General features: G+C 39.3%; 2 protein-coding genes across 6 annotated transcripts; one reads left to right on the top strand and one right to left on the bottom strand.

The window, feature by feature from the left end:
- The first annotated feature begins 51,397 nt into the window (after positions 1-51,397).
- On the top strand, positions 51,398-154,122 carry LOC148148327 (uncharacterized). 2 transcript variants are annotated; one of them, XM_087993689.1, is made up of 6 exons: positions 51,398-51,536; positions 52,174-52,219; positions 60,406-60,629; positions 75,849-75,950; positions 149,088-149,167; positions 153,360-154,122. In XM_087993689.1, the coding sequence occupies exons 1-4, from the start codon at positions 51,498-51,500 to the stop codon at positions 75,852-75,854; spliced, it is 315 nt and encodes a 104-aa protein (XP_087849815.1). In that variant the 5' UTR covers positions 51,398-51,497; the 3' UTR covers positions 75,855-75,950; positions 149,088-149,167; positions 153,360-154,122. The 2 variants fall into 2 exon arrangements, with proteins under 2 accessions (XP_087849815.1, XP_087849814.1); XM_087993688.1 differs by lacking the exons at positions 75,849-75,950; positions 149,088-149,167; positions 153,360-154,122 and adding an exon at positions 62,252-62,687.
- Positions 128,330-216,950, bottom strand: LOC122555847 (paired box protein Pax-3). 4 transcript variants are annotated; one of them, XM_087993685.1, is made up of 9 exons: positions 216,802-216,950; positions 215,957-216,189; positions 214,273-214,402; positions 213,506-213,640; positions 164,965-165,164; positions 161,038-161,203; positions 156,205-156,419; positions 132,074-132,320; positions 128,330-131,868 (listed from the first exon to the last, which is right to left on the bottom strand). In XM_087993685.1, the coding sequence occupies exons 1-9, from the start codon at positions 216,821-216,823 to the stop codon at positions 131,675-131,677; spliced, it is 1,542 nt and encodes a 513-aa protein (XP_087849811.1). In that variant the 5' UTR covers positions 216,824-216,950; the 3' UTR covers positions 128,330-131,674. The 4 variants fall into 4 exon arrangements, with proteins under 4 accessions (XP_087849811.1, XP_087849813.1, XP_087849812.1 ...); XM_087993687.1 differs by having other exon boundaries at positions 128,330-130,254; XM_087993686.1 differs by lacking the exon at positions 213,506-213,640.
- Between the last annotated feature and the right edge of the window lie 19,777 nt (positions 216,951-236,727).

Raw genomic sequence — 236,727 nt, 5'->3', positions numbered from 1 at the left:
TTTTTTGTTATGCAAAATATCATATTAGACTGTTCCAAACATTAAAAAAATTGATTTAACTTTGGAAGTTAAAACAAATGAAGAGTGCAGCTTACTGTAATATTTTACTGCCCTCTAGCTTACAAATCCAAAACAACAGTTTGTAACGAAATATTTGTAGAGTTTTATTTTATAAGAGACTTGTGTGGATAGTGTTATTATCACTGTAGTTGTTCCATTTGGAGACATAAGCATCACTTCAAATGTCCTAAAGTGATTCCGACAACATATTCTGTGGAAATAGAGTATAATAATGACATCCTATTCCTGATAGTTACCAGATCGAAGCACAATGCTGCATGCCAACTCTCTACCTACTTTGAGAATGACCACAGTTTACTGCTTTTCTTTAACAGTTATTGCACTATAATTGCCATAAACCGATGTGATTTTGACACCTGGCCTCTTACATATAACATGGTACATGCTATTATGAAATATGCATTCTTAAGTGACTGCTATAGTGAAAGCTTTACGCAAGTTATTTCAATTAAAATTTTAATCCCAGTTATTTGAGTGGCAGAGCAATTCTTCTGAAGACAGAGAGATTCTGTTTTCCTCATTTTCTATTCTTGATGAGGAATTTCTGTATCAAGAATCAAGGTCAATGCAGGAACAATGCAGTTTTTTATAATATGCACAACCAGAATGTTTATAGATATTCATAACATTCTTGGAACCCCAGGTTGAACTCTGATTCTTGGCCCCACGCAAGTCAGCACTTGGAAACATCAAAGATAATTATCCTTTCATCTCCATTAGCCCAATAAATAACAGGTGGGCAAAGTGAATTATTGTTTAAATTTTAGCAAGTTGATTGAAGAGCCTTTATGTAAATGATGTGATGTCTTACTAAAGCTAATCTACCAGGATTTAGTTGCATATTTTAACCAATTTTCTCCACTCATATCACATAGCCACTGATCTGTGGTTTGAAGTTTAGGTTCATATATCTTATTAAAGATTGACTGATTTTTAATTGATTCATAATTGATCTAAACACTTTTTTGAGATACAATGAAATGTACAACACCTGCAGTTGTTTGTAGTTGGTACTGAGTCATACAGACCAAGGAATTTGTCTCTGGTAAACTCTAATCTATCAAATGTTGATCAAGGTATGAATCAGGACTATAACTGGTTTCTTTGCTTCTGAAAATGGTGTGTATGAATTTAACAAAATTTCTGCTCTGGATCGCTTAAGTAAATCTTGCTGGAAAGTGCATACATTTGAATATTGAATGGAATTCTCAATCAAAGAAGCATTCCAATCATAAATAGTGTTGTTGAGCTTATAAATATGGCCAAAACTATGAAACATGTATTTGTGACATATAATATCACATACAATTATGTAGTCCTCCATGTTAAAATGAACAGTTAACACTCATTTCATTGGTTCTAGTGTGAAATATGATCACATGCTCGACAATTTGGAGATTTATTGTCACTCTCAGAATGTGGCTGGTGACAATGGATTATAACCTGAGATGCTGTGTTATAGTGATCAATCTGAAGGATCTTTGTAGCCACCAGTGAGCTGAAATCGCCTGGTACCAGTCGTGATTTTCATGTCAAGGAATCATGGCGTCGAGTTTGCTCATGACGGATGGTGGGATTGAAAACTTCATATTAATGAGGCAAGATTTGCAGTTAATATGGTCATTAGCGAGTTATGGCCCCCTTTAATGGACGACTCATGACCACCCACAAGAATTTTGCTGAGATGCCCAAAACTTGTCAAAAGTGCAGCAACTTGTTCCCAACATTTAGATTAGATTACCTACAGTGTGGAAACAGGCCCTTCAGGCCAGCAAGTCCACATCGGCCCTCCGAAGAGTAACCCACCCAGACCCATTTCCCTCTGACTAATGCATCTAACACTATGGGCAATTCACCTGGCCTGCACATCTTTGGATTGTGGGAGGAAACCGGAGCACCCAGAGGAAACCCATGCAAACACGGGGAGAACGTGCAAACTCCACACAGTCACCCAAGGCTGGAATCAAACCCGGGTCCCTGGTGCTGTGAAGCAGCAGTGCTAACCACTGAACTACCGTGCCACCTTGAAACGTCCTTTGATTTATCAAGTAACTCTACCAGATTTCTTGCAATAACCAATGTCATTCAGTCCCTTGTAAGATTCCACTATCTTTAACCTAAAAGTGACCAAAAACCTGTAATGGTAAGCTGCAAGTAATCCCTCTTGCTTAAATTCCACTCCAGATTCACAGTAGAACACAGTGAATGTCTGTGCTTGTGGCAATAATTATGTTATTGCTTACAGTTTTCTCCTTGTTGTAATTACCCTATGGCCATCTGAAGCTCAGCAAAGAACCACCTCTCAGCCTTTTTAGTTTGTGGATCACAGTATACCAAATGGAGATTACTGTTACAGATGGAGAAGGAAACATAATTTCTCTCAAAGAATTAATGAACTAAGACTAATTACTAGGCATTTGCAGAACAGCAGAATCTACGTTAATCACATATTTGCAGATCAGCAGAAATGTTACTGATAATGAATGTCAAGTACTTTGTGCTATACTGGAATTAGCTTCGTTAATAAATACCACATTACTCGAAAGTGTAAAGATAACTGGAGTTAAGAAAAAGAATCCTCTGAGGCAGTGATGAACTGTCTACACTTAAAGAACCATTCACCTTTGCTCATTTGCCTTAAAGCTGTTTCTAAAGGATTTCTAGGCTCATCCCTGATTTCCAATATCTGAACAATTATATTTCTTGGCTCAGTGACAGAATTCTGTTCCCATTATTACCATTATGCCAGTGCCATTGATGTTGCCAGTCAATGAGTGAACCCTGATTGATGTAGTCCAGGCCAACAGAGTGCAGGCTGAGTCTGGAACTAACTAAATGACATTAGTTTTGCTTGTAGTACCTAATGGATCCTTTAAGTTCATTAGTTGCTTTTTAAGTGTGGTGGTAGGTTAGTAGGCTATCATAATGCCAAGGAGTCTGAATAGTCCAGAAGTCATTTCTGATATGTCTTTGATGTAAGGTAATGTGGCTATAGTTTTTGGTTGTGTTGTGTCTGCTTGTTTGGGTTTGTTTCTGAGGTTTATCAGAAGAAACACAGCAGATCATAAGACAAGCTATTGCATCTACATTAGGTCAAAAGTTAGGCCGTCTAATGAACCTAAAGGATCCAAAAGATAACCACCAGCAAAACCAACGTCATTTACAAGATATCATGCACGAACTGTAAAAAACACTACATCAGACAAACTAGCAGGAAACTTGCCACCAGGATACATGAACACCAACTAGCCACCAAAAAACACGACCTACTCTCACTCATTTCCATACATACAGTCAAAGAAAGACACCACTTTGACTGGGACAACACACAGGTCCTAGGACAGGCGAAACAAATTCACGCACAAGAATTTTTAGAGGCATAGCATTCTAACCAGAACTCCATCAATAAATACATCGATTTAGACACTATCTACCGTCACTGGATAAAAAGAACCAGAAATGACACCAACCACCTTAAGAAACCAAGACCTATAAATAGAGAGGCGGGACATACCAACAGACTTTCACCAGAGACTCTCCCTGATTATGTTACCCAGTATGGTGATGAAAAATCTGAAAACAAACCTTCAAGCTCAGCAAGCAAACTTACATACTAATTATTAGAATCTATGCATAAAGAAGTCATTTAGGTTGGAGTCTTTCTTTATTTCCCTGTTCTTCTGCTTCGCCCTCTGCTTATCATCTGTCAATTGTTGGCAAGGACTATCCTGATTGTACAGCAGAATAAATGTTGATTAATATTCAGCTGACTTGAGAATGGCTGTGGTGTACTCCATAATTTCCCTTGCACTCATAGACCTGTCCACATTCATGTGGGTTGTGAATAGAGTTCTAGAGTAAAGGCAACCACAGTATGAAGGACTCATGACTGCTGCCAGGAAAACACGTATGTAGTCAATCGCACACTGCATTATGGGAAATCATGTGTTACCTCATGTTTACACTACTTGCATATCTACGGCAACAGTAATTAAGTTGGAAGCATTTGTTCTTAGATAGAGAGCCTTGGGACAGATTCTCGTAGGAGTCTGAATGACATCAGCTGTGATGGGATTTGTGGCAGAATTGGTCAAGAAATTCAGAGAGACAGATTTTGATTTGGATCATCTCATCCCTTATTTTTCTGGCGGTGGATGGAAGCAAAATTGATCCAGTCCTAATGCGGGACCCAGTTAAGTAGGCAGTGGAAAATTGCCAAGTAAGGAGGATTATTGGTTGTTAACATCTTGTTAACAGCCCAACTCACCTCATTAACATTCAGTTTCCGATCTTGCCAATTGTGCCAAATAAACTAGCCTGCTCTGAAGGACCTCTGTGCTGGACAGCAGGCATCAACGTCTCATGGGAATATTCCATGGGCACTAGTCATACATATCCATAGTCATGGATATTTGCATTTGATATGTGCCAACCTGTAAGAATCCTTACGTCACTTCCAATTCAATAACAGGATGCTTCTGAACTTTAATGCTGCACTTCAGACTGCACCAGCAACTATCATTTATAATGCTGTATCAAAGACACTGTGGCCTCATCGACATGTACCAGTTTGTGGACTGGACCAGGCTGCATCTCTGGACTCTTAGCTCACAATCATAATGCTCACTCACTCTAACCCTATCTGGAGTGCTCACAATGTCCCTGCCTTGCAGGGCCTTTGCTTGCCTTTTTGTGCTTTAACCCCTTATCTGGAGATACCAGGCTCACATTACCTTTGAAGGGATTGACTCCTACTGAGTGTTGCAGACTGGCACATTCCAAGGTTCAGGACTACATGCTGAAGGACACACTAAAGCTTGGGACAGCTGCTGTCAGAGTGCAGTGGGGAAGGACCACTGTCTGAAGTTTTTCTGCTGAAGGTAAATAGGGGTCTGTCCAGTTATTGGATCCTCCCAGTGCCTCAAATGTATGTAAGTATTAGTTTTGTGTGTGGAAGAGAGGTTTTTGGGTTTTTTGGATAGCATCAATGTTTTGTTTATTTATTTGATATGCAATTGTACACAACTGAACTGCTAATGTGAGTTTTTTTATGAATAAGGTATATTTTTGAAATAAAGAAAAGCTCACATAACTTTTGTCTTACCTTGGCATTTAATGCTGACAAACAGGCAGGAAGCTTGCCATTGTGGTCATCAGGGCTGAGTCAAGTTTATGGAATTAGCCCTCACTCACTCGCTGCCAGAACAGTAAGTCAAGGACAGACTCTGATACCAGTGATGTGGCTTTGATATGGTCAGTCAGCATTCAGGGTAGTCATGTAGAGTGCATTCTTGCTCCAAGGGGTGAGAAGCTGAAATATCAGGCAGCCCAGTACCCATCTTTAATCCCTTTGCCCATTGAAGGCTGTTTTTCTCCTGGAATGAGAAAGAAGCTGGTCTTAAGGGAGATGAAGGTAGGTGGCACAGCTGTTACTTTTGGTGCAGGTGGGGAGGTACCCAAACAAGTGAGTGGACAGCATGGAGGGCATGCAGGGTTTATGCTGTTGGGGGATAGGTTGGGTGAAAGTAAGCAAGGGAAGATGTAGGCGATAGTGAGAGTGGTAGGGCATGAGCCTGAGTGGGAGATAGTTACCATAGAAGACAGAAAATGAATATAAGGTATCAGATAGAAAATGGTGAAAGTTGGCATTTGTTCCAAAGGGAATGGAATATAAAAGTAGGTCAGTTTGCTAAAATCATTGAAGGCACTTGCATTTCCACAGCTGGAATACCGTGAACAGGTTTGAGCCCTTTATCTAAGGAAAGCTATACTGGCATTAGCTTTCAGAGCGCCGCTCCTTCACCACCTGATGAAGGAGTGGCGCTCCAAAAGCTAGTGCTTCCAAATAAACCTGTTGGGCTATAACTTGGTGTTGCATGATTTTTAACTTTGTCCACCCCAATCCAACGCTGCCACCTCCAAGTCATATACTGGCATTGGAGGCAGCCCAAGAAAGATCCCAGATATGGAGGGACCATCTTATGATGGGAGGTTGAGTAGCTTGAGCCTGCATTCGTTGGAATTTCAAGAATGAGAGGAAGCTTTATTGAATTGCACAAGATTCTTAGGGATTTTGACAGGATAGATGCAAAGGGTTGTTTCCCCTTATGGAAGAGTCCAGAACCAGAGGGCATAGTCTCAGAATAAAGGGTCGTACATTTAAAACAGATGAGGAAGATTTTTTTTTCTCTGAGGGTAGTGAATCTGTAGAATATTTTATCACAGAGGACCGTGGAAGCTGTGTCGTGGAGTCATAGAATCCTACAGCTTGGAGATAGACCCTCTGGCCCAAACTGGTCCATACCAACCAAAATGTCCATCAACGCTAATCCCATTTCCCTACAGTTGGCCCATATCCTTCTAAATCTTTCCTATCCATGTATTTGTCCAAATGCCTTTTAAATGTTGTTAATGTATCCACCTCAACCACTTCTGCTGGCAGCTCATTCTACCCTCAGTGTAAACAAGTTGCCCCTTAGGTTCCCTTTTATTCTTTCCCCTCTAACCTTAAATTGATGCTCTCTTCTCCTTGATTCCCCAACCCTGGGAAAACGACCGAGTGCATTTACCATAGCCATGCCTCTCACAATCTTTTATATTTCTAATAAGATCCCCTCTCATTCTCCGATGCTCTAAAGAAAAAGTCTTAGCTTGTCCAACCTCTCCCTGAAACTCTAATTGTTGAGGCCTGGCAACATCCTTGTAAATCTCTTCTGCACTCATTCCAGTTTAATAACATGCTTCCTGTAGCAAGGTGACCAAAACTGAACATAATACTCCAGATGTGGCCTCACCAATGCCCTGTACAACTGTAATATAACTTCCCAAATTCTGTACTCAGTGCCCTGACTAATGAAGGTTAGTGTGCCAAAAGCCTTCTTCACTGTCCTATTGGCTGTTAAGTATATTTATGGCAGAAAGGCAGATTTTTAATCCATAAGGGAATCAAGAATTATAGGGCAAAGGCAAGAATGTGTAGTTGGGAGTTATCAGATAAACCACAATCTCATTGAATGGCAGAGCAGACTCAATCGATTGAATGGCTCACTTCTGCTCCTACATCTTATGGTCTTGCCCTAGTGGAGTGGACCCACGGTGGCAATCTCAAACCAGACTGTCACATTCTGGTGTTGTGGCCTCCACTGCTTATCCCAGGGCAAGAGAAAGTCCAGCCTGTGCAAACCCCATCTAACAGGGCCTCCTGGCTCCTTCCTGCAAATCAGGACAACTATATCCCTGGCCTGCCATGTCCAGGGCAAAAGTCAGGAACTGTGCATGGCAGTTCCAGAGTGACAGGGCTTGTCAGTGTATGTGAAGAGATTTTAAATATGGCACAGTGGCATGGGATGCTGGTGAATTCTGGGATATTCATTTAGTGTTATGTTAATCTGGGAAGAATGTAGTAAGATGGGGCCAGAATTCAATATGAGGGATGCCGTGAGGTGGGATAGTTAATGAGATGGATTTGGTAAGAAAGTGTGCAAGGCTCAGTGAAGGTCCCTCCAAATCAGCTTGATGTAAACCAGAGTTAGCCAAACAAAAAATTATATTCAGCCCTCAGTGCAAAAACCTCAAAGGAGTCAAATGCATAAGAATTACATGTAATGTTGACTTTTCCCTACTTTGACGGACTAAATTCCACTAGTCACTAGATTTCATTCACAACATCTTGAGTGAGCCAAAGACATTGCAACCATTTTGTCCTCAGAAGTTGCAGTAAGACAATTGTTTTCTTAAGACAGTCACTGAAAATGGCCTCTGGCTAAAACCCATCTCCTCTTCCACCTTCCCCTCCCCATTCCTCTTCTAAATGTTTGTCCTTCTCAATGTGGCCTCTCCTCATCTTCCCAGTCATGGTCAGGAAGCCTTACCGGGTCATCCATGTCAGGAAATAAATTGTTTGACCACAAGATTTTAAATATTTTATAAAGAGATTGGACACCAGCCAGATCACTCTCTGTCGAGTATTCAAGTTTCAGCTAAGTATGAAAACACTCTAAAACTATGTACATTGCATCAACAGTTAGAAGAAATAATCTGACAATTAACCTGAAAGTACTGCATGATTCCTTTTAAATAATGCTGATGGTCGGTCTTTCATTCTATTTCGAAGCATATTCAGCTGTTGATTTGTTGAGACAATGCAGGAAAATGGCATTTGAGCATGGCAGTAGAGCTATTAAATCAGCATTGTATGTGAATTAGCACCATCAGGTCTGTACTCTGCATCCTGCCTACACTTATTAAATGGGTCCCTTTACCAAGCTGGTATCCAGGAAGCCTCCCATCAGAAGCATTTGCTCATCTCAGGCTCCATTTTCAATCTTACTGCTTGTACAGCACTTAAAATTCACAAGCTATATCGCTGAGTTTATATTCCACAGGGTCTGCTCCCTCTGCAATGTACTGGTTGACTCCTCCATCAATACTAATACCCCTCCAACCCTATGTGGCAGCTACCAACACAATCATAGAAGTTACTCACTTGCCATTTTAAAAAGCAAGGTTGTAATTAAAAATAGGGAAGTCTTGTAACAAATGTAAAGGGTGCTGGTGAGACCACACCTGATGTGATGTGTACAGTTTGGTCTTTATGTTTAAGAAAGGCTTTAGAACATAGAACATAGAACAATACAGCACAGAACAGGCCCTTCTGTGCTGAACATTTGTCCTAGCTTAAGCACCCATCCATGTACCTATCTAATTGCCGCTTAAAGGTCACCAAAGATTCTGACTCTACCACTCCCACAGGCAGCGCATTCCATGCCCCCACCACTCTCTGGGTAAAGAACCCACCCCTGATATCTCCCCTATATCTTCCACCCTTCACCTTAAATTTATGTCCCCTTGTAACACTCTGTTGCACCCGGGGGAAAAGTTTCTGACTGTCTACTCTATCTATTCCTCTGATCATCTTATAAACCTCTATCAAATCACCCCTCATCCTTCGCCGTTCCAATGAGAAAAGGCCTAGCACTCTCAACCTATCCTCATACGACCTATTCTCTATTCCAGGCAACATCCTGGTAAACCTTCTCTGCACCCTCTCCAAAGCTTCCACATCTTTCCTAAAGTGAGGCGACCAGAACTGCACACAGTACTCCAAATGTGGCCTAACCAAAGTCCTGTACAGTTGCAACATCGCTTCACGACTCTTGAATTCAATCCCTCTGCTAATGAACGCTAATACACCATAGGCCTTCTTACAAGCTCTATCCACCTGAGTGGCAACTTTCAAAGATCTATGAACATAGACCCCAAGATCCCTCTGTTCCTCCACCTCTAGTGCTTTATTAGCACTAGAGGCAGTTCAAAAGCAATTCATTGGGAGGAAGAGGTTAACTTATCGATAATGGCTGAACAGATTAGCCCATTGTTCATTAGAGTTGAAAAGAATGAGGAGTGATCTTATTGAAACTTATACAGTTCTGAGTGGGCTTGACAGAGTAGATGTTGAGAAGATGTTTCCACTAGTAGGGGAATCTCAAACCAAGGGACATAGTTACCAGGGGAATAAAGGGGACACTCATTTAAAACTAGATGCAAAGGAATTTATTCTCTGAGAGTTTCGGAAGTCTGGTTTTGTCTATCCCAGAGAATTGTGTAGGCTAGATCACTAAAAGTATTTAAAGTGGTCAATTGCTTTTTGAAATCTTGAGGGAATGAGGGCTATGAGGAGCTAGAATGAAAAAGGAGTTGAGCCTTGGGGCAGATTAGCCATGATTTTATAGAATGGCAAGGTAAGTTTGAGGGGCTGAATGACCTATTGTGTGCACACAAGAATGACCCAACCTCTGGTCATTTGTCATTCAGCACAACATTCTGCCGTTATGCTAGCACCTGTGCCCTTCTGTAATGTTCCAGAGAAGCCCAACACAAGTTGTAGGTACAGTATCTCATTTACCATTTAGGCACTTTACAGACTTCAGGACTCAACACTGACTTCAACAACTTCAAACACAATCTTCTTTTTTGAATAACCTCCTCCCCTCCCTTTTTCAACCTCCGTCAGTAAAGAAGAAAAGTCACAATGGATGGAAGTTTAATTCTGTTTTTTATTTCTCTCTCTCTCTCCCCAGATGCTTCCAGACCTGCTGAGTTTCAGCAGCATTTATGATTTTTATTTTAGCTCAGTTTGCAGACCTGAAAGCATCTTCTAATCGCTTTACTGTTAGTTCTTGTGCTTGGCCCATAGTATTTGATCCAATGTCATAAACAAAAAAAAAATCTGCAGAAATTAGTTTTCTGTTTAAATCTGGATATAATGGTGGCAATTTTTGTTTTATAAAGAGGAGAGAACAAAATGCCTTGCATTTTCATAATTATTGGCATTGCTGCTATGGGGACAGAGTTGGCAGATGGAAGTTGTGGGAAGTGTGTGGGTTTGATACTGGTGTAATCAACAGTATTGATGCTGAATATTCATGATACCACACATCTCAAAGGTTAGCTGGGCCAGTTTCAGAAAGATGCGGATTTATCTGAGAAGAACGTTACATTTAATTCCCTTTATTTCTGACTGGTCAGGGGGAGTGTGAACAACAGAATCTCACACATATGCATGTGCCAGATCTGTTCTTAAGCATCTTTTCTTTCTATAATAACATCCATGGAATTCAGAAGATGCACTCTCCAATTAATGATACATCGTTTTGTTACATTTCTAAATTTTATTTAGAGCTTTAAAAATCTTTCACAAAATTATCCTTTACTCAATGCTAAAGCTGTAAATTTTTTGTGAATGCTAACAGCCCTCCAGACTTTCAATCAAAACATTCATCCAAATTTTTCCCTATGCATGAAATTGAGTCTTTTTGATCTGTTAAGCTCCATGCTACATTGAACAAATGCCTGTGTCTAATAAGCTGTCATCCAAACAAAGAATACCTTTTACTTATGCATTATGTTGAAATAAGGAAGAATATCTCTTCATTTGCAAAACACCCATGTTAGATCTTATGCTAAAACAAATGTAAAGGAAAATGTGAATATTACCAATTGTTACGCTGAGAATAATTTCAGAAAATAAGCATTTTGTATTTAATAAAACATCTTTTATATTCTTGGGACTTTTCCAACTGCCTCATGGCCAATTATGCCACTTTCATTACAGAAGTGATTGCACCCACATAAATTCTCTGTTTTTGTTTATAAATGTTGAAGTTTTACCATAGAAACATAGAAAATAGAGCAGAAGTCAGCCATTCAGTCCATTCTGCAATTCAACATTGTCCATCTGTAGTTGACCTTGAGAAGATGGTGGTAAGCTTTCTTATTAAATCGAAAATGTATGTGGTGTAACTTTGGCCAAGCAACAATGAGAGAAACAGTAATAAAAGTAAAAGTCAAGATTGTCTGTGACTTGGCTTCCTTGTCCTTCGAGGCAACAGAGATTTGGGAGGAGCTACTGAAGAAGCTCTGGTAAATTGCTCTTGACCAGATGAAAATATTGTATAAGAACAACAGGGACAAAGGAAACAAGTTTATATTGAAGCAGTTAGATGATGATACAAAAAGGGAAACAGTGCTGTTAGAGCCAGCTGATGGCTTCAGGTTTCACTAACTCCTCCACTTTCAATATATAAAGTACCAAGTATTATATGCTGACTTCAGCTGTAATTAGCATGTTCAATGTCTGTAATCCTCCAAAATAAGATTTTTTTATTTATGGTCCATTTCATAATATTCACTGCAGATTATGTTTTAACTTTTCCATTGTCTGTCAGGTTTAGGTACACTTTCCATATCCAACAATAATTGCATTCCATCCTTGAACATAGCTCCTACAACAGGGGTAGTTCTAGAAATGACTACAACCATAAATATTATCAAAAATGAATCAAAACCCTTTCTGAACTTTTTCTTCACATTTCACGAGAAACACTAGGAAGAGGTGACTGGAGTTCCTCAGGGATCTAACACTTGTCCATATGTTTGATCATGAATCTCAATCACAATGCAAGTTAACTCTGCAAGACAGTGATGTTGTGGACTCAAAGAAGGCAGTGAAAATTTCACAAAGAGAGCTTGACAGGGAAAGGCCCCAATTTGGCCAGTGGTGAATGAAACTCTGTGAGGATGAATGGAAACTGTTGTGTACCTGGCATAACAATAGATGATTGGGGGAGGTTGAAAGTGATCCAGTAATATTCATTAGCTTATGCCAAAGAGTTTGAGGGACCACAGAATAGGATATTTAATTGCTTTTCCAGATGAGTTGGTTAAATGTTTCAGAGGCGTGACAGAGCTGTAGAGTGCATTGGGCAGTCTACAACAGAGTGCTTTGAATTATTCTGTTGGCCACAAAAATAGAGGAGTCTTCCAGTACTTAGATATGACTGCAGTGGAAAATATTAAGGCTGATACCCCAGAGGGATGATCTATGAGTTATAAATTGTCAAGTTAACACTTAATGTCAAAAAGAGAGAAGGCATATTTATATAAGTGTATGAATGCATAAAGGTATAGAGAACACACACACACAAACAAATACCTTCCTACATGCGATGGATGTGAGCCAAATTTAGAACAGCTGTCAGAACGTAGTTCTTCTCATAGCTGACAGGATAGGTGGTTGGGTGGGTCCTTATTTGTGACGATGTTGTCATGGGAAGATGTTGGTATTCATATTGGAGAATGAAGTAATCATTGATGCTGAAGCACTACCTTTATTTGACCTAATGACCCCAAGGAGAGTAGTGGAAATGAAGATCTTGATCTTTTTACTAATGAGTTGTCATAACATTTTCACATGCACTCATGGTGGAGAGGTGCAGGTGAAAAATGATCTGCTTGATTGTTGTACTTTCAAAATCCAATGTTCTTGAGCCCACCGAAGGATTAGTTCTTCTTCAAAATAGTAAATAGTCTAAAAAATTGCTCTTTCTTTTTCACTCCAGGAAACTATAGTTCATTGCTAACCAAATGCATGTCATTAAGATTTTTGATTATTAGCTCGGTTAGTATTTGTATCTCTGCCCAGCGTGTAACAAATAATTTTGGGCATGTAATGAAGAGACAAACAGAAAATGATTTTTGCACAGAAATTAGCTTTCGACATCATGGACTATGTTTGCAAACTGCATACAAATTCTAGTCGTTATTTGTAGAATTATAATGCACTCTTCTGTAATGTTAGTTACACTGAAGGTGGAATGATTATATCCCATGAGGGACAGAACCAATTACACAAATTTTATGAAAAACTACATGCGACAAAAAAGCTTTCAATTTAAAGTCATGTGAGCTGCTGTAAATTACAAATTGTTAAATGAATGACTGTGACAAGAAAAATAACATCTACACATTATATCCAAAGGCATGAATCTGCTTCATTATACACCAGAATGAGCAAAATTACACAGTAACGAAAGCAGTATATATTTTGCAGTCACGTCTTTAAAGCCAATCATCATAATCAGCTTTTTAAAAATGTACTGTCAAGTTCAAATTAGGGGGACAATTTCAGTTAGCAGAAAATGCATTGGAAATTGGTACAAGAATAAATGTGTATATAGACTTCTATCAGGTCATAGAGTCATAGAGATATACAGCACGGAAACAGACCCTTCAGTCCAAGTCATCCATGCTGACCGAATGTCCTGAATTAATCTAGTCCCATTTGCCAGCACTTGGCACATATTCTCTCTAAACCCTTTCTACTCATAAACCCATCCAGATACCTTTTAAATGTTGTAATTGTACCAACCGCAACCACTTCCTTTGGCAACTCGTTCCATACACGCACTACCCCTTGCATGAAAACGTTGCCCCTTAGATGCCTTTTAAATCTTTCCCCTCTCACTCTAAACCTATGCCCTCTGGTTTTGGGCTACCCCACCCTGAGGAAAAGATCTTTTCTTTTTACCCCTATCCATGTCCGTCATGACTTTATAAACCTCCATAAGGTTTATGGAGACAATAACCCCCCTCAGCCTCTGTGCTCCAGGGAAAATAGTCCCAGTCTATTCAGCCTCTCCCTATAGCTCAAAAGCTCCAACCCTGGCAACATCCTTGTAAACATTTTCTGAACCCTTTAAAGTTTCACAACATCTTTCCTGTAGCAGGGAGACCAGAACTGCATTCAGTATTCCAATACTGGCCTAACCCATGTCCTGTTCAGCTCAACATGACCTCCCAATGCTTATAATCAATACACTGATCAATAAAGGTAAGCATACTAAATACCACCTTCACTCGATGAAATATTTTCACTTTTTTAATGATGTATAAATTTTCAAACTTCTGAACACATAATTAAAAATTCTGACAGTAGAAATCAGTTCCTGTGGGACAAACTTTGAAGTGAAAGCCTTTTAAATTTGATTATGCTATTTTGGATTGTTCAAGGTGAAGAGTGAGTGGGGTCAGAGGGCTTGACCTTTACACCAAAACTTTGCACTTCTTTACTATCAAGCAGACAAACTGCAGACAGGAACAGGATTTCTCAATTAATGCTTATTTTTGAAGGCAGTATTTTGGACTGAGTGTGTTTTTTTGGCTTCTTTGACTTTGGAACTACTACAACTCAGCCTGACCTCACCTAATATATGAACATATATACATGTGAAATACAGAATTAGCAGATGTTAATCAGGAGTCAGAACCTGAGCTTGCATCCTATCAGCCTCAAAATGTTAATATGAATTGCAGTGTGAACTTTGCCCTCAAAAGTGAGACTTAGTAACTTAACAGTAAATAGCAATCAAAACTAACATTGACCTAATCATTAGAGTTTCATGCAATACCTTAACCCAGTGTCATGACTCACATGGCCATCAACAAAGGAGAACATTTTGCTTGAAGTTAGTCAAATGCGGATTTCTTTCTATTTGATTAATTCAGGTTTGGACATATGGTGAGACACTACAAATGGAGTTAATTATAGTTTGCTTTTAAACTTGTAATTATACGTTAACAGTATATGTTTAAAAATTGCAAGACTCATTTCCGTATATATTGGGTCTATGGTCACAGCATCCCTTCTCTCTATCTCCATGTCTGTCTCACTTGTTTGCTATTTTCGAACTTTATTCTTTGTTTATATGTCAACTCTCAAAGGTCCACCTGACAATTTCTCCTTGATTGATTGCTCTTTTTTGAGCCCTTGTATTTCCTCCATTTTCATCTCACCTCATCCTGTGCTTTTAGTCTTCTTGTCAGGGAACTGTTACTTACCTTGATATTTGTGCACCTGCATTTACACTCAATCTCAAAATCCATTTCACCCAATGTCAAACTTCAAGTTGTATATACTTATGTCCTCAGCAAGTTCTATTAAACTCACAATAAAGCAAGTCAATCGACCTTTAATGCTTTAATCAATTTTATTAATTATATGCAACCTGCGTGTTATTTTTTTCATTCCTAGAATTAATTTTATTATTCTGCAAATAAGGAAACCTTTTGATTTGACCATCACAACATCAGCCATTTCAACTTCCATGCTTCTTCTGGATCACACAAACCTACCTCCCTTTGAACTTTTCACATGCTGTTCTATCCAGTCCAATCCTACCTTTGTCATGAAACCTGCTGGAAAGGCTGGCTCTGTTGTTATAAGAGTAAAGTATTGTGGATCCTGGAAATCTGAAATAAAAACAAAAGATGCTGGAGAAACTTAACAAATCTGGCAGCATTTGTGGAGAGGGAGACAGAGTTAACATTTCAAGTCTAATATGCGTCTTCTTCAGAACTTGGTTAAGGGTTGGATGGGATGGGTTGAGACTGAGTGAGAGATGTTACATGCAATCGTGACAGTGGTAGACAAAAAGCCTTGGTGGAAAATGGGTGCAGTAGCAGAATTAGAGTAAGTGTGAGATAACAGAGAGAAGATATCCTTGCAGAATGGACATTAACCTTCTTGTGGAATTGCTGAACGTTCATCTGGACCAGGGATACTACACTGGAAACAGTACAAACATTGGACCAGGCTGGCACGATCTGCTATCATGGTCTCCTCTGCCAGCCCTGAGGAAAGAAGACGGCCCACCTCCACACCATTCTGTCCACCAGGATTTCCAAGTCTCTGTCAGTGAAGCAGGAAGCAAACCTGCCTTTTTTAGCCATTTCTGTGGCAGTTCTTTGCACCCAGCAACCATGAAGGGCAGTTCCAGAATGATGCCATTTGATCTGGTGCACAACAGCATTTTAAAAGCAGCACTGGTGCCGGGAATCCCAGGAAATCCTTGCAGTGGTACATCATCTGCTGCTGGTGAACACAAGATACTGCAGTCTGAAAAGGATGGGGTGGGGAAAGCGTTGAGAAAGATGTATGTATCCTCTTTAACCACAGGCATGGTCCCAGAAAATTGGATATTAGCTGGTATTGTTCATTTGTCCAAGAAGGGAAAAAAGAATAATCCAGGAAAAGAGTGAATTTATTAAGGAAGGAATTTATTAAGAATGTATTATTAAGGCTTAATAGGGATACCACAGAATGGCTTGATGTGGGATGGTCTTGTCTCTCAAATTTGATTGAGTGTTTTGAGGAAGAGATGAAGATGTTTGTTGAGGGTAGGGAAGTAGATGTAGTTTACTTGAACTTTACTAAAGCATTTATCAAGGCCCCTCGGTTGATCCAGAAGATTAAGTCACATGAGATCCACTGTGAGTTAGTAAATTGGATACAAAATTGACTTAGGCATAGAAGCAAGAGGAGTTATGGAGGGGTGTTTTTCTGACTGCAGGAATCAAGCTGGGACTGTTGTTGCTTGTAATAAATGTATAACTGATTTGGATGAAAATGTAGGCGGTTTGATTAGTAAGTTTTTGATGACACAAAAATTGGTGGAGTTGTGGAAAGCGAGGAAGGTTGTCAAACAATACAACAAGGTTTGGATCAGTTCAAAAATTGGGCAGGGAAATAGCAGATGGAGTTTCATCCAGAACTGTGAGCCAATGCATTTTTGGAGGTCAAATACAAGGAGAGTACACAGTAAATAGCAGGACCCTTAGGAGCATGGATATGCAAAGGGATCTTGGGGTGCAAGTCTATAGCTCCCTGAAAGTGGCAACACAACTGGATAAAGGTAGTAAAAAAGGCATATGGCATGCTTGCTTTCATCAGTCAGGGCACTGAGTATGTAAGTTGGTAAGTCATGTTGCCGTTGCATAAAACTTTAATTAGGCCACATTTGGAGTAATGTGTGCAGTTCTCATTTGCATACCATAGGAAGGATGTGGAGGCTTTGGAGAGGGTGCAAAAGAGATTTACCAGGATGGTGCCTGGTTTGAAGACAATTGACTATAAGGAGAGGTTGGAGAAACTTGGATTGTTTTTGATCCAAAGAGCATCAGAGGCTGAGGTGTGACCTGACAGAAGTACCTAAAATTATGAGAGCCATGGATAGAGTGGAAAGTTGGAGTCTTTTTCCCAGGGTGGAAATGTAAAACAATCGGATCACGGCTTCAAGGTGAGAGTGTGAAACGTTTAAAGATGTCCTAGGCATTTTTTTTTAACCCAGAGAGTGGTAGGTGCCTGTATCATGCTGCTTAGGGAGATAGTAAAAGCAGAGATATGATAGTAACATTTAAGTGGAATTTAGACAAACACATAAACAGGCCAGGAATAGAGGGATAAGGACTATTGGCAGGAGATGGAATTAGTATAGAATGGCATTCCAGTCAGTGCAGACATGGTGGGCCAAAGGGCTTGTTCCTGTGCTATACTATTCTTTGTTCTATTACTCTCTGGTTGTGTTCAAATAAAGAGGACATTGAGAAATATTACCACAAAAATTCTTATAAAAACACAAGATAATGAAAATGCAATTGAAAATAGACTGCTTCAAACAGGTACAATGTCGTCATTTTTCTAGGATGTAAATTTAATATTAAATCCCATTCATTCACAGCTGTTATATCTTTTTGTAATGACACCCCAGGGATAATCATTTAACTGTTGAAAGCTGCAGTGATTTGGCTGGTATGATGACACAGGAAATTACAATATCAACACATGGCTTGATTGAATGATGAGCGGTAATTTCCCGACATCACTGAGTTTCCACTGAGTCATGTTCCCAACATTTTCATACAGGAATGAAAGGAAAAATGGGAGGAGCAGTCATGAGACACTGCTCTCAACCACTCAATAATAATAATTTTAGAACTTTTTTCTCAGTCCACATTCTCCTCACAGCTATTTAATTTCTCAAAGTGAATTGTAAAGCAAGAAGTTAATGAGACATGAGGTATGGTTTTTTTTAAACAACGCAGTATGTTTACTTTTGTTGAATGCAACAGTCACTTAATCTACTCTGCCAGCTGAACTGGAAATAATTTAACAAATTGTTTTGCTTCTTTTCTTGAAATTTAGTTCACTTCTCTGCCCAATCCACTCTTTCTAATTCTGGCTGTACTATGACTTATTTTTCAGGAATGTACTGCCACTAATTTAGCCACAAAGTGAAATCATTAGAATAACATCACTTATTGACAATAACTTGAAGCTTGATGATGCAATTAGTATTATTTTCATGGATGTTGTTTTGTAATATCTATTTCTATTTTCTTTGAGAATCCTCCACAGTTTCAGTGAATTACTATCTGGTTGAGCTGTGTAACAGTAACTTATTTGATTGCCTTTAACGTATAATTAGTATGTAAGAAAATGTTATGGTTGTATCAAATTCCTGCTTAATGGGATTGTATACGAGCAGCAGTGCCCAATCAAATATATGTTTCTCTGCAGTTCCATTCTGTCTTGAAGCAAATATTCAGGGAATGGTTCTAAGTGTGTATGCAGCCAAATCATCTATAAGCCATTTAATTGATAGGCCATTTCACCATGGATTCCTGATGAAATACTTTTGCTCAAAACATTGATACTCCTGCTTCTTGGATGCTGCCTGACCTGCTGTGTTTTTCCAGCACCACACTCTCAACTCTAATCTTCAGCATCTGCAGTCCTCACTTTCACCCATTTGACCATGGAGGCCATCACTGCCAAGCTTATTACCATGCTCACCCTTTGTCCATATTCATGGATGTTTGACAAGAGTCAGGATCGAGAAGCTTGGTTGACTTTTTCCCCTTTCTAATGAAAGTACATTGAATCAATTATATCAATACTCAACTGCTGCTTTGGCTCCAAGCAGCAAACTCAACACGGCTCAGAAACCAAGCCGTCTATTCAATTTCACACCAAGGCATTTGTTGATCCATTAAGTTAAGCTTGAACACACTGTTTGTTGACAAATTGAACTTTCTTTTTAAAGGATCAAGAAATCACTGAAGGAAAAGGCTAATAGACATCTCATTTTTGGACCGGAATTGTTCTTGACAGTTAACATTCCATGTTTGTAATAAAGTAAAGGTTTCTTATCTACAATTCAAACTAAGGTCCAGAGTTAAATCCATTACATGCATTTTGTAATTACTTGATACGATGATTAGAGTTCTTGAACCAGTTTTAATACCATCACTTAAAACAATTGTTGAAAATTATCAGACTTGCAAGGTGTGCATCAGTTTCTTTTCCAGTAAGTGTTAACATTGGAAGAAGTGTGTGCACAAATATATTTTGTAATTTTTCAACAAATGCTGTTTTGTAGCTTGGCCTGTATTACTGCCTGCAAAAGCTCCTACAATCTGAATGTTAGATTCCCTACAATATGGAAACAGGCCGCTTGGCCCAACAAGTCCACACCGACCCTCCAAAGAGGAACCCACCCAGACCCATTCCCCTACCCTATATTTACTCCTGACTAATCCACCTAACACTATGGGCAATTTAGCATGACCAATTCACTGGACCAGCACATCTTTGGATTGTGGGAGGAAACCGGAGCACCCGGAGGGAACCCATGCAGACATGGGGAGAATGTGCAAACTCCACACAGACAGTCGCCTGAGGCAGGAATCAAACCCAGGTCCCTGGCGCTGTGAGGCAGCAGTGCCAACCACTGAGCCACTGTGCTGCCCAATGGTGGTGCTATCGCATTTGTTTTAAAAGGTTTATATGTTTATGTTTTTGTCCCAACTGCAATGTTGACAGATTGTGGGTCCCCTCATGATTCATTTAGTTAAGACAGTGGAGACATGGTGAGTATGACGTTGGCTAATTTTAGTTACTATGGCAATAAAAATGCAATAATTAATTCTCATGCACCTATGTTAAAGCTGGGGAAATTGAAGAGCTTCCTGCTCCAAGGTTGAGGCATCAATCAGACAACAGAATATTTTCGATTTGAAATTGCATGGTGAGATCAAGTTAATTAGTAAACTTATAGTAACGACACAAACTGGGGACAAATGATCATAATATGATAGAATTTCATAATTGAGTTTGGAAGTGATGTTGTTAACTCTGAAAGTAGCATCTTATATTTTAGCAAAGCCAATTACATCAATACAATGGGAAGTTTGCTAACATAGATTGAAACATTAGATTAAAAGATATAAGGTTAGATAATCAATGGTGAGCATTTTTTTAAAGATCTGAATTCTCAGTGAACATTCGTTCCATTGAGACATGAATTCCATGGAGCAAGTGATGCAATAGGTGCTGACTAGAGAAGTTAAAGATAATATTAGATTAAAGGAGACTTACAATGTTACCAAAAACAAGAGTAAGCCTAAGGATTGGGAAGATTTTAGAGATTAGCAAAGTATAGCCAATAAATTAACAAAGAAGGAGAAAAGAGAATATGAAAGTAAATAACTGTAGGTAATCTAATGTAATATAAAACCATATAGGATTATTTACATAAACATAAAGTCAGATGCTCAAAGCTGCCTACATTATTTGTTCTCCTATCTTTTCTTTGGCAAGGTAAGTTTATCTACCTCACTTCATTGTTAAGCTAACTCCTCAATCAGGAGAGACATTAAATCATTCTGGAACTGAACATTATTAGGTAAAGACGTGGTCCTAATGAAGTCTTCCCTCTTGGAACGTTGATTCTGAAATGTAATGTAGTTCCCTGAGAATGTATTTAAAAGCTATGTTATAGCCAAAATATTGAATTGACCAATATCGGTATATATAAACCTGATTTAAGAAATGTGGAATTTAAAGTTTATTTTAAACCATTGAGGCATTTTGTGTAAACCTATGTATTTTAATGATTATTTAGTACTATATTGTTCTTGAAATAATCTTGGAATACAGTAATAGAATGTTACAATATTATAAGAGTTTAGGGTAATTAAAATGTCAACTCACCTCTAATTAACTGCCATAGCACCATTAAAGATAATGTTGGTTATGTATAATATAGACAATTTTTTTTAGATTTTTGTCACAACTTTCAAATCCCCCCTAAAATTGAGGTTATAAAATTGAATGTTACACAACTTATAGCTACAAACAATAGAAATTTATAGGGGTTTTTTTGGGGTTTTTTAGCCGTTTAGTGGAGTTCTCTTTTTCAGAGAATCAACTCTAATATAATAATATGACAAAGACGGATGTTCTCATTCTGACTTTAATTATAAGCTATATTCATGTAATCTCTGCACCACTCTGAAAAAACACAGTACTCCTAAAATAATTTACTTTGTTGTGTATTCTGCAAAAAAAGGATTGAGGATCAAAATAATATTGTTTTTGTGTGTACCTGTATAGCAAGTGTCTACAGCTTCCTTCACTTTTCATTGTTTTGGACTTCATATTTGGCAAAGATTTAAACTCTGTACCAACTTTTTAAGATCCTAATAGTAACTCTGTGTCAACTTTAACACATTAGATTAGATTACTTACAGTGTGGAAACAGGCCCTTCAGCCCAACAAGTCCACACCGACCCGCTGAAGCGTATACCACCCAGACCCATACTCCTACATTTACCCCTTCACCTAACACTACGGACAATTTAGCATGGTCAATTCACCTGACCTGCACATTTTTTTTTTGGAGTGTGGGAGGAAACCAGAGCAAACCCACGCAGACACGGGGAGAATGTGCAAACTCCACACAGAGAGTCGCCTGAGGTGGGAATTGAACCCGGGTCTCTGGCGCTGTGAAGCAGCAGTGCTAACCACTGTGCCACCGTGCCACCCACTTTGATTTCTGCTTTAATTTTACACTCCAGATATGTAACAAGGAAGACTTTTGCCAAATTAAATATGAGTCACTTATAGCAGAATCAGCAGGAATTAAAATGAGGAAATAGCAGAGACATTAAGCAAATATTTTGCATCTCCTTTCATATTAAAAGACACAAAAGCCTCCAGGAAAACCAACAGTGGTATCTTAATGGAGTTGAACAGAGTAGCAAGATACGTGGCAGAATTAAGTGAGAAATCAGAAATGGTGCAGCACATTTCAGCATGAGCATCCAGCTCAATCTTCGCTGTTTTTCTCAAGCAAAGTGGCAAGTTTCTTGCTAAGCAGCTACGAGCTGCTAATAGTTGGGGATTGTTGCTTGTTGAGCACCTTGTTGAGAGCTCAACTCAACTTATTAACCTTGAGCTTTCTGTTTTGTTAAACTCTGGCAAATAAGGTAGAGGTCAGGAACACCTAACATAGAAATTGAAGTGGGTAACTGATGATTTCAGATCATCACTTGCTTCTCCAAACAACCTTCATCTTGGTCAGCAGTACACAACATCTCAGGTACACACCATTGGTAGTGACCGCCTACACTGACCATCCACAGACATTGAACATGCACCAGCCTCACCACATTTCTTCCTCACTGAGAATATAATCTCACCTTGGAGTCATCCAATACTTTTCACTTTAATACTGCTGCCAGATCACTCTACACACAAGGACAGGATGTATCTCAGGGCTCTTGTCTTGGTTTCTTACAGCTTACTCTCTTCACACCTAGTTGGATTTTCATAGCATCTCTCTCTCTTGCATTACTTTCTTGAAATTTTGCCACCTCGTTCAGAAGTTAAAAGCTCATAGCACTTTGGTCTTGTTTTGCCTTTTAGTGCAGACAAAGTCAGGTACCTTGCCATGGTTGTTAGCAGTGATAAGTCAAGGGAATGGAAAGTTTGCTGTATGGCACTGTGCTACGTCAAAGTCACATCAGCAGCATGTGTGAACAGCTTAAATGGCAAACACTCTGCCTGTGCTTCAGCCAAATATCTATGTCTCAAAGCCTAAGGGAAGTAGTCCTCAGCCAAATAAAGAGTAAATGTCATTTATCAGTTCAGTCAAAGGCAGTGTTTGACCTCAGTCTTGGGGCTTGAATTGGCTGCTTGGAGTGATCAAGGTTACTGGTTCTGTATTACTACAGTCCACGGAGTATGACACAGTAAGACCAACAGGTCCAATCCAACCAGTTCAGAGATGAACAATAGATTAGTTGGGAGCCTTGCAGAGATCAGTCAGGGACATGGTCACTCATCAGTCAGAGCTGTCCTTCCAAATCGATCAAAATGAGGGGCATTGTCAGTCCTAGGTTCTTCAAAAGTCAAGATGGGTTCTCTGGACCATCACTATTTGGGAAATTAATTGTAGGGTTTGAAGGTTGCATGCTGGGATGCAGAGGAGACAAGAATTGTGATATGGGGTAACTCAACCGAAAAGGATGGGAGATGATAGAACCTTAGAGGGCATGGATTACTGTGGGAGAGGGGGAGCCATCAATGGTCACCACCACCCTGGTTACAAAGGAGGGACAACTCATCATAATAGTTGACATGACTAAGCTTAGCCAAGAGGTAATATTGGATATGAAAGCTCAGAAAGGATAAGATCAACACGGAGTGCAAGAAGAAAAAGAATGTGAAAGTTTAGGCTGACACCTAAGTTAATAAGCTGAGCTTGCAACACACTTGTGAAACTCTTCCTGTTCATGAAGGTCCTATAGGAGGCAAATACTTCTACAGCTGGTGAGTACACAGGTGCATCAGCAATGCACTGTAGGCAAGGTGCAGACATGCTGAGGTGAGGAGCAGTGAATAACATGAGGTAGTGTAGGGAAGAAGTGTGCCCTGGAAGCAGGAAAACTTGTTACTTCTATCAAACTTTGCCCTGTAAAGGGCCAAGCAATCCTTATGATGGGAATAGAAGTCCCAGTGTAAGATTTACTGAAACCCAGATGCCCTTTTCCACATCTGAACACAGAAAGAGACTGCAGATTTTGCTTTGAATACACTGTTGGTCTCAAGACAGTGTTATTTAAAAAACAAGTTGGACAAAGAAACAAAGAGAAAGAGGCAGGAATACAAGACAGCTGCTGCCATGGTTTGCAGGAAGTTTTCTCCTAAATAGATTATGGTGAAAATATGTCCATTGGTTGAACAGATAAACCAAGAGTAATTTAAAGACACTATACATTGCCCCCAACGAGACCAGGATAAGGATTCTTTTGGTGGTCTGGACCTTAACTGCTGTAAACCAGTTTGGAAATTCTCAGGATACTGAGAGAAAGAGCATGCAACTGGTCTTGGGCACAATATCTCAGCCAAATGAGAAGCAACATTACATTTGAAGCTGGAAATGATTTCAGACATTTTCCTGAAAAAACTACAATTCTGTGCAAAGTGTCTTGAAATTACATATGTGGCTTGAGATTATTGGTCATAAAACATGAATAAGCTTCATGTTTTCCATTGTTCTAGAGTATTTGTTGCTAATGATAATCTTTAGTAAATGTTGAGTTCTTTTTGTTACATTAAAAGGCTTAAACTCAAATTTGTTAAGTGATTCCTTTACTATGGTCATTGAGATTTCAAATCTGTGATTTTAAAAAATTGTCTCTATGGTGATTATAAAAGGCATCACAAAGCTCCATATGAATTCAGCAACAATTTGGAAGGAAAATAGTATCTGTGCTTCTTCTGAATGACGATTGAGCTATAAGAATAAGAAAATCTTGTTACAATTATACAATTATATAGGGCATTGATGAGACTAAATCTGGAATATTTGGCACAGTTTTGGTCACCTTATGTAGAGATGGACATATTTGCCTTAAGAGGGGAACCAACAAAAGAATCACTAATTGAAATGTGAAACATTTTAGAAGGTTCATTAACAAGGCATCTACTGAAAAGACTAACCAGACTCTGTAGAACCAGGGATCAAAGGGCTGGACATTATGGACAGTATTGAGAAGGAGGCTGGGGGAGGGATGTGTTGCCTAAATCTGGAAGTACATGCATCATGTTTATCAGTTGCTTTAGCATCTTGTATCCAAGTTTCCTAATTAGATTGAGTGGGTTTGATGATGTCCACAAGGGCTGTGTTTACTCCAATGTTGCAAGGAACACTCCAAATGTGAAACATGAAACTTAATTATGGAATTGGGACCAAGACAGTAAGAAGTAACAGATGGAAATGTACACATTCAAAGGCTGCACTTTATTTTGGGCATACTTCACTGATTAACATGCTGAGGTCTATAAATATCTGCATGGAGACATTGTGCATTATTGATGGGAGTGAAAGAAAACTTGCTGATTGAGCCAAGAAAGCATGAATAGATGCAACAGAGTTGTCAGTTGAAGGCATATGGTGACTTGACTAAGGATGCAATGTCAAAGTGCTATAATGACCATTGCAGGGCAGGAAAGTTGAGGTTGTTGGCACAGTTATCAACATTCTAATTTCTGTATCACCCCACCCCTCTCACTTTGAACATACAAGTCTATTCCAATGCATCACTCCTCACATCCCTATCGTTCCACCACTAACACTCACACTTGATATAATGTCAGAGCTCTCCTTCATAATTACCCATAGCATATACTCCTCATCCATTTATTCAACATATACCATTACTCTCTCTGATAGATCTCCTCTTTCCTTCCTTGCCTTTCGCTTGCAAAGTGACAGGCATGTAGCGAGCCTTGTGGAGCCAATGCTTCTCTTGCTACTCCTACTGCCGGTGCTCTTCCTGTGGCTGCAGTTGCTGCTGCAGACCATCCCGGTGCTTATCAAAGAGCAATAGCAATTGTCACACTGACCTAATAAAACACTTATTGACAACGGAGATCAACAACAACTTCCATTTATACAGCATCATTTATGTAACAAAGTGCTTCAGAAGTACAAACCTCTAAAGTTATGAAGGTAACCTTTTCAGCGTAAGGACCTATATGGACAATTTTTTTGCATAATCAGGCAAGATTTCGATGTTTGTTTCCTGTACTGTCTTCAGCCCCTCAACTACTGCTGTGCCTTTGCCTTACATTTTCCAGAAAACCCAGGAAACTCGCTCACTTACAACTAAGTTGCCCTTCCTAAAGGGTTTGGTCATGTGGGGAGTCTAATGCACCACAGTTAAATGTGGAAATCAACATTATGGACCTGGCATCATGAGAGAGGCAGGAATCAAGTGAGAGGACCAATCTCACTATTATCATCTCACTTTCATCTGGATGCTGCTGGAAACCAGGATATTTTGGGATACATATCTTAACTGGCTTGGTGATAGGCCACTGAAGACAGAAATGAAGACGGGCTTTGCATGAGCAAGCCTAAAAGGTCTACCATTCTTCCTCTAATAAAATCTCAGCCCAATGCTTCTGATATAATCAATGGCTCATGCATATATACTTGACACTTCTGAGCCTTTAAAACACCCCTCAACCCTTTACCCAATCAATTTCCAGTCTCAAGATCATGAGTCAGACACTTCGGATCTTAGCAGAAATTTGTTCTCAAAGAATTATGAACATTTGGAATTCTTTACCCCAGAGAGCACGTGCACAGTCATTCAGTAAGTTCAAAATTAATAGATTTGGAGACAAAATGACAACCAAGGGGTTTATGGATAGCATGAGAAAATAATGTTAAGTAGGAGGTCCGCATTTTTTATTGAATAATACAGCAGGTATGGTGGTATGGTTTACTATTACTCTTACTTGCTAAGCTGTTATGTGACCCAGGCAAACTGCAGGTGCACTTACCGGGATCAGAGTCAGATGTAACTTTCCCATCATAGAAGCATAAAAATAAGGTGTATGAGTAGGTATTCAACCCTTTGAGCCTGGTCCACCATTCAATATGATCATGGCTGATCATCTGTCTCAATGCCATATTTTCACTTTTCCCTCATGCTTCTTAATGCCTTTAGGGTCGAAAGGTTTATATATCTCTCTTTCGAATATATTCAGAGACTTAAACTGCACAGCCTTCAATGGTAGATAAATCAACAGATTTACTACCCTTTGAGTGAAGAAATCTGTCCTCATCCATGTCCTAAATGGACTATCCTGTGACCTGATACTGTGTTCCCTGGTCCCTGGTCCTAGACACCTTAATCAGGGAAATAATCCTTCTGCATCTTGTCCATTCATATAGGATTAGACTTGTATATGTTTCAATTAGAAATATCGTTCAAAATTCTAGTGAATACAGGTCTAGTCTAACCTCTTTCTTCTCAGGACAGCCTTGCCATCCTTATTATCAGTTTGGTGAACCTCTGCTGCATTCCCTCTGTGGTAAGTGTATCATTTCTTATGTAGAGACACCAAATTGCAAGACATATTCCAGCTCTGGTCTCATCAAAGAACTGTTCACTGTCAAGATGCACACTTGAATCTGTATCATAGTTACAAAGTCCAGGTGAGTGTTCACTGCTCGAAGAATTATACTGCAGCATAAAGTCTACACTTTCAAGGCAGGACAGAAATTAAAAAGCAAAGAATTGACTCCAGAAAGTTTTATTCTGGATCAGTGGTGCTGGAAGAGCACAGCAATTCAGGCAGCATCCGAGGACAGGCAAAATCGACGTTTCGGGCAAAAGCCCTTCATCAGGAATAAAGGCAGAGAGTCTGAAGCGTGGAGAGATAAGCTAGAGGAGGGTGGGGGTGGGGAGAGAGTGGCATAGAGTACAATAGGTCAGTGGGGAAGGAGATGAAGGTGATAGGTCAGGGAGGAGAGGGTGGAGTGGATAGGTGGAAAAGGAGCTGGGCAGGTCGGATAAGTCCGGACAGGTCAGGGGATCGAGTTTCTGGAGGTTAGAAGCTAGGATGAGGTGGGGGAAGGGGAAATGAGGAAACTGTTGAAATCCACATTGATGCCCTGGGGTTGAAGTGTTCCAAGGCGGAAGATGAGGCGTTCTTCCTCCAGGCGTCTGGTGGTGAGAGAGCGGCGGTGGAGGAGGCCCAGCACCTCCATATCCTCGGCAGAGTGGGAGGGGGAGTTGAAATGTTGAGCCACTGGGCGATGTGGTTGATTGGTGCGGGTGTCTCGGAGATGTTCCCTAAAGCGCTCTGCTAGGAGGCGTCCAGTCTCCCCAATGTAGAGGAGACCGCATCGGGAGCAACGGATACAATAGATGATATTAGTGGATGTGCAGGTAAAACTTTGATGGATGTGGAAAGCTCCTTTGGGGCCTTGGATAGAGGTGAGGGAGGAGGTGTGGGCGCAGGTTTTACAGTTCCTGCGATGGCAGGGGAAAGTGCCAGGATGGGAGGGTGGGTCGTAGGGGGGCGTGGACCTGACCAGGTAGTCACGGAGGGAACGGTCTTTGCGGAAGGCGGAGAGGGGTGGGGAGGGAAATATATCCCTGGTGGTGGGGTCTGTTTGGAGGTGGCGGAAATGTCGGCGGATGATTTGGTTTATGCGAAGGTTGGTAGGGTGGAAGGTGAGCACCAGGGGCGTTCTGTCCTTGTTGCGGTTGGAGGGGTTGGGTCTGAGGGCGGAGGTGCGGGATGTGGATGAGATGCGTTGGAGGGCATCTTTAACCACGTGGGAAGGGAAATTGCGGTCTCTAAAGAAGGAGGCCATCTGGTGTGTTCTATGGTGGAACCGCTCCTCCTGGGAGCAGATACGGCGGAGGCGGAGGAATTGGGAATACGGGATGGCATTTTTGCAAGAGGTAGGGTGGGAAGAGGTGTAATCCAGGTAGCTGTGGGAGTCGGTGGGTTTGTAGAAGATGTCAGTGTCAAGTCGGTCGTCACTGATGGAGATGGAGAGGTCCAGGAAGGGGAGGGAGGTGTCAGAGATGGTCCAGGTAAATTTAAGGTCAGGGTGGAATGTGTTGGTGAAGTTGATGAATTGCTCAACCTCCTCGCGGGAGCACGAGGTGGCGCCAATGCAGTCATCAATGTAGCGGAGGAAGAGGTGGGGAGTGGTGCCGGTGTAATTACGGAAGATCAACTGCTCTACGTAGCCAACAAAGAGACAGGCATAGCTGGGGCCCATACGTGTGCCCATGGCTACCGCTTTGGTCTGGAGGAAGTGGGAGGATTCAAAGGAGAAATTGTTAAGGGTGAGGACCAGTTCGGCCAAACGAATGAGAGTGTCGGTGGAGGGGTACTGTTGGGAACGTCTGGAGAGGAAAAAACGGAGGGCTTGGAGGCCCTGGTCATGGCGGATGGAGGTGTAGAGGGATTGGATATCCATGGTGAAGATGAGGTGTTGGAGGCCGGGGAAACGGAAGTCTTGGAGGAGGTGGAGGGTGTTCGAGGGCGTTCCCCACATACGTTCGAGACACCACCCACGCCCTCCATCTCCTCCAAGACTTCCGTTTCCCCGGCCCCCAACACCTCATCTTCACCATGGATATCCAATCCCTCTACACCTCCATCCGCCATGACCAGGGCCTCCAAGCCCTCCGTTTTTTCCTCTCCAGACGTTCCCAACAGTACCCCTCCACCGACACTCTCATTCTTTTGGCCGAACTGGTCCTCACCCTTAACAATTTCTCCTTTGAATCCTCCCACTTCCTCCAGACCAAAGGGGTAGCCATGGGCACACGTATGGGCCCCAGCTATGCCTGTCTCTTTGCTGGCTACGTAGAGCAGTTGATCTTCCGTAATTACACTGGCACCACTCCCCACCTCTTCCTCCGCTACATTGATGACTGCATTGGCGCCACCTCGTGCTCCCGCGAGGAGGTTGAGCAATTCATCAACTTCACCAACACATTCCACCCTGACCTTAAATTTACCTGGACCATCTCTGACACCTCCCTCCCCTTCCTGGACCTCTCCATCTCCATCAGTGACGACCGACTTGACACTGACATCTTCTACAAACCCACCGACTCCCACAGCTACCTGGATTACACCTCTTCCCACCCTACCTCTTGCAAAAATGCCATCCCGTATTCCCAATTCCTCCGCCTCCGCCGTATCTGCTCCCAGGAGGAGCGGTTCCACCATAGAACACACCAGATGGCCTCCTTCTTTAGAGACCGCAATTTCCCTTCCCACGTGGTTAAAGATGCCCTCCAACGCATCTCATCCACATCCCGCACCTCCGCCCTCAGACCCAACCCCTCCAACCGCAACAAGGACAGAACGCCCCTGGTGCTCACCTTCCACCCTACCAACCTTCGCATAAACCAAATCATCCGCCGACATTTCCGCCACCTCCAAACAGACCCCACCACCAGGGATATATTTCCCTCCCCACCCCTCTCCGCCTTCCGCAAAGACCGTTCCCTCCGTGACTACCTGGTCAGGTCCACGCCCCCCTACGACCCACCCTCCCATCCTGGCACTTTCCCCTGCCACCGCAGGAACTGTAAAACCTGCGCCCACACCTCCTCCCTCACCTCTATCCAAGGCCCCAAAGGAGCTTTCCACATCCATCAAAGTTTTACCTGCACATCCACTAATATCATCTATTGTATCCGTTGCTCCCGATGCGGTCTCCTCTACATTGGGGAGACTGGACGCCTCCTAGCAGAGCGCTTTAGGGAACATCTCCGAGACACCCGCACCAATCAACCACATCGCCCAGTGGCTCAACATTTCAACTCCCCCTCCCACTCTGCCGAGGATATGGAAGTGCTGGGTCTCCTCCACCGCCGCTCTCTCACCACCAGACGCCTGGAGGAAGAACGCCTCATCTTCCGCCTCGGAACACTTCAACCCCAGGGCATCAATGTGGATTTCAACAGTTTCCTCATTTCCCCTTCCCCCACCTCATCCTAGCTTCTAACCTCCAGAAACTCGATCCCCTGACCTGTCCGGACTTGTCCGACCTGCCCAGCTCCTTTTTCACCTATCCACTCCACCCTCTCCTCCCTGACCTATCACCTTCATCTCCTTCCCCACTGACCTATTGTACTCTATGCCACTCTCTCCCCACCCCCACCCTCCTCTAGCTTATCTCTCCACGCTTCAGGCTCTCTGCCTTTATTCCTGATGAAGGGCTTTTGCCTGAAACGTCGATTTTGCCTGTCCTCGGATGCTGCCTGAATTGCTGTGCTCTTCCAGCACCACTGATCCAGAATCTGGTTTCCAGCATCTGCAGTCATTGTTTTTACCTCCAGAAAGTTTTACGCAATTCCAAGCTCATTAATGTAAAGCTCAGCATCACCAACTCTGTTCTGAGATTTCATGAATTCCAATTTTTATATATACATAAGAATCTCATAACTGTCTTTGTTAAATATACTTTTTTAAAAAGTAACTGCCTTACTCTGTTTAATTCATATTTCAGAAGAATGTAGTAGTTTGACAGTAGTTCAAACTGTAATTTTCGGCATTATGTGAATAACCATTTTTGTTGTTGAAATATGTGAAGATTTACTAATTCTGAGTTTGCCATGAGTATAAGCCAGTGACCCTGGATAATTTGTTCTATCATTTTACCCTCTTCCTGTCTCCAGGGAGTCATATGGCCTCTGCGAGCAAATTCCCAACAATTCCATAATTACAATTAAGAGCTCATCATGATAGAATATTTCCCCTCTGTACTCCATACAATGAAATGATTCCCCCATGTGAGGAATTAGTATAGGTGCAGGCTCACATCCCAGAAATCCAGCAAGTGCACTAAGTAGAGCTTTATTAATAATAAGCCCCATAGAAGTCATTATTGAAATTGAGGTTTGCCAGAAAAAATTCTGAAATACACTATTCTGCAGATCAGAATTGATTTTATGAGCTCCCTTTCTCTCAGTGGCATACAGCCATGTGAAATTTATCCTCTTTCATGAAACCTATTATGACTTGATTGTGACTTTCATATCCACGTGCCTCTTTTCCCTTAACACAACCCTAATTTTACTGTGAAATTATATTTTTAAAGAATCCTTCCCAAAGAACTAAAAAATAGTAGGCACCCAAAACAATTTTTGGCAAGAAACAAAATAATAAGCATTTCATAAATATGGAAATATGTGACATGAAAGGTACTTGGGAGCACGCCAGAAATAAAAAAAATCCAAATCCTGTTCCCCTTTAACTGTTCAACTGCCTCCTGATCTTTCCTTGATCCCAATGCAAATTGGCACTGATGATAAAAAAGATCATGACTAGGGCATGGTGTTAGATGGTGGTGTATGTAGGTGAAAGGTTAGAAACCAAATCAAGCTTCATTTTCCTATCACTGTTAAAAGAGTAACTGGGTTATTGTCAATTTTAAAAATGGCTGATTGGAAATTCAACAGAGAACTTCCAATTCTCAAATAGGATAGAGGATCCAAATAGTATACTGAAAATTCTGAAATCAAGAAGCAATTAGATTATGCAATGGAGATGGGGAGGGCTTCAAGAACCTCTCTGGAGAAATAAATGAAGCAGGGCTATTGATTGCTTACATTCCATGGAAAAATGGGTGGAATTTTCTACTCCCCTGAGCATACTCAGCAAAGATGAGCAAGTTGGGAAAATGTGCAGATGGGATTAAGGGAGCCTGTTATACAGTTAAATTTATTGGCCTGAAAAACTTGGCCAGTCATCCCCAGTGGTGGGCCCAGGCCACGAGGAAATGGAGGGCTAGGCATCTGTGGAGTGACCTGTAAGGAAGCCACTGGGGATCCTACGTGTGGCACCTCCGTGCTCTGGGTACATGCTGGAACCACTCTGTCTCCCTGAGAGGAAGCAGTAACTAGATTGAGATCAAGCTCCCTCATACCCATTTCACTTTGGCATTCACACTGAACACTTATGGCTTGAGCAACGGAGTACAGGTCCAAGCACATAGCCAGCAGATACTCAATGTTGTAGATTTGGTTCATCACAGAAATAACCAGGTACACATACATCACAACCAGCATGTCACTTATAATGTTGATGGACTCCTCCATCATTGATTACTTCTGACAAAGTACTTCTGACAAATCAGCCTAATGGCCCTACCTGTGCATTTTGATAAGTCTGGCTAGATCTGACACCCTCTCCACAAATGCTGTGAGAAGCTTTATACCCACCACCTCCCCCATCCCTCTGTCAACTGTTGCTCAATCTGCCCTGTGGGTGAGACAAAAAGAGAGTTGAGTATGATGCTTGTGGATACATTAGTAGTGATGCAGGAGCGGGTAGGTGGTGGAGTGTAAGAAACATAGAGAAAGGAAAGGGCTGGTAGTTTGGGATGATGAGGTGGCTGAGAGCTGTTGAGTAGACATAATGCATACAGTAGTGAGAATTGTAGTACACGAGCCTTGGTGAGAGACTTGTATAGTAACAGCTGTTAAATTGAATGGTGGTCCTAAAATGTGAGGTAGCAGAGAGACAGCTTTGGCATATATTGTTGCAAAGCACAGAATTTCATAAACTCTATTCCGTACTGCTGGTGTTTCTTTTAAGTTGAGACACTGCATGGGTCTGGGTGACTATCTCAGTCCCTGTCTATTGCCAGTGATTTTAAAAAAGCACTGTTGTTCATTCCATCATCCATTGTGCAATACCTCCAGGTATCTGTGAAAAAACTGAAAAGCTAACTTCCTTTGTAGACAATTTCCTTTCGGACCACATGGTTCAGGGCAGTTCCGACATCTGAGTTGATGTGCAGCTGGAGTGCAGCAGCAGTCCTTCTATCTTTCCTGCTGATCAGGACACACCAGAACATTTTATGGCTACTGAAGTAATTTTTTTAACTGTGATCTCTTTTGCAATGTGAGAAAAGGGCAACCAACTTATTACAGCAAGTTTCAAATTTGTCCATTTATAATGGCATTGGTTTCGGGTCAAACATGAGCCAAGGCTTTTGGAAGAGCTTCCTCCTTTTCTTTGCAAAATGCAGTGGGATATTTTATGTTGATCCCAGGAATGACAGATGTTTCCTCAGATGACATCTCATCTGAAAAAAATGACCTTTAAAGTGTGCAACTGTGCTTCAGTTCTGTACTGGAGCATCAGGAAAAGACATGACATCAAAGTGATTTTCTGTATTTACAGATGCTTTACATAGAAAGAGTGATGTGAGGTTCCATGGTCTGGCTAATTAACAATGAAAAGGGAGTATAATAACTTTTATCATGGCATGAAGGAAAACCTGTCAACATATATCCCAGAATAACTTGCAATAACCTGCTCACTGACATTCAGCTTCATGTTTATTATTGCCAGCTTGGTCCAAATGTAGACAAAAAGAAACCTGAACTCCAAAAGTGATGCCCATGACATCAAGGCTGCATTTGATGGAGTATGGCCACTAGGAGCCCCAGCAAAAATAGAGTTGGTAGGAATCAGGGGAGCTCTCTAGTAGCTGGAGTCATACCTAGCACACAACGATGGTTGTAGCTGCTTGAGATCAGTCACCTCAGTCCTTGAGGTCAGGACAACAGTGCAGCAGTTCCTCAAGGTAGTGTCCTAGACCCAACCATTGCTTCAGCAATGACCTTTCCTCAACTATAAAACCAGAAGTAGGAAGGCTCATTGGTGAGAGCACAATGTTCAGCACCCATTCACAACTCTTCAGATACTGAAACAGTCCATGTCAATATGCAGCTATACCTAGAAAATGTTCAGGCTTGACCTGATGTTACATTCATGGAACACAATTCCAGGCAGCAAGTAATTCCAACAAAGGAGAATCTAACCATTCCCCTTGACATTTTAATGGCATTGCCAACACTGAATGCTCCTGTTTTCAACAGCCTGGGGTTAACATTGACTGGAAACTGAACTGAACCAGCCATATAAATGCTGTGGCTACAAGAGAAGGCAGAAGCTAGGAACTCTGCAGTGAGCAATTCACCTCCTGACTCACCAAAGCCTGTCCACCACCTATAAGGCAAAACTCAGGAGCATGATGGGAATTGTCAGGATTAGTGCAGCTCCAGGAAAGCTTAAGAAGCTAGATTAGAGTGGTGCTAGAAAAGCCCGAAATGTCGATTTTCCTGCTCCTCAGATGCTGCCTGACCTGCTGTGCTTTTCCAGCACCACTCTAATCTAGACTCTGATCTCCAGCATCTGCAGTCCTCACTTTCGCCTTCTTTAATGGCAGCTCATTCACACCTTCTAATTTCACACCTTCCACATTCGCAACCTCCACATTCATTCCTTCCACATTCACTCCATCCAAATTCTCTCCCTCCGCATTTATTCCCATTACCGCCAATGGACAGTGGCAGCAGTGTGTACCATCTAGAAGTTGCACTGCAGCAACTCACCAAGGCTCCTTTGACATCACCTTTATAAACTTGCAACCTTTACCACCCTAGAAGGACAAGAGTAGCAGAAGCATGGAAACATCACCACCAGCAAGTTTCCTTCAAGCTACACACCATCCTGACTTGGAAATATATCTCTATTCCTTTACCGTTGCCAGGTCAAACTTCTTTTCTCACAGCACTCCAAGAAATGTGCAGTTCCTTATCCAGGGAAATTAGCAACAGGCAATGGGCACTCATATCCTGTGAATAGATAAATAAGGGTGATTTCAGGAGTATGCATCCAGGAATGGCATTCTATGTATACATTTTGTGGGGCTGAAAGTGTACCTATGTACCAGAGGAAAAAAACCCCAGGTAAAAAGAAAAGGTTCTTATAATGTCCAATAGTTGAGTAATGTACATCTTTGGCAGGAATAGATGGATTTTCATATCCTTTCCCATTAATAAGATTATTAAATTTCATTTGGTGCATAGTGCCAAAAAGTTGACTCATATTTCCCGAGCTACCTTTTTAGTTTACTCCAGTTTTTCATACCAAGAGATATCTCCTGTTTCAACTTCACTTCCTGCAATGGTATTGCCATCAGAGAAATGCAGGGTTCTGCAGCTTTCTGCAGACCCGTCAATCAATCTGAAATTGCACATCAACTTTCCTTTCACAAACACTAATTATCAAATCAGTCCCTTTAACTGCTTTGAGACTTTAGATCTTTAGATTCCACCTCTAAACTGGCAAGCTCTACAATTAAAATATATGGAGCAGACAAAAATGGTTATGATGAAGCTGGCCCAAAAGCTACACTGAAAAGAGTGTTTATTAAGTCTGACAAGTGTAGATTCCCAGCAACCTGATCAGCAAATTCAGATGTCAGAGTGGATTATCTTAGACGATTTATTGTTCTGGTAATATGCATGCTTGATCCAGCCATTACTAACAAGGTAAAACGTCTTCACATAATTCTAAAATGTACCCAGTAGAAATTAAACCATATTAGTTAGGAGCACGTAGCAATAATACAGTGATTTAAATGATTTCATTTGATCATGAAACTGTTACAGAACAGAAAGAGGCCATTCAGCCCAAATGCGAAATACCTTTGCTGTCATTCTCCTGCCTTCTCTCTCTGTAACTATACACATTCTACCTTCTCAAATAGTTATCAAATTTCTTCAAATACCTTGATTGAACCTTTCTCCACCTTCCTCTTCAGACAGCAAATTCCAGATCTTAACCTTTTTCTGCATGAAAAAAGTCTCCTCAAGTCTCTGTTACTTTTTGTCAATTGCCTTCGATCGGCTTGTGTAACTGGAGCCCCTCATCCCACTCTCATGAATCTCTTCTGCACACTCTCCAGGGCCTTTCTGAAAATAGGGCACCCAGAATTTGACATAGTATTCCAGCTGAGTCCAAAACAATATTTTCAACAATTTTACTATGATCTGTTTGTCCTTGTACTTGATTCTTTTTAATAATGTTTAGGATGTTGTATGCTTTATTTACTGGCCTCTCAATCTTTTCTAGAGACAAAAAAACTGCTGATGTTGGAATCCAAAGTGGATAAGCAGGAGGCTTACTGTGTTCTTCCAGCCTCCTGCCTGTCCACTGTTAACCTGTTCTTTCAATTTATGCATCTAAGTCCCTTTGGCACTCTCTTTAGAATTTTATCTTTTATTTTATATTGTCTCTTGTGTGTTTCCTACCAAAATGAATAACTTCACACTTCTTGGCATTGAATTTCATCTGTTACTAGACTGGCCAAAAACTTTATCCACGCCGTTTTGAAGTTTTATACTGTTCTTCTTACAGTCCACAATGCTTCCAAATTTTGTATATTCTACAACTTCTCATTGCAAACTGTAAATCATTAACATCTGTCAGGAAAAATCGAGTATCCAAACATTGCCTTCAGAGGAACTCTGCTACAAAAAAAAACATCCCATAACCACTTCTCCCTGTTTCCTATCACTCAGCCAATTTTATTTCTACTTTGCCACTGTTCTTTTTATTCCATGAGCTACAATGTTTCTCTCAAGTCTGTTGTGTGACATTTGATTAAATGTTTTTAGAAACTATCTTCAGGGACTCTATCCCAGCATTTTTAAAATTTTGTTTTACTTCAGATCTGAATTTTCTATATTCAGCCTGGTTTACTGCTGTATTAGCCAGCTGACATCTGTCATAAATGTTATTATATTACTAAATGTGAATTCTTGACATTTAACTTCCATTATCTGGTTTTATACCTCAGACCCTCAAAATGATTAAATGATTTTTAATGAGGATAAATGCTCATCTAAAATGGCTTCTGTGATCAACTGACCACAGACTGGGGAATGCATATGGAATAGGTAAAGGTTTAGTCATCATAGTCCTGCTGTCTTAGTAGAGAGAGAGACACACACACAATTAGTGATGGTTTAACCTAAGGGTCACCACACCTCAGGCATAGGGAGAGTTTGAGAAAGAGACTTGTTCATGGAGCCTCAGCTGGTACAGGAATTGAACCCATGCTGTCACCATCAATCTATATAGAAAACCAGCTATCCAGCCAATTGAGCTAACTAACACAGTGTAAGGGCTATACTAAACCAACAATACTGTATTTTACCATTATTATTTTGTCCAATGACATGAAACCAGGCAACTCAGTCAGCATCAAGAAATTTTCATTTCTTGTTTAACTCACGTTTGCATGATAAATCATAGAACATAAAACATTACAGCGCAGTACAGGCCCTTCGGCTCTCGATGTTGCACCGACCTGTCATACCAATCTGAAGCCCATCTAACCTACACTATTCCATGTACGTCCATATGCTTGTCCAATGATGACTTGAATGTACTTAAAGTTGGCGAATCTACTACCGTTGCAGGCAAAGCATTCCATACCCTTACTACTCTCTGAGTAAAGAAACTACCTCTGACATCCATCCTATATCTATCACTATATCATCCTACTGGGAAGAGAAGGTTACCTGTTGGTTATTCAGATAGAGAGAAAAAGAAAGTAGACTTATGAATTTAGGGTGATTTCAGTAGAGTACTTAGCAGAGCAGATAGAGAAGGAAATGTAGATTTATAACAACAAAACATGGAAATCTTGCTCTCTCTCTCCTCCCCCACCCCCACCCCTGCCCCCACCCCCTTGTTTCTCTCAACATCTAAATTCAGTTGTCAGTGAAAATGCAATTTGAGAAAGCAACCATTCACCAGGAACTCTAGAATTCTCCAAATTGCAACAAATTTCTGCAGAGGAAACAACACAACAGGAAACATCCATGGACTCAGATTTCACTCTCTCAGTTCAAAGACTCTCAAAAGTTTAAGCTTTGCTTTTATTTTTCTGCTTGTTCTAGAAATCCTCCTTCCCCACTTGTTCTAACCTATTACTTGTGCTTGTGTGTATTTGTGTTCTAGATTACATTACAGTGTGGAAACAGGCCCTTCGGCCCAACAAGTCCACACCGACCCGCAGAAGTGCAACCCACCCCTCTACATTTCACCCCTTCACCTAACACTATGGGCAATCTAGCATGGCCAATTCACCTAACCGGAGCACCTGGAGGAAACCCACGCAGACACGGGGAGAATGTGCAAACTCCACACAGAGAGTCGCCTGTGGCGGGAATTGAACCCGGGTCTCTGGCGCTGTGAGGCAGCAGTGCTAACCACTGTGCCACCGTGCTGCCAGAGCGGTGGCACAGTTCTGTTTTTATTCTCACAGTGAGAAGGTAATAAAATTCCTCTTTCTTTCACTCACGAAAACCTTGGAATTAACTCCATTCATTTTGATCTAGTTAATTAAGTTTTAATTGACATGTGGTAGCTATATATTAAAACAGAAAATATAAATATTTGTTGCAAATGACTGAGGAGAAATAAAAGGAGGGATACCAAATTCCCATCCTCATTTGATCATAACATATGCACATTTTTTCTTCATCTTTATCTTTTGTCGTCCGGGAAGGTCTGTGTTTGTTTGTCTTCCATTTTCAATTAGTGGGTATATACCTTGACTCCACCAAAACTGTCTCTTCTTTATCATCTCATAGTTCCCAATTTTCCTGTCAGCCTTTGATTGCGATTTACCTGGACCAAATCTATTCTTACCTCACTGTAGTGAAGAATAAAGGGGTCATTTAAAGGAATCATCACAAAATAAATAAGCTGGAGAATCAGATTGGATTTTAATATGTCGGGTCAGGAAGCAAACATGAATCCGTGAGAAAAAGAGAGAAATAAACAGGATTTGGTTATGGTTGATCATTTACTGAAAGTAGTCAGTTAATGCAAAACATTTAACAGTAGAATGAATGAGCCATTAAGGTACATCTCAAAGTGTTATGACTATTTTCAAGCTGTATAATTCACAGGCAAGATTTTATTTGGAATATCATATGGAATATTAACAATCCCATCTTTGCAAAATAAATTAATGATGCAGTGGAGAATATTTTAAAAAGAACAAGCACGATAATGCTGGTCTTCAGCAATTGTGAGTACATGAGAGGAAAATGTGATTCAGGTATGTAAAATGTTAAATTGCTACTAAAGTAGTTTTGTCAGCTTACTTTACAGGCAAAAGCTGCAAAATACTTCAGAGGTTATTTTATCATATTGTATCTAATCATGTCCTCACCAATGTGATATAAGTATTGGTATTACCGGCTCTTTTAATCAATAATCAAGTAGAAAATTCAGGATCTGGTATACATTTTTGAGAAATAACAACACATTAAACATCTCTATTTCCTACAACCTAATGGTCTTCCTACTTTGACAGTTAGGTTACTGTAAACAGATCACTCTGATGAGGATATATATAGGATGAGCCCAATTTTCAAAGTTTTCTTACAAAAAAAATTGATATAAAGCACATGTTTTGACTGCACCGAGTATGTCCAAATGCTGCCCTATTTTTTATGGTTTCTTTTGACATTCAAATCTGCAGATGTTATGATTTACTTTGTTGATTTGACTTTAATGTTGTGCAGATCAAATATCAAAAGGTACCTTTGGAATAAACAATGGTAGCAACACAGAATGTTGGTTTATAAGTCTAATTTTTTGGGGGGCAAGAGACTAATAATAGTACAAAAAGTTGTATAAGTTAGTAACATAAACAATATTTAACAATGAAACAAACTACTGTGATCTGCATAATTTTGTGATTTTGGCCTTACCCTGAAAATTGCATTCAAGAAGCATGTTGCTGTATTGTGGCTTAAATAGGAAATATTGCAAAGGAACTGTCTAACACTAGGTTTGTTCCACAAGGATAATAAAGATTAGGGAGGCAATGGCCTAGTGATATTATCACTGAATATTAATCCAGAGACCCAGGTAAGGTTCACAGGTTTGAATTCTGTCATAGCAGATGATGGAATTTGAATTCAATAAAACTCTAGAATTAAGAGTCTAATGATGACCATGAAACTAGTCCCAGTTGTTGGGGGAAAACTCGTCAGACTCACTAATGTCTTTTATGAGGAAGGAAACTGCTCTCCTTATCTGGTCTGAGCTACATATGGCGCCAGACCCCCCAACAATGTGGTTGCCTCTTAACTGCTCTAGGGATGGGCAATAAATGCTGCGAATGAATAAAAAACATTAGCCTTGTGAATGAAACAAAGAACATATTTCTCTTGTCTCCATTTGCTTTTACATTTATACAATGTCTACAGAAAAGACATGTTAGTTACTGTTTAGCCTGAAAGACACCTTTAATAGTGTCCAATCTGTAGTTCCTCATGTCTCTCGCCTCTGTTCTACGATGACTTTTAGACATCTTGAAACTTCCACAAGTATCAAAGAAAGTGACTACAGAATTGAGAGGTTTGTTTTAAAGCACAAAATTTTGTTGTTTAGCTATGGCACCTAAATACCTTTGGAGCTAGCTAACTGCAACACCCACAGCTCAATCATCAAGTGGTGGCTGGTGGTTAGACATGCTGACTCTCAGCACCAAGGACCCAGGTTCAATTTAAAACAGTAATGCAGTACAAAATTATTGTTTCATTACTCTATACGTAATGATCATTGTTTTTATAATGCGAACTAAATATTCTGCCAGATCATTTAAGCCTAAAAATATGACCAGGGTCCCTAATCATTTAGTACACGTCTGAAATGATTTTCCACTGTATTGCATTCCAGTATCAAACACTATCTGATCCAGGCACTTAATGAACTGAAAATGGGACTCATCTTGTTAGTGATGGCTGTGCTTGTGTTATTATATCTTCAAACAATGGGAAATTTGGAGAAATAATCCATCACTGTGGATCTCAGGGCTGTTGGTCCTTTTATCTGAGGAGTGATGGAACATTGTGTGAATGTAAAGGATCTTTCCATTGCTAAGATTGATATATTTAATATACTTCACATGTATTCATGTGTCATTGAATATCATGATTTATTCCCAGCCAGTACACAGATTCACATGTTAGCTGTTTGAGTTCAATGTCACATTTCTCTTGCATAACACAGACATGGTACATTGGCATAATGCTTTTGGTGTTAGAAGTAAAGGTCTTGAAAGTGACTTGCCGTGATATACCAAGTTTGGTCCCAACATTGAGCCCTGTGGTACTTCATTAGCCATTGGCTGCCATCCTTGAAAAACTCCTTTATCCCCACTCTTTGCCTTCTGTCAGTCAGTCAATCCTCTATCCATGCCAGTACCTTACCCCTAATACCACATCCTCTTATCCTATTTAGCTGCCTCCTGTGCAGCACCTTGTCAAAAGCCTTCTGGAAATCGAAAGGATCTCGTCCACTTGCTCTCCTTTGTCTAACTTGCTAGTTACCTCCTCAAAGAATTTGAACAGATTTGTCAGACATGACTTCATCTTGACAAAATTGTTCTGACTCAGCCCTCTTTTGCATGCACTTCCAAATACTCCACAGTTTCAACTTTAATAACAGATTCTAAATTTTTACCAATGACCAAGTTCAAGTTAATTTTTCGTCTTCTGCCTTCCTCCCTGTCGTAAACAGGGCTGTTATGTTAGTCATTTTTCAGTCTGCTGAGACTCTCCCTGATATTTGATTGCAAGTCATATTCTTGCAGCCCATTGATTCAATTGCATTATATTTGGTGCGTTCCACCATAGTTCGTCTGGTTTCAATATCATGAATTGTGACTATATCAAGATTTGTTTAGACTGGCAGTGCTGCCATTGCTTGAACGTTATCATTTACGAAGTAGGACATTTCAAGAAGACAGTTTAGTGATTGTAACAAGGTCAGCCAGTTGGACCCCATAGAGTATGAGTTCCCTCATTGAGGTTTTTAATCTGGTCCAACCCTGGCTGAAATAAAAGGGTTGAGTGTCAGAGATACTGACACTCTAGTGCCTGACTCTGTATAAGGCAGTATTATATTCTGGATTAGTGGTGCTGGAAGAGCACAGCAGTTCAGGCAGCATCCAAGGAGCAGTAAAATCGGCGTTTCGGGCAAAAGCCCTTCATCGGGAATACAGGCAGAGAGCCTGAAGCATGGAGAGGTAAGTGAGAGGAGGTGGGAGTGAGGAGAAAGTAGCATAGAGTACAATAGGTGAGTGGGGGAGGGGATGAAGGTGATAGGTCGGGGGCCCCCAACCTATCACCTTCATCCCCTCCCCCACTCACCTATTGTACTCTATGCTACTTTCTCCTCACCCCCACCTCCTCTCACTTATCTCTCCATGCTTCAGGCATTCTGCCTGTATTCCTGATGAAGGGCTTTTGCCCGAAACGTCGATTTTACTGCTCCTTGGATGCTGCCTGAACTGCTGTGCTCTTCCAGCACCACTAATCCAGAATCTGGTTTCCAGCATCTGCAGTCATTGTTTTTACCTAAGGCAGTATTATAGTCAAGAACTGTTCATGTGTTAATAAAGAGTAACTTGGTGAGAGCAAACCAGCCCCTCTGGAGTTACTTCAGTCTTGGCACTGACAAAGAACAGAATTGGTGATCCATTATACATTGTGAGACAGTCTCAGGTAGTTATACCATAGAGTGCTACTTGCTGAGGCACCTGTCTTTCAGGATACAAAATGGTAATATGTCAACTGTAGCTCCTGTGGTGAACTTTAGCTTTTGGTATACATTGTACATACAATGATAATGGTCATAAAAGTTTTGGGCTGCCTTAAGCCAATAAAAAGGCTTGTGAGGATAATGACATGGAAAAGTCAGTCATCTTCAAAATTTGCCTTTCACTTGGTTGATATGTCTGACTTAGCCTTTGGAAATAGATTTCCTGCACATAGAATCATACAGCACAGAAAGAGAATGTTCAGTACAACCAGTCCATGCCAAACATAATCACAAACTAAACTAGTCCCGATTTGGAAATGCCGGTTGAACTGGGGTGTACAAAGTTAAAAATCACACAACATCAGGTTATAGTCCAACAGGTTTAATTGGAAGCACTAGCTTTCAGAGCACCGTTCCTTCACCAGGGGTTGTTGTGACCAGTTAAACCTGTTGGACTATAACCTGGTATTGTGTGATTTTAAACTAGTCCCACCTGCCTGCTCCTGGCCCTTTTCCCTCCAACCCTTTCCTATTCATGTATCTTTCCAAACACCTTTTAAACATTGTAACTATATCCGCATTCATAACTTCCTCAGGAAGTTCATTCCACATGCAAACCACCCTCTGTGTAAATAATTTGCCTCTTATTTCTTTTTTAAATCTCTCTCCTTTCACTTTAAAAATGTGCTCCCAGTCTTGAAATCCATCATCCTAGGGAAAAGACAACTTCTATTAACTCTATCTATACCTCCCAATATTTTATAAACTTCTATCAGATCACTTCTCAATCTCCTAAGCTCAAGTGAAAAATATGTGCTCAGTATCCCTTTGTGCCAAATGCCTTATAGGTATCGAAAAAATCTGGATAGCTTTTAGGTAGATGTGACAAAGGTGTTGATTTGTTCTGCTTTGCTGACCATAGCAATGGTGTTGGGTCAGTGAGCTTCAACTGTATCAATAGTCTAGAGTCCATCCTCAAATAATGCATCAGTGTAATGACTTTTTTGCGCATCCAAGGATCCTTTCTAAAGCCTTAAAAGTGTTGGACTATACCTTTAATGAATGAATGATTTATCTTCATTGTCACGTACTCAAATGAGTACAGTGAAACGTTTATAAACCACCACTTACAGTGCCATCTTAGGTACAAAAGTACCTAGGTACACCTTCTTTAGTTACAGATTACTTACAGTGTATCAGTGTCAACAACACATGGTGCCAAAAGTTATATTACAGCTAGATACAGCATAACCATAGGTCAGAAACCGTAGGTCCTTGACTTTGTGTTAATGTAAATTAGAAGTGCTGTTTCATTGACTTTGATCCCTTTAAAACTATTGCTTAAATAATCCATGTTGCTGATTGTCCAAATTTTCAGATGTGCGGAACGGTTGTCCATTTGGTCCTCAACTCAGTTTTCTAAATATCTATCACAAAGATAATGGAGTCTTTCTTTTATTATTTGTTACCAGCTGCTAACCATGATGTAATTCAGCCTCTAGCAGGGTATTTTATCTGAAGCAATAATCTTATTTCTCATAACATAAGAAATTGGGTTTCAATATGTTTTTGAAGAGTCAATGAATGTTTATTACAATTAACTATTATTGACTAGCATTAACTTGTAACAGAGCTGCTTTCCAGTAGCGTGCCATGTTTCAAGTGATAGCTGAGTAAGATAGAGTATGAAAAACATATACCCTCAGGTCACATGCCATGTTTCTTAAAGGTATTGTAACATAATGACAGTGACAACTAACATAACAGCAATGTCTCTCACACACACTCACTCACTCACTCGTTCACTCACTCGCTCACTCACTCCCCTCCCCACCAACAAGTATAATGGCATGAGCCTAAAAGAAGAAAGGAAGAAAAGGTGCAAAGGCTGAGCAACATGCAGAAAACATGCAAGGCCAGAACCAGATGGTGCCTTGGACACAGTGTAGGGTGCATTCCTAGAGGAGAGGGAATTTCTGACCCAATGGTGCATCACCACTAACAATTTGCAAACTGGTAGAATAACTAATATACCAGGAAGCAATTAATCCACATGGTAATCCTTGCAACTTTAGCATTATAGAAGTATGTGTTTTCAAAGAACTTTGTAAAAATATTACTGATGTAACTTATGCACTTATCGGTGCAGTTGTCTCTATTCCATGGATCTTGGCCAGGAAGCCGTGGATATTATCAAAGTTCATAAAAGAAACCAAAGCTGATAGACAAGCAGGACATGGGCAAGGCAAAGCCAGTACCCACTTGGACCTCATTGCAGAGTTTAGCCACAGACGATGGGAATCCAACCTATTATAGTTTTGCCAGCAATAGTTTATTTCATTTGTTCCTGAGATACGGACATCACTGGCTGAGCCTCTGTTTGTTTCCTGTTTCCAAACACTATTCAGAAGGTGGCAGTGAACTTGAACTACTGTGGCCTATTGAAGTAGGTACATCCAGTGCCATTTGGAAAGGCCTCAATGCAGGGTGTCTTCATAGAGGATCAGAGCTCATGACTGAAATAACAGTATGTGAACCAGTGGAATAAATACTTTGCTGGAGAACCATCTACTCTAGGTTCTTGCAATTTTAACATTATACAAGTCTGGAATTTAATGTTTTTTAAAGTATTTTGTAAAAATGTTGTCATGTAATTTAGGATTTTGACTGAGCAATAGTGAAGAAACTGTGATATAGTTCCAAGCAGGGATGGTGTGGTTTGGATGGAAATTTCTAAGTGTTACCCCCATGCAACTGCTACCCTTGCTGCTACGTAGGTGGTAGAAGTCAGGTGTTTAGAAGGTGCTATCAAAGGTTCCATAGTGAGTTGTGGACGTACATCTTATAGATGTGCACACTGCTGTCACTGTCAGTCAGTGATGGGGAAGTGGATGCTAAAGATGGGGATTTGAGTATCAAACAAGCAGACCCCTTTGACTGGATTGTGTTGATCTTCTTCAGTGTTGTTGGAGGTGCACGGATTTTGGCAAGTGAACAGTATACCACCACCCTCCTGATGATGCTTGTTTTTGGTGGATAGGCCTTGGAAAGTCAGGAGGTGAGTTTTACCACAGAGTTCCCAGCCCTTTATGTACTCTTGTCAGCACTATATTTATATGGCTGTTCGAGCTCAGTTTCTGGTTAATGATAACACTCAGGATATTGATAGTGGATGGCACTGATGGCAATGCCTCTGAATGACAAGGGGAGACATTTAGTATAATAAACTATGTCCATATTTGGTAATTTCCTTTAACAGATTTACATGTGAATGGCTCCAGTACATCTTTAGGTATAAAATGTATTGCAGCAGAGAGCGGCGGGAGCTGGGCGGAAGTGAAGTCGGTGCGCAAAGCCGGTCGGGAAGGTAAGTGATTGTAATTTGAGTGGGTGTGTTCTAGACCCCAGGTCCTACAAAGTAGGCCCTCCCTCCCACCCTCCTCCTCTAACCTAAATTAAAAATCCACAGATTGCCCCAAAAAGAGGGTTCAAGGAAGTTCCTGTGGATTGAAGAGTGAGGCTTTAGCTCAGGAGTCTTTGACAAGGAGGTTGAGTGAAGTGATTACGCCACAGTTGAAGAGGGTGAAGACATGACTGCCAAGCTGGTTCAGTGTGCTATGTGCTTGATGTGGGAGGTCAACAACTCTGGTGTGTCTGGCTCGTATAAGTGTGGAAAGTGTGTGCACGTTCAGCTACTGACAGAGCATATTGCAGCACTGATGAAAGAACTCGAGGACCTTAGGCTCATCCGAGAGAACGAGATCTTTCTGGACAAGACCTTCAGCGAGGCTATTACACCGACCATACCAGAAGAGAGCAGAAGAGACCAGGCAATGAGGAAGGCAGAGAGGAGACAGGTGCAAGAGACCCGGGGGGAAGTACCTGTCAGGAGTAAGTTGAATCTGTCTCTACTGTAGAGACAGTCCACGAGGCGGCCAGGTCTGTCAATCAAAAGTTGGCGTGGAGGCAGAGCAGAAGAGTCAGACATCGCACAGAGCCGTGGTAATAGGGGACTCCATAGTGAGAGGAACTGACCGGGGTTTTTGTGGCAGAGACGGGACTTAAGGATGGTGTGTTGCCTTCCTGGTGCTAGGGTTAAAGACATCACAGACAGAGTGCAGGAAATCCTCAAGGATGAAGGTGAAGAGCCAGAGGTGGTGGTACATGTCGGCACAAATGATGTCGGGAAGAAAAGGAGGAACATACTAGAGCCGGACTTCGGAGAACTAGGAAGAAGGCTGAAAAACAGGACGTCCAGGGTGGTTATCTCCGGTTTGCTTCCAGTTCCTCGGGCTGGTGATGCCAGAAATAGGGAGATAATGGACTTGAACGTGTGGCTGGGGAACTGGTGCAGGAAGCAAGGATTTAAATTCTTGGATCACTGGGGTACGTTTTGTGGAAAGCATAAATTATACAAGAGAGACGGTTTGCACCTTAATAGGTTAGGGACCAGCATTCTGGCAGGCAGGTTTGCTACTACAACCTAGCTACGTTTAAACTAAGTAGCGGGGGGGAGGGGACAAACTGGAAGTTTAAGAAGGAAATTGAAGGGAAAGTTAGAACAAGGGAAGTCAAGAAAGACAACTGTATCAATGAAGCAGAAAACTCAAAAAGGGATCATGCTGTAAGGTTGAGTGAAATAGGAGTTGATGGAAAGGGTGAGGGCAGTAACAAATTAAAAATACTACATATGAATGCATGAAGCATTAGAAATAAGATGGATGAGCTTGAGGCTCTTTTGAAAATTGGCAGATACGATATTGTGGAGATAAATGAGACGTGGCTTCAAGTGGACAGGGCCTGGGAAATGAATATTCAAGGCTACACGTGCTATCGTAAGGACAGACTGACGGGCAGAGGGGGTGGGGTGGCCATGTTGGTAAGGGATGATATTCAGTCCCTTGCGCGGGGGGACCTAGAATCAGGGGATGTAGAGTCAGTATGGATAGAGCTGAGAAATTCTAAGGGTAAAAAGACCCTCTTGAGAGTTATCTACAGGTCCCCAAACAGTAGTCTGGATGTCAGATGTAAGTTGAATCAGGAGCTGAAATTGGCCTCTCGCAAAGATGTTACGACAGTTGTTATGGGGAATTTCAACATGCAGGTAGACTGGGAGAGTCAGGATGGTATTGGACCTCAAGAAAGAGACTTTGTGGAGTGCCTCCAAGATGCATTCTTAGAACGGCTGGTGCTGGACCCTACCAGGGAGAAGGCAATTTTGGATCTGGTATTGTGCAACGAACCAGAATTGATCAGGGACCTCGAAATGAAGGAGCCATTGGAAAGTAGTGACCATAATACAATAAGCTTTAATCTGCATTTTGAGAGGGAGAGGGTACAATCGGAAGTGACAATATTTCTGTTGAATAAAGGGAACTATGGAGCTATGAGGGAGGAGCTGGTCAAAGTTCAATGGTGCAATATCATAGCAGGGATGACAATGGCAGATATTTCTGTGTATAATGCAGAAGATGCAGTTCATTCCAAAAAGGAAGAAGGATCCTAGGAGGAGGCATGGGTGGCCGTGGCTGACGAGGGAAGTTAAGAAACATATAAAGTTAAAAGAGAAAAAGTATAACATAGCAAAGATAAGTGGGAAAACGGAGGACTGGGAAGCTTTTAAAAAACCACAGAGGATTACTAAGAAGGAAATACGCAGAGAAAAAATGAGGTATGAAGGTAAACTGGCCAAAAATATAAAGGAGGATAGTAAAAGCTTTTTTAGGTATGTGAAAGGCAAAAAAAGGGTTAAGACTAAAATTGGGCCCTTGAAGACAGAAACAGGGGAATATATTACAGGGAACAAAGAAATGGCAGAAGAATTGAATTGGTACTTTGGATCTGTGTTCACTAGGGAAGACACAAGCAATCTCCCTGAGGTAACATTGGCTGAAGGACCTGAACTTAAGGAAATTTATATTTGCCAGGATTTGGTGTTGGAGAGACTGTTAGGTCTGAAGGTTGATAAGTTCCTGGGGCCTGATGGTCTACATTTCAGGGTACTGAAGGAGGTGGCTCGAGAAATCGTGGATGCGTTAGTGATTATTTTCCAGAGTTCGATAGATTCGGGAGCAGTTCCTGCAGATTGGAGGGTGGCTAATGTTGTACCAATTTTTAAGAAAGGTGAGAGAGAGAAAGCAGGAAATTATAGACTAGTTAGTCTGGCTTCAGTGGTGGGAAAGATGTTGGAGTATATTATAAAGGATGAAATTACAACACATCTGGATAGTAGTAACAGGATAGGTCAGAGTCAGCTTGGATTTATGAAGGGGAAATCATGCTTGACTAATCTTCTGGAATGTTTTGAGGATGTAACTCTGAAGATGGATGAGGAAGATCCAGTAGATGTAGTGTACCTGGACTTTCAGAAAGCTTTTGATAAAGTCATACTTAGGAGGTTAGTGAGCAAAATTAGGGTGCATGGTATTGGGGGGTAAAGTACTAACTTGGATTGAAAGTTGGTTGGCTGGCAGGAAACAAAGAGTAGAGATAAACGGCTCCATTTCGGAATGGCAGGCAGTGACCAGTGGGGTACCGCAGGGATCAGTGCTGGGACTGCAGCTTTTTACAATATATATTAATGATATAGAAGATGGTATTAGTAATAACATTAGCAAATTTGCTGATGATACTAAGCTAGGTGGCAGGGTGAAATGTGAGGAGGATGTTAGGAGATTACAGGGTGACTTGGACAGGTTAGGTGAGTGGTCAGATGCATGGCAGATGCAGTTTAATGTGGATAAATGTATGGTTATCCACTTTGGTAGCAAGAACAGGAAGGCAGATTACTACCTAAATGGAATCAATTTAGGTAAAGGGGCAGTACAAAGAGATCTGGGTGTTCTTGTACATCAGTCAATGAAGGTAAGCATGCAGGTACAGCAGGTCGTGAAGAAGGCTAATAGCATGCTGGCCTTTATAACAAGAGAGATTGAGTATAGAAGTAAAGAGGTTCTTCTGCAGCTGTACAGGGCCCTGGTGAGACCACACCTGGAGTATTGTGTGCAGTTCTTGTCTCCAAATTTGAGGAAAGACATTCTGGCTATTGAGGGAGTGCAGCGTAGGTTCACGAGGTCAATTCCTGGAATGGCGGGATTACCTTACACTGAAAGACTGGAGCGACTGGGCTTGTATACCCTTGAGTTTAGAAGACTGAGAGGGGATCTGATTGAGACATATAAGATTATTAAAGGATTGGACACTCTGGAGGCAGGAAACATGTTTCCGCTGATGGGTGAGTGCTGAACCAGAGGACACAGCTTAAAAATACGGGGTAGACCATTTAGGACAGAGATGAGGAGAAACTTCTTCACCCAGAGAGTGGTGGCTGTGTGGAATGCTATGCCCCAGAGGGCAGTGGAGGCCCAGTCTCTGGATTCATTTAAGAAAGAGTTGGATAGAGCTCCCAAGGATAGTGGAATCAAGGGTTATGGAGATAAGGCAGGAACAGGATACTGATTAAGGATGATCAGCCATGATCATATTGAATGGCGATGCAGGCTCGAAGGGCAGAATGGCCTACTCCTGCACCTATTGTCTATTGTCTATTGTTATTCAAAGGTTTATAGCACACAATAATGGCTTGTCTGTGAGTATGACTGGTAATTGTGAATCCAACATAAACATTTGACAAATATTGAAATTAAAAGTGGTCATTCTCATTTATAACAAACTAAATCATCAGCAACAGCACACAATATTCTACATTTAATATAGAGGTGAGCTTAGCAATTTGAGGCACTTCCTGGTCTAGAAGGAAAAAATGTTATTGCAGTTAATCCTTCTGAGTTGAGTGTGCATGCATACAAAACTGCTTTATTCCAGACTTTAAGGAACTATTGTTTTATTGGAGATATGAAGTTTGATGTTTGACATGCCACGTAGCTCAAGAAGGGAAAGGTGGCGAACCTAGACAGGCCAATAGATGGTGCAGTTGTTCAAGTGGCTGCAGGGGGGATTTTAATTCCCTCCACCTGGTGGAAAGTGGGTAATACGCAAGTTAAAATCAAAGTAGTCTATCCACTGTTCTTTCTCTGGCCCGTGGCAATCTTAAAGACAAATGGCTGAGGCGCCCCCACTCTCCCACTCGCCTTGCCCCGACTCAAGCAGGAGCCTCATGAATTTATGCTAATCAAAGTCCTATTATGTTGATAGAACCCTGAAGCTATTTTTGTGTCTACTGTGAATGCTGCACTCAGTAAAAGCTGTCAGATCAGGAGTGGAGGTAAGTGAAAGGGAAATTCTTATGGGGCCAAGAGGTAACTGAAGTTTGTGCTACTCCTGCCCAGGGCTGCCCTCTTTCTCTTATTCTGCATAATGTGGTATAGAACCTCGTTTAACATGGGCGAGGAAATGGGAGAGTGCCTCTCCTGCTTGCAGCCAGAACACTGGCAGTAGCTGATTGAAAGCTGAACAATGCCTGATGTCGACATTAATCAGCATGTCCAATATTTCTCTGAGTCCTTCCATGTTCACATAAACAGCATCTGCCCAAAGAGTAACAATGCTATTCACATCGAGCAGCATTGATATTCACATCCAGCAACAATTGCAATTCATGTCAACTAACGTTGCAAGGTTGTCACCAACTATAATGAGAACACTCTGCGCAAAAGGATTTTGAAAATCAGTATGATTTCACTGGTTTACAGGAATTCCTGCAAATTAATTATCACCCTTGTGGGAGGCCCAGTACCTGGCCTAAGTGGGATCCTTACCTATTCTAGTCTTTCTACAAGATTCTGTCCTTATAGGATGGAAGGTGGAAAGTAGTGTAGCCCAGTCAAGGGCTCATGAGATTGCTTATTGTTGGTGACACTGAGTAGCTCCAGCTTAACCCTGTTTATCTTCTCTTTTCCCAGTATCTCTTCACGCACACTACAGCCAGAAAAAAGAACATCCAGAAAGGTGACTATCACTCACAATGCGAGATCAGGTGACAGCCCAACCCCAGCCTGCGCATCTGATTTTTATTCACCCTCTCTCAACAATGGCATCGAGTGCAGAAATTTGGTATTTGAAGGATTATGAATACAGATCCACTGAATACATTTTAAATTTAACCCTTCAATATTTTTTATATGAGTACTTCAGAACTTTTCTACACCGTATCCTTTTACATTTTGCTGAGTAAACACTCTGTCAGTGCTGGATTAATGTATGAAAACAACAAAGCAACTGCAAATTGCCAGCTAAGCCAGTTGTCTTGAAGCCTTTCAGTTTCTCTTGCTGCTGGGGAGAACCTTAGAAGGAGACTGTGCTTGGAAAGTAGAAGTGAAAGGTAGTCCAAAAATGTGCAAGTTAGTTGGATTAGCCATGCTAAATTGCTCATATTGTTCAGGGATGTGTAATTTAGGTGGGTTGGCCATGGGAAATGCAGGATAACAGGGAAACAGTAAGGGGATGGGTCCGGATGGGATGCTCTTCAGAGGGTTAGCGTGGACATGTTGGTCCGAATGGCCTGTTGTCGCACCGTGGGGATTCTTTATATAAATTCTATTACACAGCCTTTCACAAAGTGGAACATCAGGGATGGAGTACATATTGTAAGCATTAATAACATTTGGACTAGTATCCTGAAACATTTATTTTCATATCAGCTGGATTAGGTTTGTTGAGATAAATGCTGCTGAATTCATAAATTTAGACGTATAGCTGGGGCCAATGGAAGCACTGTGTTATTCAGGAACGGTTTCAAAAGAACAGATAACCGTTACAGCTTGAATATTTAAAGCAATTAATGACAAAAATAATCAATTCAAACCCATCTTATGACTTTCTGAATGACCAAATCTTTTCGCAGAAACGGATTTACATTAATACAATGTCTGGAACCTGTATTTCTTCAATAGGGAGCTGGAAACCAGGATTTTATAAGTTAATAAACATTTATTTGATATTTATATTATTTGTAAGATAGGCCTGCAGAACTTTGTCAAACCTTTCCCTCAGTTTCATGCAACATGTGATCTTGCATCACCTGACATCACTGATGCAGTCTTAGCATGATAGTTATCACTCTCTACACTATACCCCACACCTTACACCTCTCCCAGCCTTTCATTGCACTCAGTGACTGTTTACAGTTTTATCCTAGCTCTATTGCACATACCCCTCACAGTCTCTAGTACCAGAGATATCAATCACCAATATGTTCTTCGCTGTCTTGGAGGATATGTGAAGGTATGCACAGTACAGCGTTCTCCCTGGAAGACACTGATACTAGCAGACTGATTCTGCTTCATAATCACAGTGGGAAAATGATACAGATTTTTGTCTTCCTGGTTCTCTTGCTTTACTCTCTAGCCCACTGGCAAAGGTTAAGCCATTAGCTGTTGATGAAAGAATGAAGCTTGGTCAGTTCCTGAGAGAAAGTCATGGCTCATCCATGAACAAATCAGGTGGATTAAAAGAGTGGATGATATTCTGAAGAAGCAGTTTCTTGTTAGTACTGTAGGAGTTTCACTCTGTAGATAATGGTTCTTCTTACACATTCTCTTCACTAGTACTCTGCTCCTCAGCAGACAGTAACATCACTGAAACTTCAGGATATGTGATTCATCCAGGTCATCAGTGAAGGAAACATGTAGATTCAGAGAAATTACTCCTCCTCGTATATCTATGACACTACTTAGATCTGTAATAAATTTCTTGGGGGGTTTCTTCTGTAATTGGTGATTTTAAAAAGACTTCAAAGCCACACAGGTTTCTATATTTAATTAAGAATGTTTCACTCTCTCTTATTACAGGAGAAAATGTCTCCTCATGGGGATGCAAGGGTAAAGACCAAGCAGGAGGTGGGCTGTTATTTGTATTTTCTCCACACACAAGGAAATCCTTGAGTTAATGGGAGAGGATCAAGATTGCTTATGTGTAAATCCAAAGACTGCTGTGTCCTGGCAGCTACAGAGTCAGAGAGTTATACAGCACAAAAATGGACGCTTCAGTCCAACTTGTCCATGCTGATCCGGTTTTCTAAACTAAACTACTCCCATTTGTCTGTGTTTGGCCCATATCCCTCTAAATCTTTCCTATTTATGTACCTATACAAATGTCTTTTAAATGTTGTAACTGTACCTGCATCCATCACTTTTTTCTGGCAGCTCATTCCATCTACGTACCACTCTCTGTGTGAAAACATTTCCCCTCAGGCTCTTTTAAATCTTGTCCCTCTCCCTTTAAAATGCTGACCTCTTGTTTTGAACTCCCCTGCCTGAGAGAAAAGACCTTTGCTACTCTCCCTATTTATGCCCCTCATGACTTTATAAACCTCTATAAAGTCATCCCTCAACCTCCTATGCTTCAGGGAAAAGAGTCCCAGCCTATTCAACCTCATCTTATAACTCAAATCCTACACTCCTGGTTATACCCTTATAAATCTTTTCTGCACCCTTTCCAATTTAATGAAATCCTTTCTATAGCAGGGCTAGAACTGTATGTAAATAAGCTTTATTGTGTTGTGCTGCACTGGTTATCAATATGCACTACTGTGAAAGTCATCATTACATGCTTAAGCTTCTGCCCCTATTGCACAACACATTCCCTCGCTTTTGTCATTGCAAACACCAGCAACACCCTCACAGCCTTTGCCCTGAAGAGATTAGCTCCTCCAAACGTCAACTCCTCCTTCTCCTCTGAGAAAGAAGACATAGAATATATCAAGGATGCACCTTTCTCCACCAGTTCAAATACCTAAACCCTTCAGTGGGTAGTTTGCCGATACTGAATGTGGGAGTACAATCTGGCTGATTCTCTGTGGCTGCTCAAACAAGAAATGTCCCAGCCCAATGGCATTCAGAGAACTGCTAGAGATCAAGTGTTATGACTTCAGGGATCTGGAAATTGTTTCTTTATAAATAGTCTTTGCACTTAACCCAGATCAGTTCTTCCCCCCCCCCCCCAATCTGGTGTAGATACAGTGATTTTTCTTTTATACTTTCGGCAGAGCATTGTACTGAGGTGATCCTAATGTAAGATTCAGTAGCATAAGAACAAGACATGGACAACATATAAATTAATTCAATAGACTTTAATTACAGGGCCAGGTGCTGGTAGGTGGGACTAGATTGGGTTGGGATATCTGGTTGGCATGGACAAGTTAAACCAAAAGATCTGTTTCCATGCTGTATAGTTCTATGACTCTACATAATACATTCAGGGGTACTTGCATGTCAGGGCTCAACCTAATCAATTTGAATGTCAGCTATAGCCCAGTTCCCTCAGAATAGAAATAATAGCAGTGAAATATTGATTATTTCTGAAAAACATCCTAGGTAGCAACATATTTCACACATCTTTAACCTTTAAGATCAAGTCTACAACCAAGACTTACCGCTTTGTTGAAGACTAACTGATTGCAAATTTAATAGGAGCACCTTGTGGTAGGTCCTTGCCACCACATTTGTTCCATCCTTAATGACAGATATTGTCTATAAGTGCTCATTCATGACTGTACTTTTCTCTGGAGGCAAAGGGAAATTCCACCTGTCTTTTTCATGATGTCTGTTATCGTATTAACGTTCAAATTTCCAGCTCATTGTGCATTGTTTAGGTTGAGAAAAGTTTTTAAGCACTGACTGTGGGAATAACCTCTGCAAAAACAATGCATGTTCATTTTGCAATGCATGTGCGGAACCATTAAAGCAAGTAAGACAGGTCTGCATCAGGACACCTCTCCAACAGGTGACAGCCACAGCAAAACACATGTCGCAGCTCTTGGTTAACCCATCTTGAAGCAATTTCAGAAAATGTAAGAGTCCTATCTGAATGAGTGCTAACATTTCCCTAACACCCATCAGAATAGACAAACTGTCATTCATGAATGTGGGAATAGTAGATGTTCTGAAGTGTTCAAACAGTTGATGGTTGCATCTTTACCCAGCAGGTAAGGTGAAGAAAAAATAACAAAGAAGCTGCATTTGCTTCTGTGCTTGCCTTAGGAAGAATAAAAAGTATAAACCAGTTGTCCATACAGCTGGTTTATGGCATCGAGTGATCCCAACAGTGTGGGTTCAGTTCCTGCACTGGCTGAGGTTAACAAGAAGCACTCTCCTGTCCTCTGAGATATGACACACCTTAAGTTAAACTACCACCAGTTTTCTCTCCCTAATAAAAGAGCAGCCAGAGACTATTCTATTCTATAAAACTATGACAACTTTATGCTTTTACATTCAGGGAATGGTGACTTAGCCAACTTGTATCTCTTGAAAGTGTTTAACAATCAAGTTCTGTGTGGCTTGTTGTGCCCAACAGTTCATTGCTTGTCATGGTGAAAGTGAGGTCCCTCCCGTTCGGTGTCCTTATTTCTCTCCTCAGAAGCTGCTGTCACAGCTCCTCAGTATCAATGGTGTCCCTCTTTATACCTGCTCCAGTTTGGCAGAGCACAGCATGTCAGGTTTCTGTGGTGCACTCTATCTGAAGTATGTTGCTCTCCAGATTGATCCAATCATTGGAACCTCATTTTTAGGAATCGCTTCATCCTGTAAATGCATTGTATGTTAAGTTTGTAAATCCCTGCATATAGAGACATCAGCAATATTTGCAAATACCACTGCCTGAGCTGTAGCACTGATTTTATCACTGGGAAAAAAGATGAAGTGGGGTGATCTTGCACAAATTGCATTTGTAGCATCCTTGATAGATTTGTGAGTTGAGGATTGAGAGATTCCAGCCACGTGGATCCTTTGGACAAGCTAGTCAGATAAAAATTTATAACTGCTGTCACCTTGATGGCCATGAGAGGTGGGTTGATCAACCACTCCATCAGATTTAGACACAGTTCTGTTATGGTATCCTGGAACATCTTCAGCCTGTAGCTAAATTGAGCTACCGTCAGGATGGAGGAAATGATAGAGGTCAGTACTTTCTTGGCCTTCAAAAGCTACTTTGCATGCTTTGGAAATTTCTGTTGCAGCTTTTCATGTGGGGGTTTCTGACATTTGCTGGAGATTGCTGTGGTTCTTGGCTTGCTGATGTCTTTGATTCTCTTCTATGAATCTACACTGACTAATGTGTAACATTAGTGGCTACTGTTGCTGGATCCATTCAGAATGGGCACAATCAACTTAAACGGGGAATAAGAACTGAAACAGAAACATCTTATCAGTGCTATGATTCCTGATCAGTCATATCAAACACAAATGAAGCTTTACCATAGATTGGGATACAGTAGGAGATGGAGGTCTCCCGGAAACCATGGCATGGAATATCTCTACATGGACGTATTACACTTAATATCAATGTATTTGAGGAAATATGGCTGCCTCAGTGCTGTCCAACTCTCCTAGTGGTTCAGCTGAGGTTTCTGATCTATCAGTCATCTGATTGGAACCCCATGCCCATTGTTCATTATTAAAAGTGGACCTATAGACAATTAGGAGTCCCTCTGTCCCATTGTCAGCAAGTATAAATCCAAGACCTAGTTTTGGCCTCACTCCAAGGTATGATACATGATGTAATTTAATCCAACATCTCCATCCAAGATTAGATTTGATTTGAAGATAAAGGAAATCAATATGGGAACAGGCTGCATGAATGTAATTCAGATTATTTGTTCATACAGAGGATAACCAAACTGACTGAGTGAAATAGTCTTTTTCTTTGTTGGAACCTCAGTATATTTCTAAGGTTATTGACGACTTAAATCTTTGTTGTCTTCTTTTCTGACCCAAAGGAAGTTGGAATGCATCTTTTGATCCATTTTACGCCACAGATTTGACTAGAAAAGCTATGAAATAAATATGCATCTATCTCCCTCTTCTACCCAGCTCCTTCCTCCACACCTCCATAGGTTTGGGTCCATACCTCCTAGTATTCCCAAAATTTAGTTGTAGTTTTCATCACATTGTGATATTTATGGGGAGTAAGATAGTGAAGAGACAAAAGACCTATAAGAGTTAACAGCAAAACTTCACTGTAATTTCTTTCTTGTTTTTCCCACTCAGTGTCCCCAACTGAGCAAGGTAGAAGGGAGAGAAGACTCTTAATCAGCAGAGGGAATGTCAAATGCTTTACTGAGGAATGTGGAGGAGCATGTTGTATAAGAGTTGGAAAGGATTAATGTTGAGAAGCGCATTAAACCCTAGCCAATATGAAAGTGTTACATGGATTTGGGTGAAGGCACAGTTTTGCATCACAAAGAATTATGAAATAATTTTTTTCTTGTTTAAGTCATGAGCCTCTTCTTAATATACTACCAAGCGGTTTTGTTTGACCCTATTAAACCAAGCAGCTCTTATAGATCCCTCCCAGGAATAAGATGTCTGCAGCAAATCCACCAAATGGATTTTACATCATGATGAGTTGTGGTCAAGGTTCATTTGCTTTACCTGGCCCACAAGTTGTACTGTATAAGACAATTGAGCCTGCAGCACCTAACTCTTTCACTGCTGGCTTTACTTGTGCTTAGAAATATACACAGCAACCATTAAGTTTAAAATGGGCCAGCAATTCAAGGAAAAATGGAGTTCTCACTTAGAAAGTTAGGAATGCGTTTCTTCTTTTCTTTAATTTTTCAATTCCCTCCTAACCAGTATCATCTCAGGTCAAAGTAATTTGCAAGCAGCGATATTCAATAAACTGGTTTATTTGACTTAAATGTATCTATTTCTCTGTCCAAATACTCTGGCACTTACTGTAATTTTATTCCCTTGATTGGTGAATTAAGTTTATAAGCAGAGTTTTTATTTAATTTGAAGTACACCAAGGAATCATAGTTAGAAGTCCAGAAACGCAGCAAATATCATGAACTAAACTTTGAAATAATGGTTCAATATGCACCTGCTTTTAAGGAACAGGAACTAATCATAACTGAATGGGCCTAACCACCCAGTTATAAAGGCCTTGAGCTTTAACAGCACTTTCCAAATCTTTACCTGCAATAAGTAATGAGGATGTTGCATGTTTTTGGAGAAGGGGTGGGAGCTGCTAAATTAACCAATCATATGTTTACTACACTGGTCAGGACTTCTTTTGAATTCTTTGCCCAAAGCAAACTTGGTGAATATTTGCTGAACCTTGACAGAATGCCAAAAATCCTTGCTCTGAGTAGGGCACATACACAAGCCCTGAGTCTGTGTCAGCTGGAAAAGGGACTGAACCCCATGCTGATGATGTTAATCTGATCCACATTCTAGATGTCTAGCCAACCAAGTTAATCGACATCCCCACTGGTCAATTATATCAAAGCTAATTTCCCACAGCATTATGAGGAATGGGTGTATAGGAACGCTCAGAGCTTCGCTTCTGATGCATTTTTCTGTTATGGGCATTGCCTTGTCAAACCCATTACATATGATTCAACTCAACTGTTTGCAAAAAACATACTTAGTTCCAAGATATCCTGTACTGAAAGAGAGGAAATGTTCAGTGGGAATGAAATCATGAGCAAAAGAAAAGATTTGTTAATACTATTTGCAAAATGGATTCCTGTTAAAATATTTTAAATTTATATGTGCATTTTTATAAGAGCATTCCATCCAGATTCACACACCGCACCCATCCACGCTTCTCCTCCAACCCTTTCCCTATAACCTTACGTTTCCTATGGCTAACCCTCCTAGCCTGCACATCAAAGGCAATTTAGCATGGCCAATCCACCTAGTCTGAACATCTTTAGACTATGGGAAGAAACTGGAGCATCCGGAGGACACCTACGCAGGCAGGGAGGATGTACAAACTCCGCACAGACAGTTACCTGAGGCTGGAATCAAACTTGGGTCCCTGGCGCTGTGAGGCAGCAGTGCTAACCACTGAGCCACTGTGCTGACTGCTAGTTGCTTCTCATCACTCAGCCAATTTTATTACCATGTTGAGGCTGTTCCTTTTATTCTCTGAAGAAGTCTAATTTTGCTCAAGTTTATTGTAAGCACACCACTAAGTACCTTCTGGAAGATCATGTCCACCATATCAACAAAATGTTTCGCAAAATGAGGCAAGTTAGGCCTATTATGATTAAAATTGGTTCCACTCATTATTCCATTGCCTCAATAGCTAAATGATTAGTTCCATCAGAAAATAAAGATCCAATTTACTACAATAATCTTACTGAGCGATATGTATTTAAATATACTTATTTACTTGTCATTCACTATTAGAGATTGCAAAACATACCTTCACAGACTACAGAGTGCTGACAGGGGGAAACCGAACTAGTAGGCACAGCTCAGAAAGCACGAGGCATTCAGGTGGACCCATTGATGCTGGCAGTAAAGGATTTGTCATAGTATTCGGAGTTGTGTGGACTCATGGCAGAACTATTGTCTTCACTGTTTGCAGCTGTGATCCACTGAATTTCTCTACTAGCTTGCTCCTCTTAAAGGTAGGATATGCATTTGTTTGGTTTTATATCATCCAGTCTGGTTTTCAATAGGTCTATTTTCAGCCCAAAACTCAATGTAACCTGACAACTGAATATATTTTCTTTCACATAAAGTTTGAAGTAAGTCTTTTTCCATTCTTCCTCCTCTTGACTTCCAAACAACCTTTAATTAGATTTTTATTTTCTGATTAATTCTCACTTACATTTTTGATTTTGGGGCGGCACGGTGGCTCAGTGGTTAGCACTGCTGCCTCACAGCACCTGGGACCCGGGTTCAATTCCAGCCTCAGGCGACTGACTGTGTGGACTTTGCACATTCTCCCTGAGTCTGCGTGGGTTTCATCTGGGTGCTCCGGTTTCCTCCCACAATCCAAAAGATGTGCAGGTTAGATGAATTGGCCATGCTAAATTACCCATCGTGTTGGGTGCATTAGTCAGGGGTAAATGGGTCTGGGTGGGTTACTCTTTGGAGGGTCGGTGTGGACTTGTTGGGCTGAAGGGCCTGTTTCCGCACTGTAGGGGACCTAATCTAATCTCTCCTTACAATACGCTGGAAACAGACAGATATATTTGTGCTTCACACCTAATACTTTTTTCCCCTTCTATGCCATTCATAAGCCTACTTTATCCTTGCATGGATCAAGAGTTGTTTCCAGTTTTGCTAATTCAGTAGTGTAGATAGTAGTTGCCAGACCACCTAAATGGTTATCTCTAGTCACATTCCTGATTATTCTAGAACATTCTTTCCCAATTATCCAGTATATTTTATCGCTTCCTTTCTCCAAGGATTCTCCAGTCGAGGTTATTTATCAAAACATGCAGCATCTAAGCGCAGCTTCCTGTGTGGTATTCTCCAGGTCTGTCAGTATGTACCCTATGAAAAGCAGACCTGCACTCACTGAATAGAGACTGTTGCCCACTGTCTGTGTGAAAGCAAAAGCTGCCTCCTCAAGTCCCCAGCATTACAGTCACCAGTCTTCAGCCAATTAAATTTCTTGCAATATCAAGAAATGGCTGAAGTCACTGGATCCCGCAAAGACTATCAGCCCTGACAGCATCCTGGCAATAGGACTGAAGGCTTGTGCTCCAGAATTTACTGTTGATGTGGTATAGCTACAACACTGGCATCTACCCAGAATTGTGGAAACCTACCCAAATATGTCCTACTCATACATAGAAAGCAAGCCAACTTCAAAACGACTGATTAGCACTTTGTCAGGCTACTCTGAACTGGCTAAATCATGGACGCATCATTTGCTTAGAAATAACCTGCTCACTTATGCACAGTTTGGGTTTCACCAGGGCTACTCATCCATGGCAAAAGAGCTGAATTCCAGTGATGAGATGAGAGTGACTGCCCTCGACATCAAGGAAGCATTTGTTCACATTTGGCATCCTAACAAAATTGGAATCAATGAGAATGGGGAGGAAAATATTCTCTGATTAGAGTCATACCTTGCATGAGGGAAGGTGGTGTTGGTTGTTAGAGGTCAGCCATCTGTCTCAGAACTTCACTGCAGTCGTTCCATAGGGTACATACTGACAGACCTGGAGAATACCAAATAGCATCCTGGACACAACCATTTTCAGTTGCTTTGGCATTTCTTTCCCTGAAAACAAAGGTCAGAAGTTGAAATGTTCACTGAAGACTTCACAAGGTGGAACGCAATTTGTGACTCATCAGAAACTGAAGCAGGCTGCAAGACCTGTACAACATCCAGGAATTTGCTGATAAATGGGAAGTAACATTCATGCCACAGAAGTGCCAGGAAAGGCTGAATTCAAACAAAAGAGAATCTAACCATTGTCCCTTTACATTCAATGGCATGTACATCACTGAATCCTGCGCTACCAACAGACCAGGGATTAACATTGATCAGAAACCAAACTGGACTCTACACACTATGGGTACAAGAGCAGGACTAGATATTCTGGGGTGGGTAATTTACTTCCTATCTCCCAAATGCCTATCAACTTCCTTTTGAAGGTACAAGTTAAGAGTGCGATGGAGTACTCCTCTCTTGCCTGGACTGTTGCAGCTCCAGCAATACTGAAGGAGCTCAATACCGTTCAAGACAAAACAGCGTGCCTGATGGACGTCACATCCATCAACTTCAACATTCATTCCTTCCATCATCAAAGGACAGTGATAGCAGTTTGTACCAAGTGCAAAGCACATTGCAACAGCTTACCAAGATTCCTCTAGTAAGACCTTCGAAACTCACGGTCTCTAACAGCTGGAAAGACGAGGGGAAAATAAGCATCAGAGCACAACCTGTCACACACACCCTGACTTGGAACTATATTGCTGCTCCTTCACTGTAGATGGGTCGTTTCTTTTAAATAATTCCAAGGATGTGAAGTTCAGTGGCTGGTCAAGTCATTATTGCCCATCTCTAATCACGCTTGAGAAGGTGCATTGCATTCTAGAATGGCTGCAGTCCATTCAGTGCAGATACACTTAAATGCTGTTCGGCAGTGAGTTCAGTTCTGTGCATACATTGTTTAGCACTGGGATTCATTATTATAAATCTTTTAAGTACACAACAGAGGTCAACATTTAACTGCATTGGTAAGGTAGTGCTGCATTGTTGGAAGTGCTGCCTTTTGGATAAGACATTAAACTGACACTGCATCAGCTCTCTTAGCAATATATACAATACTCCAATATAATAGCCACATTTATCCTTCATTTATCAGATTTTGTTAATTTGTTTGTTTGTGAGTCTTTCAATGCATGAAGTGCTGCCATATTTTGCCTACAAAATAACAGCGTTTTTATAATGAAACAAAAACAGAAATTACTCGAAAAACATGGATGATCTGGCAACATCTGTGAAGAGAAAGCAGAGTTCACATTTTGAGTCTAGTGACCCTTCTTCTCAATTAAAATGGCACTGAAACTCAGATCTGCCTCAAATCTTTCTCGAAATTACATAATGAGATGAAAGGTCATCTGTGGAATGTTCAGCCTGTGCAAACAGTGAGCAGATTCCAGAATATACAAATAGACCTTTATCAACAATTGCTTCTGAACAGCAGAAGTGAGACCCAAAAATAGATTTGTTAACAAGAACTGGAAGACAGTTTCTCTCTGCTTGTCTGTCTCTCTCAACCTCAAGCCTTGAAATGACACAGTTTACTGTGACACCAGAATTGCAGTGTTTCCACTCTTGAGGAAGCAGGAATACTGTGAAGCAGTTATGACAAAGGTTTTGTTCAAGCAACTCAAAGACTCCTTAAAAATATTGTAAACTGCAGTGGCCTTTTTTTTCCTGCCTGTACTATGTAGCCCTCCCCATAGACGTTGTCACCACCACCTTTGTAAACTCGCTGTTTGTGTTTGTTGTCGGATTTTTTTTGCTGAGGTAGCGGTAATAACAAAATTCCATTCTCTTTCACTGAAGAAAATCTTGGACTTGATTCTCCTTCATTTTTGATCCAGTTAACTAAGTTTAATTGAATTATCCTACCTGTGTGCCAAAACAGAAAAAATAAAGTTTTAAAAAAATTGTTGTTAGTCTCTAAGTGTGGGGTTTACAAATTGAATGAAGCCATGATCTTTCCTCATCTAGTTGTAGCAGATATAATGCCAGTTCTCAGTTCTCAGGTAAATTGTATCATATGGTCAGAGGCAGCAATGACACAAAAATGCCCTTTATTGATCACAAAACTTTACAGTCACCAAATATCATGAAAGAAAACTTTTAGGAAATTGTACTGATGTGTAGGATCAAACTAAAAATAATAAACATTTGCATCTGTTGCATACATAAGTACATTTGCTCAGCACCTTTAGAAATATGAAAACAACTTTACTGGGATGATATATTTTCCTTGATTATTGGTCTGAAAGAAAGAAGAGCTCAGAAAGCATATATAAGATATTGAGGAGAAAGTGAGGTCTGCAGATGCTGGAGATCAGAGCTGGAAATGTGTTGCTGGAAAAGCGCAGCAGGTCAGGCAGCATCCAGGGAACAGGAGAATCGACGTTTCGGGCATAAGCCCTTCTTCAGGAATGGCATAAGCCCTTCCTGAAGAAGGGCTTATGCCCGAAACGTCGATTCTCCTGTTCCCTGGATGCTGCCTGACCTGCTGCGCTTTTCCAGCAACACATTTCCAGCTCTATATAAGATATTGCTCAACTTTTCACTCTGTTTACATCTGATTATATTTATCTCAAACCAAACTGATCTGCAACTGATTCAGTCATACAGCACTTTAGATTTTTTTTCTCCACATGATTCAAATCACATTGCTTTGCAACAAACTTTAATTCAACATAAGGAAGTTGGAACATTTATTCAAAACTGAATAATCATAGTATGACTGGTCTCCTTGGAACAGCAATCTTGCAAAGGAGCAACCACAAATCTCTAACATGTGTGAATTGAAAACTTTAGAATACCTTTGAGTTTTGAAGTTAGACAAGAGACTACTTGAAGATACATAGAATAAACGTACAGTTATTATTTTTTGTTGTTTTTATTTCTTTTCAATAAAACTATAAACCCAATTAGTCCAGTCAGAAGCTGAAGATATTGGACAGGATTTTCTGAGGTGTGCTAATCACAAACAAATTGTCACTCCAATCTTTTCACATAATGAAAAGGGCTCCACATTTCTGACAATAGATTTCAATCAGGGCTTTACTTAATTCTGATGGGTCCCTCGTAATGTAGAACAGTTGGAGGGAGCCAAACGTACTTTTTTTTAAAAGCATTTAGTTGTGTATTCTGTACTTGAAAGGTACAGCAAGACAGCTAGACACGGCTATGAAAGGGTATGTACAGGAGACAAGTTTGAGGTTTAGATGTTGTTATGGTTTGGTGCCAATAGGTAGAGATTAGGTTGCCAGATAAGTTAGGTGCCAGGTGAATGGTGTGGCAGGTAGGTAAGGGTAATGTGCCAGGTAGAAGTAGGGTGCTATGTAGGTAGGGAGCCAGCTGGGTTAGGGCAAGGGGCCATCTGAGCAGGATTCCTGATAAGTAGGCTGCCAGAGGGTTTGAGAGCCAGTGCCAAGGGGAGCAGGTAAGTTATAGTGTTTAGGGCCGATCAGGCTGGGGAGTTGGCATTGGTTCCAACGGGTGAGCTGTGTCCAAGGGGACAGAGCATTAGGACTGAATGATGTTTGCGTCTTGAGTCCCTGGGATGGGAAGTCTGTAGTAAGCTGGGCATGTCAGTTTAATATTTACTCAGGACATAAACTCAGAATTTAATAGTCTAATTTCTGTTGCATAACTATTTCCCTAACTGAGGTGGAACCATTTCAGTCATAGAGTCATAGAGATGTAGAGCACGGAAACAGACCATTCGGTCCAACCCATCTGTGCCAACCAGATATCCCAACCCAATCTATTCCCACCTGCCAGCACCTGGCCCATATCCCTCCAAACCCTTCCTATTCATATACCCATCCAAATGCCTCTTAAATGTTGCAATTGTACCAGCCTCCACCACTTCCTCTGGCAGCTCATTCCATACACGTACCACCCTCTGTGTAAAAACGTTGCCCCATAGGTCTCTTTTATATCTTTCCCCTCTCACCCTAAATCTATGCCCTCTAGTTCTGGACTCCCCGATCCCAGGGAGAAGACTTTGTCTATTTACCTTATCCAATTTTGTAAACCTCTATAAGGTCACCCCTCAGCCTCCAATGCTCCAGGGAAAACAGCCCCAGCCTGTTCAGCCTCTCCCTATAGCTTAAATCCTCCAACCCTGGCAACATCCTTGTAAATCCTTTCTGAACCCTTTCAAGTTTCACAACATCTTTCCAATAGGAAGGAGACCAGAATCGCATGCAATATTCCAAAAGTGGCCTAACCAATGTCCTGTACAGCCTCAACATGACCTCCCAACTCCTGTATTCAATACTCTGACCAATAAAAAAAGCATACCAAGCGCCTTCTTCACTATCCTATCTACTGCGGCTCCACTTCCAAGGAGCTATGAACCTGTACTCCAAGGTCTCTTTGTTCAGCAACACTCCCTAGGACCTTACCATTAAGTGTATAAGTCCTGCTAAGATTTGCTTTCCCAAAATGCGGCACCTCTCATTTATCTGAATTAACTCCATCTGCCACTTCTCAGCCCATTGGCCATCTGGTCAAGATCCTGTTGTAATCTGAGGTAACCCTCTACGCTGTCCACTACATCTCCAATTTTGGTGTCATCTGAAAACTTACTAACTGTACCTCTTATGCTCGCATCCAAATCATTTATGTAAATGACAAAAGGTAGAGGACCCAGCACCAATCTTGTGGCAATCCGCTGGTCACAGGCCTCCAGTCTGAAAAGCAACCCTCTACCACCACCCTCTGTCTTCTACCTTTGAACCAGTTCTGTATCCAAATGGCTAGTTTTCCCTGTATTCCATGAGATCTAACTTTGCTAATCAGTCTCCCATGGGGAACTTTGTCGAACTCCTTACTGAAGTCCATATAGATCACATCTACCTCTCTGCCCTCATCAATCCTCTTCAAAAATCTCAATCAAGTTTGTAAGACATAATTTCCCACGCACAAAGCCATGTTGACTATCCCTAATCAGTCCTTGCCATTCCAAATACATGCACATCCTATCCCTCAGGATTCCCTCCAACAACTTGCCCACCATCTTTCCTGAAGAAGGGCTTATGCCCGAAACATCGATTCTCCTGCTCCTCGGATACTGCCTGGCCTGCTGTGTTTTTCCAGCACCACATTTTTCAACTCTGCCCAGCATCAACGTCAGGCTCACTAGTCTATAGTTCCCTGGCTTGTCCTTACCACCTTTCTTAAACAGTGGCACCACGTTAGCCAACGTCCAGTCTTCCGGTACCTCACCTGTGACTATCGATGATACAAATATCTCAGCAAGAGGCCCAGCAATCACTTTTGTAGCTTCCCAAATAGTTCTAGGATACACCTGATCTGATCCTGGGGATTTATCCAACTTTATGGGGGTGTTTCAAGACATCCAGCACTTCCTCCTCTGCAATATGGACATTTTGCAAGGTGTCACCATCTATTTCCCTACAGTCTATATCTTCCATATCCTTTTCCACATTAAATACTGATGCAAAATACTCCATTTTCTGCGGTTCCCCATAAAGGCCGCCTTGCTAATCTTTGAGGGGCCCTATTCACTCCCTAGTTACTCTTTTGTCCTTAATGTATTTGTAAAAACCCTTCGGATTCTCCTTAATTCTATTTGCCAAAGCTACCTCATGTCCCCGTTTTGCCCTCCTGATTTCCCTTTAAGTATACTCCTACTGCTTTTATACTCTTCTAAGGATTCACTCGTTCTATCCTGTCTATACCTTACATATGCTTCCTTCTTTCCTCTGATTGAAATGGATACTTTCGGAGGGTTCCTGCTGTTGGCAAATTGTCCTGTAGAATCATTAATTTTCCAAGCAATTCCTTCAGAGTCTGCTACATTAAGGATTCTGCAGGTTCCCCTGCGTAACTCTCATCTATTTGTCAGAAACATCTGCACCCCCCGCCACCCCCCCCGACCTTATCTCAGATCCAGCCGTCCAACTCGGCACCGCCTTCTTAAACTGTCCTACCTGTTCACCTTCATTCCCATCTATCCGCACCACCCTCCACTCCGACCTATCACCATCACCCCCCTACCTTCATCTACCTATCACATTCCAAGCTACTTTACCCCCTCAGCCCCACCCCCCTTCCATTTATCCCTCACCACCATTGAGCCCCGTCCACATTCCTGATGAAGGGCTTATGCCCGAAATGATGACTCTCCTGCTCCTCAGATGCTGCCAGACCTACTGTGTGTTTCCAGCACCACACTTTTTCACTATTTATGATTTTGTCGCTCGTGCAGAATAATACTCCACCCAGAATTGTGAGGATGTGAGAAAAAATATAATTTTATAGGCCCAGTCACTTATTCAATATTTCCAAAACATTTTCATTTCACCAGCATTTGCAATTTATTGACAGAGGGGCATGTTAGTATGTTACAAACATTTGAATCTTTATTGATTTTAGTCCTGGTTTTAAGCTACCTTAAGTATAATGAGGATGTATAATGATTACCTGTAGCAAAATGCAACAGTTACATCACCAAGTCATGTGCAAGAGACTGAGAAGAAAGGATGGAATATCCTTTATGAGTGAGAGATGTTACGTTGAGCAGACAGTGTTATCGACAATAGTGTAAAATAAGATACAAGCAGTGATCACTCTTGGGGAAGGGAAATCCATTTCGGGCTACAAACTATTGGAAGAGATAAAGACAGCCATCCCTCCAATATGCTTATGCAAACACTGTGATTCTAAACCTCATGATGCCACAAACCACGAGGCAACAAAAAGGTCTGAAAATTCTGCTTTGTGCTTTTGCTTTTTGTATTTCTGCAGCACCAGTTAGTGCTACTGTCTCTTTGAGTCACAGTTTTAAGTCCCACTTCAGAGAATTAAGCCTATAATCTAGGCTAACCCTTCAGTAAAGAACTAAGAGAGTGCTACATTGTCAGAGGCACATTGCAGAGTCACTCAATATAATTGAGGAAAGCATTTAGAAAATTGTACTGATGATTAAGACCAAATTTAAACATAATGAATATTGGTTTCTGTTGCATTCCTAAGTATATTTGCTCATCACCTTTAGAAACACAAAAACAATTTTACTGGGATTATTATAGGTTCCTTGACTATTGATCTGAAAGAAAGAAGAACTCAGAAAGTAAATTTAAAATATTGCTAAACCTTTCACTTTTTACATCTGCCCTTTCAGGTGGACCTAATTTTATTGTGTTATGTTGAAGTTTAAGGGAGTTCTGGCCAATATAAATCCCTCCTCTAATACACTAAAACATATTATTGAGTTATTAGAACAATGCCATTTGTCGCATCCTGCAAACTGACTGCTTTATTTCCCACATTGCAACAGTGCGTAGACTTCAGAATCACTTCATTGTTTGTGAAGTGCTTTGGGACATCTGTGAGTTTCAAAGATATTATTTAAAAACATATCCTTTTCTGCCTTCTCAAATTCTGAAATTATGTTTAAAAACAGAGTGGAAATTTTAAGCAGATGCTTAAAAGTCAACAGATTTTCAATCTGCCATCTGTCATGTGTATACTGGTGTTGTGAATGAGCCACCCAACTATTGAAAGTGCCTGATTTTCATTTCCCCAGCAAAAATGTACCAATCCTCCAGAGCTACTGGTCCATTTACTGAAAATCAAACTAAAATAAGCTAAAGGCATATTTAAATAAAGGTTTGATGACCTACAATAAGTTACACAAATATTTAATCATGTCAAAATACAGAAACGATCTTTGCTGTAGATAAAAGTGGCTGAGTGACATTATATACAATATTGCTGATTGTGCATTTATACAAATATGTTCATTCTTTTTCACAAATTCATATTACTTCTATCATACCTAAAATGAAATGTTTATAAAAGTATTACAATTTGTTATCAATGAAGCATGTAGGCTACAGATTACATGGCACCTGGATGTACTGACTCAGTCATTTTGTTTTATTTTGGATCCTTTTTGGCATCACTGAAGAAGTGAAGATATTAATTTAATTTTGCAAAACTCTAATCACTGCTTCCCGAAATGACAAGCAACTTTTTAAGAATAACTTTCTTATTATCCTCGAAATGCAAGTGTACATCATCCATTGGAATGCTACAGCACCATCCATTTATGAATGCTACAACATGTCATCAAACTGTTCATCAAAAAATTAAGACAACAGTTTACTAGTGACATCTCTGATCTAAAAAGAAGGCATCAGACATCAGTCTGCTTTGTACCTGCATCCCTCGCATCATTTGGTCACTCCGACACACCACCCTATCACAGATCTTGCCCCTTGATTATTCCTTTTCTTTATAACCAAACCCCCCCCCCCCCCCTTTAAGTTAAGACTTTGTCAAGGAGATGCACTTTACATTACTGAAAGAACAGACAGGTTACTTGTGCTTTCAGAAACTGGTCAGTTGATAATTATGGGGTAAAGGATGGAGAGACAGACATGCCTGCCCCAGGGCATCTCCTTGAATCCCTTTGAGCATCAACAGGGTAAAAGGGAAACCGAGCACTTGGTAAGGGGGTGTCTTTGAAGCTGCAATGGTGGCTGGTAAAATAGACAGTCAGGATCCAGGCTTTGAAGTTGCTCAGCATCCTCTGACCATTGATGGGGCAGCAGAGGAAGGGGCAAGGCTGTCGAAGGCAATTAGGCAGCAACCTGTCCAGAAGGTAAGCTCCAACAGGCAATGTGAGCATGCTGTGTCTATGGTACCTAACATCTTTTTTTCACTTCATTAACCAAGTCAAAGGACTCTTAATGTTTGTAATATGATTTTGGGATATATCACCCAAGGAGCTACGAAAGTAATGATTTGTAAATTTGTGATTCAGGCCTGCATCAATGGAGGAGGTGGTTAACACTATAGCATTAACCAGAGGACGTTTGGTACAAATCAGCTTTTCAGAAATAATTAACTCATTGAATGTATAATTAATTAATGGAAGCTCATCTGAATGATTTTCCTGTGCTTCCCTTGAAAAGTGGAGGAACATATAGTTCTATATGTTTGCACATACTGAACTCCATTTTCCCTGTCAGACATGGATCAGACTATAATTTTGTTCCCTTTGAATCAGTCGGTTATGAATTCAAGTACTATTCCAAATAAGTGAGTATCCCTCTTGGTTGACACTTTAATGCAGGATTGAGCAAATGCTGTTCTATTGGAGGTACTGTCTTTGGCAGTAAGTTAAGACTTTAAACTGAGGTCTTGTTTACCTCACCAAGGTGGCCTCTAATAGGTCGAATGATGCCATTTCAAGAAAGAACAGAAGAGTCATTTGTCCCTCAAGCCACATCATCAAAATATATTATCGTGGCATTATCACATTGCTGTTTGTGGGAACGTCCTGTGCAGAAATTGTCTGTCCCATTTCCTACATTATAACAGTGACAACAATTCCAAAAGTACTTTTTTGACTGCACAGCACTCTACAATGTCCTTACAATGTCCAGCTTCCTATCTTCCCTGATTCACCAAACAAGTTAGATGTTAAGAAAATTCAACTAGGAAACCAGAGTGCCTACCTTTCAGCTTGAGCTCATTGCTTGCTCTGAATGACCTCTGTCTTTAGTTTGGATGAAGTACAGCTCAGAGCATGATCCAAGGACACCAGTTTCATGAACCCCTCATCCACAAACAATGGCATCTGACAATATCATCTTGGTACCTCTGTAATAGATGGGAGGCTGCTCCAGATGCACAGATTTATACTGGAGGGCACCTAATATTGAAGAAATATTTGGCAAGCAGGGAAAAGGACTCAGATAGCACTAGCAGCTTCTCAGGACAGCTCTCATTCTCTTTAGCGCATGCTCACAGCATCCCTACCTTGCCTTTCCTCAACATGCCAATTAGCATGATCAAAAAACAACGTGCCTTGCTGGTTAGCAATCCTCAGTCTAGGTGGCAAACATCTTGCTGTATGGTGACATCAATTTCATACCTGCACCATGGGCAAGCAGATTTAGTGGCCAACACAGCACGTGCAGTGAGCAGGCAGCTATGTCTCAATGTCTTCGGAGAATAGTCCTCACTGAAGTCCATGGAGACACTTGTCAGTCAGGGGGTCCCAACATAGTAATTCTAAGGGCAGTTTCCTAAAGAAATCCAAGGACATTGGCCACAGTCAGGATTCAGCTCCTGGTGTTCTCAGTCAGGGGCCACATCTCCGCAGTTTGGGGTTATGGACAGATAAATGTGAAGGACACCAAAGCTATCTGCAAGGAATGGGGGTGGACATGGTAAAGCATGGGAGGCGCTATGTCAGGTGAACCCTGGGTCCAGGAGGAGACGGAGCAGTGAATGACCACATCGTGCATGGTCATCTCATATGCCAGGGGCCGGCTGGGAAAGGCAAGTGGGGCAGGTGCACATAGACAGCTTGGCTGAGGAGTTTTAAAAATTACCAAAGGGTTACTAGGCAAGGATTTGGATGTTCTGGCCCTCGCCAGCAGGAGCAGACAAATACTGCAAGCCTATGGCCGAGGCATGCTCACTGTCCGCTTCCAATGTTATGGAAATTGAAAATGCATCAAGCTGAGGAAAGTGGCCACACCCACAATTGGAGTGAGAAATGTAAGTGACATGACCCATGGGCCAGAGAGCCCAATTCTGATAAAGGGAAAGAACCTTTCAAACAGACCCATGTACTATATGTGGCCCAGAGCTGCAGGATCCTATTCACTGATCAGTCTAATGCATAGACCCCACTGTGCATTATGCTTCCATGCCACAGATATTGTTAAATGACTCATTGACATCTAGAGTTTTGGACACAGAGGCAAAACAATAGGAATATTGTACGACAAGGGCCAAAGTTGCCGGCCTAATCCAATGCCACGTATACACAGTTTTCCTTTTACTTCCACATGATGCATCAAGTTCTGAGCATGGATCTCTATCCATCTGTGGCCATGGAGTTGTGTCTGATGGAACCTACACAGAGAGACTAACAACCAGATGTAAGATTAGAGGAGGTCCATTTTAACATAAGTGCAAAATCAATTACCATCCAGTTTAACCCATGCCAACAAAGTGCCCTCAGTAGGTCATCTTCCTCCTCTCCATCTCACTACACCTGAATGTACTCCCTGATTCTCTAGCTGGGGTTGAGGATGCCTACTCAGCAGTTCAGCTCTTTGCCACTAGATGTTTGGCCTGGTGATCATAGGGGCACTTGTGTCTAGATTGGGCAGATATGCCGAGAGGCTGGTTGACTCACTTTGGCATGAACTTCCAACAGAAGGGGGAAAGCAGAGTGCACGTGGAGGTCCTGGGACCTCTGGAGTATGCTTCAATGAGATTTCTGAGGGAGTAGCATGTGGTTCTTCCTCTGGCGGGGTGCCCACTGGCACTAGCCTATCTCCTTGTGAGGAAGGGAAGCTGCAGGGCTCTGAAGCCTGCTTCCCACCCAGTTGCTGTGCCTTCAGTCCTGAGGACCAGTAGCTGGGATGATGGAGTGCAGGGCTATACACCTTTTCAACACAATCTCTGAAGTTGCTGGACCTGGGACGTCATGACAGCCGTTGACCAATTCCACCATTGAAAATTCCAGATGGTCTCCTTCTTCAAAGACTGCAATTTCCCCTCTTATGTGGTTGACAATGCCCTCCAGAGCATCTCTTCCACTTCCCGCACCTCTGCCCTTGAACCCCACCCTTCCCAATACAACAAGGACAGAACTCCTGTGGGCGGCACGGTGGCACAGTGGTTAGCACTGCTGCCTCGCAGCGCCAGAGATCCGGGTTCAATTCCCGCCTCAGGCGACTGACTGTGTGGAGTTTGCACGTTCTCCCCGTGTCTGCGTGGGTTTCCTCCAGGTGCTCCGGTTTCCTCCCACAGTCCAAAGATGTGCAGGTCAGGTGAATTGGCCATGCTAAATTGCCCGTAGTGTTGGGTAAGGGGTAAATGTAGGGGTATGGGTGGGTTACGCTTCGGCGGGTCGGTGTGGACTTGTTGGGCCGAAGGACCTGTTTCCACACTGTAAAGTAATCTAATCTAATCTAAAAAAACTCCTTTGGTCCTCACTTTCCACCCCACCAACCTCCATATACATCACATCATCCTCCGTCACATCCACCACTGACAAACAGACTCCACCACTAGGGATATATTTTTCTCCCCACTCCTATCAGTGTTCCGGAGAGACCATTCCCTCTGTGACTCGCTTGTCAGGTTCTACTCCCACCAACCCTCACCCCCCCCAGCACTTTCCCCTGCCACTGAAGGAAACGTAAAACCTGCGTCCATACCTCCCTCCTCACCTCCATCCAAGGCCCCAAAGGATCCTTTCACATCCAACAGAAATTTACCTGTACCTCCACAAATGTTATCTACTGTATCCCTTGCTCCCGATGCAGTCTCCTCTACATCAGAAAGACAGGATGCCAACTTGCAGATCGTTTCAGAGAACATCTCTGGGACACACACACCAACCATCCCCACCACCCCATGACTGAACACTTCAACTCCCCCTCAAACAAGGATATATTGGTCTTGGGCCTCCTCCATCGCCAAACCCTAACCACTCGGCAACTGGAGGAAGAACGCCTCATCTTCTGCCTTGGGACCCTGCAACTTCACAGGATTAATGTGGATTTCACCAGTTTCCTCATTTCCCCTCCCCCCCACCTTATCCCAGTCCCAAACCTCCAACTCGGCACCACCTTCCTGACCTGTCCAAATTTCCCATCTATCTGCTCCACCTTCCTCTCTGGCCTATCACCTTCTCCCTCACCTTCATCTACCTATTGCATTTCCAACTACCTGTCCCCCAAGCCCCAACCCCCTCCCATTTATCTTTCAGCCACCAGCCCACCAGCCCCGTAACTGATAAAGGGCTTATGTGCAAAATGTCAATTCTCCTGCTCCTCGGATGATGCCTGACCTGTTGTGCTTTTCCAGGACCACACTCTCAACGCCTATCCATACAGCCAGAAAAACGGTCACATGATGCACCACAATGCTGCAGCTTCTGGGCAGTGAGGGCCATTACATCTTTTCTACTTGTCTGTTATTGCTGCTCCTCCCTGTGCACACGAATAAAGTCCTTGATTACTAACACCACAGTCACTGATCTGGATGGCAATCTTGGATCAGGTTGCCAGGGTCTAGTGACATGCCTTTCTCTACCTGTCCTCTGGGAAGAGGATGGCCTGTCTTTGCACCACCAGGACCTCCAGATCCCTATTAGAGAACCACAGTGTCATCTTCCCCTTGTCCGACATCTTCAGAAGATATCCTTGACTGGGCATAGTAGCTTCAGAATGCCGGTGCTTGTCCAATTTCACAGCGTCCTTTTAACAACAGCATGGATGAAGAGGATTTCTCTTCTTTAGACAGATATCCCATGAGTAACGAGTTGTTCTGGGAACTGTGCGTGATAAGATGAGGCCAGAATTGGACGTGATGTACTTCTTGGGGCCCGTGGGTGGTTTGTTAACGAGTTGAGTTTCCTAAGATACAGCAAGAGAACATGCTAGGTCTCACTGTGAAAAACCTTCCAAAAAACTCAACAGGACTCTGACTGAGCCAATAAAAACATAAGTTTCAGTCCAATATTATTGAATGTCTACTTGAAAATAATCATTGCTTCACCCTTGGCTGAGGCATATGTTGTTTTCTACTTATTAATCCAAGTCTGAATGTTTTCCAGTTGTAGCTGCATCCAGTCACAGTCTGTTTCAGGAGGAGGATTGAATGGAATTATAAACTGCAGCCGACAGTGCACGTGCCTATGTCTGACTATATGATGAAGGTAAGGTCGTGGATGAGGTAGCTGAAGACGCCTGAGCCTCAGGCACTATCCTCAGGCTCAGCTGATTGACCTTCTACAATCAGAACCATCTTTACTTGTGCTAAGGATGACCCCTATGGGATGGAGAGTGGCAGCTGTGTTGAGAGAATGTGTACTGAAGGTATTGTCATGAGGAAGTATTGAAGTAGAAAGAAAAAAGAGGTCCTGATAAATTTAGTGGCAGAACTCCAACATCATTTACCTTATATATATAGAGAGAGAGAGGGAGAGAGAGAAGGTGTGTATGTATGTGTATAAACTAGTTGTGGAAGGTACCTAGACAGAAAAACATGGTGGGTTAGTGAGCAAGGGTAGGACCAGCAACTGGGAGGGAGATAACATTGTAGGATTGTTGGCAAGTGTCAGGAAATTCAGGTTGACAATAAGAAGGGGGAACCATTGGAGATTGTGGAGTGGAAGTTGGAAAACAATTGTGGCAGAAGATTTGCTTAAGGGTCCCAGAGAGAGCAATCCCTCTTCTTGTGGTCCATAAACAATGCTATAAAAATACTTTCTAACTATATTTTGAGTCCACTGTCACCTCCCAAATACATCACCTCACTTTGCTCTGGGTGTCACAGGTCCTGAGAAATACAGTTGATCAACATTAAACTTAAATGCCTGCCAAAGTAGCAGGAAGAGCCTCACCAACCTGTCTTTCCAGAATATGTTATTCAAATGCCCTCAAATATGCCATGACCAAAACAGAAGCAGGATCATTCAGGACAGGCTGAGTCTAGGTTCCACAAAGTAATTAGGTTAATCCTCATCCTGAGTCTCTCCACCCCTCTTGGGGAGAGAAGGATGCTTTAAAAACCCACCACGAGAATAGTTTCTTCCCCAGTCATGAAAGTGGTAAATCACAATTCTCTTGTCATTGAAAATCTGTCCTATTATCATGCTGATCTTCCTCATACACAACAGGCTGATTTCTTTTAGATTCACCAGTTAACCGATCACCACAAATATAAAATTTACAGGTTTTTTTTTCATTGCAAAGTACATTGACATTAAAGATAATTGAAACAAAGATCCTTCATGCTAAGTACAGCATTTTACACAACAAATAAATCTTAGATTTTTTTTCTTGAGTCAAACAGTTGGCTGAGATTTTTAACAGTTTAAAGCTGGATTACAGGTATATTTGAACATTAAAGAGTAAATTGTTCTTTCTATCATTCAAGCCAAACATTTCAATATTTAAAATACAGATCTACTTCTAAATTTGAACACAATTTTTTTGATATTGTGCCGCGATTATAATTCATAATGCAAATTGTTGCTATAGCTATTGTTTAGAATATAATACTGAGTCAAAAAGGCAATTGAGAAAACAGCAAACAAATATGCTATTGACAAAAACAGATTGTGAATTTTGCTCTGTTCAGTTGTAGGGATACTACTTTCTTCAGAATCATGTGATTGTTTTTCTTTAAATACCAAGTACTGATATTTTTAATTTTAATAAAGCTGTCCAAGGTCCTCTCTACCTATGCCTCCTTATCAACTTAACTCAGCAGTTCAGCAACTTTTGCCAAAATAGTTTAATTGCATAGCAGTGCAGCAAGTTTACAAAATAAGTGGCTGAAGTTTTATGACTTCCTCCCTTGAATGTTTTATAAAGTACTTTCCTCTTCAAAGTCAAACTTGAATGCAGATCCACTTTGGAATAGAGATCCATTTTTGCCTTCTTTCTCATTGATAAATTCCTCATAAGGGTCTTCATGGGATTTCTTTCTCTTTGCTCGCAAGTGTCCCAAGAAAACAGTGAATGCCAGAAAAGCGTAGAAGAACATCACAAAGAGGACAAAAAAATAGGAATTCTCATCTGATTGCTGTTGAGTGCTTGACGAAGCCGTTGTATTCAACTGTGACCCATCAATTTTGTCTTTATCCAAAGATTCTTTCAAGATCTTGCTTATACATGAATCAAAAAGGGAAAATAAAGCAGTTGCATTCATCTTGTTCAGCTCAGATGTAATATGCGTGCTCCAAATAAATGCACTTAGACTTGCAAACTAAAGATAACTGAACTCTAGATTTGGTAAGGAATGCGGCCTATTCATTGAATGCAGAGGCCTAATGATAATATAACATACTTTAGATAATGCATTCTATGAGGCAGTGAAAACTTTTGGATGTTTCTTTGTGAGATGGTATAACATTGATGCAGCAATTCCAGATATTTGTTAGGAACATACAAATAGAAGTAACCTGTCGAGCCTGTTCTGTCATTTAATTGCTCACTTTTGTTGCATATCCCTTGATATATTTGCTTATAAAAGTCAATCATTTTCAATCTTGAACATTACTGTAAACCAAACAACCACAGCCTTTTCAGGAAACACTTGGTTTTTCCTGACTGACCTCAGCAAACACCAACACCACCTGCCAACACTCCAAGCTCTACAATGACTGATTGTCCAGGGCCTGCTGCAGTATGTTTTGTGTTGAAAGACCCACAGTGCTATTAGGGAGGGAGTTTCAGTACTTTCACCCAGTGGCACTTGAAGGATCAGCAATATATTTTCAAGTCAGGATGGTGAATGGTTTAGAGAAAGTGAGGACTGCAGATGCTGGAGAGTCAGAGTCGAATAGTGTGGCGCTGGAAATGCACAGCAGGTCAAGCAGCATCCAAGGACTAGAGGAGTCGGCATGTAGAAGGGAATTTGCAGATGGTGGTGTTCCCATGTATCTGCTGCCCTTGTCCTTCTAAATGGAGGCTGTTAGGGTTTTGGAACGTGCTGCCTCAGGATTGCTGTTCCATGTGTTAGATACAAATAAATGCTCTCTACCACAGAAAGTTTGATGGGTAAGAACCCTGCCCATCTTTCCACCTCACCCTGATATGTCCATGATGTGTGTGAATGTTTTAATTTCATGATGTATATCTTTTGATCAGAGTTAGAAGTGAGAAAAAAATCTTTAAGCTCCTGGCAAGAAGAGGAGGCCTCTAGTCATTTTGTAAGTGGTTTAAATTCTTCACATCATTCCCAATTCAAAGAAGCTAAAAACAACTTTTGAAAACAAGGGCTTTGTTAGTGGAACCAACATATCTGGAAAGAAAGCTATTAACTCAATGAGAGGCACAAAGTATTCATGTGAGTCTCAGGTTCAAAAGATCACTTTGAAGGTAAATACAATTGATTTTGATTTGATTTGTTTTGATTTATTGTAGTTACATGTACCTAAGTACAGTGAAGAAGTTCTGTTTTGTGAGCAGTACAGGCAGATCATAGCAAACAAGGACATACATATCAAAGGATGCTGAGTGAGAACAAGGCATACAAGGTTACAACTGCACAGGAGGTGCATAAAGCAAGATCAACATTAGCAAAATCCACGTTTTTGAAGTTAAACAGGTCCATTCAGCAGTCTAATACCAGAAGGGAAGAAGCTGTTCTTGAACCTGTTGATGCATGTGTTCAAGCTTCTGTATCTTCCGCCTGATGGAAGAGGTTAGATGAGCATTAGTGGGTGGGAGGGGTCTTTTGATGATGTTGGCAGCTTTTCCGTGGGAAGGAGAGGTATAAATAGAGTCCATGGATGGGAGGTTGGCTTCCGTCATGGTCTGGGCACACAACCTTCTGTATTTTCTTACGGTCCTGGGCAGAGCAGTTGCAGTACCAGTCCATTATGTACCCGGATAGAATGCATTCTGTGGTGCATCTGATTTACTTTCTCTTGGGAGTATCCAATGTGTTCCATGTTGCTATGGAGGGAGCTTATTCATGAGTGTATGCACTTTTGTTTTGAGATTATCTATGAGTGTTTGCATACAGGAACAACCAGTTCAAGTTGCAGAAGGCTAAAGGTTTTGGACATGAACCTGAAAATAACTGAGTGATATGTAAACTCTTGGTGGAGAGGGCTAAGGGACCCTGAACTTGGTTGCATATCAACTATAATGGCCCTGAACAAAATTTGTCATTTTGGATGCCCACTCGAAGTGGTTGGATGCAGGCAGAATTCATTCATTAATCTCAGGGACAAGGATAGAAAGCTGTGAGCACCTTTTGTAGTAGATGGACTCCTGAAAGTGTTAGTCACAGATCACAGGCCTTCAATTACCAGGAGGGAATTCAAATATTTCCTAAAGTCTAATGGCATTTGGCATACAAGTACAGTTCCATTATCCAATGATCTGGTGGAAATAACAGTCCAAACTTTGAAGACAGGCTTAAAAAAACCGCCTATAGCTTCACTAGATACCAAACTGCCCTGGTTCCTGTTCAATTATAATACCAGCCTTCATGCAACTACAGGATAGCTCCAGCAGAGTTATTAATGGGGAGAAGACTCTACACCAGGCTACGTCTGATCTTCCCGGGCCTGGAGTTGGGAGGGGTGTGAAATGGCATCAGGAACGCCAATGCCGGACACAAGACTTCTCTAAGCAAGAGACACAATTTACTTCAGGGGACAAAGTTTGTTGCTGATACCACAGAAATGGCCCTGCCTGGGTAAGGGGCATGGTCAATGTAAGGTCAAGGCCTATGACATACAAAGTTCAGCAAGATGTGGTCTTGCTGATCAAGCATGTGGACCACATGAAAGCTGCAAACTTGCAAACGGGGTAGAAACAAAACATACCCTACCCCTCAGAACAATCAGTCCCTGAACTTAGAGGGGAGGGATGTAGTAATTGTAATGAGGTCAGCCAAATGGACCTCATAGAATATGAGTTCCCTGATTGGGGCTGCTAATCTGGTCTAATCAGGGAGCTCTAGCTGACAGATATAAACAGGAGTGTCAGAGGTTCTGTTCACCCCAAGTGCTGACTTTGAGGAAGCTGGACCAAAATCAAATACAATGCATGCGTAAATAAAGGGTGACTTGGTGACAGGATACCAGCCTCTGTGGAGTCATTTCACCTATCACCAACAGTATTTGCCATACAGGAAGTCAGGAAAATCTTTGCTGGGGTATCTTGCAAGTTTCCAAGGAAGTTACTCATTCAGAGGCCCTCAGTGTCTGATCAAGGTACGCAGTATCAGGAAGGCGGTTTGCTCACCGAAAACCATTGACTCTCCCTCATGACTTCCACCTCACAAATGCCTCCTGCCATTACTTTATGTGGTTTCTTCCCGTATGATGTGATGCTCCCTTATGTTTTAATCAATTTAATCTGTATCACAAAAAACTGGGTCCCTCTTGAGACAGATGCCACTTGGAGATTTTTCACCGCATTAATTATTCACACTGCTGTAGGTTTGCAGACGTACACAAAGTCTGGATTCTATGTCTACAAATATTACAGTTACAATACATGGCTGAAATGCTATACAGTGCTGCCTGCAATGACTGCACTGCGACTGCTGAAGTAAAGATTTCATATTGGAATGTCATAGGTTGTAATGTCATCTAATTATTTTAATGGTACATTACCCTGTTTCATGGTCTACAAAAATGCTCGTGTACAAGTGATCTGTACTGACATGTTTTCCTTTTCCTTTTTGTTGCTGTTGCTAGCTCTTTATTTGTCCCTTCCTTCTTGTTGCTGTTTTAAAAGTTGTTCCTTTCAAAAAGACTGAGCAATTGCTGAGCATGACTATTTGTGACAGAACAGCTTTGGGAGTGATGTCTTCTGTGCCTTTTTGTTGCCAGTTTGCCATTTCCAAATAAACAAAAATGACATAATCAACTTATATCTGGCACAGGTAAAGCCTTAATAGCACATGAAATATTTTTTCTTTCAACATTTTTATCTGTACGTCATGCCAGAATCACGTCCAGGTGTAGCCATGGGCACACGTATGGGCCCCAGCTATGCCTGTCTCTTTGTTAACTACATAGAACAGTTGATCTTCCGTAATTACACCGGCACCACTCCCCACCTCTTCCTCCGTTACATTGATGACTGCATTGGCGCCACCTCGTGCTCCCGCGAGGAGGTTGAGCAATTCATCAACTTCACCAACACATTCCACCCTGACCTTAAATTTACCTGGACCATCTCTGACATCTCCCTCCCCTTCCTGGACCTCTCCATCTCCATTAGTGACGACCAACTTGACACTGACATTTTTTAGAAACCCACCGACTCCCACAGCTACCTGGATTACACCTCTTCCCACCCTATCTCTTGCAAAAATGCCATCCCGTATTCCCAATTCCTCCGCCTCCGCCGTATCTGCTCCCAGGAGAACCAGTTCCTCCATAGAACACACCAGATGGCCTCCTTCTTTAGAGACCGCAATTTACCTTCCCACGTGGTTAAAGATGCCCTCCAACGCATCTTGTCCACATCCCGCACCTCCGCCCTCAGACTCCACCCCTCCAACCGTAACAAGGACAGAACGCCCCTGGTGCTCACCTTCCACCCTACCAACCTCCGCATAAACCAAATCATCCGCCGACATTTCCGCCACTTCCAAAAAGACCCCACCACCAGGGATATATTTCCCTCCCCACCCCTTTCCGCCTTCCACTAAGACCGTTCCCTCCGTGACTACCTGGTCAGGTCCATGTCCCCCTACGACCCACCCTCCCATCCTGGCACTTTCCCCTGCCACCGCAGGAACTGTAAAACCTGTGCCCACATCTCCTCCCTCACCTCTATCCAAGGCCCTAAAGGAGCCTTCCACATCCATCAAAGTTTTACCTGCACATCCACTAATATCATTTATTGTATCCGTTGCTCCCGATGTGGTCTCTGCATTGGGGAGACTGGGCGCCTCCTAGCAGAGCGCTTTAGGGAACATCTCCGAGACACCCGCACCAATCAACCAAACCGCCCCGTGGCCCAACATTTCAACACCCCCTCCCACTCTGCCGAGGACATGGAGGTCCTGGGCCTCCTTCACCGCCACTCCCTCACCACCAGACGCCTGGAGGAAGAACGCCTCATCTTCCGCCTCGGAACACTTCAACCCCAGGGCATCAATGTGGACTTCAACAGCTTCCTCATTTCCCCTTCCCCCACCTCATCCTAGTTTCAAACTTCCAGCCCGCACTGTCCCCTTGACCTGTCCGGACTTGTCCGACCTGCTTAGCTCCTTTTCCACCTATCCACTCTACCCTCTCCTCCCTGACCTATCACCTTCATCTCCTCCCCCACTCACCTATTGAACTCTATGCTACTTTCTCCCCACCCCCACCCTCCTCTAGCTTATCTCTCCATGCTTCAGGCTCTCTGCCTTTATTCCTGATGAAGGGCTTTTGCCCGAAACGTCGATTTTGCTTCTCGTCGGAGGCTGCCTGAATTGCTGTGCTCTTCCAGCACCACTGATCCAGAATGTTAGAAGATCTCAGTCTTATACTTAGTCTGAGCTCTATGCTTACTGATGTATGACTACATTACAGGACTGTGACACTGCACAGACTCCATTACACTCACTTCTGAAGGTGAATTAAGAACTTTTTACTGGAACATCAAATCTCATGATGTCATCTAACTGTCTTAAAAGTAAATTGTCTTTCAACTGCAATGATACAATATTGCCTCACTTATTGATTTGGTTCCTCATTATCCATGGCCTCAGCTAGATGCATTACCAGTAGCAACAACTGCCCTCCTGATGGTGCTGCTGGCCTTTGGCTGGGAACTCTCACTGGATTCCTTGATCCTGGGGAAAGCCCACCAACATTGAAATCCTTGGCATTTGATTTAGTGGAACTATTCGAAAAAAGGTGAGGTGGCTTCATGGTGGTGATGTTTCAGGAATCACTGGAGTCAAGAAGGGTCCTAGAGGACTGGAAAATGCAACCAGTGGCTAGTGGAATTCCGCAGGAGTCATTGTTGGAACCACAAGTATTCACATTATACACTAATGATCTAGATGAAAGAACTGAGGGCATTGTTGTTAAGTTTGCAGATGACACAAATATGGTCGGAGGGACAGGTAGTATTGAGGAAGCAGAGAGGCTGTGTATGGACTTAAGACATGCCAGGTGAGCGGGCAAAGAAATGGCAGATGGTAAAAGTGTGATATGGTATGAGATAATACATTTTGGTGGGAAGACGAGTCCTGGACTGTTTCTAAACAGGAAAGGTTTTAGAAATCTGAAGTACAAAGGTTCTTGGGAGTCCTAGTTTAGATTTCTCTTAAAGTTAACATGTAGGTTCAGTTGGCATTTAGGAAGGCAAATGCAATGTTGTCATTCATTTCAAGAGGGCAAGAAAAGAAGAGCAAAGATTTACTGCTGAGGCTGTATAATCATACAATCATAAAACCCCAATAGTGTGGAAACAGACCATTCATCTCAGTGAGTCCACACCAACCCTCTGAAGAGCATCCCACCCAGACCCCAGACCCACCCTTTCCCTTTAATCCTGCATTTCCTTTAGCTAATCCACCAAATCCACCAAAGTATTACAGGGAGAAGGCAGGAGAATGGGGTTGAGAAACGTATTGGCCATGATCAAATGGTGGAGCAGATTTGATGGTCTAAATGGCCTAATTCTGCTCCTATATCTTTTGGACTTATGGTCTTTTCAAAGGTCTACAACCGATAGCTGAGACACATGTTGCCTACGTATTCCGCCTGTTGTGTTCCTTTACTTTAACTACTTCTGTGCAAAATTCCAAAGTGAGCATGAAAAACTGGCAGAATGACAAACTCACTGGTCTTGTCAATTTACAGTTGGTTGCAGGGAGTGTGGGAGCTGAGCTTCCAGCAGCTTGCCCTTTGATCTTGCTTCCTGATGGGAAGCCATTAACCTTTTACTATGCTGTATTTGTGGAGTTTGGTTCTGTTTGCATTGACACAACAAGCTCATACCCTGTAATCCAATAGTATAGTGCAAACTAACAATACTGTGCCAATTTCAACTTACACTTGAAGTACATTTCGCAGAGATTTAATGATATCCCAACATTCATGTGACTATATAAAAAAACTAAATGATTGATCAGTGCAACTAAACATTTAAATGGATTTAATGGAAGCTCATTTGTTTATATATACATTGGATTTTAAAGAGGATTATCAACCCAATTGTTGCTAACAGAATAGACGTTACAGAAAGTATTTGGAAACATAATTGGGAATTTGTCATCCTAGTATTTCCTGTATGATCCTTGCATTAGCTCACTTTTAATGGCCCAAACTAAATCAATTTGAGAACATACTAATTAACCTTATCAAAAGCAAGGTATATGAACACTCAAACATGGTATATGATTTCAGGGACTAAACTGAAAGGTGCTAATGTCATAGATGATGTATCAGAACCTTGACGGACTGATGAACATATCGAACTTTTAATTCCAGCATGCTTGTTTTATCAGAGGACTGCTACAGCCAAAAGATAACTGTGGATGTACCTTCATGTAAAGTAAAGTGACTGTCTGACTAAGTCTTGTGCAGACCCATGACATGTCATGCCTGTACAGTGTCAGGGAAACTTTAAAAAAAGTTTAACAAGGAAGAGACAATGAGATGCTGACTAATCACCTCTCTGCAGTAAATCTTCTCCTTCAGACATATTTGTAGTTCACCCTTCAGGGATAAACAATAAAAATTTACAAGAACAAGTACAACTGCTGGTCTTGGTGTATTAATAAACTGATATCCAACGTCTGGACTAATGTACTGTGAAGATCACAGTTTGGGAACAGCTGGTAAACACTCCTGCACTGCAGGTTAAGAAAGACAAAAGATACTTCCACACTGTGCCACCCAGTCACCATCAAAAGCAAACATGACAAAAGAAATTCAATCATCTTGCAAAGAAATAATCTCAAAATTGACCCCCAATATCAGCTTTACAGGTAGCATCTAGTGTAATAGTGCCATATTCTGGATTAGTGGTGCTGGAAGAGCATAGCAGTTCAGGCAGCATCTGAGGAGCAGTAAAATCGACGTTTTGGGCAAAAACCCTTCATCAGGAATCAAGGCAGAGAGCCTGAAGCATGGAGAGATAAGTGAGAGGAGGGTGGGGGTGGGGAGAAAGTAGCATAGAGTACAATAGGTGAGTGGGGGAGGGGATGAAGGTGATAGGTCGGGGGGGGGGAGGGTGGAGTGGATAGGTGAAAAGAAGATAGGCAGGTAGGACAAGTCATGGGGACAGTCCTGAGCAGGAAGTTGGGAACTGTGGTGAGGTGGGGGAAGGGGAAATGTTGAAGTCCACATTGATGTCCTGGGGTTGAAGTGTTCAGAGGCGGAACTTGAGGCGTTCTTCCTCCAGGCATCTGGTGATGAGGGAGCGGTGGTGAAGGAGGCTCTAACCTTTGTAAGCAACTCAGAGATTGATCCATATTTCGTAAAAACTTTTATCTTCTATTGGACTCATTTCCTACTCCTAATCTATGTGTATGTGTGCTGCTTTGTTCATTTTTCTCACATTTAGTAGGAAATAACCTCACTCTTAAGTTAACTTGGGAAAGCCTGTTAAATTGGTTCCTTTTAAAGCATAAATTTATTTGCTCTGAGAGAAAGGTATCTACAACAGAAGGAATTCTTTTTAAATTGATTTTATTGTAACCAACTGAGTGAATGAGGAAGAGGGCCCAGTTCATTCCTCCCTCACCTGGGCACTTAACAATTTGTAACATTACATCTGGGAACTGGTTCATTTAAAATCAACTACTATATCAAGATTAGTACCATCATAAGATTCATATTTGAAATTATTGGATATGGGATTGTTTAGTATAAATCAATTGCGGATAACACAGTCGTATATCAGTCTTGCTTAAGTATCATGTAACGATGCAACAGGTAAATGTTCAATATCCAGTACACTGTTGGAAAAATGACATCCACAGACTGCATTCCAAAGTGGTGCTGGTATATTTCTGTCATTATCTCTGGCCTTTTGAGTGACATTCGAAGAAAAACATCATCTTGTTGCTTCCCCGGATTACACTTGATATGTTTCCTTAAATATAATCTAATTTATGTTAAAGATGTCTTATTTGAAATATCTGAAGTGAATAAAGGGAATACCACTCAGATGTCCTAACTACATAAAATAATGACATTTATTTTAGTTATCAAATATGTCTTTGAAATTGCAACTTATGAAGTGTTCCTTTTGTCAATAAATACTCTCATAGTTGCACTTTCATCATGTTGGAATGCAAAGACTATTTCTGTAGCTCTGCTCAGAGAAGTGTGGGTCAGGAAGTTTGGCCTACAGAGCTGTAAACCTATGCTTAACTTGTTGTCCCTTCAAGCATGACTTGAATGAACTCTTAATGGCAAGTTTGCTGTTGTTGTCTTGCCATTGCTATTGCACCATAATATCATTTCTTGGTCTCAAAACAGTGAATGTCAATGTTCTTCATCTCTTCTGATTGTCGAGTGTCCATTCAGACTGAATTTCAAACTTACATAAGAAAGTTAATTCTGAATGAAGGGCAACAGTTGTAAAGAGAGATTGAGAGAGCAGAATATTTTTTAAAGTAATATTGAAGAAGTTTACACGGGGGACCCTCATTGTGGTTTCTATGTTATAATAGTGTAAACAGTGATAATTTGTTTCTACAAATTGACAAGATAGTAACAGGATGATATAATTTTAAAAGATCACAAATTAATTAGAAAGTAATTGAAGTTGGTCAGAACATGAAATTCACTCTCAGACACATTCAAGCTGCTTCAGAAATTCTTTGAACAGAAAATAATTATTTAAAGGGTAGAAGAAGCAAAGTGAAGAGTACACTTTGATCAGACAAGTAAAACCTTGGCATAGTCTCAGTGGATTGACTATATTTTTATCTGCTCTACATTCCACAATTTCATGATGGCTCTCTGTATAAATCTTACTATTGTGATTTGTATTTCTCAGCTGGTGATTCTCTCTGTAAGTAACAGACAGAACTTTGGACCCAAAGCTAATATTAGTCAATAAAATAACAAGTTTAAGAAGATTAGCCTTCTTGAATGCAGCAGGCATGTTGAACTGTCAGCATTGCACACAACATTATCACAAAGTTTGGAAATACAATTCTCTTGGATTTAGTGAAAAGATTAGATTCAGTTAAAAATTGCTTTTTATATATTCATCATTTGTAGAATAATAACTAGAAACCATCTGCATTGTACCTTAAGTTGCTGACACTTGTTGCTTAACATGTGAATTTTGTGGTCAATGATATACCAGTTTTGACCAACTGTATTTTCTGTGGTCTAATTCTTTGATTGCCAGTAACAACTGAAATGAAAGACCATGTCAAAGAAGCAAAGGGGCAAGGGTTAATTTGTCCCCAAGATGCATTACCTTTAGATGTGCTTACTCACACAATAAAGGTAGAGTAGTCGGAACCCATTCACTCAGTATTATGTTTTACAGGTTATGTCGCACCAAAGTAAATTGTTGTTTTACCAAAGAGTGAAACATTATCTCTCTGCATCGAAGGTACTTCCCTAAACGACAGTAACAGCTGCTTTGGTGATCTTGCCACTGTGCTATCAGGGAGAAAATACAAAGCTGCTTTGAAGTAGCATGCACTTTAAAAAAACACAATATTTTGTGAGCTTAGTGCTGTTTCTTTAAGGGTGACCTCTGAACTGATTTTCTGATGACTGTTACACATGCACATATTATGTTATATCTGTACCACTATAGGGTCCCTGAATATGCCATTAGGATTCAGCTATAAAACACTTGAAAGAACATTAAAAAAAGCTAATGTTAGTAATCTGGACTAATCCCAATGGGTAATTGCAGTGATTAAACTGAGTGTAACTCAATAATAAAATAAAGCTATACAGTACAGGACTTTGATATTATTGCTAGTTTTTCCAATGAATTGAAAATTACTTATCCAGATATGGACTAATATGTTTCAGAAATAAAAAAAGAAAGTTCTGGAGGAATTCAATAAGACTGGTAGCGTCTGTGAAAAGAGAAACTGAATTAACATTTCAGGCCCAATTTGACTCTTGTTTGGAACTCAAAATGTTAACTCTGTTTCTCTCATCACATTTTCTGTCAGACCTGCTGAGTTTCTTCAGCAATTTCTGTTTGCATTTCATATCCAGCATCTGCAGAACTTTGTTTTTAATATATTTCTCTGAATACTTAATGATCAGTTACCTCAGAATAAACTATCTATAAAATTAACCCTATAGAATTAAACACAAATGATGTAAATCTGTTAAGTTACTGCAAAATTATCATTTGACTGGCTATCGTCTTTGGTAGCTTCATATTATGCCCCTGTACTAACAAGGGAATTGCTTAATGCAATTTGAAATATCAATAACAGAATATCAAGGTGAAATTTAATACAAGATTCTGGGCATTGGAGGATGGTGGGCAAGATTTTGGCAGCAGCAGTTTTTTTCTCCATTTTAAGCTGCATTCGTTAGTCTATTCAAAGCTGCAGTTCTTCCAAGTAGCCTATTAATTAGTACATGTTTTTATATGATATGCTTTTCTTCTATGATCCTTTAAAGGACATGGATGATGCAAATTGTGTCACTTTCTGAAAAAGCCCTACAATTTACTGCATGAAAACTGATCTATTTTAGTTCATCAGAGAAATTGTGAGAGCAGTACTAAAAATGTTGAGGCTATCGTTAGATGGATGCTGGATCTGAATTAGCATTTCTATCATCGAATTAGTCTGTCTATTCTAAAAGCTCGAAAGCGAAGGTCTGACTCTGTTTTTTTCCAAGCTGAAGAGTTTAAACATGTAATTCTTCTAATTTTAAGATTGCCCTACTAAAATATTTCACTGCATTCTTTGTGCAGGATTTGTAAAATGCAGGCATGATATGAAATTTGAACTATTAAATATTAATTTTCTAATATGGAAAATATCAGAGTTCCTTTCTTTATCTTTCTATGATCACGTACTGTGCTTTTATGTTTGAGACTGAAAGGAGTCAGAAGTTAATATGATGCATTCTACATCATTTTTAATGTACATTTGGTATTGGTGTTAAATTAGCTGGGCTAATGGAAAATATGCAATACACTGCAAAATGTTTCATAACAATCTAGAATCCATATCCATGCAAAGATCATCCTTAAAAGAGATGTTTCCATGCTCCCATTGCTTCATAAGGACCACACCCATACTTCAACCAGCACACAACTAACTTTTTCCTAAATGATTGTGTTTTTAAAAGTTTCCATTCATATAGTACCTTTATTTTCTTTAATGGTTGTTTTTGTTTGATAGGTTATTGGAAGTCCTTATGAGAACATTGAAAGAGCAAGGAGTAATGTGGTTTATTTCAAGTGTCTTTATAATGTCACTAAAGAGCTGACAATAACAGTGTGTGCCAACAGTCTGCTCAGATTTAATTGTCTGTGAAACAACATGGTGACTTAGTTTATTTTGGCAAGAACCCTGTTGACATGCCAAATGTACAAGGTAATAAAGCCCTCTTGCGGTGAAACCTTCTGATTTCCAAAATATCATGAAAACTAACACAATGTACGTAACTGTTAAAGTTGACAAATCAAATACAACTTACAGAAATTAGTAATTTTATCATAAAGATGGAGTCATGCTTTACACACCTAATTCTGCCTCATCCAGCCACTCAAGAGTTGATTCACAATCAGTCTTTGCACCTTTTGGTGCTATTTGGAAAGAATTTAGAATTGTATAATTATATCAATGATTGTCTCTATATCTTTTTAAAATTTGAATAAGAGTGATGTAACAATACAGTGTCACTAAATTTTAGCTCACAAATTGCACATATATGGACGTACATGGAATAGTGTAGGTTAGATGGACTTCAGATTGATATGACAGGTTGGCGCAACATTGAGGGCCGAAGGGCCTGTACTGCGCTGCAATGTTCTATGTTCTATGTTCTATATGTTTTATTTCCTATTTGCGGCACATGCAGTGTTTTTGTTTTCCTATTTGGTGATAAATGTGTAATGCTTTCATATATTCTGAAGCCTGTATCAACATTCAGTCCCCGGAAAGATTGCTATGCTGCGGGTGGAGAAGTTTAGATACTTTAACTGTAAGCAAAAAATGCCCAAACCTGAAAATTGGGGTTCTGAGGTCTAGAAACTATCATATTCTTTGACCTAACATTTTGTTATTAAATGTTGCAGTTTTGCTGCTCCAACTTTAAATTATTGTTATGTTATAGAGTCAACGTTGTGTATTACAACAAGTAGGCCAGTTAACTCTTCAAGCCAAGTACTTTCTCTACTCGTCCAATCCCATTCTATCTTGATAATCCCCTTTTCCAAGCAGTTATCAAATTCCTTTTTCAAAAAGTATTTTGCTTCAATGATTTTTCCTTCTTCTTAAAAAAATAGAAGCAATTCATTCTTATTGCTACCTTATTGTAACCCTTCATAATTATGAAGACCTCTACATTACCCCTCAATCTTTTCCGCTTGATTTGGAAAAAGAAAATTTCCAAGTCCCTATCCATATAACTGTAACCCTTAATCCCTAATGTAAAACAGCCCCAATTTTTGGAGACCAAAAAGCATGCCTTTGGACCGTTAAACCCCATTTTCAACTATAACATACCATACTTGCAGCCTCGATGTTTAATCCCAAACAAATATGTTTTTTTCACATTTTAATGTATGTCAGCTCTTGCTGTCAAGCAGGCAATACAAGCTGTCTTGTGAAGACGATTGTTTAAGAAGTGCCCACAGAGAATAGATTGGCCTTGGTGTAGTGAGTAATGAACAGAAATTTGACCTCCAGCAAAAGAATGAAGTATGAAGCTACTTTCTAGCGAAAACCCGACAGATAGATGTGCTGCGGTAAGGAAGTTCAACGTTTTGTGAAAAATTGGTGTGACTGACAACAATTCCAACATGTGCCTGGCTGATCTTCCACAATCTACCTCCACTAACTTGAAGTAGCCAAGAACCTTGCTGCATATGTCCTAACTTGCATCAATTCGTGTTCTGCAAATATCCCTGTGCACATAAATTTACAAAGGTTCTTGATTAAACAAAGTCTCAACTTTACCACTTGCAATCTTATTTTAAAATCACTCCCTGTCTTTGACCTTCCCTATCACTGTTACACTGCTACATCCCAACACACTTCAAATCCTCCAACTCTGGCCTCTTGCGCAGCCATGGCTTTACTTAAAGACACAGAGTCATAGAGAGATACAGCATGGGAACAGACGCTTAGGTCCAACTCATCCATGCTGACCAGATATCCTAAGCAAATCTAGTCCCATTTTCCAGCATTTGGCTCATATACCTCTAAATCCTTCCTATTCATGTACTCATCCAGATACGTTTTAAATGTTATAATTGTACCAGCCTCCACCAATTTGTCTGGCAGCACATTCCATACATGCACTACCCTCAGTGTGAAAAAGTTGCCTGTTAGGTCCATTTTAAATCTTTCCCTGCTCACCTTAACCCTATGCCCTATAGTTTTGGACTCCCCTACCATGGGGAAAAGGCCTTGTCTATTTACCTTATCCATGTCCTTCATAATTTTATAAACCTCAATGCGATCACCCCTCAATCTATGATGATTCAGGGAAAATAGTCCCAGTCTCTTCAGCCTCTCCCTATAGCTCAGACCCTCCAACCCTGGCAACATTCTTGTAACTCTTTTCTGAACTCTTTCAAGTTCCACAACAACCTTCCTATAGCAGGGAGACCAGAATTGTTCTATTACTGATGCCATGGCCTTCACCTCTCAAATTCACTAAACCTCTCTGTTTTTCTGCCTCATTTTGCACCTTTAAAACACTCTTGAACCCTTACCTCTGGTCAAGCATTTGGAAGTCTATTCTAATGTCTCTTCATGCCAAACTATGTTCATTAAGTGCTCCTGATGCATCTTGATCATTTTGTGTTATTATAACGACTCAAAGAGTTTTAGTAAAAGAAATGATGAAAATGATTTTCCATTGGGGCTACACAGTTTTTTTGGCATATCTTGAGCAATAAATCAATGTGGAAGCTTTTTTTGGCCAGCAATGCAGACTCTCCCACTATTTTCCAGAATTGTAGTCAAATTGCATTAATGATTATAGGCTTCAATGCTTGAAAAACTGGGCACATCACTATAGGTTCCTTGATACAGAGACCGTTCTAAAGTAGTTCAAATTTCCAGCATTTACAGTATTTTGCCTTTGAATTGCTTTGGAAGATGGTATGCTGTCTGTTTTGTCAGCAAAGTTATTAGTAAATATGCAAACATAAAATAAGTGAACCTCTTGCGGTAGAACTGGTTGACAGTTTGTATAATTAGCTAGAACATTTGGAAAACACTAACATTTCAAAGGGTTCGATCAGATTTTCTGCATCTACCCAAATAGGCAAAGAGGGGGCTGGTTTAACAAAAAACGTGGCATGTCTCATTTAAGAATCTGTTTCAATTGTATGTTCAGGTCCTGGATTGGAACATAAATAGGGTGCTACTTATGAGCTAAGCTAAAAGAAGATATGATAAAAAAATCTATAACTAAAAGCACAGTAATAATTTTTAGGGCTGGGAGGTGTGAAGCCTCATTTAATGGTGACAGAGGTTTTGGGATGATGTCTGCCATTTTCCTGCCAATAAGGGATATCCACCATTGAGATATCTGATTCTATTAAACAGCAGAACTGTGACAGCACCCAATTAGGTTGATGTGGTAGGGTAGGGCCTTCCATGATGAATGACCCATGGCATACAGACTGATTTCACATGGACAATAAATATTTCTGTGGTTCTGGCACCATAATTGGATCATATCCCCTTTCCAATCACTAGCACCTACCTGTCTAGCCATGGCATATTTGATGAATGAACTAAACTTGCTTTTGAAGGTGTCTCAACGTGAAGAAGCCCTCTTCTTTCAGATGCCTCAGCAGAGGCCACATTTATTAATGTTATCATTGAGCTGCTGGGGATGGCACACTTTGAAACCATACCAATCATCGTCAATGAGATAGTAGTCCCTTCCTGGCTTGGATACCGAAAAATGAGAAACCAACCTGATGGAATAACAATATAGATATGGTAAACTGTGGATGCAAACTGTTATAGATGGAGGTTGTGTTCCCATAATTAATGGATAAGGTAAAAACACTGCAATTCTCTCGTATTCAATCATGAATGATGCTGCACACTTCAACGTCTAACTGGAGGAAAAGCCCAACACATCGGTGCAAAAGACAAGACTGAAGTATTTGCACCCATTTGCAGTCAGAAGTTCTGACTGGATGGTACAACTGGGCAATCTCCTGAGGCCTCATGGTCATAGATACCAGCTATCAGATAATTCAATTCATTCCTTCTGCTAGTGAGAAACAATTGAAGACAATAGAGACAATAAAGGCAATAGACTCTAACTGCAGTTATGATGAAGGTTCATACTCCAGAAATAGTCAAACTGTTCTAACACTGCTACAAAGCAGGCATCCACCAGGAAATAAAAACAACTGCCCAGGTATGCCATGTACTTGCTGCCACCATTCCTTCATTCTTGATATCTTCAAATCAACTTATTCAAGGGTGTTATTTTGCACTTCTGGAGCAGATATGAATTAAAATCCCCTGACTCAGAGGAGACACTTTTAACCTCCTTTCTAAACCTTTCTGTCTAATTATCAATGCTGGATGATAAATCACTCTAGAATCCAAACAAGAAGAGGCACTTACCTTGCAAACAAGGTATCTTTATTTTGCATGGTAGCAATTGGTACAATTAACATTCAGGAAGACCAACGATTTCTTCTACTGGTAGCTCATTTACCAGTTAGTTGGCAACAATTTGATTTTGAATCAGTTATTCTCTTGGAATTATTTGCACTTCACCTCCTTTTGCAAAAAATCTTAAGCTGAAGATATGCAGGTGGGCTCAGAAATGAGAAGTGTTGATTCTGAACGACATACACTTTATTAACTCTTATACACTGTTGTGCACAGTGTTATTTAAAAGATACCTTTAATCTTAGGAGTTCTTCCACTTTTTTGTACATATAACCTCTATTTCTTCAGTCATGGTATTTAACCTAACAGGGTCACTCATTCCCCTGTCAAGCTTATATTTCACAAGATGTCCATTGACATAAATGAGCTCTTAAAGTTGAGTCAGTTGAATCACTATTTTCATTTAAAACAGTAATTTTCCTTAGAATATGTTTAATATATTTTCTAATAGAGGTGCACAACCATATTAATCTCTTTGTGAAGAGTAAGTATTTGATTTTATACTGCTCTGCAACTTTGTTCTAGTTCTACATATCGTCTAACAGTTTTATTTCGGAATTAGCTTTTTTTTGTCGTTTCTTGACATTGCCTGGGCCTGTGAGACTTTCATCTTCACAACACTGCTACTAACTCTTATTATCTGTTGTTAGCTTTATCTGTGACCTGATAACCACAGTGTTTATGTGGCCAGTTCAATTTAGTTCAGTTTCTGGTCAATGGTAACCCACAGAATGTTGCTGGGTATTTGAAAAGGTATTCCTCTATCACAGTATCTTTGATATCCAGACCTGGCAATTTCTTGTATTTGAATGTATCCTGAACCTGCAGACATTGGTCTGGTCTTTATGAAGCCATATGCAATGAATCTCATTTTGTTCAAACTAATCTTTACTCTGAAATGCTATTATATCTGGGTTGAATCATTGAAGTCCTCTTCTTTAGCTTATTGATTCAGTTGAACATCTTCATTTGTGCTCAGTGGTTGTCATTCTGGTGAACTAGACTTTTTTGTGTTCTCAGTCAAATTGGCAAACTACTGTTTCGATTAAAGATGTCCTGCAAGTCTATTCCTTATGTATTCTGATTTTAAAGATCTATAGTCACATCTTTACATTAATATGTTCAGATTCTTCTAGAAGCTGAACTCTTCTATCAAATTTTGCCTTTTCAAGGAATTTGTTCATTGTCAGACTGAAGTAATCATCAAAAGCTTCAAAAACTTCATCAAAAGTATCTGCACTTTCTTTTATACTTTGGTGAGTTATCACATCATCTGGTATGAGACCAACAAAGTACCAGAGTGTGTAAACCTGTTCAGCTTCAGACCTAGTGTTTAATTTTGAAACAGTTCTATCTCTTAGGAATCATCTTCTCCAAGATGTCCAATCTTGTATTTTGATGGTCCATCTCTCAAATTAAATCATTCTGGAAATGTCATTGCTTTTCCATTTCTTCTCAATATGATTATATTGTCATTTGTATATTGTAATATTTCTTATTTCTCTTATTTTCTAATTCTTATATTGTAAAGCTATTTTAAATCTGTAGCATTTCAATGTTGACTTACTCATTTTTCTATTCTCTCATGAGACATTGGTGTCACTGATTGGCCAGCATTTATTGCCCATCTTTGTTGCCATTGAGAAGGTGGTGATAAACTGCCTTCTTGAACTGCTACAGTCTATGTACTGTAGGAAGACCCACAATGCCATGAGGGAGTGAATTCCAGGATTTTGATCCAGTAACAGTGAAGGAATGGTAATATATTTCCAAGTTGAGATGGTGAGTGATCTTGGACATTGGTGGTGTTCCCATGTATCTGTTGGTTTGTACTTTTTGGGGTAAGTGTTTGTGAGTTAGAAGGTGCTGTTTAAGGATCGTTTGTAAATTTCTGCTTTGCATCTTGTAGATAGTATGCACTTCTGTTACTGATCAAGGGAGGTAGCAATCAAACAGGCTTCTTTGACATGGATGATATCAAGCTTCTTGAGTAGTGTTAGAGCTGCACCCATTCAGGCAGATGAGGAGTATTCCATTAGGCTGTGGGGAGTCAGTAGGTGATTCATTGCAGTATTCCTAGCCTCTGACCTGCTGTTGTAGTGATTACATTTATATTGCAGGTCAGTTGAGACTCTGGCCAACGGTAACCTCCAGGATGTTGTTCCTAGGGCATTCAATGATGGTAACACTATTGAATGTCAAAAGTTGATAATTAGGTTGTCTCTTATTGGAAATGGTCATTGCCTGGCATTTGCGTGGCATTTACCTGGCACAAATGTTACTTGCCTCTTGGCAGTCCAAGCCTGGATATTGTTACATTTTAACATGGGCTGCTTCAGTATCTAGGGAGTCGCAAATGGTACTGAATATTATGCAATCATCGGTGAACATCCCCATTCTGATGGAAGGAAGGCCATTGATGAAGCAGCTGAAGATGGTTAGGCTTAGGACACTACCATGAGGAATTCCTACAGAGATGTCCTGGACCTAAGATGACTGACCTCTCACAACCACAGCCATCTTCCTAGATATAATTCTGATCTGTTGTCTTCAGACTGCCGTTCTTGCATTTAATACACGTCACCAGGGTAGCAACTGGAAATCAAGCCCTGCTATTCTTTGAGTTATCACAAGAGTTAAAGTTTTATAAAAGTGTGCAAAGTTATCATATTTACCTGTCTCTTAGTCCCAGATTGACAGAAACCACAGATTAGGTTTGTGTTCAACAGAAATGACTGTTCATTACAAATTAATAGATCATAATGAAAGAAAAACAATTAAGAACTGTTCACATTTAACTCTACGAGTTAAAACTCTAACCCTTTATAAACTGCACACACATGCAGACAGATACATTCAGTGACAACAAAAACATGGGTATTATGAGGAAAAGACTGGGAAGACAGTTCAGTGATTCTTATTTCCATCATTTGCTGAGAGAATTCTTGTGCTGAACAAACCCTGCTGCTTGATCTTCCTTGTCCTGACTTTCACTAGTTTGCAGGAAGCGCTGAATAACTAGCTCACTCATGTCCAGGTTTTTCATTTATCAATTAACAGTCACAGCATAACACAGCAAGAAAGGGAAAACAAACGTCCCGAGAAAAGAGACAGCTCCTGTTTTTGCAGAGATCCAATGGCTTTTACCCAAACGTCCACATCCCAATCTGTTCAGCTACCTGGGAGCCAGTCCTGTCAGAAGCTGGAGGCCTTTGTCATTGACTACCGGTTACTGGTTCACAGAGCAATCAACTACATGTTGCCAGCTTAACCTTGATTTATAGAGGCCCCTTAGATCCAGCTAGTCTGCAAACTAGTGTTCCACTGCTGCTTAAAGAAGCAGCCATGGAAGCAACACTTACAATACATGTCAGATTATTTGCTTTTAAAAAGTATAACCATTCTTCAACATCCTTGGTTTTGAGTTTGACTATTTTTCCCCATTTCAGTCCACAATCAAGAATGGAGGAAAATAAAAAGATACAGTCTTTACATTATAAAACCAGTGCTAAATTAAATTCTGTTCTCTTAAAATTGCATCAAACTTTTAAACTCCATAGAATATCCTTTTTATGAAGCTTTACATTTCATAAACTTGCAATGATGTACGTATGGTGCTAAATCTTTCAAGTTTCAAATTGTATTAAGTAACCATACTGTACTGCTTGCTGATATTATTCCAGCTTTTTAAAACAATTATCATGGCAATTTCACATTCTGGAACTTCTCCCCACATTTTTTCAGCAAAGATAGATGGTTACATCCTTCTTCCTGATGAAATCAATGTTCTCCCAACTTTCCCATTCTAAGATACAAAACAAATCTCTTTGTATAATTTTTAAAATAAAGTTCCTGAGCTGTGGCTAAAATAAATCTCCCACTAACACTTGCAGTTTAAATCCTGTATATCTCAAAGCTTATAAAAATGTTTTAACCTTGTTCAAACCTTCTTCTTCTGTTCAATTCTTCTAAATGTTCCCTTTTATGGTCGTGAATAAAGTGGGTGGACTTTCCAATACTGCAGCACTGGTATAACCTCCTTCTTTCCAGTGTCTACACCCCTCTGTACTACTAACCATCCAATCGCAAAAGCCATCGCCACAAGCCTCATTATCGCAGTAACCTCTTCCAGCTCCTCGCTATCACTGTACGCCATCCTGTCACTACTACCCTCCCTATCACGTCATTTCATCTCTGCAAACCTCACGATCATAATAAATCTCTTCTATCTCTACAAAATCATCCAAACCTCACTTTGTTCCTTGTCGCTGTAGTTCATGGAGTCAACTCATGCTGCTCATTCTGAGAACTCTCTTTTCACTCTCCTCCCATCTCTCTCTAGTCTCTCTGCCAGTCTTGTGAAGTTTATTAACCTATTCATAATGGTGTCATGAGTCAAAGTCACAGTGGATAGGCGACATCCCCTGTAACAACCTTGTAACAACCCCCGACACTCAAATGCATCAGGCACATGAGAAAGCTCCAAAATATACAAATGCAGGCAACTGCCATGACAGGGGTCACACATCACTAAGAAGTGATAACAGTGATCACTGATCACCAAAACATTGATCAAATGGAAGCCCTTCCTGATGAATTCCCCAGTGTGGTAGGACATCCCTCTCATTGCCCTGTGTGTACAGTTGATGGCACCCTGAATCTGAAGTATGGGGAGACCCAGCTATACTTCTGAATCCATCTGCCCAGGCTGCAGCACTCACCACCTGCTGGCGGATCACAATGAACTGGTGTGACCTTGCACAGACATCACTGTTCATTGTCCTGATGCATGACTGAGAGATCCTGTACAAGTCACCCATCACTCCCCGGATGGAGCCAGTTACATCGAAGTTCAGCACCTCAGTGACCCTCAGAGCCACTGGGAGAGAATGGTCTCCCACTCCTGCTGGTCTAGGGTCCCACTCCAACATTTGGCATAATTCTGTTATAGTTTCCTGGGCCATACAAAGCCTGTGTTGGCACTGAGCCTAGCTTATGGCCAGGAGATAGAGATGCAGGCAAAAACCCTGGCCTCCCACACATCCCGAAGGGCCCTGTGGCTGTGATCTCTCCCGAGCTAGATGCTGTTCATTCTGTGCAGAGGCCTTTTGCTGCTCCTGCTTTACTATTGGTCATGCTCCTCCTGCATCTACCTTTACCTCCTCAGATGGGCAACCACATGCCACCAGCAACAGAGCCCATTGCTTTCAGTGGGATGGACCTAATCTGGACACAAAGGTGACAAAAGAGTTCTTAAATTTCAGAACAGAACTTCAGTTGAGATTTGAGTGCACCTCACCACCCAGTGTGACATGTTAGATGTGGATAACAGACTGCACTGGACATCCCATTCCATGTCAGCATAAGCGAACAAGGAATAAAAATCGGCCACTCAATCCTTTCAGCCTGTTCTGCCATTAAATAAGACAAGGAGGCAATGGCCTAGTGATATTATCACTAGATTGTTAAAGCAACGACCCACGTAATGTTCTGGGGACCCAGGTTCAAATCCTGCCACGGCAAATGGTAGAATGTGAACTCAATTTAAAAGCCTGGAATTAAGAGTCTAATGATGCCCATGGGTCCATAGTCGATTGTTGGAAAAACCCATCTGGTTCTCTAATGCCCTTTAGGGAAGGAAACTGCTATCCTTACCTGGCCTGGCCTACATGTGACTACAGACCCTAACTATTCCACAAACTGGGACCAAGTCCGTGCACACAAATGCTGGTTGCTGCTGTCCCTGGTGAGTGGCCTGTCAATAATATCAAGGAGGTGCCATAATGGTCATGGATAGGTGCTAGGTGCCACTTCTTGGGTGAGAGTTGCATGAGATTGGTGTCCATAGATTACTTTCTAAGCAATTGCTTCCCAGAGTCCAATGTGGAGATGGATCACAATAAGAGGTGCGTTGAATTCACCAGGTACATGCTTGGGTCTGACGAAGTTTTCCTGACATCAAGCCTATCTGATGAGTTTGGTAAGACATGAGTCAGAATATTAATGAGGCAAGTTGTGACATTAACAAAACACTTAACAATCAACAATGAAATCTCACTGCTGCTGAGTGAGGATCTCGCCACGCCATTTGTGAGAACATCTCAACGTCGAGAGGTTTTGCTGGAGTGCTCATCTGATTCTGCCACACTTCTCACCATAGCCCATCGCCCATCGCCCATAGCATTCAGCCCCCTAAAAAATTCTGTTCACTGAGATTTATATAAATTGTAAGGCTGACACATTTTTATAAATGTCAGTGAAAATCCTTTGTGGCCAATTTCCAAACTTCAACTACTTTGCAGAGATAACCAGTTTCTTTTTAAAAGATCAATGTAATCAGTTCATTTTCGAAATGAGCTGTATCCCCTTCAGAACCCATTCAGTTCCTACATACCTGTTACAAATATAATCATAAATGGAATTAAATATATAACAAATTTTGTGTTAAAGATTTAGTATTCATGCTAACTTTTACAATGAAATTATTGTTAGTAAGTCTGATATAAGCTATCAAGCACATATTCACCCCATCACTAATACTGCCTATTTCCATCTCAATTACACAGCCCAGCCACTGTCTCAGCTCAATGCTGCTGAAATGGTCATCCAGACTAGATTATACTGATGCACATTTTGCCTATCTCCCATATTTTGTTCATAAATGTAAAATCATCCTTCTGACTGCTGCCCCTGTCCACCCATACTAACACCCGTGTCCCACCACACTTGTACTCACTGACCTACTTTGGTTCCTGATTCAGCAAAGCACCAGTTTTAAAGTTTTCAAATCCCTTGTATTCAAATCCCTCTTTTGTCTGATCTCTTTCTGTCTGTGTAATTTCTTTCAACCCCACAGGCCTCCAAGGCATCTGCACACATTAAATGTTCTGTCCTCTTGATTAACTGCAATTATTTTTATGTGTATTTATTCACTTGTTGGAAGTAGGTGTAACTGGCTAGGTTAGCATGTATCACTTTCCCTAGTTACTTTTGAGAAGGTGGTGGAAAACTGCCAATTTGATTATTTCACTATTGATTACTATGCCCTCAATTGTCTATGCCTTAACCTCTGTTATTATTTCTTTTAACCTCTGCATCTACTTTTTCCCCTTTAAGACACTACCTCTTTGATGAATTTTTTGATCTTCTACCTTCATATCTCCACTTTCGGAACATTCCACAATATTAAAAGCTTTACACAAAGTGCTGTTGTTAATAACATCTTGCTTTCCGTGATCACTCAGAAATATTAGCAATACAATTACAGACCACATGGTGGCAGGTTTTAGCAACAGGCCACCAAGTTACTGGGACACAGCAACAAACAAATAATCCATGAGGGACAGTGTAGATATCCTTTTGTTTTGCAGTAAATGTCACTGAACAGTTACTATTATTAAAGTTTATTTCCAATATCTGATAATATACTGAATAGCAACAATTTTCAGCAACTTAAACCTGGCTCATTGCAGCAGATAAATATTTCTACACTTGGATACTTCAACTATCGCAACCATCTTTCTTGGCATTTTTCCTCTGATGTTATCAGTGTGCTTATTCAGCCTCACTTATATTTTCAGGAATAGCAAAAGGCAGTTGAACCCCATTTTTTTTTAATGCTAATATAGTTTAGAATTATAACCTGTACCTAATTTAGGCATGATTTCGAAGCTTGTGATTATCATTTTAAAATCATACTTTTTAAAACATCAAGCAGCAGTTTCTAAACTAAGTTCCAATTATTGGTCAGTCTGAAACCTACAAAAGTTTGGAAGGAATAGCTTATGTCTCATGAGAACGGCCGCAAAAGACATAAGCTGTTTTGTGAAAATCGGATCTGTTTTGCATGTGATCCAAAAAAAAACCTAGTGGCCAATTTATGCAATTCATTGCTGTGATCGGTTCTAGCCTGAAACAATGTCTATGTTATAATTCTTGTATTGTCTGCCCTGATGGTACAACAGCTTCACATTCTCCCTATAGTCTCCCTTTGATTCCAATTTTCTTTTAGCTTGACAATATTTATTTGAGTTACAGTATTACAGCTATGGATTGGTTCCTGGTAATTGATCTAAATTACTATTTGTCATGTCTGAATCTAGCAAGCAACTTAAAATGGTAAAGCAACATTAACAACATACCTAATACCACCCACACATCACACAAGTCCAAGCTGAGTGACCTTTACTCATCATGCCAATTGGATACTTTATTTATTATTCCATTAATCTATACAAGTAACTTTTGAAATCTTCATCCTGTGTTTTATTTTGTGCATAAAAAAGCATATTATGCAGTCATAATGCAGATGGAAGTCTGGAAGAGCAAATTATCTGATTTGGAACATACCTAATGTCATTCCTCTAAAATGAAGACTGTGAAAATCACATCAGGTCTACCCTAGTGTAGGCCATCTCTCCCATCAGAATACCATCCTCTGGAGAAATTATAAATTATACATAGTGCTTCTGATAACTTTTTTAAAAAATCAAACTAAGTCCGTGTTGTATTTTGACACAACCATTGTTAAACATTTTTTTTCAAAATGGCCTGAAGATCAGAAGGTTCAAGCATAAATATGTCATCATAATCTAACTACTTTCTGGCTACAGCCCATAATGAATGCTTCATTAATAAACTAACTATCCCCTTAGCATTTGCTGCTAAATGCCCTGCTGTAAGAAGCAATTCAGACAATTTATCATATTGCCACAAAGATTTAAGAAATTAGCATACTTTTATTCCATTCTTTAAAGATGGAATATTAGGGACCTGCCTTTTGGTTTAGGGATGTAGATGTGGCTTTTTACTTGCATCATTGTATCAGTGAGTCTCTATTTTCTCCTGCAGTATTATTACACTATAATATTGGGTATGCTTTCCATTTAGTTTTTGTAATATAAAAGGTTGATGAACTCTTATCCCAAATTAGTTCTAAAAAGCCCTGCAGCAATTATATATATGTGGCAACTTTGAAGTCCTGGGACTATGAAAACAGAATATGAATTTCCTCACATTCTGTAATTTTGGGCCCTAAAGCATAGTGCTGTGAATTATTTTGCTGATAACATTTCAGAGCCTATATTAATTTATCCGAGATTGATTTAGTGGATTATTTACTTGCAGTAATCTGTGTTAGGCAAGCCCTGGGCAAATGTAACATATTCCAAGGAGCAGTAGGCAAGCAATATCAGTGAGAGATCCTGACTGGCTTACATTTAATTGAAAAGATGTGTATTATCACTGATCGAGAAAATGAAGAGATTGCAAACTAAATAAGGGACATCCAATGTTCCAAGAGGAATATTTGGCCAATTGTGAATATAGATTTATACGAATGAGCTGAAATTGTTTCAGTAAATGCCTACATCATCATATATAAACTTGGTTTTGAATAAGAGGTAAAGTTGAATGTTTGTAGCAGTCTGGAGAATGCAGTCTAAGCTTTTCGAAGGGTTAGAGATTGAGGAAGGACTTTCCCAGGAGGCTGATTGCTACATCAAATCAGACAGCCAGTGAGTTTAATGAAGGCCCCAGTCAAGGACCATTTTCAGCCAGTGCTGGTATTTTACCAGTTCCCTGACATTTGCAGAGGCCAGGAGTTCAATTGAGGCATTGTCCATCAGTGCAACAGGTTCTAGTTCACAATAACAGGCTACCAGAAATACAGTCCACGTCTAAACCTGCAGAGGGTTTTTCCCTCTATCCTACTGTCCTACCGTCTTTGCCAGTCTTCAAGGCAACCCTTCTATATGGGCAAGTGGGAATGTCTCTGATTCGAAGCAACCTCATGATCTTTGATCTACCTTAGCTGCATCCACCTCTCCCACTGGAGCTGTCAAGGCTCCAGAGCTGGCAGCTTTCTGGTCAGGCCTGCAGGATCAGGTGCCCACCCATTGTCCATTAAAGGGTAGCGAATATAAAGTTGGCCGACAAGGAGACTCACTTTGCAAAGATTGTGATATAGGTCTCATTGTCCACAGTTCTGGACTTGGCACCCGATTTTGATCCCAATGTCGAGGTCCCAAAACCCATATGAAAATCCAACCATTCTGCCTGCAATAACCAATGAAAGAAACGAACTAGAAAATAGAGTAGAAAACCAATGCCCATTGCATGTAGTGTCAGCATTAAGGAAAATATCAGTATGAGTATTCCTGAGCATACATGACTAATAGCAGGAATTCATTCATTCTGCAGTCTTGTCTTTGTGATTTATTTCTGGTAAATGTCAGCTATAGTCTATTGACATGGCAATATGGGCTAAGGATGTGAACATATTAACAGTTGTTGCCCAGATGTTCAATTGTATCATGGTTTCCGATAGATAAAGTATTTAACCCTATCCAACTCAGTATCTAAGCTGGATTTTTTTAAATAATAGAAATTCTTGAAATAAAGGTGGGAAAAAGAATAATCTATCCCAATCACAGCAATCAAAATATTTTCAGTCTAACTGAGAGTATAACACATATTTGTAATTAGTTGCAGTTTGATATTTGGGGCAGGTTGAATGAAATTGACTCCATGGAGACATTAAAAAACAACAGCAGTAATTCACTGACATGATAGCTTTATGCTGTGCCTGATCATAGTCTCACCAATTTTCATCTCTGAAAGTGTGTCCCAGTGAGGTGAGAATGACTGCTCTTGACATCAAGACAGTTTTTGACTGAATATGAGATCAAGGAACCCTGGCAAAACTGAAGCATATCAGAATTAGGGAAAACTTCCTACTGATTGGAATCATGCCTAACACAATGAAAGATCATTGTAGATGTTGTGGTCAATCATCTTGGTTCTGTGTCAAAACAATCAGGAGTTCCTCAGGATAATATCCTAGGCTCAATCAACTTCAACAACTTCATCAACTACTTTCCTTCCACTATAAGGTCAGAAGTGAGAATGTTCAATTATGCAATGTTAGCTCCATTTCTGACTGCTCAGATACTGAAAGAGCCCATATGCACATGTAGCAAGATCTAGACAATATGCAGGCTTGGGCTAATACATGGTGGTAACATTCAGACAGCACAGTGTCAGGCAAAGACTATCTCAGAAAAGTGAGGATCAAATCATTTCCCCTTGACATTCAATTGTATTACTATCAATGACACCCCCACTGACAACATCCTGGACATTACTATTGGCCAGAAACTGAAAAAGACTAGCCACATAAATACTGCAGCTCCAGGAACATGTCAGAGGCTAGGAATGCTGTGGCTAGCAATTCATTTCCTAACTCCTGAAACCTTGCTAACCATCTAGAAAGCACAAAACACAAAGCAGGAGCTTGATGGAATATTCTCCACTAGCCTGAGTGAGAGCAACACCAACATGTAAGAAGCTTATTACAGTCCAGCACAAAGCAGTTCACTGGATTGGCACCCCATCCACCAGCTTCAACATTCATTCCTCCACCGCTTATACAGAGTGACAACAGTGTGTACCACCTACAAGATGCACTGAAATAACTCACCAAGATCCTTTAACCATGACCTCTACCATTTGGAAGGATAAGGGCAGCAGATGCACAGGAACACCATTACCTATAAGGTTCCCTCTTCACCACATACCATCCTGACTAGGCACTACATCATCATTACTTTGTTATTGCTGGGTGAAAATCCTGAAGCTGCTTCCTGCATTGACACCCCATGAATAGCAGTAGTTTACCACAAACATTTTCTCACGCACAGTTTGGGCTCAGCAACAAATTCAGGCCTCCCCAACAATGCCACATCTTGTGATCAAATAAAAATAAATCAGGGCAATACTGGTAATTCCTCTGAATTAAGAATCAAGGGTCCAGGTTCATCCACAAGAAATATGGGTTTAAATCCCACCACAGATATTGAAAGGATTCAAAATTCAGTTAATAAATCTAGTGTAACAGTGGGATGACCATGAAACTATCATTGATTGTTGCAAAGACCCATTGGGTTCACTGATGTCCTTTTCAGAAGCAAATCTGCCTTCCCTATCTGATCTGGCCTAAATGTGATTCCAGACCGAATATGAGTAACTCCTACCACCCTCTGAAATGGCCCGGCAAATCATTCAGTTCGAGGACACTATGTGAAGGTCAATGACTTTGCCATCAATGCCCACATACTCCAAAAGAGTAAAGATAAATAAATAACTCAGTACCCAGGGAAGAGGAGAGGGAGCATGAAAGCCTAACTCATTTTAACAAACTTTGTTTTATACGTTTTCATCTATCACAAAATACTGTAACTTTTGAAAGAGATCTGAGGATATCAAAAATCATCCAAACATAGAACATATCCTTTATACAGTTTTCTTATTAGAAACAATGGAAATATCTTCCCAGCCCCTGAACAACCTGGGCCAGGGCGAGATATTTGGGCAAATCATGCGAGGTTGTCAGTGAGGAGTTTCTCAATGTGAAAAACAAAAAGTCCCACTTTCCAACCAAATGTTGAACAATGTGACAAGATTCTTGTTTGTGTGCACCAGGTCCTATTTCATTGGACTAACATGCATTAACACCCCTTTTCTTCCTGAATATTACCATAGTAATTTGCAGTTTTCCCACCCAATGGATAGAAACTAGATAGCGACAATTCCCTACATGAAAGATAAAACAGTTACACACCCAAATCTAGCTCACTGCTTGTCCCATCAGATCTCGATTTTGGGCTTCAGGCACCAATATGTCAAGTACGTTCCACGGGCAGTGACCGCATGAGCACCCCATTCACAGACTTTGGCATCTGATGCTTAGCGTATCATTATAGTGCATCTCTGTTGTACATACAATGCATTTCTGTATTTCAATACTGCATTTTGGCATGCATTGGCACCTGCCATTGGAGTATTGTTACCAGGGCACTTTGCCCGCAGGGAGAGGTATCCAGCTCATTGATTGGACCAGGGTGATTCTCAGAGCTAGGCCCCGCTCTCTTAACACTCATTCATTTTGTATCTTCTTCAATGTTCACAGCATCCATGCCTTTCCTTTCCTTGCCTTGCTTTTTTAGGCTTTGCCAACTAATTCAGAACATAAAGATTCAAAGTACTTCGGTCTTGATCTTGTTGATAAGTGCAGACAGAAAACCAGGCAGCTTGTCTTGGTTGTCAGTGGTGATAGGTCAAGGGATGGACTTGTTAATGATCAGCACAATACTATATCAATCTCACACCTACAGCATGGGTCAGTATCCCTCACAGCAAACACACTGCATGTACACACTGCATCAATAAAATAGAAAATGTCTCAAAGTCTAAGGGGAATAATCCTCAGTCACATCAAAGGGTCAGTTAGACAATCCCAGTATAGTAAGTCAAGGGCCAAACTCCAATCTCAGTCTGAGCGCTTTGACATGGTCAGTTGACCACTGGGACAGATGTAGTGGGATTGGGGGGGGGGGGTGGAGGGGAAGTGGTGGGTGATGGTGTTCTCCATCACTACAGTTTCGAGAACGGGTCATGGTCAGTCATGCAGATCCAGTGGAGATTTACAACAAATCAAACAAGAAAATGCACACAGAGAAATTTAGGCTTGGGGGCCACCTGATCACTTCAACATTTCCCTCCCATTATGCAGAAGTTCACAGCAATAATGTAAAATAGGTGAATGCTGATCAAAAGTGCCCCATCACTTGTGAAACTTCCAAGCACGCCATGTAATAAAGGCAAGTCTTATCGTCCTAGGTGATGTAAGTGTGATAATGGCCTCTAATGATTTCAATGGAAAATCGAATGGTTGGGGTGGGTCTGGACTGGGTAGGAGGTCAGAGTCCAGCGAGCACTCCCTTTTTGACGAAATGTGTTGGTCACTCTGCCAGTTTGGCACCTTCACCAAGATGGTGCACATGCTGCAGCCAAAGCATTGGTGGAGTAGACATTGTGGCTACAGAAGATGCTATTCAGACTGATCTGGGGGATTCCTCCTGTATAATCCAGAAAGAGTGTGTGGAATCATCCTAGAATGCTGTGCTCTGCACAACCGGAGTACTGAATAAGACCTACTGATAGCTTTTGAGAAGTGGGAGAACAAGTGCAGTCTTCCAAGTAGAATGATGAGGGCACCGGGAAGGAGGAAGCCCTCCTTGTGCATAACAGAGCTCAACCGCATCAAGTAGTACACTGAGTGACTCCTAGTTCTGGTCGATGACCAAACCATCATGGATTTGGAGAATGATTATTGTCCATCATGCCAGCATTTGGAAGATAAACTACAGCCTCTAATGGTTTTGTTTTTTGTGTTCACCTTTCCTGGCTGTAAACAAAAGCTCATATTTGAAATTTTTGAATTGCTTGCCTATGTATGATGTTCTCCTACTGTACATCAGATTGGGATGCACAGTGGTATTTTAAACATGGCACAGGCATGGAGGATGCCAGCCTTTCAGTAGATATTTGCTGAGTGGTGAATTATTTCGGCAATGTGTGTTTTAGGATTGGGATGGAATCTGGTGAGAGGGTCACCATTCAGGCACGGCAGATCATTACTGAGGAGATTCTGATAAGATGTGGCAACAAGTGTCATACTTGACCCCATAGCAAAAACCCTGCAAAATACTCAATGCAACTAGCACTTAATCAAGAAAACATAAGATTCTGTCGAAATAGTCAATAATATAAATGTGGTAAAATGGAGGAAAACGAGTGCATAGGAATTAATTTAAATGCACAAGATGAAAGCATGAATGAAAGCGTAACTCACCTCTTCATGGTTGATGGCAGAAAAGGCAATGTTGGCACTCAGCTTTGTGGGCAGGGACCTGGAGACCTCTCTAGATGGAGTGATGTAATGTGGGACATGCTCTGCCCCCAGTGCCAGCTGAGGAGGCCATGACACCAGACTATGCCAGTCTGGTCTGAGGTAACAGGCTAGGTTACAGCATCTCTGAGCAGAGCATACTCTCTGTCTTGCCTATTCACTCAATCGGAACACCTCCCCTCCTGCACCAATAGTATCAGCAATGTCTCCCACTTTCATCTCTCTTAATACCTGCTCCTCTTTTATTCAAGGGGGAAACAAACCCCAACAGAGCAAGAAATATCAAGGGTTATCTGACATCTGGCTTCTCACTCCTTATGAGGGAAGGATTCTGACTCTGACCAGCCCAAGCAGCTGGTATCTGAGGCCACCCTTGACTTACCGTGCTACCATTCCCTGCACAAATAGCTATCTTCCTTGACTTGAATGAGAACTGCTGACAACCATGACAGGTTTCCTGGCTTTGTATCTGCATCAGACAGCACAGCAATAGAGCAGCACTCTGATTCTGATATGTCTGGGGCAAGATGCAAAATGCAAGGCTCAAAGTGAGTTGTACTGGAGATACACTCTGATCCAGTCCATGAGCTGAATGCATATCCCTGAACACAAAGTGTTCTAGTTGCAGCATACAATGATAGTTGCTATTGCTCTTCAAAGTCTAACATTGAAGGGCAGAATTGTACTAGAAGAAGATCAGAAATGTGCCACAAGGGTTCGTAGAGGCTGGCATATGTCAGATATCAATGTCTATGGAAGTGGAGTATGGTTGGTGCCTATGTACTGTCATCTGAGTAGTTGATGCCTGCTGTCCAATATGAACGTCTTTTGGAGCAAGCAGCAAGCTGAAGTCACCAGGTATCCACTCTGACTTCAATGACGAGAATTGGTAACATCTGGATAGTTTATAGAGGATGGTAGGAAAGAAATCTGCACGCTAATTAGGTGAGATTTGCAGTTGATAAGATTGTTAATAAGTTATAATCTCTCTTAGTAGACAATTTGTAGCTGCCTAGTGTGAATCTCACCTTGAGGTCTGGAACTTATTGAAAAATGTAACGAATTGCTCCTGATTTCAAGAAAGGCCTCATTGGACTTTTCACGCGATTATACCAGATTTATCACTAATGCCCATATCATTCAAACTCCTACAAGATTCGGCCCTAAATCCTTGAAAAAACACAGCTGAAATTCTTTCTGGGGAATTAAGATCTTTGAAAGATTTTGTGGCCAGATTTGGAAGCATATCTGCTAAATGGAACGCCTACTAAATCCATGAGATTTGTCTTTGATATATAATGTACAATTTATAATTCATGGTGACCACAATTTGCCTGTAAATTCGTGTTTAATGTATGTTAATTTTGGTGTGATAGTTAAGGTACAAGTTATAAACATATAAAATTGTTCATTGATTTTCTCATCGGGGTTGTGTGGTTAGCTTGGTACTTTTGGTTTGTTGATCTCCACAGACATCATAACAAATATCAGAGTAATTGTATGAACAAAATGGTCTAACCTATTATGGAAAATGGGTCACCAAATAAAAAGCAATAGAGGTACTCTATGGATATTGAAAAGAAAATGAGTCAATCATAAACATTACTCAAGGCTGTGCCTAAAAACAAACTGCTGTAAATCTTCAGGTCGTACATCCTCAACAATGGGTATGCAATTGTTTTGATGTGGGGCATTCAAACTTAGTCATGTTCAAGAAAGGATTATCTAACCTCATCATGAACTATTTAGTCATTACACAATCATTGTACAATAAACCTCCATCATGATCAGTGAGAGTCCAGACATTTCTGGTGTAGCAATCATAATAAGAGTAAATGAGAAAAGGGGTAAATTGCATTTTTAAAAAATAAATACTGCACCTATTTATTCAAAAGATCCTTATGAAATCACATCTCCCTTCAGAAAGCATCTCAGCCTCCATTGTCAACATTAAGCTGAGGCACCTTACAAAAAAATGAGGGGGAAATCAATGTTAAAGAAAATTTCTCATGCCCTCACTGCTCAGGTTTATTCTCTGTGGTTCACCAGTTATTCAAACCATATCTGAATCTCCTTAAAGGCATTTAATGCATGATTTTTTTTACAATTGGTTGGTGATTCTTCAGCCCTGAACCAAATAGTGGCCTGTTTCCAATTAAATCATCATCTAAACTAAAATAAAAGACAATGAACCTAGCTAAACTGAAACAGAATCTAAAGGAGCCATGGGAAGCCATTCCTGAGTTCTTCACATGGATTTGGTGAGACCTATGAAGAAACAGCTGCAGAAGGTTATCTGAAACAGAAGTGATACCACCAAGTATTGATTTGTGAAGGATATTTATCCTAATACCTAACTATTGAAATAAACATTTTGCTAATAAGCAGTCTAATATCCATACCTTTTCCCTGAAATTCCTTTGAAAATTAACCTTCTAATTATAAAAAGTGAAATAGTTAATGGATCAATAAATGGAACAATAACTATGGTATTTTACCTAACATGACCTAATAAGATGTAAGTGTGACAGTCAGTGATACATTAAAAAGAAAGCTGTTTCATTTACTGTATCAAAGTACATTGAAAATTGAAATTGCCTTGTTTATGTTTTGGAGTATTTTATTTAATTATATTGAATTACAAATGTGGTTCTGTTTACTCTCCAAGATTTGCTAAATGAGAAGTTTGTATTAGTTGTAAATGTATGATCATTCTTCAAGAGCTAACTTTTGTATGTAAACTGTATTTACAATATTAATACAGAATATTTGAAGGTTTGCTGTTTACAATTCACTAGATGGTACATTTACTCAGATTATGCGATAGATACAAATGATGATGTCTATTCAATACAGCCAGAGCTCTCTGGTTTGATCTTGTATCACCTTTGTTCTATAATCACAGTTTATATTGAACTGATATTACTATTTACAGAATCACAGAACTATTATAGCACAGCTGGAGACCATTTAGCCCCTCATGTCTGCACTGCTCCAAGTGAACTTTTCATCGTGTCATTCTCCTACTTCCTCCACCCCCCCTCCTGCCCCCCCACCACGGTCCACCCCACACCCCCTCCCACACCGAACTCTTTAAAACATTCCTTTTCAAGTAACAGTCTAATTCCAGTTTGAATGAATCAATTGAACCAGCCTCAACACAGTCTCAACAGTGCAGTTAAACTCCTAAGTACCCATTGTGTGAAAAAGCTATTTCTTATATTGTGTTTCCTTCTTTTTCAGTTGTTTTAAATTTGTGCCCTCTAATTGTCAATTCTCTTACAAGCACAAACAGCTTCTCTGCATCTACTCTGTCTGAACCCAAATTTCTCTCAAAGTTGTCTCCTTCTAAGTCCAACAAGCATTTCCCATCCTTTCTTTATAATTCGGGTTACTGATACGAGGGTTTCACGTCAAGGCACTTCTCTACATTGGATCCAGGGTTTGGTTGTCCATTCATTTTTTGGTGATGCTAATTAGATTGATATTAGCCACAGAATTTCTTGGACAAAATAATGTCTCTATTCAATAATCTTTGAAGATAAGTGTGCACATAGACATTGGGCAAGAAGAGATCAGACTCTGCTTTGCTAAATCCTTGCTGAAACCTTCACTTTAAGGCTTATAGATAAAAAAAAAGTTACCAGGCAGGAAACAGAGATCCAGAATCTGTGAACTGTACCTGAGTATCAGTCACCATCCCTGGACAAGGTGAAAAAGGGAATAAAACAGTTCCTAAAAAAAAATTGAGAGGCATTAGGGACTTCACTAAATGCAAAGAAATGAGAGGAAATGGTATCACACAGTAAGGATTCTGCGAAAGAATTTAACAGCATTTATCCTGAAATTCAGAATATTTAAAGGAAAGTTTGAAGATTGAAATTATATCTAATATAGGTTGTTATTTTGACCGTGCAGATAGAAGCATATGTTAGACTGATTCAAAAGGTTAATGAGGTTAAATCACATGGGATCCAGGGTGAGCTAGCCAATTGAATACAAAATTCAATTTGTACCAAATGCTTTAAAGGTAGGAGACACAGTGTGGTGATAGAGAGGGTTGCATTTCAGAATGGAGGTCTGTGATCAATGGTGTGCCACAAGGATCAGTGCTGGCTCCACTTATCTCATAGTTAGTGAAGTGTAGAAGATTATCTCAGAGTACATTGGACCTTGATCAGATAGGCTAATGGGCAAAGGAGTGGTGGATGGAGTTTAATTTAGATCAACATGAGATGTTGCATTTTGGTATGGCAAACCAGGGCAGGATTTATACAGTTAATGATAGAGCCCTCGGGAGTGTTGCTGAACAAAGAGACTTAGGGATGGGGGTGTATAGTTCTTAGAAAGTGGAGTTGCAGGTAAACAAGGTGAAAAAGGCATTTGGAATGCTTGACTTCATTGGTCAGAATGTTAAGTATAGGAGTTGGGAGGCCATGTTGCGACTGTACAGGACATTGGTGAGGCCACTTTTGTAATATGCATAGATATCTAGTTGCATTATATTTGAAGGATGTTATTTAAATTGAGATGGTGCAGAAAAGATTTACAAGCATGTTGCCAGGGTTGGAGGGTTTGAGCTATACAGAAAGGCTGAATATGCTGGGGCTTTTTTCACTGGAGTGTTGGAGACTGAGGGGAGACTTTATAGAGGTTTATAAAATCATGAGAGGCACGGATAAGGTGAATAGCCAAGATCTTTATCCTAGGGCAGGGGAAACCAAAACTCAAGGACATGTGTTTAAGGTGAGTGTGGAAAAAATTAAAAAGGATCCGAGGGGATAACTTTTTCACGCAGAGGGTGATGTGGATCGAGCTACCAGAGGAAATGGTGGAGGCTGATACAAGTACAACTTTTGAAAGGCATCTGGATGGGTATGTGAATTGGAAGGGTTTAGAAGGATATGAGCCAAATGCTGGCAAATGGGACTTGGTCAAATTGGGGTTTCTTGGCACCACAGATGAGTTGGACTGAAGGATCTGTTTCCGTGCTGTATAACTGTGTGACTCCATGACTCTAGAGGCAACACCCCAATGTTCAACCAAGTTTGATCAAATTATAAATCATGAAAAGTGTACAGGCAGCATAATAGACATTTTAATTGAATTTTAACTCATAAATCTGATAAGCATAGAATACACATGAGGTAAGACCCATGGCAATACTCATTGCTCCTGTTCTGATTTTACACTGTTCATCATTTACACCATCCAAAATCCCCACCCTAAGTTAGCAAAAGCCTAAATGAATTGCTGAAGTCTGAGTCTGATGAGATCCATTAGGACCCTAAGTCATTTTAATATGTTTCACTTTATAACATCACTTGATGAAACTCTAGTCCTTAAAAATGGAAAGGCCTTCATGAGGCTCAGAAGGAGCACTGACATTATCTTTAATTTAAATTAAGGGTATAGGTAAGATTATTACGAGACCCTATCAGTCAATTATTCACTCTGTTTACATCCTAATATTGGAAAATGGGATCTTTTAATTCAGCATCTTTTGCATGATTTTAAACCTGTACAGAAATTTATAAAAACCTTGGACTAAGATTTTTAAATTATGGGACATCACTGATGGGTTTAACATGTACATTGTAGAATTGGACCTCGTGAGGGTATTTTTTCAATTGATGGTTCTGAAGCCTGAGGTGTAATGGAAACACTGTCTCCTGAGCTGTGACTTACATAAAGTAATGATCACGATCCTGGTTGCTGATTATCTGCAGTCTTGCAATATTTAGTGTTTTATTGAAGCATCTGTGGAACGTCCAACATCTTAACAGTAACACTTATCCTGATTATTCATTCAATGAGATAGATTCATTTATCCAACAGGGAGCTGTGATATCATGATACATGGTTTACAGTGGAAGGTGGCTTTGAAACTAAAAAAAAGAAGAAAACCAGACTGTCAGAATCACAACTGCATGAGCAGATAACCCATCATGCATAATTAAATATGGCCCGAAGTTAAAATGGTGATCATTGGTGATTTGGGCTCAGCCTGATGCTGTCCCCACAGGTCCACACTCGCCATTGCCTCAAGTGAAACTTGTGTCTTTTATTTACACAATTTATCAATTCCTTGTTTGCCTAACTAGTCCCACATGGCTGCTGTGTATAATATATGACTGTGCACTTGTATTCTCAGGCCTAACTTGAAAAAGGATTCTAATTCAAATGACCCGCAGCACAGGGAATATCCACAATACAATTGAAACAACTGTGTAGATTGTTAAACCATTTCAGAGGTGTTATGATCCGAGCTGATGGCAATATCAGACAAATCAGAATAGAGTGAAACCTGGCTTGATGGACCTTAAGATTTATTTTTGCACTGTTGCAGTGATTCATTGAACGTATTCACAGGAGGACAGCAGATTTCCCTCCCTAAAGGACATTAGTGAACTAGGTGGACTTTTAAGAAAAATCAATGATGCTTTAATGGTCACTATTACTAAGATTAGCTTTTAATTCTAGATTTATTAATTGAATTCAATTTCCATCAGTTGTTGTGATGGGAACTGTACCCATTTCCCCAGAGCAGAAGATTTTGAAATGCAACTTTTCTGCTAAAATCGTCACTCTTTTTTCTGCTTTAACATGACTCAGTGCTCACCACGGCCCTACTGTTATCTTGCCTGTTGTAGTTGTCAATTGGGGTGTTTGTTGTGCTGTACATGGTGAAAAATATATTGTGTGATGCTGCTTTAAATCTTCTCAACATATTCGGATGAGTAGCTTTGTTACTATGGTAACTGCAGGGGGCTCAAAAGATCCAACCTTTTTTTAAACTTTGAAAGGTCACGAAATTTGTTTCATATCGAGATATAGAATATCCCCAAGAAAAAAGGAAGAACTGTAGGGCTCCAATCCAATGATTAAACATGAAATATGTTAAGTGGCATTAATTAAATGAAATGTAACTAGCTCTTTCATTGACAAATTAAAATATTTGGCTAGCTACTTCAAAAATCCAATAGGCAAATGATTACAGGCATTTAGCATGTAATTTCAAAGCATAAACACAAATTGGTTGATCCTATGAGAAGGGATATATTGGAAAAGCAGTGAATTCCACTGGATCTAACTAACTAGACTGTGAGATGGAATAGCTGTAAGATATAGGAGCAGAAATAAGCCATTTAACCCATTGAGTCCGCTCCGTCATTCATGAGATCATAGCTGATTTGCTAATCCTCAGCTCTACTTTTTGGCTTTTGCTGATAACTCTTGATTTAGTTACTGACTTTAGTTACTGACTAAAACCTGTCTACCTCAGCCTTGAATTTCCTTAATAATCTTGGCAGCTTTCTGCAGTTAAAAAAATTCCACAGACTCACTGCCTTCTAAGAAAATGAATTCTTCTTCATCTCTGTCTTAAATATACTATCCCTTACTTTGAAATTATGTCTTCTGTTCCTAGACGCTTCCACAAGGAGAAACAACTTGTCCACATCTACCTTGTCAAGTCCCTTAAGAATCTTGTATGTTTCAGTAAGATTGCCTCTATTTCTTTTAAAATCCAATTAGTACAGGCCCAACCTATTCACACCTGTCCTCATAAGATAGTCCCTCCATACCTAGAATCCTTCTTTAGGCTGCCTCCAATGCTAATATATCTTTTGTGAGTTAAGGTGCCCAAAAGTGCTCACAGTATTCTAACTGTTGTCTGACTAGTGACTTGTATAGTTTTAGCAAAACCTTCCTATTATCTATTACCTGCTGAACTTGAATGCCAACTTTTGCTGATTCACACATGAGGCATCCCAAATGCCTCTATTCTGTAGTTTTATACAGTCTTTCATGGTTTAAATAATATTCAGCTCCTCTATCCATTCTGCTAAAGAACATAACCTCACATTTTCCCATACTATACTTCATCTGTGAAGTTTTTGCCCACTTGCTTAACCCGTCTTTATTGCTCTGCATGCACTTGTTATTCCTCACTCTTTGCCTTCCCACCTATTTTTGTGTCACTTGCTACCTGGCGGCAACACATTCATTTTCCTCATTCAAGTCATTAATATATATTGAAAATTATTTTGGCCCCATCACTGCTCACTGTGGAACTTCACCAGTTGCAGGTCGTCATTCCTGAAAATGTCCCGTTAGTCCAAACTCTCTACTTAGTGAGCCAATCCTCTATCCATGCGCAGATAATACCTCCAACACAATGGGCTCTTATCTTTTGAAGTAGCCTACTATATTCAACCTTAACAAACACCTTCTGAAAATCCAAAACTATTACATCTCCTGCATCCCATTTATCCTGTTTGTTACCTCCCCAAAGAATTGTCATTGTGTATTTTTAAATGCTCTGTTATTATATCCTTAGAAATAGGCTCTAATATTTTCCCAATTATAAGCATTGAGCTAACTGGTCTATAATTGCCTTTTTTTAAATCTCCTTCTCTTTATCAATAAAGGTGTTCCATTGGCAGTATTCCAAACTTTTCCAAAATCTAAATATTCTTGGAAGATCACTACCAGTGCATCCATTATTTCTGTAGCTACTTCTTTTAATATCTTAGGGTGTATCCCATCAGTTCGAGGGGATTTATTGGTTAGTTATTGTATTTATTTTCTCTCCTCCTTTTGGCACTTCGATTATTTAACATTTTTGGGATGCTTTCAGGGTCTTGTATAGTGAAGACTGATGCAAAGTATTTATTCAACTCTTCAGCCATGCCCTGGCTCCCCATTATTATTTTCCTCATCATCATTTCTGGGAGGACATCTGTCCACTTTCACCTTTCTCTTCCTTCTTATATATTTTAAAGAAGCTCATGCAGTCCATCTTGATATACAACATGTTCATCTTGAACAGATATACAATGCCATTTATTCATTAAAAAAGAAAAAAGTATGTCAGTGTAACATCAAAGCACAACTATAGGGAAGAGTGTTTATAAAATCACAGAAAAGGCAGAATTTTATTTTAAGAAGCATACTTTGATGGAGGTTAGATCTAAGGCCCGAAACATCCAACTCAAGTCAAAATCACTATTTTTGACTTGGATTAGGCAAAAAAGTGCCCAAATGCCTTTCGAGGAAAGATTTATTTGCAGATTCCTAAAACCCCTTTGACAGTGACCAACAGAAGATGAGTGTGTAAGATAAATAAGGGGTGAGATAAAGTTATATATCTGGCCGGATGACAGGGTAGATTGACAGATGGATAGGGGGTGTGGTTGGTGGCATGTGGGAGAGGAGATGGGGTTGCAGATGGTCTGGGGAAAGAGTGCCAGGTGGGTGAAAGGTTTTGGGTGACAGGTGATTAAGGGACTGGAGTGATAGTTGGGTGGGGGTGCAGTCTGCCAAGTTAGTGAGGCAGTGATGGCATTGTTGGTGAGGGCTTAGAGTGGTAGACTGGTAGAGAGGTAAGTGGATGAGAGAGTTCACATAGCAGCCAAATGGTTGGGAGGGAAAGGTGGGTAAGAAGCCATGGTCTAGTGCATTCATATGTCCCATGGGGAATCAGGTTAAGACTTCTGGGGGAGACAATCGAGCACCATTCTATGGGGGAGGTCTGCATACCGTTTATAACTGGCACATGATGACAACAGGTAGCCTGCCCAGCCCAGGGAGGCAGGTTGGCTATTCAAATAGTACAATGATGCTGTGTTCCCCACAGCCCCAGCACTCAAACAATCTGAACATCCTTCTGACCTCCCAAAAAATCTCTAACCTCAGATTGATGACAGCCATTAAATCATCAGATCATCTTCTCCAACAATCACCCTACCCCAGTTAGGGTTTGGACCCTCCCAGGAATTGAAGCCTCCTCCTTCCCTGGATCTGTAGTTCAGTGACTTCTTCCCAGTACTTCCCATCCAACTTGAAGACAAGCATGTCAATCAGTCTAACCTCTGGATGGGCACCTATCAACACATGCTGTGGCGTTAAAATGCCACAGTGGGCAGGAGAACTTTGGCTTCTCACATGCCACTAGACACCTGATTCCAACTGGTCAGATGTGAAAGATTCCCTCAAATACTTTTTTGACATTCCTATCATTTCCTTATTCCCCACACTTTTCCTGTCTTTGCTTCCAAAAGAACTCATAATTATTTTTCCAGTCGCTTCCTTTGTATCTACTATTAAGAGCTTTTACAATTTATTCTGACAATTTTTGCCAATTTACGCTCAATTTCTTGGTCATGTTTAGCTGATTTCTAAAATTCACCCAGTTTTCAGGCTTATCAGTCTATTTGACAACAGTATGAACCTCTGCTTTTAATCATACTATCCTTAATATCTCGAGTTAGCCACAATTAGATCACTTTCCTATGGATATTTATTCCGCAGAGAATGTTTATTTGTCAGGAATTATGAATTATTTATTTAATTGTTCTCCATAGCTTATCTTCTATCATACTTTCAATCTAATTTTTCAATCTATCTTAGCCAACCCACTACTTATACCACATACATGACCTTGGTTTGAAAGTAGGCCCTTCGTTTCAGCATAACCACATTAACTCTCAAACTCCATGTGAAATTTTATCACACTGGGGACTGTATAAAAGGCTAATTAACAAAACTGAGCTTCATTTAATTGGAAGGTCAATCACAGGTTGGATTAAAAAAAACTGGCTCTAGAACAGAAAATGTGAGTTGGTTGTTTTTGAGACTGGAGAATGATAAACATGGGTATTTGCAAAGAATAAAGGCTAGGACACATTGTTTTTTTAAAAAAAGTATGTATATAAATGACTTGGATATTGGAATATAGATCAAGATTTTAAAATTTCCTGATAATACCAAATTTGAAGAATTGGTCATCAGAAGCATGATATTGTTTACAACAGGATATATGTACGTCAGCAAAATGGGCTGATAAGTGGCAGATGAAATATCATGTGGAGAAGTGCAAGGTGATACATTTTGACAAAAGGGTTTAAGAAAGGCAATACACTTGAACATACATGTGAGGATATGGATTAGGAGCAAGAGTAGTGCCACTCGCTCCTCAATCCTGAACTACTATGTAACAAGACTCTGGCTAAACTGATTGCTAATTCGAACTCCTATCCCAATAGCCTATCATCCTCGAGCTCAGCAAGAATCTAGCCACGTTTGCCATAAAAATTTGCAAAGACCCTGCTTCCATGGCTTTTGAGAGTTCGAAAGATTTACAATCCTCTGAGAGAAACTATTTTACCTCATTTTTGTCTTAAATGGATGACCCCATACTTTTAAATCTATTTTAAATGTTTATTTTTTAATACTTTATGAGTTACTTATATTTTTAATATGAAATAAATGGCATAGTTCTAGAGTACACAGGTATAGAGAATCTTGGGGATACTAGTGCATAGATCTTTAAAGGTGACAGGATATATGGAGAACAGTTATCAAACCTTATGTATGCTAGAATTCATAAATAGAGATTTTGAATGCAATAGCAGAGAAGCTATGCTGAACAATTATAAAGCTCTATCTTCTGCACATAAACCAATATTTTCCAATACCATCAGTTGAGAAAGGGTCACCAACCTGAAACATTAGCTTTAATTTCTCTCCACAGCTGCTGCCAGACCTGCTGAACTTTTCCAGAAATTTCTGTTTCATTTCTGATTTATAGCATGAACAGTTCTTTCAGTTTTTACAAAGTCCTAGTTAGGCCCCAACTATTGTATTACATCCTGTTCTGATTACCACATTTTAGGAAGGGTAGAATTATCCTTCAGAAGATGCAGACAATACCAGAATGGTTCCCAAGGATAATGGATTTTAGCTACAATTGTAGGTTGGAGGACCTTACATTATTCTACTTTGGAGTAAAGAAGCTTGAAACAGTTTTGAAAGAGACATACAAGATTATGGCAAGCTTAGATAAGGTGGACACAGAAAAGTTGTTCCTATTAGTTGATGGTACAAGGACTAGGGGACACAGGTTTAAGGTTATGAGAAGAGATAGAGTGGAGGAATAAAGGAAGAACTTTCTTTCAAAGCAAGTGGTAATGAGCTAGAAATTGTCACCCACGAAGTTAGTGGAAACAAAGATGAACAACTATATCAAAAAGAAACTGAATGACCATTTTAGGAAAATACATTTGTAGCCGAGATGGAATAAAGCAGTGCGATGGGAACAATTCACATACTCTGCTGAGCACTGGCATGATGTTGATGGGCTAATGCTCTAACTCTGTGATCACTATTCCCAAGTGGATCTACTAAAAGCTTACTAATGAACCCTAATTACAAATTACTTTGAAATAAAGTAACTTGTTGCACAGTTGTTTCCTCAACATGTTGTTTTGGAAATTTGTCTTGAATACCTTCTTTAAATTGTTTACAAATTCTTTTTACCGATTTGCATTAAGGTTTTGTAAGACATGCATAATTGTGAATTACTGTGGTCACCACTGCCACTATTGGAAACCTACGAGATTCTGAGAGAATCCCATTTTCTCCCAATGTATGTCATATCACAAACCTTTATCACTGGGGAGCAGCTTTTGGCTCTCCTCCAATTGTGGAGTGTCTGTCTTTAACTTCTTGATGACTGGAATTAGATTCAGTGCAAAGTGTGTACTAGAGTTCCTCACTGTTTGTTCATAATGTCCTCTAACTTGGTTTCATAATTGTTGCTCTGTATTAGTTGCATATGTGAAGAATCAGGTCAATTCAGACACATCTACAGTGTTGCAATTTCATCCTTTAGCCATTTGAATATCATTCATTGAGTACTTGTCTTGTCCATTTCCCTTTCATGTGTGGTATTTTAGAGTTACCTGTAATAAATTTCTCCTGCAAGTTTTCTGCCTGATACATAAATGGTCCAATTCATTTCTGAATTTCATAGCTGCATCTACAAATGTAACTTCCCTTCTTAGATTAGCATCCTCTGAAAAAATTAATTACATTAGTTTCTGAATGCAAGTCATTGATACAAATTAATGAGTCATCCAATATTTCACTCACTATTCACCACACCCTGAACTGATTATACTTGGTTTTTCTGTATCAGCTAAATTTGTATCCATTCCCAGGGTTTGTGGGCGGCACGGTGGCACAGTGGTTAGCACTGCTGCCTCACAGCGTCAGAGACCCGGGTTCAATTCCCGCCTCAGGCGACTGACTGTGTGGAGTTTGCACGTTCTCCCCATGTCTGCGTGGGTTTCCTCTGGGTGCTCCGGTTTCCTCCCACAGTCCAAAGATGTGCAGGTCAGGTGAATTGGCCATGCTAAATTGCCCGTAGTGTTAGGTAAGGGGTAAATGTAGGGGTATGGGTGGGTTACGCTTCGGCGGGTCAGTGTGGTCTTGTTGGGCCGAAGGGCCTGTTTCCACACTGTAATGGAATCGAATCTAATCATGACATTTTAACATTGTGAATTTAACTAATCTTGCATGTGAATCTTTGTCAAGTGTCTTCTGGAAGTTCAGACAAACTTAAATCATAGGACTTTTGAGCACATTTGCTCAGATGTCAAGGAGATTGATCTTACAAGGTCTTGCTGCCTTGCAGTTTCTATTTGTTGAATTGTTCCTGTATGGATAATCCCCAAAATGTACTATTGATAATCAATTACATCTTTCTGCATGGAATTTAAGAAAGACTAATTGATTTGTGGCTAGCTATGTCTGTTTTGTCACCTTAGATAAATATGGATATCACCTTAGCCTGTTTCCAATCTAACATTTCCCCAATGTCCAGTAACTCTCTCGTAACCATTAGTAATATTCCTGCCGTGTCTCTCTCAACACTGGGATAAATATCATCTGCCCCAGGAAGTTTTTTGAGCCCCATTAGCCTGTCAAGACTTTCCATTTAGGTTATATTAAGCAATGAATTTTGTTTTTGGATAACTACTTGTCAGGAAGGATGTGTCATTCAGATCTTCCCAAGAGAATACTTGGAGGAAGTGATCATTCAGAGCTTCTTTGTGCTTATGCCTACTTGCTTGATTATTCTCACAAAGAACAGGATTTTTGATCATAGCGCCAAGGTCAGGTACATGTGAACTCCGAACATACTACTGTTGGATGGTGTGTCCATCTTCCACTACCTCCTTCAAGTGCTTTAGTTTTTACAGAGAGCATGGGAGGTGGGAGAATGAACAGTCTGCACATCTTTAATTTATTTGCTGTTCAGCACATTGACAAGCTTGCTAAGAGACAGGAAAAGGAAGAATTAAAGTTTAAATGTTAATAATGCGAAATCCAATTGAATGGCCGGTCAGACTCAGGGGGCCAAAGGGCTCCTTTTACTACATTATATGTTTGTATCCAAGGGTGAACAGTCTGTGGCACGTTAGTGCACAGCAATTCAGAGTACAGCAGGGAACCATTGCTCATGATGAAACATCTAGTATGAAAAAGACATAGACTGAGGCAATCATACAGTGACAAGAAGCTTCCATCACTTGAGTAGTAAGCTTTCACTGCTTGAGAAATGAGCATTTGGCATTTGTGAGGACCATGATCTTTCTTGGCCTCTGCTGTCTTGCCAATTCAATTGTCCATATAATGGCAAACCATTGCAGCTATTTGCCTTTTAAATCATCCCTCAGAACTAGACAAACTTCCTCCCTGCACCCCTGCCCTTAATTGGGCTCGAAATTTGCTTTCATGATTAATACTGCCTTTCTTATTGAAACTTTTGTTCTGCAGTTCAGGGTTGTATTATGTTTGTGGTTCACCAGAAAGAGGGTAAACTTGAACAGGACATACTTTAATGTGGGTCCACTCAGCTCCACAAATGTTCTTAGATTGCCTCCCTTAGCTCCTGCTCCAGGTGACCTCTCCCAGTCTCTTTAAGCAGCAATTACATACATAGCAGGTTGGGAGGTGAAAATTGTTCCAATGTTGAGTACCGAAACCAGGATTGAAAATTTATTGCTTAATCTCTGACCGCAAACTTACTATTTTATCACTGACAGGGAATTTTGCCATTACATCTTCTTTAGGCTTGTTTTTGTAGTTCTTCTTTTGCCCATCTGAGCATCTATTTATGAGGCAGATTTTGGTTTATGTGGTAATTGACTGACCATTGGGCATTGTAATCATGCAACCTGCCACATCAAGAAGTCTGGGATATCAACAGTCTTCAAAACCACCAGACAGACTCTTTGGGGAAAGACAACATTAGAGTGGGGGCTGTGCAGGTAAGAGCAGTGACCAAGATTTTCTAGAGGAATCAGCCCCTTATGACCCTAGAAGAATGACACCAAAAAAAAGGCCATTTCCAAATTGGGCTTGCACTAATCTTTTGAAGGATTGCTGGACTGCCCTGTGCATTACTGATTTTATTCTTTCTCAGAGTGGCTCAGTGGTTAGCACTGCTGCCTCACAATGCCAGGGCCCCAGATTTAATTCCTGCCTTGGGTAACTGACTGTGTGGAGTTTGCACATTCTCCCCGTGTCTACGTGGGTTTCCTCTGGATGCTCTGGTTTCCTCCCACAAGTCAAAGATGTGCAGGTTAGGTGAATTGGTCATGCTAAATTGCCCATAGTCAGGGGAATGGGTCTGGGTAAGTTACTCTTTGGAGAGTTGGTATGGACTGGTTGGGCCAATGGGCTTGTTTCCATACTGTAGGGATCTAATCTAATTACTGCAGTAGCTTCCACAGACTGTAAACTACATTGCAATCACCTATTCTATATGTTAGACTGATTTTAAAATCACTTAAAAAGATTACACCTTGTTGAATGAGATAGTGTATAACTGGGCTTTTAATGGCATACCAACTTCATAACTACGGCTAAACACACTCATGTCTCAGTGAGAAACAATTTCATATTTGTGGAATTATGAATTCCTCCATAATGATGAAAAACATTTCCACATTTTTTACAGTGAGAAATTTGTCTGCCTTTACTTGAACTTCTGCTTTAATCTAATTTCAATATCTGAATCTTTAAATTGAAAGCAAAAAGACTGTGGTGTTTTTAAATTCTTGTTTAGTGTCTGAGAGACTGCTTCAAAAAAGGCTTGCTGACATCACAACTGTTCAATGCCAAGGTGTGCCCTTGACTTGACATCAGATTTAAACTTCAGTGAGAAACGGAGAAAGCCCCACTGCAGGAATTGGTACATTTTTGTGGGTGGTTTGTTCAAAGTCACTGGCGTTTCTCTTACCAGAGAACCACAGAGAAGTTATGGTGCAGGAAGAGGCTATTCATCTCATTGTGCTATAAGATGGAAAAACATCTAGCCATCCATTCTACTCCCACCTCCCTGGTCTTTATTTCACCACTGACTGCAAAATATTTGCAAGTTATCTTGCATCAATATATGTATACACTTGTGCATAAATGTAATATAGCCCATGTAATAGCAAAACAGAACCTGAGCCATATTTTCAGTATCTACTGGTCCAGGGACAAATTTTCCTATTAGACAATTTATGTCATAGAGTCATACAGCATCGAAACAGACCCTTGGGTCCAAATATGCCAAATATAATCCCAAACTAAACTAGTCCCACCTGCCTACTCCTTGCCCATATCCCTCCAAACCTTTTCTGTTCATGTACCTATCCAAAGGTCCTTTAAACATTGTAATTGTACACACATCCATCACTTCCTCAGGAAGTTCATTCCACTCTCTGGGTAAAAAATTTGCCAATCATGGCTTTTTTTAAAATCTCTCTCCTCTCACCTTAAAAATGTGCCCCCAATCTTGAAATCCCCCATCCTAGGGAAACAATGACTACCGATAACTATATCTATACCTTATGTTCATGCTTCTTTTCTCTGTAACAATGTTTTGTGATTAAAAGAGCAATTTATAAAGTCATTATTCTTTTCCTTAGACAATGAGTATTCATAAAAGTCCAGTGAGGTTATGACAGTAAATTCATTGCGTATTTAGTTTTAATAAATAGTAGGCATCTACTAAAATTTCTGGCGCTTTGGAAAGTGCATAATCTTTTTCTTAGTAGTATGCTCTATCCTAACTCATTCTTATCTACTCACAGATTAATTGTCAGGCCTGGTAGATGGGGTGCAGTGTCAAATTTGGGAGTGTCAGGGGTCAGGTTTGAATTGGGCATGCCACAATTCTTCACAATTCTTAATGGGTATTAGTCCATTCCTATCTCACTTCTCACCAGATGTATCTCCATTTTTACATTTGTTACTTTCTTAAACCTCTGACAATTCAACTCCTAACTATTTAACTATTAAGTGTTGCTTTGGTCAATTTCCATCCTTCAGATATTTATTCCCCTCTTACTGTATCTGTATGAAAAAAGCTGAAAAATGTGTTGCTGGAAAAGCACAGCAGGTCAGGCAGCATCCAAGGAGCAGGAGAATCGACATTTCGGGCATTAGCCCCTCTTCAGGCTTATGCCTGAAACGTCGATTCTCCTGCTCCTTGGATGCTGCCTGACCTGTTGCCCTTTTCCAGCAATACATTTTTCAGCTCTGATCTCCAGCATCTGCAGTCCTCACTTTCTCCTGCATGAAAAAAGCCTTCTCTTCCTTGTTCTGGAAAACCACTGTTCCATCCCCAGTTTCCCCTTACTTTTCATAATTCTAAAATATGTCATGACTACACAATTATATGCCTATCTCTCTATACAATTCTTTTTGCATCTTTTATAAAAACAAAGTTGGCAGGGGACAGGGCTTAAAGGAAGTAATTCATGGTTGAAAAGACTAACTTGCATTTGTATGTTGCACCAAAAATGCAAAAAACTGCCAAAGATGATAATTATGGTATATTCAGCTATATTATTTCTCCAAGGACTTGGAAAGGATATGTCAGGACAGGACATGTTTGTTAAAGTGAGACGATGTTTTGCTTTGGAAAACATTTGCCTATGATTCCTTGCTATTCATTGATGTTCATTAGCTGTATGAAATTTATTTCTATCCAATACAATTGGATAGATGTTCAATTTGCAGCTTGAACATAAAACTTGCACTGTAGGTCAGATGTCCATTACAGAAACAAAATACTTGTCAACATCAATATCAGATTTACAATCAATCTTCATTTATTTGACAGGCTGTTTTCTCCAAAGCAATATGATTAATGTCTTGGTATAAGATCTGTTACTGCTTATTAAATTGACACTTTATTTATACTTCCATTGCATTTCATGTCAAACCTTTACAGTTGTAAAATTGGCAACTAATATGGAGAATAAACAATCATAACTCATCTTTTTTGGTCACTTCTAGTAGATGACAGAAGAATAGAAGGTCAGAAGATTGAGAACCAACTTTATATTACAGTCATATCAGGGTTATGATGAGAAAAAGGAATCAGAATATAACACTCCCTCAACAGAGAGAACAAAAATAATATAGGGCTCACAATGTGATGGAATGCACTCTAATTGATGTCTACTTTCAGTAAAATGATAAATTACAGACAATACTCTTTCGCTAGCCCTCTACCTTCGTCCATTTAGGACAAAATAGTAGAGCTGGTATTGTATCTGACTGCAGGCCTCTGACAGTCGTTGCGAGATTTCCAATTGTGACATAATAAGGACTTTGTGTGCTGCAGCTATTCTATTGTTACTTTTTCAGGAGAACAGGTTCAGACCAAAAGCAGTAACATTCAGGCAGAACATTCACTGGTAAGTATTTGGCTGATTTTAATTGCTCATAGAGTTTCCCAACACGTCAGATTATAATTTACTCGAGTATACCAGTTTAGATTTAAGCAAATCAAGACCTGGTGTGCTGTAACAAATTATAATCCAATGTCACAACTCCCAAATTCAGATCAGCTCTCTTTGTGAAATAGAAATTGAACTTGAAATCTTCCTGGTCACTTTGAGAGTAAACAGTGAACTTACCTAATGAGTCTTTGCGGAAGTCTAATTTCCTATTTTACCAATATTTTATAGTGGTGGCAGTATCTCTGTATAGCCCCAAAAGCACAAATGTCCTTCCCCTTTCCCACCAAATATCTGACCAAATTCCCCGGTCCTCTGTATAAAAGCCCATCTGTGGTCGATTCACTCACAAACCAAAAAAAAAAGTCGAACATTCGATATCCATTGCACCATGCACAACAAAAAGACTCATAAATAGGACTCGTTTTCAATTTGTTGATTTTCTTAGCGTTTTTATTATAAATAGTAAATATTCACTGTGTTTGTACAGGAAAGAGAATCTTTACATCAAGGCTGTATTTTGCAGTCAAATGTCAAACAGAAGGTTGGATGACTGACACTGCAAAACATTCAGTTCCATCACCCTTTAAAACCAGCATGTGACAGAAGAGGTCATATTATCTAGATCATTGTACTCAATGGCAGTAATTATCTATTTTGTTACTACATGCTAAGCAAAAATGTACATATCATGAGATACATGCTAAATTCTAAGATAGTTGAATATATAGGAATAAATAATAACCTCTCTATGAATATCTATATTGCAATGCAACAACTTATCAGGTTGATTTGATTATTATAATTATGTTTATGGACGAGGTCCTGGGAAATGTTTCCACAAACTCCTACCAGGATAGAAACATCAAGCTACCAATCTTTCTGCATGATTCTGGAATCATATTGTAACAGATTGTATGGTCATGTCCAAATTGCCACTATATTTTAAGCACTTAGCAGAAAGCCCATCATGAACAATTCCTGAACTTCCCACTATCTACACATACCATTTCTCTAGTCTTACTAAAATAGGATATGGTTTTCAGTCCATGATATAAACCTTACAATATTGTTCTTCTACACCAATTTTACATGTAAGAATTTATGTACAATATCAACGAAATGTATATTTTGCTCAGCTCTTGTACATCCAAAGTGACGCACAAAGTATCTGCCAGTAAACATCTTATATAGTCAACCAATAAAATTACAATGATGTCAAGAAAAATTGAATACAGTACAATACTTCCAAGAAGTACCATGGTAGACAGAAGTACATAATATTGCACATTGCTGTTTCATCACTAAAGGTGGAGTTAGTTTGTTGCTTTTGTTCTTTCTGTGTTGAATGCATTTTGGTAATTTACCTAATTATGGAACTTTAAACAGCTCCATTTATTTCTGACTAAACAAAAGCCTTCCTTTATGTTACCTTGGTCCTTTATTCTAATCATTTTGATCTATCATTGGCCGAGACAGAAAACAGAATGCCTATCATGGTAAACATTTAGATTTAAAAGGAAGGAAAATATGCTTGTTTAGATGTTGTTTTGTCATTGACTGCTGTTTCAAAATACTTCTGTTGTAATCATTCCATCTATAAACATGGCAAACAATCCTTTAAATGATCAAGGAAGTGTGTCCTTAAAGTTACTTTTGGACATAAGCCAAAATGAGTGTATCACAATTTAATGAGAGTCAATAAGCCATTGTTGAACAAACAAGTACATTTTGATACACAGGTAACCAGTCAATATAAGTTAATGCAGTAGATGGCTACTATATTTTGGATTTGATTTCACAAGCCATGCCATTCACATTTAAAAGAATACAATGTTTTAAAGCAGAATTGTTTTTATTGTCTGAGAATGGTCCTTTGGAAGACTTGCAAGAATTAAAGGTCACCAATAAAATTATAAATTAGTATTTCACTATAATTCTGATCAAATTACACAAATATATATATATAATATTGAATGCTTGAGAAATTCACTCTATTTCATTATAGTGGCAATAAATTGGAAATAATTCTTACTCATCATTTAATGAATGCTTGCCCCAAATCCTGAATCATCTGTGTGGGCCACGAATGGGAATTAATTTTCTCCTTCTTCTCTAAACGGAAGACCCAACGTCTAAGGCAACAGAAGTAATATTTATACCAAAACTTAGAACAAGGGACTCTTCCTTTGATCACAAATGAAAACCATTATCAAAAAAAGACAAGATTTGGCTTGTTTCTGGGGAATCCAACCGTTGTGGGTACCATAGTCCCATTATGTTTGTGGGTCCAGAACAAGGGTCGTTTCAACTTTTTATGGAAATTTTCACTCATGCTATATCTGGCTTCAGATAATGAAAGGCACCTGTAATGGAAGTAAAAGAAACTTAGGAATTCTTCTTGTGACAACATCGTTGCAAGGGGCCATGTCAAATGCAGGTACAATGTTGTCAGGGCTAATCATGACCTGCCAAAACTATGTGGGTTACTTTGTTTATATTAGGACAAGTTTGACAGTACCACACGGATCCAGGAATATTGTCCAAGATGATGCCTGATTTGGGTTTTATCGGAACATGTGTTTTTAATAGTGACATTCCAGTGGCTGCTTTATTTTTTGACAGACCTTGGCCTTAGGTTCTACATAAATGGCAAGCATATATTAGGTCTCAGCAATTAATCATATCAAGATGCTGCTGACTGCACTGAAGATAATTATATATAGTGCTTTAACTCAGCCTGTCAACAAAACTGTTTCATTAAAAATAGGCAAAACTTTTAAGTGCATAGTAATATATTTTTGAGGATATTGAGTAAACATTATCTGAACAATATAGCCCAATTTGTTGCCTTTCCAGTGAGCTCAATATGATGAAGTTTCTTTTTCCCAAAATAAACTTTTATTTCTGCTGTCCTAACTTTCTTTTTAAACCAACAGTGGCATTGTGATCACAATAACCAATTTATTTGGTTTCTCAGTTGCTGAGAAGAAAATTTTCAATTAATGTGATCTTATAATTTGCAACATCTTTAAGCCTTCACAAGTATAGAATAAATATGATGTGCAAAACTATTCACAGGTTGAAATTCTACTCTGCTCACTGGCTAATGTGGTCTTGTAACTTTCTTCTGCATTTTAGTTTAATGGCATTTTAGACCTGTCGATGTTAAAGGGATTAGTTGCTGGCCAAATAACATACATAGAATTTGACTCAATGTATTAAATAGTGCATTAGTAAAGAATCAGAGAGGTTTCATTCTCTACATTGAATTGTGCATAAAATGTGTGCTTCTGAAGTAAATTATGATGCGACTTACCAAATTTCTATTCCATTGAAAACTGAGATTGAGAATAATGGGGTGAAATTTTGGGTGGCACAATTTGGGAGAAACAAATATTGTGTCATGTATGTAGACAATAATACAACAGCAATGTTGACTAAGATTTTGTTACGATAGTTAAAAGCAAACATTTCTTTTTTAAAAATAATTGGTTTAAAACTATTAAAGGACAGCTTTCAATAATTAAACAGCAATGTTCTTTATTTATTAATTAAAGCTATAGTCCAGCTAGTGTAAAAAATATAGAATCATCTGGCTGCATGCTATAAAAGCAGACATTTACAGCCATGAGATTGAGTATTTCTACAGTAACAGATGTTTGGCAGCCTATTAGAATTAAAGGAGAAAACGTTTGAATGAAATCCAGCCAAAATATAGTAACTTCCAATGTCTAAAATGCTATCCTAATGCAGGGTAAGGGATTATGTTTTCGGATAATACAACTACACAGTATAGAAAAATGTCAACTTTTCTTTCTCAAATTTAATATAATTTAATTCTGAAATTTCTTGAAGGTGATATTGATCCTTCCCCTTGTCATGGTTCCGCTGAATCAACTTTAAAATGTTGACCAAAGACGAACATGCTCCTCTTAACATCCGCATGTTCTCCTTGTGCATGTGGCTAGGATGTTGCACTATGTGCCAAAACATACTAAATGAACAATTTATTTTGTAATTATTTCAAAACATATTTGTATACAAGACTATTAAGTCATACTGAATTTTACATGCATCAAAGTTTGTACACTGAGTCACACATTTTTATACAAATCGATGAAGGATGGGGTGGGTAAGCATTTTTATAGGTAAATGTATTGCTTAGATTTACATGGCACTTACTTTGCCCATATTGTCCATACTGGTATCCTGCGACTGCATCCATGCTGTAACCTGAGGAGCTATAAGTTGATGGGCAATATGATTGAGTGGTGGGTAAGCTGTCAAGAGGTTTCATAGGGTCCAGCCGCTGACTGCAGCTGGCAGATACTGAAGTGGAAGGTTCCAGACCTCCAGTTAGTGGTGATAGAGCATAGTCAGTTTGTGGTTGATGCGGAACACCACCAGGATTTGCCAGGAGACCCATTACCTGCAGCAATGAAAAACAGCACTGTTAATAATATACCAATGTCAAACATATGTTTTATTTGCATATGCATAATGGTTTAATAATTGTAGAGTATTTTGGAAACTACTCTTGCAGATCATAACGCATCAAGTTTATGACCCCGAAGGTTAAAGTTGCAATCTTGTTTAGCACTCTCTGTGGATTCCACAACATGAGCACAATACAAACTACAGAACATATTGCAGTAATCCAAAGGTAGGGTTCATCCTATCTTAGTTCAAATCACTCTACTTTTAGTTCAAATTATGAGAACAGGACAATGATATACAATATCTAATATAAGGAACTTATGAGGTAAACATAACCTGTGGCATTATTTGTGAAAGTCAAGCTTTAGCATAAGGGGTAGCAGATGTGAGACAGAGATGAGGAGAAATTACTTCCCTCAAAGGGTCATGAATCTGTGGTGTTTATTATCTCAGAGTGTGGTGGAAGCTGGGCTATTGAGTAAAATTGAAGAGATGGATAGATTTTTAATTACTAGTGGGTTAAAGGGAAATGGAGAGTGGACAAGTAAGCAAGGTTGAGGCTGAAGTGAGATCAGCCATGATCATATTAACAGGTCGAGCAGGCCTGAGAGGCTCTATTGCCTATTCTGAGTTCTTGTGTTGTTATTTAGTTGATTTGATTAAGGGACTGATGAAGCCTTACATTACGATAGATCATCCTACAGTGTACAGCCTCATATCAGGTAGACAATTGATTGAAACACTGAGACAAAAATTGGTATTAAGTTTCTCCAACATGAATTCCCTCCAGTACCAACCTTCACCAAGACAATGGCAGAATGCCCTTTCCCTGCACTTTGTATATAAAAGTCAATGAAGATCATCCTAGAACCCAGGCAGGTTACTTTTGCTTACCATTCTTGCCACTGCTGCCCCACACCTCCATTTGAAACCTGGTAACAATTTTTACGGTTCTATAGTGAATGCTGCAAAAACTTGTAATGGTATGTTAGCCCTCCACATTGGCCTAATCCCATATCCATAAAGGTCTTCAGTGAGTGAGTTGGCACATTCTTCACAGCCTTGTGACCCAAATCCTATAGTAGTAGACTTAAGAAAATTCAGCTAACTGTATTCAAACAATGACAGAAATTGAATAAAATCAAAAAGAATGAACTGGAATCCTACCAATTTTTTTTTTCGTGCACTCAGTAAAGATTTGTAGCTTGCATACTGGCTGCCATCATTGTGGGTACATTCACCGAGCTGGGAAGTTGATTTGCAGATGTTTCGTCCCCTGTCTAGGTGACATGCTCAGTGCTTTGGAGTCTCCTGTGAAGTGCTGCTGTACTGTGTCTTCTGGAATTTATTTGGTTCTGTTCTTGCTGCTTCCAGTTGCTAGTTCTGATTGTTCATTGTAATGTCTAATATATTGGGTCTAGGTTAATGTGTTTGTTGATGGAGTCCATGGTTGAATGCCATGTTCTAGAAATTCTCTGGCTGTCCTCTGTTTAGCTTGTCCTATGATTGTTGCATTGTCCCAGTCGAATTTGTCTTTCCTTGTCATCTGTGTGAATAGCTACGAGGGACAGCTGGTCATGGCTGAAGCAGCAGAAAGGGAACCAAAGAAATTCCAGAAGACACAGTACAGCAGCGCTTTACAGGAGGCTCCAAAGCACCGAAGATGTCACTTTGACAGGGGCCGAAACATCTGCAAATCATCTTCCTAGCTGGGCGAACATACCCACAACCACAGCAATTCTTTTTTCATTTCTAGACTTCTTTATATTTGCATGTGGATCATGTAGAAAAATGAGAATGGTTGCCAATGAGCGACTTAAAGAGTTTTGGCAGGAATCCATGTCACTGTGCCAGGATATAGGAGTACACACAAACACACACAAAAGTTCAGGTCAGGAAAAGACTAGCTGGCATATCAAACTTCTGGGTTTGACTTCTACACAGCATCACCTTATCAACTTTTCTCCCCACCCCCATCCCAACTCATGAGAACAAGGGAAAATCTCCACTTGAACCAACCGAATGTTTCTATATTTTCCAGATGTTGATAACTTAAAAAAGATTGCTGGAAAATATCTGATTGGTTTGTATTTAAGGTCAACTTCTGTCATTCAAATTGCTGATTTTAGAAAGCAATGGTTTAAATTTTCCTTTTTTAAAAAATTCCTTAGCTTGAGGTACAACTTTAGACACAAAACTAAATGGGCTCCTACAGATTCCAGTCAAATTTTGAAAGGTTACAATGGAGTGTTTCTTTGCTTTAAATTTGTGCAGTATCACCTTCCACAAACATAAAAAGCAGCACACAAAAGTAAACTTTCTGTCAGTTTACACACAGGTACAGGGCAGTCTACTGAAGAGTAATTTCCTGTCAAAGGCAATTTACATCTGTGGACCAATTTTAGGATCAAATAACAGTGAAAAGGTGAAATCCTCATAAGAATAATTTTAATTGAAAGTAAGTTTTTTTAAGCTTCATAAGGAACAATTCGACTTTTTCTGAAGAGGAACTCGATACACTCTACTATGACCCAAGGCGTTGTGGTATTCTTTCAATTGTATGGATCTATCCACAGGCAAAATCTTAATATATTTGGAGGAATGCCAGTGAAAGGATTAAATATTTTAAAGCTTCCTGTTGCTTAAAAAGTCACTCTATGACCCTGAATGTCCACTAATGCAATGTATAAGTGCTAATCATTCTTCGACATTGTCAGAACAAAGAAAAGTTGGAAGGAAAATTTTGCAACACAATCTCCACTTTATGTAAGTTGTTTCTTAATGTTTCAGCATAAAAAAACAACTTGGACATTTAGGTGACTTGCTGTAAAATCAACAGATTAAATTTTAAACTGGTCTGATTCCAAATAAGCTCAGTCAGTCCAAAATATGTGCATTTGACTTTTTGAGAACTATAGACTATTTTTTAAATCAAACTCTTTGTATAATCAAATTGCTCAATCAAAGCAAATGTGACAAGGATATTGAGTAAAATTATATATTTGGACAAAATTGATTGAACTTTTAAATTGCACCACTCCCTCTAGGCACAGTTTTGATATTGGATTAACCGTATTTAGTTTGAAGGGGATTAAAATGAGAGAAATAAATTGAAAACTTTGATGTTCAGAGAAAGATTGTATATTTAAGTGTCACATTGGAGTCTAGATGCCAAATTAGCAGTCAATGGTGGTTGACTTTATATGTTGAAATTCAATGCTCAATGAGAATTTTACTCATAACATAGGATGGCAGCCCCTAAAGTTGATTTAGTACTCTTAAATTTTAATTATTTTAGTGGTTGATGCTTTAGTGTTGCCCGAGGCTCATTAGATAAATGCACTGCCTAGCACAATACTGAGTCCTGCAGATTTGATCATTGCTGTTTATTTTATTAACAGATCTCAGCAGAGAAACTATGCGCTATCATTATCTACTGTGAGATGAGATAGACAAGATAGAAGGGGGTGCAGGACTGGTCAGGATTCCAATAAATTTTAACCTGGTACCTTGATACTATCATTATTCATTGATCCATTCTTTATATTCAATCATGGGATTTGAGCATAGGAGGAAGATGAGGATTTATTTCCATTTATTGAGAAAGTGGCTATGAGCTGTCATCTTAAACCACCTCATTTGGTGTGGTAAAGCTACCCAAAATCTTGTTTGACAGCAAGTTCCAGAATTTTGATTCAACAACAATGCAGGAATAGTGACATAATTCCAAGTTTCAATTGTATTTAAGATGATAGGAATCTTGGAAGTAGTGGTGTTCCCACACATATGATGTTCTTCTCAGTGGCCTTGGTTATTTGCTACTGTGCATCTTGTAGGTGACATACTTGGCAGATATGGCAGACTCAGTGAAATGTTTGAAATGATGGATGGGGTACCAATCAAACTGTCTGCTTTATCATAAATAGTGCCAAGCTTATTGCGTGCTGTTGGGAAGGCAATTGTCCTTGCAAGTAAAAACTGCTTCATTACCTTTCCAACTTGTGTCTTGTAGAAGTTGGAGAGTGGTGGGAGTCTAGAAGTGAGTCACTTGTTGCAAAATTTGTAGCCTCTGACCTGCTGTTGTAACCACTGCATGTATACATATAGTAGATCCAGTTAAGTTGGTGGTCAATGATGACCCTCAGATTGTTGAGGTTGGGGGGTTAGCTAATATCAGTAATACTGAATGTTAAAAGGGGAGATGAGGTTCTCTGTTGAGATAGTCATTGCCTGACTACTGCGCTGCATGAATATACTTGGAAAAGATGTGTCCACCAATATAGCACAAGGTGAAATTCAGCTCTGATGTAATTGAAAGTTTAAAACATGTTAGCAGTCACAGTCTATGTTCACAAGTACAGAATGACAATTTGGAGAAGATACTGAGGGGCGGTGGATCCTGTGAAGCTACAGTGGAGTTTGAGGCAGCTCCTTTTGGATGTGGGGAGGTAGAAATCACTTTAAATGTTCTGGAACTGAATAACATGTCTTATGTTTGGTTTTGCTTGAATACATTTGGAAGATTCACTTGTTGAGGTGTCACAAGACATTTATTTCTGAAAGATTAATTTGGATTATTTTGAAAAATCATATCTGTGATTTCAAGCAGAATCTTATCCAATCCAATCATAAAATAAAATTAGGATTAAATGCACTCTTTGTGAGTTTTAGATAGTGGTCCAACTGCTGCAGTCTTATCACTGGTTAACCATCAAGCAATAATAGCCATTTCAAATACATGTTGATTACAGAACCTATTAACCACATACATGGATTTCCAATAATATTTCACCATAAAAATTCAGTGAAATCAATTTCTTTTACAAATGTTTGTGATAAACCCCTGCATGTCCGTTGAGTAACGTTTTCAGCCCTTGAGTGGTTTACTGCTGATAAGAATGCTCCAGGAATCAACCTGCAGTTGATTAACAGCAAAATAATTAGATTTTAGTAATTTCTGCATGGTTCTTTGAGAACAAGAAAAAGAAAGTAGCCTCAAGGCACAGTGTGTCAGTTAAGGTATTTCAATGTGACCTTCTCACTTAAAGCATGGAGTTACAGGAAGGGCAGAACTAGTCTGCAGCAAATCATACTGCAAGAACTGAATGAAAGCAAGACTAGTCTATAGCATCTACCCCCTGCCTGTGGTACCAGGGTTGTTCCATCCATAAACAGATGATTCTCGGAATGCCCAAGAGTAAAAGATGAATTTTCTGGAGAATCGACAATTCTTAGTTTTGAATTTTGCAAGCCTTATGAGGCAGGGTACAGACAAAATAAGTATCTATGTGAATTGGCATTCAATCAACAGTGCAGTCATTACCAGTTCTCTCTGAAAAAGAACCTTTCCAACATTTTCAACCTCTGGCCTCTCTCAGATGAGATTACTAAAAAAAGCACCATTTTATTCCGTACATTAATGTCCACAGGGAACAAAGCTAAGACGACAAAAATTAATTTAACTTGGTATTAAGCACTGAGATGAATTCATAAATTCATAGTGAAAATTATAATGAATGGGAATGATACTAAACCCTTCTCCAAAGTTGAAAGACTGCATTACTTTTCAATTATATGGCAATTTAACCACAGATCTTTTTTAAAACACAAGCATTTCTATGATCTTATATAACATTCTGACTGAAATCCTGGAAATGTATTACGTACTTGTTAAGTCATATCACTGAGAAAATAATGAGATGGAACCTTTATGAGTGGAGATGATCTTTGGTCCATGCACTCTGAACATATATTGCAATTGCAAAAGTAATCATATTTCTGACATAAATAGCCTATATTTTGCCTTTTATATTAAAAAAATTCATGCCGTATTTGAGCCCCTTCATTATTGTTTACCTATGGTGACATGGGTACTAAGAGCTCTACACTAGAACGCATTAACAAAACCAATCTTCCTTTTTAGTAAGTTCTGTAAATAGTGTACAAGGGAAATACAGGCAGAACTTTAGCTGTTACGAAAAGCTTAGAGTTAACTCTTAGTTTATCTATGTTGTCACACAGAATGTATCTTCTACAGAAATGCTAGGGGTTTTGCTTCCAAAGAACTATTGTTTATATTAATCTATACAGTGTTTCAAATCAGGAAGCAACTGAACACTGCTTACTGACCCTTAACAAACTGAAGGCAGTAACCAATTCAGGTTCAGTTACAATGAATATCTCCACATGAGATTGATCTAGACAGTACCATTATATTCAAACTTTGGGAACGGTAACTAATAGAAAAGTTAACACGATGAGAGCCTCCATTCTTTTTAATATTTGAAAAACGAGACCATGATGAGATTATCTTAATAAGTAATAATCTCATGAGCAGTTAAGGGCTAGTCTAATTGTGGGTCACTGCTCACATCACTCCACAATTGTTCTAAATCACAGCATCTTAGAACATTGGCTCTCAAAATTTACAGGTTTTCTCCAACCTAACTTCACTTTAAGATCAGCAAAAATAACCAATAATACACCAGTGCTTGGAAACAATATGCCACAGTTTTCCCTGCAGATTTTCGGAAATGGCCCAATTATCAATGTGCAAAGTGTCTGGCATCAAACAAAGCACACAGAGATGCTGTGCCTCCTACCTGCTAGCCCACTGTTAATTGGTGCTCATCAACTGACTCAGCAATTCTGAGTATAACATAACTGCCATCCAGGAGTATCTGCTAGGATTGCAGCCTTTTACAACTTTGAATCAATATCTATTTTAGATACTAAGCTTAAACTAAAATTCACCGCATGTAGCACACATATAGACCAAGAAACCAGTTCCCTATGGATGAACTGGAACGAATGTTCACAAAATGTGTCTGTAAATGTTTTAACTATATTTAAATCATAATAGATCATACCATTCTATGCAGATAGGTACTATTATTCTAGCAATCTACAGTTGTATTTAGTTTTACTTTTAATTTGTGCTTGTGAAAGATGTTTTTAACTCAAAAATGCTTGTAAAAGAGACCAACTAGCTTCCCATTATAACTTCATATCTAAAGTTCACTATCTTGTCAACTTTTGAATCATTGGAAATTTTACTGATATGAGAGCCAGCACATAGAAATTTGTGCATGTGTTCATATATTCATGTATTTCCTCTATTATACCACTGTAGAACAGTGCAACATAACTTTACCGCCCTGAACACACTGTTGTTTGAAATTGAAAAAATATGGAGCCACAGTATGTCTTCAACATATCGCATAAAACTGAATGAGAGTAAAGATTATATAAAATTAAAGGCACTCGTTTCTATTGATCTGTGAGATACTTTATGGCTAACAACAGAGATTTAGCTCTACTATTGTAAATAATCATTTTGTTGTAATTCCAGATGTATCTCCAAATTTATTTAAATAGTAAGAAAGACTGGAATTGTTTCATTTTAAATAGAACTTCACTGTATCAAATTCACTTTCTGCAGGTTTCACCACAGAGGTCTTAATGCTACATCCGCACTGAATGCTAGAAGGTAAAGCAGCAAAAGCTGAAATGGTATAAGCATTACATTTTAACATTTGACTTAATTATATTCAAACCTGCATTATAACAAGAGGAAACACCTGAAAACTGAACTATGCAGTTCTTGCAATGAGTATTATAACTTGTTCCTAATGTACAATCGACCTAAAACTGTTGTAAGCCTGATAACACCAAAGCTGAAGTATACAGTTTCTCTTTTCCTGGGCAATATTTTCAACTGGTCCTACAGCTGGCTTAAAGTAAATAAGCAAACAAACTTGAAAACATCACAAACTGCTCCCAGCGCATGAACTTTAATATTGTCGTCATGGTTCACAAAATTGATCATCTATGCAAACTTTTTCCAGCTGCTACTGGCTAGGTCAATAACCAGAAAAAAAAAGTCCACTTTCAAATTATGTAAGTCAAACAAAGATTACCATATGAAACTTAAAGAATCTTAGTCAGTACAACAAATACAACCTTAAAGTGCAGTTGACTGTCACAGATCTATTATCACTGGACCCCATATATAATTCTCGTCATCTCTGACAGAACAGTAAAATACTTTGATGTTAACACCACCTTGGGTATATTTACTATAGACTCACATGCATACAGTTCTTTACACGTCTGTGATTTTATCAACTTTTAAGTCTTTGTGGATTTTTTTAAGTACCTGATGCCACATTATTTTGTCTCCAATTTGTAACAGAACTTCTAAGGGCTTGAGACCTGTGTAAATCTAAAGAATGAAATGGAATTTGCTCTGTGACTTCAAATTTAGAATTTATGAATCTGATGGTGTACCAGTGCATCAAATTGTGTTACTAGAAAATTAAAGGATTTTCCATTTTCTTACCAGTGACATTTAAATATTTTGCTGTCTTCTGCTCATATGGTCTCAATCTTCAACTTTCATAACATTTTCATATTTAGAAATCACAACGAATAATGATGATATAACATAGCAGGAAAAGGGTTTTTTTAAGCATTGTATTATTTTACATTTCTAATATATCCATTATGGTTGTTACATAGCTTGGATGTGTACCTGTTTGGAATAAGTCAAAATACATCTATACAAATAAAAGGGATATGTGTCAACCCTACAACAAATAAAGCTAAAGAGAAAGGTAGTTAGCATGAAATATAAATCATTGTAGACAATCATTTCCAGTTCATCATGAAATAGAATGACAAAGTAAAAATTTGAAAACTAATGTTCATACTCAATAATCTTAAAAAAAGTATATTACACATTAGATTTTATTTTCCATCCTTTATAGTTGCGAAATACATTTTTAATTTAAATAGCTAATTAATCATTAGTTTTGTCTTCTGCATCATAGGGTTTTTATTTAGTATAAAACAAATTGTCTGATTACTAAATATAGTGTATTGATAAATAACTAAAACAGATATCGATGTTTGAACAAATTAGATTTTAGTTATCATGATAGGCTGAAATAATACAAGTTTTTGGCCAAAATAGAGAGACAGTCTTGGAATACAAGATTGCTACCCTAATCACTATATCATGCATGAAAGAAGGAAGGATATGGTCACGGATCGACTTCTAGATGTTAATACAGATGATAGCAGAAGGTAATGTGCTCATGCAATGAAAATGAGAGAGATTCTGTATGTTGTACGGGAGCTTTTCTACACCAGTTATATTCAACATGGAGACACTAAGAACTAAACACCACTTAAAACATAACATAAGATACTCGATGTCAAAATTAAGGTGAATCGTAATACAGAGACTGTAGCCATTGGGAAAAGAAACAAGAGATTAGGGGAATATTGACTTTTAAGTTGGACTGGTAGGTCTATGCCTCAAGGCTCTGCAATAGAATCTCTCTGTTTTCCATTTATATAAATGAGTTGGAAAAAGGAGAAATAATATTAAAGTTTGTTATTTACATTAACGTAACAGCGTGGCAAATTGTGAGGAAAATACAGGAGAATAAATGCAAATTAGCAAACTGGCCAGAGAAACAGCAGATCCATTTCAATGCAATGTAATCTTCAACAATACACTTAGGGAACAGTATAGTGGAAGGAAGTGTATTTAAAATGACATTTTCAACATAGAGGAAGAACAGAAAAATACATGAGTGCTGATATTTAAAGACAGTAATGCAAACATAAACAAATTATAAAAAAGGCTAATGATCTTCTAGGTTTATATGTAGGAGCAGTTAACATAAAAGCACAAAATTATATTGAATTATCACAAAATTTAATTTAACCATAGTTGGTATACTGCTTTCATTTATGGGGACCCCAGTATATAGGAAGACTATAAGAGCAATGGAAAGGTTAAAGCAATAATTTATAAAAAGTAGACCAGGAATGAGAAACTATATTTATGGGGACAGATACAAAGAGTAAAGATCTATTTTCACTAGAATAGTGAACTTCCAAGGGAATTCATTCAAGGTTTTCAAAATAATGAACTGTTTGAAAAAGGTCAACAATGACTTACTAACTGACAGTTTTAACTAGCTGGTTAATTCATAAATGAGTACAGGCTGGATGCTTCCTTGAAGCATGAAGACAGAAGTTAAAAGTACTATTTTTTCACAAAGAGTGTTAATAGAACATGGAACACTTTATCACACACTATCAGGCAGAGACAGTGGATAGAATTTTCCCATTTTCAAGTTAAAGTGTTTAATTGAGTGAAATTCATGGCACATGGGCTGCCATCACTCAAAGTGACTTTTTTCACCTAATCTTCCACTCTTCACCTCATTAGTTATACAGCTAGGCTATTGGGTGGCTCTTTCAGGGATTTGTGTAGAAACACTTATCGGTTCAGGGATCCTCCAGCTTTCAAGCCTCTGACCCCACAGTTAAAGCCCAACTGCATATCATTTCAGATGCATAAGCCAGGGACTGGTTCTTATACTGCGGCGCTTGACCGTAGACGCCAAACCCACGTTTCAGAGGAAAAGGAGGCCTACTCCCCTACTTCATGGACAGGGATTTGGAGGTGCTGCTGGAGAGGAGGGCAGTCCTCTGACCAGCTGATCACTGCAGAAGGTCACACCATCAACCCTGCCAACCTGGACATAGATTGCAGCCCAAATCAGTGTTGTGAGCATGAAAAGGAACACTTAGTAGTGCAGCAAGCTGACCATGGCAAAAAGTCTAGGATTGACAAGGACATAGATCCCCAAATTCCAGTGCCTGGCTGGACGCAATCTGACAAGTCCTGTAACGGACTTTGCCAGCACCCCGTGACTGACTTTAGTGCCTGTTCACCCTACACTTGCTTGACTTGGTCATACCTCCATTCGCTTGAAGCACATGCCAATGTTTTTTGCCACATAAACTGCTGGCAGGTTTGATGCTCACACAGCATGGAGCCACAGAGCCATACCCTCTAACTGACTGATACATTGACTGTTCAGAGCCGCCCACCGTCACAAGCTGCCTGCCTCCACAGAAACTGGCTGCCTGTTACTGAACATTTGGTAAGAAAAAATGCTAGCCACACAGAACCTGGCAGCCTTTGAGTCAATCCTGAAGTCAGTAATTGGTGCTAAGAAAGCAATGAGAAGTACACAGAGACTGGCAGCCTCCAAGTGAACAGTTATGTTTCTGAGAGATATGAAATGAAAATGGCCCTGCCTGGAAAGGGACCTGGCAGAAGCTCCCATGTTGTAAGTGTCCCTGAGCTCTGAAGTATAATGTTGAAGGGGTGAAGTTGTGTCTGAGTTCGTCCGAGAACAAGCATGATATGGTCAGGTGGGGTTGCCAATTTCAAAAGGTAGAGGAAAATGTTGTTCTGAAGTAGTCATTGATGGCACAAGCTTTTGGAGAATCAGAAATTTGCATCATTGTTTCTCTGTGATGAAGAAGGGAAATGGAAGTGGCACATAAACAAGGCAAGCTGGGATTTGAATGAGATGCAAGTGCATGGAAATAAGGTGATAAACACTCTACAATAAGAAACTGAGTTCACCATTCACGGGCTTGAGGGGAACATCAGGAGCATTTTTCCCAGTGAGAATAGATGTTTCATTCACACTGTATTTTTTCCTTTTTTTTGCCATTATCCATGCCACACCAGGGAGGAAATTTCAACCCAGTATGTCACATTTGATTGAAACAAACCCATACATAATGGGCCAGAGCTCAGTTGTGAGCTAGGAGCCAGTTTGTACTGCTGGCTTGCATTGGCATGGCTCCCTAACTCAACCACAGCTTAGCATTCTATTTCAGGGTGTCTCAACTAGTCAGCAAAATTAGGGTGACTCACTAAATCTGCTAAAAAACTATTTTCTATTGTTAAAGGTATCCACGATAGGTCAGAATGGTTAAATGATATTTTAATTCCTACGGCATGAAATATTAGGCGATTTTATCTTTCAAACCGGACTCAAAAGTCTCCAAAAGATGGCCAGTAGACCAATAATTCGATCAAACCAGTCTCAAAAGAGAACAAAATATATGTTCTATACTAATATGAATCAATTATGTACCTGAAACCAATCTAAAGAGTATACTCATTAAATTGAAGGTCAGAAGTCATACAACACCAGGTTATAATCCAACAGGTGAAGTGACTAAGGGGCTGCACTCTGAAAGTTTGTGATTTCAAATAAATCTGTTGGCCTATAATCTGGTGCCACGTGATTTCTGACCTTGTCCACCCCAGTCCAACACTGGCACCTCCAAATCATGAAATTGAATGCATTGATCAAACACAAAGACATTGAATATCTCAAATTCTTTAAGTGTTAAACAACATCATAGGATGTAGAATCGATATTAACATGACTTATTTGAAGAAGGACTTTGAATTTGTAAAATGATGAGACCGCCATGTTTTCTGCCCACTTTTGAAAACAGCAAGGACTCTTTATAGATAGAGATCCACCAGAAAAACGTTTCAATGAATTGCAAGTCATCAAAGCAGTCAAGGTAATTACTAGCATTAGTTTCATTGTGGGAGATCCTATCAGAGAGAAGAACTCCTCAGTCTGTTCCAATTTAGACTTCACCTGAGAACAAACCTCCTGAATACCTGACAAGAGACTTCACAGACTGCTGAGAATCTTTCACTTTACAAGACCCACATTTCAACTTTCAAACTTCAACCTTATCTGTGAAGCCAGAGGCCTGACATGAAAGAGTTAAAATAGTTATAACAATAATATTACTTATATCTGTGTATAATCTTTGTGCATGAAAGATGATGTGCGAAATTAGTAAGGGAAATGTTGCACTATTTTCAAGATAAGTATGAGATAAATAAATAACTTTTGTTGTTTTAAACTTGTAAAAGCTTACTGCTTTAAATAATTAATTTGGCATTCACACTCAGAGTAAAGAAACAAATACCTCTTATGGATAAAAATACTTCACTGGCACTAAAGAGAACAGATCATTTCTGTCTGCAACAAAAAGAGATCTAGGAAGTCCACAATCCTGTCTTTCACTCTTACATGGAGTTCCTGCTGCTGAGTCTGAGGAATTGACGTTAGCACATGTTTGACAGGGTTGGAAAGAGCAAGCCTGTCCAACCAAGCAGGTAAGAATGAAAGCAGCCATGGAAATAAGCAGTGCAATTGTGGTCCTTCCAACCTGAAGACAAGGCACTAAGAGAATGCAGGACCTTGGAAGGGTTTGAAAGATGAGTAAAGTAACATTTTTTTTTAGCTGCTAAGCTCCATACTCATATGTTTTTTTCCAACAATCCCTTGCACAGTACTCATCAAATCTAGTGCATCTAGCAGATACACTTTCTTCTTTTCCTAGGCATCCCTTTATATTCTCGTCTGAGCAGCTAACACTCACGTCATGCTCAGCTACTTCTGCCTCACAGTCACACTCCACTAATATTGTTCTTCCCTCCATCTACACAAGCTGTTACTTGGAGGAGAAGGGACCACAAAGCTTGGCGAAAGTCAAAAACTGAGGGTAAGTGTGATCCTCTGGTGGCGACCATCATGGCAGCCAATTTCTCACCTTCTCCATCAGGAAACTGGTTTTGTTCCAGGAAACTGGAGATGCCAGCAATAACCTGCAGTAAGAATCTGGTTTTATGCATTCTGAAACAGATCATGCTTTGCCTTTAGATTCTGTGTTGAAGGTCCTGTTTCCTTGTAGCTGCCTCTGAGCACCCAACCCCACTGCCCTGTGAAATAACGTGCAACTACTTAATGGTCACCTCAATGTGAAAGGTGATAGCAGGTAATTGGTAATCTGAATGATTTGAAGTCCTTGAGAAATGACCTGACTTCCAAGAAATTAAGACACCTGTCAAATGTAAGTAGCACACTTTCAGAAGTACTGTTGATGCAGTAGCCATTCTCCTAAGCACAACTACAGCTAGTAGGTTTTACTGTTTGAAGGCTTCCCAAAATTTCAGTTTCACTTCTTAGCCCTTAGTTCAGGAAACCTATGAGGTGGTCAGTAATGGAAGTTATATTAAGTTAAATTCACAACTGAATGACTCTCTGAACATTGGAATTATTTACTCCACAGTTGCACAGATAATTCTCCCTCACCTCCAACCAGGTTAAACCTATGTTATTCCTGACCCAATATCACTTTTTGGTCTTTACCCATAATACCTATCTTTTATGACTTAAAAGTAATTTGTGTAAATATTTTGAAAGGATAGAATAAAACAGAAGGATAATGGACTTGGAACAGTGAGAGCTAGTTGAAGAGGGCAAACTGGCAGAACATGATGGAACAAATGGCCTCTTTCTGTGTTGAAATTTCTATAAAAATCAAATATCTTGTTTGAAGTCACCACACTCTGCAACAATTGCTCTGACACATTTTCCAACATTTAAAGCTTATATTGAACATCATCAACAAACCTGCCTTGAATGACTTCAACTCCGTGGAAAATGTAATCAACAACTACACAACTTGCCTCCAAATGTTAAAATTAATCATGACTATGATGTGCCTATCAGATCTGTGTCATTCAACTGGCCAATGATAAGTGGCTCAGTAACAATTCAATACTATAACAAAATGATTGTAGGTTTAAATGAAAAGACGAATTTGGACATCCTCCAGAGACATGTTAATTATTTTAAGAATATTATAATATCACACCAATACTTTCTAACAGGTGCAGAACATTTTAATTTTATTCAAACAACTTAAATTTCTAATCATTGGAAGATTTTATTCACTGACATTTTATTTTCTTCATTGAAATGTTTGGTGGAGTTAAATAATTAAAAGGTATTATAAAATCTCATTTTTCAGCAAGGTTGCAAGGTATTTGTTTTTTTGGTGGATTGGAAATATCTAGTGCAGACTTGAGAACGGATTTTATTGCTTATAAATTGAAATGATTACTTAGTAGTCAGTGACAATTTTTTATCTTTGAAAAACAGGAAACTAGATAAGGCAACAGCTATATCAATGTTGCTCTTGGCTTTAACAACCTAGGTAATAAGTAAACCTATAACAAAGCAGCATATGACTTTAATTTAGCAAGTTGCATGCCTTTTTAAAAAACTATTAACATTATTTGGGAAGAAACAAATTAACTTTATTTTGAATCAATGATCATTTTTTAAATCCAGGCAGCAAATATGTTACAATTGCAAAATAAAATTTTGCCCTTAAATTATGCTGGAATATACTGATACATGGCTACTTTATGCAATCCTCTGAAACATACCAGCTGCTATTTTAGCACAGTCACTAACTCAGTTAAAATGCATGGATTAAAAGAGCAAGGAAAGAAATATCACACAACCTCTGTGATTGGAGATGCATAGCTTGCAATGTACTGGTATTCAACAGATCCAAAAAGTTGATTTTCAATAACAAATATATTAGTTTTTTTCCGTATAAATAGAGTAAAAATAGAAAATTCTCACTCATTTTCTCCAAGCTAAGTTAGATTCCCTTGCATTTACATTTGAAAACTAGAAAATTCAAATCGTTCAATTGTAAATAAGTTGGCATTGATCTGAATAGGCAGGCATGAGAGATAGATGTACCTATTATAAACTTAGTTAAAGGAAAAAAATAAAGGAAATTTTTGGTTCTTGCCCTTGAAAACACATAAAGCATTTCTTATGCAATGTTCACTTGGCTTAATTCATTTAAAAATAACATCTTATGTTTGGTTGATAGCTTGGAACAAAAATATTTAGTACTTATAAAATATTATGAATCAGAGAATTTGTCAGAAGTAATGAAGAGTGTGAAATTGATCTTTGGTGATAATTCTCAATCACCTGTTTTGCAATCTCAGTACATTTTACATGTTGCCTGATTATCTTTTCTATTGAAGCCAATTTCATAACTTTTTTATATGTTGGCAATTATAAATCTACAATAAGAATCAATATTAAACAAAGTAAATTAAAAACGTTTATTTGAGAAATTGTACTCTAATTTGCAAAGTGTTGAGAATTAAATAATCACTATTATTTAATTCTAACGAAATGCTATTTTTCTACTGTTAATATTTTGCATGTTGGTGAATTACAGAAAAGATTTTGAAGTTTGGGAGATTGAGGTACGTTTTTATATTTAGATATGGCATCCAGATATATAGCTAAGTAAGGCTTACAATCTTCACATAATTCATTTCTAGTGATGCCAATTTTACAATATTCAGGGTTGAGACTGAGCAGCAGTTTAATAGTGACAGAGAAACAAAGGGCTGTTAGCATAAAATTTGTGAAATCAAGTTCTAATTTGAAGTAAATGAAACAGTATTGCAATGCCCACACAGATTCTGTGAGGAAGTGTTGAATTAAATTGCTCCTGACATCATTAAAATCTCAGCCGTTAAGAGTAATTTGATGTGAATAAACAGTAAAATATCTCACAGCTAGGTAGCATATAAAAAGTCCTTGGAACTGGTCGAGTCAGTGAAAAAATGCTCCCTTTAATACCAAAGCCCATCTGTGAAAACCACGGACCATGTTAAGTGAATCAAATTTTCTGATGGACGATTATATTTCATTTCTCTTTTCTCTGAACCAGAAAACTGCACCGCATTAAAAAATATATTTTATTCACAGATTAATAATCGATCTACTTCCACTGGGGTGCATCATCTCAAGAATCAAATTGCTAGCAAAAGCTATACTGTATTTCATTATTTTCAGGCTAAATAAGATCTTTCTCATACATAATATATTTTCTTGCAGCGAATTAACATTCTTGTTTCAAACTCGACTGACAGTTTTTAGATTCAGAAATGTATTACACAGGAGCTGATGACATACTCCTTTCTGACCCTTACACATTTGCTTTCTGTCATTTACAGAACATGCTGTCAGTGGAATCCTGATAAATGCTCTTGAAGATGTCACAGCAAAGCTCGGCCTTAATGCGAAACACATGCGGGTCAGTAACCCTCCATTCATCATCAAGAAGAGGGTCAAGCTACTGCTAGATCATTGATGGTCAAAAGCAATTAACCCTTTCATTTACTATTTCTGACAGGAGTGTGTTTCTCCATCACCCTGGATTAATCACCAACACTGATGGTTTCATATTTTTATTGCTTTACAAGCTGCTAATGCCAGGGTAAACTTTGACAGGTCAAAATCATAAAGAAAAATATAACAATTTATTTCTAAAGCTGCATTTTCCATAAGTGTGAGGATCTCCCCACTTCAAGGAACTGTAATATCTTCCAATACTTTGACTTTTATCTTGCTTTGCTTACCTTATATAATCTCACTACTTCCACCAAAGTCAATGGAATATAAAACCAGACAGCATACAAAACAGGCAACAGATCCAAACTGGTCCATTTGTTGTTTCTGGAGGTGGGTTAAAAATATCCCAAGAGAGTCTTTACTTTCTGTGGGTGTCCTTATGGACTAGTCATCAATGTGGCACTGTATCAAAAGCTTTGCTGCAAGCTGATTAAACAACATCCACTGTGTTCCTCCATCCACAGAATTTGTTATCTCCTCAAAGAACTCAAACAGATTTGTCAGGCATGATCTCCCACTTATAAAGCCTTTCTGGTTCCCTCTTATAATGCTGCTTTCTGTCTGGGTTCCTTCAAGACACTATCAATTGCTTGCTTTGTCATTCTTTCTTAGTTATTTTTTAATGGATCGTGTGATTACAACCAAGATATTTTTGGAATTAATTTTTTTGTGGTCTGTTGAAAGTCTCAGCCAGGGTCTCTGGTGTACACATTTCCTCTTTTCATAGCTTTTCCAGATAACTCTAGTGACTAATCCAAGGGTCAATTTTGTTTTCCTTTGCTGTACCTGACTTCCACAAAATTAACAGTGATCTTTGCATGATTTCTGTACTGAAAGGGGATCAGACCTTGTTTTGAATAAGTTCAAAGCCACTTTCTCAGACTTTTAAACTCAACCCTCCAGAAATGCATTTCAAGATTTCTATTTAAGACTGCCGCATACTTTTCTGATGGCTTCAGTTAGTTAGCTATGTGTACCTCCAAAACAATTGTTAAATGTTTTATGTTGATTACTCTCTTTTACCTTGTCAGGTAAGTTTAATGTCCCCACCTTTGGATAAGATTATTGAGCTGCAATATATGCCACTGATTCTCTGGTCAGTGCTCCCTTTCAGAGTGTGTCAATGAATTTAGCCTCCTGGTTCCACTGCTTATTTTACATCCTCAGTCTGACCATTTATGTTACCCATCAGATTAAATGACACATCCACTTGCCAAGAATTCTGCAGAATCAAATAAAATAAATTACCATTTGTGTGACTTACTTATATTTTCTGAAAAAATTTGATTATCTATATTGCGTTACTGATGTTATATATAAATTCTTTAATCTTTTGCAGTTGCCATTACAGTAATGCTTTTGGAGGCGCAGAGGAAACATTAAGAAATTCAGAAACATGCAAAAAATTGAAAAATGGGACAAATTTTCAAAAGTTTGCAATTTGCTCATTACTAGTGCAAATTCAGTCTGTGCTACATTTTGCTTCTGACAGACATTTTATTTTAAAACATCATTGGATCTCTTCCTTATTCACTGACACATGGTCAAATGATACACAAGTTACAGCAAATTCCATAAAATGACCATTTACATTTCAATTAATTAATCACTCAAACAGCAGGGGAAAAAAAAATTGGATTTGTCCGTTGCCTGGGAAAGTCTATTTGGTCAATAATGTCAGAACTCTATATTGAACCTGGAATTAAAATGTACAAAACAAGTTCTGAATAAGTCAGGAAAGGATAAATTCAATAACTCTGCAAAAACAGAGTTTAAGTTTTATTTTTCCTACCTGTTGAGAAAATTTCTGTTTGATTTCAGACCATAAGTAGTCAAAAACTTAATTTATACCTCCTCCTGCTTAACCATTGGAAGCTTCAAGCTGCCATCATTTTTTTATATTTAAAGAACATTGCTTTCATGTTACTGATTGACAGCCAGAATAAAATAGACAAAGTTATTATCTGAAATGTTTCAGAATTAACAATTGTTTAACAGCAGAATCAAAAATTATAGAGCTAAATTTATGTTTCAAAACACGGTGGCACAAAGGATCCATAGGATTTTTCAATACTTGCTGCACCTTCAGGAGATGTACTAGTTAAAAAAAAGAGACCAATTGAAAAATCTTTAAGATTGGGTTTATTCGTCTCCGAAAAGTCAATTATAAGGGCCTTTTACATTACAGTAAGGATATGCATCAGATGTAGTTTAATTGCCAGTCAGTCTCCTATGATGCTAGTCAATGTAGTCTCCAGTATGGTTTTAATACTTAGTTGATAAGGTGGAGTTGTATTTAAATTATCATATTGAAAGTGGTAGTCTGAGATATTCCCAATGCAGGTATTTTTAATCTACATGTTCAGGTGCATTTCTGTAGCTGGTGGAGGGGTAGACAAGGTAGATATTCTCTGTAGCCTAAATAGGCACATTCTGAGCTCAATTAGAAGGCAGTTGCTGAAGATTGGCAACTCCTATTGTGGGGATAAAGCAGGATATCTGGTCAAAAGAAATAGTAGTAAATGATTGGTTTTCTTTCACTCCAAATTATATTTTGGATGGATAGAATTTAGATGTAAGAATTTTAGTATTATTACATGTTAACTATTTTCAGAGAGACACTACTGAGATTTTCCATGCTGTATTTTGTTTGTAAGTATATTCTGGATAATTTGTAATTGGTTCACTACAAAAGCAAATATATAGTCTTCTTCTACCAAGTATTGTAATTTGGGTATCATGTGTTGTAATATTTTTGTCACAATAAGTTGAATATATGCATTCTTTCAAAAAACAGATCAGAAGGCAACAGACCATCAACAACAAACTCCAGGGACTCTAAGACTGGGAAGTCATTGAGAGTCTTAACCTTTCACACATAAAAACTGCTTTCACATGACACTCAATAAGGCTGTCTTTGGAAGCTACACAAAAAGTATGTTAGTCAGGGATGAAGTACAAAGAAGTTATTTTACTTTGTCTTTTTATATTGAGAGTCGTAAGCTGTGTGTTATAACAGAAGTAATGATTTTAGAGATCATTATAAGTGTATAGTAACATATATTTTAACCAGTTTTTAAAATATTTTAAAAAGGCCCAAAATAAAGATATTACCATAACTTTATATTTCAGATGATCCAGATAAATTGTTCCAGCTTTGGTCTTGTGGTTTATGACATGATCGAAATGCCTTGATACTGTGCGTGCTTTGTAACTCATGCCTATGTATCCATGATTCTCTGTGTATCACATGGAGTTGAACTAGATCTTATTACCTATAATATCACTGCTTAGAAGTGAAAGGGCACTTAGTTCCCACACCAATATGGACATAAATTCTAGATTCCTTCATGGTTTCAAAACAGTAAAAGACATTTAATCCATACAGTAATAAAACTAAACATGATGGATTACATACCAGAAGAGGATTCTGATCAAAGGCTTATGCGATATTACTACAGTGTATATATTTTAACAACTCCTATATTACTATCAATGAGGAAATGCAGTTTGTGGAAAGTTACCCAAAAGTAAAAGACTCACTTTGAAAAGTAGATGTATTTCAACATCTTGTGAAAAGACATTTGTTCAAAAAACTGAAATATTGGGATTTGTTGAAAGTATCAAATAACTGAGTAGAAAACATTAAACAATTTAGTGATCTGAAATAAGCATACATGGTTTTTGACAAAATCTCTTCAACAGTACTGTTCAACAGTTTCTACAAATTACGTTCCAAGAAAGCATAATTTGGGGGAGAAAAGAAATGACTAGCATATGCAAATAGAAGATTAAAAGTGAAGGATAAGGCCTACTGCAATTACACATTTTATGTACAATATATGTCCCATGAGTCAGTGATGACACAACAATCCCAGTTCAACTCATCCTTCCTGTGTTCTGAAGCTCAGGGTCATAAAAACAAAGGTTCTCCTTCAGAGGCTATACAGATGAAAGTAGATCAGAGAGTTCCAGCCTGTCACCTTTAAGCAGACACCGGCTGATAACATCTACAGATGTGGAACTGCAAATTAATTCTTTATTTATTTATTCTCCAAATAAGAGTGCACTAACCTTTATTGACTTTGACACAGATGCTGTGATGAGTGGTGAATAAAATGTCAGAGAAAAATATGCTTCAAGTGCCTGGATCTTGAATGCAAGACAACAAGCCAAAAAGCCTTCTTTCATTTTATGCTCTTCAACATTCTTATCAGTAAGAACCGAAAAAGCAGCTTGTTTGCAGGAGTGTTTCTTTTAACCAATTCACTGGCGATATCTGTGATTACGTGGAGCTCTTTTGAATGAAGATGACTTTGTTTCACAAGACTTGTGGAATTACCAGAATCATATTGCTATTATTGATATGGAGACCTAGAAACTCTCTAAAATTTGAAATTTATATCTTTTTTCTACTGTGTTATATGATTCAATATCCCTACCACACCAGACTTTGGCCTTGCCATGTTACTTGTATGCTGGATTCTTGATCTCAGTTATGTGTATCTCATTCTGCAATTCCCCAAAAATCTAAACCTATGGGGGAGCTAAACAAGGCACAACATGTGAAAGAAACAGTAAAGAATAGCTGTTAGGACTGGACTATCTCAAGCCTTTTCAATCAATTTTGTGCATTTTCTCAAAGGAGCTGAAGCACCAAAGTGGTTATTAGCTACCGTTATAGTCTTGGCCAGAACACATCTGGAGGACTGTATTCATTTCTGTCCATAATCTCAAAAAGGGTATATCAGCTATGGAAAGGGTGCAATGTAAATTTTACAGAGTTATAGTAAAGGGCTTACTTATGAGTACATGCTGCATAAACTTGGTTTATATCTCTTTTAGTATGGAAAATGTGGGATGGAGATGTGTTGTAATCTAATTGAAGTATGAAATATGATTAAAGACTTTGATAGGGCAGATAAAACAATAATATTTTATTCTTGTTGGGGAAACCAGAATAAGAGGACATGCACTTAATATCAGTTAGATCTTTGCTCGGTATGATTATCAGGGAATATAAGACAAAGATGAATAAATAAGGAGAAATGTGGCATATCAGCCATGGTTTAATTGAATGACAGATATGATTGAGAGTCTGAATAGCCCACTGCTAGACCTATATTTTAGTTATATATAACTTGTGGGCCTAGTTTTAACCCATTCAAAACCAACAAACATGTAGAGAGTTAAGACTCGCCGGTGCAATGTACCTCCATTTCAATGATACATTTATCATACTCAGAAGATACAACATTCATGACAATAAAACTAACAATGAACAGCATTTTGAGTATTTTACATACAAGACAAAATTTCTCATTCCATTCCAAAAGCTGCTATATCCTTAATCAATTTCTTGTGGAAAAGGAAAATAGGGTGTCAATTAATTGTGTGCTCAATGTGCACAGAAACCAAGAAGGTTCCTATTTGCCCAAAGGGGAAATTTGCTTATTCCATCTTTATAGTTTTACAATACTCTGAACTGTTGGATCTGTGAGTTATCAGTATGCTGCAGAAAGCAGAAACAACATTTCACGATGCGACTGCACATTAAATAAAGAATAAAAAGCCACAGATGCAAGGAGTCATTTTGGCCACCCTTTGTGCCATTAGAATCTAATTTTCTGCCTATTAAAATGTCCCTTACTGTTCAGGCAGTAGCAGTAGCCAATGATTGGTGTGTAATTGACTATAATTGTCTTTTCACTTTTCATTTATATCATTCTGTGCTTCCTTCTGTTCTTCAATTTATAGCAAGATTTTCAAGAAAATCATACCTTTAACACTCCATATCGTCACTTTGAAATGACTCACTTTTAATTATAGGTTCCAGTCCCTTGTGACCAATATTAAAAATTAACTGGTGTACATATCAGATGACACCTGTGTCCAACTTATGCTAACAAATGGAGACAGTATATTTTAATAAAATAATAATGTCAACTTTCCACCAGCTGGTCATACATTTAAAAACTTTAAGGCTCTCCCAATGCTATCTGCAATTATTCTATCTGAGGATAATTTACTGATCCTCTGATAGCAATGTGAATCTTCTGCAGGGTAGTAACATTATGATATTAATATATTAAAATTGCTTAACAAAGCATTGAAAGATAAAGCATACATTTTAATCAAAGGGCAAGTTGATGCTGACAGTTCCCATTAATGCACCTAATATCATTTCCTGAACCACTTTCAGCAAATAAAGTGGCTAATAATCATATGGATTCACTTCAATCACACATCGAAAGAGCTTGTTATAGTAACACATCACTTCGTTTTGAGGTACTTCTCTCTTTTAAAATTCCCCTTTGAAATTCTTTGTTCAGTTTGTAGATTTACAATACATGAAGTGATATAACTGAATCATATTTTAAACACAATATGCTGCATTTCATTGATATCAGTAAGTGCCTAGATTATAATGCAGACAATATGATAAAATATACCTATTAGGCATGATAGCAGAAAACAATTAAAACATGCATTAAACTAGCTTAAAAAAAAGCATAAATTAGTGAATTGAAAGATAATGAACATTTATAAATTAGGTTGTTACAGTAACTTTAAAATTTTCATTGAATTTCACATTGGAAATGGTTTCAGCTTCATTTCAAATGTGTCTTTGTAAATATTGTCAATAATTTTTGCTTCATTTTCTCTATAACTTTTCACTTTGTGATCTTATTTTATTTTCCAATACTCTTAAAAGATGATAGATGCAGAAAATGTTTGTCGTATGAAGCGTTGGGAAAATTAAGTGTCTGAAAGATTAGTTTGAACAAAGAATAACTACAAACCAGCAGTCACATGAGCTGCACAGACAGATTTTTGTAATGATTTAAGTCCAGAAATGCTTCTTTAGTTTTGCCTTGGGTAGTAAACTATTTGGTTCACAGATACAGTAGACACCCTGTTTTGAATCACAAAACTGACCTGAGGTGAGAGGCCGTTGCTAACCGTTGGATTCATGGGATTGGCAGACCCTGCAGGAGACACAAAGCTGTCTGTGTACCCTGAAAATCCATGCCTGCTGGTGGATAAGCAATAAGCAGAACTGCTGTCTGGAGTCGAAGGGAGGCTGCTCTGGTGAACTGATGTTGGAGGCAGAGGCTGTGGCCTGTGAACTGTGTTGCTTGGATCTGAGATTGCTGAAAGCACAATAACATTTATTGTATCATTAGTGCTGCATCTTTTTCGTTTCTTAAGGAATGACTAAACTAGGTCCAAAGGTGATATCTCATGTCACTGTTAAGAGTTAAATTATTTTTGACAATTTTTCACATTCATCAATGCTTTTATTTTATACTTCAAAATATTACAGTTTAATATTGCAAGGTCTTCAGAAAAAAAAGGGACTTGTTTGTAAATGCAGGCTGAAGTTATGTAAATTACGTCAAAATGTACCATTTTGTCTCGAGCATGTGTCGTATGGTGAACATAATGATTCAGAGGCAAATTATCTTGGGTCATAATGTTGACACAGTGCATCACCAGACAGGAACACATGTCAGAGAATCAGGTACAGATTAATGTACCTGATTAGAAGCCTTCCAACTTTCTAGTGATTGACTTTAACATGTGAGAAACTGAAGTAATATGCATTGGACACGCTGGCCTGGATTTTCTCTGAGCACATTACATTGTGATTTTGGGACCATATGTAGTTAGGCAGCAGGACAGCAGCAGCAATCGTCCGGTGCCAGAGAGAGAGAGATCACCGTTGTCAAGAATATTTTGAGGAGTCCTCACTGGAGTGGGCTCTTTCTTTCACTGTCAGGGCCAGGTACTAGGTCTCAATGATGAGAAGGGTCTTCTCAATGGGTCACCGAGGTGGTCTGCACTGTTGACAGGCTCCTCCGGGGTCATGGAACCCCTGGCTCTGATTTCCATATCCCCACTCTCCCCAGATCCTGCAAGGAGACTGCCTCTCTGCAACTCCCCACGTAATGTGGTCCCTTCACCTCTGGAAAATTTCAGGTGGCCCCTTAGGACACTGATTATTTACATTCACTAGATAGCTCCAGTAAGTGGTGAGCTACTCTGCCTCTGGTTCCACCATAGGTAATACAGCCTGGCAGTGGGGAACCATCACATTTTGGCCCCTTAATATTTTAACAAGCCCCCTATCTAATCGCCTACCATTCTTTTCCATTCCCAAATCTACAATTCATCTTTCATCAAGCAACGATCTATATTGTAAGCCTAATGATCTGTATTGTAAAATACAAATCCTGCATATTTTTATGCTTTTTCTTCCTTTTTTGAGCAAACTGATTGCCAAATGCTTTTTCGGAAAGACATGGCCTTTAAAAAGACAATTTCATTCTATTTTTTGTTACAATAGCAATTGCATTTCATGTCAACACCAATTAAAGTTATGTAAAAAGTAGCCTGAGTGTGATTAACATGAGAAAAGCTGGATAGTTTTGAGTTCTATACAGTACTGCTGGATGGAATACACCATACTGTATAAATGGTATTGAGCACAATAAACATATCGTTAAATGTTGTATTTTCACACAACTAAATATGTAGCTAGTGACAGAATAACATTGAACTTCACTTGCATTGAGAAATGTACAACTTGCTTGTTATCCCCAGGTCATTTTGTACTTGCATAAAGAGTGGAGGTATAGGAAAGTTTCAAAAAGCAAGATTTTTGACTATTCAAAACCTATTCCCTTACATAGAGATTAAATCAAGCCTACATTCCATGCTTACTTGGAAATTTTGTAAATTTGGAGGACAATTTTGCTATTTTCCACCATGGTGCATTCTTGAGTAGTTTAATATCCATTCCTTTAACATAGTGATGGTCAATCTTTTTGCATAGTGTAGATGGAAATTGTGAGAAACTTGCAGTGTTTCTTTTCCCGATGTGGAAAGGTGGGGGAGAAGTTTCAGAAAGATAGAGGTTGCTGCAATTGTTTGAATTAGTCACTGCTCCTCCAATCACAGGCTGGATTCTGCTCCCCCTTCCCCCACCCCACCACCCCATGTTTTCAGCTAATAGGTTCCCCTTCTGCAGCAGCACACGTAAGAGTGAAAGGGATGTGAGCATAAGAGGTATAGTTAGTAAGTTTGCTGATGACAGCAAAATTGGAGGTGTAGTAGGCAGCGAAGAAGGTTACCTCAGATCACAATAGGATCTTGATCAGATGGGTCAATGGACTGAGAATTGGCAGGTGGTGTTTAATTTAAATAAATGTGAGGTGCTGCATTTTGGGAAAGTAAATCTTAGCAGATCTTATACACTTAATGGTAAGGTCCGAGGGAGTGTTGCTGAGCAAAGAAACCTTGGAGTGCAGGTTCATAGCTCCTTGAAAGTGGAGTCACAGGTAGATAGGATAGTGAAGAAGGCGTTTGGTATGCTTTCCTTTACTGGTCAGAGTATTGAGTACAGGAATTTGGAGGTCATGTTGCGGCTGTACAGGACATTGGTTAGGCCACTGTTAGAATATTGCATGCAATTCTGATCTTCCTTTCGGAAAGATGTTGTGAAACTTGAAAGTGTTCAGAAAAGATTTACAAGGATATTGCCAGAGTTGGAGGATTTGAGCTACAGAGAGAAGTTGAATAGGCTAGGGCTGTTTTCCCTGGAGCGTCAGAGGCTGAGGGGTAACCTTATAGAGGTTTACAAAATCATGAGGGGCATGAATGTGAGGTACTGCATTTTGGGAAAGTAAATCTTAGCAGAACTTATACACTTATACACTTATAATAGACAAAGTCTTTTCCCTGGGATGGAGGAGTCCAGAACTAGAGGGCATAGGTTTAGGGTGAGAGGGGAAAGATATAAAAGAGACCAAAAGGGCAACTTTTTCACTCAGAGGGTGGTACGTGTATGGAATGAGCTGCCAGAGGAAGTGGTGGAGGCTGGTACAATTGCAACATTTAAAAGGCACCTGGATGGGTAAAAGAATAGGAAGGGTTTCGAGGGATAGGGGCCAGGTGCTGGCAGGTGGGACTAAATTGGGTTGGGGTATCTGGTCGGCGTGGACAAGTTAGATTGAAGGGTCTGTTTCCGTGCTGTACAGCTCTATGACTGTATGACCTCTGATTGGAGGAGGAATCCCTTGCAAATTTTTCCACTCATACTTATATATATTTGAACATTCAGGTTAAATAAAACACAAATACCATATATTTTTTTAAAAAGTTCTCTTTATATCATTTTTACTTAGTTTATGATCCTTCTCATGTAAGGTTCTTTTCTTCAATTATTAATTATGCATTTTAATTATGAATGGTAAGTATTAATTATGGGAACTCTATGAATGAGTTGTAAATGTATCTACCAGTGCAGCAGACATCAGGCCATATGAAACATTCTGGTGGCCCACAGGCTATAGGTTGGGGACCCCTACTCTAAAGTGTTAGCTCTCTGTTCTTTTCCTTCTGAAACCTGGTTTAAAAACCTGTTCACACAACTAAGATAAAAGGTTCGAATGTCTGCTGGTTGCAAGTGTTCCGTACAAAAGTATTTGGCCTCTCTGAACTCAGTCCTGCCTGAATGTAAATCCATCGAAGTAATTTGAATCAAATTCAACATCTCAGGTATGAAATAGATCTTTGGTGGTAGTTCAGAATGAACAACTTCAATAGAAGGGAAAATTGAGCACAGTGTAAAACAGGCTGTCAATTCATTTTCACCGAATTTACAGTACAACCAAAGAAAAATCTCATCCCATCTTTAATTCCTTATGTAAAATGGAAAAGTTTACATGAGAGCAGTAGATGTGCAATTTAGTAAGGCATCTATGGGTGGAAAAGTTTTCTCTATTAACTGTGTCATAATGAAATGCTTAGCATTCTTTGAAAACAAACATTTTTGATTTTGTTATACATGGTGTGCCGAGGCAATTGTGGGCCACTATAAAGTGAGTTTAACTTCCCATCTGATGTGATTGACAGTGACATTGGGTCCCAAAATGGCAAGTGTTCCATTTCCTAGTGTCAACATCTAGAGTACAAAAAGTTATCCAAAAATGTTTTCTTAAATGTACACGTTAAAGTCGTTTGATAGCTATTTAGCATAACTAAAAGTTATTTCAATGCCATGAAACATCTGGAAAAAATGACTGCAGTAGAAACTTCAAACTGCCTTTGGGAACCATGCAGAGAAGCCTCTTGGGCACAAAGATCAAGACAAATGGAAAAAACTTTGTATTACTGGGGATCAAAAACAAATTAATAATCATTTAAACTCGATTCAATCTCTCCACAATTTTAAAAACGCTTGAGATATTCTTCGATAAATTTGCAGAATAGCCACTGTATCACCAGAATCATAGACATCCAGTATTTAAACAGTATGAGAAAAAATGTGTCTTGGGGTAATAGAATTAGGCGGGCATTATAAAATCAGCTATTTATTATGTGCGTCATTTGATATTTAGTTCTGCTGAGGACAATGGATTAGACTATCAGGCTGGGAGTAAAACAGGTGGCCCACTGTGTAATGAGCATTCAATACTTTTGCTCAAGGAAAGTTTCTACCACTGTCTTTATTCTTCCAACTTAGAGAAACACAGACTGCAACTGACAGAAATATCATATGATATAGTGTAACCATTGAAAATGAACTATTTTTCTTTTCTTTTTCTCTACCATTCTAATGTAAGCAGCAAAAATGCTAAATTCTGTGTTTTTTTTAAAGTTTCTTCCTTTACTCTGAGTGATGTTGGAATAGACAGTTGCTGTTAATTGACCATTCTAACAGACACCAAATGTTCACGTGGTTTAAAATATGAGGATGTATTTTACCCTGTGGTATGGATGTAGGAGGATAACTGGCATCAGACAGCTGATAAGGAGACAGCGCTGGCATTGCTGTGGGTGGGAATCCTCCAGGAATCAAATGATTAAATGCCAATAGTTGATTGGCTCCTGCTTGTTTTCTCCAACGAGCTCGACGATTGCTGAACCAAACCTAATAAATTAAACAGGATCACTTCCAGGACAGTTTGAATTGAATTTACTTTTAGTACAATTACCACAATAATTAAAGTATGCATAATAAAATGAAAATAAATGAGCGAGAACAAAATAATGCATAGCTCATGCACAAAAATCCCAATAGATAAGCAGTGAAATTTTGCAATAAGATCTTTAAATTATGAATTATATTTACTTAATTGGGACTATTGAAAATTAGCTTGGTATAATGCAAAGTACTCTAAATGATTCAAAAATGTATTTATATCATTATTGATAGTGCATTACTTAAAGATTTATTTTCTTAGGCAACTATTTGCAGCTGTCCTGACAGCAAGAATACTTAAATTACGATATTAAAAAAATGATCGAAATTGACTCTCTACGATCGCACCAAAGAAGATAGCAAATAGTTCCTGCAAAGTGTTCTCTCCTCTAACCGTCTTTATCCAAATTTTGCAACTGCGGATCTGAGCTGTCTCTAAAATCATAATTCTTTCATCTAATTCACTAGTCCATGCACAGATAAAATGGAATTAGTAAGAATTTTTTTAAAAATTAAATTTACATTAAACTGGGAATTTCAGTGGAAGAAAAGCTTTCAATAATCTGGCACAAGTCTGTGAGCATGTTCCATTGGCATGCAAGTGGCAAGGCATAATTAGTTACTTTCTGAATCTGTCAAAGATGTATTATTCTATGAGCTAAGTGTTTATTTTTCTCTATAAAATATATATATATCTCCTGATTAATTTCTGTATGAATTATAATGTATGTCAAATTAAAATTATTGAGGTTCTTCAGCATTGGTGCTGTGGTGCAGATGTTTTGAAATAGCATTCTAGAGATTTAAAAGGAGTGAAGAATCTTTGTATAACTGTCATTTAAAAATGTGAAAATTTATTACAAGAAATAAAAGTTAGATTCAGTATTCCTACTGTCTGAGAAAAGTTAAATTCCCATCGCTGAACCGTCATGAAGAAGTCACTGATTGACTTAAATCTGTCATTCATGCTGGCTTTCGTAAAAGATCCATATGTTAGTTGTTCTGGGGAATTTAGCAGGGAAGTAGATCACAGCAAGCCACATAAAAGATGATAGGCCTCATGAGACCAAATGAAGCTGTGAGGAATGCAGAGAAGTCACAGGGTTAAAGCTACACTGTGGCAGCTGCTGCATTAATATGGCTCCTGCATGCACTGAAGGGCAAGCACTTAGAAAGTGTTAGTGCTCAAACTTCACTCACAAATGTTCTTTAAGTCTGATGAGTGAATTGTTTGTGTAGATATTGGACATTTTGATGGTGAATGACAATTGCCTTGCAGCTTTGATATTTTCCAGCACTTTTGATGATGTCAAACAAATGCTCCTATTCCATATGGAGTAATGCATAAAGAGAGCGATAACTACCATTGATAAATTACTGTTCCCAGCACTTTTCTTTCCTCATCACCTGAATGAATTGAAACGTGCTAGAGTCCCATAGATGCCTGCAGCTCGCTAGTACCTCAGCAAAGCAGAGTTTAGGTTTGGAACTGGTGAATCATTCAACCTGTGGACATCATAGTTTTCTCTGATGGTGATCCTACCTGACAGACATTCATGCACACCGTCTAACTGAGTGTCGAGGTACCAGCAAGAGTGAAAGGCCAGTTAATTTCACCCTGAAAATGGGGATCAAATCTTATACTACTTTGGTCCAGATTATTTGGGACATTATTAGATAGTGCATGATAAGCCACAAAGGTAGCTACACAAAATTTATTATTGAATCAATAATACGCTTAATGTATTGGTGTGGCATATGCACTGCTCTATGGAGAAACTAATCATTGATTCTTGTTCATTATGGTTAACTTTCTTAACTCTTGAGATCTTCATCAGGGAGCTATTTTAATGTGGTGCATGCATTGAGCAAGCAGTGAGTGGAAAGCACTTGATTGTTAGGCTTCACTTAAATTTGAAAGCGGAAATGACCATGCCTTTCCAGCACTGAGACACAGGGAATCCATCAGGCCAGTCACCAGAAAGCTGAACCAAGAATTCTGCAATATCAGAGATCGAGGTTGAATTGAAGAGGGCAAGGATGATGGAAGATGAGTAAATAAACAGGCAATAAAATTTTATGTTGTGTAGCTAAATGCTATTATGCTTTGCTGGCCTTTAAACTGAAAGCATGCAACAGCTATTTCTTCAGTGATTCCCAGAAATCCCATTAGAGGCTACTAGTTTAGCTGCATTCCTAAACTTGCAATGGATGGAGATTATGCAGAGTAGGTATTACATAATTACCCTTCAAAATTGTAGCTGCTTATTGTGTGCACATTAAGATCCCAATTTGCAAGATGGTCCCAAGACTTAAAATCATGATTTGATAGGGAAATATGCTTTCAGACTGTCTGGTCTCTTCTAAGAACAACTCCCTAGAGCTTCTGCAGACATACTGCTTTGAGGAGCATTCCAGCACATTCCCACTTCTAACTTTCTTATGCCGTCCCTCCATTCATGTAACCCACATGTGCGTATCAAGAGGAAAATAAAACAGGAGGCCAGAAATGTCCTCCCACCTCATTCAGAAACTAACTCTGGGCCTGTGCTTCGTTCACTGCAAATGCTGTGATGATGAAGTCAGGGAGAACTAAAAATCCAAGCGGAATGGGAACAAAGAAGTGAACCAAAAGTCTCTGCTTCCAGTTTCTCTTCCCCATGTATAGAGAACAGGAAAATCTGTATACTTTCAGGGAAAAGCAGATGTATGGAAATGAAGCAAATGGCTCTGGAAGAGAAAATTAACATGGGTGGAGCCACTGTTTTCCTATTGTATAGAAGTTTTGATTGTAATGGCAGGAATTTCAAATTCCTGCTACGCTGTTGTGGAAAGGAAAGTTGGATGATTTCAGCAATGGACTTTCAACTCTGAAGATTAGTTTCATGTTCAAAATGTAACTTGAAAATGCTATCCCCCACTCCCACACCCCAAACCCAGGAGTTGTGATGGTAATATCCATACTTCTTTAAATCTATGATGATATATATTGTGACATATTGTCATGATTCTTCAAAACATTTCCTTGTGTAAATGGATAGTTAAGGAAAATAATGACTGTGAGCAAGCTTTAACCAGTGTGCATTAATGTGTGGCACTTTCTCCAGTTCAGGGTTTAACCCATATCATTGGCATAAATAAAAATCTAGGTATTAAGTACTTTCTTTATGTAGTTCATAAGACCTAATGTAAAATACATTTATCAGCAAAGACAAGGACTCTTTTCGACTACAGTCCTCATCTAAACACAGTTACAAGCATAATATCACTTGGTCTTGAGTACTATATGCAACTTAAGACAGGTGAAATCCCAGCATAAGACAGAAGTCATATACACATGAATCAATATAAGATATTGATATAGATCAATCTGTTTTAAGTATACTTGAAATCATCCAAAATATTAATTGCACCCAAAAATCTTTAATAAATAGATTGGTTTATTATGGGGCACTGTTTTCAGCAATGCAGTAGATTTATTTATTAAAGGCATTCTTTCAGCATGAGATATGGTGCTCCAACAACGTGCCTCAAATGCAGTCAGTAAAACAAACTGGCTCACTGGACTTTTCAAGTAATTTAGTAATTTAATGAACAAATCAAAATTCATTTTGAATAATATATATTCTGTGAAATTTCAGACAATGTTTAGAATAGGAGTATTTAGAACATTATACACTGATTGATTTGTTAGGTGTAGGTTGTTTTACCTGCACTCGTGCCTCTGTAAGCTTAGCTCTTTGTGCAAGTTCCTCTCGAGTGTAGATATCTGGATAATGAGTTCTCTCAAATGCTCTTTCTAATTCCTCTAATTGTTCTGCTGTAAACGTTGTGCGACTGCGACGCTGTTTCCTCTTCAGAGGCAGGTCTGGCTCTGAGTCAATATCTGATGCTTCATCTGAATTATTTGCTGCGGGAAACAAGTTAAATTAATGATGAGTATTACAGAAAAATATAATACCAGCTTTGGTTTAATTCACAAAGTTATAACAGAAAGGAATGTGCCACTCATCGTAAAATTTGAATCTCCACGTATTTTAATTCAGGTATCTGTTGATTGCAACCACAGGAAAAGAAAGACTTGCATTCATATTATATCGCTAATAATCTGAGTACACCATAAAGTGCTTTACAGCCAATGATGTAATGTAGTCATTGCTTTAATGGAGAAAGCACAACCAATTTATGTACAGCAAGCTCACCAAAACAAGCTATTGGTCAGATCATCCTGCTTTTTGGTATTGATTGAGGAATGAATATGTCTCAGGACATTGGAAATAAATAATGCCATGGGATTCTTTACATCCTCCTGAGACAGCTGATGAAATGTTGATTTAGTCTCAGTCTGAAAGATGCCCTGAGGGAGGGAATTCCATGAATTAATACCAAGTGACACTGAAGGAATAGTGATATACTTCCAAGTTAGGATAGTGAGTGGCTTAGAGGGGAATTTGAACATGGTGGTGTTTCCATGTATCTACTGCCCTAGTTAGAAGTTGTCATGAGTTTGGAGTGTGCTGTCTAAAGATGAAAAATGTGTTGCTGGAAAAGCGCAGCAGATCAGGCAGCATCCAAGGAGCAGGAGAATCGACGTTTCAGGCATAAGCCCTTCTTCAGGAACCTAAAGCTGTCTAAAGATGTTTGGTGAATTTCTGCAGCGCATCTTGTAGCTTGTACACACTGAAGCTACAGAACTTCAGCAGTGGAGGGAGTGGATGTTAGTGGATTTGGTGCCAATCAAATGGGTTGCTTTGTACTGGACAGTGTCAAACCTCTTCAGTGTTGTTGGAGTTGCACCATCCAGGCAACTGGGGAGCACTCCATCACACTCCTGACTTGTGCCTTGCAGATGATGGATAGGTTTTGGGGAGTGAAGAGGTGAGGTACTCACCACAGTATTCCTAGCCTCTGATTTAATCTTGTAGCCACAATAGTTATATGGCAAGTCCAGTTGAGTTTCTGATGCATGGTAATTCCCAGGACATTGATAGTGGGGGATTCAGTGATGATACCGCTGTTGAGTGTAAAGGGGCAGTGGTTAGATTGTCTCTTTTTGAAGATGGTCATTGCTTGGCATTTGTATGGTGCAAATGTTACTTGTCACTTTGTCTAGATCTTGTTGCATTTGAACATGGACTGCTTCAGTATCTGGGGAGTTCAGACTAGTGCTGAATATTGTGCAATCACTGGTGAACATCCCCACTTCTGACCTCATGATGGAGGTAAGGTTATTGATGCAGCAGCTGAAAATGGTTGGGTCTAAGATACTACCCTGAGGAACACCTAAACATGTGTCCTGAACTGAATTGGCTGACCACCAACAAACACAATATCTTCCCATGTGCCAGGTATGACTCCAATCAGCAGAGAGTTTGCCCCCAATACCCATTAATTCCAGTTTTGCTAGGGCTCCCTGATGCCACGCTCTGTCAAATGTGGCTTTTATGTCAAGGGCTGTCCCTCCCCTACGGAATTCAGCTCTTTTGTCCATGTTTGAACCAAGGCTGTAATGAGGTCAGAAGCTGAGTAGCCCTGACAGAACCAAACTGGTGTCACTGAGCAGGTTATTGCTGAGCAGGTGCTAATTGATAGCACTGTTAATGACTCCTTCCAGCATTTTACTAATTATCAAGTGTAGACTGATGCAATGATAGTTGACTTCAATAGATTTGTCTGCTTTTTGTGTGCAGGATATACGTGGGCAATTTTCCACATTGTCAGGTAGATGCCAGTGTTGTAACTGTATGGAAGAGTTTGGCTAGGGGAGCAGCAAGTTCTGGAGCACAAGTCTTCAGTACTATTGCTAGAATGTTGTCAGGAATGTTGCTAGAATGTTCCTTGATAACACATGGAGTGAATTAAAATTGGCATGAGGATTGGCATTAGTGATGCTGGGGACTACCGGAAGAGGCCAAGATGAATTATCCACTCAATGATTCTGGCTGAAGATTGCTACAAATGCTTCAGCCTTATCTTGTGCACTGATGTGCTGGGCACTTCATCATTGAGGATGGGGATATTTATGGAACCTCCTCCTCTAAAGATTTGTTTAACTACCCATCTCCATTCACTACTAGACATGGCAAGACTACAGAGCTTAGATCTGATCTGTTGCTTGTGAGATCACTTAGCTCTTCTATCACTTGCTGCTTACGCTGTTTGGCAGGCAAGTAATTTGGCAGCTTCACTAAGTTGACACCTCATCTTTATGTATGCCGGCTGTCTGTAACAGTTCATAAACTTTTATGCCTTAAACAATCAACTTTTAAAATTAAAGGGTTTTGTGTTCAAGGAGAGCAAGTTAGCATTTCTACCTGAATGTAAATACAAGTAGAGGAGAGAAGATAGTTAAGCTAGTTTCGAGTTTGAATTTCAAGCTGATTACACACTTTTGTTATGAATCAGTAAACACTACAGACATATAGCAGAGACCAGAAACTGCTTGACTTTGTGAGCTAACATACTGGATGCTAGAGAAAAATGGTCTCTCATTGAAAAGATGCAGGTTGCAGCTTTCTATGGATTCAAAGAGATTTGTTCTGGCATTGCCAGGAGAACTATCAGACTAGACTTTACTGGTGGTGGTGGTCTTGGGGAACTCTGCAAAAAACTGAGGAAAGCATTTTGACATGGTGACTCAAGGTTACTGTTTGATAAGACAGTGATATGGAAATCTGTTGGAAGCTGAGAGAAACTGTGAATCGTTTGCTAAAAGAACCATAATTCTGTCCAGAGTGCCACGTGTGAAAAGTATAAATAGACAATGTTTCTCTCTGCAGTTGAAAGTATAAGTTGACTAAAATCAAGTTCAAATCTCTGTTTAAAATATATTAGTTTCTGTAGTGATTGCAACATTTCACTGCAATTTTAAGTATTAATTAAACGCAAACACATGAACGAGTAATGACTTACCATGTAGAAACTCGAAGATTAGTTACAAAGCTGTGACATGTCAAATCACTTGCCTAACTACTGAGATGAAAATCCTAAAGCTACGACGAAGCCCTGGGGGTGGAAGTTGAATCCCAAGAAATCTGCAGAAGTGAGATTTCCCACAGAGCCAAGAAATTCTGGGTCTTCACCCAAATTACTATGCACCATCAATGTGCATCATAGCCTAGGCAAGCGTAAAGTTTGTCCATTCCAAGAATGACCCCTGACATTAGAAATGGTGGACTGGCAGAACTCATGCTGTCTCAGGATCCAGGTTTGGACCTCTCATCAGAAGACCAACATCATGGGAAGCAGGCTAAAATTATAGAGTTTGACTCAAGTAAATCTTATCTTTACCATAATACACTGTCCCAAGGTGCAATTTAAATATGACAACACAACCATGACTCTGGACACAGGAGTGAAATCAGAAATATGCACAATAATGACTGACTGTGCACACTTCTTTATGCATGTGCAGTAACAGCAATAAATAGAATTTGAAGTGCAACTGGCAGCACTATTCATGAAAGTTCCTCAACTTGTTTTGAATGGGAGCTATCCATATTGCACAAGAGGCAAACTTGGATATATGATCTAATGTTTGGCAAGACCTTGAATATAATAATTGAGGCAATAATGTGATTGCTGATATCTATTTCCTGATGATCATAGGAAAAAGATTGACTCCATACTTGTTATGTAGTTTGATTCACGGACTTCTGAAACTGTTAAAAATGAGGTGTTAATAACAATTTAATAGCAGCAAGTTTTAGAAAACTTGCTTTAAAGGACTTAGTTTATTTTGTTCCCTTTGAACTATCCATTGGGTAAAAATTTGTCCTCTAAATCTAAACAGGAGCTGAGCAGACCAAACCTCATTTGACTTGTTAAACCAGATGATTCAAGGAAGGTGTGACTTGAGACTCTTGTCAACTGACCCTGAGCTCTGGGACTGTGGTCTTAGTGGAATAAGAACACAAATTAAGTCGTGCATAGTATTGACCTCTGCAGTGAAAATTGAATAGCTTTATAATGGACAGTATTAGGAAATAATTTTATATTCATTTGGTCTGGGTACAGTATAGCACAACACTTTAGTTTTATGTAGAGACTATTAAAAAAAGATATAATTTCAATCACATATTATAGATATATTTTCCACTTCATTAGTCAAAAATGCAGAGTAATATTTGTGTGAATAGTGGAAATACATCATTCTAATGAAACCTCAAAAGAACCCATGCAATATTAGGTTTAAGCCACAACAGTGGCTTTGCTCCAACACAGCAGCTTCATTTTACCTCTACTATAATATCCATTCTACAAATTCTATTTCACTCTTCACAAGTAAACACGTCTGTTGCACAAATTTACATGGGAGGAAATGCTAAGGCCTTTTCAAGGTTTCATATTTACACATCAGTGATCCATGTTTCCCTGTCTCCATCTCTTACGTTTGCCATGCACTTTTATTTCCATGCGGCAACTTAATAATTTTCACCCTATGATTCAGTGTTTTGGAGAATTTGGCACTGGGTAATCCACATTGCACAAAGGAGGTGAAGTAACGGGATCAGGAGCTCTTGAATTGAAATCCAAATGCCTGAGTCACTGATATCAGGGTTCTCCTGGGTCACAGGCTCTTGGCTGGAAATATCACTTCAACACAAGGACCTGATGTTGTTGTTCGCTAATGATGACCACAAAACCACTGCCCATTGTCAGGGAAAAAAAAAATCTGGTCCACTAATATCCTTTGGGGAAGGAAATCTATCCTTACCTGGTCGGTCTATATGTGACACTAGACCCACAGCACGGTGGGGCATCACTGGTGGTTAGCACTGCTGCCTCACAGCACCAGAGACCCGGGTTCAATTCCCACCTCAGGCAACTGTCTGTGTGGAGTTTGCACATTCTCCCCATGTCTGCGTGGGTTTCCTCCGGGTGCTCCAGATTCCTCCCACAGTCCAAAGATGTGCAGGTTAGGTGAATTGGCCATGCTAAATTGCCCGTAGTGTTAGGTGAAGGGGTAAATGTAGGGGAATGGGTCTGGGCGGGTTGCTCTTCGGAGGGCTGGTGTGGATTTGTTGGGCCGAAAGGCCTGTTAACACACTGTAAGTAATCTAATCTAATCTAATCAATGCAGTCGACTATTCACTGTCTTCTGGACAATTAGAGATGGACAATAAATGATGGTCCAGCCAGTGATGTCCACATCCCATGAATAAATTAAAAGGAAACACATTTTGGCAAAATTAAGTGTGCCAATCTTTGTGAAGGTGACTTTCTGCTATCCTGTAACAACTGTACTGTAATTTGCAATGAGATTTATGACTTCCATGCAAGAGTTCCAGATATTAATAACAGAACTCAATGTAAGTTTAATGTAACTTTAACACCAGGGAGTTCAAAGATAACCATAAGTAATCTTACGGTTTCCTTAGCACCACAACACCCCAGATGTCCATATGATTCCTTCCTTCCTATTTTAGTGCTTTACTTTTGATGCAACTTGAGGACTATTATTGCCCCTGCATTTCAAAGTGGCCCTTGGGATGGAATTGAGTTGTCTCTCATGACATTTTAGGGCTCGGGGTGAGGAACAGGTTGGGAACATCTACCTTTGCAGGCTAGTTCTCAATATTGTCTTCTTTTTCATCATCAAGTCCCACCCAACAAGAAATTTCTTCCATCCTGTTCCTCCACCTCACCATCATCACTAATTTCCTTTGCTTTTTTTGTCCTCTGCCCTAAGAAGACAGAGGACGTTATGGAAGATCCATACATTTATCTTACAACTGCACTGTCTCACCAAGCCCACCATTTTGCATAACTCAGGTAAAATACTCTTGAATAGAAAGAACTTTGTTTATATTCGGCCATTTACAACCTCACTACATCAGACAGCACTTTAAACTTCAATGAAGTGCAGTTGAAGTAGAGTCAATGCTGTAACTTGGCAACTATTTGTCACATAACAAGGTAACACAACTATCAAAATATAATTTGGAGACACCGGTGTTGAACTGGGATGTACAAAGTTAAAAATCACACAACACCAGGTTATAGTCCAACAGGTTTATTTGGAAACACTAGCTTTTGGAGCGCTGCTCCTTCATCAGGTGATTGTGGAGAATAAGATTGTAAGACACAGAATTTAGAGCAAAGGTTTACAGTGCGATGTAACTGAAATTATACATTTTCAATATATAATTTCAGATACATCACACTGTAAGATTTTGCTATAACTTCTGTGTCTTACAATCTTATTCTCCACAATCACTTAATGAAGGAGCAGCGCTCCAAAAGCTAGTGCTTCCAAATAAACCTGTTGGACTATAACTTGGTGTTGTGTGATTTTTAACTTTGTACCAAAATATAATTAATTTGATAAACTATTTTAGTAATAAGGATATATAGCTTCCTCAATACCATGATGAAGAATCAGTAAATTAGGGTTAAAATGTTCAAGGTTGAAACCAGCAACCTACTGACTTAAGTTGTAAGTATGGTCTTTTCTCTGGGGAGGGGGGAGTCCAGAACTAGAGGGCATAGGTTTGGGGTGAGAGAGGAAAGATATAAAAGGGACCGAAGGGGCAACCTTTTCCACACAGAGGATGGTGCATGAATAGAATGAGCTGCCAAAGGAAGTGGTGGAGGGTGGTTCAAATACAGCATTTAAGAGGCATCTGAAGAGGTATATGAATAGGAAGCATTTACAGGGAAATGGGCTAACTGCTGGCAAATGGGGCTAGATTAGGTTAGGATATCTGGTTAGCATGGATTAGTTGGACTGGAGGGTTTGTTTCTGTGCTGTACATCTCTATGACTCTTTATGAAAGGTGCTATATGTTAATGCAAATCTATTTTTTTATTCTTCTGTAGGAGACAGTACTACCACTGAGAGAAAGCTAGCATTGTTATTTCTGCCTCTTGAAAATGATCAATTCCCTTCTTTGACTGACTTCCATATCCTCACTTAAAAACATGCTTTAGGAATGCCATAGAATTGCATATGAACCATCCATGAAAGCTACCTGAAGGTCATGCTGCTGTGTCAAACATGTTCCTACTTATCTGCTGCTCCTCAAGCCAGCTGTTAAATTCTTCAGCTTTCCTTTTTAAAGGTGGTATTCCTAATAATTTATATGTCTCTTCCCACGGGTTCCACTAATGAACTACAAATGGATAGTTAAATGAACTGACCCCACAATTTACAGCAGGTCAGTGCTGGAGAGGATCAGTGATCACAATGGTTGCCTTCAAGTGATGCAACAATATAATTCATCCTGGGGATTTTCAGTCTGTAACTTTATTGAATATGTAGCAAACTCATAGTTTGCAATTTTAAAATACAGCAAATGAACTTAGAAACAAAGAAAATACATATTTGTTGTAGAGGATATTTTACACATTGGAACTCATTTCAAATCAACAGTATACAAAGGGGAGTTCATGAGAAAAGAATATTCAATGTGGAGGATTCATTGTGATTAACATAAGAAAATGGATATTTCATTACCATAAGACCAAGGAGCAGAACTAGACATTTGGCCCACTGAGTCTGCTCTACCCATTTGATCATTGTTGATTTGTTTGTTGCTCAACCCCATTCTCTTGCCTTCTCTCTGCAACCCTTGATACATGACACAGAAACAGGACATTCGGTCTAACAGTTCACACCAATGTATTCCATTTGAATCTCTGCATATCTTTTCTTGTCCAAATCTATCATCATTGTCATCTATTCCATTCTTTGTTAGTCACCTTTAGCTTCCCTTTATACACATCTCTACTATTCAACTTCAATCACTCCCTGTGGTAGCAAGATCCACATTCTTACCACTCTTTGGGTGAAGAACTTTCTTCTGAATTCCCAATTGGATTTCTTGGTGACTATCCTATATTGATGTCTTCTGGATATGCTCTTCTCTACAAATGTAAAAGTAGCAACTAAATTCATTGTGAGTAGTAACTGTACCAAAGGGGAGTTTCACCAGAGTGTGCACTTTACTTACAGTTTCCTTGTTCTGGCTAACACATATGTTTATTATAAAACTTCTCAACGTAACCTTTCATTAATAGAGAAACAATCCAATGTCAATTTTGAGTGAATCTCCTGGCACGGAGCCCATTGTATAATCCATTGTAAGTGGAGAAGATACACAGGTAATTTTAGTGCAAATTGACAATTTCCACATAAATAAACCATATATGCAGGAGAGATTCACTTGAATGGAATATTTAATGGCAGGGGGAGGGATGGTGATGTTGATAGGCCCACTTTAAGTGGACTTTCTCAACATAAAGTGAACTCACTCAGGTAGACCACCACTTCATATGGCACAGAAATTCCCTAATTCACTAAACCCTACAGAGGCTACACCATGAAAATACACTTGTTGAAGGTGGATAGACTTTATCCGATTTGAGCTGGGAGGCCCAATATAATCATATTATTTATGCAAGGCAATCTTCTCGGTTATCTATATTGAGGATTTATTTTAATTAAATAAGAAAACTTTAAGAAAATGTTTCATCAAGGGGAGATTCACTGTAGATAAATAATGCATAGCAAATTACTGGTCAGTGAAAACCTTGCAAGGAATTTGATGATTCAACATTTCCTATTGGGGATTGCAGTCAGCGAACCTTTATACAGGGATTTTAAAGTAAACCAACACTCCAAAGATTCACTGTATCCAGACATTTAATCCTTGGAAATTTACATAAACAAATAAAGCAGGGAAATTCACTGCGAATGAACACCGATGTAGGGGATTCAAATTAACACTTTGTTGGTAAAAGTTTCAAGGTGAATCATATTGTTTGACATCATTTTGATTCAGTATAATTAGACACCGCAAGGAATTGACTGTAGAGGACAGTAGTGGGAGATTTCTTTAATTACTTATGTAGGAGAAAGAGGAGTGGTTTATTGTAAATGGATTCATTATATAAGAGGCCGATTCACTGAATTGATATATCACATAAAGAGCAATTTACTATGAAGAGACTCTACATAAGACATTTACCATCATTTATATGAAAGCTTTACATAACAGAATGTTTTGCAGCAGGTTTAGTTCATATAAACATACACAGCATTGAAAGGACTCACTGTTGGGAAACACTTTATTCAGAAGGAATTATTGTAATTCAGGTGTTTAAATAATGGACTATGGTCTAGCTATGCATCTGAACATCAGCAAACAAACTTGTAATTCTCATTAACTTGTCTCCCCCACATATAGCCACACATTTCTGTTTCTAGTTAGAAATTGCATGATGTTGTTTGAATTTGAAGAGACTGGAGATTCTGAAATGCCAGATCTGCCAGATTTAAACTAAAAAAATCCTGCAGCATTAAAATATAAAAATGAAACAATGAATTTAGCAGTCCTATGAAATTCAGCAGCTTACATTGATAAAGGACATTTTTCTATATTTCAACATACCCACAGCATAATCAAATTTAGGTCAGAGTCTTAACGCATACTTCTATGGATTTATTTAACTACACAAGTGTTTAATTTGGTGAAGATGATCAGTTAGGACAATGGCTTTGCATCAGCCAAAACATCTCCTCTGTTCAGTCTGCAATTGTGACCCCAGGTTTCCTGCCATCTGTCAAAGGTCATAAAATTGCCATTTTTACACATGGTTGAGAAAAGTGGGGTAATCTAATAAGACAGAATGTTTGGATGGTCCTCTTTTTATAGGGGAGAGCTCAGTGCAAATTGACAGATTTTACTAAATTGATAATATTAATTGAAAAAGTGTACTTTATACAAGAAGATTTATTCCAAATGGATGATTTGTAGAGGTAGATGCACCACCCACAAACAACTGTATATATTGGATTTAAAACAGAAAATGCTGGAAGTACTCATCAGGTCTGGCAGCATTGATGGAGAGAGAACAGAGAATGTTTCAGTGGTTAGTGGCCTCTCAGCAGAACTGGGAGCAGTTAGAAATGTAATAGATTCTGGGACAGTGAAAGGAGAACAGGTGGGAAGAAGGAAAAAAAAGGAAGGTCAATGATAGGTTGAAGGATAGAAGCAATTCAATGACAAAATGTTTCACGATGCAAGTACAAAGATGGTGGCAAAACCTCCTCCAGAGATGAGGTGAATGACAGGACCCTGACTGAAGGTAAAGGAAATAAGAGAAGAACCAAACAGAAAACAAACTGAAGAAAACTGAAGTACAATGGGTGGAGAAACTATATTCTAATATAATTAAAATGATTGTTGAGTCCAGAAGGCTGCAAATTGCTCAAACCATACATTGCTGTTCCTTTAGCTGGTGTTAAGGTTCAGTAGAATACTGCAGCAAACCAAGGACAACAAGATGGCAAAAATTCCCAACCTGAAAATCAGAGCAGGTATCTGGCAACTTCAGCTCTCCATATGTACCTCCTCACCTCTATCTTGGATACCAGTCACCAACATCTTCGGGCACGATCCAAGGGCAGTGACCATATGCACTCCACAGAGGCTGACATGCATCTCAAGCCAAACTCACCACGTCATCATGGCTCATCTCCAAGTCACTAACAATATGGTTCTGCACTTCAATGCTGTACTTTGGAGTACACTGACACTTTTCCTTGTAATGCTGCTGCTGGGACATTTTGCACTTGGAGACTGATACAAATCTCACAGATTTGAGCAGAGAGCATCTGAAGGCTGCTCATTTGCTCTCTTGGTGCTCACTTTCTGCTTACTTTAATGCTCACAGCACCTCTACCCTGCTTTTCCTTTTTACACTTTGCCCCCTCAGCCAACCTTGAAAGCGCACAGTGCTTCTGTCTTTTGAACACCGACATAAAACCAGTCAGTCTCTCACGGTTGTCAACTATGATTAGTCAACTGTATGCTACAACAGTGTGCTATGTCAATTTTATACTTGTGGCATGCACCAGCAACCTATGCTGCAAACACAAAGCATGCGTTTCAAGAAAATGGCCATGTCCCAAACTCTAACTCAAAGGAAACTGTCTTCAGACAGGGGATCCTGGTACAGCAAATGAACAGCATGTCCAATCTTAGTCCAAGGGCTTGGACACAGTCAGTCAATTCCCTTAGGGTGGTCAAAGTCCTGGGTGCAAATCTCTACTGTCCAGGGCCAGGGTCAGTCTTTCAAGTCCAGTGTAAGCAGTGAGGGAATTTGTGGGAAATCAGGTGATGAACGGGTGGGTCACAATTTGTCTGGGGTTCCCTTCATGGAAAGTCACAGATTATTATCAGGGCTATGGTATGCAAGTGAGAAACTTAATTCTGAGGACAGAGGCAGCATGTTGGGATGCAGAGGGGGCAACGGTTGTGAAGAAGTGAAAGTCAACACATAAGCATGAGGACAAGGAATACCGTGGGTAAGTGGGGTTATTGGTCATAACTTGCGAGGCCTTGATGGAGGGAGCTGTATATCATGACTCAGCTGTAGGGCCAAGTCTCGAGGGTAATTTGAGTGATGGAGGTGTCATTCCAGTTGTGTGGAATGTGATGGATCAGTACTGATGGACTCAAAAGGAAGTGCCAGGAATGTGATGGTGGGGAGTGGCAGACTTGATGACCAGATTGTGTCTGAAGCACCTGAGATATATTGGGCCATTGCTGACAGTGTTGCCTTTCAATACTCACGGGACTCATAAATGCGCACTGTAAATGGAAAATGGCTGGACCCAGAGCTGGTGTAACTCTCTTTTCTGTCTCAGCATGTAGTCTCTACCTGTGAGCAATGTGAGGGGCAAGAGGCAAATGCATTAATCAGGCATTTTCACAATCCAAGGTGAAGTCAGCTGTAATTATAGCATTGTGCGTGTGAAATGTCAACAGTGTCGAACTGCATGGGAAACAAGTCTTGGTCATAAACAATCTTGACTATGTCATTTGTTACTGCATATTGTTGATAGGCATCTCTGTGAAACAGAATTGCAATCAACCTTAAGTTTGGCGACTGTAGAGCACAATTCACAATGCACATCAAGGGACTGGTTCACTCTCACCTTAAACTTGGCAACATGCTTTTATATGCAAAGGTGTCTTTCTTTGGTGACGTTGATCTGGGAGAAGAAGATCTCAGTAATCATACAGAACTTACAAACCCTTATTGCCTCTTTGCAACATGACTTGTGCTGCATCAATTGCAACAAGATCTCTATGTCAGAATTCCATGTGGAAGCACTCCAGACAGAGTGTTGTCAGTGTGCTAAGTGCAGTAACATACTCCGCATAACTGGAGAAGGCAGAGGGGATGTGATGGATGCTGAACAGCTCGGATATTGGAAACAGTCTTCATAAGATGAAGGTGAGGACATTGAAAAGGAAAAATATCACTTTCTACCAGATAGAGGTCAACAGTGTCAGACTCAACAAGCCAGGCTGAACCTAATTGACTTCTGGTTCCAGTAGATGAGAACTGGATGGAATGATGACTCATTGACTATAAATGTATTGGTGTCCAAGAGGCAAGCACTCTGTTTCTGTTCCCAGAGGCTGACAAAGCTTCTGTTTGTTTTATTTTTGTTTGCTTTTGCTGTTGCTGAATAAAAGTGAAAGTTTTGAACCGTTTAAAGGCTTTTCAGTATGTGATGATCTCTCATTGGACAATAAGAAGATGCTGGGCCACACTGGGCACTGGAGAAAGAGTGACATTGACATAGACTAGAATGTAAGATGGTATGAGGTGCAGGGTGGATGGCTTGGCTCTTAAAACAGCTATAGATGTATACATTTGCACTTGAAGTGTCAGCATGCCGCCTCTGTGCCCAGAGAAGTGTTAGCTTGTGGTTGCACTGGCACCTTCAGTACAATGAAAGGCAACTTTAGGCTGCCAGCACTTGACCAAGTAAATGACTGGCCTCAAATGTGGCACTGGTACCATGGGTCCCAGGATAACCTGACCTTGGTAAATACAAAACATGACTAAGACACCATAGGGTTGAAGTGCATGGGTATTAAGCTGAGTTGAAAAGATAGTGTAGAAAAGCCTGCTAGGATTCTCAGAGAGAAAGATTCCATGGAACTCAGCCAGAATTGGCACTTAGCTAGTTTCTGGTAAAATTCTTCCCTAAATTACAGGTCAAATTTTCACTTCATTTTGTAGTAACTCCATTTAGTTCAGGATTCTATTAGGGGTTAAATAACATGGGAAATTTTCAACATTCACAGAGACATGATTCTTTTTAGAAGTAGGTTATCTATCCATTATACTCACTGCCATTATTTTTCTTCCCAATAAAGTGCATTCCTTGAAAGTGGAGTCTCTAGTAGATAGGATAGGAAAGAAAGTGTTTAGAATGTTTTCCTTTATTGGTCAGAGCATTGAGTACAGAAGTTGGGAGGTCCTGTTGTGGCTGTACAGGACATTGGTTAGGCCATTTTGGAATTTTGTGAGCAATTCTGGTCTATAGGAATTTCTATAGGAAGGACGTTGTGAAACCTGAAAGGGCTCAGAAATGTTTTACAAGGACGTTGCCAGGGTTGGAGGTTTTGAACTACAGGTAAAGGCTGATTAGGCTGGGGCTCTTTTCTGAGGAGCGTCAGAGGCTGAGGGACAACCTTATAGAGGTTTATAAAATCATGAGGGGCATGTATAGGGTAAGTAGTCAAGGTCATTTCCCTAGGGTGTGAGATTCTAGAACTAGAGGGGATAGGTTTAGGGTAAGAGGGGAAAGATTTAAAAGGGCCCGAAGGGGCAACACTTTCATGAAAATGGTAGTGCGTGTATGGAATGAGCTGCCAGAGGAAGTGGTGGTGGCTGGTACAACTACAACATTTAAATGGCATCTGGATAGGTACATGAATAGGAAGGGCTTAGAGGGCTATGGACCAAGTGCTGGCAAATGGGTCCAGATTAAATTAGGATAACTGGTTGGCATGGATGAGTTGGACCCGAAGGGTCTGTTTCCATGCTGTACATCTCTATGAATCTAAATGTAAATCAGGGAAGCATATAATGAATAGCTGAAAAATTACCTGGTTCTCCTACCTCACTGAGAAAGAAAGTCATCTCCAGGACAATTGACATTGCCATAAACTTAGAACCAGAGAAATAGGATGAATCATGAGGAGGGAAATAGTTTAGATGGTGAACATGTTGAGGAGGTTTGTTGCTCGAGAAAAACACAGAAATGTTTAAGGGGGTATTAGAAAAATAGGTGAGAGAGTCAATAATTGAAAATTATTCATTTTTGGGATCAATCAGATGGACTACATATTGCTGTATATGCCTATGGTCTCAGATGGTTGCAATATTCATTTATTGCATCTCAATTCTCATTTTTCAAAAGAAACAACAATCCTCAGTGGAATCTCCATTTTAATCTCTCGTCCCACAAAAATAAATATACAAAACAGGAGCAAAGTAGGCCATTTGATGTCTTAAGCCCACTCCGCCATTCAGCAAGATCACAGCAGATCTGCCTGTATTTCAAACTTTGCATTCCTCTCTATCCACAACAATCTTTGATTCTTGTTAGGTAAGAAAATCCATCTACCTCTGCCTTGAAAGTACTTAATGATCCTGCATCCCCCACTTCGTGGGGCAGAATAAGAAAATAAGAACAAAGTTAAACTATGGGTAAAATTTTCAACTGATGGTCCCTGTGAAAATGGTCAGATCATTGAGGAGTCAGGAACCTATTCCCAGGTTCAGCTTTCTGCATCATGGTTTCTTCACTGAACGATAAAATTACCATCCAGCCTTTGGGTTCCCCACTAATCAAAGAGGGAATATGGGATGATGTGTCAAATCTGTGAAAGGAAGGATTTCTATTTGATTCGAATCACAATGGCTGAACTGCACATTGAATTCTGGGACTACAGCATTCATAGAATAAACAGGAGACCTGGAGCTTTACCCCTAAGTCTCTCATTCTTACCTTGATGACCTGCTGCAGCTCTCTCAAAGTTAGGAAGAAGAGGAAAACTTGCCATCCATGCAGATGGAAGTGGTTAAGAAAGTCAGCACACCCCAACTTGAAGACATGCATCAAGAGATCAAGGATTTCCAGAATAGGGAAAGTGAGTCATGGAGCAGGTTCCAAGATGCACACTGACTTTTCTCGGATTCCCCTGTGCAGCAGTTCTCTCAGGACAATACATTACTTGTCTCTCATCCTGCCTGATCTGAGCAGTCAACAGATGATTCACTCCATCCTATTCTCCTCTCACATTCATACCTCACAGTTAACCTTCACAAGCGTTCATATTCCCTCCTATTCACACAGGACATTCCCAACACTCTCAATTCTGCCCACTCTATCCATAAAGGGGAAGACATCATCAAAGCAGATCTTGTTTCAGGAGGCTCCAAATGTTAACAACAACTTGAAGTGAAATCTGAGCCTCTACGCCACTGGTACATACACACATGCACAGTGATTAGCATTGCTGCCTCACAGCGCCGGAGACCCGGGTTCAATTCCCACCTCAGGCGACTGACTGTGTGGAGTTTGCACGTTCTCCCCGTGTCTGCGTGGGTTTCCTCCGGGTGCTCTGGTTTCCTCCCACAGTCCAAAGATGTGCAGGTCAGGTGAATTGGCCATGCTAAATTGCCCGTAGTGTTAGGTAAGGGGTAAATGTAGGGGTATGGGTGGGCTACGCTTCGGCGGGTCGGTGTGGACTTGTTGGGCCGAAGGGCCTGTTTCCACACTGTAATGTAATGTAATCTAATCTAATTTAATCATAAGAGCTGATCTTCTGCTTATTGAGCTTGTCTTCGATTCTCACCTCCTTCAAGCTGGGTCACTGTATCCACAGCCTGTATCCTGTGAAGCAGCATATGACTGAGGAGAATGGAGCTGGCACTGTTGATGTTGGTACAGCTGTTCCTCTCATTTCTCAGCAGAAGTGCAAGGGTACAGCTGTACAAGCTGCAGTTGTGCTTTGGTAAAGCTTCAGAACAGGAAAGCGCAGCTGAAGGTGACTGAAGTTCAAGATAGGTGAACTAACTTTCGACAAGTTGACAATCACCTGCCCTGGAGTGAAATCCCTCTCTTTAAGGAGGAATGCTGTGAGGGCCAGAGCTCTTCAGTGTCATTGACAGACTGGCTAGCCTTTTATCAATTTCACTGTAGTGGTCCCCACTATGCTCTCCCTACAGTTAAATGGCAAACTGTTTGACAAATAGGACCCCTGGCTTATTTAGTCAAAATTCCTTGGTTAAAGCCACATCTTAATTATCTATTAGGACAATAAGATGTCCTACCTTAGAGCTGCAGAAAGATTCCATGCTCATCAAGAAACCTGCCAGTGTAAAACATATCGGATCCCAACCAAAAGTCACATTTTGGGGATTTACACCTTGTACTTATCCAAACCTGCTTCTTACAGTCTGTTTATACAGCTGCAAATCCTCTCTGGTCTGGTTGCAAAACCTGTTTTGTGAAGGTATTACATGACAGGAAAAGTATTTGTTAAATCACTGTTAAATTCTTTGATTTGCAATCAGCGAGATTCAATTTTCTAATCTGCAAAGCTGTATTATTGGGAAACGTCCTTATCTATACATAAGTGACTGTACATTTTTGAGAATTCAATGCAAAAAGATGAAGCAATATTCCTGGGGTTCAAGTTAATAAGTCTACAGCTACAAAAGTATCAATGTTCTGTTTAAACAAGTTACTGATGTGATGATCTGGTTTACAATGTGAGAAATGTTTGCATGTTGAGTTTACACTCAATTCAAATGTCAGGATCTTTGTATCATCTGCTATCATCTGACTCAGCACCATGATTTACCCTGGCAGGTTTCTAGGTAAGCATTGAACCCCTATTAAGCTCTCAGGTGAGACATCATATTGCTCCAATACTTGACCTGAAAGGGTTAACTCAGAAACTTTAAAATAGCTCCACCCACTGATACTTAAATGTGATCTAACTTTACTAATTAGTCTACCATGCAGAACCTTGTCAAAGGCTTGAATGATGTCCAAGTAAACAATGTCTCCCGCTCCGCCCTCATCAATCTTCTTTGTATTTCCTCAAAAAATTAAATCAAGTCTGTGAGACACAATTTCCCTCACACAAAACCATGCTGACAATCCCTAATCATTCCTTGCCTCTCCAAATGCATATACAGAGGAACCTTGTTTATCCGGTATTCGATTATCCAAATATCGGATTATCCGGCAAGATCGCAAGGTCCTGATGCTTGGCTAAGCTATGTTATCCGGCATTTAATTGCCCGGAATTCGATTAACCAAACGAAATACTCCCCGTCCGTGTCCTCCAGATAATCGAGGTTCCTGCGTAAATCATCTCTTTCAAAATCACATCCAACAACTTACCCACCACCAAAGTCACACTCACAGATTTTTAGTTCCAAGACTTCTCCTTACATCCCTTCTTAAACAAAAGCACAGCATTATGCACTCTCTAGTCATTCGGCACCTCACCTGTATTTATAGATGATACAAATATTTTTGCAAGGGGCCACGCAATTTCCTCCCTAACCTCCTACAATGTCTTGAGGCACACTAGATCAGGTCCTGGAGATTTATCTACCTTTATATTTTCTAGGACCTCCAGCATTTCCTCTTCTGCAATGTGTACTGTTTTCAAAGCATCAATATTTATTTCCCTGAGTTCTCTAGCCTCCATTTCTTTATCCACAGTAAAAACTGATGCAAATTATTTATTTAATGTCTCTCCCATTTCCTGAAGTTCAACACAAAGATGACCTCTTTGATTTTTAAGAAGCACTACCCTCTCACTAGTTGTTCTGTTGCTCTTAATGTAGTTGTTCTAGTTTGTTGCTGATCAGTTCTACAGTCTACAGCCATGTAGTGGAGAACTCGTCACTATCTCTTCGAAGTTAGCCAGGGGCTGAATTTTCCCAGTTGCTAAACAATGTGGGCAATGACAAGTCAGTTGGAAGTAAAGGCAAGACATGAAAAATTGAATTCTCAACGTTGAGGAAAGAATGTTCAATTTTCCGCCCAAGATTTGAACAACAAGATGAAAATTCCTCTTGTGAAAGGCCTCTTATGTATGCATCTACATCTGATATTATCTATTCTCATCTCATCAAAATGCAATTTCCGGTTCTCCCATGTGGCAGAGATACATCAGACAGTGATAATTTATAACATGAAAATCAGAACAGGTACCTGGCTCACCATTTGTTCCTCCGGGCCCTTAACCTGGCTGGCAGTCTCTTAACATTTCAAGACAGCGACTGCCTCGATCCACATCAATCTCACTACACCTTGATTGTATATCTCGGATCCATTTAGAATACAGCTTTTCAATACTACACCGACAATATTAATTGCAACTGCCAGACCTTTTAGCACTTAGGGACAGTCACATTTCTCATACATCCTAGCATGATGTACCTCATGGCTCTTCGCTCACTGTGATAGCAATCACAAGCTCCACACATACTTGGATGCTCACAGCACCACTGAGTTGTCTTGCCTTGTCTTTTATGTGCATTGCTGCCTCATTCAAAACTTAATAGTTCACTGTAGGTCTGTCTTGCCTTGTCATTTAGTACAGACACAAGGTCAGGTTGACATCTGTAATCATTAAAAGGTATGGGGAAAAAGGTCATGTTGATTTACAGCGCCGTGCTATACCAGTACCTTACATAGCAAACACATTGCATGTGCTTCAGACTCATGGCCATCACTCAAAGTCTAAGGAGAGGAGTCCTCGGTCAAGTCAAGCGGGACTTTTGCCCTTCACAAGATCATGCCGTAGTTACTAAAGTGCATCATCCAATCTCAGTCCAGGGGCTTGGACATAGTCAGTCAACCACCTCAGGTGGTCATAGTCAGGGGTTCCATATCACTACAGTCCAAGGAGTGGATAATGGGCAATCCAGTGCAGGCAGTCCATGGATTAGTGGTAAGTCAGCAAGGGAGCTACAGAGATAGCATTCAAGGGACTGGTCACACATAAGTCTTTACTCATCAGTCAGGTGGATGAATGTTCAATCCTGGAAATCTGCTCACTGGAATTTGCAATTTTATCAGGGGCCAGAGCTATAAAAGGGAGCTTGGGGAAATCAATTTGTGGGAATTGGAGGCAGCACACTTGAGAGGACAATTGTGAAGGGAGAAAACTAAACACATAAGAGTAGGAAATGATGGTACTTTGGAGGGCATGGATTACTATGGAAGGGAGGGGTCATCGATGATCACCACCATCCTGGTTTCAAAAGGGGGAATAGTACAACATAATGGTTGGCATGGCAATCCTATCGAGTCAGGTTCAAGCGTCATGTCGGAAGATAAAAACATAAATGAAACAGTTTGTGGAAATGTGAAGGAGCTCAGAATTGATGGAAACAACAGGGAAAGCGAGGAAGAAATGAATACAAAGATTGTGGGTGGGGGGGGGGTGGTGAGGGGAGATGCTTCTTAAGGGGTGGGGGGAGATACGGTGCAGGGATTACCAGACAGAACTTGTGACACAGTCTGTCTTCCAAATTGCAAATGCTCAATGGAATGGAAAATGGCAGCAACCAGACCTGGAGCAGGTGGAATCAGTATTTCTTTTTATGCCTAAACACACATGCTGTACCTGTGAACAATGAGGTGCCAAACAAGGTGCAGTTGGGCTACCGGGCACTTGCAAAGTACAGGCTGAAAATATCTATAATCAAAGCACCATGTTGCATGCTGTATCCAATTGCATGGGATACAAATCCAGGTCACACGTAATTTTGATCATGTCATTGGTCATTATAAATTCATCATTGTCAACTCAATGAAGCAAAAGATGACATAAAAGTCTCACCTGCAAGCCACATTAGAATCATAGATTCCCTACATACAGAAAGAGACCACACAGCCCATCAATTCTGTACCAACCCTCCAAAAGCATCCAATCCAGACCCAGTCCTCAATCCTCACAATTCTGCATTTACCATGGCTAACTCACCCAACCTGTACATCACTGGATACTACGACAATTTAGCATGGCCAATCCACTGAACATGCACATCTTTAAACTGTGGGAGGAAACCAGAGCACCCAGCAGAAACCCACACAGACACTGGGAGAATGTTCAAATTCCACACAGTCACCCAAGGATTGAGCTTGGGTTCCTGGTGCTGTGAGACAATATTGCTAGCCACTGAGCCACCATGCTGCCCCTTCTCAAAAGACAATGCAAGATCTCATAGGCTGCACAACAGCACACAGCTGATTTCCTCTCACCTTCAATTGTTAAGTATTCACCAGTATGTTCTTATATTCAATACTGCCCTTCATGGGTGATGTGAACGTGGGAGCAAGACATCAGCAATCCTATCATATTTACAATTTCTGACACTAGTTCGCTGCAACATTGACCAACAAACCAGGATCATGGTTGCTGTGGCCATGTGCAATGAAGGCACAGAGAAATAGAGGAGGAATAAATGTACCAGTAAGCCAAACAGCAGCAACAGCAACAACATCCAGTGCCTGCCGAATAACCTCCACTTGAATGTGACAGCTGACGTCCCCTCAGGATGCCAGTAAGGTACAAGACACCCAAGACTATCATTCTTGGTGCTATTTTCTCCAGATAAGTGAGGCTCGGTATTGCTGAGACTAAGGAGTTTCGGGGGCACTGTCACAGAACTGCTGAAGAAAGGCCTTGTGATATGAAGTGATGGCGGCAATCCTATTCCATTGGCTGTTGAGAAAGTTACACTATTCATGCAACTGTCTGCTTCCAAAGATCTATTGGTGATCTGTGTGGAATTTCTCAATCTTTAGCCCACAAATGTAGCAGAGCTGTTATTGATGCAACTTATGCCACATCACACTGCTACATATTGATTCCCTGTGAGGAGGACAGTGCTGCAGCTTTGCCAACATTGCTAGCTTCTCCCAAGTGCAAGGTTCTGTAGACTGTGCATATGTTGTGAAGGTGAGGACACTGCACAGAAGGAGCAGCACCTCCCACTTGATAGAATGGTGTAGCATCAGAGTAAACAAGCCAGACACTAGTTTCCAAAAGATATGAATTGTACACAGTAATTATTCTTTGACTTTACATTTGTCGTTGATCGTAAACAAAGCAGCCCCTGTTTATTTGCTCCCAGAAGGTTCTTCTTGCCTGGTTTTCTTTGTTTTTATTGGTGCTGATTAAAAGAGAACATTTTCCAGCATGTGATGCTCCTACACTGAACAATGACATGATATTATGTTACGCGAAGATTAGGCAAAAAGTAACACTGTTTTAGGCAGGGTTGTAAGACGGTTTCTGGATTAGTGGTGCTGGAAGAGCACAGCAGTTCAGGCAGCATCCGTGGAACAGTACAATCGACGTTTCGGGCAAAACCTGATTTTACTGCTCCTCGGATGCTGCCTGAACTGCTGTGCTCTTCCTGCACCACTAATCCAGAATCTGGTTTCCAGCATCTGCAGTCATTGTTTTTACTTTGTAAGACGGTTTGGCATTAAAGAACATGAAGGCCTGTGGAGCTTGATTCTTGTAATTGCAGTTACAATGACAGTCAATCAGACAGGTGTTGATGTCAACAATCTTGATTGTGAGTTTCTATTTGCAATAAAGTGTCATCTATCCTATGGATGTGCCCTCAGAAGGATTTCTGTAGTGTTGCAAATTCCAGAATGTTCTGTCAGTGATGAAAGTATGAGCATAAGATAGTGTAAGCATAACACCATAGAAGCCTGGTGCATAGTTAACCCACCAGGGCTCATGAAGAGAAACCCTCCCTGAAACTTCCCAAAATTGACACTCAGCCAGTTTCTGGCAAATTCCAGCACCATGTCACACACTTAGTGTTAAAAGTAGTTAACCAGTCTTAAACTAACATAATTTGTTATCTTATTATTCTGTAATAAAGTACTTTCTTTGTGTCTATGTATGAAGGCATCACTGGTTAAGCTAGCATTTATTGTCCATCCATAACTGTGCAGAGTTAACAATATTGCTGTGGATCTGGAGTCACATGTAGGCCAGACTAGGTAATGACAGCAGATTTCCTTCCCTAAAGGGCATTGGTGAACAAGATGGGAGCTTTCAAAAAAAAAACAACAATCAACAGTGGTCACATAGTTGCTATTAAACCAACTTCTGATTGAATTAAAATTTCACTATCCAGTCATATTCGAACTTATATCCCCAGCACATTAGCCTGAGGTTCTGGTTTGCTAGTCAAGTGACAGTACCAGTATATCAAAGTTTTCCCTTGTTAATCAAGTATGTGCCTCCTCTGCAGAAGACTTGTCTGTAATTCATGGTTCACTACTTAATTGTAATAAGTCCTGTAGCTCAGTATTAATAGAAAGTTAGTGGCAACAAACCTACCCAAAGAAGATCCTAGCTGAATGAAATGTCAGCTGCAGACATCTCTTACAGCAAGGATCATTGAATAAAACATGATTTTGTTCACAAATATTCCTCATGCTGTCAAGTTCAGTTCCTTCAAGTCATCTTTCCTAATGTTGTATCAACACTTCAGAACATAAAATAAACCATAAAAAACAACAAAAATTGATATATTAACATGCTATATTTAACAACTGGGTTTTCTCCTTATTCTCACTGCAACCATGCCTAGAAATATTTTAAAATGAAAACAAATTATGGCAATTTAGATATTCTCATTTTCAATGCAACCATTTATCATAGCTAGCATTTATTATTTTCTTATCATTCCTTTGCAACTGAATCCTAAAACAAACAGGTATACCACCTGGGCTAACATAACAGCAATATATTTCAGTAATGAATATCCAAATTATATTAATTCTGGAATTACTTTTCTTGAGTTGTTTCTGTTTGAGGCTAAAAAGAAGATTGTGAAAGTTCTGATGGAACACTAATCTTATGAAATCATTTAGAAAGTTACAGCAAAGTTATGGATCGCTATAAAATAATCAACTACAAACATAAGAATGAAATAATGTATAGTGCTGTGACATGCATTCTCAGTTGCACACAGTACTGAACCCAGACTGATTTGCAATAATACAAAACATAGACATTAAGATCAGGCTACTTGACAGATCCCTGCATATTCATGGCACAGTCTACAAATTAAAAAATAAATACATTTCTTCTGAATATAAATTGATTAAATGGTGAAGTCAGTTGTAAAAGATAAATATAATAATCACTTCTACTCAGCTTAAGAAAATAAGTTAAACCTCCTTAAACATGCATTGTAAAATTCCTATGGTAATTGTTGCATTTTTTAGGAGTTATCACAGACTATTATTAACAAGAAGTTTATAAATATGGAAGTACTAGCAGTATTTTTTTTCAAATTTATGAAGATACCATCAAAGGAAAAAGCCCATTTATATATCCATGAGATTCTTCCTCAGCAGCGTGTGGTGCAGCTGTAGCTGCTTTTGTCTGGGAAGAACCCTGCCTAGGACTAACGAAACTAGGAGAAAGTAGGAAAGACAGCAATTAGCAAAGGGATCAAGAACAGGGAAGTAATAACACTCTATGGGATTACAAATTCTTCACTATAGGAACAAGTAAAAAAGGGAGGGAAACCATAAGTACCACCACCGGACAAACCGTGAAGTTTAATTAAACAAGGAATTATAGAATTAGAAGCAGTTCTTTCTACTCTGACCTTTACTGTGACTTCAGGAAATATTTGCCTTTGTTAGGACCGTGATATATGAACACTTCAGGCCAATTTCATAGAGAACTGAACACAGTGCAGCTTTCTGGGACGTGGCATTTCATCGAGATTTCTTTCATTTCATACAAATTGGCTGATTATGGAACTGCAGTTGCTGATATGACAACAAGTATGAGCTGAGAAATGCATAAACAATGGGGTTTAGAATTATAATTCATGAGTTGCCTCAAATTTTGAATGTTTAGAGTGTTTTTTTTAAAATTCCGAAGAAAAATGTCATCCTGCCCCTTTGCACTTTAAAGCTGATAACCAGGAAACCTTCTTTGTCCACCTCAAACTATTTTTTCTACACCCATTTTGGAGATGATGGTATTTGCAGTGATTTAATCTCTAACTATTACTTCAGAATATTTGTCTAAAAAAATGAAAATAACAAAGCACTGAGTTCTACTTGTTGCAAATTTTCACTGCTAAAGGCAGAGTAAATAAAACAAGGAATGCACAGTCTAGCTATTTCATCATCTACTTACAATTCTCCACTGTTAAACTGTCTGAAATTACATTAATCTATTAATAGAAACAACAGCAATATTAGACAATAATCCCATGATAAAATCATTTGTTGAAATCTTCAGGTGTTGAAGATCATAACTATGTTCCCAATTCAAGTAAAAAAAATTACAAACAGCCTGTGTTGGCATTACTTTTCTTGTCACACTTAAACTGAACAATAATGGTGAAGGTGAGCCCTTGGTCACCTGGTATTTACGTGTTTTGTGATTCACATGCTGAGATTCTCACAGAAAGACAATAGAAACTGTGGAACTTCATCTCCACAGTCTGAAATCATCTGAATGGAGTTTTGCATTCATTATAAAAATGTGTTCATTGTATTAATTCAGAAGTAAAATTTTGTAAGCTAAGAACACAATGATACATTGAACTTATTGACCAGTGATTGTACTTAAATTTGAATACAAAATAGTTGATCTACCTTCCTTTATTTAATTCTGAGCTAAAAGTCATCCAACCACTTTGTCACTACCTGCTGGCTTTAGTAAATAATAACACTCCTGTTGATGATCCATGCATGCTTTGATTAAACTAAAGAATTCTTTTTAATTTGGGACATTTTGGCTAATTTAAATTGCTAAAAGTCATTTTATGAATAAATGGTCAAAATTTTAAAAATCTCTAATTTAGAGCATTCTTGAAATTTAAGAACAGCATCTGATTTGTCCATAATTCATACAATTGTGTACAATTGGTCAAGATCAGCATAGTAAAAGAACGTGAAACTCAATGTTATGGCTCAAGTCATGCCAATATTGATCTGTGAAATAGTTCATTGACATTGCTCAAATAAGTCATACCTCAGGTCACTGTTTCACCATTATGCCCTCCACTTACATTATTTTTCCAGGAAATTTCAGCATAAGTCCTCAATGGGAAGTTAGACATTCAAAGTACAAAATTAATCATGTACATTGTGATCATGCCGTTCGAGAAAGTTCTGAGCTATTATATTTTAAATGTTTCCACCACACCACTTGTGTTTGACGTTGCAGAAAAAAAAACCATACGGAGAGTGCCTTTGACCTATTTTCGTTTTGAATCAGAACATAAGGGGTTTGAAATCTATTCCAGCCTGGAGTGTAGCTTCTGAATTCTGGATTGCAATTCAGTGGAATATGCCTTCCATTGGGTTGAGGTGACTCCCCACAACTTTCCACCGGATGATATCCCAGCTACTATCTACTGATATAAAGATGAGCTCTGGCCTTGCAAAGAGCATTCACATTATGGTTTGTGGCTTGACGGACTGATTATTAATGAGCTTGCAAATCCTTCCATTACTGCAGACTATTGTCTAAGAGAAGCGGATGAAGATGAAAAAAGCAACATCTTCCGTACTTCCACAGCTGCTACAGCTTTCAGCAGATTGTGGCTTTCTTAAAATGACAAAACAATCATCAAATGAGATATTCGGTGCCTCCTAGTGAAATATGATCTAATTTTACTTGTGAGCCTGATTCTTCCACTTTCAAATTTGGCTGTCAATCTCATCTTATTCATTGTTGTTCATGGGACTTTTTAATCACGTTTCTGTTACCTGTGAGTGATTATCAAAAAAGATTTTAAGAAAAGGCTTTTCTCACTAAGAATAAATGTAATCAAAATTAATAATTTTTAAAAAAGTATTGTCTTTCCAGCTTCAAATATGCTGCAAATAAAGTGCAGAGTGTCAACAGCCACCTGTTCCCTAAACGAAACCAAACTTCTCCTTCGAAAGAATCAGAACTATCATTTTTACTTGTTTGAAAACTAGGCATGCTTTAGTAGCTCTGATACCCCATCAGTGGATCAGAGTTAATGACAAATGACACTTCCTTCTTTGTGGTTCTCAGGATTTTTTGTTGACATATTTGGCTCCTTTTGTTCAGGCCTAAGAAGTGGCCTATGGCAGAAGCCTATTCTGCCAATTTCTACGCTCCATCTGTGGTATACATCAACAGGCCCTTCCTCACAGTCAGCATTCTGACACCTGCCTGGCACAAAGAGACACTTAAGAGGAACTGAGTAGAGCAGTTCAGAGCTGGAGAAGTAAACTCAGCAGGGGTTAATCCAGCTCTCTGTTTTAGGAGCTTGTAGCACCTGGAGGCACTCTTCATACAATGTTTCTATACGTTGATTAAGCAACATTTTCTATTAAAATGAACAGTAAATTCTGGTTTAGTAAGTTGGAAACAACATCTAGCACAATGAAAATTACTTTTTTTAAGAAACTAAAATAATCTTTATAACTTATAATATGGCAGGGGTTTAATTATTATCTAGAATTTAGCCCTCTGCGAGATAAAGTAGCAGCTTGATAAAATGTATTTGTGTGCTTTCAAGCTTTTTTAAGCAAATTTCTCTTCCATGAAGATGCATTTAATTCCTGCCATTCCCCCAAACCAACCTTCCCCTCCTCCATTTTCCTGCCTCTCAGCTCCACAGCAAGGGGTCATTGATAACAAAATAAGCCCCTGACAGCTCTGTACTAACCAAAATGGTACAAATAAACTCTGACATGCAACAACTCCCACAGTGGTTTTGCTGTGGGTGGAGAATACAGATTAAATATGAATATAGTAAACAGCAGGAGACAAGTTCAGAAGGTCTAAAGTCAGTCAGGAGCTCCCCTCAAGCTTTTTCCATTATTACTGCATACAGGTTGATGGCTAACTCAGAACAAACATTGTTTAAAACAATTTTGCTGATTAAATCCAAGTGCATGTTACAAAAGAATACATTCATCTTTAACCTATGTCTCTGAAAGACCATTACTGTGCTGTCTGTTACATTCTGACTGCTACTTACAAGTGTAAATGATTAAATGCACCAACATATTTTATTGAGAAAAGTTAGTTTCCAATTGAATGAATTACTTTACAGCTCAGTTACATTTTATTATGGAAACTAAAAAAATTGCATAATCACGCAGGATGTCTTTGCTACTGTATTTTGAAAGATGCTCAGTTAATTTAAAAGGGTATCCAATTGTGCAAATGCAAAAAGATACCAAAAACTATTTTAGGTTTACCTTACTCAGCTGATTTTATTATATTTCGATATAGTAACTTAAGTTGCTTGAGCTATAAGGACTCAAAGAAAAATTTAGGAAGGAAAATAATCAGCACTCCAAAGTTTGTCAAATGAGAAAGTTTCTCGTTACATATAGGTAAATAAGAATGTAATACATCAGAAAATGTTTAAAATCAATTTTAGCAAATATAGTATCATACAAACTTGTTAAACAAGTACGCTTCGGGTATGGCACTGTAAGCAAGAGCATCTTTGTGAATAAAATCTAGCCCAATCAATACAATTAGAAACAGTTGCTTGCACTGAGAGAGGTGTAGCCCTAGCAAAGGAAACATTCAAGATAAAGGCTGCAGTCATTTTCGTTTATATAACTATCAAGCGAAGGGCCTTTACAGACCATATGTGCTCCAAGCAGAGTTCCTATCATAGGCAGACCACTGAGTCTTTTGGGAGCTGTTAATGAACTGGGTAATTGAGCTGTCGACATGTGTTACCAAATCAAAACAAAAGGGAAAAAAGACAAATGAACAATTTATTTGCAGATCAGACCAGTTTAGCTTCTCAGCAAATGGGACAAAGTGATTGACTGAGTACATATAACAGTACATTGAAGTAAAGCAGATGCACTCATGGCAATGATAGGATGACAGCTTCTGGCCCATCTGTGCCTATCGTTCTGCTGGTGTGACTACGTGATCTACTAAAGAGATTAATTTTACACCTGCCTAAATTGTCTCTAAAATAGATAAATTATTAGCAAAACTACTTTATATATACCATGGTTAAGAAACAACTATTTACTGAAGATCTATTTCATCCGCTGTCCAATATGCAAAAGAAACTATTAAAATAGGACGTTATTGGGTTCATTGCACTTTACTGCATCCAGTAACTAATAATATGTTTAGTTTAGAGTGAAACTCATTAAGATTACTTCAGGTCTAAACAAACATCTGGAGAAGAACAACTGTGCACACTGACCAAGGATAAAGCTTGTCACTTTTTAACCCCTCCACCACTGTAAGAAACTCTACACAGTGTCCTCAAAAGTTACAAGAATTATACTTTTTAAAAAAATCAGTGAAGTACAAATGTAAAAGTTCAATACCATTGTCTTGAATATATTGTTTTTGATGAAGCTTTCCAAATGTAAGCCATTTGTACAATTGCTTCCATGACTAAATTTAAATTATTTCTGTAACATATTGCACAAGTGAGTTGCATTTCACAATTTAAGATAGGGAGGTTAGTAAGTTCATGCCTAAAGTGGATAGAAAGGAATTTATTTTTGGCCTTTTATCCTTACCAAGTCATTCCTTTCCATTAAGAACAGATTTACTTTTGAAATATTCAGCCTTTGTTGTCAAAATGTAAAAGATAATGTTTTAAATTAAATACTATTATAAAGTTTAAATAATTAGATCTAACGGTTACTTTCTACTTATATCTTTTAAAATAAAGTAGTTGGTAAGAATGATTCCTAATGGATACAATCACAGCATAATCATCGTCACATGTGGAGTTGGGACACATGTTTCACTGGTGTGAAACCAGGAACAAATTTCCAATTGGCATCACCACAGGAAAGTTTGTTTTTGTCATGCCAGAAAACAGGACAATTAGAAAAAGCAATGTTGAAAAGCATAAAACAGACACTTTTATGGCCACTAGGGGCCATATGAAAGTTGAATTTTAATTACTTAAAACATGCAAAACTGATCCCGCTAATGACACCATAGAATTTTATTTCATTATGACACTGATTCCAAACTTTTCCCTTGTTCTTTGATTTTGTATTCTGAAGTGAATTAATGAAGCGTGAAAACATTTACTTTTTAAATGTAGGGACACTCAATATTTCTCTTGCTGTGGAAACTGCAAATCTACCATGAAAGTTCTGTATGCTGGCCTGGAGTGCTAAGATAAAAAACAGCCTCCCCACAGTTTGTATGCTATAATGGTGGAAGTGTTGTTATCCACACTTTTCTCACAAAGAACCTGCTTATTGCCAGTGTTATAACTGTTTATTGTGATTACAAAATGAGTCAGTATATTCCAAGGATTAAATTCTGGCAGACCCTTATTTTCACTGTCAATTAAAACTAAATGATGATCACCTAATTAAAACTCATACAGGGCAACACTGGTAGACATTGACCTTATGATAAACTTTGACCTGGCAGTATGTTACCAACATGCCTTCCAAAAGTTGCGGTGAAAGATTTCCAGTTTTCAGTTTGGATGAGCAAGTTGTTTTTACTTCACACCCAGAAATAAAATCAAACTTTATATTTTAATGCCATTTCTTCTCTTTCAGCAAGTTTGTATTGAGAACATAACTCTCAGCATACGAGTGTCAGAAGATAAAAGCTGTTGAATGAAGTTCTTTATAATGTCATGTCTTTTTATCTTTTTTCTTTGCTTTTGTTTACTTTACTTGAAAGGGAATATAAACAGGAGAAACATTTGACCCTTTCACCCAATTTCTTCACCTCTGACTTCCATGTGATAAACATTTCAGACCCTGAATTCTCACTTTCAGACAGAGGATTTATTTGGAAGGTTTTTTAAATCTTCTGTGCACCTATCAATACATATATGTTGCAGAACCTGCTTCCAACACATTCTCAAAGGTGAACAAGCTGAAGTAACCACATCACATGACCACAAGAGGGCAATGGTCAAGAGCCTTCTTTCACTGACTTAGTGCTTCTTTTCTCATACACTTGAACAGGTCAACAATCACTGACTATAAACAAAGAACTCATTCAGACATCGAGGTTCACAGTTTATGTTAAAGCACTTTTACAACCCTACATAGTTCATTTAATATCCATATTTCAGTAATGGGGTAAAAGGACAGGTCACAAATCTTGGGATTCTTTCTACAACAAATTAACAGGCACATCAAACTCCAAGGACATGATGTTGGTTCAGCATTGTCCTATTATAATACTGTAACTTTCATCAAGTGATATCACAGATACATGCTCAAAAATGAGAATCTTCTTGTTGGATATGCATTTGTTTCCTGAAGGCCTAATACAATATTGAAATTCATAGGCTATCACAAAATATTATTTTATAAAATAAATCAGATTGAAGATGTTAATGGAGCACAATTTTTTTTAAATTGTGCTTTACATCATCAAATATCATTAACCACATGACATAACAGTTCTTGACTATCTCCTTAAAGTATTTTGAGGCACATTGCTCAGTTTTGACTACAATAACACTATCCATGCTTATAGCTAATATAAGTGTCTTTTAATGCATTTATTCTGGAGTGAGATCGCCATAGCTTGTTTACATTGTACTCAAAAATATCACCTCACAGTGCTGACAACTTCTATATTCACTGGTCTAAGTAAGATCACTTTGAATCCTTCAATATTGATCCAGCTAAAACAATTCAACATTCTGATGCCATTTCTACCAAATCAACTTTTGATGCATTGAAGCAACTCCTGAATGTTACCTAATTGTTAGATCCAAATCCAGTTTTTTGCTTTAAAAGATCAAATACTTCAGTTTCAGGTATAAACAGAAAAATGTCATGCTGTTGAATTGTTCATACATGTGTGTATTTGTTTAAAGCATACAGAAGCAGTCATTCTGTAATGACTGCTTCAGTGGTACCGATTTTCCTCTTGTCATTTATGGAGCATGATCACAAGATTCAATTCATCTTCTTAAACATTCAGTAGCTATGACTGATAAAAGGTCCAGGTTAGCAAACCAAAATAGAACTAATTGTGCCTTGGATGTATGTATATATGACCAGGGTTTTTTGGTGTAATATAGCAAAATTAATACATAACAGCATACATGCATGGGCTTGTATGTAGTTCTATGCAAAAAGAAGTAATTTTACTTTTTTTGTATGGTTGCCAGGGTAACCACAAAGGCTGGTCAGATCCTACAGCGGTTTCTCAGAGTATTTTACTCCCAAGAGATAATGGTGTGAAGGGAGTATGAAGCTCATAAACCTGGTAGTGAGCTTTAATCCTGTTCTTTGCTGGTATTGCTACATTCCTAAGACTTAAACTACCAACTTCATGGAAAAGAGGATCCATGCCACTTTCATAATTATAAACAATGAGATTAAAACTCTTAAAACAATATGTATTTTATCTTGTAAAAAAAGTTCATGTACTTCACAAAGTTGAACACTTCATTTACTGCTTCACTTAAACCTGAAAAAAATGAAAAAAAAGTTTATATATTCGTAGGAAGATGTTCCTAGTTCACTAGATATTATCCTTGTAATTAATTAACAAACTCAGCAATCTGGAATGAGCACATTATCATCACAGATGCTGAGTTTACCAAGCTAATTGGATAAAACAGTGGGCTACAGTCTATTGCTTTCCAAGATTAGTGATTGACATGCCTCTGTCTGGCTTGTCTATTAACTGTGGTCATATTGTTGCTATTTGGAGTTTTGCTTGGCTAATACTTCTAACAAATAGAGTGCTTCTTTAGCCCTTTCTCCTTGACCTTCTCTTGTCCATTTTCTTTTAGTCAATTCAAATTGCCTTATGAAGGATTTGGTCACAGTAGAGTGAATCCCAATTCAGTGCATATAGTTAACGGAGTGCAGCCAAATTAGTGCTTAGTCAACTTAGTGCAACACCAATTCAACAACTCCCAATGCTTAAGGCAATTTACACATAATCAATTCAGTGCAATAAGTTACAAGATATAAATTAATCACTTTTCATCCTGGACCATAAATCTGTAAATAAGCAAAAACATTAAAATAAATCTCTGGATGCAACTGGCTGCAAGCAACACTGCCAGCACTCAACGCCAATATAACGCAATTAACAAACACAGAATCAGCTGCGCTACATTAACCACAAGCTGAAACAAAACTCCCTGAACTGGATGTACCCCTTATGAAGGGCTACTGAATGAATATAGTCCATTGCAGCCTCAGGTTCATCCTATTCCCTGCCCTGAATACCTCACTTCAAAGACAAGCCGCATTCATTAATTGCCCTTTGAATTAATATCAAAGGGTCACAATGCGAGTGCCAAAAGAGAAAGAAGCTTTAATGAAGCATAGAGCTGCCATTCATTTGCAGATAAGCATGTTTTTATGCTTGGATGGTCACCATGCTGAAGGCCTCATGAAGGGGGAGGCAGTAAGAGTTGAAGAAGCTTTGCTCTAATGGTAATTTGTACTGTAAACAAACAAGGGAAAACCAACATAAATATACTACGAGGAAATAGTGCTATTCAGTTCAAGTCACAATAGCACAACAACTTTCTGTCACTATGAGGTGCAGAAGAACAATGGAATAGCTTAAGTTAGGAGTTTTTTAAAGTATTGTACCTTGTTTTAATTAATATCTTATCTTAAGAAATGTGATCGTACAGTATCATCTTTATTGTCTTGGCAATTCAGCACAACCCAGAAGCGTTACCATTTCTAAATTAATTAAATGTTACTGATTCTACCAATAAAGTGGCAAAGGTTGCATTTTAAATTACTATTTCCTTCTTACAACTTCAAATGTACTTAGATTTTTTCCTCTCATACTTGCTACCTGCTTTTTATTTCCAACTCTATCCATCCTTTACTCAGTTATTTATTTTCCATAGTATGAAAACTGTAATCATAAAATAATTGAACATCCCTTGAAAATGTTAATTTCAATGACTCAATTTATTTTTCATTTCCTCTGTCACAAATATATTGTATACAGAAACTTTGAACAGTACGTTCAGTCAAATACCTGTGGGTTTAATGCAAGCAGTTTTTATAACTTCAGACAACTGCAGCCTCACATCCTGTGATCTGATAAGCTAAAGTTGTAAAGATGCTACATTGTTTGTACTGATCTGCTGATTGGTTAAGTATTTAGCTTCTTTTTTAAAAAGATAGTTGGTTAGTATTGCACAAAGTTTTATTGAGTTTTTAATTTGTCAATGGCATATTGTATGAAAAACAGGAATTGCTGAAATATTGATAGCAAGTTATTCACTTTATTTACACAAAGTCCTTCTCAGTTTCTTTGATAAAAGCAGTTAAATCTTTTTACTCTTTCATGTTTTGTCAGAACTTGATTCCTTTTGTCCTCTGGCTATTTGCCTAGCTGCGGACAATGATGCAGGAAGAATAGAAGCAGATTGTTGGAATGGTCTTCAGTGAAACTAATTATGACATGTTGACTGCACTCACCATGACATATTTCAGAGATCCAAGCTTATTCAATTACCCTTTCCAGATTTCCCTTTGAGAAATATTTTATCCTTTTGAGTGTTTGTATTTCTGAAGTGCATTTATGTTCAATCTGCAAGCACAATCCCCTGATCTGTGAGGGACCGTATTGTTACCGTTATTATACCCATTTCCAAATTAAGTAAACACCAATGGGATATTGAAGACATAATTTTGTTTGAAAGGCTTAGTGCTGAAGTAAAAGATTTTTTTTTCTCCTTGTATTTTTATAGCAACTGTGATATTTTGTAGTTCTCTCCTTATGATGTGGTGAAAATCAAGGGCCATGATACTAAGGGTTGATTTTTTTTTTGAAAGCTCACTTCATGTTGGAATAAAACACATTACGTTTCATGTTGCTAATCACAACAAGCGTTGACAGTTAGGTGAACACTGGACTTGTAACGCCTGACGATCATAGTGTGGGTTTTGCAGATGCCAACTAACAGCAGCTGCTCAGCGAGAGTACATTAGAATAGTGGAAAATGAAAGAAAGCAAAAACATCTTAGTCATAGAAGTTCTGAAAAGATGAGTACTTACGAACTTGGGAAACTAATTGAGACACTTAATGATTTGCACATAAATCTTAATGTTGCTTGAAAATTCCATGTCATCTTGCAATGCTGAATACTTTCTATTCACTCCTCCCTCAAGTCCCATGCACCATCACCACCATCCAATTTAGACAATGGAGTTGGTCTTTTCCCAGGTCTTTTGCAGTACTGTTCTTTTGCCGCCTCGTAAGAAGTTTGTAAAATTGGTCCAGGTTAACTAACCCTCTGAAAATGTTCACTGCACAATGAGGCAGTGCTTCACATCCTCTCTTGCCCTTCCCCCGCACCCAGCATCCAAATGTCATGGAAAGCCTCCAGTAAGGCTCCAACAATCATCACTACTTGAGAGTTGTAGTTTGTTTGTTTCGGATATTTCTAAATTTGTACCAGCATTTCGTAATTGCTGCCACCTTTCAGCAAATGAAAATACAGACTGTGTCACAGAAGAATCTCAGTTTCTAAAATACAGGACTGCAGCTAACAAGAAAAAAAACACATCACAGTGATATTTTACCTGTGATAGAAAGAGTGTCCCATCAGAATGTGTTGTCATATTACTCTTCTTGGGTTTCTTTCATTTAAAACTATTTATTTTGGGTTTGTGATTTTTTGAGGGTAAAAATTCTGAATTACTTCTCTGAATAAATGTAGGGATATGGTTACATGGAAACAGAATGTATACATTCAAGGGATGCAGAGTGACAAAGATACACTTCACCACAGCAGGAATACTGGTGAGACCTTGGGAGCAGGATAGGGTGGGGCAGGTGGTGCTGGCAGGAGTTTGGGAGCAGGTGCTGATAAACTTGAAAGCAAAGAAGGAGGGTTGATGGCCATTGCCCTTTGGATCCACATGGCAAAACAACACCACTAACCCCCTTCCCGTTCCCTTCAACACCTGCAGGCAGCCTTCAACAGACACCATCAACCTTGCTTTGTCCAACACATGGTGCAGAAGTAATGCCTGCGGCAGAAATGCAGAAAAGAAGAAATCCTGGAAGGTTTGATTCAACCATGATCTGTTCTCCAGTGCCCGTCCAATGAGTTCTTGACCACAAATTGGCTAAGGATGAGACATTAGCTGCCTGCCATTTCTTTGTTTCCCCAGTCTTCTTGGTCAAATTTCCTCTGACCTTGCCTTAGCCTTCTATTTGCTTCTTTTCTTGTTTTTAGTTTCATTTTCAAATAAGAGAAGGCCACTCAGTCTTTCAAACCTGCTCTACCATTCAGTAAGATCAGCCTGATCAGATTTTAAGCTCAACTCTACATTCCTGCACACTATTGATAACCTTTCATCCTCTTGGTAATCAAAATTCTATCTCTCTTGCCATAAAAATAATTCAAGATTCTGTATCCATTGCCTTTAGTGGAGGGGATTTCTAAAGACTGACAACCCTGCTGACTACTATTCTGCAAGGTTTTCATTCTCTGCATTTCGCAAACCTGAGGGCACCTAAACTCATATCCCTACTTGTAGCTAATTCTATTCGCTTGATACTCCTGTGCTCACTAACCTCTGTTGATTCCCAATTGAGCGACACCTCTATTCAATGATGTTTACATCATTGTTTTCAAGTCCCTCCATTGCCTTGTCCTTCCCTATCTGTATTCTTCTCCAGTCACAAACACTTTCCAAAATTTCTGTGCTCTTCAATTCTGGATTCACCCTTATTTTAATTGCTCCAGGATTTGGAAATAAATCTAGAGCTGGTTAAGCCTTAACCTGTGTAGTTCCCTCCCTTTCTACCTCTCTACCTCTCTTCCCTTCTTTAAAACATTCCTGAAGCCCATTTCTTTGACCAAACATTACCTTAGGTAGCTCAGTGTCAAATCTTGAACAACGGTTGAATTTTCAGACCATGGAACATAAGATTGAGGAGCAGAGGTTGGGCAATTAGTCCATAGAATCTGCTCTATCATTCAATGAGATCGTAGCTCATTTAAGAATTCTCAACTCCATTTTTTCTGCCTTGTCCCCATAATCCTTGAAGCCTTTATTGATTCAAAATCTGTCTATCTCAGCACTGAATATACTTTACGATCCAACCTCCACAGCCCTCTGCAGTAAAGAATTCCCCAGATTCATGACCCTCAAAGAAAAATATTCTCCACATTTCTGAATTAAATGAGTGGCCACTTACTCTGCGTTTATGCCCTCTGTTCCTAGACTCGCCTACAAAGAAAAACAGCCTTTCACATATATCCATGGCAAGCCCCTGGAGAATCTTATATATTTTAATAAAACCTCCTCTCATTTTTAAAAACTGAAACAGGTACAAGCCCAAACTTCTCAACTTCTCTTCAACAGAGAATTCCTCTATACTCAGCATCAACCTAGTGATCCTTCTCTGGACTGCAACAAATGTTGTTATATATTTCCTTAGATAGGGGGACCAAAAAGTGTTCACAGTATTCCAACTGTGGTCTGATTAGTGCCTTCTATAATTTTAACAAGTCCTCCTTATTTTTATACTCCATTCCCTTTAAATTAGAGGTCAATATTCCATTTGTTCTCCCTGTTGCCCACTGAACTTAGATGCTAGTTCTTGTGATTCATGTCTCTCTGCTGTAGCTTTCTGCAGTCTTTCCCCATTTAAATAATATTCAGCTCTTCTACTCTTCCTGCCAAAATGCACAGTCCCGCGTGTTCCCTCATTATTATTCATCTGTCAGGTTTTTAACCTGTCCATACAGATTTGTGGACTCCTTGTGTCATCCTCCATAATTGTATTCCCACCTATTTTTGTTTCGACTGCAAACTTGGCTGAAGTACATTCACCTCCATCATTTTTACTCCACTGCAAAGTATTATATCAATACTCATTATTATTGTTGTGACAATGATGGCAACCAGAGATGGAACAAAATCTCCACAGGAAAACTGACGCAAAGTCAATCTGAGGCATACATCCTTCGAATGATTAAATGTGAAAAGGCCTGGAAAAAGACACTTGCTCATCTTCTCAGCACATTGCACTTACGGGAGTTGGGGAGGAATTTAGCAACAGAATGTTTAAGAAGTTCTTTAATGGTAGAATAAACATTGACCTTAAAATCATGCTTTGCAAACATTATGAAATCTATTTATTGCAATTGTATAACATTCCTCTGACTCCTTCTTTTAAAAGAAGCTTGTTAATTTTAGACAAATTAACCCGAGTTAAAGTATCAGAGGAGAAAGGTTAACCATTTTAAAATCATCAGGGAGACTTTTTTTTGCAAAACTGCGCGCCGCTTTTGTATTTTGATGTTAAGGCCCTACATTGTTCTGGTAAAAGCAGTTTCATACTATTTAACTTAGTACATTATAACTGCCCAAACGAGTATTTCAATCCTGATTTTTCCATGGATTATCAACTTTAAAATTGCTCATAAAATATAATTCTTAATATACACACAAAAATGTTACCATTTAACCAGGATTGGTGATCTCATTCACTGGGAATGACTAATCCTTTTTATTTTTCTGAATTCCAGCTGGGCATAGCTTAATTTCTAGGCAAAGGGTTAACCTATAATGGTCTACATTAAGCAGAAACACCATGCACTTGATATTTATAAGAAGCACCTGTGCCCTACAACAAAACTTTAGCTCATTGTGCAATAACACATGCTGCAGACTGTTACGTCACCTCAAGTGCCACTGTCTTCAGTAGTTATTTAACTAGAATCTAAAACCATCCTCTAGTGCAATCATTTCCAAAATATGGAATAAGTCACTATGAAATAGGCAATTATTGCAAAGTTAATTAAAGTATATGAGCCATTGAAAACCAAATGCATTATTCATTGAAAATGCAAGGACCTGCTTTCAAAATTTTGCTTCTGTAAACACAATTTAAACAGACTTCTATAGATGTTTTCAAAATTGCGCACTGTTCTGGTGAACTAATTAGCCCTGCTATGTAAATTGTAAGTTATATTTGCTGCAGTCAGATGCTAAAGTGTTGCGTGTAGCTATAATCTATCATAGAAAATGGAACAAAAGTTATGTTTTAACTTTTGATAAATAAGCTAAAGTAGAATCCAGCAGCAAACCTACACCCATCCAAATTCACAGCACAACAAATTATTTCTATGTTACTCCTTCAGATGCTAGATTCACTACTTATCAAAACATATCCCATAATATATATGAAATATTCTAGCAATTAAAACTTTTGTTTAGCCACATCACTACTTGACATTGATTAGTGTACTACTTTTATATTTTAACTTTGTAAAATACTTTGTGATATGTTATTGATTCATACTTAAAATAGGTTGTTCTGATACTCTGTTGCATGGTATTTTTTCATATCTACTGAATATAAAACATAAGGAAATGGTTATCAAAATATAACAGATTTTATGCATTTTGTCATGGATATTCTGCTGTCTTCCTGAACTAAATCTACATTAACGTCAAATCTCAGCAAGCAACCTATAACCCTGCACGATGAATCAAAGAAAACATAACCATAGAAAACAAGAACCTGAAGTGAATGACAGCTCCTTTACAAGAATAACAACAAATCTCAAGTATTAGTAAAGTCTCAATACTGAAGTCATTAAATATATCTGTTTTTCCACTCAATTCATGAAAGTTAAGAAATGCAACTATTTTTCTCACAAAATGATGATCAGTAGCCGTTGAAGGCTTTGAAAATCACACAAAGGAACTAAATTACTTCCAGAAGTTATGTTGGGCAATTATACACTTGTAATAATTGTTTTTTTTAATGAATATAGTGGAAAATCAATTGTAACTATAAGTTTTACATTAACAAAACTATGACAAACAATACAGTAGGGCTACATGCTTTTGGAAACTAGACATGCATTCCAAAATTAGAAAGGTGAAAGTTTTGATGGTTGTGGCAGTAGTTTTACTTATCACAAAAAAAATCTCTCAAGTTCCATGAGAAAATAATCAAACCCATACATAAAAAATTGAACCACAGTGTTATTTCATGTGGAATCTAAAGCAAAGTTGATTGCATGTCATAGAGCATAATTGGCAGATTTTTGCAGACACTTTTGCAATGGGCCATTTTGAATTGGGACAACAATTGGTAGTGATATTACCAAGAAGTAGTAATAGTCGAAAAGTCCAGAAGAAGTCATTTGTTGTGGTGTGAAGTTATTCAAACTAGAACACAACAACCAACCTTTACGTTAAACTGGTGATTTATCCCAATCATTCACCTAACTTGTTATTAGTGTATAGTGTACTTAAGTACATTGATCTTTCATTCCCTTTACCCTTTTACCATATCATTTTACAAGGGGAATCATGAGAATAATTAAAGCTGAAAAGGCTTCTTGCTCCTTTATAATTATTTTCTGGATTTTCTCTTGGTTCAAAGACAGTTCAGGAATGGTTTAAATGCATGGTCATGAAAGCCTTCTTAGTAATTTCCCAAATCTGGTGTTGATTTAAGGTAGAAGGTTTAGAAAAAGCGAAGAAAGAGAAAGTGCCCCACAGATGGTATTTATGCAAAACAATTTAGATCACGACGAATTTGGTGAGAACAAGTTTGAATCAGAGATTTACTTTAAAACATAAACAAAGCATTTCAATAATGAAGTTAAATGAAACAAAATCATAGGAAACTATAAATTGCACTATTTTTGAAGTTACTATTCAAATACAGTTATGATCACAGTAAGGAATTAATGAAATACAACATGCAATGTATTTATTTCTATTTTGCTATTTTCACTCAACTATTTCATTGTTCAATTAAGTTAATTATTAAATTGAGAAGACTTATGTTAATAATGTTTTCCATTTAAAATATCTTACATTAGCCACAATAAAGATTCCTTCTCAGTAATCAAGTAAGCCAAAAAGAGAGAGCTTTGATCCCTGTTGTTAAAAGACAATGACAATAGAAGTTGTGCAAGAAGGGGCAGAGCTCCTGGCCCCTCTTCATACAACAATAGCATCAACAAACAAGTACTTGATCAATATTTGGCCAGGGCAACTGAAAGGTTTCCTTTCAGATTTTAATTCCAGGTTGTAAAACAGCTCTAAGGCAAAGAGGGACATAAAACTCCAATGAATTCAGTTGTGAAGCACCTTTCATGCCTCCTTAGCTGTAAATATCTGCATGGACTAGCTGCATGACCACAGCCATCATCAGCATATTCTGCTCTGCAGGAAGTCACTGAGGACATAACCATTGACCATACTTCTGCATTTTATTGCATATTGTCCCCATTCATGCAAATTTCATAAATATAGTGTGGTTTGACAAAAAGAATTAACATTTTTCAATGAGTCACTTGATCAAAACCATACCATATTCTATGAGTACTGCAAATGAAAGCAACAAGGCTTTCCATCATGTTACATTGTTAATTGGATTTATGTTCAAGAGTTGTTCTTTCAGATAAAATCTTACCTCTTGTTGTCATTCATTTACTCAAATTCAACTGAAGCGAACTTGTGGTTGGTAAAGTGAATATAATTACACTAAATTAAGTTTAAATCAATGAATAAACTTTAGCATTTAATATCTTAATGAGATTCAATGCATTTATTCAATATTTATGATAAGAATCAAGGTATATTGTAGATCAGAGAAATATTAATATTTTTAGTTCAAGGTTCCTTTCTAATCAAACACAGAAAATGCTGGAGAAACCCAGGATATCTGGAGGCATCTGTGGAGAGAGAAATATAATTAAAGTCACAAGTCTTGTATGATGCTTCTTCAGATTCTGAAGCAAAGTCACATCAGATTCAAACTTTAACTCTGTTTGTATCTCTGCAGATTCTGCCAGACCTTCTGAGTTTCTCCAGCATTCTATGTGCTTATTTCAGATTTCCAGCATGTGCAATACTATAACTCTATCCTTTCCAATCAAAACTTGTTGTCTTAATGCTGTATCTTATTGAACAGGCATAGCATAAACTGTTATTCCTTCTAAGTAATTTAGTTTGCTACATTTCAGTGTGTAACTCATGGTCCTATAGTGATCTTAGCATTGAGGTAGTATTGTATGTTCTTTGGAATCATCTCAATTTAGTTGGTTTTGATGATATTCATTGTTTTGCTAAAATATCTCAAGAAAATAATTACTACTGGCTTATTTATCAATGTTGCAACATGTAAAAGGTAGCAAAAGCTGACAATTTATCTCTACCCTATAAAATATTCTAAATCCTTCAGTCTCTACAACATGTCTGGCTGTAACTCTAAACAGTAAACCCATTAACATAATTTTCTTTTCAATACTATAATCCCTCAATAATTGTCATTTTGCATGTCTTTATGTCTCCACCTGAAGTTAAAATATTTGATTTATTGCTTCTTGCAATTGGACGATGCCTTTAATGATAAGTCTAGCTGCAGGTGTAATGTATCAATATATATGCATATGCCATTCACTTCAGTAAGCCAAACATTGTAATATTTAAATGTTGCATGTAACATTCATGAAATTTAAAAGGAAAATTTTGTATCTTGCATTGATTTAGGTGAAGAAAATCAAGATTTAACATAATGTGTTGCTTGTTACAAGGTTAGTGTGTCGTTATTAAAGATTTGTAATCTATTAAAACTGTAACTTTTAAGAAATTTATACAAATGGCACTGTTTCAAAATTTATTTTAAAGCACATGTATATAATGCCTTTCCTTCTTTCAAAATTTTTATTTCAACTGCAATAAATAAGTAAGGAAGTTGAATATAAATTTTGTGCATTCAAAATATCTGATTTGAAACATGGTATTCTGAGCTACAGAAGCTGGTTTACAAAGCCTTGCCTACTAATGTTCTCTAGCAGTTAAATACCCTCTGGCATCAGGATACTGATGCCATCACAATGTGGCATTACACTGTGGTGCCTCTTGAATTATAGTATCATGAAATCTACCTGTGGAGGGGTGAGATTTCACGCTGGTAATTAGACAAGTTTATGTGACCAATTGCACTCCAGAACAGAATCGACATCCTACTTGATGTGAACAAGCAAAACGATTGCTGGAGGGTTTTCTTCCCCCCGACAATTTCAGAATATTTGATAAATTATCATCGTGCCAGAATCTTCACGAAAATGTTTCAGTTCCTTGTGTACATGAATGGACAGTCAAAACTCAAATTAAATCTACTTTCAATATCTAGCGTGGAGAGGAATCCTTTCCAGCAGTCAAACTAGGGCCTGGAACAAATTGATGCACATTCACCCCTACTTAATATCTACCTCTCCTGAAAATGTGAATTTCTACATGAGTTTTGATCCCTAACTACAACTCACGCACGTGTCCTTTTGTCATTTATGCCGAACTTTTTTTAATCTATCTGTTCTCTGGTGAAGGTGGGATTCGAGTCAGCACCTCGTGGACTAGAGATCGGGGCATTACTGCGGTACCACGAGACCCTTACGTGGGAGGGGAGACAATGAATGTTGGCAACTGTCTGGACTATTTCATTCAAGGCTGGCCTTATTGACTCCGCATTAAGTGCTTCTGATAAGCCACCAAGGTGGGGAACGCTAGCTCGCTATATAAAACCGGGCCGCTGAAACCTGTTCTTAAACACGTCACAAGCCTGCTTTTCTCCACTGAATCATCAATAAACCTTGTTTTATTCTCATTGGCTGGGCTAGATCTTCGTGATTTTCTCCTTCAATATTACATTTAATTTCAACGTCTTAGTTTGACAACAAGCAGCCCAATTTTCCTTTCTCCTATAGTTCCAATGATCCTGAAACTAGGTGGTGCACGGAGCAGTTATTGATTAAAATGAATCCTCATTTCTATTGAAAGCCTGCATTTATATCGCGTTTGCTTGTCGGGGGTGGGGAATAAGACAAACAGCCAACTTGCTCAGTACAAGGTGAGAAATGGCCATCTAGTTTTGAGGTTTGGTTGTGTACCCAAGAAACTAACAATCTCCCCGGGGATTCCGCCGACCGATCCCGATAATCTTTCTCCGAAATGACAAATGCAACTGGCTCATTGCGAAGCATCTCTGTGAAAGACAGCAAATGCAGCAATGAAGCGCTCCCCCGGCACTGCAACCCATCCAGAACGGAATCAATTCTTCCGCTGTTCCCTCCCTGATACAAATGGTTTGACTTTGCGACAATCTCCCAGAGTAAGGTCTTAAGGAGGAAAGTGTATATCACTAGTGCCTGCTTTAAACAGTCAACATTTCTGTCAAAAAAAAGTTTGATGTCCATACACTTGTGGTTTTGCAGCACGTTTTTTTTCGTAAAAATGTCATCAGGATGCTGGGGACTTTTAAGGAAGAGAATTAAATGAGAAGGTGTTGGGGTTGTTTATATATATATATATATATATATATAATCTTACCACCACAGAAATGGTTCGTTTGATTAATGCTGTGATTTTTGTGATTAACTGATCAGCAGCCAGATGTGATTGACCGGAAGGAAAACTGCCCCGAGTTGTCGTTTATCGTCTAAGAAATCGACTTTACTTTTTTTTAAAATAGACACCGTTTGTTTGGAAGAAGTTGCGGATGAAAATTAGAATTGTGTACACTGGAGAACAGGGTCAGCGCAGGACTTCAGTTAGTAAAACCCAAATGCATATGGGATCCTCCGATTATTAATAAGCCGGTTTGCAACTCTGGTCACCTTGTGTTTCACTAATTGTCCGATATGAGTCATTAAAGTGCTGCACGTTATATCTTGTATTAGGAGAAGCGATAGTCACAAACGCCAGTCTCCACATCGGTCCAAATCACCGATTATCGCTCCTCAAAACACGGAATTCGCCACACTTAGCTTGTCTCGTCATCTAGAATATACTCTTACAAGAAAATGCCTTATCTGCACGCTATCACACTTTCGATCTAATTGCCCTCTCCCATGCGCCTCTCGCAACCAGCCAGAGTCAATGAACACAACTGTAATTGTAAACTTTACATCTAAATATTAAGATAGGGCGCGGGAGTCGCGTGTCTGCAGGACACAGTTCTGAGCTGTCAGGAATTCCATTACTGCACGAAGCGAAAAGGCTTCGGCGCGTTCAAAACTTCCCACATTCCGCAAAACTTATTTCATCTGGTCCCCTCTCACAGCTTTGCTTGTTCGCTGAATCGAACCGCCGTCCCAGCCAGAGAGAGAAAGAGCGGACAGATATTTCACGAATTTGTGCCCCGGGCGAATTGGGGGCGGGTCGGGAAAAGATGAAAGTGAGAAGAAATAAAAGGCTCGATTTAATCAGCTTGAAAGGGCTTCGGTCCGAGTTTCTGATTGAATTTTGGACCTGCGCATGATTGCGGATAAATCGAGCCTGACCACGCCTGGAGCTCCGCGCAAACACTGCGTCCCATTCAAACCAAGCTGCAGCGCAGCCTCGGACACTTCAATCACTCAATATAACAGAAACGCTTATAGCGCCCCATCTATAATTTTCCAAAAAAAAAACTACCACTTCCAGCAAGAACGTCTTGTTCGTAAATACTTCTTAAATGGTCACTCTCTTTTAAGAAAAAAAACTTCAAAGATACAATTTTATAGATTTCACAACGCAGCTAAATCTTGGCTTTGGACACTTTGCAACATTCACCCAACTCTCGTAGATATGGGCAAGTCTTTACAACGTTGATGTATAAATGCCTTTTTAATGAAATATCTTTCGTCCCGATCTTGTGAGTGATGTGTCAGCCACTTTACGTCGGTACAAGACATTGTGTTTATGTTCCTCCTTGAACTATTTCGAAGTTGTGACCCATTAATTGGCGCGGCCCATAAGTGAGTGTCCCAAACGGCACGGTGCAATGTTCGCGAGGCGGTGGCGAGAGACGGAAACCTCCAGTAGGTGGACAACCTGTTTAGGTTAGGGTTAATTATAGCATAAACTGTTTGCTGAAATGATTAGAGTGGAAGGGTGACATTCTCCCTCCACCACCACCCCACCCCCGTTTTCTCCCCGTTTAAACTAATGGCATTGTGATGAAGAGACTACCTTAGAATAAAAACACTGCTCTTTTACACATCCCCGATCCGCAATGCGCCGCTCACATAAAATATAGCCGTTTGTAAAGGTTGAGTTCTCGCCTATTTGCTGCAGGAAATCGCCGCCTTTCTGAGCTCTGCCACCACCACATCCCCCCCCCAATCTCCCCCCCCACCGCCATCCAACCTAACGCCAGCCCCTAAATCAAAGCCTTCGCTCAATCGAATGATGCCAATTGTATTTTTTTGAATGACAGTCGGCATCTTACGCCGTCTAAAAGATGGCAAAAGAAACATTTTGTAGGTGAAAATGGCTAGTTTATCCACGGTGAAGAGAGAGTCCATAAAACTGTAAGGACTGGCTGCTACTGGCGATCACTGAATAATTCATCCCTCATTGCAAGCCCATAATGTCTTTTCTCAGCCTTTTGTTTGGACGGTTTCTGTTCTTTTTTTTTCCTTGAATTACAAAAAGGTTTCCTTCTTTTGTGGCGACCAAGCTGTCACTGGCATAGGCTTTGTCCCGCCAAGCCTAAAGTGTAACTTTCAATGGACTCAGGGTTCTTTGTTTTCCAAGTTCATCTCCAAGTGTGGATTGTGTATTCAAGGACCTCTTTGTATAGCTGGAAAAGTTGTACAAATGTTTGACCAGCTCATTTGGTCGTTTTTGTCTACTCAAGATCCTATTTGCAGCGAAATTCGGGCAGGTCTATGGACTCCAGCAACAAGAGACACTTTGTGTCAAAGCTTGTGCGCAAGCTTTCGTTAAAAGGGACTTAAATTTATACACTCTTTCCAAGAGTTTTCCAGCCTTTTTTTTAAACAGATTCGATGTTTTGATTAACAAAACATGTCTTTGCGAAAAGGTACTTTGTTAGCGAGGAAAAGAAGATAATCAAATCGCAACAATGCCCAACAAGTTAAAACGAGACGCTGGGATACTTTTTTCTTGGTGTTAGATCCAGAAAGGGGCTCACTCAATACACACCCGGACAATTCAACTGGCAAATATGGCATATTAATCAGATCAATAAACAGTGCGGACTACAAACTAGCTCTCACGCTTCATGAACCTGCTCACACGCTGCTTCACTTCCAGTCCCGTACCGGGCTAAGCAGACTGCGCCATTCATTCGGAGCCACTTTCCTGACGACATTCAGGGGATACCCAGGGAATTATTATTGCACATATATTTTTTAAAAACTAAGGGACAGTTTGCTTTCCTAAATAGTGGTTAATGCCTGATATTTGAAGTCTACAATACTCTAAGTTTGTTACAAATATATAACTGGAGGATTTGTGAAGTATGTTGGGTTCTGTTTGATGTTAGCAACTTAGGCTTGCACTGTTGCTTAGGCAAAAGGCCCACAGTCAAATCTGCGAAATGTCATTGACTTTCAAGTGTTAGACATCTTTTGACAACCCTTCAATTACAATTAAAGTTGAAACCGTTAAAAGGAATGTTGGACTTTAAAGGCAGCTAAAACACATGTATACCGCCGACGAATATTCGTTAACCTTAGAGAACTGAGCCATCGTTTCGTTTTTATTAGATACAGTCACGTTTTATATCCACAGATGTCCCTTTTTATTGCTTGTGGCATCATATTAAACACAACCCGGAGTTCCCCAGAGATGTGGTAAAGAATTTGACAGAACAGTTAGTTCGCAAACGGTTAACCCCCTAACTTCCCACAAAACAAAATTCTGAATTTAGTTGGCAGTGTCCCTTGTTTCGTAAAGTACCTCTGGTACTTCTCAAAGAGATCGATGTCGAAAGGTAAACAGAAGGTTGGTGGATTCAACAGATCACCATGAAATTCAATCTATGGAAACGACCCAAACGCTGTGAATTTCCAATTTCAATTGCATGTTAGCTGAATAGAATATTTCAGATAATTTTTAATGGATCGATAGATTTACGTAATTACATCAGAAGGTTTCTTTCTTTCGGGCGAATGTTTATAACAGATGCATTTAAAGCATAATTCATCTTTAGAGTGCGATTTACTATCGGAAACCCTTTGATCACAATTTATAATTTTATGTTTTCCTAATATTGCAACATTAAAGACATCATTCGATTCCAAGTTGCACTGGATCAACTCGACTTGATAAGGTTTAGTCAAAACGGAATCAATTAATTTGACCCAGATCTGATCTGCTCAAAACTCTTACTGCAAGGGAGCGATGACAGTAGCCCAATTCGTGGATGGCAAATCAGTGAGGACCTGACGCACTTCTTGTAACCTTTCGGAATCATGCAGTAACATAAAATCGACATGATTGTCCACTTCAAATAATAGAAGCTAGGGCGGGTTCATTTACATTTTGATAAAGGTTCTGTGATGTTTGCATCTATGTTCATTATCGGTGCGGGACTTTAAAAGCTGGTAATCGAATTCAAAATCGGACGCAAGTTTTAAAACCGCGGATTTCACAAAATGTTATGATAGCTGAAGTTTAAAGAGTTGTTTCAAAAGTTAATTATTAGACTTTTGAAGTTGATACTGAAATCATTTTCCATTCTTCAGAATTACATATGGTCGTTATTAATATCGTTATTTAACAGAGTCTGTATCCACAGGCTGGTCACACAAAGTAAACATACGATACCTGCGGTCTGAAACTGAAAATATCTTCGAATTTAACAAGAAATCGGTAACAATAAAACACGCACTGGCGAACTGCTAACATTCTCGGTCCCGTTTACTCACTGTAAATAGTTCTACTGCTTTCAAATAATCACTGAAAACTGACCGTACAGAAATAAACCCATCTCTCCTGACAACATTCCCGAACTGTAAATGAAATTGCAGTCAAATGATAAAGGTTAGAAATTGTCTCTTTATCTTGGCGCACAAGTGAAGCGGCAAACTATCAACAGGTTGCAGTGCTGATAAGGCTTGTCCAGGCTGTGTATCCAACTTTGATATCGCCGCCCTTTGCTAAACTTGTTAAATTGTTTTAACACCTTGGCGTAAACTTTATCACCCGAAACCAGCTCAATAAAACTCACAAGACAGAACGAAAGCAGTACTTCCGTCCATTTTCTCTGATTTCGGAAAATACCAGAACAACAAAACAAAGCTAAGGGCATCAAGGCATTTACTACAGCAGGCAACTGTGCTCGTGGTCATTCTGCCGCATCCGTCTCGGGGGCAGCGTGATTGCTACTACCCCAGTGAGGGGTATATGAACTTTCATCCATGTATTTCGCATTAGTTAAAGCCTTTCCCTTTTGGTGCAATGTTAAACTAAAAGATACTAACACTCTCCCCTCCCCCGCCCCCCACCCACCCAGCAAAACATGTAAAGCAATAATCGTCCTGGGATTCCCTCATACATCTCCATAAAAATAAAATTGATAATAAATATTTAATTAATTAATACTTCTGAATTGCTAAAGTGCACCAGTAATTAGACGAATTCCACCTCTTACCCTTGCTTGCCAGAATGCCGTCTATACTGTGTTTGGTCTTTTTATCGCTGTCTTCATATTCCTTCCTTTCACAGTCTTCCTCTTCCTCCTCTTTCTTTCCGAATCTACTCCTCAGAATGCGACTTATTGAACTCACTTGTTTGGAAGAAATTTTTGTTTTTGTTAAAAGCGATCAAATTTATTCTCAATTTAAAAGGGTGACACAATTTTACATTTATATAGTTAAACGTCAGATTATTTAGGATTCAGTCATTGGTTTATAATTTCGAATAAAACTGTTCTATTTTATAATTTTCGACAATATTATTCTTAAAAGGATGAACTTAAGATAGAAAGATCCCTTAACATTTCAGCGTCAACTTCTATGGCACATTCAGTTTCTTGCCATGATTTCTTTTCTCTCTCTGCAATATGTAGACCATAATTCCAGTCTGCAAAATGGCAACTTATCACAACTGTATAGCATTGCTCTCTGGTAATCCTGACAAATAATAACATTTCACTTGAAATGAATTCGCAAAGTATTTCTTTTAAATTGGAGGCATTAGAAGTCCGGAACCTACTTGAAGCAATTCGTTAAAACCATGAGCAATTTAAGCTTTCTTTATTGGCTTGCGCAGCTGGACACATTTTACATGTTTTACGGTCACTTCCAGACATAGATGAAGCCAGAAGAGTTATTTCTCTATGTTAGTTAAATTCGTATTAGATTCCTTCTACCCGCCCCCCACCCCCCATCGAAAAAAAATCACAAATATTAAACCAACCTGAGGGAATGGTGTTCCGATCACACATGCCGTCTTTCAATAACTTATCCCGGATTTCCCAACTAAACATTCCAGGATTCTCTTTCTTGTACTCCTCGATCTTTTTTTCCACGTCTGGTATTGCCATTTGCTTTATGAATTATGTTTTTTGCAAAGAAAGAAATAAAACGTGATTTACAATTGGGTTTCATGAGCAGTTGGGAAAGATGGCCTGGTTCTTGTATGGGATTATAGAGATATGCAAATGTGAAATCAGCAGCAATGTACTGTATTTTCAAGTTCCAATAATCCCCGACAAAAAGTTACTGCTCTTATAATTTCTCAATCAAGCCCTAGAAAAAATTATGTTCCACGCAACATGATTTAAAACAAAGCTAAAATCACAATAAACTTTTGAGCGTTCACATCAGTTGCTTTTATTGGACGTAGTTCCCCTCTCTCAGGCATTTGGTTGCTGATCTAGAGCTATTTATTTAACATAGTTGGCTTGCAGTGAACGAAAAGGCAACAAGGACAAACAAAATTAGGCACAAACGCTTTACTGATTGTTAACAACTGTAGGTCAGCACTTGAACTTTGCAGGCGCGTTATTGAAAATGCGGTGAGCTGTTGTACAAGTTCTGTGTTTAATGGGCTATATTATGATAATCGTTGGTCATTACAACCTGCGTGCTTAATTGTCTGTGACAAAACCATCCATATTATGAATTAAACTACGAATCAAGTAATAACGTGTGTGCTTTTTTTGGCATTATAAATAAGCACTGAACAGTCTGACCATCCCACAGGACTGTGAACAAGCATAGTTTACCCTATAAAGAAAATGCTGAAAGACATTTAAATTATTCGAGTTCCCTTAATTTCATGTGATCTAATGTAACATTTTTATTCAAAGGGTTAAGTGAAATTTTAATTTTATGGACATTCACAACGAAGATATTAAACGACTTGCACGTTTCTATTATATATTGCATATCAAGCGAGAATGAAAAAAGACTGGATTTCTGATATGTAATAAATCCAGGCTAAGTACATTACAGTAATGAACCTTGACTTGAGAGTTTGTCTTTTTTGTGTATCCAGTAATTAAAAAGAAAACATCCTTGCAATCCCACCGCCTTAGTTATGGCATTTTCATTGCTACACGTGCCTTCCGTTTGTTTTAAAGAGGTTTGTGTGTTTTGGTCCCTCAGATTGCCTAATGTGTTTCCAGTTTCAGATGATCAAATGTTATTACATCTTTCAACAAACCACGTTGAATAAATGGGTTTTAACGATGTGGGCCTTAAGTACAGGTCTGTCAAATCATTTTTTTGCAGGAACGTCCAGCTATATTGAAACAGCGACATTTGGATTAATACATCTCATGTTATTTGTACCGCCTTGATAATGACAGTCGCTCACGAATGGTACACTTCTACACATTAGCAGTGTTATCGTTTAGGGCGCGTTCTGCAAAATGCGGGATTTGATTTTCAATTCTAAAGATGATACACCACTCCTCAGGTGGTTTCAGTGGGTCTCGCTTGTCTGTGTTTAAAGCGCCTTCAAAATGTTGGCAGAGACAGCAGCGCCATTCGGACACACTTTGTAGGTGAACCAACGCTGCGCTTTTCACATCAACTGAATTCCAATACTTCATCAAGCATTTGATCAAATAACTGAAGAGTTTAGACTGACTTACCCTGGGTTTGCTCCCAGTGGCCCCTGGCCTGATGGAGCCCGTCTCCTGGTATCTGCAGAGGATTTTAGAGACACAACCGTGGGAGACCCTCAACTGCCGGGAGATGACACACGGTCTGATGCCGTGATGGGCCATTTCTACTATCTTGTGCCTGATGTGATTTGGCAGAGGCCGGCCATTTATAAAAACTCCTCCGAGCTGGTTCACTCTCCCTTGACCTAAAGGCGTTGACACTATTTGCAGTGAAAACGGCAGCATTAATAGATGCGTTGAAATGTTACCGAACACACAGAGAAGTGGAGAGGAAATCAAAATACATCACAACGTTGTTAAGAGCACACCAGTCGACAGAGGGATTTATAAACCTTACTCGATTCCCTTGCGGGAGACATGCTAGAACAAGGTAGATTCTTGGTGTAGAATTTGTCCTTGTTCCTGGATGTCACTTTGCAATAATCTTTAACATTAAATGGCATCATATGGTTTTGAGCGGACGCTCTTCAACCTCTATCAGGGCAATAGTTAAAATATATATTCAACTACCTCCCCCATCCCACACACCCCTTTTATGAAGGAACCGAAAATCTCAACACTTTTGCAAAAATCTGGTTTGAAGATTCAGTAATCGGGCGCAGTCCGTGTTTACAATGAACTGTCTAGCCCAGGAATTGGACCCAGCGCTTCGTACATGTGGTCAAGTTTTAAAAAGAAAACTTTAAAGATACTTGAAACGACGAAGGAGTTTTGTTTCCGATTGATTTCAGATCGCCTCCGTTAACTTTAAGGTGCACCTATTGCGTGATTGCGCTAACGGAGAGTTCAAATCGCAGTCGGATCCTACTCACTGGATACATTGAACATGATCATCGGGGAACGTCCTTTATCGAGTACTGAGAAACTTTAGAAAGGGTTTCTCCCGGAAAAAGGCCAAGACAATTACAGCTACATCTACAACAATCTTGAGAGGGCAAAGCCTCATATCGCCTTTGCGGAGTTAAGGTTCTGCGGTTGCGCGATTCACGGCGTCTTTAGAACTGGACTAAGAAAGCCCAGAATGTGCTCAGTCAGTTAAAGCATGTGCGGCTCACCTTCCAATGGGAACCCGCTGCTGCGAGGGTAATTCTGTCCTGGGGCTGGCCGCATCATCCTTGGGACGGGTCCAGCCAACGTGCTCATTTTTAAAGGCGTTCAACTCCCAGATTTTTCTGTGGGTTTGCCGACCGGGGCGGGGGTGCGAGGGAAGGGGTAGGGGTGTGTGTGTGTGTGAGAGGGGGGGGGGGGGGGTCGGAGGGGATGGGAGGAAGAGGAGGGGGAAATCAAAATCTATTTTTTAAAAGAAAATGTGTGACCACTTCTAGGTAAATCCACGTAGGCCAGCCGACTTCAGGCAAGTTGTACAGTTGTTTCTGAGCAGATGTGATACCCCAAACACTCCGACGGAAGTGAGGGAAGGGGAGGAAGGGGGTGGGGGGGGGGGAGGTGGGTGTTGAAGAAAGTTGGCTGAGTTTTTTCTCCTGAAGTTTCGGAAGTCGGTGCTGATGGTTGGTTTTTGTTGCTCTGCGTATGTGTGACAGGTTCTACTGTGGTCCAAGGGTTAGGAGTTGGAGTCACAGCCAGGAGTCGCTAGGACGGTGACCTGGAGAATTTATCAGTTCTTCCACCCCTGGCTCCATCGAGTCCCCTGCTTTCTGATTGGCGAATAGGCGAGAGTCTTCTCTGTGGAGACGTGTGTTTTCATTGGCCAATCCCCGCAATCTTCCTTCCCCATCACTGGAAAAATATGGTTTTTAAATACAAAAGTGAACGTGCGCCTGCCGCAGTTAGAGCAATCTGTCCTGTTGCCTTTCTAACACACGACAGCTTTCATTCATTATCGGCCACAGATCTACAAATGCGTCCTTTAGCTGTTCTGTATGAAATAAAGTAGGATGCCTTCAGGGCTAAACTCTGCATTCGGAGTCAAATGAAGAACGCCTCTGAAGGCAGCACATCATTCCTAGATATCCTAAGTGATTATTAGTAATGCAATTCACCAACAATTATTTGCTTACAGGTCTCTTAAAACCAAGCTGGACTTTGGCAGGATCAAGTTGCTGTACGGGGGCGCGTTGTGGGACAGTCCCACTGCAGGATGAGGGCTGCAAAACAAAAGGCTCTCAGGTAAAAGGCAGGACACTGTGATGATCACAGACTAATCAAGCCTTCACATATTCTGGGGTTTATATATGTACTATTAAGAAGCAAAAAAAAAGAGAAAGAAGTGCTCTGGCTGAGAGCAGAAGCGCCACAGCAGGATATGACGCCAGGACTGTTGTAAAGCCCGTCTGTCCTCTGAGAAGGTACTATTGTCTGAGTCCTCTATTTATCACTTGGTAACTGCCGGTAAACTCATCCTTTACACTCTGATCTTCAAGCACAGCCATCCAAGTGGGCTTTATTTGGAAGTGGCTATTCAAAAAACCCTGTCAGTCTGGCGCGGAACTTTATCCAAAGCCTTAATCAATCAAACGATGAGATAGTTAAGACTAGGCTTTGTTTGGCAGGCGGTTACAACAACCTCCTTTTGCCAAAAAGTCATCGCTTTCACTTAGTGATTCTTAATCTCAACAATTGTTCTCTTATACCAGGACACAATGATTATCAAGTGACGTAACATAAAAGATTTAAAAGAGTCACTGGCTATTATACTAATTCTCCCTTTTTACGTTGCTTAAAAAAAGCACTTGAAGCAGCATCATCCTGTTTAGTGATCACCCTGGCCAGGACCAGAATTAACCCGCAGTGCAGATAAAGAATGGTCCCTGCAGTTGGGAGATTGAATCAGAAACCAATTACTGTAACCACATTTTACTAAGAAAATGTTCTCAATTCTTCATTTCATGGCAAGCAATTAGATTTTTTTTCTCTTAAATTAGCTGTTTTTGACTCCGTAAGTGGATTACATGAATGTGCAAGCTGCCTATCCTTAACTTTACAAAAGTACATCGGAGGCAAAATCAGAGGTTTGATTGTACACGGTCAGGGTGTGGATCTTTATCTGCATGAGTTCGCAAAATAATCAAGAATGGAAAGTTGTATCCATAAATCATACGACGGTTTTTGCATATCATAAACGTGTTAAGTTTAGGGGTTGAAGTCAATGATATAGAAAAGGTTTAGGAATTTAAGCAAAAACGAATGCCAGAAATATCATTAATGTAAACAGGAAAATATGAATTATAAAACTGACAGCGGAATAAATCTCAATAATTAAGGAGACCTTCCAGGCCAGGTACCCTTTAACTGGTGCTGGAACTGGCGTAAATACGAACCTTGCGAGTTATACCAATCAAGCAAATGGGGTCTTTAAGTAGAACTTGAAATAACATTATGTCTTTCGTTCCATTCAGGATATTTTGTCGCAAATATGTGACGATTAGTTGAAACTGAAATATTTTAAAACAAAGTCAATCTCAAATGTGAATTGCCGGAATTTTAGGAGTTGTACATGAAGTTAAGCAAATCTTCGATGTTCAGTGCATTTCGCGATATTTGATTGTTATTGTGGATGTTTTGGGTTTGGAAGGGGGAACCGTTCATGAATAAGATGTTTTTACCTCTTCCAATAGAGGGTTACAAATAAATCGAATATCTAGTTTAGCTATCCATCCGTTCTAATGTAGGATTATAATTTTAATTTAAAGATAAAACGTTGGAACTGTTACAGTTCATTTATCTTAACCCTTGGAAATATTAGCAATTCGTCCCTTTAGTCGCATTTTACAAACGCCTTTGCCTTGTTTTCGTTTAACATAGCATTTGTCTCAGTTACCCATTAACGATTAATTTCGAGCATAATTATAATTATTCGCTGTCATCCAATTATGATCCAAACTATTGTTATGCAAAATGCGCGATGATCTTTTAAAACTCTATTAAGTTTAGATTGTAAGAAATTATTACAATTACTCAGAATTCTAACCCTCAAAACTATTATGAAACCGTTCATGCCTCATTGCTATGAATAATCAGAATAATTTATTAATTACCAATTAATACATGATACAGTATGAGTATTTTAAATTAATATTTATGTAATATATTTGTGCAATAATAGTAATAGAGGATAATCACTTGAGAACTAACATAGACGAACAGCAATTTTATGGAATTCAAGAAATCAATTTGAGACAAAATTCACAAATAGCATTTTTTAAAAACTCCATCAAAATAACAGATAATAAATATCAACAGACTTAGCATATTGAATCTTTTGGAACTCAATATTAACTTTTTTATTATGGAATTTTATTTATAAACGAAAAGAAAATGATTACCACTATTGATAGCAAATGATAACATATTAACAGTTCAATCAATATGTTTTAATGATGCTGTCCCAAAACCTTAAGACAGCATTTCTTTTAGAGTTCCTAGGCTATTTTTGACACTATATATTTCCATCCCAACAGATTCCTAATGTGTTTCCCCACTCAGTATGGTAGAAAAATAAAGACAGCAAACTTTACCATATTGTTGTGATTGTATATTTCTGTCTGAGAGTGAATTGGGGATTATGGACAATGTTTATATTCAGCAAGGTAAGGGTTTCGGTGTCACAAAATGAAACTTGATCTATCTCGAAAAATCCAATGACAGCAACACACTGCCCGAGAGTGTATAGAGTGCAGCCAAATGCAGAATAAAACTCCCTCTACTCTGCTTTGAGAATATACCTTAATTCCAAACTCAGATAGTGTTTGTTATTCTACCGGGAATGCACTATATCAGTTTCCCACTGCAATCATGTTCGGGGCTCCCTTGTTGAGTTTGTCAATTAAAATTAAACTAGGGATAGTTTTCTGTCAATAAATCAATGCTCTTTTGCAACTGGATTAAGGATAAGCTACCAACCAGGAGGCAGAAAATATATTTATTCCAACAGTGTGCATTGAAAGAAACTCCATTTGGGAAAGGCTAGTCTTTATGTGCTGTTGTATCCAGTTTTACTAAAATGAATTTCTAATGCAAGTTAACAATGCAATTGTGTGTGGATCCAATTTGGTTTCAGGAATTGGCTCTGCAAATTTCAAAACCAAATGGATGAAAGCTTTTGTAGCAAGGTAAACTAAGAATAAAATAATGTATGAAACAAGGAAGTCTCATTTGGTTCATGTCCATTGTTTCTACAGACCATATACAATTCTTTCTTTCAAGATTTTCATCCCATTCATTTTACCTTCAAGGGTTTACTCAGCTAATTTGATTCCCTCTCCTCAAGTACCCCCTTCTGATAAGAAAATCAAGTGAGCCCCTAGGTATTATCATCAAGTAAACATTGTAGCAATGAATTATGAACATCAGTTTCTGACAAAGAAAGGTGCGTCTATAGTTTTATTATATTATAATTGCAATACTTCAGATTATGAATCTCAAATCAGTGTCTAGGCCAACTCCAGTTTTTGGTAATGTGTGAATCTCTGGTGGAGATACCTTGAAGTGCTAGGGAGGTGCTCCCTGCATAATGGAGTACTATGTGACATCAAGTCATTCAGCAGCAATCATCAGCATTGGCTTCAAGAAAGCAGACAACTGTTGGATTCAATAGGAACCTATATCATCTAACTGGCTGGATGGTTCATCCAAGTATTAAAAATATTGTCTTTATTGTATATTGCTAATAAAAAATATATTGAATACTTGGATACTATTTATGTGGATACAAAACATTTTGTGTTTTGCAACAAGTATCATAAAATATTACTAATTGTATCAGTGGTTAGTTTATCAATTTGATTTCACGTTTAAACATACGTGTGCATGTTGCAATCCAATCTAATTATATTTCTAACACAATAAGAAAACATTTCCCATTACCATGTCAACATTTAAAGTAAAATAAGTAACTGGATAGCCAGCAGAACATGTGAGAAATAGCAAATAAAGCACCATGATATTCAATATGAAAACAGAAAGGAATATGCAGCATTTAGAAAGGGTGCAGGACTGGTCGAGAAATGAGATAAAATGAGTATTGTCCAAATTCACTGAGCAGGTAAATTAGCAAATGCAACAACTGATGAGCAGTGAAGAATCTTCAAATATGAAGTGATAAGAATACAACATGGTTATATGATAAAACAGAAAGCCATATTGTAGGATATTAAGGTAAAGAAGAAAATTACAAGTTCAAACTATTATAAAAAGCCAGATGATAAAATTAAGGTTCACATTGCCAAATTATGAAAACTATAAAGGGCTCTCTGATTATGGAAAAAGGAAATTAAAAAGATTCTTATAAATATAATGGGAGTAAAGGAACATTGGAAAAGAATATAGGGCTGCTCAGAAATAAATGGACAAATGTACTTGTAGTGGCTAGAAATACTGTATCAACATAATGAAAACTAACTGCGAGTCAGCTTTAACAATAGTAAATAGAGACTATTGGTGTATTAGAGCCTGAGGTGAAACATCACGAATGGGAAAGAATTCAGAACGGAGAAGATCTTAAATGGTTAATTCACTGGGCTCTAATTACATAGAGCAGAAGAAGGGAGTTGAGATGGAATAGAAAAGTTCTGACCACTTTATAAAATTATCCATTGATGTATAAATAGTGCAGATGTCCTGAAGGGTAGACCCCAGTTCAAGAAGGGAGAAAAGGATATGATGGGTAATTACAGAACAGTTGTTAACGTAATATGTGTAGGTAAGTGCTTAAAAGTTTTACTGTCATATCAATTTACATTTGCAGAACTATACGATAAACAAGGATTTCAACAGTGAGGTCATATTTGGCAAATTAATTTTGTTAATTGCCTGTATAGATATAGGAGATGCAGTAGGTTTTAGATACGTTTTTGAGAGAACTCAATAAAATGTCTTAAGGGAGTCTTATCAGAAAAGTGCTGGTGCATGGTATAAAAGATGAGCTACATGGATATAAACTTAGCCTATGGACATGAAACGTGTATTGCTTCTATTTAAAAAACGTGGAAGACACGCACCCTTAAGTTTCAGTGCTATGTCTATTTTCATCTTGGTACATTTAGATAATTTCGATTAATGTACAGGGAGCATGATTTCAAATTTAGTAATGCTATAAAAATAGAGATTTTTAAAACAACAGGAAGAACTGATAGAGGTTTCAAGAGGGAATAGACAGGTTAGCAGAGTGAACTTAGAGGTGGCAAGTCAAATTTATTGTGGAGACATGTTCAATTATTTATTCTTGGAGGAACAAAAAGGAATGCAAGTAGGCTTGTGTAGGAGGAACACCAAAGGATGAACATGAATGAGCCAAAGACATAATGGACATAAAGTCATGTATACATTTTAAAAGTAACAAAACAGTGCAAGAGTAAAGAAGTAATTTTTTAAAACATGTACAAGGTTGTGGTTAGGGCACAGTTATCATTCTTTGTGTAGTTTTGAGCACTTTACTATTGAAAGGAGATTAAAGCTCTGGAGACAGTGCAATATATACTGATCGGGGTGATACTGGGAATGAAAATACTGTGACTACAAGAGCAGGTCAGAGGCTAGGAATTTTGTGGCAAATAACTCACTTCTTGACTCCGCAGTGCCTGTCTAACTTCTACAAGAGAAAAGTCAGGTGCATAATACTCTCCCTTTGCCTGATTAAGTACAGCTCCAACAACAATCAAGAAGCTCAATACCACTCAAGGCAAGGCAGCCCACTTGATTGGCATCCTATTCTCTACCTTCCAGAATCACTCACTTTACCACCAATGCACAGTCACAGCTGTGTGTACCTTCTACAAGATGCACTGTAAAAACTCACCAATTCTCCTTGGTCAACATCTTCCAAACATATACCATTGCTATCACCTCAAAGGACATGGGTAGCAGATGCATGAGAACTCCATCACCTGCAAGTTCACTTCCAGTTACTGACTATTCTGACGTGGAACTATATCACCATTCTTTCACTGGCACCAAGTAAAAAACCTTGGAATTCCCTCTCAAAAAGAATGAGGGGTGTAAATTCGCAATGTCCTCTGCAGCAGCTCAAGAAAACAGCCTACCATCACCTTCTCAAGGGCATTCAGAATGGACAATAAATGCTTGCCTGACCAATGAAGCCCAAATGCCATGAATGAATAAATAAATGCAGTTATGTGGAGTACCTTTTTCCACTGATGCAGATCAGGCGACAAGAACATTTGTTAAAGCTTCATTAAGCTTTGGATTATATGATTAGAGAAAGTTTTTCCCCTGACTGAAGATTGAGTGTTGAAGAGTCATCAGTATGGAATTGTCATTAGAATTGTGAGGAGAAATTTCTTAGAAGATTATTGAAGCATGGAATTCTCTGCCATAGGGAATGGTTGAAGCGTTTACAAGATTAGTAGATAAATATTTGAAGCGGAGGAAGATACAGACCTGCAGTATTAAAGCAATAGGATTAGTATTAGATTACTCCAATTAAGAGCTGTTATAGACACAATGAGCCAAATGTTCTCCTTCTGTGCTGTTTCTCCAAACATTTGCATTGTCTCCATGTACAATCTTAACTGGACCACATCTCCCTTTAATCTATTTTCAATTGAGACTCCAAAGTGGAATCCGGAACAGTGCAACCAAAAAGAGATTTGCAAATATGAAGCAATTGTTAGCAGAATAACTGTAGTGTAGAGCGAAAGATGCTATTTGTCACATGAGTATTATAATTCACTATACCACCAACTTTAATGAATTATTTAGTCTAAAGGAACATGGTAGTGAAGGTTCCAATTACCAGTATCTCTTTAAAGTATTCAAATTATATTTAGATACCTTATCTCTGTTTTCTAAACTCTGTTCTCATTTACTTCCACTCTCAACCATACACTTTAGCCCTTCTTGCATTTCTTCACTTCAGGTCATAGCACTAAAAATTATGCTGTAACAATATTAAATCTGAATTTTATCATATCACTTTCATTTCTACTTTTCCTCTCCCTTTTTTCTTTCTATGTTTATCCTTTCTGGAGCTATCATTCTTGCCTCCACTTTGAGCAGCTCCCCTTACTCCCATTCCCCAGTCCTGAAGAAAGGTTACACCCGCAATGTTGACTTCGCCACCTTCTCCTTGCTGTGTTCTTCCAGCCTTTTGCTTGTCCACTTTGATAGGCACACTTTCAGCTGCCTCTGGAATTCTCTCCCTAGACATTTTTCTTCTGTCATCTCTCATTCCTCCTTTAAGAAGCTCCTTAATACTTATGTCCTTTGCTCATCCACCCTAATTGTGGTTTGGTGTACATTTTTATTTGAGAACGCTTCTGAGAAGGACCTTGGGATGTTTTATTGTGTTAAAAATGCCACATAAGTAAAATTATATAAAATTCTTGAGTCTATTATTTCAATAAAGTAATTTATCAGTTTACTTTAAAATTGTCTCTGTAAAACCGTGAATAAACCAATTGAATAAAAATGACTTAAGCTGAATTGTTCAGTATTGTTCAGCATCATAATTTAAAAGCATGTATTTATTGCTCAAATATGGAAAAAAGATACAAACTGACTAAGTGAAACATAAAATATTAGCTTAAATCTCAATGTAGCATAAAATAGGAAATAATATTGTTCAAAAGTGGGCGGCACGGTGGCACAGTGGTTAGCACTGCTGCCTCACAGCGCCTGAGACCCGGGTTCAATTCCCGCCTCAGGCGACTGACTGTGTGGAGTTTGCATATTCTCCCCGTGTCTGCGTGGGTTTCCTTCGGGTGCTCCAGTTTCCTCCCACAGTCCAAAGGTGTGCAGGTCAGGTGAATTGGCCAAGCTAAATTGTCCGTAGTGTTAGGTAAGGGGTAAATGTAGGGGCATGGGTGGGTTGCGCTTCGGCGGGTCGGTGTGGACTTGTTGGGCCGAAGGGCCTGTTTCCACGCTGTAATGTAATCTAATCTAAAATTAATTTAAAATGAAAAAAAAATGCACATAAAGTTAATTCATTAACAGTGACCAATTGACTGAAGACATTTGAGCAGGGAAAATGCTTGAATGTCAACATAAAGATATTTATTGAGTAGTTCAGTGATTTGATTCTGTATTATTATCAATTAAAAGAAATTAGATGGTAGATATACCTGTATCATTTAAGAAAAAAATCTGAGACACAATAAAGGATTTCAAACATAGGAATTGGTTTAACAGCAATAACAGAGTGGTTATTTGCCTTTCTGTGTAAAAAAGTAGAATTTGTCTCAATTTCATAATCAACTCTGTTCTTCTTCTGAACTCACAAATCAGTTCCAATGATTGCTAAAGTAAATAACTGAAACATGAGAGTTCGTCTCCGGCACTGATGAAGGATTTTCAATATTGTCAGCAGCTGAAGTGACGAACATGTACATTTATTTTAAGGTCATTTTATTTCTGAACTGTTTCCCTACATAAATACTGCTCTTTTCCAGTCTGGCAGCCATTAGTGTCAAAAGATAAATAATTTGAGAGATTTTATGAAATCTTGGCAATAGTCTTCCCATGAAATTTTCATTAAGTAGCTGATATCTAGTGAGCTTAAACTTGCATTATTTTAAGGACTGAATGAAAATTATTGTTATCAAGAATTGAATCCCAAGTTTATTGGGCACTACAGCTTTTGATGCCAATTTAATACACAAAATGACTGGAAGTAGAATTTCCCAGACCTTTGCAAACAGGTTCAGGCGTAAAAGTCCCAGAAGTTAGCATTGGGTCAGGATTCCAATGTAATCCCTGACCTCTTCTGAGTTTGATCAGTTATACTGAGGAGATCCAGCTATGGCCACGAAGACACTGCTGTTCAAAGGTTGGTAGGTGGTTGCCAACTTCTTGGAGGGCATTTCACCTGCCAAACACTTCACTCATATTCACCTGCTTTTTTCTGCTGCCAACCTTCAGCAGAGTATGGCAGCATCTTATGCAGCACCACCATCCATCTCTGCTGAGTCACTGCCAAAGCAGCAGCAGGAGTGAGACAAACAGTAGAATCAGTTGCCTTCTTTGTAGCTGCAGATTCCCCTATGGAGTAGATGAGCTGGACACCAAAATCCCATTGGAAAGGGGCAAAAATCTCCACACCATTTTATCAGGCACAGGACCAGCTTCCTCAACATGTCTGATCACCAATGCTTCAGCAGGCTGGGCTCTCAGGATAGGTCGTTGTTGACAAATACAACTGTGTGACCTTCTTTCCAGTGAAGCAGATGGGTGCATAATGGCAATAAGCAAGATGGTGCCTGTCACTAGAGGGCAGTACCCTCAGCCCAGGTCTACATTTCCTGCCAAGTTGTTATACTCTCTGCAAGGAGAAAAAGCAAGGAAGTGTGAATGGATACTGATCCAGGTCCCTCAAAGCCAGCTCTCAGAATGAACGGGATGTCCAACACGCTTGTTTATAGCTGCCAGACAGGGCTCCCCTGATTGGACTAGTTTAACAGCCCCAATCATAGAACTCATATTCTATGGGATCCCCCTGGCTGACATTGTTACACTCATTACTTCCCTCCCTTTCTGAGTGCAAGGATATAGGCTGTATTTTTTTGTGTAGCTCCTCCTGAGTGTTTTAGCAACAAGTCAGGTTCTTCCAACTCTGCCTCTGACACAGGCAGCATGTAGAGTACCTCATCTCTTCCGCCCAGAGCATGTAGGAAGACATTCGGTCTTCTCTTCAGGTGGCAAAGGCATCAAGGCAATGATATCCATCATGTCCATCTCAAATTCAATGGTATCTTCAATATTCGTACCCTGAAGTGAACTGTCTATCTCGCTCAGTGGAGTGTTGTGTCCAGCTTTGGTGTTCCTGATGCCGTTTCACCCTCCCCCTCGAGTCCAGGAAGATCAGAGTTAACCTGGTGTGGTGTCTTCTCCCCATTAGCACATCTGCAGGAACTATCCCTGTAGCTGCATAAGGGTTGGTCCTCTAATCAAATAGGAACAGGGAGAGTTGGTATCTGGTGAAACTGTAGGCTGTTTCTTAAAGCCTTTCTTCAAAGTTTGGACTGCTTTTGCTGCCAGGCTATTGGACAATGGATGGTATGGAGCTGTCCTTTATATGACAAATACCATTCAACTTTAAGAAATACTCAGATTTCCTGCTGGTAAACGATGTCCACAGAGTCTGTGTATTGCAAAAGATGCGCACAATTTGTCTATCGCCTTCCCTGTGTTTATCGAATTAACTCCATGCAAGTCCAGCCACTTTGACTGGGTGTCCACACTAACTAAGAACATTAAGATCATGAAAGGACTTACATAGTCAATGTGTAACCAAGTCCGAGATTTACCTGGCCATTTCCACGAATGTGGGGGAGCTGCTGGAGTTAATTTTCATCCCTGTTGGCACTCTGGCCACTGCCCCACCAACACAGCTATATCTGCATCCAACTCTGGCCACCAAAGTAACTTTCAGTTTTGCCAAGACCAGATCTTTTGGTATCCAAAGCCAGATATCATCAGCTGTGACTGGAACTGAGTCCAGAAAATTTAAAACCATTATGGACCCTTCTAGTGGTAGTACCACCAGCGGTGTATGTGCAGTGGGAGGTGGCTCAATGCATCTACATTTGCTCCTTGGCCTCCCAGGTGGTGTTCCAACTTGTAATTATACAGACATAGTATTAAAACCCACTGCTGAATTTGGCCTTAAGCTATGGGAGGCATGCCTTGTCCTCTTTAAGTAGACCTAGCAGGAGCTTGTGGTCTGTCATTATTACAAATTTACATCTGTAAACATATTGGTGGAATGTCCTGACTCCAAATATGACCATCAAACCTTCCTTCTCTATCTATGTGTATTTACACTCCACATTAGCCAAAGGCCTGAATGCATAGACTATTGGGCATTCCTCTCCATTGGGCTACTTATAAGCTAATACTACCCTGATCCCATATGGGGAGGCATTACATATCAATACCAGATCTCACTTGGGATCATAGTGTGCCAACACCTTACAGGATGATAGCTGTTTCTTCACTTCCCTGAAAGCTATGGCTTGGTTGCACGACCATTTCCAAGGCTGACCCTTTTATAAGAGTTGAAGCAATGGTGCCAGAATGGAGGCCAGATTATGTATGAACTTTTCATAATAGTTCACCAGCCCAAGGAAAGATCTAAGCTCTGCTATAAACATGGGAGCCAGGGCACGTTGATCTCCCAATGGCTGTAAACCAGTCTTGTCAAGTAGGTCACTTGGGGTGGTTGGAACATACATATTTCCCTTTTAATGCATACGCCTGCCTGGAAGAACTATCTAAGGATTATGTCCAAGTTCTCTAAGTGCTCTTTATTAGTCTTTCCTGTTATTAACACATCACCGATATAAATGGCGATCTGGGGTAGATTGTGCAAATATTCTCCATCATCCACTGAAAAATTGCACAGGCTGGTGATACCCCAAATGGCAGTCTGGTATACTGGTGCAAACTCTTACGGGTATTAATTCTAGCATACCTCTGGGAATTCTCATCTATCCTCAACAATTGCAAGTGCGCATGGCTCATATCCAGGTCCGTGAAGAACAGACCCTGCCAGCTTTGTGTATAAATTCTCTAAGTGGGGGTTTGGCTGTTTATCCAGCTGCGAAAAGCAGTTTACCATTTGTTTAAAAACCCCACAAAGGCAAACCGACCCAATGGGCTTCAAAATCAGTACGACTGGTGCTGCCCATTCTGCAAACTGTGCTGTTTTGATGATTCCTTCGCTTTCCAGCCTGCTGACATCTGCATCTACTTTTGCCCATAAGGCAAATGGCACTCGGCGGGCTTGCAGAATCGTGAAATTGCTTACTGGTCAACATACAAGGTGGCCTTGGCTCCTTTGACATTCCCTAGGCTTTCCTGAAAAACATTCGTGTATTTAATAAGGACTTCACTCAAGCAGCCAATCTAGGTGAATCTTTCCCAACAAATTCCACCCCGTCAAGCTTGGGCCCAAGCATTTTACTATGCACAGTGGGAACTGAACTAATGGCTTCTCATAAGAGATCGAAACCAAAGTTGTACTCTTAATCTGTAAAGGTTCCCTGGCATCGGTTCTCAGTCTTACTGAGGCCTTGTGCAAATGTAAGGGTTGGAATCCAGAATAAATTTTGATCAAGACTAGATCTGCGATCACTGAAACGGCTGCACCAGTATCGACCTTCATTAAGAACCAGGTGACCACTTAACTAGATGTTTATTTTGATTGATTCTGGTTTGGATGTTGCTCAGCAACTTAATCATTTCAAACCAGATGTAGGTGGACTTTCCAGAGTGTGCACTCTCCTAGGTACCAGCCTATGACTTATCTTACTCAATTTAGGTCTAATGGGACTCATTTGTTGCCTCGAGTCCACATGCTTGCAGCAACTACAACGACTTGCGGGCCTGGATCCTAAAGAAAATGTTAATGATTTGGCTGAGGCTTAGCTTCATTTGGGATTTTACTGCGGACTGACCTAGGGTCCCTCTGTTCAGGATTTGTCCTGAATGAGGCTATGCAATTGCATTCACTCAAGTGGCATTCCCCAAGGTCCTCGGACTAACGAGGGTGTGCACTTCCATCAGAATATCTTGGAACTTATTTGCTCCACTTGCTGCATTTTCCAATGATAAAGCCATTTGTAGTGCCTGTTTGAAGTCAATTTGGGCTTTAATTAATAGTCACTTTTTCATGTGTACATCACTAATCCCACATACAGAGCAGTCTCTCAGCATCTCGATAACAGTTAAACCAAAGTCACATGCCTCTGCCAGTGACCTTAACCTCATCAAAATATCCCAATACAGATTGCCCTTGTTCTCAAATTGACAAGTAAAACCAATATCATCTCAGAATTAAAGGAGGCTTGAGGTCATAATATTCCTGAACTAAATCTGTCAAATCTTGAAAGGTTTTAGTATCTGCTGCCTCAGAGAAAGATAGGCTCCTAATAACCGAAAAAGTTGTGAACCCACAAGCTGTCAGGGGAATTACTCATTGCTTTTCATCTACCCCAATATCATTTGCCCACAAAGAATAACACATTATTTTCATGTAATGGGCCAGTCTTTGACGACAGGATTGAATGAGTCAAGCTTTTCAAATAACGGCATGATGCTAGAAATGCTTACCCCCAACCTCAATGATGACTGTTGTGAGCAGATCTGTTCAGGAGCATGCTTTTCTCTCATTGCCACTGAAATAACTCCACAGAGGCCGTTATCAACCTTTATTTCCATGTGGAGATGCCGGTGTTGGACTGGGGTGTACAAAGTTAAAAATCACACAACACCAGGTTATAGTCCAACAGGTTTAATTGGAAGCACACTAGCTTTCGGAGTGACGCTCCTTCATCGGGTGATAGACTATCACCTGATGAAGGAGCGTCGCTCCGAAAGCTAGTATGCTTCCAATTAAACCTGTTGGACTATAACCTGGTGTTGTGTGGTTTTTAACTTTATTTCCATGTGAAGGGTCCTTCATCCCGTTCCCTCAGAGCCAACTCTCTGAGTGAACAAGATGTCTGACACTCTACTTCCTATCTGTCAGCCTGGACTCCCTGAGTGAACCAGATTAACAGCCCTAATCAAGGAACTCATACTCTAAGAGGTCCACCTGGCTGACTTTGTTACAATCATTACAATTGTTATAGTTTGTACGCAAAGGAGGGAAGGATAAGAATTGTGAAGAGTTATTTATAGAATGAGAGCAATACAGCATTAAGGTGAGGATCAGTGCTCAGATGAATATGTGAGGTGCCTGCAGAGAGAATAGAGTGAATGTGTTGAGCCTGAAACTACGTTGTCCTGAGGCATCCCATGTAGGAGGCAGCTGAGAAGTCAAAATTTGGGGCTTGATGCATGAAGTGCTTTACCACTGACTCACATCATAGCCTTCCAATGCACTGGTTTCATGTTGGCCCAGTACTGCTTTCCTTGACTATTTTCATTCATGCCTACCTCCTCCCTTGGTAGAGTTTACCTCACTATACCCCCTCAGATCCTGCAGGGGGACCTTCAAGTCAGCTGCACCAGCTTCTCCATTCATGTCGTTTCTGTGCTGTCTTACAAATCCAAGTGTTCCTGAGCTTTTCTTTACCGTGCTGTGATCTTGTTAGAAATTCTTCCTTTGACAGAATGGGCACATCACCTTCCTAATTGGTTGGTGAATCCAGAGACAGGGTAACAGTTAGTTTTGTCCAGTAAGGAACAACTTGTAGCCGTGCCATTCTAAGAGTTGGATTTGACACTCAAAAGTCATCCTGCTATTCCAGCAGGGGCTAAACCAAATCATCCGCCCACATTTCCACCACCTCCAAACAGACCCCACCACCAGGGATATATTTCCCTCCCCACCCCTTTCCGCCTTCCGCAAAGATCATTCCTTCCGTGACTACCTGGTCAGGTCCATGCACCCCTACAACCCACCCTCCCATCCTGGCGCTTTCCCCTGCCACCACAGGAATTGCAAAACCTGCGCCCACACCTCCTCCCTCACGTCCATCCAAGGCCCTAAAGGAGCCTTCCACATCCATCAAAGTTTTACCTGCACATTCACCAATATCAGTTATTGTATCCGTTGCCCCCAATGCAGTCTCCTCTACATTGGGGAGACTGGACGCCTCCTAGCAGAGCGCTTTAGGGAACATCTCCGGAACACCCACGCCAATCAACCACACCGCCCTGTGGCCCAACATTTCAACTCCCCCTCCCACTCTGCCGAGGACATGGAGGTCCTGGGCCTCCTTCACTGCCGCTCCCTCACCATCAGACACCTGGAGGAAGAACGTCTCATCTTCTGCCTCGGAACACTTCAACCCCAGGGCATCAATGTGGACTTCAACAGTTTCCTCATTTCCCCTTCCCCCACCTCACCCCAGTTCCAAACTTCCAGCTCACCACTGTCCCATGACTTGTCCTACCTGCCTATCTTCTTTTCCACCTATCCATTCCACCCTCCTCCCTGACCTATCACTTTCATCCCCTCCCCCACTCACCTATTGTACTCTATGCTACTTTCTCCCCACCCTCACCCTCCTCTCACTTATCTCTCCACCCTCCAGACTCTCTGCCTGTATTCCTGATGAAAGGCTTTTGCACGAAACGTCGATTTTACTGCGCCTTGGATGCCGCCTGAACTACTGTGCTCTTCCAGCACCACTAATCCAGAATCTGGTTTCCAACATCTGCAGTCATAGTTTTTACCTAAGGTGAGAAGGTGCTGCTCAAGGGGTCTGATATGCCAATTACTGCCAGCAGGTGGCACACGTGTGAAGGAGAAAGGGCTTTCGTTTTTTTTGCATCTCGGTTTACTATTAGTAATCAATCAACTTAATTTGGCTTTTTCCTTGTTCAGCAACACAGACGCCACAGTGCTCTCATTGCTGCCACAACTCAGATCAGGTAATACTTGAAGTTCTCCTTAATTCTCAGATAAAAAAATCAAAGGGTGGAAAATGATGTGAGGCCCTTCATTTTTATGGGTCTAACAGAGGTATAAAACAAACTAGTTTAGCAGGGGATGGCCTATGTCCAATTTGCACAACTATCAGCCCCACTGCTAAATTTATGGGTCACTTCTTACAGTCATCCTCAAAAGATACCTTACACAGGATTAGACTCCTTAAGTATTTAAATTTGGGGTGAACGTTTGCTTAAGAAACCCATTAATAAATTATTCAGTGATGCTGCTCAGGAATCTTCACCAGCTCCCACACCAATAATTCTATGTATATTACAAAAATGTTGTTTAAAAAAAAATCCTGTGTAGTTCCAATCAGATTTCAATCCTTTTCTCCTGGAATTTACCTGAGGGCTGTTCTCGATGAATGCAGGCAGCTGAACATCGATGCCTTTCCTCAGATGAGAAGCCTGCAAAAGGCCTGAGGTAACAGATTGAGGCAAGTCTGTTGTTGAGATCCAGTTTCTGTCAGTTCTTGGGCCTCTCATTATTGTGTGTGTGTGCTGGTCAAGCAGTGTCATGCCTCAGCTCAAGAAATTTCTAGGTCTATATTTTTCCTGCTTAATTTATACTTGGAACTATTTTGGCACATACCATTTTTGTATGCTAAAGAAATTGCAGTGAACAGAAGTTTGGAATTTCTTTACTTAAATAGATGTTTGCATCACGCAATACTTTATTTGCACTTTTGCCTTCACTTATTAGAGTCATAATTATGGAATTTTTTTCAGCACAGAAAGCCTTTAGTCCATCGCACCTATGCTAGTCATCAAGTGTCTATATATTCTAATCCCATTTTCCAGCACTTGGCCTATAGCCTTGTATGTTGTGGTGTTTCAAGTGTTTAACTAAATACTTCTTAAATGTCTTGAGGATTCCTGCCTCCAGCACTCTTTTAGGGAGTGAGTTCCAAATAACCACCACCCTCTGGGTGAAAATTCTTTCCTCAAATCTCCTTTAAGCCTTTTGTTCCTGTGGGAAAATAATAAATAAATATTAGACTACAATTCATATTTCTGCATTAATGATTGCTTAAATTTCTGCAACAGAGATTATTATTCAAGATTGCAACAAAAAAATCATTAAATTATTGTTAATCATTTAAATTAAGTGGTACATGAATGAAGGACTTCCATTACTTGGGGATTCTGGGCAGTTTGGCATTGTTTTTCTTAGGACAGTGAAGTGTATATGGCTATAGGTTGTAATTCAGCCAGGATTTCATTGAATAGGGTAGAATATGCTAAAGACACTGAATGACGTTTTATTCCTGTATATCATGGCCAAGAGAAGACTCAGTACAGATGTTCAAAATCATGAAGGATTTGATAGAGTACAGAAGGAGATATAAAGGAGACCATAATATAAAGCATGAATAAATAAGACATTATTAAAATTGAATGTATTTAAATATGAATCTCAGGAAAGTGGAGTTTAGTTCTTTTTAAAAATATATGCGCTGTGGTTCTTCATTGTTATTAAGGGAAGAGGAATGTCCACTGACCAAATAACAATGATCTGTCTGCTGTGTTTCAGTTTGTAGTGCTCATCCCTCTTAATCAGAAAGTTATGGTTTCTAGTCCCACTTCGGAATTCGATCATAAAAATTAAGACTGACATCTCCGTGCTTTACTAAGAGAATCTGACTAGATGTACTTTGACCAGATAAGGTATTAAATCAAGGTGCCCAACCACACTTTCAGGTAAACATAAAATTCCATAGCATTGGAGAAGAGCAGGGGAGATGCCCCTGGTCTCCTGGCTAATAATAAGAACATAAAAACGAAGAGCAGGAATAGGCAACTCAGCTTCTCAAGCCTACTCTGCCATTGAACACCATCTTTGCTGATCTCATCTCAGCCTCAAATTCACTTTTCCTGCCTGTTCCCCATAACCTTTCCACCTGTTTCTAATTCAAAATCTGACTCCTCCTTAAATTCACTGAGTTCCAGCATCTACCGCACTCTGGGGTAGTGAATTCCACAGATTCACAACGCTATGAGAGAGGTAGTTCCTCCTTATGTCTGGTTTAAGTCTTCCACCCCTTCACCTAAAACCATGACCTCCTGCGATCCAATCTCGCTTCAACAAACATTACAAAAATATATTATCTGATCATTATCACAAAGCTGTTTGTGGGAACTTGCTGTGTATAAACTGACCGCTGTGTTTTCAACACTACAACAGTGACGACACTTCAAAAACACTTCATCGTCATAATATTCTTTAAGAAATCTGGTGTTCCTTTCAATTGAGAAATGCAGATGAAATTATTTGAGACATAGCATAGACAGTAGCCAAAAGATATGTTGCATTGATGTAGAAACAGTCAGGGTTTTATAATGCATTTGATTTTGAAAAAAAAAGACAGAGGTCTTTGCAATATTTGAGGGAATGTAAGACCAGACATTACATTGTACTGGTGTTCCTTCACTGTCATTGGGTCAAAAACTTGGAAGTCTATTCATAGCAGCACTGTACCTGTCCCTGTATCACAAGTCAAGAAGACAGCTCACACCACCTTCCTCCAGAGAAATTAGGGATGTCAATAAATGCTGGCTCAGTATTGATATCCATATCCAAAGAGTGAAGAAAAAAGGCTCCCATTGAGATAGTACTGTCCGTTCCATTGCCCCATTTCCAGCCCTCACTTTTTCACTTTCTTTTCCTTCCCCCAACCTTCACTTTCCTCCTACCACTTCCTTGTAGCCCCTTCATCCACATCTTCCTTTGCTTTGCAGTCTCTTTCTATTTTGCCTGAAGACAGCACCTGACAAACCTGAGTCACAGGAGCTCAGCCAGTTACAGTATATTGAAAAACGTGGTTGGGAGGAACAGTGGAGCCGGCATGGAGACATAATAAGTGAAATTTCATATAATTAATGATGTTTTTGTCCTTTTCCAGGAAGGCCTGTTGTAATTATTACAGAGCACCAGGACTTGCTCGAGATCAAGGGCCTAGAAGAAGCCCCACTTGCCAAGGCCTGTTGCCCAATTGGATCTGGCAGCACCATGAGGGAAGCAGTACCAGTACAGTTGCTAATGCACCACCCAGGGTCACTGAAGAGCCAAACCTACATGTCTGATACCAAGCTGGGATCATGGGGCGAGACCTGCAGAGGAGGATGTCACAGTAAGTGTGTGGGGTGGCACTGAGTAGGATCTCACTTCCTAAAGTTGGGTCTCTCAATCAAATACAAAGTGAGCTTCAATGAGGGACAGCCTCCCTAGTCCTCCTACTGTGGTTACACTGCTTCGGTTTCCCACGTGGCGACTTCCCTGCCTGCCAGTGGGTGGATGCTATCCTTACATGGTTAATAATTACTCAAGGACCTCAACTACCTATGTTTCTTCTAGGCCAAGACTTAATTGGTGCAGAGGCAGG

Source organism: Chiloscyllium plagiosum, unplaced genomic scaffold (assembly GCF_037043375.1).
Source record: "Chiloscyllium plagiosum isolate Xiang-an unplaced genomic scaffold, Cpla_swu_hap1 HiC_scaffold_13, whole genome shotgun sequence".
Taxonomy (NCBI): Eukaryota; Metazoa; Chordata; class Chondrichthyes; order Orectolobiformes; family Hemiscylliidae; genus Chiloscyllium; species Chiloscyllium plagiosum.
Note: the sequence above shows the minus strand (reverse complement) of the source record. Positions and strands in the feature narration are given on the sequence as shown.

What these genes read in the sequence shown, in the direction of transcription:
- LOC148148327 (XM_087993688.1), top strand. Translation starts at nt 51,498, where the DNA reads ATGCTGCACTCAGTAAAAGCTGTCAGATCAGGAGTGGAG. An exon ending in CTGTCAGATCAGGAGTGGAG is followed by an intron (nt 51,537 to 52,173) that starts GTAAGTGAAAGG and finishes CTCTTTTCCCAG; the next exon opens with TATCTCTTCACGCACACTAC. An exon ending in AAAAAAGAACATCCAGAAAG is followed by an intron (nt 52,220 to 60,405) that starts GTGACTATCACT and finishes ATTCACTATTAG; the next exon opens with AGATTGCAAAACATACCTTC.
- LOC122555847 (XM_087993685.1), bottom strand. Translation starts at nt 216,823, where the DNA reads ATGATCATGTTCAATGTATCCA. An exon ending in TCGGAACACCATTCCCTCAG is followed by an intron (nt 213,641 to 214,272) that starts GTTGGTTTAATA and finishes CTTCCAAACAAG; the next exon opens with TGAGTTCAATAAGTCGCATT. An exon ending in GTATGGACAATATGGGCAAA is followed by an intron (nt 131,869 to 132,073) that starts GTAAGTGCCATG and finishes TTTGGCACATAG; the next exon opens with TGCAACATCCTAGCCACATG.